Here is a 288,358-nt window from a genome sequence, read left to right as displayed (position 1 = left end):
ACAAAATAATTGTACATTTTTTGTTTTGTTTTTTCTCTTGACAATAAAACATTGTCTAGGGAACTGTTTCATTTCATGGCTTAATTAAAATCATAAAATCCAGGAAAGGAACACTGATTTGAAGTTAGTGAAAAGAGATTTTAACAACAGGTGTGCCAATCACCACCATGTAGCTAAAGATAAGTTACATTTGTCTCTTCACTCTATGGGTGGATTTATCTGGTCATGTTTAGGTCCCAGTTAATTTTTAACTCTGCAAATTTATCCTTATGTATTGAAAAATACTGGATATTGCTCATATTAGTAAGAAGAGAAAACAGCTTTTGTCATGAATAGGTTGTGAAAAATTACAAAAAATTATGAAACTGAAATTAAGATAATGTTTTTTTTTAATGTTTATTATTTTTGAGAGAGACAGAGCACAAGTGGGGGAGGGCTGGAGAGAGAAGGAGACACAGAATCTGAAGCAGGTTCGAGGCTCTGAGCTGTCGGCACAGAGCCCGATGCAGGGCTCAAACCCATGAAACATGGGATCATGACCTGAGCCGAAGTCGGAGGCTTAACCGACAGCCACCCAGGTGCCCCAGATAATGAATGAATATTAAAGAAGAACAACCAAATAAAAAAAAAATAGAAACTATATGAAAAGCATCAGATGGGACCCTTGTTTTTCATGGTTGCTCATAACTTAGAATAAAGACAATGTAGTTTCGTGATTTTAATTTCATGAAATGTTACTCTTTCTAACATGGCCTATTTGGATACTGATCTGAAAAAAATTTAAGGCAAAATACTTTCTATCTGAATTACCTCATGAAGTAAATGGTAAACTTCTTTAGGCAATGAGATGTGGCTGTATTATAAGTATCAATCATTACAGGTGTTCATTCTTTCTTGTCTATTTATCAAGCAATGGTACATTTTCTCAGTACTAGAAACCATGAAATATTGTGATGGGATATGAAGTTAATATATAGGAATATCCAATTTTATAGAAATAATGTACTAATGAGAAAATCCAGTCTCACATTAAATAAATAGTTTGTGTCTCAGTTATATAGTACTACCAATGATATGTAGTTTCCTATGTGGAAGCATAGATCTAATGAAGAAAACCATGTTTTAGAACAAAAGGATTCTTTTTAAGCATTGATATATATAAAATACTTTTTGATGACTTGTGAGTTATAATCTTAAAATCCTAATATGAGATCAGTGTGAAGTATTTAAAAAAATTTTTTTTCAGGTTTATTCACTAGGTTATTTTGAAAATGTACTCATTGGGACTATTGGATTGATGACGGTGGTGTACTTAAAATCCCTAGAAAAATGGTTGGGAAAACATGTAGAAAAAATTTAGGGAAAAGACATCTTTTTTGTTTGTTTATTTTGAGAGAGAGAGAGAGAGAGAGAGGGAGAGGGAGGCAGAGAGAGGGAGAAAGAGAGAATTCCAAGCAGGCTCCAAACTGTCAGTGTGGAGCCCTATGCAAGGCTCTATCTCACGAATCATGAGATCATGACCTGAGCTAAAGTCAAGAGTCAATCGCTTAACTGACTGAGCCACGCAGGTGCCCTTGGGGAACACACATCTTAATGAACCTCCAAATATGAATGGTTGGAGACAAATTAGTAACAGCTAAACAATTACTATCAGTATCTGTACAGTGTGAAATAGAAAATGAATAGAACACCTGGAAAACCTAAGAATAATAGAACCCAAACAGGTAACAGATACTGCAAAGATCTGGGGCAATTTGAATATAGTATTGGGAAATTTGAATATGGTAGTTGAAAATAGAATACTATTACACACCAGAAGAGGCTCATAGTAAGATCTCTAGGAGCAGAAGCAGTCTGTATCCTCCCCATGAAATCTAAAAACGAAAAAGCCAAGATTACCTTCTCTAACAAAGCCAAACATGAAGGAAAGATATTGAGATTTGGATCTATATTGAACAGGACAGGACGAAGGATGGAGAAGGAGCAGTTAAAAATGGGGAAGAGAATCAGTACCTGGAGATCCTTGCAACTATGACACCGTATTGTTGATAAATTTTACAAAGGCAAGAGAAGCTGGTGCTGTATGGCATGAAGCTAGAAAGCTCTCCTTACCTAACCTTCCTCCTTAAAGTTTAAAAAAAATTAAAATTACATAAAAATTAGGAATAGGAAAATACCATGTATGAATCCTGTGCAAAGGTATTACAAGGAAAAAGGTGTGTGTTGGGGGGGGGTGGGGGAAGAACCACATAATACACCTAGAGACAAAAAAATAGCATGTCAAAAAAAAATAGCATGACAAACAGGTAAATCTACAACTCATTATTTCAAAAGAAGCTAAAATAGACTAAGGAAAATAATAGAGAATATGAAAGAATGGCACAAATTGCAATTATGAAAAAAATTAGAAGTGAAATTATAGAAATCCAGGTAGAATTAAAATGAAAGAAAAAATATTTCAGAAATGAATATTAAATTAAGCAAAGCATAAGTGATAATTAAAACAATGAATAATTCCTGAAGGTAAATAAAAGTTGAAGAGAGAGAAATGGTAAATGTAGAAGATATGCAAAGAAAATCCCATATATGTATAATAGGAATTCCCAAAGAAGAGAAATCAAAGGACCCATATACTAATAATAGAAATTAAAGAAATTATAAAGTCACCAGAATGATCAACACTGAGACTTAGTCTAATAAAATACAATAAACCTTAAAAATACTCTGGATATCCAAACAAAAAGAACAAATCACATATAAGGGGATGATCGTGCCATGAGAACTTTTTAATTGCAACGTTTTATTGAAGATGACAGTGTTTACTCAAGGAAATATATTCAAGGAAATAATATATGAATAAAGTATATTATATCTTGACAAACTGATTTTCAAAATAAAAGTAGAACTAAAGTTATTAAAATCCCAGGGAATTTTATTCCCATGAGACTTTCCTAAGGCATCTGCTGTAGAATGCACTTTAGATTACCAAAATAATTGGGAAGGTAGAAATAAAAAAGACTGAGTATATAAAAACATTGTATTTGGAACTAAGAATAAATTATGGTTATAATGCAGAAATTATTGTATCTCATAAATATATACTTTGGCAAGAGATATAGTTCAATTATTAAAAAAAAATTAGAACGGGGTGCCTGGTTGTCTCTGTCAGGGAGGCATGCAACTCTTGACCTTGGTGTTGTGAGTTTAAGCCCCACTTTGGGTGTAGATATTATTTAAAAATAAAATCTTTAGGGGCGCCTGGGTGGCTCAGTTGGTTAAGCGTCCGACTTTGGCTCAGGTCATGATCTCACGGTCCGTGAGTTCGAGCCCCACGTCGGGCTCTGTGCTGACAGCTCAGAGCCTGGAGCCCGTTTCAGATTCTGTGTCTCCCTCTCTCTTTGCCCCTCCCCTGTTCATGCTCTCTCTCTGTCTCAAAAATAAATAATCATTAAAAATAATAATAAAATAAAAATAAAATCTTTAAAAATATATTAAAACTTAAAAAATAAGAGGACAATAAGAAGAGCACATCAAAATATATAATACCATTATTATCTGGAGATTAAATGATATTCAAATTAGATGCTATGGGAGATGTTGAAGGCAGGGAAGAAAAGTTTATTAGCCACATTCAATTTTCTTCTTAGTAAAGTACCAATAGAAAATAATTTTTGAAAGTCTATCTTCTTAGGTAAGTGCCAACATAAAATAATTCTTGAAAGTATATCATAAAATGGTATTAATATTAAAATAAACGTAGGAACAAAAATTCAAATTTTTCTTAAAAATGTTAAAATATGATATTCTATCCTCTATGTAAAGGTTGATAATGTATAGATATTTGCTCTTCCTAAAGAATGATGGAAAGATAAGCTATCAAATAATTAATTAATTAACTTGTAAAACAGGGAGGGAATGTATAGAACAGGGATAGAGTTTATGCCTTTTTTTTTTTTAATTTTTTTTTTCTCAACGTTTTTATTTATTTTTGGGACAGAGAGAGACAGAGCATGAACGGGGGAGGGGCAGAGAGAGAGGGAGACACAGAATCGGAAACAGGCTCCAGGCTCTGAGCCATCAGCCCAGAGCCCGACGCGGGGCTCGAACTCACGGACCGCGAGATCGTGACCTGGCTGAAGTCGGATGCTTAACCGACTGCGCCACCCAGGCGCCCCGAGTTTATGCCTTTTTTAAATGTGACTGACTTCATAGATTTAACTTGGAACTGTGTAAATTATGTAATATAAAAATGGAACATTAAATATTTTCCTTAAATTTCTAAAATTCGAAATGATTCATGAGATGAACTAAATGAAGGCATATCCTTGGAAGCATAGAAAAAGATCAGTTTAAGTCATTTGGAACACATTAATTTGATAAAAAATCTCACTGATATATTACATTGAATTGCCAGAAGAACTACAAAATAAAAATTTATACAATTTGTAGCAATCATATTTAAAAAAATTTTTTTTTTCAATGTTTATTTATTTTTGGGACAGAGAGAGACAGAGCATGAACGGGGGAGGGGCAGAGAGAGAGGGAGACACAGAATCGGAAACAGGCTCCAGGCTCTGAGCCATCAGCCCAGAGCCTGATGCGGGGCTCGAACTCAGGACCGCGAGATCCTGACCTGGCTGAAGTCGGACGCTCAACCGACTGTGCCACCCAGGCGCCCCGTGTAGTAATCATATTTTTAATGGTAGTTGTCAGTATTCTAATTTTGTTTCACTGTGTGTGATGTGTGATGAAATTAATGGGTAATCGCATGATGTTTTAATACTGGCATCTCCACTGTTTTTGACAATTGCAATTTTTCAACATCAAATGGAATACATGAAAATGTAAGATAGAAGAAGTTATGTAAAAAATCTTATAATCTTGACTTTGACTTTAAAGTATCTTCATGATTTCATTACTGATTATATCACAAAAATACTTCCTGATTTACCCAATGAGGAGGACTAGAAACCTTAATTTCAGGTTTGGTCACATTGTAAGGAAGTCAGGGCATTTGGAGAAATTACTGATTTCAGATCTGGGACAATGAGCGTATATAGGTGAGTCTGTTCCTACTTTACAGGTCTGATAGCAAGTAAATTATCAGTGGGCACTAGAGTTGGCTCAAAAGAATTCAAAAGACAAACTTGAAAAGCCTCTCATGACCAAAATTAGGATAATTCGTAAACCAATCAAAGGAACGACTTCAAGATTCATAACTTCAAGTATATTTAATCCGTGATTTGCAAATCATTCAAAAAAGATTGATCACCAGCAGAGAATGACACTTAACTCACTTTTTAAAGATTTAAAGGAAATGAATCATGGATTTATTCTTCTCTTTTAATATGAACTGTATCATGGGGCAAACACATAGTTGGAGGCTAAGTGTCTCCTTAAAGAAGTGGTCCAGCTACTAGATGCAAAAGAAGTAATAGAAATAGAATATTGTAATTTTTCAATGATATGCCATTGTGCATATATATGCATATATATATATGCATCAATGTATATGCACTTTATATGTCATTTTGTAATCTTTACGGACTAAATAGATCTATGCCCTGAGGATCAACAGCTGCCAGTATCACAAACGACAGGCAACCAGACATGTATGCTACTAATGAAAGAACTCAGTATTATCTCTGAGGTAACGATACCAAAACCAAAACAATACTAAATTTGATTAAGACTCTAAATCCAGCTATCAGATTATAGGACATGCAGAGCATAGAGGGCCTTGTTAAAAAAAAAAAAGTGAGGATACAGTCCATAAAGTCTAAACCATGGCTATTCTATAGGACCACATTTCCTGAGTAAATTCCAAGGAAAGAGAGACAAAGAAAGAGAGAGGACCTAGAGAGAGAGAATCTAAGAAAAATAAGAGACTTAAAAGTATCAAACAGTTTTACTATGTGGACATCATTTAAATCCTGGTTCACAGAAAATGTGAACATAAAATAAAAAATCTTGGACATTTATGATGAAACTGGAAATTTGAATTATCTGCATATTTGATGATACTAAGAAACTATTGCCACATTTTTAGATGTCATGGTAATATGGCTATGTTAGAAAAAAAAAAGCTGTCAGGCACCTGGATGGCTTATTCGGTTAAGTGGGTGACTGTTGATTTTGGCTCAGGTCATGATCTCACAGTCCGGGAGATCAAGCCCCATGTTGAGCTCTGCCCTGACAGTGCAGAGCCTGCTTGGGATTCTCTCTCACCCTCCCTCTCTCTGCCCCTCCCCTACTCACGTTCTCTGTTTCTCCCTCTCTCAAAATAAACATTAAAAAATAAAAGAAAAAAGGGCTCTCATATTTTACAAACACAATTTTTACAGGTGAAATTATATGATGTTTGATACTTGATTTAAAAAATAAAGGATGTGGAAAGTGGGAGGGAATCAGAATTAAACAAGTTTGACCAAGTATTAGTAACAGCTCATTGGTGGTACAGGAGAGTTCATTTTGCTGTTTTGTCTAGTTTTGTATATGCTTGAAGTATCCCATAATTAAAAGTGAAAATAGTAATATATGCAGATGCTTATGTTGGGGACAGCAGAGTGCACAAATGGCATATGTGGAAACCGCCTGTCTTCTCTTTCTCCCTGGGTCTTCTCTGGGGGTATTTATATTCCTCATTCTCCAGGAAATTTCTTTCCTTTTGATATGCCTTATTGCTCAGAGCTGCTCAGCCTCTTTCCAAGAAGCGTTAGTGTTAGCATCTCATTTATTGCTTGTTATTTTTATCTCTCATTCATAGAGCTTGTCAGCCTTTCATTGTGTTTATAATAACAGAACAAACTCTGTCCCTGGGACCATCTGGAGTTCTGTTCCTTAATAACATTTCTTTCAATACCTACCAGCCCTGAGGTGGCTGTGAGCATGCTCCTGGGCTAAAATAGACCTCTATTTCATGGCCAAGTTCTGTCAAATTTATTTATTTGAACATTGTGAGATCAATTTGTTATGGGCTTTTGGTTAGATCAGTGTATTTTAATTGACACTGGCCATGCACTGGTTTTTAACTATACCCTTGGCATCCCCTAATTGCAATACCACTTATTGCCCTGTTCGGGTAAACACCTGCTTTAGGGCAGTCATCCCATCCAGACTTCAGATAGTCTGCCAGGTGTTTCTAATAGACAACACCAGTCACTAGACTATAAAATACAGTCATTTTAAGACCTCTGTAGTCCTAGAACCTCCAAGAATTTAAAAAGGAAAGTTAACTTATTTGGCAATAAACTGAAATGACAAAGTAGGGTATATTGAATACGAACTCAGTTTTACTAGGACAAGTGGAAGAGTGAGCAAGAAAATAATTAAATTCTAGAAAATGGAGAGGCTAATACCGTAATATATTAAGTTTATAAACAAAGCTAATGGTATGTTTTTCCTTAGGTTTCAGAAGTGCTTTGATTCTTTAACAGCAAGAATTTTTCTCAGTTTTGTACTGTTAAAAATGCTTTATTGCCAAGTTGGCTCAACTTCGGGATCCAGAAAAATAGAAAATTGGATTTCCACTTATATACCACTTATAAACCACGAACTTAATCATTGTCTTCTAACTTGGAGATGCACACTTCCTTGCAGTTAATCCCTTTAATAATTTTATCACATGTTCCTCTTATCTGATGACCTTGGCAATTTTGATCATAGCCAATGTCATCAAAGTTGTTACATGGAGTTGCTAAGTCCAAGAGGCAACATTATATTGTATCCCCTAGAGTGCATAAGATCCAGTGAGAATAAGAGCCTCTTGGATTGTGCAAAGTGGTGGCACTGATATTTAGTATGCATAGAAGCAAATAGCTCCTGCCGTAGCCTGGGTCTTTGTGTCCTTCCCAAGTTCATACATTGAAGCCCTAACCCTCAGTGTAGTGGGGGGAGCCCTCAAGAATGGGATTAGTGCCCAAAGGTCTCCCTTTCACTCTGTGAGGACACAGTGAGAGGACAGCCATCTGTGAACCAGGAGCAGATCCTCATCAGATACCAAATCTGCCAGCAACTTGATGAGACTTCCAGAACCGTGAAACATAAATGTCTGTTGTTTATAAGTCAGCTAGTCTATGGTATTGTGTTAGAGAAGCTGAACAGAGTAAGACAGCTCCCCTAACATAGAACAAGTTATTATTCCAAGTTCCACAAAATCTGTAGAAAACATTCTAAAACACATCACCTTTTCCAATGGTGAATCATTTTTGAACTTCCCAGCACATTTTCTCTTTGATTGAAAACATGGATTTTTGAAACAAACTTAATTAAAGATAAAATGTTTTTCTAACCAAATAAGAGCCTGTGATATTTAAACTATAAAGATTCCTGTTTAAAAGTAATTGTTGATTTGTTTCCAAGGCTGTGAGGGGAATAAAGTCGAAATTTAAATGGCAGGCTTGAGGAGAGAGGTCAGATGTTGCCACGGGCAAATGGAACGTGAAGTTTAAACGCTTCCGTGCTGCACTGAACTCCAAAGCTGTTATTTTTAAGAGGGTTCTAAAGTTGGCAATCACAATTCTCCCATTCTTAAATGAAAAACAGTGAATTCAATGTAATGCTCTTAAAAATAAATATACTCAAGTGGATGTTTTGGCTACTTTAGAGCTGGATAATCTGATCGCAAACCCCAGGAAGAAAAAAGGAAAATGCATCTGGGAAATGTTTTTCAAAGTGAGAACTTGGCTTTCCCCACGCGTATTTCCTTTAGCTTCATCACAAAAACCTACAGCTATTTCAGATACTTTGAAAAATTTCCCCTACTGGCCAATAAATTTTCCCATTTCCCACACATGTTCATATGTTTGTGTATCTTCTGTTGGTTGAATCTCAACTTCATGTTTTTCTGCAGTTGGCTAAATGTCTCTAAAACAAAACTCTTCAAAGCATGATGGCTAATATGATGAATTTGACAAGGCTGCCGCATAAGCTTCTGAAAAGGGGGAGAAACACACATTTTGTGTTTGTGTTTTCATTATCTTAATGGTGTCAGAACTTCTACGTGCTTGATAGACTTTTGTTTCTCATCATCATATTTACTTCAAAAATTGTTTAAAGATCAAATAAGATACTTTTCATAAATGGGTAATTGTATAATTTATCTTCCAAGTACAGTTACTTTTGAGATTGAAGAGGGGATCGTTAATAATTATGTCAAGACAACAGGTGCTTGACCCTAGACATTTTACCAAAAAAATTGAAATTACCTGGCACAAATGATGAAGAAATGTTAGCTCGTATTACTGTTGTGATATTACTAATGCTGTTTTAGTTGTTGTCAGGAAAGAGATGATCCTTAAGGTTTCTTTCCAACTCTGAGATTCTAAGTCTTGCTAATAAATAGCTGTCATTTGCTAGCTCTGGTGAATCCATTACTAAACAATCCACCTCAGGAAGGAGCTGAGAGAGGGAGAGGTGGATGGTAAGTGTGAAGAAATACATTTATTTCTGGAAGCAATGTGCTTTGTCTTCAGTGCACCAGCTAAGCATAAAATGGAGAATACCTCTGTCAAATCGGTGGTGGAGACCACTTTATCACATTGGCAACTTTCTTTCTTCCCATCAACTTTGGATTGTAAAAGACAAGTAAATTGTGTTGATGTTCTCTGTTATGACTTGCACTGACATGATTGATGTGAAGCAACCTTCATGTTGTGTGGGAGAAAAGAAAATGATGGCACCTTGCAGCCAGTGGAGGGTGTCAGACACAGAGAATCTCTCTTAAGTCTCTGCAGGGGCCCCAACACATTTGTGTTCTCATTTTTCCTCAAGCTAAGAAAAAGAAGAAGAAAAAAAGATGAAGTCGTTTTAAAGATGGACACATTTTTTACAAGATAGGACGTGGTAGACGGAGTATGTTAACACATTTTACTATACTGTTGTTAAAGGATCACTTTCAAAAAAAGAAGTATAGTGACTCTCAGGTGTACATTGAACATGTGTTAAAGATTTTATTTAATTCATGGATAAAATAAGGGGACCAGCATGTGCCGAACCGGTTCAAAGGAGAATCAAAAGAACAGGCATATGTGTAAATGAGGCTTAGTGAAATGAGTGTAAAAATGGACGGCAGAACTGGCTTCTTCTACGGTGGAAAGTGAACTGAACCTCTGACAAACAAAATTTACGTCTCTCAACATGAATTATTTCGCATTGCTGTCAGTTATCTGTAAGTAACAGTGCTAGTTGTGATACAGCTCCCATACAGTCAGAATCCCTAACTCAAAGGTAAGCTCTAGACTAAGAGTTGACAAATTAGCTGAGGACCAGCCACCTTTTTTGTATTGGGACACAACTGTGCCCATTTATTTATGTATTGCTCATCATGCTAAGCTGCATAGTTGAATAGATGCAACCTCATGGTCTATAACCTAACTAAATGTTTACCATTAGTCTCTTTAAGAAAAAAATATGCTGGCCCTTGCTAATAGTGCATAGGATTCCACTGAGGAACAAGTTTTCCTCTATATTATGTAGTGGTAAATAAAAAAGAATTTGGGAACTCTATAAATCTGGATTCAAATCTTTATTACTTAATGGATGTATTGCTTTAAGCAAGTTATATAAACTTCCAGAAATATAGTTATTAAATAAGTATAAAAACATGATTCTTTATCAAATAAGTATGATAATACCTTCATATGGTTATCATGAGGGTGAACCAAAAATAGTAGATACAAAGAGTCTGGTAGAATTTTTCAATAGAAAACCGTAAAGAGTTCAAAAATGTTAATTTTTATTTATCATCTTCCATGAGAATTCATCCTTAGGGCCAAAACTAATTATAAGCTAATAGCCTTAAATTATTGGGCTTCTCATCAAAAGAGAGCTGGCCATTCACGCTGCCTGCGACAGTATCTAGTTGCCATGCTCTTCTTTGGAACAATAAAGAGCAGCCTAGTGTATCAATGAGCACAGTGAATTGGGGATCAAGAGATTAGAGACCCAGCCTAGTGAGTCTGGAAAATTCTCAAATCTCTCTGGCTGTCACTTACTTTACCTCTAAAGTGAAAGTGTTGAGATGGAGGCAGAGACCTGGTGGGGTCTTTCAAGGCTCTGAAATTCTGTGAAATGATGACACAATAGCATCCTATCATGAGTGAAGTTTGGGGTAAAGCGAAAACATGACAGGAAATGATGGCCACAAAGAGAGCAGTTATTGTTTTCAGCATAATACGACTGCTTTCTTCTTATATTTTCTAACAGGTATTTCTTTAGGCAGAAAATGATGTCTAATATATTATTTTTTGTTACATATCCACTCTGCTTCTTAAATAGTTAATAGAGTTCTACACAGTGGAACTTAATAGCCAATGAAGATGGAAATAATTCTTTAATGATTATTATCATTAACTGTTCCTTATAACATCCCTGGGAAGCAATGTCAGTAAAATTGCCTTAGTTTTACAGGTGAGAAATCTGAAACCCAGAGAAGGTGGAGCCACATGGCTAAAGTCACACAGTTAGTAATTAGCAGAGCTGGGAATAGAATTCAGCATCCCAAGTCCTGGGATTTTGTTCAGACAAAATTATAACCACAGCCTGCCAATGGACTAGGACCCTTGGGGGAGACATTCTCCTGAAAAGACCAGAGGATTTAATATTGCTAGCCAAAAGCAATGAGCAGGGTGGACTCCTGAGAAGCCATTTATTTCTCAGACATTAATATATTTTCTCAGTCCTTCTGGTCTTTATATCAAAAATGTCCTTGGGGCACCTGGGTGGCTCAGTCGGTTGAGTGTCCGACTGGCTCAGGTCATGATCTTGCAGTTTGTGAGTTTGAGCCCTGGGTCGGGCTCTGTGCTGACAGCTCAGAGCCTGGAGCCTGCTTCAGATTCTGTGTCTCCCTCTCTCTCTGCCTCTCCCCCACCCACACTTGGTCTCTCTCAAAAATAAATAAACAGAAAAATTTAAAAAGTCCTTATGATTCTGTACACCTTGTTAACATGGCTTTCTAATTCTTGGGTAAAATGTCTAAGCTTCAAGGCATGCCCTAGCAATGAGGTTAGTGGTTTTTAAGTACTGCTGATTAAGAAAGTAGGTGGCGCAGGGGCGCCTGGGTGGCGCAGTCGGTTGGGCGTCCGACTTCAGCCAGGTCACGATCTCGCGGTCGTCCGTGAGTTCGAGCCCCGCGTCAGGCTCTGGGCTGATGGCTCAGAGCCTGGAGCCTGTTTCCGATTCTGTGTCTCCCTCTCTCTCTGCCCCTCCCCCGTTCATGCTCTGTCTCTCTCTGTCCCAAAAATAAATAAACGTTGAAAAAAAAAATTAAAAAAAAAAAAAGAAAGTAGGTGGCGCATGAAGCATGATTTATTTCATTCACTTATCCAACAAATATTTATTGAATGCCAACTACCTGCCAGGCACTGGTCTAGACATTAGGAATATAGGCACCAACCAAAATTCCTCTTCTAATGAATATCACAGTCTGGTGAGATACAGAAAAGAAGTAAATGTACAATATAAAATTAGCATTAATAAATGTAATGGGTAGTCATAAAGTCAACTTGGGAATTAAGAATAGGCAGTGTTTAGGGAGTTTGCTTTTTTTACTTTTTAAGTTTTTAGGGGAGGATAGTTTGCTATTTATATATACAATTGTCAGGGAAGTCCTTTCTGGAGAGGTAACATTTGAGAAGAAGCCTAAATAAAATTAAGAGGTCATGCTGGCTAAAATGTAGCTGGAAGATTTACTGTGCCCCAACACCTTGAGATACCACATGGTTGGTGTGTTTATGGAATAGCAAGTAGGCTAGTGTGAATGGAACGTGCTAAGTAAGGGGTAGTGTCAGAAGATGAGATTGCACAGAAAGCTGATGAGGCTCAGAGGCCAGGGTAAGAACTTTGAATTTTATTCTAAGTGAAAAGAGAATGCACTGGAGGGTTTGAGGCAGAGCACTGCCATGTTGTAATTTTTATTTTATTTTATTTTTTTAAGTTTATTTTTGAGAGAAACTGCATGAGTGGGGGAGGGGCAGAGAGAGAAGGAAACAGATTCCCAAGCAGGCTCTACCCTGTCAGCATGGAACCCGCTGCAGGGCTTGAACCCACGAAACCGTGAGATGAGGACCTGAGCTGAAACAGAGTCCAATGCTTAACCCACTGAGCCACCCAGGCACCCTTGTAATTTATATTCTATATTGCCATTCCAATGACTTATGGAGAATGGATCATAATGAGTATGATTGTGAGGAGAGAGAATTCAGAGGGCATTGCTGTAGCTCAAGTGAGAAATCATGGGGTGGTTATTGTGGATGTGGTGGATGAAGTTTGGAGACTGGATGTATTTGGAAGGTGAAGACAACTTTTTTCCTAGTGAACTATAGGTAGAGTGAAAAAAAAGAAGGGTCAGTGAGTTGGATAATTCCAATTTTTTGGCCGAGGTACCTCATTTACAGTAAGAGCTAGAGAACACAGATGAGGAAAAATTGAGGAAGGATGCAAGGTCCACAGTTTTGAACAAATGATTACTTGAGATGTTTATTTGCCTGAGGGAATCTATTCAGTAGGCATTGGGATTTGTGAGTGTGTATTTCAAAGGAGAAGTTGAGACTACACCCATTTTTGAAGAAATTAGTGTGTAGATGGTATTTACAATCCTAGAGATTGAGCTCTGGAGCACTGTAATACTTAGATGTTCAGAAGTAAAGGAAGATCCATATAGTAAACTGAGAAGGAGGAAAAGCCAGGTGAGTATGTGATCGCAAGGGACAGGTGCGCCATTTAAAAGTGGGCCTGATTTCCTTTGTCAACTGCTGTTAAGAAACTGGATTCAAAAAGGACTGACAATTCACTATTGAATTTGATAATACAGACTTTGGTAATGAGGTCCTTGTCCTTGGTGACTTGAACAAAATGGCAGCTTTAGTAGAGAAGTAGGAATGAAAACTTTCTCAGAGAATATTCAAGAGAGAATTTGAGGACAGATATTAGAAAAAGACACAAAAAAAATTTCTTTTGAGGTATCCTAAAGATTAGAGAAATGGAGCAGTAATTTGATGGTGATGAATAAATAACCTATTTTTTAATGTAGGAGATAATACATCATGTTTGAATGATGTTGGGAATAATGTAATAAAGAGGGGTTGTGCTGATTTGAAGGGCATGTGAACCCCAATGTTTATAGCAGCACTATCAACAATAGCTAAATTATGGAAAGAGTCCAAATGTCCATCAACTGCTGAATGGATTAAGAAAATCTGGGATATGGATTTATATATATATATATATATATACACACACACATATATACACATACACATACATGCATGATTTCATGCATATGAGGAATTTGAGAAACTTAACAGATGATCATAGGGGAAGGATGGGAAAAGATAACAGAGAAGGGAGCAAACCACAAAACTCTTAAATACAGAGAACAAACTGGGGGTTGATGGGAGTGGGGGAAATGGGTAATGGTCATTAAGACGGGCACTTGTTGGGATGAGCACTGGGTGTTTTATATACGTGATGAATCACTGGATTCTATTCCTGAAGCCAAGACTACTGTATGTTAACTAGCCTGAGAATAAATGAATGAATGAATAAATAAATAAGGGCTGTCAGACAAGGGGACAAGGGATTGACAGGGGTAATAGGCAGTACAGACTTAATAGGGCACATGTATTAAAGATTCTGGTGAGTTTAAAATTCATTGGATTTATGTTACTGGAAAAAGTGAGTTGGAAATGTAAGAGATGAGACAGTGGAATGCTTGACGTAGAGGTCTTGTTAATAGACAAGATGCAAGGATGAGAAGAATGAAGGTGTTGCTTCCTTATATGTTTACACTTGTTAATTCATTGCTCCTAAGAGGACAAGTGTTGGTTCTGTTTTCTGTTGTCACTGTGAACTCTCAGAATAAAATGATGTAGAATAAAATCTAAATATAACTAAAAATTTGCCTATTTAGAGGTTGTTCATTCTCTTTGTATTCACGCAATGGAGACAGAAGAAAATGTACAAGTGCTGGAATCAAGACTAATGTGTAGGCTTTAGGACACAGGTGAATGGACTGACTTTAGGATTATAGACAATTAATCTGTTCTAACATAAAAGGAAGGTAAAATACATGTCAATAGAGGCAAATTGGTAAACTTGGAAAAAGCACGAAAATACGGCAGCTATTTCCTGATTGCATTTTTTTCCCCTCTGTGAAATAAGTAGCAAGAGCTCAAAAGAAAGGAGAGAAAATTGGGTGGGGAAATGGAGGAGGATTGCCAGGCAGCCCTGAGGGCCTATTTGAGGTTTGTGGTCATAAATTTAAAGTGAGACCAGCCAGCACATTTATGTGTACTACAATATTAGGGTTTTCTGTTGAAATAAAATTTTTTTTATTGAATTCCCACTTCATCTTTTCTTGTTTACTGCCACCCAACATAATATCTTCAGGCAATGAGGAAAGGATTTTATTTACATGAAAATTGGATGATAAAATTAGGCAGCCCACATCCACTCTTCTTTCTGGAAGCAAATAGACTGTACTTAAACTAATTTCTTTGCTTCAATTGAAGAGTTTTTCAGATACATTGCTTCTTGTAAAGATACGCATGTTAACAGACTTCCATTTTATGTTCTGAGAAGAAATAACTTTTTATATTATATAAGTCACAGTATTCATTATGTAAAATGTAAGAGTCAGTTAAAAATACAAGGAAGTAAAAATCAGAGTTCCTATCAACCAGTGATAATCACTAGTAATGTTTTGGTGTATTTCTTTTCTGGACTGTCTAGATCCATAAATTTATTTCTCTCCCAATGGGACCATACTTTAAAAAGTTTTGTTATCTACTTTTTAAAATGTAATAATATATATTCTAAATGCCTTTCGATGTCATTCTTCTGGCATATCATTTTTAATAAATTCTTTTGTGTGCACAGTTTCATAATAGAACTGACAAATTGATTCTAAAGTTCAGTGGAAGAGGAAAAGTGTAAGAATATCAAGAATATTTTGAAAAAAGAATTAAACAGCAACAGAAAGTACATAGCCTGTAGCCTAGCAATGCTATTTCTAAGACATATATTTTATAGAAATGTTAATACTTTAGCAAAATGACATTTGTGTAGAAGAACTTACTAAAGCATTATTTCTAATCATTCAAATGTTTTTCAATAGGTGAACATGTAAATAAATGATGATACATTTAATTTAAAAATGGGGTTTCCAAGACATATTATCCAGTGAGAAAAATCATTAAATAGTAGGTACAATATGTTTTTTATGAAAATGAAATAAAAAACAAAATTTTCTATGTTTAAATAAATATAAATGAAGGTCCATAAAGCTATACACCCAACCAATAACAATGATTATCTTCGGGACAAGAAATGAGATTTGGGGAAAGACAAACAGAGCAATTATGTGAAAAAAATTTTTCATTTTTACTCTGTGTATTTGTTATTGGTTTACTTTTTAATATTGAAAATGTGGCAATGCGGGGCGCCTGGGTGGCTCAGTTGGTTAAGCGTCCGACTTCAGCCAGGTCACGATCTTGCGGTCGCGAGTTCGAGCCCCGCGTTGGGCTCTGGGCTGATGGCTCAGAGCCTGGAGCCTGCTTCCGATTCTGTGTCTCCCTCTGTCTCTGCCCCTCCCACGTTCATGCTGTGCCTCTTTCTGTCTCAAAAATAAATAAACGTTAAAAGAAAAAAAAAAAAAGAAAATGCGGCAATGCATTATTTGTTATTTGTATATATATTTTATAAGTATATAAAATATATACATTTTTATATATTTTTAAAAATAAAATAATATATATATAATTTATACATTTTATACAGCACCAAAATAAAAGTATTAAAAGCAGAACTCATTGGCAAATTTTTGGAGCTTATTATATACAGCTAACTTTATCTGAAATATGGGTTTTGATGGATGGGAGCAGTTGAGGTTTCATTAAATAAATGAATTTTAAATTAGGGTGCAAAGGATTAACATATGTTAGATAAAAGTATCAGCGATGCAGGAAAGAGCATGTGTGAAATCTCACAGGTAAGAAGAAGCATGGCGTATTTGAACAGAACTAAAGTATGGCTGAAGCATAGAGACCCGTGGAAAGAGTAATATAGGATAAGGATGCTGAGATTAGCATAGTTAAGTTCATGAAGGGCCTTGTAATCCATGCTGGGATTTGGAGATTATGTTAGAGAGCAATAATTAAAGAGTTCTTAAATTCGAGAGAGACATGATCAGATTTACATTTGAAAAATCTCAGATGGGCTTGAAAATGCAGATTGGATTGAAGGAGAGCATATTTGGATAAGAAAGATCTATTCATACCTAGTAGTACAAGTGACACAAGACAGTAAAGTGGGCAAGTATTGTAGCACCGAATATGGAGACAGTGGGATGGACTCAAGGAATATTCATGAAGGGGGATTTACAGGAATTGCTGGTAGATTGTATATTAAGGTAAGACAAAAAATTCAAGTTTTATGCTTTAAAAAGGGGACATAAATGAGATAAACACAATGGTTAAAAGTAAAATAATGAGAAAGTATAGATCAGGCAAGTACATAACAGCTACAGATTTAAGAACTTGTACAAATCAATAAAAAAAAAAAAAACCCTGTATTTATATATTTATTTTTTGAGCTTTCTTGGGATACTGTTGACATATGACATGTAAGTTTAAGGTATATAATGTGATAATTTCATACATGTACATGTTAAAATGATTACCACAATAAAGTTAGTTAACACCTTCATCCCTTCACATAATTACAATTGTTTTGTGGTAACAGCATGTAAGATCTCTCTTAACAACTTTCAAGTATATAATTATTATTAATTACAGTCACTATGTTGTACATTAGATGTTCAGAACTTATTCATCTTGTACCGGGAAGTCTATACCCTTTGACCAACATCTCCCTATTTGCCCCATCCTCTACCCTTAACAATCAACTATTTTACTATTTGTCTGTGAGTTCAGCCTTTTTAGAGTTTGCATATATGTAGAAATATATATATTTATGACCTATTTCACTTAGCATAATGCCCTTAAGGTCCATCCATGTTGCTGCAAAAGGCAGAATTTCCTTCTTTGTTAATAGCTGAATAATCTTCTTCTGTGTCTTTTATGCCATATTTTCTTCATCCATTCATCCTTCAATGGACACGTAGATGGTTTCCGTGTCTTGGCTATTGTGAATAATGCAGCAATGAACATGGGAGAGCAGATGCCTTTTCTGCTTCTGAAGATAGTGATTTCATTTACTTTGGATATATTTCATGTGCTGGTTGAGCATTTAGGTGTCTTGGGAAAATGTTATTCAAGTCGTCTGAGCATTTTTTTAATCAGGTTGGTTTTTTTGCTATTGAGTTGTATGAATTCCTTACATATTTTTGAAATTAAATATTTGTCAGATACATGCTTTACCAGTATTTCCTACATCTCATGGGTTGTCTTTTCATTTTGCTGATTGTTTCTTTTGCTTTGCTGAAGCTTTGTAATTTGATGTAGTCCTTCCTGTTTGGTTTTACCGTTGTTGCTTATGCTTTTGGTCATACCCAAATAATAGTTGCCAAGACCAATGTCAGGGAGGTTTTTTTTAACCTGTGTTTTAATCCAGTATTGTTAAAATCTGGGGTACTTATTTAAATATTTCATTCATTTTGAGTTGTCTGAGTAGTAAGATAGAGATCTAATTTCATTTTTTTTTTTGCATGTGAGCATCTAGTTGTCTCACCACCATCTATTTGAAGAGACTATCTTCAAATTGACCCTTGTCAAGTATTTGTTGACCATGTAGTATGAGTTTATATTGATTTTTATATCCTATAATTTTGTTGAAATCATCTATTACTTCCAACATTTTTTTTTTTTGTGTGTGTGGGGATATTCTACATAAAAGATAGCATCTACTGAAAACAGACAATGTTACTTCTTTCTTTACAATTTGGATGCCTTTTCTTTCTTTAGCTTGCCTGACTATTCCAGCTAGGACTTCCAGCGCTACACTGAATAAAAGTGGTAAAAGTGGCATCCTTGTCTTGTTCCTGATATTACAGGAAAAGCTTGCAACCTTTCACCATTGGTTGTGATGCTAGCTGTGGATCTCTTACGCATGGGTGTTCTATGTTTAAATGTGCTTCTTCTACATCCAAATTGTTAAGAGGTTTTACAATGAAAGGATGTTGAATTTTGTCAAACGACTTTTTCTGCATCTATTGAGATGAACATATAATTTTTATCTTCCAATCTATTAATGTGGTGTTAAATTTAATCACATTTCATGGTTTGCATAAATGGAACCATTCTTATAACCCAGGGAAAATCCCACTTGATCATGGTGTGATTCTTTTAATGTTCTATTGAGTTTGGCTTGCTAGTATTTTGTTGAGAAAATTTACATCTATGATCATCAGAGATATTGGCCTTTAGTTTTCTTGTAGTGTCCTTCTCTGGATTTGACATCAGAATAATGTTGGTCTCATAAAATGTGTTTGGGAGTATTTCTTCCTCTTCAATTTTTTCAATTCCCCTTCCTCAAGCTTTAGTTTCAGCAGGATAGCTGTTAATTCTTCTTTAAATATTTGGCAGAATTCACCAGTAAAGCCATCTGCTTCTGGGATTTTTTTTTTTTTCTGCAAAGTTTTTGATTACTAATTCAATCTCCTTACTAGTGACTAGTTTGATCGGATTTTCTATTTTTTTCATGATTCAGTCTTGGTAGGTGGTATGCTTTTAGGAATTTATCCATTTTCTTCTATGTTCCAATTTGTTGGCTTATAATTGTTTATAGTAGTCTCATCATGTTTTTGCATAGTGTCAATTTTAATATCTCCTCTTTCTGATTTTGAGTCTTCTCTCTTTTTATCTTATTCTAGCTAAAGTTTTGTCATTTATCTTTTCATAAAACCAGCCCTTAGTTTCACTGATCTTTTCTATTGCTTTCCTGGTCTCTGTTTCATTATTTCTGCTTTGTTATTTCCTTCTTTCTGCTAACTTTGGGCTTAGTTACTTCAGGTTTAAAGTTATGTTGTTTAATTGGGATCTTCATTTTTTTTCTTAATGTAGGAATTTATCATTATAAAATTCCCTCGTAGAATTGCTTTTGCTGCATCCTATAAGTTTTGGTGTGCTTTGTTTTCATGTTTGTTTGTCTCTGGATTTTTTTTTGTAATTTTCATTTTGATCTCTTTTTTAACGTATTGTTTATTGAGTAGCATATTTTTTAACCATCTATTTGTGAATTTTCTGTTTTTTTTCTCCTGTTATTATTTTCTACTTCATACCACTGTGGTTAGAAAACAAAATAATGCTTGGTATGATTAATCTGTGTTCAGATTAATTTATGAGCTAATATACGATCTATCCTGGAGAATGTTTCATGTCCACTTGAGAAAAATTGTATTCAGATGCTTTGGGGATGAAATGTTCTATATTTGTCTACTAGGTCCATTTTGCATAAAGTGTACTTCAAGTCCAATATTTGTTTATTGTTTTTTTGGCTGGGTAATGTATGCATTTTTGGAATTGGGATATTGAAATCTCCCCTACTATTGCTCTTATCTATTTTTCCCTTCAGATCTTTGGGTATTAGCTTAATATTTTTAGGTGTTCCAATAATCAGTGTATATTTATTTATAATTAATATAGGTTCTTGATGAATTGACTCAATTATCATTATATAATGACCTTATTTGTTTCTTGTTACAGGTTGTGTCTTCTGTTTTGTCTGAGCATAGCTACCCCTGCGTTATTTTAGTTTCCATTTGCACAGAATATTTTTTTGCCATCCCTATACTTTCATTTTGTGGGTGTCCTTACAGTGGAAGTGAGTCTTTTGTAGAGAGCATATGATTGAACTTTGTTGTTTAATCCATCCAGCCACTCTGTGCTTTTGATAGCCGATTATTCCATTGAAATTTTAAGTAATTATTGATAAGTAAGAACTTAGTAATGCCATCTTCTTAATTATTTTCTGGTTATTTTGTGGTTTCCATTGTTACTTTCTTCCTCTTTTGCTGTCTTTCTTTGTGCATTGATCATTTTTTAAAATACGTATTTATTCTTGGAAGAGTGCAAGCAAGGGAGGGACAGAGAGAGGGGGCAGAGGATCCAAAGCAGCCTCTGTGCTGGCAGGCAGACAGCAGCAAGTCTGATGTGAGGCTCAAACTCATGAACCACAAGATCATGACCTGAGCTGAAGTGGGATGCTCAACCAACCGAGCCACCCAGGTGCCCCTGATCATTTTCTGTCGTGGTATTATTTGATTCCTTTCTCTTTATATTTTGTGTATCTATTTTAGATTTTTATCTTGTAGTTACCATGACTCTTACATAAAATATCCCATAGGTATAACAGTTTATTTTAAACGGATAACAATTTGCTGGAGTTGGTCAAAGGCCTACATCCACGGTAGTTGGCCTGGTTGGGAGCCTAGGTTCAGAGGGTCTGATTTTGAGCCTGTTGCCCATTGCCCCAGGAACCACCCACGAATGGTCCCAACGTAGGCCAAGGGCCTGAGTTCATGGGGACCTACCAGGAACCTGGTATCATAGAAGTCATGTAGGACCACGGAAGCCACTTGGGACCAATGGAGCCAGCAGACGGCTGGGTAAGCCAGAGGTCTAAGTCCACTGGGAGCTACTAGAACTACAGAAGTTGACCTGATGCTAGAGAATCCATGGCGGGGGGAGGGTTTCATGATAAACTTAGGTGCTCACTTCACTCTCTTTCTCCCACAGGGAGAGTATCGCTACATGTTGAGCTGCTCAGAGTTGGTGGAGGTGTGTTGGGGGTAATGTAAATCCATTTTTCCTACCCTCCTCTATGTGTCTTTCCTTATTTCTGTGTTTCATTTAGGTGCTCTAATTTCTTATCTTGAATTCTTAGCCCTTTTAGTGGTATTTTCAGGCACAGATAATTGTCCAAATTGATGAATTTGAGAGGGAATGGCCACGAAAAATTCTTATACCACCATTTGCAGACATCAGTCTCCCCAAAAAGCCCAATTTAAAAATGGGCAGAAGGCTTAAATACACGTTGCAGAATGTCGACAATGGATAGAATGTTCTGAGTAGGATCCAAGAGCTCAACTTGTTTTGTGGCAATCAGCTGCTTGAGAGAATATATAACCCCCTTCTTCCAGCTGGAAGAACTGCACATACACAGTTCTCTGTAGGTTCAGTAACTTCCTACACCTGAAAGTAGGTCTTTCTCTTTCCAAAATCATCACCCCCGAGATGACAAACAACTACCTAATATTCTTATTGATGTAGACTTGGCTCAGGTGTGGACAGTAATGAAAGCAAAAAGTATCTCATTATCAGCCCTCCTTTATCAAACAATAATTGTAACAAGAGATGAAGCCCTGATTTGACATGAAGCAACCCTGCTAATACTCCAGTGATTAATTAAGGTTAAATTAATGGTAATGCAGCCAAGATTCTGACATTAGGTTGTGTAGTATTTTTTATTTTTCAGTGTACCAAGAGTTTCTATTTTTACTTATGTTTTTGTCAGAATGAAATTGGAGGTTGGAAGCATCATGGCCTGCTAGCAAGATTCTATTTTTCACTTTCATTCTAACATGAAGTATAGAAAATAAAGATCTCTTAGGGAAGACAAGATTCACTTCTCTGTTTCTGGAGATGACAGAAAGAGAGGAACTTGGCCTCAGCACTGTAGGGATGATTTTGACTAACCGTTATAAAGACTGTCTTAGTGGTCTTACATGTAATACTGAAACAGGCTACTAAAAGAGGTTGAAATAGCCCATCTTAAAAGTCTTTGAGAGGGGAGAAGGAGCTAACATGATATCATACCACTTAAAAGGCAAGGAAAATAATTCCATGAAACACCAGCCAAGAAAAGGAGGAGAAAGGATACTTTTCCTTAGGTCTTTGAGTTAAATTGACCTGTTTTAGGTCTTTCTAGAAGAGAGTTACCTCCCAGGTGGAAACAATACCAAGCCTGTTTTCCTGTTCAAATGACTGGAGGGAAGACTGGATAAAGAGGACACTCTGTGTTGGCTCCAGACTATAATACCTTCCATCATCAATGGGAAAGCTCCAAACCTTAGCAACATGGTTTAATGTTAATTGCTTTTTTGACTTGACTAACCCATCAATAACCTTCTTTGGGTCTAGAGTGAATAAGGAAGAGAATAAAGTTTCCATCCCGCTCTAGCTCACAAATTTTTAGAAGTAGCTTATGTTTTGTCATTCATAAAATGGCTTAAGATATTGTTGCGAGTTTGTTTGCTTGTTTAGCTTTTGTTTTTGTTTTTTAACTTAAAGTTCTGTAGGTTTGACTCAGGAGTCTTATTGAAGACGGGTGTGGTAGGGTGGGGCTCTATGCTTCTACTTCTGCTCTTTTTAAAAAAAAAAATAGCTTTATTGAGATACAGTCTAGATACAAGTCACCCAATTATTTAAAGCATACAATTCCATAGATTTTAGAATATTCACAGATATGTGCAACTATTACCACAGTCAAATTTAGAGTATTTTTTTCATCTCAAAAGAAACCCTGTGGGGGTGCCTGGGTGGCGCAGTCGGTTAAGCGTCCGACTTCAGCCAGGTCACGATCTCGCGGTCCGTGAGTTCGAGCCCCGCGTCGGCTCTGGGCTGATGGCTCAGAGCCTGGAGCCTGTTTCCGATTCTGTGTCTCCCTCTCTGTCTACCTCTGCCCCGTTCATGCTCTGTCTCTCTCTGTCCCAAAAATAAATAAACGTTGAAAAAAAAAATTAAAAAAAAAAAAGAAACCCTGTGTACCTTATACCCTAACATAACATTTGTCACCTCAGTTTTAGGCAACCACTAATCTACTTGGTATCTCTACAGAGTTTCCTTTTATGGAAATTTCATATGAATGGAATCACATAGTACTTGGTCTTTTGTGACTTTTCTTTCACTTAGTTTTATGTTTCCACATGTTGTAACATGTATTTGTACTTCATTCCTTTTTATAGTTAAAAATTATTTCATTGTAATTTTTTTGTTTAATATGTGGTTACAGTCAAATTTTTATTTTAAATACATTTTTATGCTATATTAAATTTAAATAAATATATTTGTTCTATACTAAAAATAATACTTTGAATACTAGTGACATGAAGATCTCTAAGTTGTCTCCAAATCAGACACTTTTGAACCTATAACTTATCTTTTCTATAACCAGCTATCCAACTGAATATTCTTGGTGAGCAAATGATCCCAACTTCCTATATTTGTAATAAAACTAAAAAGAAATTGAGTTAGTGTATGATCACCTTTACTAGTATGTTTAGGTTAAAGGTGACTGCCCAGTCAAGTCCTCCTCTTTAACAAAATACAGTATTCAGAATCTTCCCTGGTAGTTCAGTCCTCTTGAAAACTTCTAGATGAGATCATAAAGTGATCAGTCCTGTTTTCTAGAGTCTATCCACTGGGATTTGAATCCTGGTTCCTTTGTTTTCCACCTTTGAGACCTTGGCAAGATGCTTACCCATTCTAAGCTATAATTATTATATCTGCATCTCATGACTTTTTTCAGAGACAATTTAATGAGAAAGTGTATGTGAATTTCAGACACAGTTCCTGGCATACCAAATGCTTGTAAGCATTTAATAAATGTGAGTTGTCATTATTCATGTTATCATTATCACTTGAATCCCAATATGTAGCACAGTGCTAATCACATATTAATTGCCCCCACCAATATTTGTGTAATAAAGGAATAGATAAAATAAACATTATATGTTTCATTTTATTAACCACGGACTTCACAACAGAGTTGTCCATTTTCTGTGAGTCATTTAAAGAAGCCACGGATGGAAGTACTCATGACAAAAGTTACCACTAGTGGGGAGATGTGTCAGTTTCTGTTTGAACCTCTCATTGTCATCTCTAGGAGAGGAGCAGATATTAGGATGTTTCATTTCTATTGATAAACAGTGATGATATTACATCCCTTGTATTCCTTCCCAAGGTAAAATGACAACATCAGAATCCTTGAAAGAGGGGCGCCTGGGTGGCGCAGTCGGTTAAGCGTCCGACTTCAGCCAGGTCATGATCTCACGGTCTGTGAGTTCGAGCCCGCGTCGGGCTCTGGGCTGATGGCTCAGAGCCTGGAGCCTGTTTCCAATTCTGTGTCTCCCTCTCTCTCTGCCCCTCCCCCGTTCATGCTCTGTCTCTCTCTGTCCCAAAAATAAATAAACGTTGAAAAAAAAAATTAAAAAAAAAAAAAAAAAAAAAAAGAATCCTTGAAAGAATTTTTTCCAGAACACCTAGCATTGTTGTGTTGTGTTGTTTTGTTTTGTTTTGTTTCAGCTGCCCTTCCTGAGGACTCAGCAAATACACAAAGTGAAGGAAGCTATAATTCTCTGGCCAAGAAAACTTCTGAAGTAAAGCCACATATTCTTTCTGTATCTATTGGTATAAGACAGAGCCACCCTGACAAAAAATGCTGACCCCACCTTGTGCTTAAAACTGCTCATTTCTGAGGAGTGGGGAACCTGGGGCTCAGTATCTGTATTTTTGTTGCTCTTAGGTTCCTGTGGGTATGTGTGTTCCATTTGATTTTCAAAGTTATAGACTGCCTTGATTTAAGACAGGGTAATTCTTGAATTGTCTTTTAGGAATAAATTACAATTTATTGAAACCGCTTCTTTCTTTGCACATTTTTTGGATACATAATAAAACATAAAGTGAGACCCTTTCAAAACAGAGTAGGGGAAAGATGACATAGTTCTGCCCTGTCCTCTGGACTCCTGAATCTAAGCAATTTTGGAGTTAGCTGGATATTTCTAGAGTGTGTGTATGAGGGAAACTGGAATTTTGTAAGGAGAATGAATGAAGGAGAAAGAATGAAACTGTAGAAGGGAAGGCTTCAGCTAATCACAACTGTCTCTCATTCTATCTTTCCAGTGTCTGTGTGCCTCTGGGCCACCAGCTCTCCTTCTGGGGATGATGCTGTCTCCACTCTGCCTGTTTGGGTTCATTATACCCCCTGGGTAGAATGAGGACAAATCCCAACAACACATTATTGTTGTTGTTGTTGTTAAAGGAATGTATTAGAGAAAAGAAAAGCTGAAAAATAGAACAAAACTGAAGAAAATTAATCTCTCACCTGAAAGAATATAGAAAATATAAAAGCAAGGAGGAAATAGAGACTATGGAGAGAGATTCTTGGTTCTCAAGGCAGCCATAGATTGGCTTGGTGGGCATGGCTCGGCGGGAACACAACCCTTACTTTATTTCTTTTTACCTTAAATATCTGTATTTATCTCAAACCTGTGTTTGCCTTGGGCTGTCTATATGTCGTTTGCATGGCCTGAATTTTTTTTTTAATTTTTTTTTAACGTTTATTTATTTTTGGGACAGAGACAGACAGAGCATGAACGGGGGAGGGGCAGAGAGAGAGGGAGACACAGAATCGGAAACAGGCTCCAGGCTCCGAGCCATCAGCTCAGAGCCCGACGCGGGGCTTGAACTCACGGACCGCGAGATCGTGACCTGAGCCGAAGTCGGACACCCAACCGACTGCGCCACCCAGGCGCCTCTGTTTTTTTTTTTTTTAACACATATGGCTTAAATAGTAAGTTTTACCATCCTTGGAGCCTCTGTGCTATATGTGGTACTTCTTAGTTGGCCTTGCTTAAATCCTGGATTCACTACATGCTAATTGTGTGATCTTTCTAAATCATAATCCCATCAAGTATCATAGGCTGGAATTCTAAAACCTAACATGGAGGGCGCTTGTACATATTATTAATACCAGCTTCAGAGTTATTCGTAGAGGGTCTGGCACAATGTAGGAGCTCAGGAAAATGGGAGATATTTTTGTTATTACCACTGCTGATTGGAAACCTCTACCTCTTACTCCGGCTAAGCTTTAAGAATGTTTTAACTTTTTAGCTTCTAGTTTTCAAAGCATAGGTGACAAATTATTATGGATCACTTCCATATCATTTCTGGTTTTCGCATACAATTTCTAATGACGTTACTTCCTGTTGCTGTAGGCGCCCCACGAAAACCTCTGTAAAGATTCTCCCATAGGGATGGCATTTAAATTCTGTCCTTCTCAGGGGGCAGTACTCAGCGTTCCTCATGTCAGAGATGGTAGATTAGCTTTCACTTTTGTGAGAACTTAGCTGTTGATTAGAACTGCAAACGAAAACAAACATGTGGAGTCAAAGTGTGTATAAATTTTGCGCTCCTATTCCAGTCTAAGTGTGTGCTGTGTAATCCACATTCAAATTCGCTTTTCGGCATTCCACTGGCCTTGACTTAAATACTGAGTAATACAATGATCTATGTGTAGCACTGTATGGCTTAAGTTGGGCATCAGCTAGGCTAGGCCTGAGCAGTAGTGAATAGGGCCAGAGGATAAAACCCAGAAGATCTGTGATTTCAAGAACGAAGCAGGTTAAGCCAAACAGTAAGTCTAGCACCATGTAAGAGGTTGAAGCCACTGACTTGAGCAGAGCAGTGTATCAGTGGGACGGGGGTGAAGAGAGCAGAAGCAGTTACTGGGGAAAAGAAGACTTTAATAGAGGAACAGTGTATTTATTTATTTATTTATTTATTTTTAAAAAATTTTTTTTTTCAACGTTTATTTATTTTTTTGGGACAGAGAGAGACAGAGCATGAACGGGGGAGGGGCAGAGAGAGAGGGAGACACAGAATCGGAAACAGGCTCCAGGCTCCGAGCCATCAGCCCAGAGCCTGACGCGGGGCTCGAACTCACGGACCGTGAGATCATGACCTGGCTGAAGTCGGACGCTTAACCGACTGCGCCACCCAGGCGCCCCGAGGAACAGTGTATTTAATATAGAAGACTCTGATCAGCATTTGGTCTTTCCACTTCCCAGGTATATGATTACAGCAAGCCCCTTCACTCCCGTAAATTGTGTTTACCTCATCCATAAGATAGGAATGGCATTTATCTTACCTTCCAAGACGCTAGTGAATATACATAGTGTAGTGAATAGAATAGTGAATATAAACAACAATAAAGCACTTGATAAACAGTGGAGCACTACGTAAAAGGTAAAGGTAGCCTGTGGGTTGAATGCCACATGCAGATGCATTCTGTTTGGCTCACATGTGGAGTCCAACCCGTGGATTACAGACAGTTGGATTTCCTTGAAACACTGAAAGATCTGGAGCCTCTGGGCCAGTGTTAGCTGTACAACAACAATAGGCTGGGCTTTTGGTTTGTAACCTGTAGTAAGAGATTCATGTCTCCCCTCTGCTCAGGATCCAGACCTGACAGCCTGGGATATGATTAATCAGGGCTCAGGGCTCGGGAAGCGGCTCTCCACACCTGGCAGAGCCTGACAAAATCTTTGCAATCAGATTAACAAAGCAGTGATATGATGTCCTGTCAGTGGGGGCATGGACATGGAACATCATTATGCAGAACAATTTATTATCATAGCCGACCTTGTCCTGGGCTTTCGACTGCATATTGATGCGGCACAGCTCACTGAAGATGCATGGATAAATGTTGTGGCTAAATTGTGAGAGCAATTGGTAGCAGCTAGAAGGCAAGCTCTTTCCACCCCAAGCTCAGCTTAAAGAGGAACTCAGTTCTGGGGACACCGCTCACTTCGCTATTTCTGAGACCTTTCACCTCTGCTTCAGCAAGATACAGGAGCCCCTTTTCTTAATTCTCGAATACGTTTTGCTGTTTCTCCAATTCTTTTTCTGCTCTGGTGCCTAGGAGATCAGTGGGGTGGGATAGTGGTAGAGGTGGAAATTTTTAATTTTTTTAAGATATCAATTAGCCTTTTTTTTTTGAATAGTCCAGGATATACCTGTATCCTCCAGAATCTCCTTTTTTTCAAAGCCAATTCTCCTCACTCAGTAGGTAAGTCTATGATGTCACTTGTACATTGTGCCCTGATGAGGGATCACTTTCTTGCATCTACCTCAGGCCACTGCCCCCAAAGGCAAAGGTCTTCTCATGACTGTTTCCTGAAATACCCGCCAGTAATTTTAGAGCTTTGGTCATGTTCTACCTCTGCTATTTAATAAAAAGGGGAGGCCCTTGTATTATTTGATTAACTCAAAATTTTAAGTTTACTTTCTTCTTTCGTAAAATGGCCCTTAGAGGGGACAAGAAGCCATGCTTCATCTGGTTACCTTCACAGCGTTAAAGTGCAATGGATTTGGGGGTGCCCTAGAAACCTGTGACCAGCCTGGTAATCCAGACATCAGTGTGCTTCCCAGACCTGGTGACCTTAGACTTGGGTGGGAGAGGGACACAGAAAGTCCCACTGACCTTCTGGAGTGAGCCACGTTCTCCAGGCTACATTTATCAGAGGGTGCTTGCCTATTTACCTGTTCAGTCACCTTACTTGAGTGCATAGCTCCTTTAGAGAAACCAACTGTAATGGCGGTGGAGGAAAATTAGTTTCATTCGCCCAACAAAAATGCACCTCGACCAATGCAATGTGTATAAAACATATTCATTGCCTTTGGAAAAAGATGTTGGTGTCACATGACAGGTTCCCCAGGAAGTGCACTTTGAATGGAAGTTTGTGTATGGCAAATTTATTAGGAAATGCTCTTGAGAATAGTCCTCCTGGAGCAGAAGGGGAGAAAGAAGGATGGGGCAGAAAGAAAGCTTAGGCTGTGATCGGGTCTCAATTAAATTTTTAATCCCATAGATGAAAATGGCTGGGATAGCTATTCACTTTCCTACACATTGGGGGTGCGGGTAAGGCCTTTATACCCTACAGTGACCAGTCGTTGGTTGTGGGAAGCCTCCTAAGAAGGGGTTTTAACCTTCACAGAGGCAACTGTTTCTAGGCCAGAGTAGTTTGGGGTGGGGCCTGGGACAGAGAAACTGGATAAATGATAGGTTTTGTGCTTTTTCTTCTTCTTCTTTTTTTAATGTTTATTTTTTTCAGAGAGAGACAGAGCATGGGCAGGGAAGGGGCAGAGAGAGAGAGGGAGATGCAGAATCTGAAGCAGGCTCCAGGCTCTGAGCTGTCAGCACAGAGCCCGACACGGGGCTTGAACCCATGAAACATGAGATCATGACCTGATCCATGCCTGAGCACTCAGGCACCCCTATGCTTTTTCTTAGTGCAGACGTTTCCCTTTTCAAAACCACTCAGATTTCTGCATATAACACCTACTTATTTTTGCATAATGGTTTATATTTCACAGATATTATCATAATGTCCCTTTTCCGTGACATCTTTTGAAGGCAGACTTATTCCCAATTTAAAGAAAAAGAGGAGCGTCTGGGTGGCTTAGTCGTTTAAGCCTCCAACTTTGGCTCAGGTCATGATCTCATGGTTCATGGATTCAAGCCCCATGTCAGGCTCTGTGCTGACAGCTCAGAGCCTGAAGCCTGCTTCGGATTCTGTGTCTCCCTCTCTCTCTGCCCCTCCCCTGCTCACATCCTGTCTCTCTCAGTCTCTCCCTCTCTGAAAAATAAATAAACGTTAAAAAAAGATTTTTTTTTTAAAGGAAAACAAATTCGGAGATTATTTTCTTTCCAATCACTCCTTCCTCGTGTAGCTCTCAACAAATTATAATCTCTCTGGGACTAAGCTTCCTTTTCAACAAAATGGAGGTGAAAATAACTTACGTTACTCATGTTTCATCCCGTATTTAGGATCTATGAGTACGTACCTTGCATAGATCTAAGTGTTTGCTAAGTGGAACATCTAAGTCCTGTGGACTCCTGCTCCAGGGCTGTCTCTCTTGCCTCACACTGCCCTGACAGGACAGATCAATGATGGGACTCCCCAAGATTGCAGAGACAACAGCATGCAAGAGAATTAAACTGCAATCTGAAAAATGTCCCCAGTGTACAGGTGTCCTTTTAATGTTTGGAATTGCATGAACACCAGTGAGTAATGTTTCCATTTTACGTGTGTCCCGAGATTTTTGTTCCTCCTTCCAGATAAGATGATTCGTGCTCCTAAAGTGGAATCCCATGGAGCAGGCTTGGCAGCATGCTATGCAACACTCATGCATGGTTTTATTTTTATTTTTTTTTAAAGCCATTTGTTGACACAAGCCTTTTCTGCGGTACACATGCTAAGCTCTAAATTTAGCTTGTTCCGTTAGTGAAAGACAAAAGCAGTGACATCTAACTCAAGTGTTTGTGGTTCTCACATTACATTTCTAACCTGTGGATAGTCCAGGTACTCTCCTTCCAACTAAGAGGGTTTGCAGAACCACTCTATAGCCATGGGTGGCATCTTTCCCCCCATCCGTGGGGGGACATTTAGCCTCCACATTTTTTTGCAATTTCAGCAGGCATTTAGTGCCCGACCAAATTACCTCTAAATGAGGGACTGGAGCAGACCCAAGTCAGACCTCATCAGCATTCAGTAATACAGGTACAAGGTAGTAAGTGAGAGAAGAGGCAAGACATGTGGGGAACAGGGTCTGAGTAAAGAAGCACAGTGAAGCTCTAAATAAGGAGACATTGTCAGGCAGCTTGGCCCCAATTTCATGTACCTTACAAGCTGTTACAATAATGCGAGGTCTCCTGATCTACCTAAATGTGACTTTTCTAACACCATAGTTCTTAGATTTGGGGAAACCTGGCTTTGTTGTGTAAAAGCTCTGGTTTTAGAGAAAGAACGTGAAATTCTGCACTAAGACCATAAGTTTGAAGGAAAGAATGCTCTCAGCTCCCTGATGTGAAAGAAATGGAGTAAAGCAGGAAGCAAGAGGAAGTTCTTTTGCTTTGCACTCTGCCTTTTTCCTTGACAACTGCTCTTGAAAGCTTGGCTGATGAACTGCCCTCCTAGATTTGTATGAACTTTTTTTTATTTCTTGTCCCAGGTACATCTTTTCTTAAGATCTTTACTTTCTGACTCTTACATCTGTTTGGGGAAATTCCTCAAAACTTTATATTGATTTAAGTTGCATTCTTTAACACATTAATTCATTTCATGTACTTGCAATCACAAATATTACCGAATGATGCATTCCCCATCACTGGAAGGAGCCAAAATGTTCTAGTCACGATTCAGGTTGACAATAAATACTCAGTTTCACTCATGTCCCTTCCTAATGTGCTGTAGTAAAATGAGCTGAAGTGATGTCATCAGAGATGTGACACCCCCCATCTTCAAGTTCTGTCACAGAACTTGTGGAGCCACAGGAGCTTGTCAGTCGGTATATAGCATTTAGATGTGGGATTAAAGATTTGAGGTGAATTTCTGTGTACAGCCTGGTACACAGAATTACCATCAGAGTCATAGTGGATGGGAGCTGGTAGTAATAACTTCAGCTATAAAGCCAATGTCCATTTTTTTAGAATAGGAAAGTCACACTAGAGCTTCCCTAGAATATTCTTGACAGTGTAGTGTGCATTAAATCAAATAACTTAACAGTTTTGTCTAAAAGCATCAATAATGTCCGTTATAAACTAAGAAGTCACATCTCAAAGCTATTCTCCTTCTCTTTCTGTCTTCAGAATTACTCTAGTCACACATCAGGTCTGTCCCATCTTAAACCAACAGACAGGTAAATAAAACCAGTGTAAGGAACCAATGATTGATTCCAACAGCAAATCCCTTTAACCTCAGTTTCCCCTGGAGCTTAGTTGCCCATTGTCTCTTTGTTTAGAGTGAAATATCTGATAACAGTACTCTCTGAAGTAAAATGTTAACAATCAGAGAAAGTCGGTGTGGAGTGCATGGGAACTCTGTGCTATCTTGCAATTTTGCTGTAAATCTAAAACCACTCTAAAATTAAAAGTTTATTAAAAAAATGTTCTCTCTTCACTGTCTCCATTGTCATCAACTTGCACTCACTACTTAAGCTACTAAACTCTGACTCAGCACTGAACCCAAAGGACTTTGCAAAGTTAACCAATCATCTTCATTCGGATAAATCCAGTGATCTCTGTTAGTCCTTATCCCTTGTAACTTTTCAGTCCTGTTGAACACTTCTGATCACTGTCTCCTTTTTGAAACATTTTCAAAGGAAGAGACCATTGCTCTTTATCTGAAACAGAGGGCTGAATGCCAATGTGTTGTGGGCTAAGTAAGGGAAAACTGTACTTGGAAAGCAGTCTTTAACCATCAGTAGAGTCTGGGGAGCTATGGAGTACAAACACAGACATACTTTCAGAAGTGGGAGTATTTGGGGATAGCTTAAACTTCGGCTTTGAAAAATTGGTTATTGGAAGGAGCTGTTGCTGACTGGCTGACTTAAATGTATGGTTACCAAGACAGTTGTTGCCATGCAAGTCATTACTGACCAGTTGAGATGGATTTAAAACCAGCTCTAGAGATTATTTTACATATCTTGGACTGTGGCCAAAGAACAATCAGCCCTTTCCTTGAATTATTAGAAGTAAATCAACTTTTTAATTTCTCCCTTGGCTTCTGTTCCTCTCCTAACTTTCCTCCCATGTCGTTAATTTCCCCATTTCAAGCTTTACTTGCCACACCATTTCCCTTTTTTAAATGCTAGACACTTAAGTATTAGAATTCCTACCATCCATAGACTTTATGTGCACTCAATTTCATGTGTCCTAAGACCTCTTCTCTCTTCATCAATCTCTTGATGATTTCAGCTAATCTTCTGTCTTTAAACACATTGCTTTTACCTCCCCAGAGCAGATTTCTACATGAGACCTTACCCTTCTACCTCATATGTATATACCTAGTTGCCTAATTAATATCTTCACTTGGTTGTCTACTGCACATTTCAAGCTCAACACGACCCAAATGAAACTTCCCCTAAAATTTTCTTCCATTGATAGCCCTGCTCATCTCCACTAATGGCAATTCAGTAATTTATTTTTATTGTGATGTAATTGACATATAAAATTCTGTAAGTTTAAAGTACACATGTTGATTTGATACATTTTACAGTATGAGTACCACCATAGTATTAACTAACACCTTTGTCATGTCACATAATTATCATTTCTTTTTTGTGGTGGGAACACTTCAGATCTAGTCTTTGAGAAACTTTGATATTTATAGTACACTATTATTATTTATCATCATTATGCTGTGCATTACACCTCCAAGACTTTTTCATCTACTATTTCCAAGTTTGTACCCTTAAACCTCTAATTTCCCCACTTCCTAGCCTCTGGTAAACACCATTCTACTCTCTGTTTTTTAACAAGTTTAGCTTTTATATGATTCACATATTAACTAATATTATACAATTTTTGTCTTACTCTGACTTATCTCAGTAGAATGCCCTTACAGTCCACCATGTTGTCTTAACTGGCAGGGTTTCCTTCTTGTCATGGCTGAATAATATTCCATTGTGGTGTGTGGTTGTATGTATGTACATGTGTATATATATATATGTGTGCGTGTATATATGACATTTATTTATGGACACTTAAGTTCCATATTTTGGTTATTGTGAATAATAGTATAGTAAGCATGGAAATGCAGATACCTTTTCAATATCTTATTTTCATTTCCTTTTGATAGATACCCAGAAGTGGGATTATTGGAAATACGGTAGTTACATTTTTCAATTTTTGAGGAACCTCCATACTGTTTTCCATAGTGGCTGAACCAATTTACGTTCCCACCAACAGTGTACAAGTGTTTCCTTATCACCACACCTCAAGGACACTTTTCTCTTGTTTTCTTGGTAATAGCCATTTTAACAGGTGTCAGGGGATACCTCATTGCAGTTTTGATTTGCTTTTCCCTGATGATTAGCCATGCTGATCATCTTTTCATATACCTGTTGACCATTTGGATGTCTTCTTTGGAAAAATGCATCTTAGTTACTCTATTTCTTAAAAATGTTTATTTATTTATTTTTAGAGAGAGAGTGTGGGTGGGAGAGGGGCAGAGAGAGAGGGAGAGAGAGTCTCAAGCAGGCTCTACACTGTCAGCATGGAGGCCATGCTGATCTCAGTCTCAGGTACCATGAGATCATGACCTGAGATGAAATGAAGAGTTGGACACTTAACCAACTGAGCCACCCAGGCACCCCTCCTCTGTCCATTTTTAAATCAGATTTTGTTGTTGTTGTTGAATTGTGTGAGTTCTTTAACATATTTTGATACTCAATGATGGAAGGACACTTTCTTCAACAAATGGTATTGGGGAAACTGGATAACCACATGTAGAAAAATGAAATCAGGCCCCTATCTTATACCACTCATAAAAATTAACACAAAATGGATTAAAGAATTCAAGGCCTGATAACATAAAACTCCTATAGAAAAAGATGGAAGAAGCTCTTTGACATTTGTTTGGGCAATGATTTCTTATTGAGTATGACATCAAAAGCCCAAGAAGTAAAAACAAAAATCATTAAGTAGAACTGTATCAAACTAAAAAGCTTTTGCACAGAAAAAGATATAATTTAAAAAAGGCAATCTATGCAATGGGAAATACTTGCAAATCATATATAAGAGGTTAATATCTAAAATTTATAAATAATTCATACAATGCAATAAACAACAACAAAAAAGCAACCTAATTTTGAAGTAGGTAGAGGGACTAAATATTTTTCCAAAGAAGACATCCAGATGGCCAACAGGTGCATAAAAAAAATGATCAGTCATAGAACAATTCAATCCTATGCTATGTTGTCTTGGGGAGGGGGGGCACTGGGAAAATTCCTGTGACCAAACTTTTATTCTAGGGTTTTGCTTATTTGCTTGCTTATTTGTGTGCTTTTCTGCTCTATGGTGTGCTGAAATCTTTTGGGAAGAGAACTGGATTGCTCTAAATTTCCTCTTGTCCATGGTAATCTGTCCAGGTGGCACTTTCCAGGTTTTTTCCAGATTACTGTGAGAGGGGTTGTGGCATGTTTGCTGGCTCTGCTGATTCTGCAACCTTTATGGAGGTCTATCTGCTTATTACTGGATGCACAGATGGGTGAAACTCTTTCCAGGTCCCTTGGCATCTGGAGCTAGAGCCCACAACACCCACAAAGGTGCTTTCACTTATGGGTGGATATCTAGTTCACTGTTAAAAAATAGGGGCAAAAAGGAGGAAACTCTTACACCGCCATGCTCATGCCCATGTTATTGCTCTCAGCATCAGTCTTTTCAGTTGGAGTAATTCTTGACTTCTCTCCTGTCACACCACACTCTTCAACCTGTCAACAAATCCAGTTGACTGTAGCTTCAGAATAAATCTGTAAAATGATCCTATCTTGCCATCTCCATAGCTACCATCTTGGTCCTAAGCACTATGGTTGTTTGAGAAGGTTATCGCAACAGCCTCTAAACTCATTGTCCTGCTTCTATTCTCGATTTTTTCACCTACTATTAAGTTGAGCAACTATCCTGATTTTCCTGGGACTTACCTGGGTTGAGCACTGAAAGTCATGTGTCTCAGAACACCCCTCAGTTCCAGGAAGCTGGAAAAGATGGTCACCCTATCATTTACTCTCAAGACAGTGTCCAGAGTTGTCTTTTAAAAATACAAATCATGGGGCCCAGTTGGTTAAGTGTCCACCTCTTGATTGCACCTCAGGTCATGATCTCACAGATCATGAGATCGAGCCCTGCATCGGGCTCTGCACTGATATGAAGCCTACCTGAGATTCTCTCTCTCTCCTCTCTCTACCTTTCCCCTGCACAGGAATCCTTCCCCTGCCCGCCCTCAAATAAATAAACTTGAAAAATTCCAATACAAATCAGATCATATCAATCTTCTATTCAAATCCTTTGGTGTTGCCCTCCTTCACTCGGAGTAAATGCTAATACACTTAGAATGACCTACAAGTCCCAATGCACAGAATTCCACTGCTTTCTTTCTTCTGACTTTGCTATAACTCTGCTTGTCATTATTTTGCAACAGCTACTGTGCCTTCTTTTATGTTCCTTGAGCTGTCCTCCCTTAGGATCTTTGCATTGGTTGCTCCTTCTGGAATACTTACCCTCTAGATACGTATGTGGCTCATATTCTCATTTATTTTAAGTCTTGCCCAAATGTTACCTTCTCAGTTATCTCCACCTGACCATTTAATATAATATTTGCAGTACCCACTCTCAGAACGCTGAAGCTTAGTTTCTATGCCTTTTTTTCCTCCATTGTATTTACCACCTTTAATATATAATTTATTCACCAATTATGTACACGTCTGTTAACAATAAGAACGTAAGCTAACAAGGATAAGAATTTTTGTCAGTTTTGTTTACCAATGTATTTTCAGTGTTTAGAATAGTTCCCGGCACATAATAGATTCTCAATACATATTTGTGAAATGAATAAATTAATGGCTTTATTTACCATTTACACGTGGAATGTTCTCTGTCTCTTTCTCTCCTTCTACCAAACCTCTCTAAATAGCTCAGGTCTCTACATATTTCTGCCTTCTTAACTTGCAATATCAGAGTGTCCTACTGGAATTTCAGACTCATTTTATTCAAACTGTAATTCATTGTCTTCCTACTCAGGCCACACATCTTCCAATGTGTTCTTTTCCAGTGAATGACCATACTTTATGTCTGATTATGCAAACTAGGAACTTGAGAGTAATCTATGACACTCATTTCTCCATGATCTACAATATCTAAAATTTTGTCACTTCTGAATAAGTGGAATCTCTTCATTTTATTCCACCTACACTATCAACATCCATGCCCACGCTTCTTATCATTTCTTAGCTGGCTGATGTCCTTAACTGATCTTCTCTCCTCCGTTTTATCTATTCTTCCTAGAACTGCAGCCAAGCTGAAACACAACTTGTCAACTTGTGAATACACACATACCATCATCACTGTGCTCTAACATTTAAATAGTTTTTATTGTCTTTAGAATAAATACTAAATTGTCAATATGGCCTCCAAGGCCAGGTATGGTCTGGGCTTTGCCTATGTCACCATGTCTAGTGCTAATGTCCCCCTAGCTCTCCTAATTCTAGCTGTAAAAGTCAGTCTGACTTCCTTAAATGCTTTATGCCCTTTCGTCTTGAGACATTAATACACACTTTCCTTCTGCCTGAAATGTTCTCCCTTTCCACCTTTTCCTGATTTATTGCCTATTTCAGAGCTCCACTCAAACATTGATCTTTCTGGATAATGTTTTGGGACTCTCCAAATCTTGTCAGTGTCATGGATAGGCTCTCATAAAATCATGCATTTCTTTTCATAGTCCTTTAAAAAAGTAACTTAAATAATTATGTGATTGCTTTTTAAATGTCTGTCTCCCTGATAAAATATCAACTTTATGCGGGAAGAGACTATTTTTTTCGCTGCTGTCTCTCAAGCATTTAAACAGTTTGTCTTAGTCCATTTGGGCTGCTATAACAAAACAGCACATGCTGGGTACTTATAAACAACAGAAATTTATTTCTCACAGTTTCTGAGGCCAGAAGTGATCATTTTCCAGCACTGTTGTTTTCTGGGGGAGTCCCTTTCCAGGTTGCAGACTACTGACCTCTAGCTGTAACCTCACATAGTAGAAGGTATTAATGAAATTTCTGGATTGTCTTTTAGAAGAGCATTAATCCCATTTATTAGGGCTCCATGCTCATTCCCTAACAACCTCTCAGATATCTCATCTCCTAACTATAGCATTGGGAATTAGAATTTCAACATATGAATTTTGGAGAAAGAAAAATATTGAGTCTTTAGCACAATTATTTGTACATTTTAGGCATTCACTAATTTTTATGAATGGATGGATAATGAACAAACGAGTGAATATTAAATTCTAGTTGACACCTCTCTGATTTTGTTCTTCCTCTCTCTTCTTTCTCCTTAGGGTATGTTGATGAAAGTCTCCCAAGCTACATGATAGTTACATTTTTGAACATCAGATCTATGGAAGCCTTTTTTCAATAATGATAAAGAATTATTTTTCTTCCCTTAGTAAGTATAGCTGCAGGTTAATCAGTAATTAATTTTGTAATGTTCATATGTTACATAAAATAATAAGCCTGTACATGCTTTCTTCTCAGTATAGTGTGCTGATATGAAGCCAAGATATCAGGAAACTAAAAGCCTTGGGAGAGCCTCTTACCTGAGCAGCTTTAGGTGAGGGAAAGTGTATAGGGTGAAATTAGGGTGATTATAGAGTGTTTTCATGGAAGACACCAAGTGCTGATTGGGGTAGTTATCGGAATTACAACTGTAGATAAAAGCAAATATTAGTTAGGTGAATTACATAACAGAAAATATCTACTTAGGGAGGAAACACTAGGCAAATTGATTAAATTCTCCTGGATAGAACCTTGCAGACTATCTTGTAAAAGCATCAGTCACCTGTTTACTTACTTTGCCAGTCATATTAAGATAAGTGCCTTATCTCTGATTATTCCCACCGCCCAATTTGTATTCTTAACAGAAAGGTACAAATTTGATTCTATGAAATTTCTGAAGGATTGTGGAAATATGTATTAGAAAATAGTTACACTTGTTTCTGAAATGTAGGATGACAGGATTAAGATGAGCTCTTCTAACAGAGAATCAGAATAATAATGGCTTAATCAATAAAACTGTTTTTCAAAAATGTAACAATATGTGCATAAGTGGTTCAGGGCTAGACTAGGTCTTTCACAGTGTTGGGACCCAGGTGTAGTTGCTGCCCTTCAATCTCCAGGGTCCTGCTTTAATCCAGTACTACTTACCATCCAAATTATAGCCTGTGGGAAGGGTACAAGGGAAGTGAAGAGCATGCCCTAGAAAGGGCACACTCCACATCTGTTCTGATCTCATTGGTCAGAACTTAGTGGTAACCATAGTTAACTCTAAGGGAGGTTGAGAAATCTACTCAATATCATGAATGGCCATGTGTCTGCTTAAAATTGGGGCTAGTATTACTATGAGAGACAAAGAAAAGCATATCTTGTGGGAAAAATAACAATCTCTATTATAGTAAATAAATCTGGTCTTATTCATGTTTTACAAACATCTCATTCAATGTGTTTTCTGGAGTTGTTTTCCAGTGAAAATAGTTTGGAATATTTTCTGCCTTTTGTTAAACAAGCCAATGATAAGCAAAAATAATGGTAACTTAAGGTCCACATGAGAATGGGTGGAAATTCTTGTAAGCTAGAAATGAGTAACAGAAGTCAACTGAGTTGTTGTGTTTTCCTTGATGCAAACTAAATTTTGTGAATATAGACTACATGTGATGGTGATTCCATATCCTTTTTGTTTTCTCTATGCATCTTTAGTAGCTTGTATTTTTCCTAGATAATATTTGCTCTGGACTGTTGTATCCACTGAATTAAGGAGAGAACCATCTTCTTTCCCACTTTTGGCACCTCATATACACAATGCTGGATGCAGAACCATCAATATTTGATTTCTCCCAAGGATACCACTCACACAAAGGTTTAATGTATATAGCAGAATTTACTGAAGATTTTTTGGTAGTGTTTTGTGTGTGTTCATGTTTTACATCCATATTGAAGACAACAAAATATTATTAGTTTGGTTGTTTTTAAAAAATTTTTTTTTGTATTCTCGAGAGAGAGAGACAGTGCATAAGCAGGGGAGGGGCAGAGAGAGAAGGAGACAGAGAATCCAAAGCAGGCTCCACGATCTGAGCTGTCAGCACAGAGCCCAACGCGGGGCTTGAACTCACCAACCATGAGACCATGACCTGAGCCGAAGTCGGACGCTTAACTGACTGAGCCACCCAGGCGCCCCTAGTTGTTTCTTAAAGTGTCTCTTTTAAGTTTCTGCCTACTTATTCTTGAGCCTTCCTTCTGCCTTCTCTTTTCTGCTCTCTATCCCTCTTCCAAATTCCTGTTTATTTCCTATTTAAAACAGTTTGACTTTTTCTTATTTTTTTAAAGTTTCTCTTGGTTCTGCTTGTGTAAAAATATTTTTTAAGTATATATGGTTCTTAACTAATTTTTGGTACCAGATATTAAATACTGATGTGATTATTGTCTTACTATTTGTGTTCTAATTATATGCATTTCCTGAATCTGAACTGCCCAATAGAAATATGTGAGCTATTTATTTACTTTAACATTTTCTAATATCACATTAACAAAGTAAAAATAACCATGTACAATTAATAGTGTATTTCATTTAACCAAGTAAATCTAAAATGCTATAATTCCAAGATGTAATCAATATAAAAATTATTAAGAAATTTACTCTTTTTCTTTCTGTACTGTCTTTACCATCTGGTGTATATTTTAAACCTCTAGGAGCACATCTCAGTTCACATGCTAAATTTTCATTGGATCTACATAATTTCTATTTAGATTTTATAACATTTGTAGTGGAAAGATCAGATTTACATACTCAAGTCTTTGCCAATATAAATAAAAGTTTTCCAATAATTGAATTGAATAACAAAAATAGTTTTCCTTTAATATTCACATCTACATTGGTAAAGGTTGTTTATCTTTTGCAGGAAACTTGATTTCACTTTGAAGCAAACACTTACCAGTTTTAAAATTATATCTATCCAAGTTAAATAAATTTACAACTTTTTGCATCAATTTATGGTTATTAACTTTGAATTCAAAGAAGTACTCCATAAAGGGCAATTCTAAATCCAACAATATGAACCTATCCTTTTAAAAGTTTTCCTTGTAATTTTGCAACTAATTTCCCTAACATAGTCCATTCGGCATATTGATTGATGTTAGAGATATGTGTAAAATCAACATTATTGATTTATATTTTAAAAATTCTTCATTTCAAAATAAATTCTAATACTTCTCTAGTCAGTTCACAAATAAATTCTTCCTTTCTTTGAAGCTTTAATTTAGTTTGTTCATGTGTAGTGAAAAAAAATCCTACTTCATATTGCCATATTTGTTTGTCTTTGATCCTTGAATATTTAACAAGGACTTCTCTTTGTTTCCAGAAAATTCTTAATTTGAGTTACAGTACAGTAAATCTTTTTAAAAGTTCCATGCCTTAACCAATGAATACTGGCAACAAACTAAAGATTATTAAATATATTGTCTTGTGTTTCTTTCCAAAGTTCCAAAGTTGGCTATGATTTATGTATTTATGAAACTTCTCAGAGTCTACTTCAAAAGCCAAAGCATAAATGTTTGTAACATGTGTCATACAGTGGGATGAAACAATTAAAGAATTATTCTCTTATTTTAAAATCTTAATAAATTCATATTTTTGATCTAATATAGAACATTGTCCATAGTGATAAAAAAGTTTTCCCATACCTAGCTGAAATCCTTCTTTGAAAGATGTATTCAAAAATATATATGCTGTGCGGTTGATAGTTTAGATTATAATTGACAACACTGCCTCATAAATTTGAAAGTTTATTGAGACAAAACATGCCCAAAGATTTAATTGTATAATGTGTTTTGTTTTGGATGACTCATCTCATGCAAAAAAAAAAAAAAAAGTATTGCCAATTTATCAAATTTTGAATCTTTGATATTCTTGGAAAGGTATACTATGGGCATTTGTTCAGTCCTCATGACTCACTAACTAAATTTTCATGACTGAAATAATAATTTACTTTACCATCTCTTAATCTAAAAATGGCATTTTTTGTGTGACTGCAAGAATCCAAGTTGTTTTATAGCTTACCAATGTTATAATCTTAGATCCTGTTAAAAATAATTTATAATTTTTGGCATTTAACTTTATTTTAAAGCAACCAATTTCTTCAGTTCTTTTTAGCTACAGAGATAAAATTTCTTAGTAAATTTATTATGCCCACTTAACATTGTTCTCTTTAGTGTCCCTAAGATTGTTTTTGCAAATCAAGCAACTTTTTCATTTTGCTCTGCTGCAGCTAATTTTAATTGCTATGTGTATTATTTTAATTAAAAGTAATTTAATTGTTATAATTAAAATAATAAATATATCAATTTATTATTATAGATACCACTGCAACCCTTGCTGTCTGCATAAAATATTCAAATTTAAATAAACATTTTGTTATAATTGGTGCATTAAAATATTCAAATTGAATCAATTCATAGACACCAATTGAATTGATGATAAGCTTATGTGTATTACTAGAACTGATGAATGTTTCCAACATACACATTATAACATGGAAATAATATCCTACATGATCCAGGAGTCAAAGTGAAATGTAGCTCTACCAAAATAATAAAATTGTGTAACACAAAAATATTTTACCCTACTTAAGTTTTTAAATATAAATAAATTAAAATTGAAAGTTACATTCCTTAGACTCACTACCCACATTCAAATGTTCAATGGTCACATGTGGCTAGTAGCTATTGTACTAAGTAGGACAGTTATAGGTGCTACGGTGACATCTCTTAATGTTTAACTCAGTAATTTCTTACATTTCTTAATTGCAATAACCTTTAAAAGAACACATTTCTCTAGTTGTATGCTTTGTCATAAATTGTGTCTTTTATGTATTCTTCCTACCTAGCACATTTCCTACTCCTTGGTAAATATTGTATGAATAAATAAGCAAAACTGTACTTTCTTTTTACTGTTTTCTATTCCTTCCTGTTATAGACTTTTCCAGTATATTTAGAACCACCTGTAAATCTGGTCAAATCTAGACTAGGTCAACCATTTGGCCTTTCTGCAACCATCAGTTTTGATTTCTGTTCTCTTCAGTCATCTAAGTCATTATTACTCATTTGAATGCTTTCCAGCCACCAAAATATTGTTGCTATCATTCTTCTATATTCTACCAGTTAATGCTTTTGTAATGTCATTTCAGGAGGGTATAGAAATAAATGCTTGCATCCAATTACGACATTTCCCTTTTCTTTATTAACTCAGTGTAGTCTACACTTTGGTTTTTTTCTTTATTATAGATATTCTCTCGGAAGTTGCCAATGACCTAAACATTAGCAAATCTCACTGACTATTTTCATTTCTACAATATTTCATGAATTCTATCTCTTCATATTTGGGAGACAACTTTCTTCTGGTTCTTTTATTTTCATATTTCTCAATTCTTCTTCACACTCTCCCCTTCAGTTTATCCTTAAGAGGCCTCTATTTTCTTATCTAGTCTTTTTCTACTTTTCTATAGACCTTAATTTTTCACTCAACTTAAGACCATCCAAACCTAAACTCATTATTCTCTCATAGACAGAAACATCTTTCTTCTTTATGTAAACTCTATACAAGCAGGAAATATGTTTTCCTTGTGCATAATTTTATTTCCAATCCTAGCAGGTGCGAGGCATGTAGTAAGCATATAATAAATGTTGTAGAATAACTTAATGAATGAAAACTCATTTTAAATTTTGTTTTCTTACATCAGTAACTAGATATCTTCAATTTCCTCCTTTTGGATTTCCTTTTTCTGCCACCAATTAAATGTTCTCCAGGTTTATCCTGGGCCTTTTATGCATTTCGCTCCAAACTTTCTTTCTATATTTTCTCTTAGCCATGACTGTAGCCACTATGCTTATACTGGTGACTACTTATGTTTTGATTTTTAATTCCAAATTTTACATAAAGCTCCAGACTCCCATTTTCAGTTGCCTGCTTTATACCATCAGAGTCTCAATCTGGCCCCTAAAACTGAACGCTTACCATATCCAACAATTTCTTCTCCACCGTCCATCACAATCTGCTCTCCATCTTTTGCTGCCTGTGCTGGATTATGGAATCACTATCCACCAAGTTGCCCATGACACACTGTCCCTCCATCTCCCCATATCAGTGAATCAGTTGCCAAATCCTGCATTGTTAAATTCATGTAATTTCAAATCCAATTCTTCTGTAGGTCAAATGCTATCATCCGATCAATAATTCCTTTTTTTTCCTCTTTCCTCGTTGCAACACTGGCCTACCTGATCTTCCTGTCACCATTCTTTCCCATTTTAGTCCATCTTCAGTATTCCCTTATTGTCCAGATGATGATCTTTCTAAAAGTCAAACTCAGTTATATATCTCTCTTGAACAAAACTTGATTTATCTTTGTCTCCTACTATCTACACATAGAAAAACCTCACAAGCTATTTTTCTAGACTTAGCTCACAACTCCTTCCTCTCCTCCACCCTTAACTTCTATGGTGAGCAGTGGCAGGCTCCCTATTAATAAACCCAATGGAATTATTTTATCTATTTCTGGAACTGCTACCTCTTTAATGCCTTTTGTATATTTTTAGAGAAATATATATATTTCCCTCTGCCTGAAATGACTTACTGCCTCATCTTTGCCTGAGGAATCATTCAGTACTCCTTGCAAATGGATATTCACAGCATATCTGTAGGTTCTAATATAGAAATCTATCATTATTTGAAAAACAATCCTTCGTTATTTGAGAACGTTATTCTCTTGGAAAGCTTCTGCCTTCCAGAGGGGAGATGTATGAAAGGAAGGGGACAGTGCTAAACCAAACATAATCAAACAAATCAATCCTGCTAATTAGTAGCATGGCAGGTGTAGAGTCTGGCCTGGCTCACACCTAGCTTAGAAGCAATTCACATTCTATTTCTGCTGTGATGCTTTCTTGCAGGCAGTCAGCCACATTCTGTGTTTCCTTCGTATTTGGTGCACAGTTCCATTAAAGCATATATTAGATAGTTTTCTAGTCATTTGTTGACATGTCTACTGACATGTGAATTTCTTGTGGACAAGTCCAATTCATCTTTATATCCCTGGATATATAATTTACTCTAAACTCACTTATTTTGAATAAATTTGGAAGAATAAAAGAGTGAGAATGTTGAAGATCTATGAATCAAAAACCTGTTCTTGATAGCTCTCCAGTTTCTTGGATTATGTATTTCTAGAGGGTAGACTGCACCTGCCAAGGCGAGGATTTATAATAGTTTCTTTCAAAGAAAGTCTGCAATACCCGAGTTTCTTATGTTTGAAGGTTGAGATGTCAGTTTATCTGGATCAGAACTTCATGTTTAGGCGCCTTTAAATAACTTCATGTATGGAGATAAACTTTTGATGGACCCTTTTGTGGCATGAGCAAGGCCACAACTCTGTGATCCTGGTATGTAAAATTGCTAAATGGGAAAGAAAAGGGGGACTTTGCCCAAGAATCTTAGGGTCCGCTTGGAAGCAAATGAACAATACCTTCCCCTTCTCTCATTTAATATAAAAGAGTCTTTTTATTTAAAATTCTTGCCTTGGCAGGTATGTGAAAATAATATTTTAATCATCAGGTCACTTATTAAAAGGTATGATATTGGCCCAAGTGCCAATCTCTACCCTTTAAAAACATGAAATCTGAGAACTTGAGAGCTATTAAGAATACATTTTTTAATTTCAGTGTTGGGGAGATTTACTTCAGTGAGCTATAGAGCTCCAACCAAAATTGGTGGCGGACACGTTTAATAAGATTCCTGGAATAACGTCTTAAGGAAGCAAGAAATCTAAACTTGAGTAGCCTGAGTTAACTAAGGACAAATGTAGCTTTAACTGTTGCTACTTCTGGTACTTGCTTTAAATCCAAATATTTGGCAAGAAATTTGCTTTGAGGAATATTAACTGTATATGTGAGTATAAACTATAACAGCTAGAATTGGGGGTCCACAAGTGGCACCACGTTAGAAGCTGTGGCAGGCATATGGACCTGGAATTATCCTGTGGACAAATTTCCAAAGGATGGTGTAGGATTCTGCTCCAAGTATAATAGCAATAGTACTTAAGCCAGTCTCCAGATCTTCTCTTGCTGTCAGGAGAAAATTGACTTACCTTTGGACTAGGTAAGCTTACCCTGGGATTCCTGGATAATTAAGGGGCAGGGAAAATAAGCCTTGATGGGAACTGGTGAGCTTCCTGCTAATAAGTCACGGGGAATTTGAATGATTAATTAAAGAATAAAGATGGCATATTTGCTCTCTGCAGTTGTGGTGAGGCTCATACTAGTTAAATAGAGTGCTTTGTAGAACTACTTTTGATACTTTGTAGAGGTCCAATGGCGTGACATCTTTTAGTAAAATCATGCAGTTACAAGTGTTCAATAAATGAAAAATATTATACACATGAAAGAAGTTTTATAATAGATTATTAGTATGAATTCAGAATTTATATGAGAATATTTGTGGGGCGCCTGGGTGGCTCTGTTGGTTAAGTGTCCGACTTTGGCTCAAGTCATGATCTCGTGGTTTGTGAGTTGGAGCCCTGCTTCAGGCTCTGTGCTGACAGCTCAGTGCCTGGAGCCTGCTTCTCATTCTGGGTCTCCCCCTCTCTAGGCCCCTTCCCTGCTCATGCTCTGTCTCTCTCTGTCTCTCAATAATAAATAAATGTTAAAAGAAAATTTTTTTAAAAGTATTTGTGAAAATATTATGATAGCAATTACTCTGAGTGAAATTATCTTAAATAATATGAATGAAGTAACCTTACCAAGAGTATTTCTCTGATCTTGTACAAGGGAACTGTCCTAGGTATACTTCCATTGTAAACCATTCATCCAAGGCTTTGAGGCAGATATGCTTAAGTCTGAAATGCAAATGACACATATTTAGAGACAAAGCATATTCTAACTAGGCGGAAAAAGGCAAGACTTTTGTTGTCTTTCATGACCCATTTAATCCTGTTGCCCTACATTCATTATGAATGTCTCCGAATGGTGCCAAAATAGACAGGTGAAATGTAGAAGATTAAATCATGTTCAATAAACCACTTGTTTGCCCACACTGTGCCAACGATAAACATTTCATTTACATTTTTTTCTTCACCTAGTTGGCTTTTTTCCACTCTCATCCTTATTATTTTCTTCCTTCTTTTCTTTGAATTTAGTTTGCTCTTCTTTTTCTAGTTTCTTAAGGTAGCTAGGTTCTTTATTTAAAATCTTGTTTCTTAGGGTGCCTGGGTGGCTCAGTTGATTGTGTCTGACTTTGGTTTAGGTCATGATCTCACAGTATATGAGTTTGACTCCTGTGTTGGGCTCTTTGCTGACAACTCAGAGCCTGGAACCTGCTTCAGAATCTGTGTCTCTCTCTCTCTCTCTCTCTCTCTCTCTCTCTCTCTCTCTTTCTCTCTCTCCCCCTCTTGTTCTCTCTCAAGAATAAGGAAATAAACATTTAAAATTTAAAAATAAATAAAATAAGATCTCATTTCTTTTCTAATATAGGTGTTTAAAGTTAGAGATTTCCCTCTAAGCACTGCTTTCACTGCATTCCATAATTTCAATAACATACAAAAACCTGCTCCTGTATTGTTTCATTTTCCTCCCTCAGTTATACTATTGTCACAAATTATATTTTTATAAATTATGTATACATCAACTTAGATTGATGAATATTGCATTATGCAGTTGGCTTTTAAATCAGATAGTAAAAAAAAAAGGAGTTACAAACCAAAAGAAAAAAGATATATATTGTCTTTTATATTTACCTATATAGTTATCTTTACTAATACTGTATCTGTTTGCGTAGATTCAGGGTTAGCCAGAATGATTTTATTATACTTTCTTGTAAGGCAAGGCTGCTAGCAACAAAGGATATTAGTTTTTTATTAGTCTGCAAATTAAAGAATTTCCTTTATTTTTGAAAAAGAGTTTTGCCAGAAATAAGATTATCAGTTGACAGTTCCTTTCAGAACTTTGAATATGTCACCCTAGAGTGTTAGTGCCTTCATGATTTTTTTATAAAGGTGTTTTTATGTTTATTTATATTTGAGAGAGAAAGTGCGAGCAGGGGAAGGGGAGGGGAGGGGGAGCCACCCATGTGCCCCTTGCCTTCATGATTTCTTATGTAAAATCAGCTGTTATTTTACTGAGGAGCCCTTGTATGTGATGAGTCACTTCTTTCTTGTTGCTTTCAAGATTCTCTCTTTGACTTTAATAATTTGACTATAATGTGTTTCAGAGTGGATTTCTGAGTTTATCGTACTTAGAGTTCCTAAACTCCTTAGATGTGTAAATTCATATCTTTAATCAAATTTGGGAAATATGTAGCCATTATTATTTCTTCTAATTTTTGACCTTATGCATATGTTTCTTTGCTTTATGGTGTTGATTATGGTGTTGAACAGGTTTCTAAGGCTAGGTTGATTCTTGTTCTCTCCTCCCCCTCCCCCTCCTTCTCTGTCATCATCACCATCATCTCCTCCTCCTCCTCCTCCTCCTCCTCCTTCTCCTTCCCCTCCTCCTTCTCCTTCTCCTCTTAATTGACCTGTCTTCAGGTTCACCAGTTCTTTTTTCTGCCTGCTCAAATTGATGTTGATGTTGAAATGCTCAAGTGAATTTTCATTTCCACTCCTTATTTCTGAATAATACTTTTCAGCCCCATGATCTCTAGTTGGCTGTTTTTGTGCTCTGTATATCCTTATATATCCTTATTAATATTCTCACATTGTCTTCGTTTTTGGTGTGATTTCCATTAGCTCTTTGGACATATTTAAAATAGCTAATCCAAAGACTTTGTCTAGGTCCAATGTCTGTTTTCTCGGGGATTATTTACATTGATTTCCCCCTCTCTGGGAAAGGGTCATACATTTTTTATTTCTCTGTATATTTCTTAATTTTTTGTTGAAAATTGGACATTTCAAATAACATACTATGGCAACTCTGGGAAACAGATCCTCCCTCTTTCTCAGGGGTGCCACTGTTGTTGTTTGTTGTAGTTGTTCTTATTGTTTAGTGACTTTTCTAAACAAATTCTGTAAAATCTGTATCTTCATCATGTATGGCTACTAAAGTCTTCACTTAGTCTGCTTAGTAGTCCCCACCAGGGAGACATGTTTATCACTGAGTTTGGGTGAGGGTAAATAAAGACAAACATTTTGAGTGGGTTCTTCCAAGTAATCCATCAAACAAAGAAAATAGGGAAACTCATTGGGAATGAGATTCAATCTTTTTTCCTATAGAGCTGATAACCCAAGTTATTATTTTGAAATCTACCCCTGATCTGGGGAATGAATGAGGGGCTAGAGCAAGTTACAATATCACAAAGCTTGCTGTTCTTACTGATAGCAATTTTTCCTGATTAAATGCTCCCAGGTTGCTGTCAGCATTTGGTTAATTTCTGTATTTTTCAAAAGTTGGTTCTGACCAATTCTCCCCAGGTTTATTTTTGTTTATTTTCTAAAGACAGACTTTTAAAAGTTTCTAATCCATCATTTTCACTAAAGTCACCATTAATGATTTTTTAAAAAATTACAGTGATGTAGAACACAATGTGCAATGTAATTATATTTTTAATGAACATTTATGTGATTGGCAAGGTGATAGGGGATTCAGTATTTTCTTGGATGTAATCTTTTTAATACCTGAAACTGATTGGTACTCATTCCTATTTTGCAGCTAATGAGAGTGCACGAGTAAGTGAGAAAATAGTAATTTGCCTAGGAGCCAAAGCTAGCAGACCTACTTCAGATCTATTGCTTATGCTAGGCGTAATGTTGGGTTATATTTCAAAAATTCAACTTTGGGATGACTGACGTTCTCACAATAGTTTCAGTAGCTGCCTGTTAGGGTTGTTGAGAACATTTTTGCTCCGTGTGAATAGTAGGTTCAGATGATCTTGAGTAGTTACTATGGAAAACATTTTATTATAATATCATATTAGATCTCACAACTTTCACATACTTGTTTTCTTTTTTTTCCACATTGGAAAGGTGATATTTCAAAATTTTAAATATCTTGCCTAAAATCAGTGCTATAGATAAAATTTAACCCAGAACTTTTTGGCTAAAAAATAGTGTTCTCTCTTTCTCAAATCATTGAACTTTGTGATCTATTCGGGAGCTAAAAAAAAAAAAAATCAGATTTTTCTGTCACACCCATTACTTTTCCGAAAATAACTGAGGAAAATGAATGTATGGAAATTTTAATCATACATTAATATTAACTAACATTCATTGAGCAATAGCATGCTACATTCTTTCCATGCATGATCTCTAATGCTCATATCAATCAATCCAGTAATGTGGGTATCCTGATTCCTTTTTTACATGAAAATGGAAGGTCCGACAATGTAAGATATGCCTAAAGTCACACAGGAAGTAAATGATTACGCTGAAAATCAATTGCAGACTCATCTGATCCCAGAGCTCAAGTTTTTTTTCATTATGCACAGCTGTTTAGTACTTTGTAGACAAAATACTTGGGAGATATTGTGGGAGATAAATGGGAATCAGTGGCACACAATGGCAAGGTACTGCACTCACACTAAGACTTAATTGAATGGTCATCCAATTTTTTGAGAATAATTGCTCTCTCTTTTGGAAGCTCAACATAGAGAATTTCAAACTTAACACAAATGGAAATTTATATCCCACTAAGAATACCTCTCAGACACCAGAAAGTACTTGGATATGATCCAAAATGTACAATCAATTCATCTCTTTTAGAACATAAAGAAAAGCAGAATGGAACAAAACAAATCACAGTTTCACCAATGCAATGCCAGGCCTCAGAAATGCCTATGGGTCTCAATAATGTGTTCTGTGTCTTCTTCCTAATATTCTGCTAGGTTCTTGGGATACAAAGGGTAAACCCAATTCCCAATTTCAAAGAGTTTATTTATCTATATACATATTTATCTGTTTATAAAATATCACATCATTTCTATAAAATAGAGTCACATTTCTGGATGTGGAGAAAAGGACAGGTTTGTAGTCCTTTGCTTTTCTAAAATGATTCTCAGCCCATGACTTTAAATCTCACTTAGATCTAGGCAACAGAATGGAGGGATGAGAAACTGTTCCATGAGTTCATAAGAATTCAATGCGTTATCATAATGGTAGCTATAATTTGATAAGTAATCAGTGTTTTTAAGACATTATTCTGGTTTTGCCAGAATTCTGTATTACCACCTATTATGAAGATACCAGCATTACTCTTGTTTCTAAAACTAGAAAATTAGAGCTAGAATGAATTAAACTGTATATAAGACTACACAGCAGATGGACATTGGGGATGGGACTTAAACTCACAAATTTGTTGTCATGTCAGTTTATATAATGCAGCGTTACAAATAAGACTGCAACATGGCATTATATAAACTGACATAACAAAACCAAAGGGGAGAAATATGTATGATTCAATTAAATGATGGAGTGTTAAATACCAGCAACATGTTAACCCTAATAAAATTAAAGACATACTTAAAATAAATACAAATAGGACATATTTGGAAAAGTATTTTAAATGCATACTATGGAAAATAATTGAGATATTTTACCTAAAAGTTGTTTAAAATCTATAAAAAAATGATACAAATTACATTACAAATTAAGTTACATTACATTAACTTACAAATTAAATTGACTAAAATGAGAAACAAGATTTAGAGGCCAGTTAGCTCAAGACCGTAGGTTTAGATCCTCTGATGGCTAAAAAAAAAAAAAAAAAAAACCACTCAAAATATCATGAAATGCCAGTTTAGCTTACACAATTAGCAAAGGTTAATTTTTTAAATGATTTGCAGTTTTGAAGAGTACATGGAGAAAATGACACGTTCACACATAGGCAATAGTTTCATTCAGGTTTTGCAAAGAATGACACAGGAAACAAAAATATAAGGTAACATAAATGCAACTGTCTACGTTAGATGAAGATATAAAAGATGCCAACATGACTAAGGACAAAATTAAAACATTATAAAAGTAGACCTATGTTTGAAGCAAAGAATCTGAAGCCTTAAAGGTGTATAGATTTAAAAAAAAAGAAGACAACAAAAGATAAAACCCACTGTTCTTTCCCCAAAGAGCTGTGGAGTATATTCTCTAAGACCTTAGATATGTTTTTAATGACTGCATGTTTTCCCTTCAAAATTTCATGTATATAAATTTTTTTTCATGGAATATGGCAATGTGTTTTATACATTTTGAAATACCAGGCCTAACTTACATGTAAGTGACTTGGCTCCTAAGACTTGCTCTATATTAGAGTGAGTGTGAAGGGACATAGGATACATTTGAGGCTAAAACATGTATGTTGGTACGTTTTAAAATTTTTTTAAGTGTATTTATTTTGAGAGAAAGAGCACATGTGCAGGTGGGGAAAGGCAGTGAGAGCAGGAGAGAGAGAATCCCAAGCAGGCTCCACACTCACAGCACAGAGCTCAATGTGTAGCTCAACCCCAGGCACCGTAAGATCATGACCTGTGCCAAAATCTAGAGTAGCACACTTAACCGACTGCCCCACCCAGGCATCCCAAATGTTGTTTTATAATAGAAGTAGTAATTGCATTATTAATATAAGATTAAAGTCTAATGGAATCCTGAGTATGATTTAGAATGAAAAGAAACTTCTTAAATGTCCATTAAGTGATTTATATATAATACCTATAGGCTCAAAGATTATTTAGATAGAGCTATAATATTTTCTGTTTAGTTATTAAATCCCCTGATTTGCAGGTATTTTCTTTCTTGTAAGTAGAGAGAGCACTTATAAACTTTCCTAAAGTGTTTTAAAGCATGTTTTCACATTTGACTGTCATGATTATATAAAGAAAGCAAATATAATTCCTTCTGTTTTAAACACCAGGAAACTGAGGCATAGTGACTTCAACTGCTATATATAAGGGTCACAGAATGTTGGTGACAGAATATCAAACTGGTGTGTGTGTGTGTGTGTGTGTGTGTGTGTGTGTGTGTGTGTGTGGTTTGATAATGTTTAGTTTGCTTTTCTTCAAGGGTCATTGAAGCATATGTTGGGGAAGTTATTCTTTATTCATTTGTAAATTCATTTACAGATAACATGCTTAACAATGTACTGAACCAACTCAACCCCTTATTTTCTTTCACAATTTCTTGACACAGTTCCTTCTTTGCGTAAATGTTTGTCATTACATATCTTTCCCCAACACTAAATTTGCAGGAGCAAATGCAGCACACTGTATATCTCTTAGCACAGCATTGTTCAATAGGAATGTAATGTGAGCCTCCTACATCATTTAAATTTTCTATAGCCACATTTTAAAAAATGAAAAAAGGTTAAATTAATTTTATTTTATTTAACCCAACATATCCAAAATACAACTTGAACTTATAATTAATATAAAAATTATTATTGAGATATTTTTCACTCTTTTGTATACTAAGTCTTTAATATTTCATGTGTATTTTAGACTTCTAGCACATCTCAATTTGAACTATTCACATTTCAGGTTCTCATAGCTAAATGATTAGACAGCACAGCCTGAGAGCAATTAGAACCTCTGATTGTCTATTTTGACTTTTAGTTAAATAAAATTTGAAATATTTCCAGACTTTAAGTGGACTCTGGGGAATATATCTGCTTTCAAAGTTACCACCGAACTTCTGCTAGTTAAACTTTGTTCTCATAATCTCTGCATAATTAATTAATTGAAATGTGAGCATCTTTTAATTGACTGTGTCCTTTCTTAGTTCCTCACTTTATTATGACCTTTTTCTTACTCTTTTCAGTAAGATCTTTCCCATCTCCTCATGGACCAGCCTTAGGATAGGAGCAGTAAATCACTTATGTTGAGACCAAGGAAAGTTCCTTCTTCCTAGAGAATCCCATTTCCCTTACTGATGCCTGATTTCCACATAAGTCAGTCAGTTCTTTTTATGTACTATTTTATTAGTCAACCTGCCTTTATAGTAGACCTACCCCAAAATTTCAGTTGCTAAACCCAAAATGTGTTTAGCTAAATACAGGCTCCTTTCCAGCAATGGCCCTGGGGGAGCAGTGGAGGTATTTCTATTCCACAAAGTCATTGAGATGCCAAGCAGTCAGAGGCTCTACCTTTTTGAATTTCTAAGATAGTTCTTTCAAGCGTCAACATTCAACTGACAAAGAGCAAGGATAGAGAAGGTACATGCGTTCCCTAAACTCTCTCAGTCTGTAAGCAACATACATCATTGTTAATTATGTTCCACTGGCAATAGTCACACACTCACACTTAAATGCAAAAGAGGATGGGAAATGTATTGCCTCGGCCGCCCTGTGCCTTCTAGTACAAACTCTCCTAGATGGAAATAGGGCATAAATCTCTGGTCGACACCAAGCCTTGTATGCCACAAAGGCTAATTTCTTTTAACCATAAATTCTCTTAGGGAGGGTCCAAAACTGAGATATCAGCAGTGATATACTAGAGATGTAAGGACCTGGATTCAAATTCTGGTTCTGGCCCTTGAAGCAATTAGTCAACTTCCTTGAATCAGTTTTTCCTATTTCTGTCAATATGGCTGGGAATTGTGGCAGAGATGAAAACTGTATTTCCAATATCATTATATCCTTTTATTTATAAAATGAACTCCAGTTTTATGGGAGTGGGAGATTCATCCAGCTAAAAGCTACATTTACCAGTTAGCATTGAACATACGATTTATTTTTGGCTGATGTCAAAATTGGTGATTCATTTTTTGTTTTAGATATCAGTTGTTATTCATGCTTCCACATAAAAGTATAAAAAAATGCAGAGATTCAGGTCCTTCCTTAAGAGCAGTATATCATAGGTAGCAGATAAATGTATACAAAATTTCTGAGGAATTAATTAAGTTATGTACAAGACAGGATAGTACTATAGTATCAAACAATCCCAGATTTCAATGGCTTAACTCAACAAAACATTCTGTATGATTCACACAAATTCTGCTGCAAATCTAGTTGATTCTCTATGGCAACCATTCTCCATTTGATGAATCAGTAGCAGGGGCTGAAGATGTACTTTTTTCTCCTAAAATTCAGAGCTTCTCAGGCAAGCAGCACAGACACATGCAATAAGGTGTCCTGTGTCTAAAAGTATATAGACCTTAAAATCTTAACTGACAAGACAGTGAAAGAATGTTTACATGTGTGAATGTGTCTCTGGTTTCCTCCAGGTTAATTTACTGTTTTCTAATTTCTTAATATGGGATGAGGTCTAAAAAATGTCCTTTGAAAAACTTCAAATGATTATAAATAACTTTCATTTGAAAATATATAGAGTGCAACTTTTCATCCATTTTGCCATCAACTCTCCTTTAGTTAACTAAATACGGTTCTCTTGTAAAAGCCTCTCTTCACAAGCTGTCTCCAAATCACTATTTTCTAAAAGCCAACAATGAAAGGGTGACATTTTACCAAGGTAGACTAACGGAAGTCAAATCCCATTGTAAAAGCAGAACTGAAATTATGCTTCATGCACATCTGGCAACATGTTCATTTGTACATAAGAAAGGCATGAATAAGATTAAGTCTCAAATAAATTATCCCCTGATTATGACAATTAACTAGCTGTCGTAGGTATTCAATTATCTAATTATGGGCCAAAATTGTGTGCCAGGTGTTCCCTAAGTCCAAATTTCCAGTATGTTACATTTTTTAAAACAAATCTGCTTCATTTGGAGGAACGTTCTAACTTAAAATACTTGGACTCAATCAAACTATTTTCTTTTCTTTGATATATAAAGACCCTAATTTGCAAATGAAGCCATCTGAATAATGCATGAAGAATGTGTGTGGATTCAAACTCATTTGTCCACATCACAGCAACTGTTTGTACTGGCCCAACTGCTTACTATGCATGCAGATGTTAAATTGTGCACCCTCGATCATCTGTTTATAATGCAAAATGACAGGTTGACTTGATTTTATCTAGCAGAAATAATTCAGGCATCCACACTGGCAAATTTGACCCAGAAGGTTTTATGAAATGTTCTGCAGTGAAACCTATGGGTGAATTAAAATGCGTCTCCTCATTTCTGTGTATGAGTGTGTGTGTGTGTGTGTGTGTGTGTGTGTGTGTGTGTGTGTGTGTGTTCATTGCACAGGGTTTTTTAAGAACCAGAGATTTTCCTTCTTAAGCTTCAAAAAGAAACAATTTTCTCCATGAATCAAAAAAGTGTAAATAACACTGTTTTCCCTTTTGGTTTTACCTCCCACCATAAAATAGCTGTGAGCGATATGCTCAAGACTACAGGTACCTGCTTTAACAAATTCAAAGAAATAAGTTCTTGGAAACTGCATTTTTATTTATACAGAAATTCATGTAGGATTTTTACAAGGACTTGTTGATCTCTGCCCTTTTTGTGGTAGTGAATGTAACTCCCGCTGAAACCAAGACTAAATCTTGTTCTATAAAACAACTGATTTTAAAGGCCTTTGATTGCATTGTCCAGTGTATCAAAAACATCCATACACTGACACCCATTAATGTAACCAAAAGTATCTAAATATAAATGCAAAGAGCATAGGGAAAGAAAGCATTAGAAAGAAACTGTTTTATAAATACACGGTTCTGATGTTTGTAGAGTTATAGTTAACCACAATTCTTTTTCCCACTGTCCCTTTCTGCTGCAAATTCTAACTAAATTACTTGGACATTTCTAAAACCTAGCTGGTCTTCCTTTCACCAGTGCTATGTTCTCAGCCTTCAACCCTTTAGCTCTTTTTTGTAAAATCTGAATACAGCTTCAAGAGAGCATCTTTAAAGTCCTGATCTTACCATCTTATTATGCTGTTTCCCTGTGGAGCTTGTGTGGGTTTGGGGTTAGAAGTAATCTCTGTAAGGCTCAGGCAGAGCACCAAATCCACATCATTCGCTTAGCAGTTGGGTATTCTCTCTTAGAGAGCTATGAACTGTTTTCATAGCCTTACCTTTGCCATATTCCATTCTTTTTCCTCTCCATCTCCAACATCACACTACCACTCATTTGAACACAATTCTCCCAAATAACATATATTGCTCTACTTGAGGGCCCTTGTTCAAAAAAAAAGAAGATATATGTTATTCTATAATGTCTGCAATATCCGCTTACTGAAACACTGAGATATATTTATACATGTACCAATTCCACAAACAGCCATTCTTGCCTCCCTAAGCTGGGGTATTTTTTTTTACCAGAGCCACATCAAGAGCACTTATTTAGTTTGTATTGCCTCATTTATATATCTGTGTTCCATCTGACTATCAGAGGTATGTAGACCTAACTGCACTATTACATTATAATCCTTTACATCCCATAACGGAAACAGTATATTTTCCTGTGTGCTGCCTTCATAACTCTCAGGATGTTGAACATACGACAGGTAGATGTTTATCAGAACTGAATTTAGATCACTTCTTCAACAAGCATATATTAGATACTTAGTATATGCCTGGTGTGAGGCAAAGAGTTTAGAATGAAAATAGGAATGAAGCACAGAAATACAAAATAAGTAATTCAGGGAGTTATATATAAAAGGTGTTGAGATAGGAAATAGCAGTCCTCATCCTTCCACAGAAACACTTATTTAATAATCACATGCAGATTATAATCCTAGAGAACTCCAAAACTCTAGTCAAGAAGTTTCAGCACCCCCAGAAAGTCACAGGGCCAAGAACAGTTGCATTGAAATGGGTTAGAACAGTTTTACTTTATCCACATATCTCCTTCCCCCAAACCAGCGCTGTGAAAGATCTGCTTGATGATTTCTTCCATGAAGGGAAGAGAGAGTAAAAGCATCATCCCATGTCCTCAGCCCTTCAGGGTACTGCCTGAGAGACCTACTCCTACTTCACCTCATCCAGAGTGCTGAAGGATCCAGCAGAGGTGAAAGTCTTGGAGCAGCTAAGGCAATAGGAGTGGCTGGTGACACTCAACATATAGGAAGGATCTCAGCCGTCAGCTTGGATGCAGGATTGAGAGATGGCATATAATCCTGAGATGATACACCTAATATCCCTTACACCTAATATCCCAGAATCCCTAGGGAAAATGGGAGAGCACCTCTCTGTACCTAACACAGCTCATGGGGATGGGAAAAGGCGACAATACTGAGTTTTCTTCTTCAGGAGGGAAGGAGCTTTCACCCAGTGTCCCAGCATTTTGGTGCACTTTTCTAGGGGAAGGGTCAGGTGAATCGGCGCCTGCCGTGGCTCTGTGGGATTGAGAAAATCCTGGGACTCCACCCCAGGAGGAGAGTGTGCACATGCACACAAAAGGTCTGCAACACTCTCAGAATCTTAAGCGGGACTGATTGGTGAAGGTCTTGCCTTGCCAATTACACTCCATAAAGACTGGAAGAGGTGGCCACTTCTTCAAATGGACAGACACTAATGCAGAGCTATGAGGGACACAACAAATTAGGGAAGTGTGACACTATCAAAGGAACACAGAGTAGCCAGCCCTAAAGAAATCTATGAATTGCCTGACATCGCATTCAAAATAATTGTTTTAAAGAATCTCAGTGAGCTACAGCAGAATGCAATAGAATATTAAATGAAATTAGGAAAATGATACATGTACAAAATGAGAATATCAGCATGGAGAACCCATAAAAAGACTCCAAGAGAAATTCTGGTGCTGAAGAATATAATAACTGAACTAATTGAATAGAGAGCTCTGATCAGAAGAAAGAAGCACAGAAGCCAGAGAAGAGTCATTTGAAATTATCTAGTCAGAGGAACAAAAAGGAAAATGAATAAAAAGAGTGTAGAAAGCTGAAGGGATTTATGAAGTATCAGCAAGATAGTCAATACATACACGGTAGGAATCCCAGAAGGAGGAAAAGGTGCAGACAGCTTATTTAGAGAGAGAGAATGGCTCAAAACTTCATGACTCTGTGCAGGAAAAACACATGTAGGCTTACGAAGTACAAAGGACTCCAAACAGGAAGGTTCAAGAATTTGCACTAAGACACATTATAATAAAAAAGTTTTAAGTCAAAGACAAACTTTTAAAAGCAGCAAGAGAAGTGACTCATCATGTCCAAAGGAGCCCCCATAAGACCCTCGGTGGGTTCCTCAGTAGAGCTCTTGCAGGCCAGAAGGGAGTAAGATGATTCATTCAACAAACTATCAGAGTTGCCAATCAAAAAGTTAATAATTGGGAAAAAAAAGTTAATAGTTGGAAAACCTGTCTTTTGAAATGAAGAAGTGGTAAAGATGTTTCCAGACAAGCAAAACTGGGGGAGGTTTGTTAGCATCGGAACTGTTTTGCAACCAGTATTCAAGCTCTTCAAGTTAAATGAAAGAATCCTAAGCAACATAAACTATGTGAAAGTAGAAAACTCATTTTATGAAGGTGAATATAAGACAAGTAGAGAATACTGTATCACTGTAATGGTAGTGTGTAAAGCATTCTTAATTTTAGTATAAATGCTAAAAGAAAAGAGTATTAACTGCAAATTTGTTATGGATACCTAACCTAAAATCTGTAAATTTTGACATCAATAATATAAGGTATGTGGGAGAAGAAGTAAAAGTGTAGATGTGATTGAATTAAGATATCACCAGCTTAAAGTCAGCTGTTACAAGGTGATTTATGTTAGTCTTCAGGTAACCACACACCCACACAGAGACACAAAAGACAAAGACAAAGGAATGAAAATATGCACTAAAAAACAGTGAAACACAAAGGAGGACAAGAGAGTAACAGAGGAACAAAAGAGTTACAAGAGAGACAGAATGCGTTTAATAAAATGGAAATAGTGAGTCCTTCCCTATCAACAATCACTTGAAACTAAATGGAACAAAAGAAAAAAAAGACCGAACTATACATGGTCTAAGAACAACTCAGTTTAGATTTAAGGGCACACATAAGCTGAAAGTGAAGCGATGGAAGAAAATGTTTCATGCAGATAGCAAGTAGAAGAGAGCAGAAATGGCTGTATTTACACCAGACAAAATAGACTTTAGGTCGAAAACAGTCACAGGAGAGAAAGAAGGATGATATACAATTATAAAAGAATAAAATTTATATCATTATAAATATATAACAATTATAAATACCTGTGCATCCAGAATCAGAGCACCTAAATATATGTCAGATATTAACAGAATTGAAGAAAGAATGGACAGTACTACAATAATAAGGCACTTGACTACCGTACTTTTCAACAATGCGTAGAATATCCAGACAGAACGTTAATAAAGGAAAAGTGAACTTCAATAAATTTATAAACCACATGAACCTAACAGAATATTCTACCCAACAGCAGCGGAACACACATTCTTCTCAAGGTACACATGGAACATTCTGCGTGATAGATCATGTTAGGCCATGAAACAACTCTTAACAAATTTAAGAGACATGAAATCCTATTAAGTATCTTTAATGACTACAGTGATATGAAACTAGATATTAATAATAGGAAAAACTGGAAAATTTGTGGAAATTAAAAACCATGTTCCTGAACAACAAATGGGGCAAAAAAAAATCATGAAATATTTTGACACAAATGAAAATGAAAACACAGCCTACAAAAATTTATGGGATACAGTAAAAGCAGTGCCAAGAGGAAAGTTTGTAGCAATAAAGGCCTACATTAAAAAGGATCTCAAATAAACAACCTGACTTCACATTTCAAAGAAGTAGGAAAAGAACAAACTAAGCCCAAAGTTAGCAAAAAGAAGGAAATAAACAACATTAGAGTAGAAGAAAATGAATTGTAGACTCTAAAAACAAAAGACCAAAGAAACAAAGAGTTGGGGTTTTTGAAAAATTTTTAAATGGAAAAACTGCTGACCTAAGAAAACGAGGGAAAACTCAAATGTAATTAGAAATGAAAGAGGAGAGGGGCGCATGGGTGGCTTAGTCAGTTGATTAGGCATCTGACTTTGACTTTGGCTCAGGTCATTATCTTACTGTTCCTGTACTCGAGCCCTGCGTCAGGCTCTGTGCTGACAGCTCAGAGCCTGGAATCTGCTTCAGATTCTGTGTCTCGCTCGCTCCCTGCCCCTCCCCTACTCACACTCTTGTCTCTCTCAAAAATTAATAAACAATTTTCTAAGAAATGAAAGAGATAATGCAACTGATGCCACAGAAATAAAAAGGATCATGCAAGACTACCATAAACATGTATATGCCAACAAATAAGATAACCTAGAAAAAGAGAAATTATACTCTAACAAAACCGAGTTAAGAACAAATAGAAAACCTGAAACAAATAGATTGAATCAATAATCAGAAATCTGCCAACAAAGACAGGCCCAAGACCAGATGGCTTCCCTGGGAAATTCTACCAAACATTTAAAACGAATTAATGCCAATCTTTTTCAAATTCACCAAAAAAAAAATTAGAAGGGAGCACTTCCAAACTCATTCTATAATGCCCGCATCACTATGACATCAAAGCCACACAAAGACAATAAAAGAAGATTATAGGCCAATATATCCGATGCAAAAATTCTCAACAAAATACTGGCAAGCTAAATTCAACAGTACATTAAAAGGATTATAGACCATGATCAAGTGGGATTTATCCCTGGGATGCAAGGATGGTTGAACGTTTGCGAATCAGTTAATGTGATATTCTAGATAAACAAAATGAGTGATAAAAATTACAGTCATCTCAATAGATACAATAAAAGTATTTTACAAAATTCAACACTCTGCTATGATAAAAATGCTCAACAAAATATATATAGAAAAAATGTACCTCAACATAATAAAGGCAAAGTGATAGCTAACATTGTATTCAGTGGTAAAAAACTAAAAAAAAAAATTCTGTAAGATTAGGAACAATACAAGGATGTCAACTTCCACCACTTCTATTCAATATAGTACTGGAAGTTCTAGCCTGTGCATTTAGGCACTAAGGATAAATAAAAGACATCCCAGTCAGAAGGAAAAAGTAAAATTTTCTCTGTTTGCAGATGAAATGATCTTAAATACAGAAAATCTTAAAAACTACCAAAAAAAAAAAAACCTGTTAGAGCTAATACATTCTTTTAGTAAAGTTGCAGGATACAAAATCAACACACAAACATCAATTGTGTCTCTATATACTAAAAGTGAACAATATGAAAAAATAAGAAAATCCCATTTATTATAGGATCCTTTTTTGAACATTTGGAAATGAAGTTATTCAAGAGGTGAAAACCTTGAACAGAGGAAACTATAATACACTGATGAAAGAAATTAAAGACATAAATAGAAAGTCCTTCCATTCATATTCATGGATTGGTAGACTTAATATTTGTTAAAATGTCTATACTACTCAAAGTAATCTACAGATTCAATGCTATTCCCATCAAAAAACCAATGACATTTTTTACATAAATAGGAAAACAACAATCGTAATATATACGTGGTATAACAAAAGACCCAAAATAGCCAAAGTAATCTTGAGAATGAGGAACAGAGCTAGAACCATCACACTTCTTGATTTTAAAATATATTGCAAAGTTACAGTAAAACAGCATGGTACTGGCATAAAGATAGACATATAGACCACTAGAACAGAATAAAGTGCTAAGAAATAAATGCACACATATCTGATCAACTGATCTTTAACAAGGGCACCAGGAATACACAATAGTTAAAGGATAGTTGCTTCAACAAATGGTACTGGGAAAATTGGATATCCACATGCAAAAGAATAAAATTGGACCCCTATCTTACACCATGCAAAAAACTCAAAATGGAGTAAAGACTTAAACATAAGACCTAAAATTGTAAAACTAAATGTAAACATGGGAAATCTTCATTGACCCTGCAATAATTTCATGGATATGACACCAAAAGCATAGGCAACAGAAGCAAAAATAGACAAGTCAGACTATATCAAACTAAAATGCCTCTGTATAGTAAAAGAAGCAATCAACAGAGTGAAAGGGTAACCTATGGAACTGAAGAAAGTATTTGTGAAGAATATATCTGGAAAGGGGTTAAATTCTAAAATATATAAGGAATTCCTACAACTCCGTAGCAATCAGTCAATCAGTTAATAATCCAATTAAAAGTGAGCAAAGGACCTAAATAGACATTTTTCCAAAGAGGACAGAAAAATGACTGAATGGTACATGTTAAGTGATGAATCACTAAATTATACTCCTGAAACCATTATTACCCTATATGTCAATTAACTTGGATTTAAATAAAAATTTTAAAAATGAATGCTCGGTGTCACTCATGCCAGTGGATAGGAGCAGGGAGAAATGGGAAGTTGTTTTTCAGTAGGTATAAAGTTACAGTTATACAAGATGAGTAAGTTTTAGAGATCTGCTTTAAAACATAGTGCTTATAGGGGTGCCTGGGTGGCTCAGTCGGTTGAGCGTCAGACTTCGGCTCGGGTCTGTGGGTTTGAGCTCTGCATTGGGCTCGGAGCCTGGAGCCTGCTTCCAATTCTGTGCCTGCCTCTCTCTCTGCCCCTCCCCCGTTCATGCTCGCTCGCGCTCTCTCTCTCTCTCTCTCTCTCTCTGTCAAAAATAAATATTTAAAAAAAAATTTACACATAGTGCTTATAATTAATAATACTGTATTGTGTGCCTAAAATTTCTTAAAAGGTAGATCTCACGTTAAGTGTTTGTTCTTACCGCACACTGACACAAAAGCAGAGGGACACAAGGAAATTTTTAGAGGTGATGAATATGTTTTTTATCTTGATTGTGGTGATGGTATCAAGGTGTCTGTATATGTCCAAACATCACAGATTGTATACATTAAATATGTGGAATTTTAACGTACCCGTTACACTTCAATAAAGCCATAAAAAGTAAATACCACACACCTGAGTCAAATTCTTTCCCCCAGTAACGTAATTCACAAGGAAGTAATTAATTCTCTTGGTAGTTGAGGTGTCCAAGGTTATTCTGTTTAATCTAAACCTTTATATATTTATTTTTTAATGTTTACTTATTTTGAAAGAGAGAGCATGAGGAGGGGAGGCACAGATAGGGAGACACAGAATCTGAAGCAGGCTCCAGGATCTGAGCTGTCAGCACAGAGCCAACCAACTGAGCCACCCAGGTGCCCCTGTTTAATCTAAATTTTTTTTTTTTTTAATTTTTTTTCAACGTTTATTTATTTTTGGGACAGAGAGAGACAGAGCATGAACGGGGGAGGGGCAGAGAGAGAGGGAGACACAGAATCGGAAACAGGCTCCAGGCTCTGAGCCATCAGCCCAGAACCTGATGCGGGGCTCGAACTCACGGACCGCGAGATCGTGACCTGGCTGAAGTCGGACGCTTAACCGACTGCGCCACCCAGGCGCCCCTTAATCTAAATCTTAAAACCTAGGACCACCTGGGTGGCCCAGTCAGGTAAGCACATGACTTTGGCTCAGATCATAATCTCAATAGTACGTGCGTTCAAGCCCTGTATTGGGGTCTCAGCTGTCAGCACAGAGCCTGCTTTGGATCCTCAGTCCCCCTCTCTCTGCCCTTCCCTCACTTGCATTCTCTCTCTTTCCTAAAAAGAAATAAACATTAAAAAAAATCTAAAAGCCTGGATATAAAGAAGTTGTGAAGAGGGAATTTAATAAAAGGAATATTGTGAAAAATGATGTAGATGCTGGAAGATGTGGTGTAATGTCAGAAAAGGCCAGTGATAATACTAGAAAGAAAGGCCAGCTTTTGAGTGGTCTTAAATGCCAGGGATAACTCTGTTGCCCAACCAACAGCAATACCCCATGATTTTTTTTTTTTTTTTTGCCATGCTTGCAAGCCCACTTTCAATTGCTGAAGCTGAAAGTATCAAGATTCCCCTTTCCCAACCTTCCTTGGATCTACAACAGGGCATGTGATTCTAAGCTGGACAATGGGTCCTGAGAAGAAATATTCTATACGGCTTATGGGAAAGTTGTTTCCCCTAACACAAAAGGAAAAATCAGAAGAAACCCTTATTTCTAACTTTGGTTATTATTGTGTAATATTATACCAGGAGCAATGTATCCTACACCTATGACTTTTCCTTTTCATGTCCTTAAAACTGAGTAAAGGAGAGTGTTGGAAACATGTGGATATTTGATAATATTCTTGTTTTCATAATTCAACCAGCCTTAAATTCTCCACCCTGGACCTTGTTATGTGATCAGATACTATGTTGCTTGAACTACTACTAATAAAGTAAGCAGCAGAAGATATTTAGAGCACCCTTTCCTTAAGTGTATTCCATGGAATGTTAGCTTTAAATGGTTTTATTAGATAGTAAATAGATATAATAGATATAGTAGATAGTAAATATATACAGTAGGTAGTATATATATAGATAGTAGATAGTAGATAGTATATATATATATGTATAGTATATAGTGTGTATATATATATATATATAGTAGATAGTAAATATAGTAGATAGTAAATAGATATAATAGATAGTAAATATCCTTAAAACTGAGTAAGTTTTAAGTGTATTCCATGGAATGTTAGCTTTAAATGGTTTTATTAGATAGTAAATAGAAAAGTTTGAGGCATCAAATAATAACCTGGGAAAACTCTAGGTTAAGTCAAACTCTTACTCGCTAAAACGCAGTGTAAACTCTTAACTGGGGATTGCATAACAGATTTTTCTCTATGTAAAAGAATTTTCGCTGAACTAGTGTTTCATAGAACACATTGTAGGACCCATGTAACACATTGGGTTACATTTATTTGATAGAATGCCCTTTGATAGAGGGTTAAACATGAGATAAAATGTTTCTTTTTTTAAAATATTTTTTAATGTTTATTTATTTTTGAGAGAGAGTGACAGAGCACAAGTGGGGGAGGGGCAGAGAGAGAGGGAGACACAGAATCTGAAGCAGGCTCCAGGCTCTGAGCTGTCAGTACAGAGTCCGATCTGGGGCTCAAACTCACAAACCGCAAGATCATGACCTGAGCCAATGTCAGATGCTTAACCGACTGAGCCACCCAGGTGCCCCAAAATGTCTCAGTTTCTATCTTGAGTGGTATGATAGATAGTGCTACCATTAATTGTGACAGAAACTTTTATGGGGAAGTAATTCATTCTTGGACGTTCTGAATTTCGAGTTGCCTGTGGGATATCCAAATAGGAAAATTTTGATAGTTATTCGAATATGCATCTGAAGTTCAACCATATTTTTTTTCTAGGTACATAGGTAGTGATTAAAGTCTTATGATAGAAGAAATTGTCTATATTAAATTCTTTAGTATAGACTTTGATCGAACTTCCTTTCTGTCTAATTGAGGACATTTGAGGCTTGGAGAATATCCTTTGCAAATCTAATTGGACGGTAGTTTCTAGTGAAATGTCTAAGAGGGAGATGTAGGGCTGATGCAGGCTGCAAATTTATAACAGCTATTCATCTTATATCCTCTTTGTCCATTGAAAAGGCAGTTTTGAAAAGTAAAGATTCACTCCTTAGAGTTAGAGGTAGATAATGAGTGTTTGCTTCCAGCAATACCTGTGATGTGTGAACTTTGGGCAATGTCAAAGAATCTCTCATGTTTCTCTCAGTCTTGAGTGCAAGGGTTTCTGTTATTAACTGCAGCTCAGTGTGAAGCAGGAATCTGGAGACAAAAACTTGAGTGGTCATTGTGAGCTGTCTAAGCTACAGAACCCTATAAACCCAATTAAGTTTATATTTTTAAAGAGGCCAAAAGTTAAACTGTTGACACTTTCAGATGGGGCAGCATGAGCACAATTTTGTGGACTCTGGAGTGGAGTGACTCAGAAAGACCAGTCATCAAACACTCTCTCCTTCCTGAAGGCCGTTTGAGTGTTTATCCCTCGAGCATTCCATGTCAAAACGCGTATCTGAACTCTCATCTTTTTTCACCAGCCACTACGCTCTAGATGTGACAACATATGGAGAAACTGCAGGCAAAATTGCCAAGTCTGCCATTATGTCAGTAGCCTTGTTGATCCCAGCCATGGGTAACGTGATCACTGATGTTCTCACCTTTTCTTGCTATGTATTCAGAGAACGACCACTGCAGACATGTGAACCCTTGACACAGAAGCACGACAAGTTGATGGTGATGAAACAGGGAAAACAGCAAAGTATATGTAGAAGATTGAAGAGCATACTTGCCCAGAGGAAACGTTATATAATTTGCCTTCCCAAGATTTATTTGAGTTTATTTGCATTTGGGGCGGCTATAGTTAATATTGTCTGACATTATGTTACACATGGCAAGATTTAAAAAAAAGAGCAGGGGCGCCTGGGTGGCTCAGTCGGTTGAGTGACCAACTTCAGCTCAGGTCATGATCTCAAGGTTTGTGAGTTCAAGCCCCGTGTCGGGCTCTGTGCTGACAGCTCAGAGCCTGGAGTCTGCTTCAGATTCTGTCTCCCTCTCTCTCTGCCCCGCCCCCACTCATGCTCTTTCTCTCTCTGTCTCAGAAAAAATAATCATTAAAAAAAATTAAAAAGAAAACGACTCAGTACAAAGAGATTCTTACAGTACACCTCAGAAGTTTGAAGTCAAACAAAGTTAAGGGGATTTAACATTTTACCATGACACCCCCAATAACTGGTGACTGGGCATGCAGTACAGTAAAGACGACTATGCATTCTTTGTCACAGCCCCCACAGGGCATGTGAAATTGCCCTTCCCTTGTGTGTGTTTGTTTATGCTGTGTGACTACTTAAAACAATAGAACGTAGTAGAAATCATACTGTGTCAGTTGCAAAGTTAGGCTTTAAAATATCTGGCAGCTTCTATTTGCTCACTTTTGGAACAGTCACTGTTGGGATGCCCCTTCTCAAATCCAACTGCTGCTCAGAAGCCAAATACACACGGGGACGCCATGAGTGTGAGTTCTGTTCAACAGCCTTGGTTGAGCTCCCAGCCAGAGGACAGCATCATCTACCAGTCATGTGAGGAAGCCATTTTGGCTGTTCCTGCCTAAATAAAGTCCCCTGATTATGTAGTTCCAGCTGACATCACACAGAAGAGAACTACCCAGCTGACCTTGGTCAACATCTAGAATCATGAGAAATAATAAAATTGTTGTTGTTAGCTACTAAGTTTGATTTGATTTGCTATGCGGTCAGTAATTGATGGTTGAAATAGATAACATGGGTTATTGTTGTGAACAAGTACATTCTTAACTTTTAGATGCCATTCAGTAACAAGAAATTCCTGTCAGCTGACACATGAGAAAATAGCGAATGGTTCAGTGTTCTACTTATGAAATAATAGAAGTTGATGAAATTCATGATTAGCTGCGTTAGGGGATCGCAAGCATATGTAGGTCTGCTATTTGTAAAAAAAACAGGGAACAACTGTGTTCAGCCACAACAGTGTGGAGAAACCACTCATCAGAATGTAACATAACCATAGAATTATGCGATAAACAGCTTATAGTATTATGGCTAACTGAAGAAATATTGAGATATGTCACTGCATATGAAGTATAAATATAACAACGTAAAATAAAAAGGGCAAATTATGTCTAAGAAGAAAAGGCTGAGAACAGTGCTTCAAAGTACGCATTAACTTCCCTGGATGTAGCATTTGCATACTTAACTCTTGGGGTAAAAACAAAAGCAAGCAAAACCCTATGAAGCAACAAAGGAGGAAATAGTTGAATCTCTCCCGGTCAGAGAGGTGGCTTCATTGAGGAGTGTTCAGTTGAGATGAGATGAGTTTTTCAAAATGAGGAGGAATTTGTAAGCTGGTGCATGAGAGGAAAAGTCTAAGCGAGGAAGTAACCTATGCAAAGTCACAGAAAGAGATAAAATATCAAAGAGTAATAACTCCTGGAAACTGTAATTGTTCTGGTGCATAATTTGGGGGGGGGGGTAGAGAGAAAAAAGGTTATAATATTATAGACCAATCTACTAAACTCAGTATTCCCATTTAGATTGATTTCTCCTTTTTCTTTGCATGCCCATGATGCTCTGTTTAGTTATGCTTTATATTATAGTTGTTTGGTCACATATCTTGTATTCTATTTTATATCATAAAATCCTTGCACCAGAGACTTTGTTCAACAAATGTCAATGTGCTAACCTAGCTTTCCCAGGCCCCTTTTAGTTGTTTAAGATTTTTGCAAAGACCTTGGGACTCTAACCTACCAAGAACAGAAAGTGAGCTGAGAATTCTGTAATCCCAAAATGGTCATACTCCACGAAACCCAATGGAGATTATAGCTGAGAAAGAAAATGGATGAGGAAGAAGGAAGAGCCAAGGGAAAATGGACAAATTAGAACTTTTCAGAGAGAAGAATCTGGGCCAATCAAGGGATTACCTTCCCAATGCCCAGAGGAAGGATTCCTTACAGTGTTTACTTAGCAGGGCTTGTTATGTTCCAGCAGCTACTGTGTCTACCTTTCTTCCCCCTCCAAAAAAGAAGAGTGTGTATTGTGGTTATCTTATGTCAGCACGGGTGTGGAGGCTAAGATACCTGGCCTCATTACCCAGCAATTTCAAGAGGGTGATGTGCTACACCCATTCTGATAGAGACCCTACTGCCTCACACACAGAGACTCTAGACTCTCAGGATGCGACGTCTGTGTGGGTTTTTTGCGTTTACTACTTATGGGAGAGTTTCAACGCATTCACTGTATTTGAAGAAGGAACAAAAGGATATACTAGTTGTAGAAATATGACCTATGCTCAACCGAATATTTGTATGCTCTCTGCTCATTTCCCTGACACATTTGCAAAACAGGTTGGGGCTGTATGGTTAAATATGGCCAGTAGACTGTGAGCAGAACCAACGTGTGTTACTTCTATGATCACACAGTTAAGACCTAGGATAATGCTTCTATCCCTCTCTTCCACTGCCATGGCAGTTTGAAGTGCATTTAGTTTATATGATGTAGACAAAAAAACAGAGGAAGATAGCCTGCATTAGACTGTATTAAATCACTGAAACCTGAAAGTTTGCTTATTGCAACAATGAGTGTTAATCTCCTTAACAAATGAATTCCTGGGAGGAAGTGCTTAGCAAAACCTTTCACGTTTCTTCTCCAATATTCCACACACCCTTGTGAGGGATATTTATATTTTTTATATCTTCCAATCCTTTATTCAGTCTCTGCTTCATCTCTACAATATGTATAACAAAAAAGTTTGCTAATTTGGCCTTATCCTCTGTATGCTTTCTGAAGTGAAGTAATGTATCTCTGGCTATGGCCTGTTTTCCAAACATGAGTGGATTTATTGTTCTACCATCCAGCCAGAAATTAGTTTTCCTTCTCTGTGTTGCAATTCCCGTCTGCTGGGTTGTCAGCTACAATCTCATAACTTGAAATGTTCTCTCCAACTTGCTGGAGCTACATCTCTAACTTAAATTTCCAGGGCTAATGTTTCCCATTGTTCATCTTTGTTTCTGCTAATTTAATATCAGAATACTTCCTTTCTTACTGTACGTTTCTTCACAAAGAAGGCAGCATTCCATTTTTAATGCAGAACTTAAGAGTTTAAGGGCTCATTCACATATGGTAATGTAGTTGATTCTCAAAATAACTCTGTAGAATCAGGCATGAATGGTATTATTCATACCTTATCCCCATATTCCAGATGAGGAAAATGAGACTCAGGAGACTTCCCCAAATCCCCTGGCTATGACTGCCCACCCAAGAATTCTTATTCCAAGTCTCATTTTTCCACTCCACCTTTATTACCTTTTACCAATTTTATCATTTGTTCCTGATTGTATATTTTATGTATACATCAGTCACTAATATGAAATCTGACATGTTTTGAAATCTGTATTACTGTGCCTAAAATAATAGTAATACAACATGCTAGAATGCCGCAAGTTTTAAGGAAGAGAAAGTTGGAAATTCAAACAGGAAATAGCAAAGCTAAAAATTAAGGAAAGAGAAAAACAGACATTTGAGTTGTTTCCAGTGTTTTCTTGCTTGCTTTGTTTGTTTTTTGTTTTGAGTTTCTGTGCACACACATGTGTTTTGTTTTGGGTTTTTGTTTTGTTTTGTTTTTTGCGTGTGTGTGTGTGTATGTGTGTGTGCTATTAAAGACAGTTCTCCCCTGAACATTCTTATTCAACTCTTGATGCTCATGAACAAGATTTTCTCCCAATCTAAGTTATAGAACTAGGATTAGAATTAGAAATGTTGGGAAAGTTTGAATGAAAAAGCCAGTTCACAAAAATCTGGTATACATTTGTATACCTGGTGGAAGAGACCCTGGCCCAGCAATTCCAAGCAGACCTGAATGGGGAGATAGTAAAACTGACAACAGGTGGATACCACTGGTCGGAGCACCTCCACCACCTGGAACGGGGGCTGTCCCCCTGACCCTGTGACCATTGCTCTTGTTATCTATACTGATCAGGCTGTGGGTGGTGGGTACCGTGTGTGCCCCAGGAGCCCCAGTCATTCCAGAGGAGGCTGCCACTGCTAGAGCCATGGTAGTCCTTGGGATGAGGCTTTGTACCATGTCAGTGGGATTCCTGGCTGAATCTTCGTCCACACCGGCAGCTTCCTTGGTGGGCACTGCACCCAAGAGGTGCCACCTTGGCCCAGTGCCTGTGCCTCCCACAAATCCTGTGGGCCAATAAAGTTTCTTTCATCTCATGAATAAACTATTTATTTATTTATTTATTTATTTATTTATTTTATTATTTTGAGAAAGGGAGAGCAGGGGAGGGGCAGAGAGAGAGAGGAGAATCCTAAGCATGTTCCACGCTCAGTGCAGAGCTTGATGTGGGGCTCAATCTCAGGACCACAAGATTATGACCTGAACCACTATCAAGAGTCAGTTGCTTAACTGAGCCACCCAGGCGCCCCCCTAGCCCCTGCCACTGAAAAACTTTTGTATATAATCACCATACATATGAATACATGTGTGTGTGTGTTTATATATACTGTAGATATATGCTATATATAGCATATAGTGTCATATATATGATATATAGAGAGTATGATACAATTTTCTTGAAGCTCCAAAACAACTTGCAATTTACTACTCAATAATAACCACTAAAATACTTTTTTTAAAGATTCATTTATTTTTGGGAGAGAGCAAGTGGGGGAAAGGCAGAGAGATAGGGACAGAGGATCCAAAGTGGGCTCTATGCTGACAGGCTAATAGCAGTGAGCCCAATGTGAGGCTTGAACCCATGAACCATGAGATCATGACCTGAGCCATAGTTGGACACTCAACTGACTGAGCCACCCAGCCACCCCTAAAATACTTTTTTATTATAAAAATAGAACTATGCAATTTATTTCAATATGTAGACACAATTTTGCTTTTAGAGGTCATTGTGATATTGTTTCTGATATCACACTTATGATTTTTATAAAGTTATCATTTTCTTTTTGGCCATAGTTATTAACAGCTCACTTCTTGAGATACAAAAACTGATAATCATTATTTCTGCTGCCCTTTCAAATAGATATTATTTTAGTATCATGTGGGATTAAATACAGTTCTGGCATAGTACTTTTTTTAATTTTATTTTTTATTTTTTAAAATTTACATCCAAATTACTTAGCCTATAGTGCAACAATGATTTCAGGAGTAGATTTCTTAGTGTCCCTCACCCATTTAGGCATAGTACTTTTTAGTTTAGTTTGTCATTTCAAGTCTTTTTCGCTTGCACTTTGGCTTTGTACTAAATGAACATTAAAAATTGAATTTTTTTCATAGTCTGACTATTCATTGATATAAAACTAAAGGTAATCATGAGAACATTGGAGATGTAACTACTCAATAATATGATAGTATCAAATAGGTAAAAAAAAAAAAGGATAATTATTGTAGTAAGCCAATATAACTTGCTGAATACTATTTACAAAACTGTCCTGTCACCAAGTATAGAGGAAATTTTATAATTTGGGGGATGTCTGTTCCGCATCCAACCCTCCCTCTTATCTTAGGCATTAGGGATTGAATCCTGTCTAGCCTTATGAAGTGACTGGCAAAACCTCAAAGCACCATGGGTAATTAAAGATCTAAGAGAAGGATGGGGAAAAAGTAAACAATGTCGCCATGTTCTGCTGATATTGTTCAAGCATCTGGTTCCATTTTAGGTACTAAGTTACATGACCAGAGCTTAGCTCTAGAAAATTGCCAAATATCATAAGAAAAAAGGTTAAAAATCATTACCAGTTCACAATTGCAGCCTTAAAGGTGGGCCACTCACATCTTTTGAAAGAGAATCTGCTGCAAAGAGAACAGTTAGCTGAGTCCCAGCCCTTCAAGATCTGTCTCAGGTATCAATTCAAGACCATACACTTTCTGGGCAATCTCTAGCCAATGACCAAACAAGATGGGGATCCAAGGGCTTACCACTTGTGGTCATTTTGACTCTCTTCTTATGGGCAATCTTTACACTGAAGTTTCCCGGTGGTGGGCTGGCTGAGACTTGTGCAGAACTGTCTGAAGGTCATCCAGCTCAATCCTCCTTCCTTCCCTTGCTTTTGCAAGGTGAGACCAGCATCATGCTGAGAAGTCTTTTCCTGACTATTTTTACCTTTTCTCTCTTTTTTCCCCCTCACAGGAATTACCTCCAGTAACTCTCTTGCATTTTTATTTTCCTTTTGGCACCTGTTTCCCAGAGACCCAGAATAATTGTCACTTGGGAGTCATTATTGACCTTTGTGAGATATCAGACTTGTAATTTCTACCTTTTTTGGTGGAGAGGGCGAGAGAGCATACACGTATATGAGCTTCTTCATAACTAGTCTCAGAAGACCATCAGAAAGCTCAATAACCTTGGAATTGGTACACAACACAATTAGTAAAACATAGGTTTCTTACTTACAAAAATCTACTTGCAGAAAGTTAGCTGGTGATCAAAAACTTTAATTTGATTAGGCAGAAGGAAAAGATCCTGTGGCGATTTAGCTAAGGAAAAGAGGTGGGGAGGGGGGATTTGTAAAATTCCAATACATTGTGTGCTTTAACGAAACCTGAGCTGCCTCCTCATTATTACTGTTATTAATTTAGATTGTTTTCTAAATTAATCTAATTTAGATTTTCTGGCTCAGGTAAAAAAATTCTCTGCTTTATGCTTTGGAAGTTAACCAAATTCTTATGGGTTGTTGACTTATTTAATAGAACCTCAGAAATTCACAGAGGCGAATTATTGATGAGAATATGTCTTGCCATGGGTTTCTTCAAATGTTAAGATCTGTGATACTATGAATCCTTGATAAAATAGTGCATGCAGTATTGAAGAAACAGATTACAACCTGTCTCTAGACTATGGGATACTTGAAGGCATGTCTTTATGTCCAACTTTTGAGAGCACTTAAGACAAGCAGGCATTTGTGAAATGTTTCCTAAATTGGACTGAGATCCAATTTTCAGTTATTTGTTCCAGTGAATCCAGACACAACATAACTCTATTGCACCAAGTTTCACTGACGTTGATGGCCAGTATTCGCCACGAGAATTGGATGGAAGTCTTTAGAGTTGGATTTCAGTGTGTATGATTTGAAGGACCCTCCATTCTTTTTGCTTTGTCAGGACCTTAAATGAGACTTTTGAGTTATATGTAACTAGCATGGGAGAAAGCAGTTATTGGTCTGGCTTGGCCTGCAGATGTTTGGGATTACGCCTGATTGCTTTGCTGCTTCTATTTTCATCAGCCTGCTGACAGGATTTTTGTAACTGTTGGAAGAAAGCCTAACTTAAAGGGGTTAAGCTTCTAAACTGCTGTGATCTACAGTCAGTTAGAAGTGACAAATCTTAAGCAAAAGATAATCTCTTCCACTTACAGAAATGCCAGCCCAAATATCATCTGTAGAAAGACTTCGGCAACTTTAATATATTCATGTTAGAGAACAGAATTTAAAAATAGGCATTTGTGGATCTTTTAGGTCCCTGCTGCTTTATAGATTTTAACTATGCTGCTTAGCAAGTCTTTTCAGCTGTGCCCTGATGGTTTGCATAGGGACTCTGTCTTTTATGGAGATTTATGGAAAGCCTATACCACAAAGGCAAAGCTAATACCCAGTCTTCCAACTTCATGTATCTTCCACATAATGGAAAGCTTATGAGGCAAGGGAACGTGAACCTATTAGAAAAGTTTTAAGCTGCAGGTAACAGAACACTCTATGAAAAGTGGCTTCAAAAAAGGAAACAAAATTATATACAAATTATAGAGACAGATCTTTTTTTGTTTGTTTTTTGTTGTTGTGTTTCTGTTTTTGTTTTTGTTTTGGAACAGCGTCTCAACTATATCAGGGATGTGAACATTTCTGTTCATCTGTAGTCCTTCTCTCATTGACACGAAATGGTAGTTGCAGCTCTAAGCAAGCAGAGCATCACCAAATCACATTCCAAACATGAAGGAGGAAAGCAGGTAGAAAAGGGGCTTTCCTTTTGTTAAGGAGTAAAATCCTTTTTAGATTCCCCTGCTGGTCTGTCTTTGTGTCCAATTCGCTAAAATCAGATAATATGGCTATCTCTGAGTCCAAGGGCGGCTGGGAAAGTGAGGAGATGGCTGGATAAAACTGTTAAATTCCATGAGATTGGTTGCAGTTTCCCTTTTGAAGACTTTCGGGAATTTGTTAGCAAGGAAAATAAAAAGTTACAGGATAGCGGTGCAGTAATTTTTGCAAACTCCAAGTCAATCCTAGGCATGTCCTAATTTGAAGGACCAACGAATGAATTTCTCTGCTTGTTTCCACATATCCCAGTGTTGCTACTTGTATGATATGAAAGGACCAACAAAAGTAAAATGAAAACTAGTAAAAGTTACAAATAGTAAAGACACTTAAACTGTATCCATAAGATTATCACCAGAAAAAAATCGGCGTTCAAATTTTCATGTTGCTCTTAACATGTTCATGTTATTTTTACACAATTACTCTTAAGAAAGTTTGTGTTCTTTTACATTCTGCTGTTTTCATTTGTCATAAATATTTTCCTTTTTCTATATTACTGTAATAATTTTCATTTATAGCATCATAGTTTTTCATCTATTATTGGCTCCAGATATATGTAACAATTTTCGTATGATTGATATTCAGTGTAGCACAAAGGGAAGCTACCTAGCAGATCAGGAATTATAGCATAATCCTACTTGGCCTGAAATTTCAGTTATATCACTTACAATATGAATGACCTTTCAAGTTATTTAACTGCCCTGCACTACAGTTCTTATATCTGTAGAATAAAGTTAATAGTAATACTCTAAAGGTAATAATTTTTTTTTAATTTTTTTCAACGTTTTTATTTATTTTTGGGACAGAGAGAGACAGAGCATGAGCGGGGGAGGGGCAGAGAGAGAGGGAGACACAGAATCGGAAACAGGCTCCAGGCTCCGAGCCATCAGCCCAGAGCCTGACGCGGGGCTCGAACTCACGGACCGCGAGATCGTGACCTGGCTGAAGTCAGACGCTTAACCGACTGCGCCACCCAGGCGCCCCATAAAGGTAATAATTATTAATTATTAAGTACATTTTATTCATTTATTTAGGTAATGTTAATAAGTAAGATACTTCCTGTAAATTGCTTAATATGGATCTCACTGTGCAATCCAATATGGTAGTCACTAGCCACATAGGACTACCATATATAGATATATCATCTATCTCTCTCTCTCTATATATACATATTTTTTTTTTAATTTTTTTTTCAACGTTTATTTATTTTTGGGACAGAGAGAGACAGAGCATGAACGGGCGAGGGGCAGAGAGAGAGGGAGACACAGAATCGGAAACAGGCTCCAGGCTCTGAGCCATCAGCCCAGAGCCCGACGCGGGGCTCGAACTCACGGACCGCGAGATCGTGACCTGGCTGAAGTCGGATGCTTAACCGACTGCGCCACCCAGGCGCCCCTATATATACATATTAAAGTTTATTTATTTTGAGAGAGATCAGGGGAGTAAGCAGGTTCTGCGCTGTCAGTGCAGAGCCCAATGTGGGGCTTGATCTCATGAACTGTGAGGTCATGACCTGAGCTGAAATCAAGATTCAGATGCTTAACCAACTGAGACACCCAGGTGCCCCCATGTATGATTACTTCAGTTTAGGCTTAAATTAATTAAAATAAAATTTCAGTTCCTCTATTGCACACTACATTTCAAGTGCTCAATAGCCACAAGTGATGAGTAGTTTCCATATATAACGGTGCAGGAAAAGGTATTTTCATCATTATAGAAGATTTTATTGGACAGCACTGTCTAGAATATAGTAAGAGCTCAATAGGTAGTTGTGCATTTATCTTTTCCTTCTTCTGAATGTCCTTGGAGAAGTATTCCCCACTTCCTTATGGCTAAGCTCATAACAGTTAAAATTTTGACATTTCATTTATATTTAAGTAGAACTGAACACCTGTCAAAATGCTTTCGCAAATATTTAGACCCTCTGCAAACCAAGTCTTCTTATACATTTAATTACTGAACCACTAGTTTAGAATAATCATGTCACATAGTAAGAGTCAATAAAGATAGTCACTGAGTGAAAGAAAGACTGACTGAATGATAGTATAACCCAATAAGGTATCTGAGCAAAGATCTGGTCCCTTTTATCGATGAAAATGTTGAGTCACTTAGTGAGTTACCAATATATTACAAACCAGCACCCAGTTGTCCAGGCCTAGGTTTTATCTCAAAGTGTCACTAGCAAATATTTCAAATTTGAATTATAGATAAATCAGTATTATTTCTAAAGATCAATGTAGAAATTTCCATCTCTATGATAAGTGTATCTGAAATTAGTGCTTGAAGCAGTATGTGTATTTATACCCGCATATATATATAAATACATATATACATATATTTTATATATACATGTATTAAATATATAATATATATAAGCACTACATTTATATTTAATCCGAAGTCTCCAGTAATACTCAGTGTATTAATGATATTAATACTCTATTATGGTTAGGAGACTCAGGATGCCAAATTGTGCCCCAAACATATCCATGCCTGCTCTTGAAAATTCCAAGGGAAATTTGTAAACAAACAAAAAAACAATCACAAATAGGAATTAAAGGCAGATTTTATTTTGACTGGTCTTGTGCTCATAACTGCAATGCCCAGCATTCTGGAAAAGTGAGCTAGAATTAGTGATCTTCCCAAAGCCTGCAAGAGAATCTCCCGCCTCCTGTCTAAATTTTGCCATAAGCCAGCTTTCTGAGGCTGATTGATTACCAAGCCACGGTACACTGAGACACAGAAATGTTTCAAGATAGATAGGCTAGGCTGTCTTAACGGATCTTGCAGCATAAACAGAAGAGGCAAAATGGGGACTCCAGAGCGATCCCTTACATCCCTGAGAGCAGGCCCTTGAATAGCTTCCTACTTTGGCATCTAGGGGATGAGACAAAAGTGAGAGAATACAGAAGAAAGGAGAACATTCAGGTCCTCATGCATGAGGTTTTCATGTACAGTTGTCTTTCCTACAGGTAAAACGATCTATTTAGAGTTCCAAGATGTAACTCCATAAAATGAGCTGCTTCTTGATTTGTGAAAAACTGAAGGTGGGAGGGGGAATAGAAGAGAGGATCTTCCCTGCTGCATTTGGGACCCTCAAGGAACCACCAGTCCCTTGATCTCCTACCTAGATTTTTATATTTAATTTTATTACAGGGTGTGTCTAGTTTTGCTTAAAGAGTTTATATAGAAACATCTTTTTGAAGTGTTTTTCGCTGATCAGAGGCAAAAACTTTTGAAACGTCAATTTTTTTTTTTTCAACGTTTATTTATTTTTGGGATAGAGAGAGACAGAGCATGAACGGGGGAGGGGCAGAGAGAGAGGGAGACACAGAATCGGAAACAGGCTCCAGGCTCTGAGCCATCAGCCCAGAGCCTGACGCGGGGCTCGAACTCACGGACTGCGAGATCGTGACCTGGCTGAAGTCGGACGCTTAACCGACTGCGCCACCCAGGCGCCCCTGAAACGTCAATTTGATATGAACTCTGCTACAGATGGAGTGTTTGTGTCTTGCCGAAAGTCCTATGTTGCAATGGAATCTCCGATGTGATGGTATTTGGAGTTGAAGTGTTTGGGAGGTGATTAGTTCATGAAGGCACAGAACCCTTGTGAATGATGAGTGCCCTTATACAAGAAACCCAGAGAGTTCCCTCGCTCCTTCCACCACGTGAAAACACAGTCAGAAGAGGGCAGTTTACAGCCTGGAATGGGGCTCCCACTTGCACTTGACCAATCTGGCACCCTGATTTCAGATTTAAGCCCCAAGAACTGGGAAAAATAAATTTCTGGTTTTTTCTAAGCCATCCAGTCTATGGTACTTTGTTCTAGCAGCCTGAACAAAGTAGAAATTAACAGAAACTACTGAGGCAGATACTTAAGTGCCACAAGTACTGATTGGCTGAAGCCTTGTGACATACAGAAGGCTCAGAAAAAGAAGAATCATGACACATCATTCAGTAAAATTGTGTGGGTTATGAGTGATCTATGTATTTGTGTCAGATGTCATCCCAAGGGAAATCATTTTTTTTTTTTTTGGTTCCTAAACTATTTCTGGATGCAACAAAACAAAGCAAACTTTTTCCTGAAGGAATCTTACAGAGTAAATATATTCATTTTATTCTATAGTTGGAAAATCTTATTTTTAATCTTATTTTCAACCCTTGCTCATTGCTGTATAGGCCAATTTAAACATAACCTGTGATCTAACTTTACTGCTGTATGTTAACATCTATCTTTTTATATAAATAAAACGCAAATCAGGCAAAATAGGATCAATTTGTGATTTGGGTCACTTTCCTTTTAAAGTTGAAAAAATGGTGAGACTAGAGTTGATAAAAAATGATGAGAATTTACCAAAATTTTCCAAAAAACAAAGAATCTGTTGGGAACCATAATCACAAATAACCAGTGCAATAAATCCCAAATTCTCTATTGATATAATTTTGTACACCAGCCTGGATTAGGAAATATACCCAGACTTTTGATAAAAAATACAAAGTTTGACTCTCATTTTCTATATAGCTTATCATGGTGTAACTTTACACTTTTTACAATAGTGATATTGATGTATCATTATTTCAGTTTGTTAATTGATGATATCTCTCAAATGATGAGACCTATCACTTCTGTTTGTAAGTTACTATATTCAGTAATTCTGTTTGTAAGTTCTGTGAGTTATACTCAAGGGTTATGAAAGCCACAAAAGGCAAGAAGATGTGGGTGTATACATTTGTATTTGTGTAACAGTATGATCCACGGTGGGAATAGAACACTACTGTCGATTGGATATCTACTGTGTTCTAGGCACTGTTCATTCTTTTATTCTCTGGATGCTTTTCATTAATTACATTTGAAAGGTTAATCTATCCAAATACCTCGATATTATGTCACACACACACACACACACACACACACACACACACACACACAACCACTCTGTTTTGGTCCACTTAGTGGTTTTAAAAGCAATTCACATTTCATCTTTTGACAATGCCTTTAGTTTTTGAAGTCAGTATAAATAAGTATAAATGCTGCTTAACTAGAAACAAATCTTTTAAGTCCCAGAGGGAGACTGAAATTAGCATATCCAGTAAACAGCCTTAGTAAAAACAACCAACAAACAATTCTTTGTTTTAGGTTTCTAAATTAAAATGTGACTGTGTATACATGTATTATCACAGAATGTTAAAATTGATACCTAGTAGGATTTCGAATGTAGTGTGCAAAGGTGTACTAGTCTGCTGCCATAACAAAATATTACAGCCTGGGAGATTAAACAACAGAAATTTATTTTCTTACGGTTCTGGAAGTCTAGATAAAGGTAGACTCCGTTTCTAGTGAGGGCTCTCTGTCTGGTTTGCAAAAGCTGCTTCTTGGCTCTGTCCTCATATGGCTTTGCCACTTTGTGCATGTGGAGAAAAAGATCTCTTGGGAATCTCTTCCTCTTCTTACAAGGACCAACACTACTAGATTAGGCCCCCATGTTGAGCTCCTGAAGACCCTGTCTTTAAGTACAATCACATGTTAGTGCTTTAAGAGCTGTAGAACTCTCAGCACATAACATCTCTTCCCAAACCTCTGCACTAAGACACTTGACCAAACTCTAGCATGGCTGCTAGTGACATAAGCCATGTCCCTAGGATAATCCCAGGGCCCCTCTTAAAAAAAGTCTGCCTGAGAAAACTCGGTGCTGCCGGGAGAATTCACTGTTTGTTGCAGCCAACACTGGAGGATAGGCCCCAAACTTCTTAGAGCATTTACTAAACAGGGCTTACAAATGTGAATAGGTATCTCTTACCACATGTGATTTCCTCAAAGACCTGAGAGCTACTCCTTTGAAATGAGTCAACTGGAAGGACAGGACCAATGTCTTCCAGTGTTTGTAAGGAGGATAGAATCCTGTCAACTTGCAAACACAGCTGACGGAGTCACATTCACACTGGCCAATGGTTTGTGATTTTGCACTTCTCTGACTCTACTAAGCCGCTGCTTTCCTTCCTGTTTCCTTCCTTTGAAGAACCCAATCACATCTGCACAAATCAGAATGGAACTCTCATGGAACTCTCAGTTCTTTCTTTCACTGTCAGTACCTACTGGGTAAAATCTGTTTTCACTGCTTTAACGATTGTTAATCATGTTTATCTTTGATGGCTTCAACATATGGATTTGGTGGGGAGGGGACACAGTTCAGTCCTTTACAAGGGGGTGACATTAAAGTTACCAATAAGTGAGACCAGGTCTATCAAACGTGAATACAAGACACTTTGTGCGATAAGGAAAGAAAATTGTCAATTATTTCCTGCCCCCATATCCTTGCTTAGAGTGAATTTCTGCCAGTGTTTGCAACCCTTCAGCTCAACATTCTACTTACCTTCTTGAGGGATAACTTCCCTTCATTTAGTGTAGGCCAAATAGTCTAGGTAACTAGGTGTTACAGAAGCATCTAATTGCTTAGAAACCAAAAGAGCAAAACCCTTTTGTCACTATCCCAGGTCACCTGATCATGGCCATGCCGCTTGGGTGCTGGAGGAAGCTGACTGTGAAGAGTATGATTGACATGCAGGAGGTTGAGTAGGGAATATTCTTGGAAGGAAAGGAAAGCAAGCAGGTTTGGACAGAGGGAGAAATTGGGCTACAACATAGTCTCAGTGCAGAGGTCAGCTAATACCACAGCAAGTTCTGAGCAACAATGACCCTTTGGCGTTGTGCTGAGTTAGGACCAGGGGAAAAGCCCCATGCCCATTGTTGTATCCTGACCATCCCAGTTAGGGAGAGTGCAGTTTTCTTTAATCAGCACCCTCCATGGGGGTGTTGGCTAGGGCTTTCAATCACAGTATTCTAAGCAACTGGGACGAGAAGTCCTTTATTCCTGAAGGGTCATGTCCGTGGCACATTACACATCCACCACCTTGCCAAGTAAAAGGTTTCTCTGTGGGAAATTAAATATTGAGCTAATAACACAAGAGAAGACAGAATGGTTAAAATTCATTCATCCTAGTGACAAATGGCTAGACCTAGCTCACAAACATGATTTTCAGCAAAAGAAGTCAGTCACAACAGAGTACACATTTTATAATTCCATCTTCCTGATATTCAAATGCAACTGGCAAAATTAACGTATGGGTGTTAGAAGTCAAAATGATGTTTACGTTGGATGTGTTTTTATTTTTTTATTTTTTTAATTTTTTTTTTCAACGTTTATTTATTTTTGGGACAGAGAGAGACAGAGCATGAACAGGGGAGGGGCAGAGAGAGAGGGAGACACAGAATCGGAAACAGGCTCCAGGCTCTGAGCCATCAGCCCAGAGCCCGACGCGGGCTCGAACTCACGGACCGCGAGATCGTGACCTGGCTGAAGTCGGACGCTTAACCGACTGCGCCACCCAGGCGCCCCATGTGTTTTTATTTTTTAATTTGGTGGAGATTTTATCATTAAGTTGTCAATTCTTGTTATTTAGAATTACAAATAGCTTTAAGCCCAACAACTGTATGCATAATTTTGTGCGGGTGCATTTAATGAACAAAATAAATGTAAAATTATATTTTATATTTATATATAATCTTTAATATTTGTATATTTATAAAGTTAGCCAAAGTTAGGGCTCTATAAGACTTTTTATTTAAGGAGAGTCCATCAGTTTTTCCAACTTTTAAAATGCTCTTTCATAGAATTCAGTTGGGTGGGAGCCAGTGGTTGGGCAGACAGGTATAAGCATCCAGGAAAATAGAAGCTAGATTACTTTGACTGAAGGCAAAACGTGAACTCAGACCCAAGACAAACACTGGCAAAGGCAAAATTGAACGCTAGAAACTGGAACTTAAAGACACAGAGGTGTCACGTGAGGTTTGGGGATGATTTTTCACAGATTAATAAAAAAATAACTACCATATCCTGAGCACTTCCATGGTTCAGACATCCTGGCCCATGCATTTGAAAATGCATGTTAAAGTATTGTGTAAAATGTTCAGAGTAAAGAATCTGATATTTTCATCTGACGTTTTATTGAAGCAGGCATCGAGGCTCACAGTGGTTAAAGTCACAGAAAAAAAGTGTTCCAGCCAGGATTCAACCCAAGTCTGTTCCAAAGGAAGTTTTTCCTCTTTATATTATCTAATAATAAACTGAAACTATTTGAGATGCACACACACACACATGCATTATATGTATATGCGACAATAACAAAGGTTTTTAGCCACAACAGCTGTGACACAAGTCATAAGGAATAGACAGCCTCAAATCAGAGATAGTCTAAGGGAAGCCATTCAATTCTGAGGCATTCTGCTCAGGCATTGTACGTACTTTGGCTTCGTTGTTCCTCATTTCAATCAGCAGAGGAATTTACTTGGAAGCAAAAACCTTGGTTTCTTAACTCTTATTACCCACCTGAAGTCATCGTTTCTGTTTATTACATCATAATCATCTCTACTTGCCACCAATTGTACATTCCCAAAGAGGAAATTAGGATTTCAAGAGAAGACAATGGAGTAGGAACAGATGTGCTACTAAAACAGAGACATCCTATTATCCTGAAAATGTACTTCTTAATGAAAAACAAGGGAAAAGAGATCAGAAGGTATTTTCATATTTCAAAATAGAGTCTGTTTTAGCAGCAGGATTACATTTAAATAGAAAGATCTGCTGAAGTTTCTATGTACCATTCATAGCACTTTATGTTTGACACTTCATATACTAGAGAAAGTGCAAAAATTTTTGAAAAAAAAAATCCCTCCGCTGCATTGTTGGTAAATCTTTTACTGTACGCTTTGCAACATTTTCCTCGATTCTGATTTTCTCTAGTCACAGCAAGTTGACCCTACTTTCAAGTGTGACACTTTCATGTGGCTCCCCTTCCACGATTCCCAAAACTTCTCTTAGATTACACCATCTGCTTTAGAGTGCTTCATAAAATATATGTCTTCTTGACCCTAGGGAAGCAGCTACGGACAGAATGGGAAACCATGTAATGATTCACAGTTTTTAAAAATGTATGTTTGGTCATACCAATTCATTCATAAAGCAGATCTTGTTCACTTAATACGTGTCAGACATTTGATAGGCTAAGGGTACAGAGGTTAAATATTTGTTACATAAGCTTAAAGCAGCCATAGCAGAGTGAAAGAGATCAGCTAATGGATAATCCCAAAATTGTGATCAATGCTCTGACAGAGGTATTCACTGTATCCAATGAAAGTTCCTTGTAAATGCAGAGCCGCCAATGGAAGGAGACCAAAACTGAGCAAAAACAGTGTTTGCAAAGGTACAGCAGTTAAACCAAGCATGGTACATTAGGGACAGGGACAGCGACAGGTACTAATACCTATGTGTTGAGAGGAGTGTTGGCTATGGAGGAGACAGGTGATGATGGCAAGGTGGGCCAGGCAGAACCAAATGAGCTCTTTAATTAGTATTCGTGTGTGCAGAATTTTGTCTTACCTGAGAATCATTCTGACAAAATTCCTAAACTAAACCTGCTGCTGATGATTCCAAAGCTCAGTGGGAGCCCAGTGAAGACCAATCTGTTTTCTTCTCCAAGAGCTGCCCTTTTATCGTCCTGGGTTTGGAATACTTTGCGCTTGCTGTTTCTGTGGCAATAGAAACATTTTTTTCCCCTGTCATTTCCTTTCCGTTTCTCTTTGTTCCTCCACTCCTTTTCCACAGGCCTAGTGAGTTTTTTTTTTTCTAATTAACTTTGATTAACTGGATGTCAAATGATTAGTAACATCATCATACCTACAAAAATCCCTGAACTGATACACCATCATATCAACATATTCTGCCCACATTCGGGAAGAAGAATTACATGAGGCATGTACACAGGAAGCAGGAATTTCCAGGACCATCTTAGAATTCTGCCCACCCCATGAGCCATCCAACAGAACCCTATCACATTTTTTTACATTGTAGATACTCAATATATAGTTGTTCGTTGACTGAAGATTAAAAAATACCTTTGTAACAAAACTGTATAAATAATATCTAAAGATTTAATGATGGTGTCTCTCCTACCCTGACAAAAGCTTATTCGGTCCTTTAGTTCTCTGTGGGTCTGTCTCCCTTTAACCTTTATAAATTAAAATGGCTAGTACTATTTAGCTTTTTCAACATTGTCTCCGGCTTCTGTCAAATGTGGAATTTTTAGTAGTTTGAACAGTCTTGGGTCTTGGAGGTGATGCAGCACAAGCTTGCTTAGGTGTGTGATTTCTTCCATACTTCCTTCAGAACCTGCAGCTGACCTGTTAGGAATTTAGAATGTGACTGTTCTAACAAAATATTCTAAAAGATTCCAATTTCTTTAAATAATCCTCATGGGGAAGAAATTAATTAAGGACTTTAATGATTTCTAGTTGCAAACATTTCTTGTTTGAGTCTGGACACTAATAGACAAGTGTTTTCCTTTTTATTTTTCTTCTTCTTCTTCCTCTTCCTCTTCCTCTTCCTCTTCCTCCCCTTCCTCCTCCCCTTCCTCCTCCCCTTCCTCCTCCCCTGCCTCCTCCCCTGCCTCCTCCCCTTCCTCCTCCCCTTCCTCCTCCCCTTCCTCCTCCCCTTCCTCCTCCCCTTCCTCCTCCTCTTCCTCTCCTTCTCATTCTCCTTCTTTTTGTAGAAACAGACATGTGGAAAAAGCAAGCTTATGTGAATTCTAAACAAAGTGTGTGCTGACTCTTCATGTTCAGTTTTCTTATTGGAAACATGCAACATACAAACCTGCAAAGCTTGTCTTTTTTACTTGCAACCGTGAAATAAACGGCATAAGCTGTTTATTATCCACACTGCTTTATATAAGAAAAATATATTGATACTTCATAGCCTTGGAGAGTTTCAGATACTATGTGGGGATTTTTCCCTAATGGTCTCTCACAATAAACGTATATAATTAAAACAGAAACAGATTTAAAAAGCTTAAATTTTATTAAAATCCATGCAAAGGGACATAGGAAAAGACTACAAAGTTTACTGTGCGTCTGTTATGTATATCTGTAGAAATGTGAATATAAATGGAAAACCCTAGTATTTTAACACTGGTTTCCCCTGATTTGGAATCCAGAGCAGTTCCATATGTCCACCTGGTTCAGAGAGGGATAAAAGGACAGAGACAAGGTGTAAATGCACAGTTCTAGCTATTTGAATATCTCAAAATGAAATAAATGATGTTGACTGTTCCATGTCCATTAATGTATATTTCTTGAAATTGATAAATCTAAGTTGCTTGGAATAAAAAACTCAAGGTTTGCTAACTTATTTTTAACTATTAATGAAACATTAGAAAAAATTCTAACACTGAAAATACTTAAGAAATCCTCCATATATCTACCTCATAAAGAGTCATGAATGAAGAGATGCTAAAATTATTAAGAATAAAGAAACCAAACCTATTTAATTGCTTCTGTTGATGGAATTAGCACATAATGGGGGGAAGGAATATGTTAAAAATTTTGAATTTGGTTCCTACAAAATTTATTAATACGGGATTGAAGACATTTTCACTTAAAGAATTGACGCAAAATGGGCTAAAACTTTTTCTCATGGTTTCACTTGGGCAAACAGCTCAACACTAAGATTCCTTCATGAGACAAATGGGATTGTATTTAACAAGGGTGGCATTCTATTGGCAATGATTGGCAATGACCTGGAAGGGAGAGTAAAGGAGATACCCACAGAATGATAATATATTGAAAACTGCTATATAGTAGAGATAAAAACAAACCAGAAGCACAACCAAGGACAAGGATATTGTATTCAGGTCAGAGAGGACATGTTGTTAATGACAGTGGGAAATTAGTTAGAATCAGGTATTCAAGTCTCTGAGAAGCAGTGCTCAAAAAATGATCACAAATACCACTCTTTCTCCTTTTGGTTGCCTAGTTTGACCTTGTCTCCCACAATTCCCTCTTTGCCTACAAGACTCTCACTTTGTTTTCCATTGATTTCTGCAAAGAACTATTAAACACTAAGTACACCCCAAATTAGGTTGTTCTTTTTAAATAAAAATACTGATACTTAAACATAGTATAACACTTCTTGCTAATATTATTTTCTTCCGATTAACTGGAGTCCTGGGATACTATATGATTCATCTACATTCACAAGCATGCACATACACACAATACACACACACACACACACACACACACACAAACACAGAAACATACACATAATCCAAAACATGCTTTTACCCTGAAAATTGAAAAAGTCATGTATTTTTCTTTTCTTTTTTTCTTTTCTTTTTTTTTCATGGCAGTATTTTTTTTCCATTCCTGTTAAAATTGTTGTAATTTTTCTGTCATGTAGGTAGACATCAGACACTATTTCTTGTACCAAACTCCAATAAGTTAGAAGAAACAGAGAAGGCAATATTTTGGTGATGTTCTTGGGCTTTTCCTGCTAACATAATACATCATGGGGGGGAGTCACAGAAGTCTGATATATAAAGAAATGCTTGTATTGCTGGATTTGCATAGTATAATATGATTTAACTATGAAGCTATAATATGATGAACTATTAAGCTACGTGTGGAAAGCATACAAAAAGAGGCAATAAACAAATCTTGAGAGGAAGGGAATCTCTTTCTTAGCAACAAAGCAAGGAATTATACACTGGTGTTAAAAAATTTACTCTGAAAATAACAGAAATTGATCTGACCACAATGATAACTTGTCGAGGGAAGAAACTGCAAATTATTTCAATAGTTTCATCCCTAGTGGATTTTTAAACCAGAGTAGATAAGAGACAGTAAAGTATATTAATATGGGCAACAATAAGCTGGCAGAAAGATAGAGTGAGAGACCTCTTAGGTCATTTTCATTATTATTCATCAGTTTTTAAAAATGCATTTGATATCTTAAAAGGTCTTGGAGTTTATGAACACATTTTTCCCCAGTGTTATAAGCCAAAAAAAATAATAAAATAAAAAAGATTTAAAAAAAAACATGCTGTATCTTGAAAGCAATTTCAGCCATTTGCCCAGCAAGCTGAACATTTAGAAATGTCTTATGGTGCAAATTAATAGAGTATCCTAAGATTTATGTAGTAGTGAGAAATTACAGATTCCAAAAACATAGGTCTTAGACTTAACGCTTAAGGCCCTTAAAGACCTAATTTCCAAATTACATTCTGTGAGAGCATTTTAACCCCCACCGCTTCCTGTAGTCTACACATTTACCAAATAGCAGCATCACCCCTATGCTCCCCCCTTGCTTATATACCACATGTTCGCTGGGCTCCATGCCTTTCTTGGCTCATGTAATTTTCAGCCTGTACGCATCTAGCCACACCCCACTCATATGCAAACATTCTCCAGCACCCTATTGGTTACTTTCCTAGGTAAATTCCCAAGACCTCTGTTCAAATCTCTTTTCTAGTGTGTTCAGTTTTGCGTTTTAATTATTTGCACACTTAATTTACTTCCATCATAACGGTGGTTCCCCAGACCTAAACCTTCAGCCCCTTGGAAGGAATGGAATTCTTAAAGGGGACCCACACATTTATACATGTTTGTATATTTTTTCAATCAATAGACTAGTGCAACTATAGCCGTTATTACATGAAGAAATGTAAAATATTGAGTCTAACAGGAGACAGCAAATTACAGCTTGTGGGCCAAATTCGGCCAAGTTCCTGTATTTATAATACAATTTTCTTAGAATAGAGCCACACCCGTTCGCTTACATGTTGTTTACATGTGTTGTCATGCAATAACATTGGAAATGAGTGGTTGCAATAGACAACAAATGGCTTTCAAAGCCTCACATATTTACTGTCTGATCGTTCACAGGATAATTTTGCCTACCTCTGGTCCAGAATATAATCATCTTGAGGACAGTGGTAGTATCATAGATATATTTGCATCATTCCCTGTAGACATCTTAGAGAAAGTGTTCAAATGCTGGAGATTTAAACCAGAAATTATTTCATTTTCTCAAAAACATCTTCTTCTTCCTTTTTTATTACCACTCCCGCTTACAGTTATCAACAAACACTTACTTGAGTTTACAAAATACTGGTCTTACTGACTCCTCTCTCTTCACTGTTCATATCTATTAATCATGTCGTGTTCATTTTTATGCTAATTTGACCAAATCATCTGGGTAGCCTCTCCTCAATCTCAGTCCCCCTCCCTTTTCCAGGTGTAATGCTTGATTGAATGTGCATCCTTTCTGTACATGATTTCATATTATAACGTATATTTTTGCATATATATGTATCCTTAATATAGAGTACTGTTTTCAGAATTTACATATATGGTATCATATTGCACCTACATTTCAGAGAGCGAATCTTTTTTTCTCTTCACCAAACTGAAATCTTTTTCTGCTTCTGACCCTTCACTTCTGTCTCCCTCTTAAAAGGACCCTTGTGATTATGTTGGGCCCACCCAGATAATCCAGGATTAGCCCCCCACCTCAAGATCTTTAACTTAATCACATTGCAAAGTCCCTTTATTACGCAAAATGACACATTTCAGAGATTAGGATGTGGATATCTTTGAGAGGACATTATTCAGCCTACCACAAGGATACAAATCTTCGGTTATTAGATGCTATCAATTTCCTTTCCAAAGCCATTGTAGCAATTCAAATACCGCTCGTGGTGTTTCCATGTCTTTATGAACTACTGGCACTGTCAGTGTCTCTGGAAACTGTAAAATCTAAACCTACTGGTATTGCTTGTACCTTTAAATTTTGTTGTAATTTCAAATATGCAGAAAAGTCACATGAACACTTAATGGAACTTGTATACCATTTACTTGCATTCACCTATTCTCTATATTTGCTCCATTTGAGACTAAGCTAGACATGTATATCCCTTGATCTCTAAACATTTCAGTGTGAATTTCCTAAGAATAAGGATATTCTCTTATTTAGCCACAGTACAGTTATGGAAATCAGGAAATTTAAAATTGATTTCGTACTTTCACATAATTCTCAATCACTATTTAAATTCCATCAGTTGCCCCAACAATACCCTTTATGCTATTTTCCCTTGTTTCAGGATCCAATTTAAGGTCATAAATTACATTTATTTGTCATTTTTTATTAGATTATTCTATCTGGAAAATTTCTTCAGTGTGATATTTTGACATAGCACAGGTTAGTTATTGTACAGAATGTGCTTTAGTTTAGGTTTGTCTAACATTTCTTCACAGTTTTATTCAAGTTATACACATTTGTGGTAGGAATATTCCAGAAATGTTATATTCTTCCTAGCATATCCTGGCAACATGGTGTTGATTTACCTCAAAACTAGTGATAACCTTGGCTATCTGTTCAAATGGTTTCTTTCGTATTTCTCCACTGTGATTCTGTTATTTTTTTCCCTTTGTAGTTAATAGTAATCTGTGGGGTAATACTTTGATACTGTACATATCTTGTTCCTCCTCAAACTTTCATGCACTAATATTAGTATCCATGGATGACTGACTCTATCATCTATTCTGTATTTATTAGTTGATGTTTTTGTTTTTAAGAAAGAGATTTCCTTTCTCCTTCCACTTATTTATTTATATCTTTTTGAATTCATGTATTTTTATTTTCTTCAATTGATTATATAAACCATTAATATAATTTATTTTTATGTTCCAGTTGTCTCAGATTTGACTACTTGGAGCCCTTTGAAATGGCTCAAGAGAATTTTTAACAGATTTCCATCATTCACTGAGTGATCTCTTATTTTATGGCTCAAAAATCTGTTTCAGGCTTACCTTGTGCCTATGTTTGTTTATTTTCTGTCTCCTTATGTTATAGCTATGATGAAATAAGATTAGTGAGGTGCTTGATGTTTGGTCTAGGGGAAAGGAATATCAATACTAAAATGTGATTATGTAATGAGTTCTCTTTACAATGGAGCTAGAAGAGAATGACAGTAATGGTGAGAAGGAAACACTGCTAAGAAAATACTAATATCAAGAGGGTGTTGTGCCTTATCAGTGTTATTGTACTTAGAAAAGACTGTACTTCCTTTACTTCTGTTCTCAGTGATGTCACCTAGGCTCTCATGTAATACTAAAACCCAGAAGGGTTTTACACAGCAGTAATTGACAAAAACTTGTGATAACAGTTGATCAGAAGGTCTTTCAGCACCTTTTCCTTAACATATGTTATGTAAAATTTTGTGTTCCTAAACCAAAGCAAACTAAGATACGTTCTGTGGAATAGTACATATCATTCTATATGTGTGCAAAATAATGAATATAATTTTAATGAAATAATTTTGCATTAAATCTCTTTGATACATATTTGGCCTTTATATGCTCATATCTATGTGTGTTTTACTTGTAGATTTCTGTGCCCTTAAATTGTGGTGTCATTGGGGCATCTGGGTGGCTCAGTTGGTTAAGCATCTGACTGTTGATCTCAGCTCAGGTCATGATCTCATTAATTGAGAGACTGAGGCCCACATTGGGCTCTGTGCTGATAGCGCAGAGCCTGCTTGGGGTGTTCTCTGTCCCTCTCTCTCTCTGCCCTTCCCTTGCTCATGGTCTTTCTGTCTCTCTCTCTCAAAATAAATAAACTTTAACTAACTAACTAACTAACTAAATAAATAAATAGTGGTGTCATTATATTCCAGTTGATTGTGTATCACTTCACTAATTTATAAAATACACATGCACACACATACATACATATTTATTTGTTGCTGTGCTACAGTCACTATGCTAGACAGTAAGTGACAGAGTAGTAGGCAAAAAAAAGTCCTGAGCAGCAATATTAGTTTCTTATGGCTGGTATAACAAATTGTCATAAACTTAGTGGCTTAGAGTAACACAAAAATATTAGACATCTCTGGAAGTCAGAAGTCCAAGATAGGTCCTGCTGGGCTAAAATCAAGTGTCAGCTGTCTGTGTTACTGCTTGGGGCTCTAGGGGAGGACCTTCTTTCTTACTATTTCCGGCTTCTGAAAGCCACCTACATTCCTTGGTTTGTGGACTCATACTTTGATTTTCAAAACCAGCAATGCTGAGTGGTCCTTATACCGCCATTCACTCTGTTGTTCTATCTGAAATCCTGGATGATCAATAATTTCCCTATCTTAATGTCAGCCGATGAGCAAGCTTAATTCAATCAGCTACCTTAATTCCCCTTCACCGTGTCATATAATATGAACTTGGACATCACTGAGGGAACACTATTCTGTCTACCACAGTAGCCAAGACTGGTTAAGATCTCTGCCCTGGTGGACATTGTATTTTAATGAGGGGAGAGATTAACACATATAGAAACATGTCATACATTTTTAAGAATAGATAAATACTTGAATAGAGCAGGGTTAGTGGAAAGAGATTAATGGGGATTGAGAGTTATAAAAGTAAACTATCTTATCTCCATTTTATAAATGATAAGCTAAGACCAAGAAGTGAGGCACTTTTCCCAGTGTTCGTGTGGCATTCACATCCCAGTCCCCAAATCTCATTGCTCTTTCCATGATTCGGCTCTCTCTCCACATTTACCCACCTATCAGATTAGGATGGAGGTGAATCTACCCGTATTACTCCCAATTCTGCCTGCAGTACCTGACATAGTGTCTGGGATATAACAAAACCTCACTACTTACATGTTATTGGTATTGATACTCTTCTTAGGCATTCTCATCGCCTGTTTTTCATTGCTTCGCTGAACCAATAAGACAATTATTCTGCAGGGAATACTCAGAAGTTTCCTTGGAAAAAAATTTCTGTGAGAGATAAAGCACTACAAAGATCCATAACCTATAATATTCCCCTCATTTATCTATGGATTTTTTAACGCTTTCTACAGGTGGGTCAGAATCATGGATGAAATATCAGCAAGCAAAGGATGTGCCCTCAAAGAAAACAAACAAGGCAAGTTACTCAAAAGTTGTGACCAAAAAGGGGAGCCTGTGTGGCTCAGTTGGTTATGCATCCAACTTCGACTTGGGTCATGATCTTGGGGTGAGTGTGAGCCCCACGTCAGGCAATCAGCACAGAGCTTGCTTGGGATCTTCTGCCTCTCCCCTGCTTTCTCTCTCTCTCCCTCAAAAATAAATAAACATTAAATTTTTTAAAAAATTTAAAAAGTTGTGACCAAATGGCCCATAGAATCATTAGGCCATTTTTAATAGCAGGGCATTTCTTTGAAGGAGACGATAGTGCTCAAGAACCGGATTGCCTAATTGAGGGAGTAATAATTTTCTTCACTTTCTTGATATGTTTCTAAGTCATACCACTGCTTTGAAGAAAAATCCACTGATTCCTTGTTACCTAAAACAATCCAAAACCCCTGTCATCACATTAAAATCCTCTCACAATCTGGATCCAATCTGTCATTCCAGTTTCATTTTCTGCCACCCTGTATTCTATTGTAGACTACCATTTTGCATCACAAGTGTTTTCAATTTTTAGGGAGTTCCTTGCATTCCATACTTCCCTAGAGTGTATGTTTCATAAAAGCAAGGACAATGACATGTATTTTTATAGTGTTGGTGCTTACACAGATGTAGGCAATAATAGGAATCAATAAATGAACTATAATAAGCTAAATAAATATTTATAGTAAATAAAATAGTAAATAAATGAATAGATATAATTTTGACTATTCAGTAATTCTGTTCTTCTTAGATCTATAATTGCATTTATGTCTAGTAAAAATACGGAGCACTTCCTTTATTTTCAGTGCTGAATTAGCTCAGGCATTTCCTAGTTTTTAGATTCCAGGCATTAGCTTGACTGGGTCTCATGGTGGATGACTCTAAGGAAACTTTGGGGCTGTATGTGCCCATCTCCTGATCAGCCATTTGCTTTGGTACATTAGGACTTTAATAGAAACTGCCTAATGTGCAGGTAAAGTCAGCAAGAAATGAAATATAGGTCATTACTCAGTGGTATCAATTGAGCAGAGCAGCAAAATGTAAATCACCGAGAAATGGGGATGGTTCGTGCCATTTTGCACTTTGGAGTATGTCTGAGGACTTCCCGTGGCTGAGAGGTCCCAGGGTCCACTTTAGAAAGCTAAGGAGCAAATCTCTTCCCTGTAAGGGTCAACCTAATACCAGCAACTCCATACTCTAAAAAAGGGAAGTGAAGACATTGTATTTTTTCCCCTATTCACTGCAATTGTCTAGCCCTATCCTTTATGTACATACATTACAGTATGTGACCTTAAGCTTGCCACTCACGTCTCCACACCTCAGCTATTTAATTTATTCAATGAAAATGACATCTATCCTCCCTACTTGGGCATGATTCTTTTAGAGCCTTAAATAAAATACACAAAAGGACTTGGGTAGCAGACCTTATCATTGCCTCACCCATAACTCTAGCATCTTCCCGTATCTGAAACTCTGAAAACACTGGCTTCTTATTTTTTCCCCCGGAAACCATGGAAAACCTCACTATCTATGTGCTCATGTGTGTGCATACACAGAACAGGGAGAATACTGAGGAACTAACAGCTCCAGGAGCAACTCTCAACCGTTGGCTCTCTAGAATTAATATATAAATACTCTAGTTGCCTTATACTTCAGATTGCCTAATTATGACGTCTGTGTTTTGTATCAATTTCCAGAGTCCAAGTAGGATTTAGCTCAACTTGTATGCTATGTCAGCTGGCTTAATAGCACACCTTCCACTGGCTGCTTTCCATGCCTTTTATCATGTCTCCACCTGTGTTATCTGAACTGCTCAAGCATACTACTGACAAATGAATCCTTGTCTCAGGATCGCTAATAAGGAGAACCCAAATGACAGCCTACACATTGCAAAGAGCCACCTGAGTGGGGAATGATGATGTTATTATTTTGATAAATTAGAAACATAAAGCTGAAGAACTTTTAGTGTTTGGGGCTTTCCGGGGCGCAGAAGGAATGGATAAGTGAAGGGATCTGGGTGATAGCCTGAGGCAGGGTTAGAAATAGAGCAAGGCAGTGTTTGGCTGAGCCCAAGGATTAGCCTACGGGCAGACCATCAGACTTCAGCGCAGAAAAAACACTTTTGAAACCCAGTAATGGTCTCTAGGTTCATAAATATATTTCCAGCAAAGGAAGGCGTGGTAGCAAATTGCACCTCAGACACATTCCAATATGTGGGAACATCCAGAGCATAGAACTTTAGCCCTAAAAGGGATCTTACCAGCTCATACCAATTCACCTTTATAACCTGTTTTTCTGACACTTTCAACAGATTGATTTATAAAATGTCCCCGGAAAAAAATCAATCAATAATGATAGTACTAGATTATTACCCATACATTAAAATAAGAAGCCACGAGTTCATACTGATTAAAAAATTGAAAGAATGAATAAATGGTAGGTAATGTATGGTTCTGCTAAAAGCAGAATTCCAACTAATAAATTTAGAATATACAAAATACAATAGTCGCTTCAGTAAGGAATCATTTATGGATGCTAGGCAAAAGCGTGATGAGAAATAAAATATTTACATAATTCCAAAGCATCTCCCCACATGATACTAAATACAAAAAGAAAGATAATAATTTACAGTGTAGAAATCTGGCAGATATCACCTTAGCTTCACCAGTAATAAGACCTATGGGCATCATGAGTGTGAGATAAGCATGATGTCACAAGAAGGCACAGCAGAATTTTTGTGGCATTCTTAGCACAAATACATAGTCCTGAGAAAACATCAGACTAAAGCAAGAAGTACTTTACAAATTAACACTCCAGTACTCTGGAGAAATATCAAGGTTATGAAAGACAAAGGTCAATGAAAGAAACTTTCCAGATTAAAGGAAAATAGGAATCCAGGACAACAAAATGAATCCTCATCTTACATTAGATCCTGGGGCAGTACAAGAACATTGGTGGGTCAGTTGGCAAAACCAGTCTGTAGATCTAAATATTAATATTGTTATCAAGATTAATTTCCTGACTTTAATTATTAATTCTAGTTATATTTTATTTTATTTTATTTTATTTTATTTTATTTTAAATTTTTTTTCAACGTTTATTTATTTTTGGGACAGAGAGAGACAGAGCATGAACGGGGGAGGGGCAGAGAGAGAGGGAGACACAGAATCGGAAACAGGCTCCAGGCTCCGAGCCATCAGCCCAGAGCCCAACGCGGGGCTCGAACTCACGGACCGCGAGATCGTGACCTGGCTGAAGTCGGACGCTTAACCGACTGCGCCACCCAGGCGCCCCAAATTCTAGTTATATTTTAAAGAATCTAGGTAAAGGGTATAAGGGATTCTTTGTACTAGTTTTACGATTTTTTTTTTTTTTAATGTGTGTTTATTTTGAGAGAGAGAGAGAGCATGTGTGTATGCACGTGCAAGCTGGGGGAGGGTCAGAGAGAGAGAGAGAGAGAGAGAAGAGAGTGAATCCCAACCAGGCTCTGTCAGCACAGAGCCGGATTCAGGGCTTGAACTCACGAACTGTGAGATCATGACCTGAGCTGAAATCAGGAGTTGAATGCTTAACTGACTGAGCCACCCAGGTGCCCTCAATTCTCTTAAAGTCTAAAATTATTTCAAAATTACAAAAAAAAAAAAAAAACCCAAAAACTTCTAAAATACCACAGGCATATTCACTCAAGGTGATCCATACATTCATTAATCAGAAACATGTCAGCTCCAAATCTCAAAACTAAGGACCAAAGTTTAGAAATCATATATTATATAAATTAAACTTTGATATTAAATCAGAAACTGTTTCATAAAAATATTGTTGTCATTTGCTTTTTAAAAAATGCTTGTTTTATAGGAACACATTGGTGATGAGGACTCACAAAACCAATGTTTCTGTCTCTACCACTTGAGTATATATCATTGGATGTCTCTGTGTCCATTTCTTTCTCTGAAAAAAATAGAGATAATAATCATCTGCCCTCTGAGATCTTGCAAGCAATCGTAACAAAGAAAATCAAAGCAATTATAATGAAAACACTTTAAAGCAGCCCTTGCTATCCTCTGTATACTCAGGTTCAATATTCCATTCTGAATTGAATATGTAAAAAAAAAAAAAAGTATTTTCCTCTAAAAGTGAATTATTTTGAAATATGATTACATTTTTCAACAGGTTTCTTTTTATTGAAATTGGATTTTTTTAAACCCCAAACCTTTTCAGTTCTCAAGAGGCTGCCTTTTAATTATATCATCCCCTGATCTGGAGTCTTTCTTATTATTTGTTTAAATGTTATTGTTTGGACTTGAATTGATCGCTTCTGTTCAATTTCAGGGTGAGCATTTGCTGCAACACAGGGTGAATTTTTACTTCTATTGCCTTGAGGACATTCATTGGAAACATCATGTTGCACTTGATGGAGACTCTCCTGATGAAAAGGTTCACAAAAAAAAACAAATTAATTTTTGGTAACAATCAGTGGTACCATCCAATGCATTTTCCCATTTCCTTTACTTTTCATTCTCTTTCTTATTGTGCTCTAGCTTCCTGATTCTCTTCATGGAGAAAATACACTGTAATTTATTTCAAAAGAACTCCTATGGCTGCCTCCTGGTCTTAATTAAAACAGGAACCGTAGTTTATCTGGACTCCTAATCTAGCTACGAATGCTCAACAAAGAGCCTCAGAACCAGAGCTCAAACCACAGAAAAAAAAATCAATCAAGAGGATTCTATCTGTCCTGTTGCTAAAGAGAAATGGGACCCTCTGGCTCTGAGGAGACAATCCGCTATTCCAGTCAACTTCCTTTTCCTTTTTCTTTTTCTTCTCCAATGTTCTTTTCTTGGCTTTTAAATTGTATATTTACGTGTAATATATAATTTTAATTTTATATACACACACACTAATTTGAGATTTGTTTTCTTTGTTGTGTTGTGTCATTTCGACACAAAAGGTGTATTATAAATCCACTTGGAATGGCTAAATTATTTGTGAGTTTATTGTACAACTTTTCACTGCTCTTAGTCTTATTTAGCACCTAGGGGACTTCCTTTATAGTGCATGGAGATTGTAGAAATAAAATGCAGTGTTGTTATGACATTGTTCAGCATTGAATACATCAAGAACAGCCAAGCTGACCTGAAATGGCCAATTTGCCGGGCTCAGTTTGTCAGAGTGTTTTTGCAGGTTGCAAATTATCCGTTCAACTCAGAAAGAGTGTTTTCTCTCACAAATACGTGTTTGGTATCCCTATGCATTATTAACTATATGCCAAGTATTATTCTCCCTAAATTTTAGCTGCAAGACAATCAAATGACCTATGTTTTTGAAGAGTTTTCGATAAAAGGAAGCGACTGTGAATTAAGAATATAAAGTCTAGCCTCTTTTTTTAATGAGTATAATTTATTGTCAGATTGGCTTACATACAACATCCAGTGCTTATCCCAACAAGTGCCCTCCTCAATGCCCATCACCCATTTTTCCTCTCCCCCAGGCCCCATCCACCCTCAGTTTGTCCTCTGTATTTCATAGTCTCTTATGGTTTTCCTCCCTCCATCTCTGTTTGTCTCTATTTTTCCCCTTCCCTTCCCGCATGGTGTTCTGTTCAGTTTCTCAGGATCCACATATGAGTGGAAACATAGAATGTCTGTCCTTCTCTGACTGACTTCTTTCATTCAGCATAATACCTTCCAGTTCTCTACATGTTACTGCAAATGGCAGGATTTCATTCTTCCTCGCTGCCAAATAGTATTCCATTGAATATATAAACCACATCTTTATCCATTCATCAGTTGATGGACATTTAGACTCTTTCCATAATTTGGCTATTGTTGAAAGCACTGCTATAAACATTGGGGTACATGTGCCCCTGTGCATCAGCACTCCTGTATCTCTTGGGTAAATTCCTAGTATTGCTATTGCTGGGTCACAGGGTAGGTCTATTTTTAATTTTTTGAGGAACCTCCACACTGTTTTCCAGAATGGCTGCAACAGTCTGCATTCCCACCAGCAGTGCAAGAGGGTTTCCATTTCTCCACATCCTTGCCAGCATCTGTAGCTTCCTAATTTGTTCCTTTTAGCCACTCTGACCGGTGTGATAGCCTCTTACTATAACAAAGGGAGCACGTTATCATCTCCAGTGCACCCAAGCAGCTCTTAAATTATAATACTCAAGAGAAACGATCACTATTCCACATACACTACCCAGTGTCTACATAAAAGAATGTCTATGGCTAAATGACACAGTAGAAATAGCGCTTGTTGCCTGGAAATTCAGCTTATAATTAAAGACTTGTCTTTATTTTGTTTTCCCTGAAGAGCTAAAACCATCTTCAAAATACAGTAAGGGCCACTCTAAAATGCATATTGCTGGAGAACATTTATGTATCTGAATGAACACTGTCATGAAAACACCCCAGGTGAGGTAGGAGAAATGGTGAAGAAGAATCACAAGAAAAGGAGGAGATGAACATAGAGATTCCAAAAATATGTCCAAGTAAAGCTATCAGTGGCTTCTCAAGTTTTCCTCAGGCCAAAGTTCCTTCATTTCTCAAATGGAGAAATGGAATAGTTTTTCTTTGACTTATAAATATTCTGAGGATGCAGGTTATTTGTGTAATGGCTCCCATTAAGATTCTTTCAATATTTCTTTCTGCTTGATTTTCATATAAGTGTGCCAACAGTACTACAGAAAGCTTCACAAAATTAAAATATTGTTACAGCTAAATGTTACAGGTATTACATTATAATTCATGATAAAAGGTTACTCATTAGTTCAAGTTTCTGTTAGCATAATCTTTCTGCCTTCATGACTAAGAAGTAACAATGTTTTTTGGTTTTCTAATAGTGAGTTAATTGTTCGTTTTCCTAATAGTAGCCCTTAAAAAAATGTAAAGAGTAGAGTGACAATATTGCTGCCTCCCTAGTTAAATAGAATAAGGACAGGGGCGCCTGGGTGGCTCAGTCGGTTGAGCGTCCGACTTTGGCTCAGGTCATGATCTCGCCATTTGTGGGTTTGAGCCCCGCATCAGGCTCTGCTGACAGCTCGGAGCCTGGAGCCTGCTTTGAATTCTGTGTCTCCCTCTCTCTCTGTACCTGCCCCCCTCACACTCTGTCTCTGACTCTTTCCAAAATAAATAAACGTTAAAAAAATTTTTAGTAGAATAAGGACAGAATGGCTACAAAGTTAGAGAAACTGGGTTCCAGATCCATCTTCTGTGTGCATATATGTTATTAATAAAGCAATTTCTTCTTACTGAACTTGTTTCTTAGCTGTAAGGTGGCGAAAATAATAATTAAACCTATCTCTAAGGATGTTGTGAGACTCAAATAGGATAGTATATGTGATCATACGTGAATACATTATTTAAGTGCAGGTTTTATCACCATAATCATCTTCAAATTTTTAAGACTTTGCCTATGAGGATATATGACCGGTACCCACCCATCCACTCCAAAAATACCAAAGGCTCTGAGGTTTTCTATTATTCTTCAGATATTTGCTTGCAATCCATGATACCAGTATAGATCTTTAAATATCCACGTATTATATTAACATTAAAAGCCATTAAAAAGAAGGAATATACTATAACATAGAGATGTCATTGGATATTGAAAGTTTAGGAAACCAAAGGTAACACTTTAATGGAACCTGATGATTTCTGTCTCCTCCTTCTCCTCAGGCATCTTTATGGTAAGATAATCTGGCATATAAGTGAATCCCACCGGCTCACAACTTTGTAAGGTGCTGAAGAGGATGAAGCTCCTTATCCCTGGAAGACCAGTGTGTTTTTTTACGGAATGTCTAAAGGTGTGGACCTGGGGAAAATTTAAAAGGGCTGTGGGGAGAAGATGAGACTGAGTGGGCCCTGGGGTCTAGAGAGAGAAAGTTATATAGGACACTTGTTTCAACAGCTAAGTCTGGAAGAGCTTCTGCATAATCTAAGGGAGCAAGTAATTTAGATTGAACTTCCACATAATCTCCACACTGTACTTTTCTGAGATTTCCCTAACCATCCAATGGAGGTTCTTCTGTAACTGGTCTGAGGAGGACAGAGGTCCAGGGAGGCCTGGAGAAGAGACAGACCTTACCTGTCTCTAATTTTCTCCAGAAAAGCAGTGACCACAAATGTGTCCACCCACACTCCTTGTGAGTTTCACTAGGCAGAAGCACCACCAACCGCGTGTGATCGGCCCCCCTCATATTTTAAACTTGATCTTGAACCGTTCTCCTCTTGACCTACTGTGTTCTAGACATGCCAACCTCCTGTTCCTTCTTAAAAAAACGAGATCCTTCCCATCTCGGAACTTCTACGTTTTCTGTTTTCTCAGCCCCAAACACTCTCTTTCACTATTCTTTACATAGTCTGTTTCTCCTCATTCATGAATTCTAAACAGATACATAGGCAGACTAGAGTCAGATCAGTAGTAGCCCCATGATTAACACCACGTGGTATAAAATAAAGTTGGCATTAACACTGACAAGAGAGGATGGACCGGTAAATAAGTGGTAGTAGGATATTTAGCCATAGAATTTGGAGAAAAATATTAGTTTCTAAAAATAAGTTCAGATGAATTAATACCAATATCCAAAATACACACTTTAGAGAATGGAAAAATATATTTTTAAACTTAGAATCTTCTGAAACCAATACAAATCATAAAATACTTAATTACTCTATAAAAATTAAAATCCTTTTACAAAAAAAGCATAGAAGTTAAAATGTCAGTGGCAGACCTGGAGAAAATATTTGTAACATAGAATTCAACAACCTTTCTTAATGTTCCCCTCAGCTTCTTCCTGATTCTAGGCCCTGACCTACTTGTTTTAGAGCATTTTCTTTAGAAAGCTTGTAAGTGCTTTCTGTGCCCCTTTGAGATATATGTAAATCTTTTTTTTCCAGTATTTTTTTATGGTGGTAAAATACACATAACATCAAATTTGCCATCTTTACTATTTTAAGTGTACGATGAAGTGCTATTAAATATATTCATGATGTTGTGCAACCATCATGATCATCATCATCATATCCAACCCTTTTAATCTTGTGAAGATGAAACTCTGCACCCCAGACACTGACAACCACCATTCTACTTTTTTCTCTAGGATTTTGACTACGCTGAGTACCTCACATAAGTGGGAACGTACAGAATTTGTCTTTTTGTGACTCACTTGTACTTAGCATAATGTCATCAGGTTTTATCCATGTTACAACATATGTCAGAGTGTCCTTACTTTTTAAAGCTGAATAAAATTCCATTGTATGTGTATACACATTTTGCTTATCCTTTCAACTCTTGATGGACACTTGGGCTGCTTCCACATTTTTCGCATTTTGTGAATAATGCTGCTGTGAACATGAGTGTGCAAATATCTCTTCGAGAACCTGATTTCACTTCTTTTGGGTATATACCCAGAAGTGGAATTTTGAACCAGATGTAATTCTATTTTTAACTTTTTAAGGCACCACCATACTGCCTCTCCCTGAGAATACATGGTCACTTTCTAACTTTCCCCATAAATGCAACTGGTTTTGAATGTTCCAGTCTTTAATGTCTGGCTCCCCAAATGGGGGACAGGTAAAGACGATGAGGAAGAAGGGCACTGGCCCTTTAAATCTCCCAGAAGTTCAGTTGGGGTGGGGTGGGGTGGGGGAGCGGGTCATAATTATGGCTGAAATGCAACAATGGCCGCAGCTTTTTTTTTGTCTGTACCTTTGTAACTGGAAGCCGCAGCCCGCAATTAAAGGATAGATCCAACTATTTGGAGAATAGGGTGCATTTTGTACATTCTGGTCCCCACAAGCTGTGTGTATGGAGTGGGTGCATAGCTGTGTGCCATGAGTAGGGCTAGGGCTAGGTAGCTGCTGCAGTGATAAGAGATGGGATTAAGCAAAATAAACCTTGATTTACCAATCATATCTTCCCCTAGAAGTGTCAAGCAATCAGTAGGCTCTAAATTTCCGAAGCAGTTACACAGATAGATTGTGCCAGTGCAGTTATTGTCTAGCTGGTGAGATAGATGCCTGGTGCTTCCTACTCTGCCATCTTCCTATAATCTTCTCTGTAAAAATTTTAAAACATCTCTTGATAGCTTTATGACCCAAGAATACCTTTCTCAAGGACCCAGGAGCTACTTCTTCGAAATGCAATCTTCAAGCGAGACAGAACCCCACGTGTATCTCCAGTTTCTTTGGGAAGGTATGAGTCTCCCTCCTGTCAGAGCTCTATGAGAAAGTTTACTTTCTCCTGGGTAAAGCTAGTTAGTAAACACAGATGACCTGCGTTCTCTGTCTCACCCCCATACTTAGAACTTCCCTGCCCTTCAATTCCACAGAGTTGAGTTCATTCGGAGTTCTGGCCTCTACCCTATTGAAATGGCCTTGAATAAAGTCTTCCTTGTGTGTTTATTTTTGTCTGGTGCAATTTTTGCTTTGACACCAGAAAATGTAAAGAGCTAACACAGGTCAGGGGAAAAAGAAAAAAAGATAGCCAAGTTTTCAGTGGTGAAATAAATAATATATTCACATAAGAAAAATCTAAAATGGTCAAATAAACATATGAAATAATTCTTTAACCAATTTTTATATAAAAAAAACAAATATAACAATAATAAAATGTCAAACTTTAGCCAGTATCCAGGCTTGGCAAGGGCATAAACAGAGGGAAATTCTCATAAATTACTTGTAGGAGTAGATTCTTAGTGTATATGTGTGTGTTTTAGCATCCAACAGCATGATAAATGGTTCTCCACCCCTTCACTTTCAATCTGCAGGTATCCACAGGTTTAAAATGAGTCTCTTGTAGATAGCATGTAGATGCATCTTTTTTTTTGTTTTTGTTTTTAATCTATTCGGATACCCTGTCTTTTGATTGGGCCATTTAGTTCATTTACATTCAGAGTGATTATTGAAAGATACGAACTTAGTTTCACTGTGTTATCTGTAGGTTTTGTGTTTGTGGCAATGTCTCTGGTCCTTTGTAGTCTTTGCTGCTTTCCACTCACAGAGCAGAAGGAAGCAGAGGATCTCCTGCAGGGCTGGTTTAGTGGTCATGAACTCCTTTAGCTTCAGTTTGTCTGGGAAAGACTTTATCTCTCCTTCTATTCTGAACGACACCCTTGTGGGATAAAGGACTCTTGGCTGCATATTTTTCCTATTCAGCACATTGAATATTTCCTGCCAGTCTCTTCTGGCCTGTAAAGTTTCAGTGGACAGGTCTGCTACTACCCTCATGTGTCTACCTTTGTAAGTCAAGACCTGTTTGTCCCTAGCTGCTCTCAGAATTCTCTCTTGATCTTTGTATTTTGCCAGTTTCACTATGATATATCATGGTGTTTACCTGTTTTTGTTGATTTTGAAAGGAGTTCTGTATGCCTCTTAGACTTGGATGTCTCTTTCCTTCCCCAAATTAGGAAAGCTCTCAGCTATAATTTGTTCAAATAAACCTTCTGGCTCATTCTGTCTTCTTTTTCTGGAATGCCTAAGATATGGATGTTATTTCATTTCATTGAATCACTTAGGTCTCTAATTCTCCCCTCAAGGTCTAGTAATTTCCTTTCCTTCTTTTTCAGCTTCATCATTTTCCATAATTTTATCTTCTATTTCACCTATTCTTTCCTCTGCTTCTTCCATCCTTGCTGTCGCTGCACCTAGTTTATTTTACACCTATTTACAACATTTCTTAATTCATCGTGACTATTTCTTAGGTCTTTGATCTCCACAGCAATAGAGTCTCTGCTGTCTTCTATGCTTTTTTCAAATCCAGCTATTAGTCTTAAGATTGTTATTCTAAATTGTTCAGATATATTGTTTATATCTGTTTTGACCAATTCTCTGGCTGTCATTTCTTCCTGGAATTTCTTTTGAAGAGAATTCTTCCATTTTGTCATTTTGGCCTGGTTTGTGTCTTTTATGTGTTTTAATAGCTTGCTATGTATCCTGGACCTGTGAGAACTACTATATTAAAAAGGGGTCATACACTGTCCAGGACCTGGCACTTCAGGAAGTGTTTTTGGAGTGTGTTGCATGCACTCTCTTTTTGCATATTTGGCTGCCCTCTCCCACTGGTCAGTCCTCTGCAAATCTCCTCCTTACTCGTAGTGGTGGATTGTTTGTACCTTCCACCAGGTGTGATTTGATTTGTTCATTGAAATAACCACGGAAAAAAAGAAAGGGGGGGAAACATTATCCCATACAAAGAGAAAGATGAAAGGGGTGAAAACAAAAGACCAGACAGAGAATCAAAGAAACTATAAGGCTTAAGCCAGAGAGAGAGAGAGAGAGAGAGAAATAAAGAAGAAAGATACAGAAAAGGTGTTAAAAGAATAAAAATCCCTGATTAAACAAACAACCAGAACAGAGAAAGAAAAAAAATATATATATATGATATATATATATATCATATATATATGTAAATTAATATATAGATAAATAGATATAGCCTTATATGTAGATATCTATATAAACTTATATATTGATATATAGATATTTATATATAGATACATGTATATATGTGTGTGTGTATATATATATATATATATACAGTGTGTGTGTATATAGATATAGATATATAGATACAGATATAGAAATACAATAAGAATTGATCAAAAATCAAATCAGAAACTATGAGCCTGATTCCAAAGGTTGGGGGGGAAGAGGAGGGTAGAAAGAAACAGAAGGGAAAAGAGAACAGAAGGGAAGAAAATAAAAAGCAAAACCAAATAATATAAACATACAAAACCTCAGACAGTTGTCTGTTGGTGCCTAGGACCGGTGGCTGTGCTGGTCTGGAGGAGGCGAGGCCATCTGGCTTGCTCAGTGTAAATTACCAGGAACAGATGGGCAGGGTTTGGTGTAAGTAGGTCCCACCTCCACTGGGGGCCGCTGTTCTCTTCTCTGAAACCCCACCGTGTTGGTGTTGGGGAGGAAAATGGTGACACTCCAATTTCTCTTCCCCAGACTTGGTGTTTCAAACCAGCTGTTCAGGCAGTCCTCACAGAGTAGTGCAGGTGGTCAGCTTGCCCTGCTCCACTGTCTCCCTCACCACCTAGGCCCTTGGCTGGGATGCAAAATGCACCGTCTTAAAGGATCCCACACCACACAAATCCAGTTCTGGGGTAGCACCACTCCACCCAGTTGACAAGGGGCCTTTGGCTGGCACCTGCAGGGTCTTTTGTCCTTGGGGGGCAATATACCCTCTTCACACAGTACTCAAGGGAGGGGGTCCTATTCTCTCCCTGTGCACCTCCAAGATAACTACCTAGCCCTGGAGCTGGTGCACACACTTGGAAAGCTTTGGTCTGGACAAAGTCTCGCAACCCTGAAAACAATCCTTAGCTGTTGAGGCTGTTTGCAAAGTAGCGACTGGCTCCCTCTGTATTTCTCATCCCCAGTCTGTGGTCCGGAGAGGTTTTTCTCTTGTCCAAATACATCTGAAGGTATCCTCATGTCTAAAATGACTCTCTTGTACACCACAAATAGATGGAAAACCCAATAGACTCCACCAAAAGTCTGCTAGAACTGATACATAAATTCAGCAAAGTCGCAGGATACAAAATTAATGTACAGAAATCAGTTGCATTCTTATACACTAATAATGAAGCAACAGAAAGACAAATAAACAAACTGATCCCATTCACAATTGCACCAAGAATCATAAAATACCTAGGAATAAACCTAACCAAAGATGTACAAGATCTGTATGCTGAAAACTATAGAAAGCTTATGAAGGAAATTGAAGAAGATACAAAGAATTGGAAAAACATTCCGTGCCCATGGATTGGAAGAATAAATATTTTTGAAATGTCAATATTACCCAAAGCAATCTACACATTCAATGCAATCCCAATCAAAATTGCACCAGCATTATTCTCAAAGCTAGAGCAAGCAATCCTAAAATTTGTATGGAACCACGAAAGGCCCCGAATGGCCAAAGTAACTTTGAAGAAGAAGACCAAAGCAGGAGGCATCACAGTCCCAGACTTTAGCCTCTACTACAAAGCTGTAATTATCAAGACAGCATGGTTTTGGCACAAAAACAGACACATAGACCAATGGAATAGAATAGAGACTCCAGAATTGGACCCACAAATGTATGGCCAACTAATCTTTGACAAAGCAGGAAAGAATATCCAATGGAAAAAAAGACGGTTTCTTTAACAAATGGTGCTGGGAGAACTGGACAGCAACATGCAGAAGAATGAAACTAGACCACTTTCTTACACCATTCACAAAGATAAACTCAAAATGGATAAAGGACCTGAATGTGAGACAGGAAACCATCAAAACCCTAGAGGAGAAAGTAGGAAAAAACCCCTCTGACCTCAGCGGCAGCAATTTCTTACTGGACACATCTCCAAAGGCAAGGGAATTAAAAGCAAAAGATGAACTATTGGGACCTCATGAAGATAAAAAGCTTCTGCACTGCAAAGGAAACAATCAACAAAACTAAAAGGCAACCGATGGAATGGGAAAAGATATTTGCAAATGGCATATCGGACAAAGGGCTAGTATAAAATCTATAAATCTATAAAGAACTCACCAAACTCCACACCTGAAAAACAAATAATCCAGTGAAGAAATGGGCAGAAGACATGAATAGACACTTCTCTAAAGAAGACATCCAGATGGCCAACAGGCACATGAGAAGATGCTCAACATCACTCCTCATCAGGGAACTACAAATCAAAACCACACTCAGATATCACCTCACGCCAGTCAGAGTGGCTAAAATGAACAACTCAGGGGACTATAGATGCTGGAGAGGATGTGGAGAAACCAGAACCCTCTTGCACTGTTGGTGGGAATGCAAACTGGTTCAGCTGCTCTGGAAAACAGTGTGGAGGTTCCTCAAAAAATTAAAAATATATCTACCCTATGACCCAGCAATAGCACTGCTAGGAATTTACCCAAGGGATATAGGAGTGCTGATTCATAGGGACACTTGTACCCCAATGTTTATAGCAGCACTTTCAACAATAGCCAAATTATGGAAAGAGCCTAAATGTCCATCAACTGACGAATGGATAAAGAAGATGTGGATTATATATATAATGGAATACTACTTGGCAATGAGAAAGAATGAAATCTGGCCATTTGTAGCAACGTGGATGGAACTGGAGAGTGTTATGCTAGGTGAAATAAGTCAGACAGAGAAAGACAGATACCATACATTTTCACTTATATGTGGGTGCTGAGAAACTCAACAGAAGACCAGAGGGGAGGATAAGGGGGGAAAAAAAGTTACAGAGAGGGAAGCAGGCAAACCATAAGAGACTCTTAAATCCTGAGAATAAACTGAGGGTTGAAGGGGGGTGGGAGGGAGGGGAGGGTGGGTGATGGGTATTGAGGAGGGCGCCTTTTGGGATGAGCACTGGGTGTTGTATGGAAACTAATTTGACAATAAATTACATTAAAAAAAAAAAAACAAATACAGTACCACACTTCCACAGCTTCTCTTTCTCCTCCTTTTGTCTCTCCACCACAGGGGTTCCTCCCCGTTGCCACCCCTCCCCATGTCTATACCGTCCATTTTCTCTCCCAGTTCGCATATATGCACCCAGCTGTGCCACCAAGCTGTCTCTTTCCACCTGCGGAGATTTTTCTGTCACTCTGCAGCCTGTATTCTTGGTATTCCAAGTGTTCTGACCTCAATATAGCTGTGTTTGAGGGACAAGGGAAATTCTAGTCCCCCTAATTCTCTTCTGTCTTTACTTCTTTTGCTATATGCGTGTTTTTAAAGACTGGTTAGTATCCATTGAAATTTAAAATGGGCATGACTTTTTGTCCCAGGAAATAGAATTTCTAGTTATTTGTCATAAAGAATTTCTTGCTAATTAACTATTTAAAAGAATAATAAAAATAAATTTTTAATGAGAAATTACTTAGATTTTAATGATGAAAATTAAGTTTCAGAAGGAAAGTCTTTCCTAAATGGAGAAATGCCTAAACAGAAATGCAGTACACAAAATGTTAACCATGGTAGATTTAAGGAATTAATTTTTATTATATTCTTTGTATATATTTTTATTTTTTCCTTAATTTATCCTACAGTCAAAAACATTAATAAATCGAGCAAAAGTATACCATTAAAAATTGCTGATAGTATTGTCTTATATCAAAATGTAAACCCTCACTTTGGTACAGACCGTTGACCATTACTCTACAGTAACCTCCCAGAAATGAATGGTTTCTCTGAGTGATTTAACATCTTAAATGTGACACTTGAAAAACAAGATGTCCCATCCACTTTCTTTACCTCACGTCTGGGGCAACAGAGACAAAGAGGAAGAACGTACCTTCAAAATAGTGTTCAACCTTATTTTTGCATCAGGATCATTGCTTAAAAAGATTCCCCAATCTCACCTTTGCTTCTTCTCCTTTTGAAGCCTGTTATTGCTGGCTGGGAAGCTGCCCACCAGCACGTACAAGCTCAGCATTCAGAAATACGTAGCATCTTTCTAAATATTGCAGGTACATCTGATGAAGGGTGGGTGTTTGTTTCATCTTTGGCATGTGCTGACTTTCATCTGCTTCTCTCTCCTGAGGCGTAGGGATGCCTGCAGCCTGGAAAGCACAAGGCACATGGTGGACACCCTGATAAATATTAAATGATGATGATGGTAATGACAGAGCAGCGCCCCGTCTTTGCAGCTGTGTAATTCCTCCCTTACATTGTGTGCCTCCTCAGACAGCTGTCACATCCTTGCTTTCAGAGACAGAGATTCCTTGCCAAATTAAAGCTTGAGAGGAACACATTACATCCTCACGTCATTGTGGAAGTGTGAGATGTGGATGCCTATAGCCATCCACGTCACTCAGAGACACATCTATTTGATAAATACTGTCTCAAGAGCCAATTCAGATCGACTAGCTGGCCAATTCAATCAATCGTACAGATACCTGATCCAGAGAGTTTATATGATGCCCAAACTGCTGGCCAATTCCAGGGGGGGAAAGAGCCCAGCCCATCTGAGACTTTTCAGGACGTTTTAGTTACTAGTATTAATTTAATAATCATGCATTGTTAGCTAAGCTTTTTTAGACATGCTATTTAATGAATTTATTTAGCAAGGGCCTGAGTATATGTTATTGTCAATACCAGCATTGATTTTTAAGGAATTAAGGAATACTGCTGAGACCTACAATTTGCTTGATATCACATTAAGTACTTTTCGTGTATTTTCTTGTTTAATACTCAAGCAAAACACCCCAGAGGTAGATACCAATACTGTACTTTTGTACACTTGGAAAAACTGGGGCCAAGAAAATGTTAAGTGGTTTGCCTTGGGTCACATGTAAGTAGGAGCAGTCCAGTTCAGTTCCCCATGATTCCATAGTCTTCATAAGTTTTGGGGGAATACTTTTAGATGGAAAGAACACCTTCACGATAATATCCATTCACTTATATGTTTTTAAATTGTGTACGAAGTATCTTTTGTTCAAAGTCTAATAAGAAATAAGCCTAGCCAAAGAAAAATTTCAAGCTCATGTGCTTCAAGCTAGCAATTCTACCTCTTCCAACCATTTTTAAAGTGGCAATTCTATTCAAATTACAGTAAAACTACAGATAAGAAAATGCCCATGTGCAATAATAAAGGGGTGGTTTAAAATTACAGAATGGGATATTCTTCAACTATTAAAATTGAGTATTATAAAGACTAATAGACTCAAAATGCTGACTATACAACAGAAAATAAGAAACAGAACATTGCTGTATAAGCTGGCTGACAGCATAATAAAAAAAAATGAATAGGAAGTAAAACTAAAAATCTACAACGAAATGTGTATTAAGATTATGGGTGTGTTAAGATTATGGGTATATTTCCTTTTTGTTTCAGTAGTTTCTAAAAATGTGTTATGTTAATTTTATAATGGAAAACATTTAAAAAAGAGATCCACTATCAAATCAGATTCTTTATTCTAAATGGTGGTCATATTAAATTATGATAATGAATGTTTTAGTTAATCATGTATATATTTTTTCTTTCTCAAATAGTTAATTCAGCAAAAAGAACAATTCTGATGTATCAAAAGATTTTTTAAAAAAACATACTTTGCTAACTCACTGACCAGATTTGTTTGTATAACGTATTTTCTTTGATCACACATTTCCAAATATGCTTACTACAAATTTATTTTTTTAAAGGAATAAAATTTTAGGAATTTTTATTATGATTTATGCAATTTCTGATTTACATGGTTTACCAGTGCTTTATGTTTTAATTAACTCACCATCACTAGCACATTGAAATTATATTTTAGACCACTAATTGAAAAAAGTTGTCAATTTCTGCACTTAGTCATGCAGCTATAAATTTCATTGTCTCCTTCATGAGATTAAGGAGTGTCCAATTATGGCAATGATTTTAATCCATGAATTCATGAGGCATTTCTTAAGCTTTCCTTAGTTTCTACTAAATTGCATAATAAACTAGATTGTAAAGGCAAGCCACATCATGAAGAAAAATAATTATCGCCTTGTCTTGAGAATGGAAACATTTTCGTGTAAAAGCTCCTTATGATGGGAAGTGGGGAGGGCCTGCTGTGAATCCTTGGCCTGCAAAGTCAGGCCCCCAGATAAGTGCCCTGAAAGTTAATAGGGCAGGCAACAGAGAACAGACAGGTCTTTGTGAAGAAAAGGGGCTGTCAAAATTCCATCTTTGCCATAAATAATTTTTTTTAAGAATGTTTAATTCTATCTTTAAATGCTTGCAACTTCTGATATTAATTCCTGTCTAAAACAACACCTACACGAAAGCCTTTAAGCTAGAGTCACTTATTTAAATTAAGCACTTAGACTATGCAAGAAACTATTTTATTATTCAAACTGGAAAAATAAATTCTATTCTTGACTTCCCAGGAATAGATGAGCTCTTTCTATTTGTCCATCTATCTATCTATCTATCTATCCATCTATCCATCTCTCTAGTTGCTATTTTACTTCTGAGTGTTCTCTTACTTTCCCCATTTATATATTGGGGAAAAAAGCATATTCCTTCTTTAAATACCAAAAAGTCATAATATTTTGTGTAATGGGAATTATTTATCTTCAACCTTCAAGCTACCAATTTCTTTAAAAAAAGAACTTAAAAAAATGTTTACATTAAGTCATTTGCTCAGCTGCAAATGCCAAAACAAGGATTCAAGTGTATTTCAGTTGTTTCATCTCATAGTCCTTACAATACTCTTAGAAAGAGGTACTGTCTTTTGAGAATGGTTTTGTGGGAAAAACAATCTTGCTTTGCCATTCTGAGGTTTGACTATTAGCATAAATATTGCTATGAAAAAAATTAATAGAAGCTGAATGCTTTATAAACATAGTGGATGGATTTATCATTCTATTCAGCGATGATCGTTTATACTACCCCACTGCTGATTTAAAATGCAATGGTTGAGATGTAGGCAAAGACAAAATTGAGTTATATCAAGGTGCTGTGTGTCACTGTGCTGGCCAGGGTATCTAATGTAATTTGTCTGTTATAGTGTTTGTGAAATGTTCCATCTGGCACAATATGCCTCTAAGACAGAAGGTGTTGGCATATTAAAGATGCAAGCATCTCACATATGACTATTTACCCATTTATTATTTCAGCAGAAAGGAAGACAACCTTTAGAAAACAGTGAAGAGATTAGCAAACACAGACATTTGATTCAGATATAAATTTGAGGACTACTGCATTCACAATACATCAAGATATTTCAAAGGGGATTTTGTTTGGAAGCTAAAAACAAATAAATCCCAGAGATTTTTGTTCTTTTTGTGCATGGAAATTATACTTTTTACTTTGCTTGGCTGGTTTTCATTTTAAGAGAAAGGGATTTTTAATTTTTTTTTAAATCTTTATTTTTGAGAGAGAGAGAGAGACAGAGTGTGAGCAGGGGAGGAACAGAGAGAGGGAGGCACATATCAGGCTCCAGGCTCTGGGTTGTCAGCACAAGAGCCCGACATGGAACTCCAACTCATGAACCGCAAGTTCATGACCTGAGCCAAAGTCAGAAGCTTAACCAACGGAGCCACCCAGGTGCTCCAGAGAGAAAGGGATTTTTTCAAAGAAAACTTGTAATGTCACAACAAGGCATGATATGTTAACAGGGCAAATTTTCAGGCAAAGGCCAAGAAAGAAAAACACTGCATTACACATCTAGCTCTTTCATTAAAAACGAAAGAATCACTGATGGCCGTTGATTACATTCCATGGATCTTTTAACAAATTGCAGTGAATGCTATCTTACCATGCATCACTGCTGCCAATTAACTTGGCACTTTTTGAAAATAATAAGTTTCAGAATGGGAATATATACAACTGAAAGGAGGGGACGCCGACATTCGATTGAAGGAGAGAAGAATGGGGTGTGCTATTTTACATACTGGGAATAACAGACGTGTTGAAACTAAAAGGACATTCACATCCTCTATCATATTGACTTGTAACGATCAATATTTGAGAGAAAATTATGTAGGAGATACCCAACCTGGCATCTCACACCCATCATCACCTCATTTAATCTTCAACACAAGTCTTATGAGGATGCTGTTATTATCCCATTTTGTCTATGAGGAAATCGAAGTTAAAAGAAGTTAAGCAATTACTCAAGCTTGGCTTTACCCCAAGGACGATCTGACTCCAAATCCTGTGTCCTTTCGATGGAGATTCCCTGACCTGGAATATTCCAGAGAGAAGTCCCCCTATGGGAGTATTGTGATAATGCACAATTAAAATTACGCTAAATCCCATTAGAAGCTCTATGGTTGCCTTTCACGGTTTATTCCATTTTCCTTCCCTTAGGTGAGATTTGGAGAATTCATCAAACACAAATCTGGCTGAAATGCAGCCCAGCAGACCTACACTTCCTGCACTTCTTTTCTGTCTGAACCTCAATGCCTCTGCACCTGGAGGTTGCACTTCTGTGTCTTTTTATAACATAAAACAAAACATTTTCCATATTGACTTCCTTTTCCTCTCTGCCAAAGTGCTGTTCCTTTTAAACATTTCCATTGTTGACAAAACCCCCTTCTGACAAGAAAGTTGGCCTTCTCCCTCCTTTTGGGTGTTTCATGTCTTTTTTACTATCAACTCCTGCCATTTCTGACCCAGTACATTTCACAGAAAAGTAGCTGCTTTTTCAGACCTACACTAAAAGGGAAACACTTTTAATTTCAGATATTTTTGTTAAGTGCCTTCTTTTCCTTGTAGGTCCTTCCTTGACATCAATCATCCTCCTGTCTGTGACACACCAGGTCTCACTCTATAAGAACAATAAGAAAAATACCTTATACAATCAGAACCATACTCCTTAGACACTATTGCCTTAATCTACTTCTCTGAAATAATAGTTTCAACTGCCTCTCAAATCAAACGAAAATTCCATGACATGGCCTTTCAATTTCTTCACAAACTGATAAATTAACCCCACCATTCTATATTGGCTATATTAATATCTCCACGTATAAATTGTTTGATCTTCTGCAAGATAAACCCTACCTGCCTTTTCCTGAACAATATGTATATATTGATGTATACATACACATTTACCTATGTACCATGGTATATAGATGTGTGTATATGTTTTACATTATTATGTAATAATCTTTCTAATGTAGGTATTCATGGTGTGGAAATCCTTATTACTGTCAACCTCAGTGTTAATATTAGCTAATAATTATTAGTTTTACCTTCTACTGAATTTTATGTAGGTTGAGTCAGAATGTACATTGTTTTATATCTGACTTCTTTCTCTTAATGCTTTTGAGATACACTCATGTTTTACATACATCATTTGTTCATTTTATTTATGGCTGAGGAGTGGTCCATTGTGTGAATATAGCACAATTTCTTTATTCATTCATCTGTTGATGGATATTTGGATTTTTCCAGTTATTTTAGATTATTAAAAACCTTTGTGAACATAGGTTTTTCTCACTGAATTAAAAAAATGACCGGAAAAGTTACTTTGCTCTTTGACTTTCTTCCCACCAGGAACTCAGGTTTAACCTCTCCTTATTAAGCTATCTTCTTCTGCTAGATTTCAATTACCATGAGGAAAAGGATTATATCCTTTTATCCAGCACATGACACATGTAATATCTTCCAGTAAGTATTAGATGAATTAAACATTGTCAGACTGCTGTTTAAGATAGTTTCTCCAAGAATCCTGTTTTGATACACAAAACCAACCTCTTAGCACTCATGAACATCCTTCTATATTCTGTCCTTTCTGTGACTTTTGTCTGAGGTTCTCGGGGTTTGTATGTTTCTCTTGACCTTCTTAGATATCCTGGTTTGTATTTCCTTTGTGACTCTCAGGGACAGCCACACGGCCATTGCCCTCTAAATATGGGTGGCTGGTTCATCAGCCTAATCCCGAAATGTAACACACACACACACACATGCACGCGCACACACACACTAGAAACTCTAGGCTGAAGACTCACCTCAGGGAAGAAATCTGGAATAACTGTTCATCCAGATTCATCTCTTTGTGAAATTATCTCCCTGAAGGAAAAGGGTAAAATATGAGGGAGCAGGGAAAAGTTCAATCAGGATCTGCATTGCCAGTGCAAAGCCAACATAGGGCCCGAACCCACAAACCATGAGGTCGTGACCTGAGACAAAATCAAGAATTGGACACTCAACTGACTGAGCCACCAGGCACCCCAGAACACACAAATAGTTCTTAAATTTTAGTGTGCGAAAGTGCCAGGAGATGTGTGGAAAATTCATATTCCCAAGGCTTACGTTCAAGTATTCTAAGTAAGTAACTATGGGACAGTAACTATGGGACAGTACATTTTAAATAAATGTACCAGGTGACTCAGAGACAGATTTGTAAACTTTTGCTGCCCAAAGTGCGGTCCTTGAAACAGCAACATCAGCATCATCTGCAAGCCTTATTAGAAATGTAGTATCTTGGGGTCCTCTCTAAACCTTCATTATCAGAATGTACATTGTAAGAAAATTCCGAGATGATTCCAGTGCTTCAGGTACACAGCACACTGTGAGAAATGCTGGCTATACAAACCAAGTAGGGATGGTGATCCCTCTGACTGTTGGTTATTTTTCCCTAGAAGATTCTAATTACATGGTAGCAAAATATAAAAACAGAAACAGACCACATTTAGCGTTTGTTAAGCACTCACCGTGTGCCAACCCCACTCTGTATGGTTCCCGTGATGCTTTTATTTCACAGTTCTGATAACTGGGAAGTATTGCAGGCTGTAAGAGAGAGCACATCCTTGGGGGACTAGACAGTCCTGGGTTTGAATCTCGATGTTTTTTTTACCTGCTAAGAACATAACCTTGGCATGCTTTGTAATGTTTCTAATTATTAGCATGGCTCCTTTAGACATAATGCTCCACTGCAGCTTTTGGTGAGAAGTAAAAGACCCCCAAGTGACGTAGAGCTTGTTAAGTAGTTGGTTCTCTCATTTCTGGACATAAATAAAATGTATGTACACTCCCCATTTCCCTGACCTCCATGCAGTGCCGATCTGTTATAATTCTATTTGTTCTTTTAATAGTTCACTTCAAATTTAAATATGTTTATTTTCATCACAGTAAATTTTTTCACATGTTCAGGGTGCATTTTTTCTCTCATTCAGTCAAAGAACATTCGATCATTCTGCCCTGCCTTTAGAGTATTAAAAAGAATGAGAGATAACTTGACAAAATAATTCTGAGACCACAATTCCACAGTGACTGACGTGTAATAATATTATATAGCACTAACTCAGCCATTGTTCCAAATATATATTGTGTACCTTCCAAACTAGACGGAGGCAGATACGGAGTCTCTTTTCATTAGTCATCTTGCTGCAACAAGTCATAAGTGTGAAAGGCAGCAACAGGACTGTACTCACATCTTTAGGATATGAAAGTTATTAAGAACTTGAATCTGAATCAATGCGTAAAGAACCATGTACATAATTAAATTATTTGCTAATATGACTCTGAAATTTCCATGACCACCTGCCCTCCTTCTTGCAGGAAACCAAGTTATATTTCTTACAATCTGGGGCTCTGTTCATACATCTGTTGTTGAAACTATTTATCTCACTTAAGACAGAGACCGTAACTTACGTGTTTTTCTGCAGCAAGTAACATTCTACCTGGTACAGAAAAAGTCCTCAAGAGGTATTTGTTGGACTGAACTAACCACAGGAAGACAAGATATAGGAATTGAGATTTCCTGACTCAAAAAAGAAAAATGCAGTATTGAAATATATGATTCCTCTCTATCACAGCTTTATGACATATAGAAATAGTTTATTAATATTGAAGGATTATTCTTCATTTCTACTAAGGATAAAATGGTTTTACCGTTACCCATAGAAGAATTTTCATGAATTGAATAAGCACCTTCTGACCAAAACATGTGAGACAATAGAACACATCCACTAGAGAGATCAGAGAACCTTGTTTCAGAGTTAAAACAAAAATAAAAACACATATATACATATGCGTGTACACACACATATATAAAGGTAGTTTAGGCAGAGTGTAATATTTTCTGGAGAACAATGAAATGAGTGATTTCTCTTAAAATGATACTAAAATACATACTGAAATAATTTGGAAAATTAAATATATAAAATTATTTGTGCCCCCCTACACCCCAATCATAGACCACCAGAGACAGCCACTGGACCAAGTTGTGTCTTCATAGTGTTTAATTACACACTGTGAAATCTCAAATTCTATTCATGGCCCAATTCCTTCTTCTCTTCATTACTATCTTGTCTTACTCATGATATGATCCCTGCCATTATCTGTGACATATGGTATTGGTTTGTTGTAAATTTGAAACTCAAAAATGTCATTTACAATGGCATAAGAAAAATGAAAGCTTGTAAGAATGAACGTAACAAAATATATGTGAGACCATTAGCTAAAATTTGCATAGTTTTCCTGAGATATTTAAAAGTAATGTTTTACAGTAGACAAACCCAATATAGTAAAATTGTCAATTTTTTTTCAAATTGATCTATAGATCTGATAAAATTGCAAAGCAAACTCTCACTAGTATATTTCAAAGAATTTGACAAACTTATTCTAGATTTATGGGATAGAAAAGAGCTAAGAAAAGTCAAGACACTGATGAAGAAGAATCATCAGGTAAGATTTTTAATAGTAATTAAAACAGTGTGGTATTGGCACAGAATTGACCAAAGGGACAGAGAGCAACCAGAAACAGACTCAAACATGGAAACCTATTTTATGATGTGGCTAGTAATGAAAATCAGTGAGAAAATGTTAAAATATTCAAAGCATAGTGCCGGAACAATTTTTTTTTTAGTTGAAGTGTAGTTGACATAGAATATTGTATTAGTTTCAGGCATACAACAAAGTGATTCAACATTTATACACACAACAAAGTGGTCACCACACTAAATCTAGCTACAATCGAACACCATACAAAATGGTTTGACTATTATTAACCGTAGTCTCTATGCTGTACATTGCATCCGTGTCTTATTTATTTTATAACTGGAATTTTACACCTTTTAACCGCCTTACCCTATTTCGCCTCCCTCTCCTGGCAACTACCAGATTGCTGTCTATTATCTATGCATCTGTTTCTGTTTTGTTTTATTTCTTTTGCCTTTTAAATTCTACATATAAGTGAAATTGTATGGTATTATTAATAACAAATTTGTTACAAAGCTGTTATAAATGAAAAGCACTGTATTATTTGTATGGCAGAAAAATTAAAATATATTCCTAATATTATATGCAAAAAATAATTTCAGCTTAATCAAAGACAGACTTAAAAAGGCAAATTTTTTAAACTTTTAGAATAAACTATAGGATAATTGTTGTTCAACTCTGAATGTTATAGGACTTACTAAACAATATATGACAAGGCATAAAGGACACAAAGAGAAATATTGAGAAAATTGATGATAATAATATTATGAATGTCTGCTCATTAGAGTACAGTATTTAGAGAATATAAAGAAAACCCATTTAATAGGAGAAGACATTTGCAACATATTAACTGACAAAATTTACAATCACTACAAATCAGTAGGAACATGTAGAAATAATTTCTTTCAATGTGCATAAGACTTGAACAAGCTCTTTAGAAAAGAACAAATACAAGTTACCATTAAATATCTGGAAAGATGTGTGACCTCATTGGTAATTAGAACAATACAGGAAAATCCACAATAAATGACCATGTCACAGACGCAAAATTAGCAAAAGCTAAAAATTCTGGAATAATTAGTGTCGGCGAGCATGTAGAGCAATGGGAAGTCCTATATCTTATCGATTGAAAATTTGCTCAATTTCTAGTCCAGCATCTGTCAAAAAGAAGCTATTCCACAGAGACACCAGGAGATATGTATAAGAATCTGTAACATTGCTGTTCATAACAAGAGGAAGAAAAAACACCTAGAAATTGTTCCACAGTAAAATGGATATAGAAAGCATGGGATAGTCACAAAGAGAATACCATAATGAAACTCAATCATAGGCAGCTACTTTATCAGCAAACAAATAAAAAACAGTTGTTATAGAGGATGATGCCATTATTCTATTTATGTAAAGTTTAAAAAAATGCAACTAGGGAATTTATTCAAAGATGCATATATGTGCAGAAAACTATTAAGAGTGAATCATTAGCACAACACTCAGAAAAAGGAACTCTGTTGATGGGAGAGGTAGAGGGCAAGACTGGGAAATGACTCAGGTTTTCACTGGTGTTGGTAACGGTCTAATGCATGGAGGATACTTTGATGTCTATTCTTGGTAGTATATCCATTGTATACACTCTTGTGAGACATATTGCACATTTTTAAAATTCCTTTTTAAAAATGCACAGAAGTCAGATGCTATTTGGATGCAAAAATCCCCTGACAACTATTGGAGTCGTTTAGGGAAGAGATGGTGGCGTCCTGTCTCGGTGGAGACAGAAAAGAATCATTGACTAGAGGGGTTTGTAAAGTGCATTCCTTCCAATTAACAGTATTTGTTGGGTCCACAACTTAACATTGTGATCGACTGAAACGAGTTTTCAAACTTGATTCCTAGTTTGGGGCGCCTGGGTGGCTCAGTTGTTTGAGTGACCCACTTCAGCTCAGGCCATGATCTCACGGTTCATGGGTTCGAGCTCCATGATTCGGATCCTCTGACCCCTTCTCTCTCTGCCCCTATCCCGTTCATGCATGCTGTCTCTCAAAAATAAATAGACATTAAAAAAAAAAAAAGAATTATTGCTAGTTTATTCCTTGTCCAACTTAGTGGATGTCGGAACCATTTGTAGAAAAAGGAAACACTAAAGTTGGTTTAGGAAAGGATTTTTTACTCTTATAGCTCAGATAACTTGGACTAAATATATATTTCGCTCAGTGAAAGTTTGCTAAAGAAATGAGATTAAAGTTTTGGAGCCAATGTGATCTCATCTAGCTGGAATTTCCAATCTTAATAATTTTATTATCTTGAAATACTTTTGTATGCAGTCCACAGGGTGTGCTTGTTTGCCTGTGCACCCAGACATATGCTTGATGGTTGTGCCACTTACCGCTGTATTTCTTCTCAGTAACAAATCCGCTCTTTGTTGCCCTGCTTTGTGATACTATAGCTGGACCCTGGAAACATTTCTTCTTTGCAGCTGGAACAAGATTAAGCTTTGTAAGTTGATGGCACTGGAGGAACACTACAGGAGGAAGTGACTTCTTTTCTTCTAGTGTACTTTCCCCTGCTCTTGCAGCCCTTGGCGGACATGCAAAACACTCGTTTACACTCCCCTGCAAATGAATTTCAGTGGTTGCCCAGAGGGTAGTTTCCCAGAGTATTGTAGTGGTGCCCCTAGAAGCAGCTTTTCAGTGGTTCTCACCAGCACGGTACTTGGTACTTTCCTGCCTTCCAGCCCTATCTGGCAGCATCCCAGCAAATTTCTCTGCCATTAGGGCCGCTAAAGCTACCTTTTTACAACGAAGTCTGAATCTCAACCTTTGTAGGGGATAGGGAACATCTTCTAATGTGTTCCTTCTTTAGGTACTCTGTCTTATCCCTAGAGGTAGTGGCTGCTTCTAAAATGCCCTATTCTGGAATTCTTTAGCATCCTCTTTATTCCTTTGCCATTAATCTGTTGTTATTTAATAATTCTTTCTATTAAATTAACCCTATTCAATTTAGTGTATGACCTCTATTTCCTGGCTGAAGCCTGACTGATCGAAAGATCAAGCCTCTTCTGCTGATGAGTGCCCTACAAAATTTTTCAAGAACTACCTGACCTATCTCCACTTCTGTATTCTAATCTCCCCTAGTCAAAGGCCACCCTAGAATTCTGTTTGAATAGTATCTGTTTTCTTTTACCTTTACGTGAACAGGTTATGCACCTGTTACACAAAGACTGTAACTCTTTGTTCTGATCTTTGGTGGCAGGGAAATTACTTTGAAGAGTCACTCAGAAGGCAGAATAATCCACAGTTTTCACTGAATATGCTTTTAGATCAGAAAGCTAGATGTTCTCTTTGAACAGTGAAAATAAATAGAAAAAGATAAATTTTAAAAAGCCAATATGTTTCGACAAATGATATATTCGTGTGCCATGGAGAATAAATGACTTCAATAATCATAAAAGAATGCTGCTGGAATCACAATATTTTTTTTCCAAATCAGACTTTATTCTATGAGATAAGTAAACTACACATCACCCGTTGACTTTTGCCTTCATTAGCCTCTGAGTTTCTGCTCACTGAAAATGAAAGCCCCCCCCCACCCCCACTCTCTTTTACCTACATGATTAATGACACTTGCTAATCACCTGTCTCTTTCTGCATAGTTCACTGCAAGTGTGAGAAATATTGTCAGAAACTAAATGAACCTTTTGGAGTTGACTGATTTCTCCCAATTTTTATGATTTTACCCAGCATCTGAATGGCAATTTATTTTAAAGTAAAAGAAGAAAACTCTCTCCAAGATTCTGATTTCTGATCCCTACTAAAGCAGAAAATGCACAACCTAAATAAAGTTGTTTCCAGAATTTACCTGATAAAACTTTTGCTTTTGTAAGGCCTTGTCAAAATACTTTTAAAAGGCAATTTAATTGTTTCTTTTATTCTTATTGTTCCATGTGCTGATTGAGCCAAATGTGAATAAGCTGTATTTTATCCAACTGACTCCCCTTCCAAACTTATTGTACCGTTCAAACCACAGATGGAATTTGTGGACAGATATACAATTTTATTTATTTTTTAAAATGTTTGTTTATTTTGGAGAGGTGGGGGAGGGAAAGGGAGAGACAAAGAGCACGCAAGTAGGGGAGGAACGAAGAGAGACGGAGAATCCAAAGCAGGCTCTAGGCTCTGAGTTGTCAGCACAGAGCCCGACGTAGGGCTCAAACTCGCAAACCATGAGATCATGACCTGAGCCGAAGTTGGACACTTAACTGACTTAGCCACCCAGGCGCCTCAACAAATATAAAATTTTAAATCTAACACATGTTATTTGTAAACAGAATGAGATTCAGGGTATCATTCAACTTTGTGAGTATGTCTAATCTGGAAGGTTAAACATAGTTTAAAAAAATGAAAAGAACATGAACCTCCTTTCCACTTGCTGGATGGGATGCTGTCTGATTCATGAACACTTTAATAAAGCCAATTAGATATGTAAAAAATTTAGCAGAACACATGCTTGTTAACTGATAATTATGGATATTTCATTTATATTTTACACTTATGTGCAGAAATAGTACTTGTAAAAAGAGAAGCACATACGAAGTATATTTTTATTAAGGATTCTTAACACAGTAAAAAAAAAAAAAAAGGCAAATCATTGGAATTCACATATGTCGAACATTGGAGTTGAAAGTAAATTGAAATCTCAGATCCGTGGTGGTTTTGGAGTCTAATTTCTGATGAATTGTGGGTTTTTTCTTTGTTTTGATTTGTTTTCTTTTGTTCTGTTTTATCCAAGACAGAGAGTTCCTTTTCATTAGAGGAGAACTGGTTTCATGGCAGCATGGTATTTAGAAAAGTCTGGGTCTTCAAGACTAGAGAATCTGAGTTCAAATCTTGTGCTTGCCCTACAACTTTGGACCAGTTAGGTTAGCCCGTTGGGCCTCAGTATCTCTCTCCATCTATAAAAGAGAGAGAATAATACTCAACGTAGAATTATTGGAAGGACTGAATTAGGTGATGCAAGTAAACTACAGAGTACAACTCCAAACACAAAATATGTAACTTGCCTTCTCTACTATAGCCCCAGCATTCACAGAACTACAATCTGAAAACTCCCAAACATCATAGAAAGGTCCGGAGGCCTAGGCCAAGTCCATCTAGGGAAGGTTACCACTGTGAGATTTTAACCATACCCAACTGTCTATCAGTAGTTAGTAGTGAATTCTTGATCTCCATGTATCTATGAGCTCTGACATACTCAGAAGGTATTGATGAAATGGATGAAAACATAGATCACTTTTAAATCTCGCATATTTCCCTAGTACTATTGAAATACAGTAAACACGGGAAGAAGCACAGGTTGATGAATTTTCAAACACTGAGCACACTCGTATAACCATCACAAGGATCAGGAACAAATATTGTGAAAATTCCAGAAGGCCCCATTTGTGTCCCTTCCAGTCACCACCTCTTACCCTCATTCCACGGACAACCCTTATCCTGGATTTTAATGTCAGACATTAGTGTGGAGAATATGTTGAGTTTTAAGTCACTTTTCTACTGTTTAATCATTGATAATATTTTTTTAATTATTTATTAATGTGTATTTATTTTTAAGAGACAGAGCACAAGTGGAGGGGAGGGGCAGAAAGAGAGGGAGACACAAAATCTGAAGCAGGCTCCAGGCTCTGAGCTGTCAGCACAGAGCCCAATGTGGGACTCGAACTCCCAAACCATGAGATCATGACCTGAGCCAAAGTCGGATGCTTAACCGACTGGGCACCCCAGGCGCCCCTCATTGATAATCTTTATTCAACAAATGTCTGTTCAGTAGCTCTTAATGACCCACGAATTATACTGCCAATATATGATAATGAATGAAAAACTTACTCCCTGCCCTCCTGGAGCTTATTATCTAGTAAGAACTAGGAATAAAAAAAAACCTCTAATAATACGCACTTGGTGAGCCAAAATCCAAATTTATTCCCTAGGAGAAACATACCTGCAAATTACTAGTGATTTACAATTCCAGCAGTTAATCAGGTTTCACACAAATGACTTGGCATTAAGGAATCATCTCTCTAAATTCCATTCAGGATTCTATACTGAACTTAAAGGCTTCATGAACAATCAAGAAGGGATTTTATTTCTTATTTATTTATTTTTAATTTTAAAAATGTTTATTTATTTTGAGAGAGAGAGTGCACCCATGTGCTTGAGTGGGGGAAGGGCAGAGAAAGAGCAAGAGAGAATCCCAAGCAAGCTCTGTGCTGTCAGAGCAGAGTCTGATGTAGGGCTGGGTCTTATGAGCTGTGAAATCATGACCTGAGCTGAAATCAGGAGTCGCATGTTTAACCAACTGAGCCACCCAAGTGCCCCAAGAAGGGATTTTAGTAAAATTATAAATGTGTCAAGAGAAGGGAGGGAAATGTAGGATTAACTCATGTTTCTCTAGCTCATGATACCCAGTTACGGTCTGTAGAGTATTAGCTCCATCAGAAATTGATCAGCTTTGAAAATGGCAGGTTACACAAAGGTGTTTTATTTTAGATAAATATGATATTTCTTTAGCCTTTAATATGTTAATGTTATTTCTGATCATCCAAGATTTTATAATACGTAACATTTTCCAAACATACTGAATCACAGAACAACTTTTCTTAATAAACCATCTCTTGAACAAGTTGCTAGGAGGAAGATGTTGTAGCATAATGGTTAGTAAAGGGTATTCGTGTCTGACAGTTCTTCATTCAAATATCTTGTATGGGGCCAAGGACTTGACATATCTGAGCTATTGTGATCTCATCTGTAAGATATAATGAATTGTATATACTACATAGAATGGTTAACAAAACCAAATTAGGCATCATATATAATGTATTTTGTATGTTCCTCATTGCAAAGGACACACATTTGTGTGTGCGCGTGTGTGTGCGTGTGTGTGTGTGTGTGCATGTGTGTGTATAAAAATAAACAGCCAACACATAGCTATGAAGATAGAACCTCCATTATATATAAAGGAACTTTATTAACCCAGAAATCAGCAAAACTGCTTGAATGGCATAATTTGAGAAACACAGGACCAGGCTGTACATTTCCCTACTCTATTTTATTTACTTTATTTCACACCTCTTTTCTCCCTTGGTTTTCATATGCTTGCCCCAAGATGTGTCGTCTGTGACTCTATTCCTCTCTCTAGACAGCTACCAAAAAGGCCCTGGTCTTTCATTCTTAACTAGAAATTAAGGTGCTCATTTATCAATAAAATATTTACTGAGACTTTCTTAAAGAATGACTCTAACTCAAGGATATATTTAATTGAAAAGACAATACTTGAAGATAAAAAGAATCTTAAAGATCCAACATAATGAATCTCTAATGAGGAGAAGATAGGAAGTCATTTGGGGGACTGAGCGGTCTTTTTATCTTCCGCATAGACCTATTGGCTAGGATTATAAACATAGGCTTCTGCAAATGTGCAATTCTTATATACCTTTTTAAGCGAAATCCCTGGCACAGTTCAAGAATGCGGTTTTGAGCAAAATCCCACTTTGTCCCCAACACGTATTTTCACTAGTAGGCACATCAATTTTTACCATCCTTGCTCTTACCCCCTCATACACGATTCAAATCCCAGTACTCTCAAGAGAGTGACTATATCCACTTTTAGCACAGCATCTCTGACAGGTGGGTACCACCTAATCTAAACATTAACTTTCTATTCTCTTTTGAGCAGGGTATTTATTTAAAATGTCACACCCTCATAAAAATGTCTAATTTTTATGAGAAACAATGTTTATTCCAAAATGACAGCATATACTTGAATAGGCTCAAATTATACCAGTCTTGTAGACTTTATGAATTTTAAATTACATGATATGATACAATACAATGTATAGACATTTCCATGTGTTTGGTTTTCTTTTTTTTCTAGTTTAATATTCTTTTATTATGATTGCATGATAACATCAAATGTTGAAGTGTTACTTATTGGAAATGGCAGATAATCATAAGGGAAGCTGTGGGAGTTGTTAAGATTCCTGAATATGAATAATAATGCTTCCTATTTATAAAGGACCTTTCTTCTCAGAAACCTAAATTGCTTTAATGGTGTTATTCTACGATATATATGTCTCTCTCTGCAGTAAGTAGGGGGCAATACTACCTATTCATTTGTTGAATTAGGCTATAGAAGGGAGACCGATTCAGTGCCCTGAAATTCAAGAGCGAGTAACCATGATATTAGAATTCAGGCGTCTGAATTGACTCTCACCCTTTTGCTAGGTTGAGTGTACCTTATTTCATTCATTGATGGTTAAACTTTATTATTGCATCTAGAGATGGTATGTTCACCAAAAAAAGGTGTTCTTATTTTTAATGCCACATATAATATTGTAATAACAATACAATTTTGTTTTTCTTTTTTTAATGATGATTTATTGATTTTGAGAGAGAGAGAGAGAGAGAGAGAGACTGAGCATCAGGAGGGGAGAGGCAGAGAGAGAGAGAGGGAGAGAGAGAGAATCCTAAGCAGACTCCATGCTCAGCACAGAACTGGATGCGGGCTCAGTCTCACAACTGTGAGATCATGACCTGAGCCGAAATTGAGAGTAAGAGCTTAACTGACTAAGCTACCTGGGCCCCAATTTTGCTTTTCAATGTAATTTTTTTCTTGAGTCTTCAGACTAGAGAGACAATAAAACACTGATATAAAAATACCATGTGTTTCTTTTTTGAAAGAGCACTTGTATGACATTCTTGTGTGACAGATAAAGGAACGAAGTCTCTTTGGGTGGTAAAAATAAGTGAGTGACATTATTTCAGAGGAAACAATATGGAATCATTCTAAAGAAGTGCAATCTCAGTAAGGTTGAAAATGGAAGAATATTCAGAGGGTTTTATTCTATTACATTGTGACACATTTAGTAGAGATGTTTTTCGTGGGGCACTGGTACATGTTCAACAACAGTCTCTGGAGTGGAGAAAAAGTCATGATTTGCAGCATTTGTCAGTGTCTGTGTTGCAAAGATTCCCATCATGGCCAATTTCATGTTGCCAAGGAGTCACTGAACAAGAATTGAAGGAGATACACAGGCCAGCATGGCCTGACGATTGCACATTATTGGATGTTGTATGCCATGCTATATATCTATTTCTATTTGCGGTGGCCACCACTTTGCACTTAGAAGACCTTTGACTACAAGGATGGCAGTTAATCAGCAGCCATGCTCCAGAATCATCATATTTGAGCAGAGGACATACCTCTTAGGATGACACCCAGCCAGTGGCAAGATGGCAGGGATGCTAAGGCAAGCCTATTCCTGGAAGACTTGAAATGCCTCTAAGGACAGACTTTGACTCACATACTTCACCATGGCTTTGTCAAACCTTTTCTTAAGCCCCTTGGCCATATGAGTCACTTCTGCCTTATCTCTGAGTCCTGTCTCCCTCATTTAACGACAGACCTGCATTGAGGTCTCATGGCTTTCCCAGTCTTTCTCATTTTCTTTCATAGGTATTTCCCCTAATAAAATTCCTGCATGCTTATTTCCATCTTCTTGTCTGCCTCTTGAGGGACCTGGACTAACATCCCATTTCGGGAGTATCCCTATCTAGCAAGAACTATTGTTACCTCATCCGTATTACTTGGACCAATTTGAGGCTGTCTGCAACTGTAGTGGAAACTTCTCATGAGCACTTACAACGACTCCCGAATACAAGCACTCCTCCTATGCTCAAGCAACCTGGTAGAAGCTGGACATATAGGAGAGTTAATATCTCCCAAGTATGACTGTCAGCCAATGAAAGCATTAATGTAGTGGATGAATGCTCCAGTTTTCTTGCCTCCCTGAGACATTCTAAATTATGTTTCAGAAAGTCACATATATTTCATGCAGAAAGTTGCCAATTTACCCTCTCTTTCTTGGCAGTCTTCCCTTCCCTGCTCCCTCTCCAATATAGCTTCTTGGGCTCACCTTCCAAATAAACTACCTGTATCCAAATCCATGTCTTTGGTTTTGCATTTGTGAAAACTGAAGATAGGGCACATCATTAAAACCAAGTGAGATAACATTTTAAATTGCTTTATTTATATATGGATTCATAAATTCTAAGTCTACTGCATTGAAAAAACAAATTGAGTGAATCTGGCCAGGTATAAGGAAACAGAGTAGAATGGAGACATGGTAAACTGAAGAGCGCAGGCTTTATCTACAGGAGATGGTAGTTCCTCACTGTCTGTTCACTTGTTATGCAGCAATTTGGGTCTAGACAGCCAGGTATTGTGAGTTTTACAGAGAAGCAATTAATTCAACTAATACATATAAGTAAATTTCAAGATTTTTATTTTTTATTTTTATTTTTTTCAATATATGAAGTTTATTGTCAAATTGGTTTCCATACAACACCCAGTGCTCATCCCAAAAGGTGCCCTCCTCAATACCCATCACCCACCCTCCCCTCCCTCCCACCCCCCATCAACCCTCAGTTTGTTCTCAGTTTTTAAGAGTCTTTTATGCTTTGGCTCTCTTCCACTCTAACCTCTTTTTTTTTTCCTTCCCCTCCCCCATGGGTTTCTGTTAAGTTTCTCAGGATCCACATAAGAGTGAAACCATATGGTATCTGTCTTTCTCTGTATGGCTTATTTCACTTAGCATCGCACTCTCCAGTTCCATCCATGTTGCTACAAAGAGCCATATTTCATGCTTTCTCATTGCCACATAGTACTCCATTGTGTATATAAACCACAATTTCTTTATCCATTCATCAGTTGATGGACATTTAGGCTCTTTCCATCATTTGGCTATTGTTGAGAGTGCTGCTATAAACATTGGGGTACAGGTGCCCCTATGCATCAGTACTCCTGTACCCTTGGGTAAATTCCTAGCAGTGCTATTGCTGGGTCATAGGGTAGGTCTATTTTTAATTTTCTGAGGAACCTCCACACTGTTTTCCAGAGGGGTTGCACCAGTTTGCATTCCCACCAACAGTGCAAGAGGGTTCTGGTTTCTCCATATCCTCCCCAGCATCTATAGTCTCCTGATTTGTTCATTTTGGCCACTCTGAATGGCGTGAGGTGATATCTGAGTGTAGTTTTGATTTGTATTTCCTGATGAGGAGCAACGTTGAGCATCTTTTCATGTGCCTGTTGGCCCTCCGGATACCTTCTTTAGAGAAGTGTCTATTCATGAATTTCAAGATTTTTAAAAAGCTATGTGGACAAAATAAATACACCTTGTGTATACAGAAGTGGCCCTTGAATTTGTGATTAGAGATTTTGGACAAAGATCCTAGTGGATTTAAACATGTAAAATGCAAAAATAAATGCCACTTCTTCGATGCCATCTACTTTCAACAATAGCTTCTTGATCTTTCCATGTCCTCTTTTTTTATACCCTTAAGAGAATTCCAGAGCTTGTGGCCTATCAAATTCAATAAGAGAATAGGTGAGTGAGTCACCAGGGCATCAAGTGCCTCATATGGCATATATATGTGAAGGAATTAAGAGAAAAAGAGGGTTTTATTCTCCTTTCTCAGACACGAAGCTTCTGATGTTTTAAGAACAGAGGCAAGTTGGGGGAATTCTTGTTCCAAAATAAAATGTTGCTAACTTAAAAAGAAACTGCTGAAGACTAAATTTTTTTATGCTAACCTGAAATGCATTCAACTTTACCTTGCTTTCAAATTGCATTTGCTGTATCTGTTTTTTTGTTTTTTGTTTTTTGTTTTTTTTTTGGTACTTTATTATTTTTTTAACAATTTCCTTGCTGGTAAATTGTAGCCCTTCTATTGTCACTTCAAATTGTTGCTGCAGCGAACTTTTCTCCAGTGTTCGCTTATCCCTCTTTTCTTAGCTCCTTATCCTTTATAAGACTTAGCTTGAATATGATCATCTCAGTGAAAATTTGCTTCCCTGAACATATATGCAGAGTTAAGAATGCTAGGTATTTAAAGGTATTTAAAGACAGTTGCATAAATCATTGTCCTTGACAATATTGACATTGTATGATTATTATTGGTTTCATTGTCTATCCCTCTATATGGGAATCCAGTGGAGGACTGGGTCACATGTACTTTTAATTCCACTGTCTGGCTTAGTGCCTGGGGTATACTGAGGGACTAACACATATTTCATGAGTAGATGCAAGTTCCTGACTTAACCTCTTTCTTCTTTCCATTACATCTTCCCATCTTCTTCTGCTCCTCATGCCAGCAAGGCTTATGGTGAAAAAATACAATTGGCATCACAAGACCTATTTCATTATACCTCATGGATCCTGGAATTTCCTTCTCCACTTCCTTCTTAAATCCTGAATGGAACTGTAAGAAGAATATAAGAAAGCAAAAAGAACACAGAGGAGGCATTGACTATGCAAATTTGCCAATAATTAGGGATTCGTACTCACTTATCATTGGAGGAGTGATATTATACCTCATTTTAGCCTCGCAGAGACCCTTAGAGGTAAGGAGGGTAAACACTATGATTGCAAATTAGAGAATGCTAATGAATGAGGATACTGAAGTGTAGAATGAGTGTGACCTAGTATGTTCTATTCATTCCTTTCCCACCTTTAGGAAAATAAATAGGGGACTATTTTTTCCCCTCAAGTCCCCTTTGAATGACAGACTCTATGCTGCCTTCTTGTTTGTTTTTTTGGGGGTTTTGTTGTTGTTGCTTGGGTTTTGGTTTTTACTTTTTTACTATTGTCTCTATTAGCTGGCTTCACTGAAAGTCAAATCCAGTGACAACTCAGCCAGAATAAATGAGTAACATGCTAAGTAATGTTACGCAGATTCTTCTGTGAAAGGAATTCAAGACAGCCTTGACATCCATCTATCAAGCATGGTTAGTACTAATAAAATCAGGCCTCCCACAGTGCAGGTGGATGGGCTGGCTGACCTTGTATCTCAAATGATTTATGGTAATTTGTGGTTCCTCATGATAATTAGAAGTCCTGCAGGAGAAAAAACTAAATAACTCCCTCCAACTGATGCACGTTGTCAAGAAACAGACCTTATATACCTGTATTTCTCTGTGCCCCTCTAATCAAGTTTCTTGAGCATCTCATTTTAGAAGGTGGCAAAGTGCGTAAGATAGAAGCTAGGAAGAAACTGGAGATGCCTTAAATTTCACATCTGCCCTTGAGTCTTCATGTGGAAGTACCCACACTTGACCGTCAGCAGAGTCGAGGCCAAGACATATAGCCTCAAGGTACTTCTCTCCTTGCTGGGCTGCATGGGGAAGAGTAACAAAATTTGAAAAGATGCAATAAATATACTTTTCTTTATTCCTCCCACTAGGTACAACTAAAGATCTTGGATATTATATATATGAGAAACTAAGGTAGAAGAAAGTGGATTGGTTAGGGGTCTTGAGGCACAAAGATGGATAAGATATTGTGTTTTCTGAGTTTTCTTTTTGCTTAACATATTCCAGACTTGGAACTAAAGAAGATGACAACCCAGAAAAGCCAATGAATAAAATATCCCCAATAAAAGTTGGATTTTACTATCCAAAGAACCAGAAAAAGGACAATGTGGGAAGACAGAAACTTTAGACAATACCTCTCTACCTAATCCAAATACCACAGAAAAAGATTGTGACCCTCACCCCCAACCACTTAAGATAAGACTGAGTGGGTAGTCTACACTTCCACCTTTGCCAGAATGATTTCAGAGAGGCAAAACTAAAAAGCCAAGAATTTCATCACCACTAGGTGATAACCTCCCCTTGTGGAGTTAAAGACCATGTAGAAAAACTTGGATTTCCAAATATATCTGGCAATAGTAAAGCACAACTTACAGCCCCAGCTTGGGTGGTGTCTGTAGAGATCTAATGGAGAATCAGGATATTCACCACCAGTGATAACCAATTTTTTTCCATGATGTCAGTAGAGGCCTCATAGGGAAGAATAACAAGACGCTCCTACTTTTCCCAACCAGAAAGGTGTTAATGGAGACTTAGTAGGAGACATGAACACCCATTCAGTAATGACTAAACCTCTTGTCTACCAGAGTGTGAATGGAAGTTGAGTTGGGAAACTTAACATGAATTCTCATCTGGCAGTGACAAGGTGGCACATTCCTTCCAACCCCTTCTATACTGTGTCAGAGGAAACAGGCTAAAATTGAAGCTTAACATTCAAAATGTCCAGCTTTTAATAAACAAACAAAAAATACTTCATCATACCAAGAACTAAGAATATCTCAAACTGATTGAGAAAATGACAGGTAATAGATGCCAATAGCAAGATAACAGACATGTTAAAATTAGTGCCAAAATTTTAATGTAGTCATTGTAAAAATTCTTAGTTGATAATTTTCAAACACTTGCAACAAATAAATAGAAAGCTTCAGCAAAGAAAGGGAAAATATAAAGAAGAACCAAACGGAAATTTTAAGACTGAAAAATACAAGAACCAAGATAAAAATAGCAATGGATGACTAAATGGAGGAACAGAAAGAAAGAAGAATTATAACAACAGAAAAAAAACCAACCTGAACAACAAAGACAAAATAAGGTAAAAACCAAAAATGAACAATCAGGGCACTGTGAGGCTATAACAAAAGTCTAACATTCATGTCATTAAAGTTTAGCAAGTAGAAGAGAAAGAGGAAAAAGTACTTGGAGAAATAAATGATGACTTCCTAAGTTTGGTAAAAGGTATGAAACTACAGATTCAGGAATCTTAGTAAACTCCAAACAGTATCAACCCAAAGAATTCCACACACAAATAAATCATAGTCAAACTTAGGAGAACTAAAAACAAAAAATTCTTGAAAGCAGCAAGATAAAAAACACCTTACCTAGATGCAAAAAATTATTTGAATAAGAGTAGCTTTTTGTCAGAAATCATGAAGGCCAGAAGGAAGCAGCACGAGATTTTTCAAGTACTTGAATAAGGAAACTATTAATACAATCCCACATCCAGAGAAATTACTCTTCAATAATGAAAAGGAAATCATAACATTTGAGACAAAGGAAAACGAAGAGAATTTATTGTTGGCAGGTCTATCTTAAAAGAATGGCTAGAAGATTGCTTCTTGGCCTTTTGGCCAAGAACAAGTGAAGAATGGCTAGAAGAATTTCCTAAACAGAGTTTAAAAAAAAATAAGGAAACTTGCTTGGAACATAAAAAAAGATAAAGTATACACTAAGCAAAAATGTTGGTAATGCAACAGTTTTTCTTTCTCCTATTTTCTAATGATGTTCTCCTTTAAAGTAAAAAATAATAAAAGTATCCTTGCACGTAGTGATTCTAAATGTATATGGAAGAAATATTTAAGGAAAGTATATTGTAAATAGGGAAGGTAAGAGAACATAAAGGGAGGTAAAGTTTCTATTCTTCATACAGATGGTGGAATGACAATACCCATAGACTGTAATAAATTATGTATCTATAATGTGATGCCCAGAACAACCACTAAAAAACTTTACTTGAAAGAGATACTTTCAAAAAGTATATAGACACTTCTCAGAAGATGGCAGCTTACGAAGACGCTGGGCTCACCTCATCCTGCTGATCACTTAGATTCCACCCACACCTGCCTAAATAACCCAGAATACTTCCAGAAGACTAGCAGAACAGACTCTCCAGAGCCAAGCGTAGACGAGAGGTCCGTGGAAGAGGGTAGGAAGGGCGGAGAGGCAGTATGCGCTACACGGACTGGCGGGAGGGAGCCAGGGCGGTGGAGGGGCAGCCAGCCCACCCAGCAAGGCAGAGCCCCCGAGTCTGGCTTGCAAAAGCAGAGGCTGGACATGGTGAGTTCTGACAGCCAACAGACTTAACACCTGGAGTGTTAAAAGTGAACAGCTCTGCTCTCAGAGAGCTGGGAGGGCAAGAGGACACCGGGAGGGAGAGTTGTTCAGCCCTGGAAGACAGAGGTCAGGTCGTTGGGGAACAAAGGCGCTCGCCAGCGCCATCTCCCTCACCATCCCCCAGCTGAAATCCCAAAGGGAACCAGTTCCCATCAGGGAACTTGCTTGCACTGGGCAAATGCCCAACGCTGTGCTCCTGTAGATCCATCCCTCCAACTGGTCGGCCTCCCTCCCGGTGCTGCAGGGCACCTCCCGCAGGAGACCACTGATGGCAAAACGAGCTGAGCCTGCCCCTCCCGCCCCTGTGCACCTTGCAGATCCACCCAGGCTAATACACCAGATCCCATCCAAGCAGCACCACAAGCATGGCAGTGTGCAAATAGTCCAGACAGGGGCCATACCACTACAGTGAGTCCTGCCCCTGGGAGAGGGGAAGATAAGGTACAAACCAGTCTGACTGTGGCCCCAGCAGTGGGCTGGGGGCAGACATCGGGTCTGGCTGTGGCCCCGCCCACCAACACAAGTTATTTGGACAGTACAGGGGAAGTGCCCTGCAGTTGGGAGCCACCCCAGGGACTATCCAAAATGACGAAACGGAAGACTTCTCCTCAAAAGAAACTCTAGGAAGTAGCGACAGGTAACGAATTGATCAAAAATGATTTAAGCAATATAATGGAACAAGAATATAGAATAATAGTCATAAAATTAATTACTGGGTTTGAAAAAAAGTATAGAGGACAGGAGAGAATCTATTGCTACAGAGATCAAGGCACTAAGAAACAGGAGGAGCTAAAAAATGCTATAAATGAGGTGCAAAATAGAATGGAGGCGACCACAGCTCGGATTGAAGAGACAGAGGAGAGAATAGGTGAATTAGAAGATAAAATTATGGAAAAAGAGGAAGCTGAGGAAAAGAGAGATAAAAATATACAGGAGTATGAGGGAAGAAATAGAGAACTAAGTGATGCAATCAAATAGAACAATATCCGTATCATAGGAATTTCAGAAGAAGAGAAAGGGACTGAAGGGGTACTTGAAGAAATTATAGCTGAGAACTTCCCTGAACTGGGGAAGGAAAAAGTCATTGAAATCCAAGAGGCACAGAGAAGTCCCTTCAGACGTAACTTGAATTGATCTTCTGCATGACATATCATAGTGAAACTGGCAAAATACAAGGATAAAGAGAAAATTCTGAAAGCATCTAGGGATAAATAGGTCTAACCTACAAAGGGAGACCCATAAGACTAGTGGCAGACCTAGCTACTGAAACTTGGCAGGCCAGAAAGCAATGGCAGGAAATCTTCAATGTGATCAACAGAAAAAATATGCAGTCGAGAATCCTTTACCCAGCAGTCAGAATAGAAGGAGAGATAAAGGTCTTCCCAAACAAACAAAAACTGAAGGAATTCATCACCACTAAACCAGCCCTACAGGAGATCCTAAGGGGGATTCTGTGAATGAAATGTTGCAAGGACCACAAAGTACCAGACACAGCACTACACGCATGAAACCTACAGACATGACAATGACTCTAAACACGTATCTTTCAATAATAACACTGAATGTAAATGGACTAAATGCTCCAACCAAAGGACATAGGGTATCAGAATGGATAAAAAAAACAAGACCCATCTATTTGCTGTCTACAAGAGACTCATATTAGACCTGAGGACACCTTCAGATTTAAAGTGACAGGATGGAGAACTATCTATCATGCTAATGGAAGTCAAAAGAAAGCTGGAGTAGCCATACTTATATCAGACAAACTAGACTTTAAATTAAAGGCTGTAACAAGAGATGAAGAAAGGCATTGTATCATAATTACAGGGACTATCCATCAGGAAGAGCTAACCATTATAAATGTCTATGTGCAGAATACAGGAGCCCCAAATTTATGAAATAATTACTCACAAACATAAGCAACCTTATTGATAAGAATGTGGTAATTGCAGGGGACTTTAACACCCCACTTACAGAAATGGATAGATCATCTAGACACAGGATCAATAAAGAAATAAGGTCCCTGAATGATACATTGGATCAGATGGACTTGACAGATATATTTAGAACTCTGCATCCCAGAGCAACAGAATATACTTTCTTCTTGAGTGCACATGGAACATTCTCCAAGATAGATCATATACTGGGTCACAAAACAGGCCTTCATAAGTATTAAAGAATTGAGATCATACCATGCATACTTTTGGACCACAATGCTATGAAGCTTGAAATCAACCACAGGAAAAAGTCTGGAAAACCTCCAAAAGCATGGAGGTTAAAGAACACCCTACTAAAGAATGAATGGGTCAACCAGGCAATTAGAGAAGAAATTAAACAATATATGGAAACAAACGGAAATGAAAATACAACAATCCAAACGCTTTGGGATGCAGCGAAGGCAGTCCTGAGAGGAAAATACATTGCAATCCAGGCCTATCTTAAGAAACAAGAAAAATCCCAAATACAAAATCTAACAGCCAACCTAAAGGAAATAGAAGCAGAACAGCAAAGACACCCCAAACCCAGCAGAAGAAGAGAAATAATAAAGATCAGAGAAGAAATAAACAATATAATCTTACAAAACTGAGGAGCAGATCAATGAAACCAAGAGTTGGTTTTTTGAAAAAAATAAACAAAATTGACAAACCTCTAGCCAGGCTTCTCAAAAAGAAAAGGGAGAGGACCCAGATAGATAACATTATGAATGAAAATGGAGTTATTACAACCAATCCCTCAGAAATACAAGCAATTATCAGGGAATACTATGAAAAATTATATGCCAACAAACTGGACAACCTGGAAGAAATGGACAAATTCCTAAGCACCCACACACTTCCAAAACTCAAACAGGAAGAAATAGAAAAGTTGAACAGACCCATAACCAGCAAAGAAATTCAACCAGTTATCAAAAATCTCCCAACAAATAAGAGTCCAGGACCAGATAGCTTCCCTGGGGAATTCTACCAGACTCCCCAGAATTTGAAGCAGAGATAATACCTATCCTTCTCAAGCTGTTCCAAAAAATAGAAAAGGAAGGAAAGCTTCCAGACTCGTTTTATGTAACCAGCATTACTTTGGCTCCCAAACCAGACAGAGACCCAGCAAAAAAAGAAAAGAAGTACAGGCCAATATCCCTGATAAATATGGATGCAAAAATTCTCAACAAGATACTAGCAAATCAAATTCAACAGCATATAAAAAGAATTATACACCGGGGCGCCTGGGTGGCGCAGTCGGTTAAGCGTCCGACTTCAGCCAGGTGCCGATCTCGCGGTCCGTGAGTTCGAACCCCGCGTCAGGCTCTGGGCTGATGGCTCGGAGCCTGGAGCCTGTTTCCGATTCTGTGTCTCCCTCTCTCTCTGCCCCTCCCCTGTTCATGCTCTGTCTCTCTCTGTCCCAAAAATAAATAAACACGTTGAAAAAAAAATTAAAAAAAAATTATACACCATGATCAAGTGGGATTCATTCCTGGGCTGCAGAGCTGGTTCAATATTCACAAATCAATCGATGTGATACATCACATTAGTAAAAGAAAAGGAAAGGATTGACATTGTCAATCCTGATTGATCCTGTCAATCAATGCAGAAAAAGCATTTGACAAAATTCAACATCTTTTCTTCATAAAAACCCTCAAGAAAGTTGGGATAGAAGGAACATACTTAAACATCATAAAAGCCATTTATGTAAAGCCCACAGCTAATATCATCCTCAAAAATGCTTGACCATCAAGCTCAAAAACTGAGCTTTCCCCCTGAGATCACGATCAAAACAGGGATGTCCACTCTCACCGCTGTTGTTTAACATAGTGTTGGAAGTGCTAGCATCAGCAATCAGACAACAAAAGGAAATCAAAGGCATCAAAATTGGCAAAGATGAAGTCCAGCTTTCACTTTTTGCAGATGACATGATACTATACATGGAAAACTCGACAGACTCCACCAAAAGTCTGCTAGAACTGATACATGAATTCAGCAAAGTCGCAGGATACAAAATTAATGTACAGAAATCAGTTGCATTCTTATACACTGATAATGAAGCAACAGAAAGACAAATAAACAAACTGATCCCATTCATAATTGCACCAAGATTCATAAAATACCTAGGAATAAACCTAACCAAAGATGTACAAGATCTGTATGCTGAAAACTATAGAAAGCTTATGAAGGAAATTGAAGAAGATATAAAGAAATGGAAAAACACTCCATGCCCATGGATTGGAAGAATATTGTTAAAATGTCAATACTACCCAAAGCAATCTACACATTCAATGCAATCCGAATCAAAATTGCACCAGAATTCTTCTCGAGGCTAGAACAAGCAATCCTAAAATTTGTGTGGAACCACAAAAGACCCCAAATAGCCAAAGTAATATTGAAGAAGAAGACCAAAGCAGGAGGCATCACAATCCCAGACTTTAGCCTCTACTACAAAACTGTAATCATCAAGACAGCATGGTATTGGCACAAAAACAGACATATAGACCAATGGAATAGAATAGAGACTCCAGAATTGGACCCACAAATGTATGGCCAACTAATTATTGACAAAGCTGGAAAGAATATCCAATGGAAAAAAGTCTCTTTAACAAAACTTTAACAGAAACTTTAACAGAAGAATGAAACTAGACCACTTTCTTACACCATTCACAAAGATAAACTCAAAATGGATAAAGGACCTGAATGTGAGACAGGAAACCATCAAAACCCTAGAGGAGAAAGCAGGAAAAAAACCCCTCTGACCTCAGCGGCAGCAATTTCTTACTTGACACATGTCCAAAGGCAAGGGAATTAAAAGCAAAATGAAGTATTGGGACCTCATGAAGATAAAAAGCTTCTGCACTGCAAAGGAAACAATGAACAAAACTAAAAGTCAACCAACGGAATGGGAAATGATATTTGCAAATGACATATCGGACAAAGGGCTCATATCCAAAATCTATAAAGAACTCACCAAACTCTACACCTGAAAAATAAATAATCCAGTGAAGAAATGGGAAGAAAACATGAATAGACACTTCTCTAAAGAAGACATCTGGATGGCCAACAGGCACATGAAAAGATGCTCAACGTCGTTCCTCATCAGGGAAATACAAATCAAAACCATACTCAGATACCACCTCATGCCAGTCGGAGTGGCTAAAATGAACAACTCAGGGGACTATAGATGCTGGAGAGGACGTGGAGAAACCAGAACCCTCTTGCACCGTTGGTGGGAATGCAAACTGGTTCAGCTGCTCTGGAAAACAGTGTGGAGGTTCCTCAAAAAATTAAAAATAGATCTACCCTATGACCCAGCAATAGCACTGCTAGGAATTTACCCAAGGGATATAGGAGTGCTGATTCATAGGGGCACTTGTACCCCAATGTTTATAGCAGCACTCTCAACAATAGCCAAATTATGGAAAGAGCCTAAATGTCCATCAACTGATGAATGGATAAAGAAATTGTGGTTTATATACAAAATGGAGTACTACGTGACAATGAGAAAGAATGAAATCTGGCCATTTGTAGCAATATGGATGGAACTGGAGAGTGTTATGCTAGGTGAAATAAGTCAGACAGAGAAAGACAGATACCATATGTTTTCACTTATATGTGGATCCTGAGAAACTCAACAGAAGACCAAGGGAGAGGACAAGGCAGGGGGGAGTTACAGAGAGGGAAGGAGGCCAACCATAAGAGACTCTTAAATCCTGATAATAACTGAAGGTTGATGGGGGGTGGGAAGGAGGGGAGGGTGGGTGATGGGTATTGAGGAGGGCACCTGTTGGGATGAGCACTGGGTGTTGTATGGTAACTAATTTGACAATATATTATGTTTAAAAAACAACAACAACAACAACAACCACAACAAAAAGTAGATAGACAAATCAAAATGTTATTCAAGGGCCTCCTGGGTAGTTCGGTTAAGCATCCAACTTCAGCTCTCAGGTCATGATGTCACAATTCATGGGTTTGAGCCCCACGACAGCCTCTGTGTTGGCAGCTTGGAACCTGAAGCCTGCTCCAGATTCTGTGTCTCCCTCTCTCTCTGCCCCTCCCCTGCTTGCAATCTGTCTTTGTCTCTGTCTCTCTCTCTCTCAAAAATAAATAAACATTTTAAAAAATTAAGAAAATTTTATTCTAAACATGATTACAAATAATCTGTAGAAAACAGGAAAATGGAAAAACAAAAGAACAAACAGAAAACAAAAAACACATTGATAGAATGAAGACCTAACGTGTGAATACTTACATTAAATATAAAAGGTCTAAATATACAAATTATAACAGTGGTAGAGTGGGTTAAAAATGTGGTACAAGAAACTTACATTGATGTAGGCAGGTAAAATGTAAAAGGATAAAGAAAGGTATGTAATGCAAAAATTAATAGAAAGCAGCAGTAACTATAGTAATATTAGATAAGGTGGATTTCAGAGCAAAGAACAGTACCAGAGACAGAGAATGAATTATCCATGGCAAAGGGTTAATCCACCAAGACTGTACATATACAAGAGAGCTACCAAGTATGTGAAACAAGAACTGAGAGTTAAAAGGAGAATAATTCACAATTATAGAGACTTCAATGCCCTATCTAAACAATCGATAGAACAACAAGAGAAAAAAAATCAGAAAGTATATATGATTCAACAATATCATCGATCAACAGAATCGAATGGACAGTTAAAGAAAACTCTACCTAAAAAGAGCAGAATATGCATTCTTTTAAAGTTCCCATGGAAAATGTATACTAAGACCATATCCTTGTCCATAAAACAATCCTTAAAATTTTTAAATTGAAATAATTTACAATATGTTTTTAGAGAAAAATAGAATTAAGATAGAAACGATAACAGAAATATAACAGAATTTCTAAACACTAGGAAACTAAGAAACACACTTCTTTTAAAAAAAATATTTATTGAAAGAGAGGTAGAGAGAGAATCCCAAGCAGGGATGTGGGGCTCGATCCCACAGACCTTGAGATCATGATTTGAGTCAGAATCAAGAGTTGGATGCTTAACCCACTTAGCCACCCAGATGCCCCAAGAAAGTTCCAAATGACACATGGCCAAAGAGCAAGACCCAAGAAAAAAAATGTTAAGTTACATTGAACTTGATACAAATGAAAACAAAACCTATCAAAATCTGTGGGATGTAGCAAAGCAGTGCTAAGAGGAAAATTTATAGTACTAAATATATACATTATATAAGGGGAAAGTCTCAAACCCAAAGTCTAAGCTCCCACTTCAAAAACCTAGCAAAAAAAAAAGCAAAATAAACTCAAAACAAGCAGAAATAAGGAAATAATAAAGTAGAAATAAGTGGATTTTTTTCTAGCAAAACACTAGAGAAAATGATACAACTAGTTGGTTCTTTTAAAACATAAATAAAATTGCAAACTTCTAGTAATAATGACCAAAAAAAAAAAAGACATGCATTATCAAAACTAAAAATAAGATATAACTGGAGACACTATGGACATCAAATGATGATGGTGATGATGATTTTGATGATGGTGATGATGATGGAATACTACAGACAACTCTACATTGGCAGAGTTAATAACTGAGACAAAATGGATCACTTCCTTGAAAAATACCACTAGCAAACACACCCAGTATGAAATAGATAATCTGAATAGGCCTATAACTATTAACGAAATTGAATTCATCATTTAAAAACTCCAAAAGAAAAATCTCCAAGCCCAGATGGTTTCACTGGAGAATTCTACCAACCTTTTAAAGAATTAGCATCAATTCTAGGGGCGCCTGGGTGGCTCAGTCAGTTAAGTGTACAACTCTTGATCTTGGCTCAGGTCATGACTCACAATTTGTGGGATCAAGTCCCAAGCAGGCTCCATGAGTGCTATGTCAGGCTCCATACTGACAGCATGGAGCCTGCTTGGGATTTTCTTTCTCTCTCTTTCTCTCCCCTTTCCCCACTTGTTATCTCTCTCTCTTAAAATAAATAAATAAACTATATATTTAAAAAAGAATTAGTATCAACTCTAAACAAAATTTTTTTGGAAAATAGAAATGGAGGAAACATTTCTCTATGCATAGTATTAAATTAGTATTACCATTATTCCAAAACCAGACAAAGACAACACAAAATGGAAAACTAAAACACCTCAAAAACAAAGAGTCAGGGGTGCCTGGGTGGCTCAGTCAATTAAGCTCTGAGTCTTGATCTTAGGGACATGGGTTCAAACCCCTTGTTAGTCTCCACACTGGACTTGGAGCCTACTAAAAAACAAACAAGCAAAAACAAAGATGCAAAATCCTTTTAAAAAGTTAAGATATAGAATTCAGAAATATATTAAAATAATTATACACTATGACCAAGTGGGGCTTAATCTACTGATGCAAGATCTAAATCTCACACTTTGTACACAGATAAATTAACCAAGATGAATCATGTACATAAAGTGTAAAATAGAAATCTACCTATAGAACAATGGAAAGTATAATAAATATTTTTAATTGCATTTTTAGTCTTAGATTATATGGGTATAATAAATATTTTTAATTGCATCTTTAGTCTTGGATTATAGGGATTTGCAATGCTTATCCAAAGGTAAGAACTACATAAAGAATGTTTAAGGGGTGCCTGGGTGGCTCAGTGGGTTAAGCGTCCGACTTTGGCTCAGGTCACAATCTCATATTTCGTGAGTTTGAGCCCTGTGTCTGTCTCTGCATTGACAGCTCAGAGGCTGGAGCCTGCTTCAGATTCTATGTCTCTCTCTCTCTCTCTCTCTCTCTCAAAAATAAATAAATAAACAGTGTTTTCTCAAAAGAATATTTAATTCAGGTAGTAAATATCATACAACAAATAAAAATTACAATAATATAGGTAAGCTACACAATGGTACACAATACTGATTTAAGGTTTATTTAGAATTTGGGAATTAATGATTTGGACAATTGAGAATTTTCTTTTGGATTCTGCATGACAATAAATATTTTGACAGTGTGGTCTCTGCCCAGGTACAGAAACTAGGAGTGAACAATATTTTGGAGGGAACTTTTTTTTAATGTCAGTGACCAATAAGTTAAACTACAACAAAATTAATTTTTTTCTAAGTCTGAAGCTGAAGGCTATAATTAGAATTTAAGTGTTCATATGAACACATTATCTCTGACATGTGGAAATTTGTTTCATTATTGTTAGGAATTACCTGCTTTAAAAAGGGGAGTTAGGAATATACATCCTTAAAAATATATCCTATATTTTCTCAGTGCATTCGACTCTCAACCAACTGAGCCACCCAGGCGCCCCTTAAGCAAGCTTTTATTTATTTTTTTTTTATTATTTTTTTTTATATGAAATTTATTGTCAAATTGGTTTCCATACAACACCCAGTGCTCATCCCAAAAGGTGCCCTCCTCAGTACCCATCACCCACCCTCTCCTCCCTCCCACCCCCCATCAACCCTTAGTTTGTTCTCAGTTCTCAACAGTCTCTTATTTAAGCAAGCTTTTAAAAGGGACATAGGATAAAAGAAAATATTTAAAATATTATCCTTATTTTATTACCTTAGAGAAGAAATGTCCAGTAGAACTATAATGTGACCTATAAATATAAGCAATGTATGTAATTTTAAATTTTCCAGTAGCTATATTAGAAAAACTAAAATAGGTTAAATATTATAATACATTTTATTTAGCCTAATACATTTAATGATTTATTGTTTTAACATAGAATATTAGATATTTTACATTTTTTTCCTGTACTAAGTCTTTGAAATCTGGTATATATTTTACATTTGCAATGCATTCACTTCAGACTAACCACATTTCAACTGCTCACTAGCCATTGCCTAGTGGCTCTCCTATTGGACTGTGCAGCTTACAGAATAAATAGCAAATGTTTTCTTTATTCAAAAAGATTTCATGTAGTGATTACAGCCACCCTATTTCCTTGGCATGCCTAAAATCTTCATATATTTATGCTGCTGGATTAATCTGTAGATGAGAATGGACTTTTTACACTTGATCTTAGCCAAAAGGCCGAGAAGCGATAGAGAATGGACTTTTTAATAGTAATACACAATTGCATATTCAAGGTTATTTCTTCATCAGGTCTTTATTCCTTTTTGTGAACTAAAATTTGTCTGTAATTGTGTGGAAAATCAAGAACAAACTGCAACATTTTACAATAGTTCCGTAGTAGTGATATAATAATAGATCACATTAATCAAGAAGAAAAGGATATGCTCTTGAATATTTTTTGCACTTGCTTTTTTTCTTCAATTGAAATATAGTTGACACAATGTTATATTAGTTTCAGGTGTATAATATAGTGATTTGACAAGTTTATATGTTATGCTATGCTTAACCACAATGTAGCAACCATCTGTTACCATACAACACTATTACAATATCATTGACTGTATTCCTTATGGAGTACTTTCCATTCCCATGACTTATTCATTCCATAACTGGAAGATTGTACCTCCCACTCCCCTAACCCATTTTGCCCATCATTCTAACACTTTCCTCTCTAGTAACCACCAGTTTGTTTTCTGTATGATGGGTCTGTTTCTGCTCTTTGTTTATTCATTTGTTTTATTTTTTAGATTCCATATATAAATGAAATAACATGGTATCTGCCTTTCTCTGTTTGACTTACTTCACTTAGTATAATACCCTCTAGGTCCATCCATGTTGTTGCACATGGCAAGATCTCATTCTTTTACATGGATGAGCAGTATTCCGTTTTATATATATGTACATACATACACACCAATTCTTTATCCATTCTCTGTTTATGAGCACCTTGGTTGCTTCCATATCTTGGCTATTGCGAATAATGCCTTAATAAATATGAGGTTGCATATATCTTTTCAAATTAGTGTTTTTGTTTTTTGGGGTACGTACCCAGTCGTGGAATTACTGGATCATATGGTATTTCTATTTATATTTTTTTGAGAAACCTCTATACTGTGTTCCACACTGGCAACATCAGTTTATATTACGTTTCCACCAACAGTGTACATGGGTTCTTTTTTTCTCCTTATCCTTGCCAGCACTTGTTATTTCTTGTCTTTTTGATACTAGTCATTCTGATAGATGTAAGGTGATATGTCATTGCTGTTTTGATTGGCATTTCCCTGATGATTAGTGATGTTAAGCATCCTTGAATGTGTCTGTGGCTGTCTGTAGGTCTTCTTTGGAAAAATATATTCATGCCATTTTCCCAATTTTAAATCAGATTTATTTGGTGTTAAATTGAATACAATCTTTGTATATTCTGAATGTTGACCACTTGTCAGATACATCATTTGCAAATATCTTCTCCCATTCAACAGATTGCCTTTTAATTTTGTTTATAGTTTCCTTTGTTATGCAAGAGATTTTTGATTTGATGTAGTCCCAGTAGCTTTTTTTTTTTTTTTTTTTTTTTTGGTAGTGTCTTTGTCTGATTTTTGTATCAGGGTAATGCTGGCCTTGTAAAATACAATTGGAAACTTTTCTTCCTTCTCTCTTTTTTGGAATACTTTGAGAATAGGTATTAGCTCTTGTTTAAATATTGGGTAGAATTCATTTGTGAATCCATCTGGTCCTAAAATGTTATTTGTTTATAGCTTATTTGATTACCAATTCAATTTCATTACTAGTAATATGTTTGTTCATATTTTTTAATTCTTCCTAATTCAATTTTGGAAGATTATGTATTACTAGGGATTTATCCTTTTCTTCTAGGTTGACAAATTTGTTGGCACATAATTTTTTGTAGTATTCTATTATAATCCTTTGTATTTCTGTGTTGTCATATATTACTTCTCTTTCATTTCTCATTTTGTTTGGATTCTTCCTCTTTTTTACTGGTGAGTCTGGCTAAAGGTTTATCACATTTGCTTATATTTTTGAAGAACCAGCTTTTGGGCTATTTGATCTATTGTTTTTTATTTATATTTTTCTTTTTTCTTTTTTTAAAAAAAATTTTAATGTTTATTGAAAGAGAGACAGAGACAGAGACAGAGCACAAGTGGGGAAGAGGCAGAGAGGGAGACACAGAATCTGAAGCAGGATCCAGGCTCTGATCTGTCAGCACAGAGACCAAGGTGGGACTCAAACTCAGAAACGATGAGATCATGACATGAGCCAAAGTTGGATGCTAAACCAACTGAGCCACCCAGGCGTCCCAATCTATTGTTTTTTAAAGTCTCTATTTAAAAAAATAAAAATAAAAATAAATTTAAAAAAATTAAGTCTCTATTTTACTTATTTCTACTTTAGCTTATTAATTCTTACCTTCTACTAACCTTGGGCTTTGTTTTTTCTCTTTCTATTTCTTTTAGGTAAGGTTAAGATTGTTTATGTGAGATTTTTCTTGTTTCTTGAAGTAGGCCTATATTGCTATAAATTTCCATCTTTGAACTGCTTTTGCTGCATCCCCCAAATTTTGGACTGTTGTTTTTTTCATTTTTACTTTTCTCCATGCATTTTTTTAAAAAATTTCATCTTTGTTTTCTTCACTGACTCTTTGGTTTTTTAGTAGCATATTGTTTAGCCTCCATATGTATCTGGAGTTTTCTCCTGTCTTTTTCTTGTAATTAATTCTAGCTGAATACCAGTACAGTTGGAAAAGATGCATGATATTTGTTTCAATCTTCTTTTTTAATTATTTTTTTTTTTTGTTTTTGAGAGAGAGAGAGAGAGAGAGTGTGTGTGTGTGTGTGTCAGAGCCAGGGCATGAGCAGGGGAGGGACAGAGAGAGGGGGAGACACAGAATCCGAAGCAGGCTCCAGGCTCTGATCTGTCAGCACAGAGCCCTATGTGGGGCTCTAACTCACAAATCGCCAGATCATCACCTGAGCCAAAGTCAGACACTCAACTGACCGAACCACCCAGGGGCCCCAGTTTCAATCTTCTTAAATTTGTTGAAACTTGTTCTGTGGCCTAACATCTCATCTATCCTAGGGAATGTTTTATATGCACTTGAAAAAATATGCATTCTTTTGTTTTGGATGGAACATTCTATGTATCTGTTATGTGCATCAGGTCTAACGTGTCATTTAGAGACATTGTTTCCTTATTGATTTTCTGTTTGAAGGATCTATTCATTAATGTAAATGGGGTGTTAAAATTCCCTAATATTATTATATTACTGTCAGTTTCTATCTTTACATCTGTTAATATTTCCCTTATGTATTTAGGCACTCCTCTGTTGAGTGCAGAGATTACAATGTTGAGATTGTCTTTGGATTGATGCCTTTATCAAGATGTAATACTCTTCTTTGTCTCTTGTTACAGTCTTTGTTTTAAAGTCTATTTTGTCTGATATAAGTATTGCTACCTGGCTTTTTCTTCTTCTTCCATTTGCCTGGAGTATCTTTTTCCATCCCTTCACTTTCAATCTGTACGTGCCCTTAGGTCTAAACTGAGTCTCATATAGGCAGCATATAGATGGGTCTTGTTTTGTTTTCTTTTGTTTGTTTTGCTTTGTTTCATCTCATCCATTCTGTCATCCTGTGCCTTTAGTTGGAACATTTGGACCATTTATGTTTAAAGTTTATTTATAAGTATGTACTTATTGCCATTTTGTTCATTGTTTTCTCATTGTTTTTGTAGTTCTTGGTTCCTTTCTTCTCTAGCTCTCTTTCCTTGTGATGGATGACTTTAGTGTTGTGCTTGGCTTCCATTCTCTTTATTCTTTGGGTATCTATTATAGTTTTTTGTTTTGTGGTTACCATGTGAAACCATAAGGCTCATATATACCATTTGAGCTCATATATACCATCAGTTGATGGTCACTTAAGTTTGAACACATTCTGAAAGAACTTCATTTTTACTTACCCCCTAAAGGTCTTATGTATATATTGTCATATTTTACATATTTTTATTTTGTGAATTCCCCTTAACTATTTTTTAGATATAACTGATTTTACTAGTTTAGTCCTTTAACCTTCATACTACCTTTATAAGTGACTGCTCTACTGTCTTTATTATCTGTCTGCTTTTAGTCATGATTTTTTTCTTTTATAATTTTTTTTAATTATGGCTTTTAATTTTCTATTTTAAAAAGTTCCCTTAAGGGGCACCTGGGTTGCTCAGTCAGTTAGGTGTCTGACTTTGGCTCAGGCCATGATCTCACGGCTCATGAGTTCGAGCCCCATGTTGGGCTCTGTGCTGACAGCTCAGAGTCTGGAGCCTGCTTCAGATTCTGTGCCTCCCTGTCTCTCTGCCCCTCCCCTGCTCACACTTTGTGTCTCTGCCTCTCAAAGGTAAATAAACACTATTTTTTAAACATCTCTTTAAGATTTCTTATAAGTTTAGTGGTGACAAACTCCTTTAACATTAGTCTGGGAAACTCTTTAGCTATCTTTCAATTTCTCAGCCATAATCTGGTCAGGTAAAGTATTCTTGGTTGTAATTTTTTTCCTTCTGCTGTTTGAATGTATCATGCCACTCCCTCTGACGTGCAAAGTTTTTTAATTTTTTTATGTGTATTATTTATTTTTCAGATAAAAAGAGTTGGGGAGGGGCAGAGGGATAGAGGGAGACACAGAATCTGAAACAGGCTCCAGGCTCTGAGCTGTCAGCACAGAGCCCAACACAGGGCTCTAACCCATGAACGGTAAGATCATGACCTGAGTCAAACTCAGACACTTAACTGACTGAGCCACCAAGTTTCCCCTGGCCTACAAAGTTTTTGCTGAAAAATTAGCCGATAGCCTGATGGGCTTTTCTTTTTGTATAACTAGTTGCTTTCTCTTACTGCTTTCAAATTCTCTGTATCTTTAATCTTTGACATTTTAATTATTATGTGTTTTAGTTGGGCTTCCTTGGGTTCATCTTATTTGGGACTTACTGTTTTACCTGAACCTGGATGTGTGTTCCCTTCCCTAGGTTAGGGAAGTTTTCCACTATTATTTCTTCAGATTAATTTTCTGTTCTTTTCTCTTGCTCTTTCACTTCTTGGACCCTAATGATACTAATGTTTGGTCACTTGATGTTGTCCAAGAGATTCCTTAACTTACCCTATTTTTTTTTAATTGTTTTTCCTTTTGCTATTTATCATGGATGTTTTCCATTAGCCTAGCTCCCAGATCACTGATCCATTCTTTTGCAGCCTCTAATCTTTTTTTTTTAAATTTTTTAATGTTTATTTATTTTTGAGAGACAGAGAGAGAGAGAGAGAGAGAGAGAGAGAGCAGGGGAGGGACAGAGAGAGAGGGAGACATGAATGCAAAACAGGCTCAGGCTCTGAGCTGCCAGAGCAGAGCAGAGCCCAATATGGGGCTGGAACTCACAGACCCCGAGATCATGACCTGAACTGAAGTGGGACACTTAACCAACTGAGCCACCCAGGTGCCCCCTGCAGACTTTAATCTACTGTTGATTGCCTCTAGTATATTCTTCACTTTAGTTATTGAAGTCTTCATCCCTGGTTTTTTAAAATATATTCTCTTTGTTGAAGTTCTTACTGAATTCATCACTCTTGTCTCCAGTCTGGTGAGCATCTTTATGATCGTTACTTTAAACTCTTTACCATGTAGATTGCTTATTTTTGTTTCCTTTAGTTCTTTTTCTAGGGTTTTGTCTTGTTCTTTCCTTTAGAAACTATTCCTCTGTTCTTCACTTTGCTTGATTTTCTGTATTTGTATTGTGAATTAGGTGGAATAGCTATTTCACCTACACTTGAAGTGATGATGTTGTGTTTGGTCATCACCTGTGTGGTCTGTATGTACCTGGTAACTTTGGCTAACTGGCTGGCTGGTGCTGTGGCTGTCACAAATTGGGGTTCCCAAGGTACTCTGTGTTGGGGACATCCTGGTAGGATGGCTAGAGATGAAGTGTGTGCAGGCCAGGGCAGTCCTAGATGTCTCTGCACAGAGGGCACCCTGGCTATACAGTTAAAGCTGAATTGGTACAAGTGAGAAAGACATCAGGCTCTCCACATAGAAGTCATCCTGGGAGGACAGTTAAACCTGAAGTGGGTACAAGCCAAAGTGTCCTGGGGTACCCTTCACAGGAAGCACCCTGGGGTGTGGCTAAAACCAAGGCAGGGATGAGACAGTAGTTCCCAGGGTGCTCTGTGCAGAGGGCACCCTGCAAGTGTGGCTAGAGCCAAAGCAGTGTGGGCTTACACTGCCCTGTGATTTGCACCTGTTACCTTGGTGAGATGGCTGGACCCACAGTGAGTGCTCACCAGGGGTGTCCCAGTGTGTGCCACACTGAGGCTGCCTTGATGGGATGGTTGGGGCTGGTATGAGCAAGGGACCCCAGGTTCACTGAGGTGGTAGGCTGGAGCCTGTTCCTGTCTATGCCATCAAGGTGGTGGGGGAGGGGGGGGTTGTAAACCATGGTTTTGTCAGCTCCTCTGACCCAGAGAGAGTTTTAGCAGCTCTCCTGACATTTGGTGAAATTCTGCATTTGGATACTTTATATTCTAGTTGCTCTTTTAAATTAAGGCTTTTTTTTCTGTGCTCTAGGGCATCTGGGGCCCAGGACTCACTGAGGTGGCAGGCTAGCTATGGCACCTGAACACTTCCCAACTGCAAGGTAGAGACATAACAGAAACTATGGCTCTTGCCAAGCCCTCCAACTCGGAGATAGTTCTAGCAGCTCCCCCGTCCCCTACTTAGCAGGGTTCTAATGTTGGTTCCTTTATATTCTAGTTGTCCTTTGAAACCACAGCTTTTCTCTGTCCCTCCAAGGCAGACAAATCTGCTCACAGTTCTTCAGTACTATCCCTCCCTTCTTCACTTTGAGTCTGGTGGGGAATTGCCTTCATTACCATGTCTCTATCCCTCTTGCCATTCTCTATGTTGTCTCTCTATCTTTTATTGTATAGAATCTGTTCAGTTAACCACATTTCTTCTTCAGAAGGAATTGCTTTATAAATAGGTACAGATTTGGTGTGTCTATGGAGAAGGTGAGTTCAGGGTCTTCCTACATCACCACCTTGGAATGGAACTTTGCATTTTTTTTTTTATAATTTCATTTCTCTTAAGACAATGATGAAAGGGGGCAAAGTCTGTAACTGAAATAAAAAATCATGATTTATCATTCAGTTAGGACACAAACTGTTTAACTACTTTTGGGTGGGGATTCCAGGGCAATGGAATTATGTGTTGGAGTTCCTCAAGTGTCCAGATAATGCAAATAATGAGTAGAACAAATGGCTAAATAAAACACCATATGGAACTTTCCCTTTGGACTTTCTTTTCTTCATTTTACCCTAATCTTAGTCATCTCTGGACTTACTGCATTGACAGACACAGAACACAACCATTACTTCCCATCTCCATGACTGCTATCTTCTTCTGAGCACCATCTCTTTGTCTGTGGGTTACTTTAACGGCCCTAGAATCCTCTGCTTCCTTCTGCCTGTGCTGGTCTACGTTCTATCCTGAACAGAGCAATCAGAGGAAATATGTCAGATTATGTAATTTCTCTAAGTAAACTTGGCAATTCATTCCTTTTTCCTTAGAGCAAACACAACAGTGTCCCCTGAGCCATGCACACCTTGGCCTCCATTGTTTCTCAGACTTCAGCTCCTACTGTTCTTCCCAATTCTTACTCCATCCCAAACACTCTGACCTCACTGATGTTCTTTGAGCAAACTGGCACAATCCATTTATGTGTTCTTTACATGGGCTATTTCCTCTGTCTAAAATGTTCTTTCTAAATGTCTACATAATTTCTTCCTCACCTCCATCAACTCTTTGCTTACTTTCACTTTTTCAGTGAAGTCTACCCTGACTACCATATTTAATTTGCAACCCAACTCTGTATTTACCCCTGGCATTCCTAAAACCCCTATCCTTCCGTTTCTATCTTTGAACATTCCTCATCTTATAACATACTGCATAGTATATAATGTTAACTCCACCAGGGCAGGCATCTTTTTTTTCCCTCGAATATTGCATCTGAGTTAATGAGCTTTGATGTTTATGTTTATATTAGTAGAAATATTAAATTTTAGCCTTTATCCCTCATATTTATTTTTATTTTACCCTGCTTTATTATTATCATGTATTATTTATACATCATTTATAACACTCTAGCAGGCTGTATGTGTTAGTTAGCTATTTTGGTCAAAGTCCCTCACCCCCAGTTAGTGTGTGTATATATATAGTATTAATCTATATAATATTTTATTTATTTATTTATTTATTTATTTATTTATTTATTTACTGACCTAGGGAATTTACCTGTTTGTTTACTGTTGCATCCTCTTATGAAACAGAATGCATAAGTACCATGGTAGATAGTCAATATATACTCATTGAATATATGAATGCATTGGAAGTCAGCAATTTGGCACTTCCGTGAGCTATGTAGTGCAATCAGACTGTGCATGAATATCAAGAGAGTTTCCACTTCTATAAGAAGTCCAGAAGATTTGCACGTCTCTACGGTTTATCCTATTCCATTCATTATATTCTTGTCAACGAATAGTATTTGACCTTTTATCATGACTCTGCATATGCAGACTTGGCAATGAACAATAATAAAAAATAACCCAATGTGACATCTTTGATTAATGAACTGAAGATATTTTCATTCAGGCACAATTCACCAGGCAACATGAAACCAGAGTCCCTTCATTAAATTGCTAAAATAGTCTATAAATTAGAAGATCTACAAATAGAGTAAGGTAAGGAGTAACAAAGGAGAAAGTAATAACATATATACAGAAAGAATCTTTTTCTTAAAACCTCCTTGGATTGTGAGTTACCAACACTATCCATTTTATTCAGTTATTTAGGTAACTGGCTATAATTCACATGTATTTGAAGCCAAAGCTTTTCAGCAAGGTGGGAGGTTTCAATATGGCTGGCTAGTGCAACTCCAGCATGTACATGCTTAAAAGACACTATTTATTTCTTATCACTCTTTGAACTATTTTAGAGTAGTAGCAGCAGATCTGAATAAGTAAACCCGAAACCAGTGTGTGGAGTCCCCTTTGGGACTTCTGCTTCAAGCTAGTTGTTTTTGCTTTTTCTATTTCTATGTAAATCTAGAAAACTCCTTCCTATACATTACAAACTGTCTGGGAGCATACGACTGTATATGTTTAACTGCTTTATTTTAGAAGCAACAACCACCCACTGCATGTTGAATAATTAGCCAGAAGATTAAGAGGATACAGGTTTGTTGAAAATTTCAGGCTGCCTTCAAAATTAAATAAGCACAGTATTTAACTTCTTACTAAATATGTCACATGTAAAACATTCTCCACCCCAGAATCCTTATATCAACTACATATGACCCAACAAATCTACTTTCCCCACGATGAAATCTTGCGTGCAAAATTTGGATTTAGACTCAAAGAATAGAGTAAAACAATTTATTTCATGGATGTAAGTAGAATGAAAAAGAATATTTCTTCTGAGATTAAAAAAAAAATGGTTATAAAATAATCAGTGTTTTGGTTAGAATGTTTAGATCTCTACTGTTTGCCCAGGTCACATTCTGTGTGGACTCAAAGTAGCCCAGAGTAATAGATGGGTAATTTGGATATTATGGCTCAAGGAATTCAATATGGTAAATCAGAGTAATCATAGTGACTTCCTGGAAACAAAGAGAGGGCAATGCCAGTATTTATTGATCGATTTATTTCTACCACATGATGTTACACATTGTGTGCTTGAAATACATGATTTCCAAATGCGTTCAGTAAGTGCAGTTGCATACAATACAAAGATGAGAAGCAATATCAAGTTGTTTATATTTGTCACCATGACCTGGTTGTGGTAGATTGTTTAAACACTATATAACATACATACAAAAGTAAGACACGCAAAATAAGTATCCAAAAAAGCATAAGCAACAACCCTACAAAAAGTTTAGATACTACTGAAAGGGAAAAATGATTACTAATATATGAATTAATAGAACTGATGAACAGAATCCGCTTCGGTTGTGATTTTTCATTTGTTTGCCTAAGTTAGTCATTAAGTAATTAGAGTTTGTCACTGAAAGAAAATGTAATCAAATTTTTTTAAAAGTTTAAATTTCACACATCCTGAATTGCACAGCAGAGGCCTACACTCAGTACATAAAACCCTAGTGTTAGAGTATACACTAATCATTTGTTAAAACTTTTGTTGTATATCAATCCCTGTTGTAGCTGTTTGTTTTGTTTTGTAGAGAATTGTACTCAGAAATCTGTAAGCTAAAGATATTTCTGGGGCACCTGGGTGGCTCAGTTAGTTAAGCATCTGACTCTTGATTTTGGCTCAGGTCATGATCTCACAGTTTATGAGATAGAGCCCCGTGTCAGGCTCTGTGCTGACAGAGTGGAGCCTGCTTGGAATCTTCTCCCCTGCCCATTCCCCGCTTGTGCTCTCTCTCTCTCTTTCTTTCTTTCTAAATAAATCAATAAACATTAAAAATAAAGATAGTTCCAAAACATTTTTCTTTTTTTTTTTTTTTGACTTAACAGCATCACAGGAAACTAATACGTACCAAAAGCCTGTATATGTATGCCAGTGCATTATTTCTCATTTTTATTAAAAAAAAAAAACAGTTGAAAGAGCTTCTCTACATAAATTTTACATTGATTTTTCTTAGTTCCCTAGTCATCAGAACTATTAAAACGCTATTTTATGATAAATATGATCATTGTGATGATGCTAATCATCAGCAGAAGTAGTATTTTATATTCTACAAATTACATGGACATTATAGTGTGCCCCAGGTGTCTTTCCCAAAGACTTCCAAGCAGAAATTAGAGGAAGAGTTTATTGCTATACAGATTTAAGTATCCTAGAATATACTATATCTTTGTTTTAGATAAGAAGCTCTAACTACAGTTAAATTGCAGCTAATTATCCAGTGGCTGCTTATCCATTTTATGGATTATCCAACTCTTTTGCTTCTCCTGTCATTAATTCAAGGCTCATTAGTTCCTCTTTCTTTCAGAAGTCTGACATGGGTCTCACTGAGCTAAAATCAAAGTCTAAGCAGGTCTGCATTCTTTACTGGAACTTGTAGGGGAGAATCTATTTTCTTTTTTTTTTTCCAGTTGCTAGATACTAGCTGCATCTTTTGGCTCTTGACCTCCTTCTGCCATCTTTAAATCAGCAGGTACCGTCTCTCTGACCTTCCTTCCATCGTTATATCTTGCTCTGATCATAGCTGAGAGAGGTTCTCCACTCATGTGTTAAATTGGCCCACCAAAATAATCTCGAGTAATTTCTTCATCTCAAGGTCTCTACCCTAAGTCATATCTGCAACATCCCTTCTGCCAAGTGAAGGAACATACTCACAGATTCTGGGGTATCAGGGCATGGATATCTTTGAGGAGTCTGGTTATCACACTCAATGAATCCCAAATTCTCACATTGCTGTATTTAATTTTTTTTTGGTAAAACAATAAATAATACTAAAAAAATACCTAAGTAACTCAAGAATAATAGCTCCCATTTGCTGAGTGCTTACTATTTTTCAGAAACAAATAGTATCACATAATTCTTACAACAACCCCTTGAAGGAGGCAGTCTTCTTATTACCATTTTATAGATGAAGAAAGGGAAAATGATGGCTCGGGCCAAGTCACACAGCGTGGCAAAGCCAATATTCCATTCCCAGTTCTCCTGGCTCCAAGTTTTACTTGTGACTCTCTGTTACTTTGTAAGTAAGTTATTCTCCTGTATTTACACCTTGACTCCAAGAGCTTTACTAAACAGACCATGATGGAGATTGTGGTGCATGGTTTATAGCAGTGGTTCTCAACTTTAGCTTGTATCAGAGCCACCTTTAAGAGTTTGATAAAGTACAGAGTGCTGGGCCTATCCCCAGAGTTTCTGATCCACAGCTTTAGGGTGAGGCCTGAGAATCTGTGTTTCTACAAGTTACCAGGTGACCTGATGCTGCTAGACTATACTTTGAGAACCACTGGCCAAGAAAAGGAAAAGCCTGAGTTGGGATGAGCATCTGCCCCAGATATTTTAGCAGAAGGTGAACTTGAAGGATGGAATTGAAGGAAAGGCAAAAAAAAAAAAAAATCATTGGATATTATAGAGAGATTGGGGAGAAATACAATTAAGCTGGCCTAACCCCTATGAAGTAGGACAACTTGACCAGGGCCATTTATTTAGGTATTAACAGAGCTAGAACTAAAACCTAAGCCTTCTCAGGTACAGAAAAACTATTGAGAAGATGTGTCACTTATTTTTAGCCTTTCCTGTGTCTGACCCTGTAAGTGGATTTAATTATCTACACTGTCTCCATTCTCATGTCAATAAATAAGTGGAAGGCTGGCATCTGAGCTCTGTTTGTCCAATTGCTTTGAAAAACATCCTGGAACACTTGGGGTATAAATAAAGAGTGAAATCTGTGTGTATTGCCATCATTTTATTAATTTAGGCTGTGCATAAAATCCACGCTATTTGAGCATCAAGAGGATTTTGCTAATTTTTTCCCCCCAAAGGACATCATTTTGGAGCAAGGTCTTGATGTGCTGTTTCTCATGTTTCTCTCTAACATTCCCTGGCAAGGCACGTGCTAACAGCCTGGCTCTGGAAGCATCTGGCTGGCACTAGAGCAGCCCTGAGAGAGACAGAAGGACCTGTTCTTCATCATCTTTTCAGAAAGGATTTCAACTCTCTGGAGCTTGGCGGGAAGTCACGTCTTTTCTTCATCATTTCCTAACATTGGTATTCCTTTTGAAAGCCTATTTATTGAGGTTTCTGAAATGCCTTCTCTGACACCAAGTTTGGTCATCATCTGACCATAAGATAATCAAAAGAACCTGGGAAACGTTTGGAGTGAAATGTATGGCATGCCTTAGAATTGAGGCACAGGGGGAAAGTGAGACGAGGCAGATGTAGGAGCTACAGCTTATGCACTGCATTTCTAGATGTCAGCAGTGTTGAAATATGTAGCTTAAAGCAAGTGTAGATCAGCAAAGGCTGGGATAGAAATAACACTCTATTTCCTGGGATGATTCATTTAAGGAGGCTATTTATTGCATACATAGTTTAAAGATTACATGCCCGTTTTCTTCTATGGTTGTTCATACATAAATATATTTTACTGGCCCCGAAATAGCCTAACATTCCCTCAAAAAGTAAAATAAAAAGATAGGGGGAGAGGAGTTCATTTCCTGACCATTGGAATGTCAAGTTTCAAACACGGAAGATTATTGTAGTAATGATTGATGCTTTTAACATGATGTCACCAAGAATGATATTTTTTTCTTGATTGTTGATATGAGTCAGAGATTATGTGGAACACAACTCCCAGGCCAAAGATTCATTGGAAAGGATGGATATGTTAAGAATGTCTTTCAACTTCATGGAGAGTTAAGCGCAGCATCTTTGTCTCCACCACTGGAAGTCTTCCATTTTGGTTATCTGGCAAATATCTGCCCAGGAATCCTCTGGGCTCAGCCTGTGGTGGTACATGGGGGATATACCCATGGTTCAGTTTTATTTCTGTGGCCTTAGGTAAGAATTTGAGCCAGTTTAGAGCTCCTTGATTTGAAGGCAAAGCCAACTCAGAAAGAGTAGCCAGAAATCATTCCATGCGATGCAGGTGTTTCCTGGGCTGCTATTTAAAAGACTATACAAACAATGAAGCAACAGAAAGACAAATAAAGAAACTGATCCCATTCACAATTGCACCAAGAAGCATAAAATACCTAGGAATCAATCTAACCAAAGATGTAAAGGATCTGTATGCTGAAAACTATAGAAAGCTTATGAAGGTAATTGAAGAAGATTTAAAGAAATGGAAAGACATTCCCTGCTCATGGATTGGAAGAATAAATATTGTCAAAATGTCAATACTACCCAAAGCTATCTACACATTCAATGCAATCCCAATCAAAATTGCACCAGCATTCTTCTCGAAACTAGAACAAGCAATCCTAAAATTCATATGGAACCACAAAAGGCCCCGAATAGCCAAAGTAATTTTGAAGAAGAAGACCAAAGCAGGAGGCATCACAATCCCAGACTTTAGCCTCTACTACAAAGCTGTCATCATCAAGACAGCATGGTATTGGCACCAAAACAGACACATAGACCAATGGAATAGAATAGAAACCCCAGAACTAGACCCACAAACGTACGGCCAACTCATCTTTGACAAAGCAGGAAAGAACATCCAATGGAAAAAAGACAGTCTCTTTAACAAATGGTGCTGGGAGAACTGGACAGCAACATGCAGAAGGTTGAAACTAGACCACTTTCTCACACCATTCACAAAAATAAACTCAAAATGGATAAAGGACCTGAATGTGAGACAGGAAACCATCAAAACCTTAGAGGAGAAAGCAGGAAAAGACCTCTCTGACCTCAGCCGTAGCAATCTCTTACTCGACACATCCCCAAAGGCAAGGGAATTAAAAGCAAAAGTGAATTCCTGGGACCTTATGAAGATAAAAAGCTTCTGCACAGCAAAGGAAACAACCAACAAAACTAAAAGGCAACCAACGGAATGGGAAAAGATATTTGCAAATGACATATCGGACAAAGGGCTAGTATCCAAAATCTATAAAGAGCTCACCAAACTCCACACCCGAAAAGCAAATAACCCAGTGAAGAAATGGGCAGAAAACATGAATAGACACTTCTCTAAAGAAGACATCCGGATGGCCAACAGGCACATGAAAAGATGTTCAGCGTCGCTCCTTATCAGGGAAATACAAATCAAAACCACACTCAGATATCACCTCACGCCAGTCAGAGTGGCCAAAATGAACAAATCAGGAGACTCTAGATGCTGGAGAGGATGTGGAGAAACGGGAACCCTCTTGCACTGTTGGTGGGAATGCAAATTGGTGCAGCCGCTCTGGAAAGCAGTGTGGAGGTTCCTCAGAAAATTAAAAATAGACCTACCCTATGACCCAGCAATAGCACTGCTAGGAATTTATCCAAGGGACACAGGAGTACTGATGCATAGGGGCACTTGTACCCCAATGTTCATAGCAGCACTCTCAACAATAGCCAAATTATGGAAAGAGCCTAAATGTCCATCAACTGATGAATGGATAAAGAAATTGTGGTTTATATACACAATGGAGTACTACGTGGCAATGAGAAAAAATGAAATATGGCCTTTTGTAGCAACGTGGATGGAACTGGAGAGTGTGATGCTAAGTGAAATAAGCCATACAGAGAAAGACAGATACCATATGGTTTCACTCTTAGGTGGATCCTGAGAAACTTAAGAGAAACCCATGGGGGAGGGGAACAAAAAAAAAAAAAAAAAAAAGAGGTTAGAGTGGGAGAGAGCCAAAGCATAAGAGACTGTTGAGAACTGAGAACAAACTAAGGGTTGATGGGGGGTGGGAGGGAGGAGAGGGTGGGTGATGGGTACTGAGGAGGGCACCTTTTGGGATGAGCACTGGGTGTTGTATGGAAACCAATTTGACAATAAATTTCATATATAAATAAAAAAAAAAAAAAAAGCTTTACCTATAAAAAAAAAAAAAAAAAAAAAAAAAAAATAAAAGACTATACATCTCCGGCCTGTTTACCAAGCCCTCACTAAGGAAGGAATCAAGTCACCTCTCGGTAACATTCAAAGGCACTCTTTATTTGTTGGCTAGTTCTGTCTTTTTCCTTTTTTTTGCCAGTCATGTTGTCTCCTTCCATCCAGGAATAGTTCCAGCAGTCTACTTAGGATATTTTTATTGGAAGGCTATGCAGCAAATGTATCCTATCCTCTGGCCCTCCCCTACTTTAAGGTAATTTCTCTCCCTCTTCATGTTCCTACACTTTATCATTGCAAACAACAGCACATCCAAATGGCTCCCTGCTGTCCTTTAGCTTCATAAACAAGCAATGGGTATAACCAACATGTATTTTGCATTTACCTGCAAACCCCTCTCAGAGGATCTGTAGTACTTTAGAACTCCATTCTGAATACGGGAAACATGTATGATGGGGAAGAAATACGAGAATAAGAATAAGAATAACCTAGGTAAAAACAAATTTGAAATAAAATTCAGTTTTATTAGGAATGGTCTCCCGAGAGAAACTCATAGACTACTAAAACAAATAACTCCCTCACTGCTGTTGCACCATCATATTCCATAAAAGATTTTCAAAGGCCTTCTCCTGGGGTTGACAGAGTAGTTTATTATTACTGTTATTATTACTATTACTATTGTTATGTTTCTTAAGTGTTTGTAATTCAAATAATTGAATGCAATCTGAGTAATCATTTAAGCTTCAGGTGCATAGTTAATATTTATATAAAACTTCAGAGTTTCCAAACATTTTTTGATGCACTATCAAATAACCAAATGCACTATCAAATAACTCTTCAAAATAACTCTGTAAGTTAGCATTATTACATTACATTTTAAAATGAGGAACCTGAGAGACGTCTGGGTGGCTCAGTCGGTTAAGTGTCCGACTTTGGCTCAGGTCATGATCTTGCGGTTCGTGAGTGAGCCCCGCATTGGGCTCTGTGCTGACAGATCAGAGCCTGGAGCCTGCTTCAGATTCTGTGTCTCCCTCTCTCTCTGCCCCTCCCATGCTCATGCTCTGTCTCTCTCTGTCTCAAAAATAAATAAAACATTAAAAAATAAATAGATAAAATAAAATGAGGAACCTGAGCTACACAGAGTGCGATGGCTTGCCTAGGATCAGGCAGTTAGTGACAGAGTGGCCCTGAATCCAGTGGTTCCAATTCGTGCCTTCAGAACTTTCTATTACAAGAACCTGTGGATTTGGGGTTGGAGGGGGTGGGGAGGGGAAGAAATCAGTGCCCAGGCCCCAGCCCAGAAAAATTAAATCAGAATATCTGAGGATAGGGTCCAAGAATCAATATTTTCTAGAAATTCCCTAGGAGATTCTCATGTGCAGGCAGTAGTGGGATCCATAGTACTAATCTGAATCACTTTCTTTATCATAGTTAATATTGGAGGATAGATTATTTAATCAACTTGTAGCAGAGGCAGGCAAACTAAAAGCAAAATAGCTAGCATGCCATTTCTTTTTTTTTTTTAATTTTTTTTAATGTTTATTTATTTTTGAGAAGAGAGAGACAGAGCATGAACAGGGGAGGAGCAGAGAGAGAGAGGGAGACACAGAATCGGAAGCAGGCTCCAGGCTCTGAGCCATCAGCCCAGAGCCTGACGCGGGGCTCGAACTCACGGACCGTGAGATCGTGACCTGAGCTGAAGTCGGACGCTTAACCGACTGAGCCACTCAGGCGTCCCATAGCATGCCATTTCTTATCTCCCATTCTTCTTCAGCAGGTGTTTTGGGTATGTCTTTATCAAACCCCATGAAAACATGGGGGATATTTAATACTAATAACTAAAAAGAACACTTGGAATAGCAGGGACAGCATACAAAGCAAGCAAAGAGAAGGTCCTGGCTAGTGGACTCTATTGAGTATTCCAGTTTCATTATTCCCATAACCATGAACACCACTCCCTTTTCTCATTGAACCAATCATTGTCATTAGTCTTTGGCATATATACTCAGGAGGGAGGTGAAATGACCAGTGGATATGCAGTCCCTGACCAAATGTACATCAATTGCTTTTTTTTCCCTCGGTTAGTTACCAATGACTTGTGAACTTCCATTCAAAATGACTCTGACCTTAATTTCATTAGTGATTGTAAATGCTCCTATAATTCCTAGTAAAACACTAGCGAATATTTTGCCACTATGAACTATATACATTTATTCTGCCTCACACCTCTTTTTATTCAGCCTTCTTTCTTTGTGACTGAGTCTAGAGGCCTGCCTCCTAAATTAGAAGATGGAATGGGCTGATATTAGCCTGTTTAGCCTAATACTGGATTAGAAAACAAGGAGTGGGGGAAGAGGGAATTCACTGAGTTCCATGATCACTTCTTTTGCTGATCAAGAGCTATACCTGGTAGGTGAAATAGCAAAAAGTTTTATGTAAAGGTGATCCAGTCAGGAAGAGAAAGTTCGAAGAAGACCCCTTCTAGTTGCTAATAATGAAGAGAATGTGGATAAAAATGGTAACAGAAGGAAGGCTTCAGATTATGTTCTAGTATCCTTGCTTTAAATCTTCAGTAGATTGTAATAGTGAAGAGAATACCAAGTGCTCCTGCCCTAGTTTGGGCTTTTGAAGGAGAACCATGTGTATTTATTCATCTACTCATTCAGAAATATTTATTGAGTGCCTGTTCTGTGCTGATTACTATTCTGAGTGACAGAGGTAGAGCAGCCTCACTCAGTTCCTATGTAGCACTGGTGATAGAAGAAAGGAGTTTTGTTGGAGTGTTGACTTAAATCTGAAAGAAAGATGTATCTACTGAACTGCCCAGAGACTGAGTTATTTAGAGAATCTAAGCTATTAAATTGGTCTAAGTCACTGAACTGAACTGATAGAAAAATTTCGGTTCCCTTCTCTCAGCAGTAGAGAGTGTTCCAGAGCATCATATCAATTAGTTCTAAGAAAACTAAAAGCAAAGCTGCGTTTCTCAACATACTACTAATTTTGAATCTCTGTTAGAGGACAATAGAATTGTTCCTATTCCTGGGAATAAGAAGTGCCTAAGGTAGAGTATTGTCATTGCTCATTGTCAACACTGGTAAGCCTAGGAGAATTCAGAGGGTCAAGATCAAGAAATGGATAGCTTGGAGAAATAATAGACCACTGTTATGTATTTGTACTGATGCATTTTTTTAAAAATCCTTTAGGCTGAGAACTAGAACTGTGCCTCTAATTATAAAGATCAACTCTCAGGGAAAAGAACAGGATAGGTAAACTGTTTTGGTCATTGAAATTAGATAATGCCATGCTTTAAGGACTTTATGTGTATTTCCCTATATTCTAAGTCATTGAAACAGCAGTTGTAAGCAGCTATAGTTTTCAAAAAACTCTCACAATTGTGTGGAACCCTCTTATAAAATATGGAAACCGAACACTTAGGTCTTCTTCCTAAGTATCGTGAATAGCATCTCAGTTTTCATACTTCACTTGACATCCATTTACTGTTTGATACTGCTTTCTTAGTTTTTACTCTCACTAGACTCTCCATTTATTTGTCTGCAGTGTCTCAAAATACAGGAATAAAAATTATTTGATCATGGGGCTATATAGGGACTCATCTAAAGATCTAAGAGCTTCGGCAGACTGTAACTGCTTCCTTAAGAAGCGTGGCATGGCAGGAAGACTGGTTTAGACTTTCCTTTTGCCCATTTAGTGTCAGTTACATATCTACAGTATCTGGCATGTTTCCTAAGTGTAGATATATGCAATCAGATACTCGGTGGCATCCAACCATGGCTACTTAATTTTCTACTTATATATTCAGGAAAGAGCCTGAAGTATGAGGCAATGGGTACAATGAATGCAATTCAGTGGTAATGATGATGAAAGTAAGCAATTCTCCTCTAAGGAAAGATCATCTTTTCTTGGTTCATTAATTGGTTAAAGAACTTAGATCAGCATAAAATGCCTTTAGCTGGTAATTAGCATGCAAATAAGCACTGGCCCGCAGGCCCAGGATTTAGAAGGAACTTGGCTGGGCTTGAAAGGAATGCTGGAGGCAAGCATATTTTAATAAAAATAAAAAATAATTCCCAAAGCATTGGTAATATTTGCTTTATGATGTTTTCCTTTTTAATCCTGTGAACCCCGCCATGAGAGTTGACTGTATTATTAAGATTCACCATTGAGGGCCCTTGAATGAAGTCTTTAAGAAATAAAAAAGAGAACGTGTTGCTTTTGAAGAAGACCTGTGGGCTTTCCATTAGGAAGTTTATGAAACATTTATATCTGGTCCACAACACCTGGGCTTTATACAAGAGTATATTTTACAGAGGCTATAAAGTTGCTGGGGTTGTTACTTTTGCTTTGAGCCCATAGGCCAGCACTAGTTGTCTGGCCCCACCAAACTGGAAAGGGACTGAGAAATATGGGGGGACACACAGTACACAGTACTGTTTCATTTTAAAGTCATACAGTAAAAGATTTTACCAAAGCCTTCATATCCTACTTTGCTACAACAAATGTGACCAAGCTTAGGGTCACCAAGATGCTCTTTCAGAACAAGAATAAGAAAATGTGGACACTTTTTTTCTAGAGTGATGTAACAAAAATGACCATGGTGGAAGAGAGGTGGTGCACTGACAACTTTTATGTGGTGTTTAAAGCGTAGTCTCCGATGAGTTCTAGCGAAGTGCTCCTAGTTTAAAATTTTTTAAGTTCTTTATGTAGATTACTATTTCTCAATATTTTTTTTCCAATATCTCCACGAAGGAACCTGCTTAGACGTTTGTTTACATAAATGACCTCTCATGAAATATCATATTCCAGGTACACGCCATCTCTGTTAATGTAACAAATGTGTATCTGAGCTTTACACATTAGAACGCTCAGGGCTTTTTTGTCCCTTAAGAACCAGTTTTCACACCCTTGAAGTTGATACCACCCCTCATAAGAATGCATGATCTAAATTTAGCAGAATAAAAATGAAACATAACCTATATTCTAGCATTTATAGGCTTAGAGTTCAAAGCTCTGAGTTCAAATCATAGAAGTATTACTGACTTGCCAGAGATGCTTGGACCAATCATTTAATCCCACTGAGCCTTGGTTTCCTCATCTGTAAAATGTAGATTATAGTGTCTATCTCTTTGAAGGATTTTGTTGGGCTCAAATGAATTAGCATTGATGTATTGATGAGAATAGTCAGTAGATACTAAGGCTCTATGTAAATGTTAAAGATTATCATCTCTACCTACTTTCACCCATACTTTGGTCTAATTTTTCTAATTACTATGGGAAAGCAGGGATGATTTTCTGATTACAAATCTTTTATGTATCCCATATCATAACCCCCTCTAATTAGAAAAGGTAGTGCTATTGAATTGTAATATGAATGCTCACTCAAATTCCTGATATTAATTTTAAAATGGTGGCGATTGCCCCAGAAGCACTAAATCTACCATTTCCCCCTAATATCTGCCAAATATATTTCAGACTAGATGGATCTGAATGGCCAGAAATCCACATCTGCATTCTCTTTTCCTTTTCTTCTTAGCTAATAGAATGAAAATCTGTTAAGAAGAATTTAACTCCATACCTTAGCCTATTTCTAGTTGCCACTGTAAATAATGCTAGAGGAAGGGATATAAATTGGGGACTTATGATGTTTGGCATGAAGCGTTAACATGGCTTCTTTGGACAGATGTCAGAGATCATAAAATGCCAGAAGTTCACACACACACAAGATAGAATCAGAAATCTCACAGGATATAGGGCAAAAGTGGTGCAGATCAGTTCACCTGGAAAGTTTCCTTTTGCTCTCCTTGTAACACCTCCCTTCACTCACATGCATGTGAACTAGAAGAGATTGATCACAGAGGCTTAAGAAGTTATTATAATTTGGTATCTTATGAAAATCTCTCAGAATTGGATAGGCAAAGAATATTGGTCATTCCCATGACATGTGGTGTCCCACAAGAAAAATAATAAGCCCTTGAACTTGTGCCAGCTGCTCTCTTTATGATCCAGGTGATGAAGGAGTAAAGAGCTGGGATGGAACTCTGTTTAGCTGATGATTGTAATAGTAGATTTCCAATTCTTTGCTACATAATATATTCCTCCCTGTATTAGTAGGAAAATTTGAGCTGCTTTGTATGAATATTTAAAAAAAAATGAATGCAGGGCGCCTGGGTGGCTCCGATGGTTGAGCATCTGACTTTGGCTCAGGTCATGATCTCAGGATTCATGGGTTTGAGCCCCACGTCGGGCTCTGGGTTGACAGCTCAGAGCCTGGAGCCTGCTTCAGATTCTATGTCTCCCTCCCTCTCTGCCCCTCCCCCACTCAAACTCTGTCTCTGCCTCTCAAAAATAAAGAAACGTAATAAAAAAATTTTTAATGAATGCAACTCAGAATAACATTAGTATTTTTAAAAATCTGCAGCGTCAAGCTTTACAAATAATATACATCTTTTTTTACACATGACCTGTTAAGTTGACCTTGGTACTTTGCTCTTGCCCTGGCATCCCTTTATTCCTGCCAGTCTCCTTCTATCTTTTCCATTTCACTCTTTTTATCAGGGGAGATGCCTAGGGCATGGGGATTGTAACTCCACAAAGTGTTTATTTCACTTAACAAGAAATCTGTGTAGGAATCAGAGCAGCACTGGTTCAGAGTGGCAGAAAATTGGGGCATTGGGCATTAAGCACAGATGCATTTAATAATTTATACAGAATTAATAAGGTACTGGGTTGTATTTAAAAGCTCTGATCAAGTGACTGTTACAGATACTATTTACAAAATTGATACTTCACTGGGAGACAAACCAAGTTTAGTAACATAATTAAATAGAAATTAAATTAAGGAAAATGCATAATCATATTCTTATTAATATAACTTTGTAAAAATTATTTGTGTATTGTGGGCATTGAGCAAGATAGCTAAAGCACGTTAATTAGATTTCAAGTGAATTTCCACCATGTTAATTCATATTTTATAAGAATAGTAATTAAAATGCAACATGTTATAGCTATAGTATAGTATTTTATTATATCCCATATTAACATTTCCTTATAGGCAATTTTAAAACATCAGCTTAATGGATTAGTAAAAGTGCAATAGTGTAACTGGGCATTTATTGTTAATAGAGTCCAGATTATGAAGTGAATTTTTACTATTCTTAAAGTCATTCACAAGACAATTTTAATGATATAATACTTACATTCCATTTGGAGTTCTTTTGTAGCTACTTTGTGCTGCAAATGACTTCTATTGCATATTTAAATAAATATTGGTTGTACATCTCTTTTTCTAAACTTATTTTTGTTTATATAACAAAAAATAATTATCCTGGTCTTTGAATTTGAATATCAAATTCAGTAGGTATGTAATATGTCACATGTTTTGTGGACTGGAATTTTATTGGTTAGATCACCGTATAAGTTTGCCAAACATTTCCCATATTTGAACAAGGGTACAGATGTAAGGGGTGATTCTAATTCTTTTATGAAAAAGTAATCATAAGAAGGGTGATTAGATAAATATTAAAATGTGTGAAATCAGGTTAGGTCATCTTTTTGGCAACCAAACCACCCTTTTGGTCATATGCCATTTAGAAAATAGAAATTTCATTGCTCTGTTAACTCAGGGTCTTAGCAGAGCCCCAGTAGTTGATAATGCCAGTATGTGCCAACTGAAAAATGTTGCATAGAAACAAGTGAGAAATCATTATCAATGAGTTGTTAATCAGAGCAATTTGAGATGGAGACTACCTTGCTGAGAGTTGTCTGCAGAGTTCCCATGCTGTTGTTTTGAGAGAACTCCCTCTTCTTTTCCCTCAGTACTTGAGATCAATGAGGATATATGGCTTATTGGCCCAAGGGAAGGGTCTTAAACATGTTTCCAATAACATTGTGGAGAATGCATTAATATTTCAAGTTTTTAGATGAGGAGGCAGAAGTGAAGCGATGTAGTAGGCCCCAAATTTCCAAATGTTCCCAGTGGGGGTTGTTGGTTGCATTTCCCTTGTGATTGCTTGATATCATCCATTCTCCACTACTTATTAACACAGATTTCAACCACTTATTCCTGTCTTACCTTCTGCAGTGTATAGGCTCTCTGTGCTATTTTACCCAAGTGTAGCTGCAACTTTGTGGTAGACGCTGTGACTCTTGCCCACATTATCTACAGGAATGAAGGATTTAAACTTCCAGTTTTATCCAGTTTAAACTGTCTCAGATTTCAGCCCCCTCCAGATACTGCCTTGGGTAGAGATCTGCCTCACTCAAATTCATCTCTACTTCCTGGGATAGTCTGCAACCAATAACTAACCAAAAGTCAAAGGGCCTGGCTTCTAACCCCAAAGTGGGGAAGGTTGAAGAAGTATCCCTTCTTTACAATTCCCTGCTGGGTCATCTGTGACTTACACTGAGGCCACATTGCAGTTCAACTTCTCATTTTGCCTAATGGCTTTTTCTTCCATAGGTTAGATCCCCAGAGCACTCCCTGATAAATTTCCTGCATGTTAAACTTCATCTCAGAGACTGTTGCCCGGGTAAATCAATTGCAGCAACACCGCACTGCTTCTAGATCTGGAATTTGTCATTATTTTGTGGCGATCATAGAGTTAATTCTACATTAATGCTATTTTGTTTTTTTTTATTCTGGATACACACTTCTTGAATGGCTTAAATAAATGAAAACAACAGTTGCATCTAGATGATAGGGTTAATAAGAGAGGTTGAGTTTATAAGATTTAAGAGGACCTTCATCTCAAAAGGAATAAGATAAAATGAGGGAATCTTACCATGAGAGATAATTGGATTCAGATCTTGAATACATTAACTAGAAATCAGGAATATGAATTTAAGTGATTGTACGAAAAAAAAAAAGAGCATTTTCCTTTGCAGTCTTCAGTGTTCAATGATTAGATAAAAGTCCCAAAGGAAAATATGTTTTGCCTTTGTGGCTTTGATCATTGGATGACTATTGGAGCAAAGACTTCAAGTTTGCTACAGGGAAATGAGTTTGAGCAAGTGAGGAAATTTCTCTTGCAGGTTTTACCAGTGTAGAACACTCAAGCTCATTACCCTTTATACATAATGAAGTCATTCACTGAACTTCTTAAGTGCCCCTTGGCTGAACACATCCCAGGACAACCAGCATGGAGCCAAGAAGAAAACAAAATTCTTTCATATTAATTATACTTTGGAGATATTTCATGGAATCTTTCCAAATATTGGGATAAAAACCTCTAAATAAATTGTTATAAAGAGTTTTATTTTAGCAATCAGGTACTTTCTAGAAGTTCTGTAACTATGAGCTTTCTGTGAGCTCTTAGCTCTACCCAGTGAATTTCTATAGCCTCATTCAATACAATATTTATGTTTTCCAAACTATAGCTGTAAAAGTTTCTCATTTTGTCTATTTTCAGACTAAAAGAACATTTCTGTGTTTCAACTCTTCTTTGTCATATCTGTCTGGTGCCATTAAATCATAATACTCTCTGATTCTCACCACCACCACCACCACCACCCCCCCCACACCCCAGATAATATTTACTAAGACTTAGAAATTGAACATGTAGCTAGGATTGTATGTAAATGAGAAGTCTCTTTAATAACCTACATTAGAGAAAGTCCTCGCCCTGTCTATCCATGGAGAAATCTGTGTATGATGTGAACTTATTTGTTGAATCACATATTTTATTTAAATAACAGTATACAGCATATACTTCCAACTCCAAATTATTGAAGATGACCTTTGAAATAAAGGATGCTATGCTGAAGAACCTAGCAAGTTTCCCTTCTCTCCATCCTCTCATTTACTTTTTACTTTTTACTTTCTTCTTTGCTGTATATTCCTTAAGTCAACTGTCAACACTAATAGATACTAATAATGCAAAGGTTTGCACATTTACTTATTCAACAAATATTTATTGAGACTCTATTAGGTGCCTAGACATGTGTTAGAAATTTGGGACACATTTTTTACCCAAGCAGGCACTTCCCTCCCCCAAAGAAACTAATGTAGAGGGAGAAGAACTTCCTTTTATTTTTCTAGGATCTATGACTTAGCTTAAGAATTAAACTGACATAAGCAGATTAACAGAAGAAAAGTGTACACATTTTCTTTAATATTTTGTATAATGTACATGAGAGTCTTCCAAAAGAAAATGAAGACCCAAAGAAGCTGTAAGGTCCCAAAGCTTATGCAGTTGACAATGCAGGGGCAAGGAGTGCTGGCTCCCTGCACAGTCACAAATCTGTGTAGCTTTTGATTCCCCAAAAATTCAACTACTAATCGCCTATTGTTGCCTAGAAACCTTACTAGTAACATAAAAGTCAATTAACATATATTTTGTATATTATATGTATTATATACCATACTCTTACAATAAAGCAAGGTAGAGAAAAGAAAATGTTATTAAAATCATAAGGAAAATAGGGGCAACTGGGGGCTCAGTCGGTTAAACATCTGACTTCAGCTCAGATCATGATCTCATGGCTTGTGGGCTTGAGCCCTGCTTTGAGCTCTGTGCTGACAGCTCAGAGCCTGGAGCCTGCTTTGGATTCTGTGTCTCCCTCTGTCTCTCCCCCTCCCCCTCCACTCTCTCTCTCTCTTTCAAAAATAAATAAACATAACATTTTTTAAGTCATAAGGAAAATAAAATATATTTACAGCACTGTATTATATTTATTTAATTAAAAATTTGTGTTTTAGTGGATCCAGAGCACTTCAAACCTTCAAAGGTCAACTGTACTTAGGCTAGGAGTAGTAAATTATGGGCAAGTGACTAGGAAATACATGGGAGAAACTAACGGAAGAAAAGGGCTATTTTACTGGGTTTGTTTGAACAGATCCATTTTATCATTGACTCCCAGTCAGGTGATAAAATGTTCTTCTCAGTATGAGGAAGCCACTTTTTTAAAAAGTTTATTTATTTTTAGAGAGAGAGAGAGGGAGAGAGAGAGAGAAAGAATCCCAAGCAGGCTCTACACTGCCAGTATAGAGCCCGAGGTGGGGTTGGAACTCACAAACTGTGAGATTATAATGTCAGGTGAAATCAAGATTCAGTTACTTAACCAACCCAGGTGCCCCACAAGGAAGCCACTTTTGTCATGGGAATGTTATGCTTGCTTTTAGGTAGACTGGGGAAGGTCAGAGAGACCTTCATGTATCTACTCTTTCTTAAATGCCTGCAGCTCAAAACAATCAATGTTCCAAAGCAGGATATTTTGGGGTGGCACATTCTGATTCCCTTCAATAACAAAGTGACTCCTGATTTCCAAAAGTTCACTATGGAGTAGGAGACTCAGGCATGTAACAGTCATACATCAAATGTATTCTATGTATAAATTGCTCCATAAAAAATGAGCTTGAGAACTTCCTAATTCTACTTTTGGGGATTCAAGAAACTATCAACAAGAGAAGGAGAAATCCAGGCAAGAAAGTAACTTGAGCAGAGATCTGGGGCTTAACAGTGAAACCCTGTCAGCACAGTTAGAGGGCATTGAGCTGACTGACTGCCCAGGCAAAGCACAGGAAAAGAGGCTGACACATTAGCAAAGGGCTAGATTATCATCTCTGCATTTCTTACTGAGAAGCCTGGTGATGGAAATGATGTTGGAGAATGGAAACTGACCACCAAAGATCTGGGGGCTCATTTTGTAATACAGAATTACTGTCAAATATGGCTTCTTGGCCAGGGACGACATGTTCCAGTCGCTGACAAATCTAGATGGTGAGTAGTGTTCACTAATTAAACGTAAGCCACAGGGTTATGTGTCTCTCCCAGGTCAAAGTGGTGCAAAAAAACCAACCTGGGCTTTTTAATGACTTGATGAATCATATCCCCACCCTGCTAACCAAGAACACCTGCATTAGACACGTGCACAATTGAGAGATTAACTTTTACTCTGTTATCCCATTGGCATTGTCAATTTTTTTTGTCACTGCAGCTAGCTTCACCCTAATTAGTGCACAGGGCCATTAGAGAATTTTTCATACAGGTATGATATGGTCAGATATATATTTTTGAAAAAGGAAGATGTATTCGTTTGGGCAGGAAGATCATGGTATCAGGAAAGTATAATAGGCTACTAGAAGGTTGGGATTTGTATCAGGAATTTTACAGCAAAAAGAGATAGGATAGTTCTGGTCAACATTTGGGTGGTCCATCCTATAGGAATTGCTCCTAGCTTCATTAGGGATAAGTCTAGATGGCTGTCAGAGTTTGAAATATATGAATGGCAAATTAAAAGAAATACAAACATTTCCAGTTAGTAATTGAATTAATGGTACAGTAAACATGCATGTTAGATTTGGAGAACCCAAAATATAATGACTATGGTGATTGGTTATGTTCTGAACCACTACATCAAAATATTTAAAATGAAAGATTCTATTTTTAATGGAAAAATTAACATCTCATTGCAAAAAGGAATATCTTTGGTTTAACCCTTATTTATAGAAAGTGGTTGTTTTTTCATATGGATACTAGCCACCTCATAAAGACAGGACTGCCACAATATATTTCCAGCAAGAGGGTCTTATAAATGCTTATAAGGGTGACTTATAAATGCTCAGAGAGTGGAGCTTGAAGAGAGAATTCCCCTCTGCCAGGGTGTAGAATGCCAGATAATGAATCGTCAAGGAGGCAACATTACAAATTGGAGTCTGGAAGGAGAGAAGTCAAGGAAATAAGAGCTGTTAAAGAATGGATGATTGTGGTAATTAAGGTTATGGGTAAAGAAGGGTTTAGTTATTGCAATGCAAATAAATTAGGGGCGTGTTTTAAGCAATGAAACAGTGTGCCTTTTGGAATTTGTCAAATTCTTGCTTTTTTTTGTTTCCAAAAAACCTAATGCTTTAGTCAGGAAGTGTCTTACTCTTGTAAGACATACAGAAAAAAGGTAATTGCTAAAATATAAAAAGAGGCTTATACACACACCTAGCTGCCTTGAACCAGTTTTGGATTAAAACAACAAAAAAGACATCAATCATATTTTTCAATCAGTGTTTAGCATATCATTACCAACCTTGGCAGGAATAAATGACACGTTTGTAGGTGATGCTAATGAAGATGACATTTTAAATTCAGATTGACAAAACTCAAAGCTTCTATTTGTAAAATAATCCCCAGATGTGATACTGAATCTCTGAGGGGATATTTGAATCATGAAACTAGAATATTGTTCTGTTGAAGGTTTCATGTATAAATTGATTATAATCTAGTTTTTCAAGCCACTCTTTAATGAGGTACTTTTGATTATTTCTTGGATTTTGTGTTAGCTCTTTGTTCTTGCTTTTGGAGGGGAAGGGGAAATTTGTGTTTTGTTATTCCAGTGTTAGGAAGCTGGTGACAGAAAACATAATGTATCATCCAGGGAATTCTTTCAGAGTTTAGGTTTTCAAATTCTTTTATATGATTATAGACAAATTTGCATTTATCCTAAAAAAATTTGTTTTTCTGATTATAAGATTATATGCTCAGTCTATAAAACTTAAATTATAAAAAAGTATAAGAGCATTAAAATATATTAATATAGTTTTGTGTTTCTCTTTATTTCTCTGTGCGTGGATAAATTTGGTGAGCTTTTTCTTGTAGTGTTTTATTATATCATTCTATGTCAAAAACACTTTTGACAACATAATTTGAATAACTGCACAAGATTTTTCACATAGATATATCATATATTTTTCAATAATTCTTTCTTTTTTTCTGAGCATATGGAATGTTTCCAAAGTTTTGCCCTTCTACAACACACACACACACACACACACACACACACACACACAGGGAAAATCCCCACCCCTGGATAAGTCTCCTTATAATATAGTTATATCTGTACATGTTATTTTCTTACTAAAGATTGATAGAAATGAAATTTCTACATCAAGGTGCATAAGACCTGTTCAAGGCTCTGTATACATATGGTAACATTGCCCTTCAGGTCACCTGTGGCAATTTGTGCTGCCACCAGTGTCATTGTTGCATTGATCTAGCCAGCTCTGATTATCATTACTATTTCTAATCTGTGTCAATTTACTAGATGAAAAGTGCACTCTTTTTTGGTTTATCATATTATTTTCATTTTTCTATCTATAAGAGGGAATAACCTTTCTCATTTGTTAATTAGCCATTTATATTCTTCCTTCTTTGAATTGACTTTCTAAATCTCTAGATAGCATTGTTTTCAAAATAATGATTTATAGTAGTATATTTTTAGAGATACAAATTCTAAGATCTTTTCAATTTTATTGTTTACTTTTGTCCACATATATTTCATTATTCTGTAGACAAGTATAAATTTTTGAACTTAATATATTCTTAAAAAATAGTTACCCATGATGCAGTCACTTAAAATATTACCTTCATTCTCTCTTCAAGTCTTTTCATTTATTTTCATAAATGCTTTAATTCCTGAGTTTATTGCTTATTTTGATGTATTTATTTGTTCAGCATCTAAGTTGTGAATGTGTGTGTGGGGTGTGTGTGTGTGTGTGAGTGTGCTTATTTTCTAAAATTGATGGGGAGAGAGCATATAAAATAACTTTTTGGTCTATAAAGTGATAGCTATATTATGCCTGCTTTAATAAATTAACATTTTCCTTTTCTGACTTCTCAGTAAGACATCTACAATACCTTAAGCATAAATCCCTCTTTTATGTTATAAGTTATAACATATAGAAGTATATAAATGTAACTGTACAAGTTATAAACATTTATAAATATTTATCTGCTAATCAGAATTCATAGACACACAAGGATTCTGGCCTTTATTGGAATATCTCTAACTCTTTACTGTGTGGAGTTGGAATGCTTATTGTTTCACTTATATATCATATATCGTATCACATATTGCATTCTTAGATATTCTCTGGTCTATTTTAGAACTACTTATGTTAGCTCATAATAATAGATAGTATATAATAGGCCTATCTATTATTATTATATGAGATATATATATATATATTCCATGTTATACCAATGAATCATTTAACCGTGGTACTTTTATAATAAATATACATGTCTAATGATGGAAGTTCCTTAGTCCCATATTCAAAATAATTTCTCAAAATATTTCCAAACAACTTTAAATTATTTCATCAAATTGCAAATAATTTTCAGTTGAGATTTCACTCAATGTGAGAAATATTTTGGACAGAAATAACACCTTTTTCAGTATTCAATATTTCTATCCAAGGAAATACTGTTTCCTCATTTATTTAAATATCATAGCTCTTAGAAAGTGTTGTGGCTTTGCATATATGAATTCTAACCATTTTCCATGAGAATTGATCATTTCTGTATATTTTATTTATTTACATCGCATTATTGAAGGAACTTCGATGCATTAAATGTTTTAACTGGCTTTACTGATACATAGGAAGTTTATTGCTTTTTTATTTAGTGGTTTTAATGGATTTTTTTATTATTTAAAATATAATAACATAATGGAGTTAATCCTCTACATTCTTTAAAAACAAAATGGATGTGATGACATCATTGCAATCATCTTGTTCCATTATTTCCAGTAAGTTTAAGTCTTGTTACTTGCTCTTTCTTCTTCTTCCTTTTTTTCCCTTTGACTTTGAATAGACCCTCCAGAAAAATATTAAATAGTAATGTCACTAACAAACTTTATTGTATTATTTAAAAGCTGGATGGAATTCTGCTACAGCTGTGTTTTCCAAAGTGTTATCCTTTGAACATTAATCTCTCCAGATGCTCTGGGAGCAAAGAATTCCATGTTAAAAATTAAAAAAAAAAAAAGTCTGAAACTTGCCTTTGAAGGCTTATCATATATTTTTGCATGTTAAAGATCTGAGAAATCTTATAGTAAAAAGAACTGTTTAATTGTGGGGTTTTTTTTCATTCTCTAACAGATCACAGAATTTTTCATAGAATTTTAATTAAAAACCATTAGAATTAATGTTTCATTGAACAATATCAGCCATCAATTAAAGCAAAACTCTTTGTCCTATTTACCCAACTGAACAAGTACCAAGGGTGGGAAGAATGTTCTGTCCTGGGTGCAGGCTGTAAATAAGGGGATATATTCTCTGAAAAGAATGTGAAAGCAACATTAAAGCCAACTAAAGATCAGTGTCATTACCACTCTTCTCTTGCTTGTAGTTCTCCCCCTGCACCAAAATCTTTGGTTAGTCTGAATACTAAATTTAGAAAACTGTTTTCAGTCTCTATTGAGTCCTAGTAATTTATATTTAAGCTTCAAATTACACATTTTTATTCTTTTTTGGTAAGTGTTATATTCTACATGGAAATTAGTTTGACATTCTCCCATTTATATCATGGCTGTCAACATATGCAGATGAAGCTACATGTGTTCATTTTGAATTTTTTTAATGTTTATTTTTGAGAGAGAGAGAGAGAGAGAGAGAGAGAAAGAGAGAGAGTGACAGAACATGAGCAGGGGAGGGGCAGAGAGAAAGGGAGACACAGAATCCAAAGCAGGCTCCAGGCTCTGAACCATCAGCACAGAGCCCGATGTGGGGCTCAGACCCATGAACCATGAGATCTTGACCTGAGCCGAAGTCATAGGCTTAACCGACTGAACCATCCAGGTGTCCCAGAACACGTGTTCATTATGAGAGCTAATTGGCAAGGATAGAATTCTTTGCTTTCTGATTGAATTGTGTGTCCTTGTGGGGATATGTAGTCTTGCATTTATTTAAACAGTACATTGGAAATAAACAATAATAGCCCAGTGGTAGTAAAGATAAAGAAATACAACTTCAGTTATTTCAATTTTATAATTCATTGTGACCACTTGGAGTTTTATTTGTATTTAAATTTTCAATCAGTGAAAAAAGGTGGGCTGCAATATTTTCATTTACTAGGTGCAGATTTTGGTTCCTACACAAAACATTTTGCTAAGTTAGAGTAATATGTTTAACAGTTTTTAATTCTTACTGGGGCAGTAGAGTTGACCTTTTGAACCCCTGAATCAGTCAGTCATTGGCTGCAGGCTGGGACTAAGGCATCTTCCATTAGCAGACAATTCTCCAGGGAAGGCAGCTGTGAGCAATTATTACCCAACCCTCATAGCAGTTGGGATGGTTCATGGGCCTGGCTAAGGGCTCTGAGTCGAGAACCAATAGAATGTACTGCAGGTTCAAAACTTTTCTTCCCATTTAATCTGTTGAAGATTTTTCAACTTGTCAAGAAAATAATTGAGGTAGGCTAAAAAAAAAAATGCACCCCCACTACCATCACCTCCCCCGAAACGATATCCATGTCCTAATCCCTGGAGTCTGGAAATGTACCGTTTATGGCAAACAAACCAAAAAAGGGATCTTTGCAGCTATGATTAAGACTCTTGAGGAGAAGAGCTTAGTTATCCAGGTGGGCCCTTAAGGCAATCACGTGTAACCTTATAAGAGGGAGGCAGAAGCAGACCAGAGACACTGACCGGAAGGTGTGTTCCCTGAGGCAGATTGAAATGTCGAAGCCACCAGAAGCTAGAAGGGGCAAGGAATGGATCCTCTCTTAGAATCTCCAGACAGAGCATGGCCTTGCCAACACCCTAATTCTGACCTCAGAATTTATGAATGAATGAATTTCTGTTGTTGTAAGCCTCCCAACTTGCTGTATCTTGGTGCAATGGCCATAGGAAACAAATGCAGCACTGCAATCAGATTGACAGGTAAGCAGTTCTAGGCTGATTTTTTTTTAGCTAAGTAAACCTACATTTGTGCCAGATCTGGGATTACCAAACCTTTTTCTTATATTCACGGCTTTTTTTTCCCCTTAGCAATTTTTTGTATGCACATTGTGGTACTACACAGGTGAATCTTACTATGTTACTTTTTCATTAATTGTTTTTATGTGTATTTATTCTCTTATTCATTTAGCCTATAAACTCCTGTTGGGCAGAGCTTATTTTGATAAAGGTGGAAAGAAAGTAAAATTTGAAGTCAACTAGTCCTGGTTCTGAACTCCAGAACTTAGGCAAGTTACTTGACGTACTGAAGCCTTAGATTCCTTATGATATTCTTTAGGTACCTATGGTGTAAGGGAGAACTACACAGATTAAATGAAATAACAAATACAGAGTGTCTGGTTCAGAGTAGGAATCAGACAGAATTAAGTTCCCTCTTTCTTACCTGAAGTAACAGTATATACTTTGGCATCATAGTAACCATTGAATAAATAAGCATATTTGCTTAATGAATTGGATATACTTAAAATTTAAAGCACAGATTGATTGCAAATTTATTAAACAATTGATATTTACAAAAGGGCACATAACCTATATACAAGCATTATACATCGGAGTAAAAGGTAATCTTGGAACATATTTCTAACTATGAAGTTTCACTATTCCTTTTTTAACCATATTACAAATCATTTCTTCACTATATAGTTGTCAAAATCAGCTGTTAATAACATTTTTGAATTTAGTACTTTGCAACCTGAACACAAAAAAGCAATCCATGGTAACTTGGCTTTAGATATACCTACATGTGTTGCATTTATTTGATGTAGTTTAGATGTTGCCATCTGTTTTCATATACATTAACAGGCTAAATGTTCAAGTATTAATAGGCACTAACATTATTAGTGGCATTTCCAGGAAAGAAGACTATTTCTGAGCCTTGGAGTGGGCCACTTTGACAGGAAAGAGACCAAGAAAAAACAAATGAAATTTAATCCGCTCAAAAGAAAGGTGGTTTTAAAAGGCATTGAACTGACTGGGGGAGATAGAGTAATATCTTGTAGACATTTTGGTAGACCCAGTGAGTTCAGGACATGCTGGACAATTAGAAAAGCCAAAGGATCTCAAAAGATAATACTAATACATTTTTTTCCTCTGTAAACTAATAGCAAATGGCTTAGGATGTATCCTGTGCTACCAGATTAAACTGACTTTGGGGGTTCATTAATCTAACTTGGTATTAGACACACTATGAGTGTGTATCCTCACCTTACCAGTGAGGCTCTTGTGTTGTGCTGTTTGCTTTTGTGAAATAATAGGTAAAGCTAGATCTATCTGCCCCCAGTTCCTGGCACAGAGCTCCTAAAACCCTTGCAGTTTCCTAAGTGATACAGTACTAAGAGCATCTTCTGTTTTAATATTTGGTCTTTGACCCTGGTTTCTGACACAGTTCCTAAATCCCTTGGAATTCGCTGGGTTATAGTAATGTCTTTTGCTCTAATGAGATGACTCTAGGTGAGCTCCCGGATGGAGGCCAGTCATCAGAAAGACCAAGCCATGACTGGGAGCTTGGAAACTTTAGTCCCAGTCCTCATTTTCCAGAAAGGGGAGAAGTGCTGTAAGATGAGATAATGATCAACCATGCATACATGATGAAGGGTCCGCAGAAATCCTAAAAGTATAGGGTTCAGACAACTTCTGGGTTGGTGTATACCTCTACATACACTGAAAGTGTGGTATACCCCAACTCCCTGGGGACAAAAGATCCTATACTAGGGACTCCTTCTGGACCTTATTCTATGTGTCTCTTCATATGGCTTTTACCTGTATCTTTTATCATATCCTCTATTGTGTAATAAACTGGTAAATAAGTCTCCCTGAGTTCTGTGAGCTCAGGATCAAACCCAAGCAGGAGATAGTAGGAACCCCAATTTATCACTGGCCAACCAAAGTACAAGTGATAGCCTGGAACTTGTGATTGGTATCTGATGCGGGTCGTCAATCTTGTGGAACTGAGCCCTTAAGGGGTCTGATGCTAACTCCAGGTAGTGTCAGAATTAAGTTACATAGTAGGATACTCAGCTGTTGCCAGAAAATTACTTGGGGAGTGGAAAACCTGCACCTCTACTGTCAGAAGTACTGTATGTGAGTAGTAGAAGTAAAAAACACAGGCAGAGTGCGTGGGTGTCTTTTTGTCTGTTTTCTTTTTGATGGCCTACAAGTTCTGACCAGCAGCAAATTTGTATCTGTGTATGTACAATATTTATAGTATATTCATATATGCACACATGTTGTGGCTTCTATACCAGAGACCTATACCAGAAAATGTCAAGTATTTATTGAGAGGTTGATAAGGGAATGTGGTAATTTTGATCTGTTTACAGATTTAGAAATTCTCTTCTATATTATCATGTTCCTTCCAACAATGCAGAAAAGCAAATTTATACCTGACTTGTTCCAAATCTAAGAAATGTTAGTCCTTCTCCTAATTTTGCAAAACTAGTAAATGTAAGTATTGTGACTCAGATCCAGAGAAGCCCAGTACTCTTGTCAATTTCTCATTATTCTCCAAAGAAACCCCAGGAACTTAAATGACAGAGGAATCAGGAAGCCATGTGCCCTTCAGGAACTTCTTTAGAGCACACTTAAATGTAACGCAGATAAGAGTGGAGGGGACAGCACTTACCAGACTTTGTACAGCATTGGGGCAAACCCTCTTGGGGCTTCTCATGTTCCTAAAACTCACTTTCTATGCTCAGAAGATTCCTGAAAGACTCAACAGATAGAGCACAGAGGAAATCCTATGAGGAGTATTTGCTGCTGAGCAGAGCTTTTACCTGCAAGGACAGTCAAGGCCACAGAAGTTCAAAAGTCTTCCTGTCCTCATCCAAAATCCCTGTATAACTCTCTGATTATAAAATCTCTGCTTTTTATCTTTCTTAACTATTCCATTGTTCCCTGGTATCCAATTCCTCTTCAACTCCACTGTGGGGTTCTACAGTTTTGAAAGAGAAGGAAGCTCCCTTCTACCATTCTCTTTCTTTACAGATGAATCCTTCTACCTTAATCCATCCACTCTTTTCTGATTTCTATTGAATTTCACTCATTTCTCATTGTTTGGCATTTAGGTAAAATTTTATATTGGCAAATTTGCTTTTCCACTTGTATTTAGGTCCAAAGTGGCTACTTTGATGCAGGCTAGAACTTGATCTTGAAAAGGTTGAGAAGTTCAGGAAAAAGGGAACAAATACATTCCCAATTTTCACAAATTGGCCCAGAATTAGTTCTACTTGCCGACTTGCCATTTGATTCCTTGTTTGTGATTGAACTGACACTTGGGGTAAAAACTGATTCCAAAAGGGAATTGTTTGATACTATGGATAAAAGGATTGGTAGGACCTTGGAATAGTCATGGTACAGATAGGAAACTGTCATTGCTGGGTGAACATTACATCTACTCTTACATGTGGTAAATACTACTCTGCAGTAGTATTGACTGAGGGTGAAGGGCAAAGTTGCAATATTTATTGAGGTTTTAAAATCAAGTGTACGGCTGGTTTTTAAAAGTGAGGGTTGAAAAATTATTTAAGTTAGGATTGTTACAGACCAGCAAGGCAAGGATTTTGAAACGGGGGTTCAGAGTCTTAGGGTATAAACTATCATTTGAACTTTCAAGTGGAGTGTTGATGTATCTGTGAGGTAGTTCCTAGAATGAATGATATTTGCAACTTTCATTTTGCCTGGCAAAAGTGGCGTGAAATTATAAGGTTATATTAATGATAAGTGGAATAATAAAGTCATGTTAATGTAGAATGTAAGATGTTTTGGTGTAGATGGTTCTGATTCTCAGCTTGGATAGAACAGAAGATAGTTGATAAAAGTACATTCTAGCAGATGTTAAAAGTTCTTGTATGTCTTGAGTACTGAAGAGATAGCAGATTTTTCTTGAGAGAGTGGCTTGATCATATACATGTGAATTGGTAACAATACAATAGAGAATGGGTTAAATATGTCAAAGAGGAGGAGTGGAGATAGAAGGTTGAGATGTTCTGTAGATACTGGATACAGGTTAAATGAGTTAGAAGGTAAGAGGTTATAAGGGCTTGAATAAACACAAAGGAAATAATGAGCCAAGAAATTTTTATAAGAGGAAATAAAATGATCAGGTTATAAATGAAATGTAAGACATAAAAGGAGAGGAATCAAAGGTATAGATTTATTGAATTTTAAATACTGTATATTTATCTACATTTAATCTACACTAGAATCCTGGAAGATAGGTACCATTTTTTTTTCTCCTCACATGTGAGGGAACTGAGTCACTGAGAGGCAAAATTACCTAACTCATGCAAAGGTAAAGTCAAATGCAGGCTGTCTGGCCTTTGCTACATTATACTATGTCCCAGTTTGCTACTTTGGGTTATTGGGTAATTGAGGGTAGATTAACAAAGTTGGAGACTATTAGAAGGTAATGGTTGGCAGGAAGGATTCATTAGTGATAATTTGAGCTTGGGACACCCCATGTTCTCTATGTCCAGAACTGATCCAAGGGTGGTGTTGATGGTGTTAGTTAGAAATGAGTCTAAAGATCAAAAGAGGTGTGCACCAAACAAACCCCCCACAAATGTTTATTGTGTATCTGTTCAAGGTACAGTTGGAGCTAAAGAAATAAAAATAATGGTGATGATATAGTTCCTGCTTATGTTGGTTGTCTGCAGGGATATTGTATGGAAAACATGCATTACCCCTATGTTTCTCCTTTATGCTTACACAACTTCACGTTCACAACACTAAAACAGAGGTACAGGGATTTTTTCCATACCAAGCAATTCTGCTACACCAACTGGGTGTCCTGCAATTTAACTCATTTCTGACACTATTTACCTGGAGATAGCCTCAGATCCCACAGGTTAACGGCTCAGTTCTGGCAAGACTGCTCTCCCCCTACTTAAGATGCCAATTATAAATCAAGTTGTCACCTGTTCTTTTGACCAATTAGCTATAAACTGCAGTTTGCCACAAATCCCTCCTTAGGTTTTATTAATTTGCTACAGCACCTCACAAAACCAGGAAAATGGCTTGCTTTTTACCAGTTGATTGTAAAAGGATATGATAACATCATTAGATGAATAGAAAAGATGCATAGGGTGAAGTGTGTGGGAATGGGCACAGAAAGGGCTTTCATGCCCTTTCCAGGAACATCCCTCTCCTGCACCTTCATGTATTCAGCAACACAGAAGTTCCCTAAACCCTGTAACTTTTGGAATTTGTAGGAAGGCTTCATCACGTAGGCACGATTGATCATTATCTCCATTTCCAGTCCTTTTCCTCTCTGAAGAATGGGGTTGGGGTGAACGTTCCAAGCTTCTAATCATGGCTTGGACTTTCTGGGGCAGGCTCTCTATCCAGGAGCTCTCTGAGTCCCCTCATGAGAACAAAAGACACTACTATTACCTAGAAAGGTGAAGGGATTTAGGAATTCTGTATAAGAAACCAGGGTCAAAGACGAAATATTAGAAGAAAAGATGTTAGGAAAGTACAAGGGTTTTAGGAGCTCGATGCCAGGAACCAGAGACAGACTGTGTGTGTGTGTGTGTGTGTGTGTGTGTGTGTGTGTGTGCGCGCGCGCGCGCGCGTGTGCTATACATTATACATTATATATGTAATTTTTATTTCACAGAGGTATAGAAAATATTAATAGAGAAACTTAGTCATAGAAAAATCTAACCGTATCATGTACCTAATAAAGAGTGATCATGGTACTTTGTGCCATGATGTTTATTCCTGGAGGCATGTGGTTCTTGACCAGATCTTTCCTCAGCCAGTTTCGTTGTAATTTGAGTTCCTTTTAATACACTCTCCTTAAATTTTATATAGAAAGGAAACATGGAACTTAGCTGTACATGACTAAGGCAGGACTTGAATTTCCTAAGTGATAGCCTAGTTTGAGTCTAGATATATTTTTAGACTAACTTAAGACTAAAAAGATTTATAGCCTGGGACCAAAGCAAACTACCATTCATCTTCACCTTGGACAACAATGTGAACAAGTTGCTACATTTCCTTGAGTCTCAATTATTTCTTACACAAAATGAGCTTGGTAATAACAACTTCACAAAGTTTTTGTGATTAATTCTTAAGTAGCAGGTATTTTACATAAAAATTCTTAATTTTTTAATGAAAATAAGCAAACTTTATGTCATCACACCAATGAAATTCTGTGTTCTGAATCAGTACATTTTAAAGCTCATGAACTTATCTCTGAATTATGTTTTTAGGCAAGTCACATTTCCTTACCGTTTTTCAATCTGATGGATCTGCCTTCATAAATCATATATAAAGTTGATAAAAGCAAAGAGCACAGCCTTAGGAAAATCCAACAGGTGGTGGGCAGCTATTTATAATTTGACAATTTATGAGAACAAACGTCTCCATTACATAAATAATTCCCTTGCATTTCATTTGCTTACACACCATTATTTCTACAAGTTTGTCACAAAAGAATGGAGATCGATTTATCTTCTTAACTGGCACAACGGGTAACTGTGAACACAATACGTTCCTTCAGTTCTTTTTGCTAGGAAGGTAATACTAATCTTTTATTTTATAAAGATATACCTGAATTTTAGCCAAAGGCTAATGGGACATAAAAAAAGAGACATAAAAAGCCCAATGAGTAACGTGGCCTTGAGCTTTTTCTGTGTACTCCAGTGATCATTTGGCTAGTGCCACCTGAGTCACTGTCTTTGAATAGAAATGTAAACTGACCTTAGATGTTATTTTGCCCTTTAGCTTCTCTCACCAGCATAAAAGTAGGAGCAATAGATTTGCTCCAGGGCTTGTTAGCCTGGGTGCAGGTAGAACGAGTCCTCCCTGTTCTGAAGATCAGGCAACCTGTGTTCTAATAGTGACCTCCTATTAAACATTCTTGAGCCAGTCACAGAGCATTCTGAAAACCATTTACAAAATAAGGGTGAATCAGGTCAATTTAAATTTTTTTTTAATTATAAACATTTTTTTAATGTTGACTCATTTGTGAGAGACTCTCTGGGCAGAGAGAGAGGGAAACAGAATCCAAAGCAGGCTCCAGGCTCACAGCTGTCAGCACAGAGCCCACACGGGGCTTGAACCCACGATCTGTGAGATCATGACCTGAGCTGAAGTCGGACGCTCAATGGACTGAGCCAACCAGGTGCCCCTTTAAATGATTTTTAAATTGACATATCTGGGAGTGCCTGGGTGGCTCAGTCCATTGAGTGTCCGACTCTGGAATTTTGGCTCATGATCTCATGGTTCTTGTGTTCAAGCCCCATGTCAGGCTCCACACTGACAGCATGGAAGCCTGCTTGAGATTCTCTCTCTCTCTCTCTCTCTCTCTCTCATCTCTCTCTGCCCCTCTTCTGCTCATGTGCATGCACACATTCATGCTCTCTCCCAAAATAATAAGCTTTAATAATTTTTTTAACATTTACAATTTATTATTTATAAATGAGAAAATCAAAATTATTTATAAAATAAGGAGACTAGACTGTGTGCTTGAATAAGTTTTATCAACTTGGCTAAGACTGGAAGCTGTATTTTCCAGAATGCTCTTCCTGGGGTGTTTCCAGAATAGAGCAGGTCAAGAAAGGAACTAGTACAACATCAGAAGGCAGAAATTATGCCAAAGCCACTACTCTGAGAAGAAACTCAGCCGTTGCATAACAGGACAATAAAGCAGAAGTAAACTCGAGTTTGTTTTTACTCTCCTCCCAGTCTGAGTTCATCTGTGTTTCTAATTGCTGGTCCCATCAACCAACAGTGAAACCAAGCCCACCACCAGGCACTTGTCTACAAGCCTAGGGAGACACCAGTTATACGCAGGCACTAACTTCCTCAAAAGGGACAGATACTACAGGCCTTCCCACAAGTACTCCCTTTGTGATCCTATTTAGATGTCCAGAAGTACTTTGCTTGTAGCATTTTCCTGCAACCTCTAACATGTTCATATGCTTTGGTGTTTCAGGTGAACATGATTAATGATTATTTTTTGAATCTTCCCGTTTCCCCTTTCTACATCTTCCCTTCTTTGCTTCCTCTTGCATTTGTGTAAGATCTAATTCTGGTCATGTATACTCTGTTCCCATAATACTTTTTTTTTTTTTTTATTTTTTTTTTTTCAAACGTTTATTTATTTTTGGGACAGAGAGAGACAGAGCATGAACGGGGGAGGGGCAGAGAGAGAGGGAGACACAGAATCCGAAACAGGCTCCAGGCTCTAAGCCATCAGCCCAGAGCCCGACGCGGGGCTCGAACTCACGGACTGCGAGATCGTGACCTGGCTGAAGTCGGACGCTTAACCGACTGCGCCACCCAGGCGCCCCTCTGTTCCCATAATACTTTTAAGGGGTCCCATTCTCCTGACCAAACTCAGACTGAAACAGACCAGTGTTCACCCAGTTAAAACTTAAAATGTTTCCATAATCCTTTCAAAGACCCAAACATTAACCTAAGCATGATAATGAAGGTTTTTATTTAATCTTCCCAAGTCTATGAAGTAGGTATCACTAGTAGGATCATTTGGCAGGTTAAAGACACATTTTATAAATATTATCTAATTTGAGTCATGCAACTTTTTGTGATTATAAAGAAAACCTAAAATATCTCACTCCAGAATGTAAGTTCTCAGGGTTTCACAGACCTCTCTGGATCCATAGATGTGATTCAGAGTGTCTTGTGAACACTTGGAAAGTGTTTGCATTAAGCATTCTTCTAGATAAAAGGGGTCCGTAGTTTTCAGCACATTTATAAAAAATTCTATAAACTCAGGCATTAAAATGAATGCTTGGAACTATTGAATATGGTCTGCACTGGCCGCATGTGGCTACTTAAATTTAAATTAGTTGAAATTTAATTGAAAATTAAAGACCAAAAATTCAGTTTTTTAGTTAAAGTAGCCCTATTTCAAGTGCTCAGTAGCTGTATGTGGCTAGTGGCTACCGTATTGAACAGTACACATAGAACTTTCTGCAATGATGGAGAGATATTCTGTTACACAGTGTTACTTTAAAGGCTTTTCATCATTTTAAGAAAATGCAAAATATCCATTGGTCTCTATTAAGAGAACCAACCCCTTTCTTTCCATTCCCCTACTCACCCCTCAACTCTCCCCCAAACTAGACATCCCTATTCAAATAGAACGTCAAATTCATTGAACAACTTAAGAGAAGCTCTATATTTTCCTGTATAAAGGTCAGTGCATTCTGTATGGTGTGATTGCGTACAGAGTTGAAAAACAGATCCAATTCACCTACAGAGCCACATAAATATTTTAAGACTGTGTTTTATAAACTGTAAACTTTATTATAGGCTTTGGTTTCTGAGCAGGTGAAGTCTATAGATCATTGAGTCCTACCACTCATGGCTATTGTTTTAGTAGCCTGCTTCTTCACTTGTGCCATAAGCTACCCCAGCAGACTGGATTAACAGCTCTCCAGGGCCTCCTTCTACCTTCCAGAAGAAATACTGATTGAACCAGAAGCAAATTCCTCCTCCTCTGACTTATGTACATAAAAGAAAAACGTAGGATTTACCAACAGCACAATAGACTACCAACAGGAAACCAATCACCCTCTTCAGGGAAAGCACTAAAGAGTTTATCACCCTTTCAGGCCAGAAAGGTTTTGAATGATGAACACAGACCCTTACAGCTGCAACAGACTTTTTTCCATGTTAAGGAGCAGCATAACTGCATCCCCAATTAGGACCTAATTAGAAAAATTAGTAGCAGTTCTAGAATTTTTGGCAGCTATCCCTCATAACCTGAAAGTAATCAAAACACTTCAGAATCACTTGCATAAAGCCTTCAAGTGGATATCAACATCAGTTCTACCAAAAGGGGAAATACAGTTCTGTTAGTTGCCTTAAAGTGCTCTCACCTTTCTTCCATGCAGCCTTTTTAGGAGTAGATTATCTGCTTCTCTAAGACAACCATTCAAAAAACAGTGTAGGTACAATTTTCTAACAAAATTTTGAGTAAACTCTTTCTTAAACAGCAATGTATGTAGAAAGCAGGGCCTGGAAAGTACTTGAAAGTCTGTAAGATCTAAGAGAATGTTTAAGATTTTCATTAAAATATACATTGATTTTTTTTTTTACATTTATTTATTTATTTTTAGAGAGAGAGGGAGGGAGAGTCTCAAGCAGGCTCTGCACTGTCAGCACAGAGCCTGATGAGGGGCTCAAACTCAGGAAACTGTGAGATTGTGACCTGATCCAAAACCAAGAGTCGGACGTTTAACCAACAGACTGAGCCACCCAGGCACCCCAAAATATACTTTGGTTTTAATACTGAGAGTATCCTATTCTTTAGAAATATCTTCCCAGTTAGAAAGGTATACTTTCTTTGCAGGTCATGATTTGCAATTGAAAGATACTTTAAATAGAATTGGACATTCTCTGTTCAAGTCAGCGTTTCTTAAGCTGAGGGTAGTAGAAAGTTTAGGACATATTTTTAAAGGTCCTTGAGAACTTTCTCTTTAAAAGGGTTTCTTCTACTTTGGGGTTGTTGGCTACCTACCTCAGTTTCTTTCCTTGCAAATAATAATAAACTTTTCCTATTAATAGGGGAACTTAGGAAGTCTCCTAAAATCATAAAATAAGGTAAATTAGGATTTAGCTACCTGTAGTGAGAGGGAAATGAGACGCTATATGGAAGTCGTCTATAATTGTGCCTGTTACAGTAGAGTTTGAATAAATGATGGCTTTCTTTTCATCCTTCCCTGATTTGGAAGCATGTAACTATAGCTGACACATTCCCAGGAGAAGATTCCCTCTCCCATTCTGTGAAAGTGGGGATGCCACTTACCCAGTGTCCGTGCCCATAAGTAGAACTAGATTTCTAGTTTAATGCTCTTGTGGTCAGAGCTGAAATCAAGACTTGGATGCTCAACTGACTGAGCCACCCAGGCACCCCTGGAAATAGTTTTCTGAGTATTTCTTTCTGCTACTTTGTAGAAAATGTGTATAGTGTATAAAAATTGCATCAGAATTCTGTTTTGATTTTGTATTCTGCAATTTTACTGCACTCATTCTAATAGTTTTTTGGTGGACACGTGAGGGTTTTCTATATATAGTTTCATGTCATTTCAGATAGTGACAGTTTTACTTCTTCCTCACCAATGTGGATGCCTTTCATTCTCTCTCTGTCTCTCTCTCTCCTCTTTATTTTTTTATTTTTTTATTTTTTTCTGTGGCTAGGACTTCAATACTCTATTGATTAAACGTGTTGAAAGTGGACATCCTTGTCTTGCTCCTGATCTTAGAGGAAAAGCTCTCTGTTTCTCACCGATGAGTATGATGTTAGCTGTAGGTTCTCCATATATGGCCTCTATTATGCTGAGGTATTTTCCCTTTAAGTCCACTTTGTTGAGAGTTTTTATCATAAATTGATGTTGAATATTGTCAAATTTTCTCCCTGCATCTACTGAGATGATTATATAATTTTATCCCTTGTTTTATTAAACTGGGGTATCACATGACTGATTTGCAGATTTTGAATAATCCTTGCATCCCCCAAAACAGATCCCACTTGATACTTTTAATGTGTTCTTGAATGTGGTTTGCTAATTTTTTGTTGAGGATTTTTACATCTATGTTCATCAAGAATATTAGCCTGTAGTTTTCTTTTTTGTATTTTCTTGGTCTGGTTTTGGAACCAAGGTAATGCTGGCTTTATAGAATGTATTTGGAAGCTTTCTTTCCTCCTCTATTTTTTGGAATAGTTTGAAGGAAATTGGTATAACTTTTCTTTAAATGTGTGGTAGAATTTACCTGTGAATCCATCTGGTCCTGGACTTTTGTTTGCTGGGAGTTGTTTTGTTTTGTTTTGTTTTTTTATTAGTTTCCATTTCATTTCTAGTCATTAGTCTGTTCAGATTTTCTATTTCTTTCTGATTCAGTTTTGGAAGATTACATGTTTCTAGGAATTTACCTATTTCTTTAAATTGTCCAGTTTGTTGGCATGCACTTTTTTATAGTTGTTCTTAAAATCCTCTGTATTTCTGTGGTGCTTGTTACTTCTCCTCTTTCATTTCTGATGTTATTTGCTTGGGTTCTCTTATTTTTTTCTTGAAGAGTCTGGCTAAAGGTCTAACAACTGTGTGTATCTTTTTAAAAAAACAGATTTTGGTCATTGATCTCTGTGGCTTTAGTCTCTATTTTATTTCTCCTTTGATATTTAACAAATTCTTTTTTCTACTAACTGTGGGCCTTGTTTTTATTTTTCTAGTTTATTTTGGTGTAAAGTCAGATTATTTGATCCCCCCCCCCCCCCCGTGGGCCTGTATTGCTACAGATTTCCCTCTGAGAGCTGTTTTCACTACATTCCAAAGATTTTGGACCATTGTGTTTTATTTTCACTTGTCTGCATGTATTTAATTTCTTCTTAAGTTTCTTTATTGATACATTTGCTGTTCTGTGGTCATTTGGCCTCCACATATTTATGTTTCTTCTGTATTTTTTTCTTCTGATTGATTTCTAGTTTTATACCATTGTGTTTGGAAAAGATGCTTGATATGATATCAGTCTTCTTAAATGTATCGAGACTTGTTTGTGGCCTCACATGTTGTATATCCTGCAGAATGTTTCACAAGTGTTCATGTGCACTTGAAAAGAATGTGTATTTTGCTTTGGATGAAATGTTCTGTACATATCTGTTTATTCCATCTAGTCTAATGTGTTGTTCAGATAGTTTTTCCTTATTGATTGTCTGCCTGGGCAATCTATCCATTGATATAAGTGGGATATTAAAGTTTCCTATTACTGTATTACTGTCAATATGTCCCTGTATGTCTCTTAATATTTGCTGTATGTATTACATGCTTCTTTATTGCGTGCACAGATATTTACTTGCTATATTATTTTATTGGATTGATCCCTTTATCATTATGTAGTGTGCTTCTTTGTCTCTTTATACAATCTTTGTTTGAAAGTCTATTTTGTCTGTATTTCTACTTTAGCAATTTTTTGCTTCCATTTGCATGAAATATCTTTTTCCATCATTTCGCTTTCAGTCTGTGTGGGTCTTTAGGTCTAAAGTGAGTCTCTTATAGGCAGCATATAAGTGGATCTTGATTTTTTTTTTTTTTCCATTCCACTACCCTATGTCTTTTGGTGTGTTTAGTCCATTTACACTTAAAGTAACTATTAAGAGGTATGCACTTACTGCCATTTTATTAATTTTTGTTGTTATTTTTGTTGCTCTTTCCTTCTTTTGTTCTCTTGTGATTAATGATTTTCTTTCGTGTTATGCTTGACTTTATTTTTTTTTTTCTGTATCTATGACAGGTTTTTGGTTTGTGGTTACCATGAGGTTTATATATAACATTCTGAATATATAACAGTGTATATTAAGTTGATGATCACTTAAGTTAAAACTCATTCTAAAAATCTTTCGTTTTTACTCCCCTCCATTTTTTTTATGTATATGTTGTCATATTTAACTTTTTTAATTTTGTGAGCTCTCTTAACCAATTTTTAGACATAAGCAATTTTATTATGTTTGTCTTATAACCTTCACATTAACTTTTTAAGTGATTCCTCCTCCTCATTAACTATACACTTGCTTTTACTCATGAATTTTTTCCTTTCATAATTTTTTAATTTCTAATTATGGCTTTTTTTTTCCATTTAAAGAAGTCCCTTTTAACATTTCCTTAAGTACCACTTTAGGATAACTCTTGTATCTTTAGTTTCTCTGAGAAACTCTTTCTCTCTTTCAATTCTGAATGATAACCTTGCTAAGTAGAGTATTTTTGATTCTAGGCTTTTGTCCCCGCTCAGCACGCTGAATATATCATGCTACTCCCTCTGGTCTGCAAAGTTTCTGCTCAGAAATCAGCTGATAGTCTGATGGAGTTTCCTCATATGTAACTAGTTGCTTCTCCCTTGTTGCTTTTCAAATTATCTTCAATCTTACATTTTAATTATTAGGTGTCTTGGTGTAGACGTCTTTGCGTTCATCTTGTTTGGAACTTGCTGTGATTTCTGAACCTGGATACCTGTTTCCTTCCCCAGTTAGGTATTTTTTTCAGCTATTATTTATTCAAATAAGCTTTCTTCCCCTTTCTCTTTCTTCCCCTTCTTGGACCTTTATAATGTGAATACTTATTTAATGTTATTCAAGAGATCCTCATTCCATTTTTCTTTTCCTTTTGTTGTTCATCTTAGGTGCTTTTCATTACCCTGTCTTCTTGATCACTGATAGATTCTTTTGCATTCTCTATTCTCTATTGGTTCCCTCTGTTGTATTTTTCATTTCTGTTACTGTATTCTTCAACTAAGAGTGGTTCTTTTTTTTACATTTTCTGTCTCTTTGCTGAAGTTCTCACTGAGTCATCTATTTTTTCTCGAGTCTGGTGTGAATCTTTATGACCATTACTTTAAACATTTTATCAGATAGATAGCTTGTCTTTATTTTATTTAGCTATTTTAGAGAAATTTGCTCTTGTCATTTTGTTTGGAGCATATTCTTCTGTCTCCTCATTTGGTTGACTTTCTGTGTTTATTTCTATGAATTGGACAGAACATCTACTTCTAAACGTGAAGGAATGGTCTTATTTATGATCATCCCCTGTGTGGACTATGTGTGCCTGGTGACTTTGTTGGAATAGCTGGAGTTGTGGCTGTCATGAGCTGGGGGTCCTGGGGCACTCTGTATTGGGGCTGCACTAGTGGGACTGCCAAAGCTGACATGAGAATGGGCATAGACAGTCCCAGGGTTCGTCATGTAGAGGGCTCCCTGGCAGGATTGCTGAAGCTAATGTGGGTGTAAGCCAGAGGGGTTCGTGTTGTCTGCATAGAGGATAAAGGAGAGCTGAAGCTGAAGTCAGTGCAAGCCAGAGGATCCTGGGGCAGGGTTGTGTTCTGGTTGGGTAGCTGGAGCCAACGCAGTGCAGACCAGGGATTCTCAAGGAGCTTTGCACAGGGGTGCCATGGCAAGGTGGCTGAAGGTGATGCGGGCATGGCCCAGTGGTCCCAGGGTACACCATTTAGGGGGCACCCTGGCAAGTCATCTGGAGCTGAAGTGGTTGGGCCTAGACAGGTCTGGTGTGCTTTGCACCTTGTTACCTTGTCAAGATGACTGTAGCTATACTAAGTGCTGACCAGGATTGTCCTGGTATGTGCTGAACTAGCACAGCCTTTGTGGGACAGCTGGGGTTGGTGTGGGCTAGGGGCCTGGGCCTCACTGAGGCAACAGCCAAGCTAAGGAGACCTTGTTTTCCTATCTGTGCTTTCAAGTGGAGTGGGGGACATAAACCATGGTGTTGACAGCCCCTCTGAGTGGAGAGTATTTCAGCAGTTCCCCTGCCAGCTTGCAGAGCTCAGAGACGGCATCCTTTGTGTTCTAGTTGCTCTTTTAAACTGCAGGGTTGTATGTGTGTGTGTGCATCCAAGGCTAATAAGAGCTAAGGGCCTGGTGCTCACTGAGGTGGCAGGCCAGCTAAGGCACCCAGACCCTGCTCTTACCTGAACTATCAAGGTGGAGGGAAGATGTAAACAGGGCTGCTGGTCAGCTCCTCTGAAGCAGAGAGAGTTCCAACGATCCAGCATTTGTCAGGGTTCTAGGACTGGTTCCTTTATATTCTAGTAGCCCTTTTAAACCACACTTTTTTTTCTGTCGGCGCTCGTTCTTCAGGAGGAATTCCAGTATAATAAATAGGTATAGATTTGTGTGTCCGTAAAGGATGTGAATGCAGGGTCTTTTTAAATCATCACCTTTGACCTTCTGAAAGTATTTGATTCTTTGATAATTTTTTTTAAAATTCTGGACCCTACTGACACTATTCTGGTGGAGGAACTAGAGTACTGCCCATTGTCGTGAGGCAGGGAATGAAAGACCAGATCCCTGTCACCCCTCTCCAGTCAGGGCCATCATCGTCTTCTGGTTCTACCTGGAAGGGGATGAAGATCAACCCCTACCTAGTCCTGCTGGCACCACCAGCTGGGAGCATCAGGGCATGCCACCTGCTTCCATGGTATACAAGAGTGAGAGATGGGAATAAAATCTTAGCGTGGTCTGCTGAAAGGCCAGGGACAGTGCGACTACAGTAGTAGTATTGGTAAAAAGGAACAGGGTTTCCTTGGAGCTTTTTTTGGCCTGTGCCTGTTAGCAGTTTTGAGACGGATGCTTCTGCAGTCCACTGTTCAAGAGAGTTGTGTGGCAAGGAAACCTCAGAGCTCAATATCCTGTGGTTTCCTGTGGTAGACTCGAATCTGTCTACCTATTTCTTTCCAGCTTTCAGAGACTTGTTATGCTTGTTACGTCCAGAAATTTTAGTTTAAATGGGAAGGCCTAGGAAGAATGGGGCTAGTCTAGCAGAAGGCAGGTAATTTTTATCTCTTTATCTGTTTTAATCGTGGTAGAAGACAATAAAATTGACCATTGTAATCATTGTTAGCGTTGAGTTGAATAGTGTTGTCTATATTTACACTGTTGTGCAACAGATCTCTAGAACTCCTTGCAAAAACTCTATATACCCCCTGGGAAAAACTTCTTTCCCCCTCCTTCCAGGCCCTGCTAACCATCATTCTACTTTTTGTTTCTGTGAGTTTGACTATTTTAATTTTTTAATGTTTTTTTAAAATTTTTTTTAGTGTTTGTCTATTTTTGAGAGACAGAGACCGAGCATGAATGGGAGAGGGGCAGAGAGAGAGGGGGAGACACAGAACTGGAAGCGGGCTCTACTCAGAGCCCGACATGAGGCTTGGGCCCACAAACTGTGAGATCATAACCCGAGCCAAAGTCGGACGGTTAACCGACTCAGCCACCCAGGCACCCCATTTTTTTAATGTTTATTTACTTTTTTGAGAGAGAAAGAGAGAAAAAAAGAAAGAGGGAGAGAAAGAAAGAGGGAGAGAAAGAAAGAGGGAGAGAAGGAGAGAGAGGGAGAGAAGGAGAGGGAGGGAGAGAGAAGGGGAGAGGGAGAGAGAGAGAAGGGGAGAGGGAGAGAGAGAGAAGGGGAGAGGGAGAGAGAGAGAAGGGGAGAGGGAGGGAGAGAGAAGGGGAGAGGGAGGGAGAGAGAAGGGGAGAGGGAGGGAGAGAGAAGGGGAGAGGGAGGGAGAGAGAAGGGGAGAGGGAGAGAGAGAGAAGGGGAGAGGGAGAGAGAGAGAAGGGGAGAGGGAGAGAGAGAGAAGGGGAGAGGGAGAGAGAGAGAAGGGGAGAGGGAGAGAGAGAGAAGGGGAGAGGGAGAGAGAGAGAAGGGGAGAGGGAGAGAGAGAGAAGGGGAGAGGGAGAGAGAGAGAAGGGGAGAGGGAGAGAGAGAGAAGGGGAGAGGGAGAGAGAGAGAAGGGGAGAGGGAGAGAGAGAGAAGGGGAGAGGGAGAGAGAGAGAAGGGGAGAGGGAGAGAGAGAGAAGGGGAGAGGGAGAGAGAGAGAAGGGGAGAGGGAGAGAGAGAGAAGGGGAGAGGGAGAGAGAGAGAAGGGGAGAGGGAGAGAGAGAGAAGGGGAGAGGGAGAGAGAGAGAAGGGGAGAGGGAGAGAGAGAGAAGGGGAGAGGGAGAGAGAGAGAAGGGGAGAGGGAGAGAGAGAGAAGGGGAGAGGGAGAGAGAGAGAAGGGGAGAGGGAGAGAGAGAAGGAGAGAGCAAGGGAGGGGCAGAGAGAGGGAGACACAGAATCTGAAGCAGGCTCTATGCTCTGAGCTGTCAGCATAGAGCTGGATCCAGGGCTCAGACTCATGAACTGAGAGATCATGACCTGAGTCTTAGTCAGATGCTTAACTGACTGAGCCACACAGGAACCCTGACTTTGACTATTTTAGATACCTCATGTAGGTGTAATCATATAGTGTCTTTCTATTACTGGCTTATTTCAGTCAATAGCATAATGTCCTCAAGGTTTATGCTGTAGCATGTGACATGATTTTCTTCTTTTGTGAGGCTATTATTCCACTATATGTTTATGCTACATTAACTTTATCCATTCGTCTATCTGGCCATTTAGATTGCTTCCACCTCTTGATTATTATGCATAATGCTGTAATAAACATGAGTATGCAACTATCTCTTTGAATTATTTTGGATATATACCCAGAAGCAGGCTTACTGGATTTTATGATAAATCAATGTTCAAATTTTTGAGTGGCCTCCCAATTGTTTTCCATAGTGGCTGCATCATTTCACATTCTAACCTTGCACATTTGCAAGGGTTCCAGTTTCTCCTAATCTTTGCCACACTTGTTGCTGCTGTTGTTGTTGTTGTTGTTGTTGGTGGTGGTGGTGGTGGTGGTGGTGGTGGTGGTGGTGGTGGTAGTGGTATGTGTTTTGGTAGTTGCTCTCCATTGTGGTTTTGATGTACATTTCTCTAATGGTTACTGATACTAAGCTTCTTATTATATGCTGTTGTCCATTTGTATATCTTATTTGCAGTAATATCTATTCAAGTATTTTAAATTGGAATATTTGTTACTGAGTTGTAGGACTTCTGTATATGTTTTGGATATTAATCTCTTAAAAGATGATTTGCAAATATTATTTCTTACTCTTTCTGTTGTCTTTATACTCTGTTGTTTCCTTTGATGCATAGAAGTTTTAAAGTTTCCTGTAGTCTCATTTCTCTATTTTACTTTTGTTGCCTGTGCAACAAAATCATTGAAATAATGCCAAGATGAGTATCATGAAGCTTTTTCTCTACGTTGTCTTCTAAGAGTTTTAAATTTTGTTTTTATTTTTTAATTTTTATGATTTATATTTACATTTAATTTTTTTATTCCAAATTCTTATTTAAATTCTAATTAGTTAAATGCAGTGCAATTTTGGTTTCAGGATTTAGTTTATTCTCCTTTCTCTGGGTTATTGAAGTATAAAGTTAAATTGTTTAAGATATTTTCTCTTTTTTAATACAGGCATTTACCACTATAAACTTTTCTCTTAATACTTCTTTCACTGAATCCCGTATGTTTTCATATATTATGTTTTTGTTTTTTCATTTGTCTTGATACATTCTGATTTCCTTTGTGATTTCTTTTTTTGACCTATTGATTAAGCCTTTGATTTCCTTGTGTTTCTTTTCCACTTTTCCTTCTATTTATTTCTACTTTCATACCTTGTTGTTGGAGAAGTTAATTTTATGATTTCAATCATCTTTAATATGTTAAGTCTTTTGTAGCCTCACATTTCGTGTATCCTGGAAAATATTCCATGTGCACTTGAAAAAGTATATTATACTCTTATTGCATGGAGTGTTCTATATATGTCTGTTATAATCTATATTTATAATCTAATTTATCTATACTATTATTTACTTCATTTGTTTACTTTTTTTTAAATTCATGTTGTGTTTGCTTGTTGTATCAGTATTAAAAGTGGGGTATTTAATTATCCTATTACTGTGTTGTTATTTCTCTCCAATTATGTCAATTTTTACTTCATATATTTGGGAATTCTAATGTTAAGTGAATGTATACTTATAATTGTTTTATCTTGGTGAATTGGCCCTTTTATAATTATATGTTGTCCTCATTTGTCTCTTGCGATAAGTTATTAACCAAAGTCCATTTTGTGTGATATAAGTATGGCGACACTTGCTCTCTTTAGGTTGCCACTTAGATGGAATATCTTTTTCCATTCTTTAATTTTCAGACAGTGTGTGCCCTACATCTAAAGTGAGTCTCCTGTAAATAGCATCTCCGTGGGACTTGTTATTTTATCCATTCAGCCGGTTTATGTCTTTTTGTTGGGGAGTTTACTCCACTTATGTTTGGATTAATCACTGATAGAGAAGGACTTTCTTTTGCCATTTTGTTATAACAACTTCCTCTATATCTTAAAGCCATTTCGTCTCTTTTTTTTCCCTTGGCAGTTTTCTTTGTGTTTTGTTCACTTTTTTTTTTTTTTTTTTTTTTTTGGTAGTAGTTTGCTTTGATTCATTTCTCATTCTCATTCGTATATCTTCAATAGGGTTTTTCTTTGTGGTTTCCATGGAGCTTATGTAAAATATATTAAACTTATAGCAAGTTATTTTATACTGCTAACAACTTCAATTACATACACAGACTTTATTTATATCTTTATTCCCATTTATATTATGATGTCAGAAATGACATTTTTACATTGTGTATTGATTAACATTATTTTATAGTTTTTTTCTTTTTATATTTAAAATTCCATATTAGACTTACAAGAGATTTACACACTAACATTACAATGCTATAGGATTCTGTATTTGTCTATGTATTTATCAGAAAATACTTGGTACATTTTCACGTTGATGTCTAGCATCCTTTTAAACTTGGAAGGGCTTTATTAGCTGTTTTTTCTTGTTGTTGTTGCTATTATTGTGTTTCCAGTTTTTTTGTTTTGTAGAATAAACATAGTAGCAATGAACTCCCTCAGCTTTTGTTTATCTGGCAAAGTCTTAATTTCTCCTGAAATTTTGAACGGCAGCTTTTCCTGACATAGTATTCCTGGTTAGAAGTTGTTTTGCTTTGTTTTGTTTTTGCAGTTGGAGTATATCTTTCCATTCCCTTCTGAACTGCAAGGTTTCTGCTGAGAATTTAATGATAGTCTTATGGGGGGTTGCTTATATATGAGAAATCACTTTTCTCTTCCTGCTTTCTAGATTCTCTTTTTGTCCATGACTTTTGACAGTTTGATTGTCATGTGTCATAGAGTGGGTCTCTAAGAAGTTTATTGAGCTACTTGAGCTCGTTTGTCCATTTCTTTTCTCATATTTGAGAAATTGTCAGCCAGTATTTCTTAAATAGGCTCTCTGTTACGTTCTATCTTATTTCCTGTCTGGGATTCCCATAATGAGTATATTGATCTGTCTGGTGATGTCCTATAAGTCCTGTAGGCTCTTTTTACTTTTCTTCATTCTTTTTCTTTCTTTATCCTCGTATTTTAACACCTTGTCTTCAAAATCGCTGATTCTTCCATCTGTTTAATCAAGTCTGCTTTCAAACCCCTCTAGTAACTTTTTTCAATTCCATTATTATACTTTTCATCTCCAGAATTTCTGTTTAGTTCTTTCTTAGAGTTTCTGTCTCCAATTTGATACCCACATTTTGTTCATACATAGTTTTCTTGACTTTGTGTAGTTGCTGTGTTCCCTTGTAGTTCATTGAGTGCCTTTAAAATGGTTCTTTTGGATTCTTTATCAGCTAATTCATAGATCTTTATTTTTTATCATTGATTACTAGAGATTTAGTTCCTTTGATTGACCATGTCTTTATTTCTTTGCATGCCTTGTTATCTTTAGTTCATATTTGGACATTTGAATAAACAGTTCTCCTAAACTTTAGTGTCTGAATTTTGTGCAGGGGAAGACATTCACCATTCAGGTGAGCTAGAGCTTCTTGGGACCTCTGAAACCTTTTCTGGGAATGTGTCTGCTCTTGGGCTGTGTGTGTAATTTCCAGTTAAAGTAGTTTCTCCATTTCTTTTAAAGAACCTGTAATACCTTCTTTACCTCTGGTAACTGTCTGTTGTATTGCAGTCTTTCTGGTGCTCTAACAAGTGGTAGTGTTTGCCTTTGTTCTCTGAGGTCCCCAGTCTGGCATCCAAATTATAACATCATTTCCTTCAGTGCTCCAGATTAGGTGAAACAGAAACCAGTTCCTTAGGAAGCCCCTTGAAAAGCCAGAATGGTAGATGCATATTTTACTTTCTTACCCTGCCATGGGGAAGACTGGAGATTGGGAATTTTATCTAATCACATCACACTGCCAGAGAAGGGGAGGGACTATGGTGGGCAAATGCAAAATACTTTCCTGCCCACTTGGATCTGACTCTTCTTGTCTTTGTGCTCACTTTGTGCTCACCCTGTGGTGCTTCAACCTCTTAACTGGCTTTTAAAGTTCTTATAAAAGGGATTTGAGGGGCGCCTGGGTGGCGCAGTCGGTTGGCGTCCGACTTCAGCCAGGTCACGATCTCGCGGTCCGTGAGTTTGAGCCCCGCGTCGGGCTCTGGGCTGATGGCTCGGAGCCTGGAGCCTGTTTCCGATTCTGTGTCTCCCTCTCTCTCTGCCCCTTCCCCGTTCATGCTCTGTCTCTCTCTGTCCCAAAAATAAATAAACGTTGAAAAAAAAATTAAAAAAAAAGGGATTTGATTCACATTTTGTTAACCTGATACCTCTGTGGGTAATGGGGACCTAAGTCCTCCTATTCTGTCAGCTTTCTGACATCACCCCAAAGTAGGTAATTTTTAGGCTAGGACAAACATTAAAACCAAGAAAGCCTGCTATTTAAGGAAGTCCATACAGTTACACAAGAATCTCTTAGTTGAATTCAAAGCTTTCAAAATGGAAAAAGGGCAAATGCCTCTAAAATGTCAGAATATCTTTATGAGTGACTGTCTGCTCCTCTAGGCTAGATGCTTTGTTAGAATAGGCATGAGGCCTTACTTATTTGGTGGTTGTGGAGGCATTCACTCATGCATTCCATGCATCCAGTAAGAAAGTCTCACTGAATGAATGTTAGCTATTACATTTGTTGCTAAGTAAAAGTGGTAGGCAAGAAAAACCCATTTCTTGTCATTGTGGACATTTCTAGTCTAGTGAAGAATGCAAACATATAAACACTCTAAACCAGTATGACAAATATTTGGAAAGGGTTAATTTCGGGGTACTAAGGGGGGAAAAAGTGATTCTATTTCTGTTTTGTGCTGCTCTCGGCCTGTTGATAGTAATGTTACTGGCTAGAAATGCCTGGAGGCACTTACCTGTGCTCACGGCAAACTCTCCAAAGACATTTCCCATTTCAGAACCAATGTTGTGGCTAAAATGACCCTTGTGATTTTTATCATAATTGCATAATATCCTCCACAATAACCAGGAAATTTTGGGGGGGGGGAAATGTTGGGAAGCATACATGGCACACCTGGGGCCACACATCAAGTATATGAGGATAGGGGTGGTGGAGGAGAGAAAAAGAGAGCATAGAGAGCACAGGCCTGAGGGTCTACTTTTATTGAGGTCAATGGTGAAGACATAGAATTTCATGTGTTCACTCTTTATTGGTGAATTTAAAACTTAAGAGAAGGAATTAAATTACAAGAAGGGAAACACAAGCAGCCAAGTGGTCATTTATATAAGTCAACCAGAGAGCACTAAAAGAAAAGGAAACTTTCCTGGGGAAGGAAAGGTTTGGGGGAGTAGGGAGATGAGAGTGGGATGGCCTCACTTTTTATGTAGCACTATGGCTGACAATCTGTGTGTTTGACTTTGAAGCAGATGCCTCAGCAATCAAAAGCTTAAGTCAAGAACTTGCATTACAATAAAAAAAGGTGCCTACACTATAATCCCAAATACAGTGAACTCACATAACAAACTCTTGATATCTTTGCAGAACAGAATGGAAGGGATATTTGTATCAATTGTACCAAAAGTGGTCTGTACTCCTAAACAATGATACCCACAATCAGTCACAGTCTGGAGGCAGATAACCTTTCTTGTGACATATCATCAGAAGGTCAATAGTAGTGACTAATGCTATGTCACAAAGCCTACATCGTTCATCTCACTTCATTTTATCATGTAGGCATTTTATCATCTCACATTATTACATGAATAAGAGTGAATACAGTACAGTAAGGTATTTTGAGAGAGACCATATTCACATAATGTTTATTATAGTATACTGTTATAATTGTTTTATTTGTTCATCTCTTATTATGCTTAATTTATAAATTAAAATTTATCAGAGCTATGTAATGGTAAAATTTAAAAAAAGGATACATAGGGTTTGTTACTCTTTGGTTTCAGGCATCCACTGGGGCTCTTGGAATGTTTTCCCCATGGGTGGGGAAGGGGGGAAGGCTACTGTAAAGTAATCTAGTACAGCTAAAATGTTTTGTGAATATGCCAAGCCCCAAGAAAAGTAAACAGCAGAAACTGATATTTTCTTCCAATTTTCTTATTAGGTGGAGTTCTCCATTCAGCTCCCCAGATCCCCAAATTTTCATCCTTTTTGAGTGAACTCTCTCTTAGCCAACTAGACATTTTGACATCAGAACAGAACTAGAACTTGATCAATAGTGTGGCAGCTGTGAAACACCTATAATAGATGGCTTTAGGGGACAAGAGGTGGCCCACACTCGATTCATCATGTGCTTCCAGTTTCATATTCAAAAGCTCTCTTGCTTTAGTTCTGACATTTCAGGTGTGAAGAGCAGAGTCAGCAAGTTCCCTTAGTGAATATTAAAAAATTATGGCTGAATACTCTAGGGAGGAGATGTGGAAGCAAAAGGCAGGTAGTGACAGGAAAATGGATAAGGAATCTTAGTCAAGGGAAAGAGAAGAACATCCAGCATTCTGATATGGCTAGCCACTGTCTGGGGACACTTTAGCTTTTTCTGGTACAGAAATAAATCTATTCTTTGTTTCTCAGTATTTTCCCAAATATCTTAAAAAACAAATGAAATGATAGAAATGTTTTCTTCTTAAAATATAATGCAGACCTTACTTGGATAGTTGTATGATGATTTTTAAAAAACAGATTTCTTCTCTGATTGTGAAAAAATGTGTCTATAAAACTGTGAGGAAAGGACTAGAAAATCATCCCAGAGCACAGTGGAGCTTGTAAGTTATCTTGCCATCTCTTTTAACATCCCTCTCAACTTTTGGGACCCCACTTATCCATCTAATGTTGGATATTTTCACACCATCAACCTAGGTCCCTTAAAGCATTAGCACCAAATGCATTAGAATATAGACCCTAAATGGAAGACAAATGAGCTGTCTTAGCTTAAAGGGATGATCCTTTAATGGTGGCATTTCTTACACTGAGGCAGGTGATAAAAGTGATAGAAGAGCACTTTGGGTATGAGGTAATTTTCCAAGTCCTCTTGAATCCTGGCATTTTAGCAGCCATCAGTTGAACTACTGCATTATTAGAGGCTTTTTCTATAAAAGTTGAGAGGGATAGTTGGTGGACTCCAAGTTCTAGTTGCATAGACCCTGGGGAGAGCCTCCATTTAATTGGTCTGTATGCATGCTAAGATCTAGGTATCTAACCAATATTTAAAGACCTCAAAAAGATTCCATATTTTGATTCAAATTAATATCTGACATAGATGATTCTCTAAGAATATAAGATGGTACCTGCTATTATAAAACATATCATCAATGCTCTGAATCCTATATATCCCCCAAGGCTTGGACCCAGGTATATGTCTCCCTAACAGCTTCCTTGATCACTCCAAACTCAGATATGTTTCTACCATACCCTTTAAGTATTTCTATTTACATGCATTTGATACCTAGTATATGTGCTTTCAAATTTCTGTTTTCAAGAAAGTACTTTGTGGCCTCATCTAAAGTTTATGCTCATGGAAGCAGAATCCATCTTTTGTAGCGTATTCTGTTCTGGCATTTATTGATGTATTAGTCCAGTGCTTCTCAGCTTGGCCTGATGATGTTCAGCCCAACTTAACACAAATATAATGAGAATCTAATATGTGGTAAAGAATAGAGTTTCAGAGATGGATGAAGTAACATCCCTGTCCTTGCAAAGATAATGGACTATTCAAGAAATAAACAAGAGCTAAGTTTCTATTAGCCAAATCATGTCCAACCAAAACATTGTGAAGACCTTGAGATCAGAAATTATACTTATTTATTTTTGTGACTTCAGCATGTAGCACAGTCAAGCCCTGAGTTTACTTTTGGGTACCAGACTAATATATCCAATGGTTCACGTGACATTTCTCCTCTAATGGGTATCTCTGCTTATCATGACCCACGGAAAACTCGGTTATCTCCACTCCACACGTAGCCTGCTCTTACAAACAAATGACAAAAGTTTCTGGCTAGCTTCTACACTCTAATTATCAGCCAATCATGGTGATTTTAGATCTGAAAAAAATATGCCCAAATCTCAACATCTCTCTTGCCATAATTAAAGCCAACTAGTTTCTCTGTAATTACTGCAACTACCTCCTAATTCATTTCCCTGTTTCCACAGTCACCTTTCTGTTTTGTTTTGTCCACACAAAGCTTATTTCCAACTCAGGATTTTGGGTTTGCTGTTACCCTTGCCTGGAATTCTCTTGTGAAATGAGAATTTTGTCTTCTTTACCCCTAGATCCCTAAAATATAGGAGATTTTCTGGTACAAAATAAGAACTCATAATAATAATAATAATTATAATAATAATAGTAACAACAAAACAAGAACTTAATGTTAAAGCAGTAAGGAAAATTTTGGTGGTTCTTTTGTTGAATGTATATAGGTATGAATGAATGATATCAGCACCCACTGTTTGTGTGGCTAGGATCTGGTTATAGTCTCTGACCTCAAAAAGATTATGGCTTAAATATATTTGATTATATGGGCTATCTGTATTAATGAATAAGTAATCCTATGGTAGGCATTAAATGGGTGATTGAAATAATATGTTCTGGGTGAGCTCAGGAAACCAATGGCAGGCAACCACAATAGTTAAGCAGTGGTTTTTATCTTCAATACCTGTCTTTATGTTCATAGAAGTTTGCTCTTAGCCAGATGAGGGTTCCTTTAGCTATTAGTGTTGGAAAAGCTCCCAAGTGAGCAAGCATCAATTTCATGATTTATCTTAAATCAGTAATTTCCCAGAAGCTGCAATAAACTGAAAAGAAGGCTAGATTTGCTTCCCTGCCCTCAAGTCCTGTTCTTTTATAATCTTTTTCTGGATCTCAGATTTTTTATTTCCATTTGAAAATTGGGAAATATTAGTAACTCCTCAAGGGTTGTTATTTGGCTTTAGGGAAGTAATTTAGGACAGGGTCTGATACATACTAAGTCCTTATAAATAATAATATGATGATGTATTAAAGCATTTTATAATCTGTGGAGTATTTTTATGAATATAAAGAAGAAGGAATCATAAATATGTCAGAAATGAGACATTAGTTCTAGAGTTTAGATTCCTTCTGTATCTTACATAGTTTTAACTGTTTTCACCAGGCATATAGAGGGTACTCAATAAAGCATTTTATAAAAAATTGTGTTCAGAGTTGGAAGAGAGGGAGGAGAGTGAGAAATTCAAGAAAATACTCCTTTTATTGAAAATATAATGAAAAATTATATTTAAACTGTCCATATTATAACTAATTTTGGGAGGAGTCAAAGAATATTCCTTGAAGTAACTGACATAGTGGTGACATTGTCTGTAAAAGATGTAATTCAAGTTCTAAACTTGTAGAAAAGTTAAAATTTTATTCATGGTTCTCTTTAAAGAAGCAAATATAAGGAATAGGCTGGGGTTCTCAGTCAAACATTAGGAAATGAGGAATTATTTTGTCTTAATTTGACCTTGATTACTCTGCATCTTTTATAGTTAACATTACTTTAACCAGGCTCATTATTAGTGCCCAATAAATATCTTTTAAATAAATGAATACATTGTTCAGGAAGTGTGTGTGTGTGTGTGTGTGTGTGTGTGTGTGTGTGTGTAAGTTTCTTGTGATCTCAAACATACATGTGTTGATGGTTGCCAAGTCTTTTAGTCTCTTGTGACAGAGGCCATTTGTCATGGCTGATAGCTTTTAGGCCATGGCCTCTTCACCTTGATTTAAATTTTTAAATTTTATTGAAGTATAGTTGACACATGGGGTTAAATTAGTTTCAGGTACACAGCATGGTGATTTAATAACTCCATACAATATGCTATGCCCACCACAAATGTAGCTACCATCTATCACCATGCAACGCTATTACAATATCACTGACTATATTCCCTGTGCTATACGTTTAATCCCCATAATTTATTCCATATCTGGAAGCCTCTATCTCTGATTCCTCTTAACCCATTTTGTATATGGTCCCATTCCTCTCCCCTCTGGCAACCATTAATCTATTTGCTATATTTATGAATTGATTTCTGCTTTTTGTTATTCATTTGTTGTTTTTAGATTCCACATATGAGTTAAATGACACAGTTTTTGTCTTTTCGTTTTTTCACTTAGCGTAATACCTTCAAGGTCCATCCATATTGTCACATAAGGTGAGACCACAATCTTTTTTATGGTGGGCAATATTCCATTGCGTGTGTGTGTGTGTGTGTGTGTGTGTGTGTGTGTGTGTGTGTGACATCTTTATCCATTCATCTACTGATATACATGAGTGTTGCTACCATATATATCTTTGCTATCATAAATAGTGCTCCAGTTAACATTAGGGGCACATATATCTTTTCAAATTACTATTTTTGTTTTCTTTGGGTAAACACCCAGTAAAGGAATTACTGAATCATATGGTATTTCTATATTTATTTGTGTGTTTATTTTGAGAGAGAGCACACATGCATGAGTGGGGGAGGGGCAAAAGGAAAGAAAGAGAATCTTAAGCAGGTTCCATGCCCAGTGAGAAGTCTGTTGCAGGGCTTAATCTCACAACCATGAGATTATGACCTGAGCCTAAATGAGAGTACCAACTGAGCTGCTCAGGTGTCCCTTTAATTTTTTTCTTAAGGAACCTCCATACTATTTACCAGTGACTGAACCAATTTACATTCCCACTAACAGTGCATAAGGGTTGTTTTTTTTTTTTCCTCAACATTGTCATGAATGCTTGTCATTTCTTCTCTTTTTGTTTCTATCCATTCTGACAGGTATAAGGTGATATTTCATTTTGGCTTTGATCTATAGGGCTTCTTTCAAAAAATATCTCTTCAGGTCCCTATATTTAATTGAATAATTTTTTTATGTTAGTTGTAGAAATTCTTTATGTATTTTGGATATTAGCCCCTTATCAGATACATCATTTCAGATATCTTCTCCCATTCAGTAGGCTGACTTTTTATTTTGTTGATTTCTTTCACTGTGCAGAAGCTTTTTATTTTTATGTAGTCTCAATGGTTTATTTATGCTTTTGTTGCTCTTGCCTGAGGAGTCATATCTAGAAAAATGTTGCTAAGGTCAATGTCAAAGAGACTACTGCCTGTATTTTCTTCTAGAAGTTTTATGATTTCACGTCTTACATTTAGATCTTTCATCCATTTTGGATTTATTTTCGTGTATGATATAAGGAAATGTTCCAGTTTAATTCCTCCACATATGGCAGTATAGTTTTCCCAGGACCATTTTTTGAAAAGACTGTCTCTTCCCCATTTTATATTGTTGCCTCCTTTATTGTAGATTAATTGGCCATGTTAGCATGGATTATTTTGGGGCTCTTTATTTTGTTCCATTGTTCTGTGTCTGTTTTTGTGCCAGTACCATATGGTTTTGATTTCTACAGCTTCGTATTGCATATTGAAATTTGGGATTGTGATACCTGTTGTTTTGTTCTCTTTTCTCAAGACTACTTCAGCTATTCAGTCGTTTGTGGTTCCATGCATATTTCAGGATTATGTGTTATAGTTCTGTGAAAAATGCTTTCAGTATTTTGTAGGGATTGCATTTTTAATCTGTAGATTGCTTTGGGTAGCATGAGCATTTCAACAACATTAATTCTTCCAATCCATGAGTATGGAATATCTTTCCACTGTTGGTGTCCTCTTCAATTTCTTTCATCAGTGTTGTATTGTTTTCAGAGAACAGGTTTTTCACCTCCTCAGTTGAAGTTATTCCAGGTGTTTTGTTCTTGTTGATACAACTGTAAATGTAATTGTTTTCTTAATTTCTCTTTCTGCTACTTCATTGTTTGTATATAGAAACTCAAACAATTTCTGTGCATTACTTTTGTGTCCTGCAACTTTACTGAATTCATTTATTTCTTCTGTTTTTGGTGTATATCATCTAATAGTTTTTGGTGTAGTCTTTTTGGTGTAGCGTCTTCTATGTATAGCATCCTGTCATCTGCAAATACTGTTTAACGTCTTCCTTACCAACTTGGATGTCTTTTATTGCTTTTTGTTGTCTGATTGCTGTGGCTAGGACTTCTAGTACTATGTTGAAGAAAGGTGTTCAGAGTGGATATCCTTGCCTTATTCATGATCTTAAATGAAATTAATTTTTTTCACATTGTGAATGATGTTAGATGTTTCCTCTAAACCTACTTTGTTGAGAGTTTTTACTGTAAATGGATGTTGAATTTTGTCAAGTGCTTTTTCTGTATCGAGATGATCATGGAATTTTTATCCTTCCTTTTGTTAATTTGGTATATCACATTGATGTGTGAATATCAAACCATCCTTGCATCACCAAAAGGAATCATAGTTGATTGTCATGAATAATCTCTTTAATGTATTGTTGAATGTGGTTTGCTAATATTTTGTTAGAAGAATTTTGCACTTTGGTTCATCAGGAATATCTGCCTATAGTGCCTTTTGGTTTTGATATCAGTAAAGCTGACCTTATAAAAATGTATTTGGAAGCTTTTCTTCCTCTTCTATTTTTTGGAAAGTTTGAAGAGAATAGGTATCAACTCTTCAAATATCTGGTAGAATTTATCTGTAAGTTTGTCTGGTCTTGATTGTTTTTCTTGTTGGGAGTTTTTAAAATGACAGATTCAATTTCATTACTAGTAATTGGTGTGTTCAGATTTTCTATTTCTTTCAAATAGGAATTTATCCATTTCTTCTAGGTTGTCAAATTATTGGCATAAGTTATTTTCTAGTATTTTCTCATAAACATTTGTATTTCTGTGGTGCCGGTTTTTCCTTCTCTGCTTTAATTTTTAATTTTACTTATTTGTGTCTTCCCTGTTTTTTATTTCTTGATGAGTTGGCTAAAGGATTATCAATTTTGTTCAACTTTTCAAAAGGCCCTACTCTTTTCTTCATTGATCTTTATTTTGCCTTTGTAAAAAGTCTCTATTTTATTCATGTCTTTTTTTAATCTTTAATATTTTTTTAAGCTCATCTTGGGCTTCTTTTTCTAGTTCTCTTGGAAATAGGTTAGATTATTTGAGATTTTTCCTGTTTTTCTAAGGTATGCTTATATTGCTATGAATTTCCCTCTTAGAACTGCTTTCACTGCATCCCAAATATTTTAAACTGTTTTGTTTTGATTTTCATTTATCTTCATGGTTTTTTTTATTGCCTCTTTCATCGTCATTGACCAATTCCCAGTTGAGTAGCATGTTGTTTAGCTTCCATGTTTCTATATTTTTCCAGTTTTTTTTTGTGATTGATTTTTAGTTTGATACTGTTATTTTCAGAAAAGATGTTATTTTCAGAAAAGATATGATTTCAATCTTCTTAAATGTATTGAGACTTGTTTGGTAGCCTAAAATGTGGTCTGTCCTAGAGAATGTTTCATGTGTTCAATATACATTGAAAAGAATGTGTATTCTGTTGTTTTGGATAAAATGTTCTGTATACATCTGTTAAGTTTATCTGGTCTGATGTGTCATCAAAAACACTTGCCTTATTAGTTTTCTGTCTGTATCCATTGATGTAAACAGGATGTTAAAGTCAATTTCTCCCTTTAAGTCAGGTAACATTTGTTTTATGTATTTAGGTGCTTTCATATTAGGTACATAAATATTTACAATTGTTAGATCCTCTTGTCAGATTGACTGTTTGATAATTATGTAATGTTTCTCTTTGTTTCTTGTTTTTGTTTTAAAAATTTTTTCTGGTATAAGTATTGCTACCTGATTTTCTTTTTTCTTTTCTTTATCTTTTCTTTCTTCCTCTTTATTCTCCTCCTCCTCCTTTTCCTTCTCCTTTTCCTTCTTCTTCTTATTACTATTATTGCTTTTATTTACATGGTATATATTTTTCTATCCTTTCACTTTCAGTCTCTATGTGTCTTTATGTCTGAAATGAGTTCATAGGAAGTATATAGATGAGTCTTTTGTTGTTGTTCTTAACATTTCACTACCCTAGGTCTTTTGATTGGGGTATTTTGTTCATTTACATTTAAAGTAATGTTAAGTAAGAACTTACTCTTAATTTGTTAATTGTTGTCTGGTTGGTTTTGTAGTTGTCTGGTCCTTCTTTTGCTCTCTTTCCTTGTGTTGCTAACTTTCTGTAGTGTTATTTTTGTCATTCTTTCTCTTTATTTTTTTGTATCTGTTATAGATTTGAGTTTGTGGTTACCATGAGGTCATATATAATATCCTAAAAGATACAGCAGTCTATGTTAATTTGGTGGCTATTTAAGTCAAACAGATTCTGAAAGAACATTTATACTACATCCTCCACATTTTATGTATATATTGTCATACATCTTCTTAAAAATTTCTTACTTCTAATTATGACCTTTTCTTTTCCACTTAGAGGAGTTCCTTTAAGATTTCTGGTAAGAATTTTTTAGTGTTGATGAACTCCTTTAGCTATTATTGGGACTCTTTATTTCTCCTTTCAATCTGAATTATAATCTTTCTAGGTAGAATATTCTTAAGTGTAGGTTTCTTTCTTTCTTTCTTTCTTTCTTTCTTTCTTTCTTTCTTTCTTTCTTTCTTTCGAATATATCATGTCACTCTCTTATGTTCTGAAAGTTTGTGCTGAAAATTCAGCTAATAGACTTAGAAGGTTTCCTGTGTGTACAACTTTTTCCTACTTTCTTCCTGCTGTTAAAATTCTAACTTTATCTTTAAACTTTGATATTTTAATTATTATGTGTTTCCATGTGGACATCCTTGAGTTCATTTTGTTTGAAACTCTCTGATTCTTAAAACCAGATATCTGCTTCTTTCCCTAGTGTATAGATATTTTTAGCTATTATTTCCTTAAATGAGTTTTCTACTCCTGTCTGTCTTCTTCTGGGAACCATATGATGCAAATGTTACTTTGTTGGATGTAGTCCACTAGATCCTTTAAACTATCCTCATTTTTTTTCTGGTCAGCTTGGGTGTTTTCCATTACACCCTTGGGTGTCTTCCCAGATCACTCATCCATTCTGTATCCTTTAATATACTGCTGATTGTCTCTAGTGTATTTTTTATTACAGTTATTTTATTCAACTATTACTGGTTCTTGTTAGTATTTTTCTCTTTGTTGAAGTTCTCACTGAATTCTTCCACTTCTCTCTGTAGTCCACTGAGCATCTTTATGATCATTACTTTAAACTCTTTATGAGGCATATTGCATATCCATATTTCATTTAGTTCTTTTTCTGAGGTTTTATCTTGTTCTTTGGAACATATTTTCTGTCTCCCCATTTTGCTTGACTTTCTGTACTTGTTTCTATGAATTAGGCAGAACAACTACTTCTCCTAAACTTGAGGTAATGGTCTTGTGTATGGTCATCCCATGTGTATACTAGGTGTACTTAGTGATTCTGCCTGGCTAGAGCTGTTTGGTGTGGGCAGGAGGTCTTGAAGGCACTTGATGCTGAGGCCTCCGTGGTGGGATGGTTGGATCTGAAATGGGCATAGGCCACCATGGTTTTGGGGCTCTTTTTACAGAGGAAACTCTGGCAGGATAGCTAAGGCCCAAGTAGGAGCAAGCTGGGATGCCTAGGGTTCTTCAAATAGAGGCCATCTTGGTAGTGTACCTGCTAGCTAGGGTGTCCCAATGTGTTCTTTGTAAAGAGCATCCTGGTTGGATGACTGGAGCCGAGATAGGGCATGATCCTGTGTATCTCCATATGTCCTGCACAAGGGGAACCCAGGTAGGACAGGTCAAGCTGAAATGGGTGCAAGCTGGAACGTCCAGGCATGCTAAGCACAGGGGTTGCCTTGTGGGAGTTATTGGAGCCAAGGGTGGTGTGGGCCAGGGTTTCCCAGCACACTCCACATAGGGGGTCCCCTGCTAGGCAGCTGGGGCCAAGGTGGGCTGTGAGCTAGGGGTCTCAGAGTGCTGTACACTGGAAATACCCTGGAAGCATGGCTGAAATCATGGGAAGCATGGGCTGGGTGTTCCTGGGGTATTCTTTGTAGGGGACACCTTGGTAGGGTAGATAGAGCTGAAGGAGGTATGAGCCTGAAGGTCTTAGTGCTCTGTACTGGGATGCCTTACCAAGTTGTCTGGATCCAGAATGGCACTATCCTTGAGTGTTCTGGGGTGCTTTCTACCTATGTCATCTTGTTGTGATGGTTGGAGCTGTGGTAAGTGCTTACCAGAGGTATCCCAATATGTGCCATGCTGAGACCACCTTGCACTAAATGGGGCTGGTGTGAGCTAGGGGCCCAGACTCATTGAGGGGTCAGACCAGCTTTGATACACAGAACTCTGCTTCTATCTATACTGTCAGTATGGAGAATGACTGTAAATCATGGTGCTTGCCAGTCCCTGCAACCTGCAGAGAGTTCTAGCAGCTCACTTGCTATTTGTTGGAGCCCTAAGGATGGATCTTTTACACATTAGTTGGTTTGTTTTGTTTTGTTTTTTAAACACAGCTGTTTTTATGTGCCCCTGGGCAGATGAATCTGCTCACAGTACTCCAGTACTATCCCTCTCCACAGCAGTTTGCACCATTGGGGGTGGGACTTTCCCACCATCTCTGTCTCTCTTTTCATTCTCTATGTGGTTTCTCTATCTATTACTGTGCAGAAGCTGTTTCATCAGCCCTCAGTTCTTTTTTATGAGGAATTGCTCTATAAATGGTTACAGATTTGGTAACCATTCATGGAGGAGGTGAGTTCACAGTCTTCCTGCATCACCATCTTGGACTGGAACCCTTCTCTTTACCTTTATTTTAAAGCCTGTGCTTCCAAAGAAGCCCCCCCCCCCATCCATTTCTAGGAACTACACCCCAGGCTCATCACCCCAGTTTTATCATGAAACTGTTGTTTTCCAAGAGACAATTAGAGGCTTCCACTGACAGAAAAAGTATTTTCTTTTTTTTTTTTTTTTAATTTTTTTTTTCAACGTTTTTTATTTATTTTTGGGACAGAGAGAGGCATAGCATGAACAGGGGAGGGGCAGAGAGAGAGGGAGACACAGAATCGGAAGCAGGCTCCAGGCTCCGAGCCATCAGCCCAGAGCCCGACGCGGGGCTCGAACTCACGGACCGCGAGATCGTGACCTGGCTGAAGTCGGACGCTTAACCGACTGCGCCACCCAGGCGCCCCCAGAAAAAGTATTTTCATTGCCCCCTTGCTTTTGTGTTGACCTTCCTTCAGCTCTCTATTATGGAATATCTTAAGATACTCTGCTACCCTACCCACATAGACTGGTCACAGAAGGCCTAGCTTTTGGGGCTCATCCGACATCAGAAGCTAAGTTACTTACAAAGCTGTGAGAATAAGCTTGCTGAGTGCTTGACTCCAGTGACTTACAGGGCTTGATGGGGTCTCTGACTGGCCTCATGTTTTCAGCTCCTCCTGACTTAAGCAGACAGCTTTATTGCAAAGGATGCACTTTCCAATATAAAGCACCATGCATCAGAAGCACCTCCTCATTCTTACACATACTGGGTCTCTCTAAGGATTTCCAACTAAGTTCTCAAAGTTTGCTTTTAGAGTAGGTCTCTTAAAACCAGTTACAAAAATTGACAGTGTTTGACCAAAAGCCTAGGCAAAATAATTAAAATGTTTCTGCTTTGATTTCTGCTCAACAGAATGTCAGACTGGAATTAATTAGAAAAGCAAAAAAAGATATACTTTTGGCTCTGAAACCAGTCTCTTGATCCAAATGTATCTACCAACATTAAATCTAGGGGTTGTTAACAGTGCCCTAATCTGTATGTTGCCAGAGTTTTCATTATAATCTTGTAGAAAAATTGGATGTCTGTGTCTGTCACTTCTTGCCTGCACGGACTATTTGCATGTTTAGCCACTTCAGGCCCAGGGACAATGAGCTATCTGGTGAAAGCTCCCAAATCTATACTGGGGTTTGAAAGTCTTATTGTCTCTACAGAGTGTGTTATAGGAGTGAACCTGGCCCATCAGGTGTGCAGCCTCCTTATGTAAACTTCACTTGATATGGATAGCTGGTTTCTGCTTTGATTTCCAATGACCTCTTCAATTTTCCATCAGTAATCTGTCTGAACTGAGGCATAGTCACATGAGACCTTATCTCCCTGGCCTTTTTTTTTCCTGCCAATTCCTTCCCCTGCCCTGGATCTTGACCATGCTTTGGTATGTCTTGCATCAATACAGGTAATTTCACCTTTCATAAGATGACATTCAACCTGTTTGTGGGAAACACAACCAATATATTTAGCACTGCTTAAAACATCACCCTGAATTGCAGTCAAATTAGTTTTGGTATCTGTTCTGTGGCTCTTTTTGTTACAGACTCCACCATATGCGCTGCCCCAACCCCTAAGAAACAGATCTCAACATTATGCATGACTTGAAAAACACAATGTAAAATAGAGTAAAACCGAGAATTCAATTACACTGCTAAAAATACAGGTTCATGGTTTGAGTGGCCCTAGAAGTGATGATAATAATTTTAAGTAATCCTAAAGTGATTCAATATTCCTGACTGCAGGAAAGGAGGAGAACTGTTTCCTTTTTTTTGGCCTGCATGACTCGTTTATAGAAAAACAAGCTTTTTAAAGAGAAGAAATGTGGCCAAGAAAAGCCTTTGGCATTTCATCCTGCATCTTGCCCTCCAATTGCTCAAGAAGTAGCTGCTGGTGAAGACAAGGCTGCTCTCTCCCAAGGGGCCAGTTAGAACCCCAAATATTAGAGCTAAAGAATGCCTCGTCCTCCATGTATTGGCAATGAACTTCCCATCATGAAGAAAGGCATAATTTTACTTTATAGTTTTTGGAGTTCCGGTTACTGAATCCATCTGGTTAGAATAAAACCAGAGGAAAAAGGAGAGAATGAAATAGACAGTTTTTTTTTCCCTTCCAGTCAAGAGTTTTAGCCAGTGTGATTCCCATGGTTTCCAGGCTGTTTCGAATGAAAATCAACCTTCCAGCTAACTCATATGGGTGCAATATCGATCAATAAAAGAGCCCATGAAACAGTTAGTTGGAGTCTGAGTGAAAAGAATGCAACAAGTTTCCCACAGATTCCTTCTCCAATGGATAATGAGCATGAATACACGGAGAAGCAACCAGGCATTTAAGGGAAGTGTTCAAACAGTGCCTGCCCAAGGAGTTGACAAGAATTCTCCCTATAGCCAAGAGCTCCCTGTTGTGAGCAAGAAAGGTTTTTGACTATGTCATTTCAATTTGTCCCACAAAACATGTCCCAAAGAGAAAGAAGTGTTTACTCCATGGATGCTAGTTGTTGGCCCAGATCTGTTTTTTTTTTTTTCTTGTTCTTTTTAATTTTTTTTTTTTAACTAGAGAGGTCTCCTGAAGCTTTATTTCTGTTCTCACCAAAGTGTCTTATGTATCATGGAAGACACAAAATTATCATTGAAGAAACAGGGAAATAAGAAATAATAATTTATCACTTTGAAGGAAGTCCAAGTCTCCTATTACTTTTGTATTCAGGTTGCAATTTCTGATGCATACACTCCATGCTGTATATTTTGGGTGAGTTAGTTGTCTCTATATCAGAGTGAGTTGAATGCAAGAAGCTACTAGGCCAAATCATAGAAGTGTTTTGTAGGGCTGCTAACAAAAGGCGAGCTTGAGCTTTGACACTTCCTGCAAGTTAACTTGTCAGCTATTTTCCTGCTGACAGATAAAAAGTCTAATTGGTCTCTCTAAGAAAATGGTGACTTGTTTTTAATAAATTTAATTTAAGCAACTGGTAGGCCTTCTACTTAGGCAAAAATTAAAATAATCGGTTGAGAGACGATGTTCTTAAAAATGACAATCATCATCATTGAAGATAACTCTTTTGGTACTCTAAGTAGAAATATACATTTTTATTTATTTATTTTTTTGTTAACATAGAATCTAAAATGGAAAATTGATTCTGCTTCGACATTTTTCTGATTTCACTCTCTTTGCTAAATTTGGTCCGTGTTGCAGTTGACTGACCTTGGGAAAGTTACATAGTCCTCTATATCTCAGTGTCCTCATCTGTCAAAGGGGCTGATAATGGTATCTATCTCATTGCTTTCTTAAGATATTAAATGAGGGGCGCCTGGGTGGTTCAGTCGGTTAAGCATCTGACTTCGGCTCAGGTCATGATGTCACAGTTCGTGAGTTCAAGCCCCGCATTAGGCTCTGTGCTGACAGCTCAGAGCCTGGAGCCTGCTTTCGTTTCTGTGTCTCCCTCTCTCTCTGCTCCTCCCCTGCTTGTGCGCTCTCTCTCGCTCTCTCTCTCTTGCTCTGTCTCTCTCAAAAATAATAAACATGTAAAAAATTGTTTTAAGAGATATTAAATGAGATATTGTGGTAGGTACAAGGTGAGCTCCCGCTACAAGAGGCTGGTGAAATATAACTTCAGGAGAATTCCATAAAATATGTTTTCTGTACACCAGGCACTGTTCTAAATGCTTCATGTAGATTAGCCTATGTAATGCTATGTATATTAGTCTACTTTTCGGATAAAGAAAATGAAGCACAGAGAGGCCAAGTAACCTGCACAGTCTCACAAAGTTAGTAAATGTTGGTGTCAGGGTTCAAACCCAGATAGACTGAATTCAAATCCAATGTAGGCATTTGCCCTTTGGTGAAATAACACTCTATTGGTTTATCTGACTCTTCTCTCTCTCTCTCTCTCTGTCTCTCTCTCTCTCTCTCTCTCTCTCTGTCTCTCTCTCTCTCTCTCTCTCTCTCTCTCAATTTACACTACTGCTACTAGGAGCTTTCTTGAGAGAAAATCTAACACTACTGTTCATTTGTTTGGAACCCTTCAAAGAATATTTTTATCACTTGAATGTAGGTGACAGGATCTTTCACTATTCAATCCATGTCCAAGTCTCCAGACCCATTTGTCAAAGACCTGACCTTATATTTTATAATCTTCTGCCTTAATATATATGCCCTTAAACTCTCCCTAGCACCCAGCATGCAATTTAATACTCTATGTACCTATGTACCTATGAAATTTTTATTTATTTTTCAAAACTTGATTCAACTTTGCCTTTCCCATGATACTGTCTCTTCCCAAAACACTTTATTATTCCAATTCCTTTTACTGCTTGTGAGAGATTGTATTTCACAGAGAAGCTTTGACAATATCTACCACCAATAGCAATTCTGTATTTGAACATTGTCATTGTCAATCCCCCATCAAAAGGTGAAATCTAGGGGCGCCTGGGTGGCTCAGTTGGTTAAATGTCTGACTTTCACTCAGGTCATAATCTCACAGTTTGTGGGTTCGAGCCCCATGTCGGGGTTTGTGCTGACAGCTCAGAGCCTGGAGCCTGCTTTGGAGTCTATGTCTCCTTCTCTCTCTGCCCCTCCTCTGCTCACTTGCGCGCTCTCTCTCTCTCTCTCTCTCAAAAGTGAATAAATGTTTAAAAAAAAATAAAATTTTTAAAAAGGTGTAATCTATTTGTCCACTCCCTTGAATCTGGTCAGGCCCTATGACTATTTTGACCAATAGAACACAGCACAAATGATGTTATAATTCTTATAACATCTTATAACCCAAACTAGCCTGGCAGTTCAACTTCCTCCCTGTCACAGTTTTGAACCAGCATATAAAGTCCAGGCTACTCTGGTGGACACAGATATAACCAAGAAGGGCACTGAGGGATGAGGCATGTGAGTGAGGAAGCCATCTTTGATAACCAGCCTAGTTCTGCAGATGACCTCAGATGCAGCTGTTATCTGACTGAAATCAAAGACTCCAACAAAGAAGTACCAACTGAGTGCAGTCAAATTGTAAAAGCATGAGAGAGAATGATAAATTGTTTAAAGCCACTGAGTTTTGAGGTGGTTTATTATGTAGCAATAAATAACTATAATACAATTTATATGGTTTCAGGTGACTTATTGCATGTGTCTACTCCATATATTCATTGCTTAGTAGGTTTGTCTCCCTTACTAGACTACGAACATCTTAAAGATAGGTGCCTTGTTTTATGTGTTTATAACATCAGTGCATGAAACACTGTAAGTTCTCAATAAGCATTTGTTGAATTGAAGTAAATGTACAGGGTGGATCTGGTTTTTTTTTTTTTTTATTTCTTAAATTTGAGAAGTAAAGAGACAGCTTTATAAAAAAATGAAAGAATATTTATGCTACTACACAGGCCATATTTTTTGAGTACCCTGTTCTCTCCTCCATCTCCTCTACCCACACCGAGGGGAATGAGAAGGCAAGATCCCACTTATATATCAAGATGAATTCAAAGCAGTGCAAATTCTTAAGGGAGAAAGATTGCCTTCACCAATGAAAAAAAACACTATAAACTAATTATCAGTTTCCTCCACAGAGGGGATAGAAATTGCTGGGGGTGGGTCATAGTGGTGAATAGGATATCTGTCTTGTAGTCCATGAACATTCATAGTACTTGAGGATTTTTTTAATGTGCATATTTTAGTTTTAAATTTAAACAAACATGTAAAAATAAAACAGAAGATAGGAATAATCGAAGAGTGACTACACACCCCCATGATAATATAGGGTGTTTGTTTTAATAGTTGTGCACTTAGGATTTCAGGGTCAAGCAGACTCTGCCCTGGGGGGCTTGGGCTAGGCACTTCTCTCAAAGATTTGGTTTATTCATCTAAACAGTACATGTAAAAATAAAGACCCACAGTTGATAAATAAATTAAAAAATAATATATGGAAGGGTTTAGCACAGTGCCTAGCATATAATAAGTGCTTAATTACTGGACTGAAGGAAGAAGGAGGAGGAGGAGGAGGAGAAGGAGGAGGAGGAGGGGAGGAGGGGGAGGGGGAGGAGGAGGGGGAGGAGGGGGGAGAAGGAAGAGGGGGAGGGGGAGGGGAGGAGGAAGAGGGAGGGGGAGGGGAGGAGGAAGAGGGGGAGGGGGAGGGGAGGAGGAAGAGGGGGAGGGGAGGAGGAAGAGGGGGAGGGGGAGGGGAGGAGGAAGAGGGGGAGGAAAGGAAGAAAAGATGTCAGTGAAAAGAGCCATTTTCCCTAGTATGAAGGATGGACTTTTTTATTCCATTCATCCTTTGCATTCTCATCTTAGTTCAAGCATTCAATATCCCACACTTGAATTACTGAAATTTACCTTGTCTTCCTGTTTCTATTCTTTTTCTTTTAATCCAACTTTATTGAGATACAACTGACATACATCACTACATAAGTTTAAGGTGTACAGTATAAAAGTTTAGTTTACATATATTGTGAAATGATTATTGTTTAGGTAGCATCCATCATGTCATATAAGTATAATAAAAAGAGAAAGCAAAAAAATCCTTTTTATGAGAATTCTTAAGATTTACTCTAACAATATATACATACAGCACTGTTAACTATAGTCCTCATGTGCATCATGGATTTATTACTTAATTATATTGTAACTACAAGTTTGTACTATTTGATGACCTTCTTTCAATTCCCCCAGCCCCTTCCTACCTCTCTGTAAACCACAATTTGATCTCTTTTTCTATTATTTCTAAATTATTTTAAGATTCCACATATAAATGAGATTATATACTATTCGTCTTTTTGGTATGACTTATTTCACTTAGCATAATGTCTTCAAGGATCATCCATGGTGTCACAGATGGTAGGATTTCCTTGTTTTTCTTATGGCTGTATAATATTCCTGTGGGTGTGGGTGTATGTATATATACACATGCATGCGTGTGTGTGTATATATATATATATATATATATATATATATATATATATATATGCATGTATGCCACAACTTCTTTATCCACTCACCTATCAATGAACAACACTCAAGTTGTTTCCATGTGTTGGCTGTTGTAAATAACCACTGCTGTGAATACAATGGTACCAGGTTTTTTGTTTTTGTTTTTTTTTTTAGTTAGTGTTTTGTTTTCCTTTGGATATATTTCTGGAAGTGGAAATGCTGGATGATGTGCTAGTTTCATTTTTAATTTCTTGAGTCCCCATATTGTTTCCCATAGTGTCTGTAGAAGTGTACAATCCCGCCATCAGAGCACAGAGGTTTTACTGTCTTCATATCCTTGCTAGCATTTGATATCTCTTGTCATTTATGTATGTATGTATGTATTTATTTAAATTCAAGTTAGTTAACATACAGTGTAGTATTGGTTTCAAGAGTGGAAGGTCATCAAAAGGTACAAACTTGTAGTTGCAATATAAATGAGAATTGTACCAGTCTGCATTCCCACCAACCGTGCAAGAGGGTTCCCCTTTCTCTGCATCCTCACAAACATCTGTTGTTGGTCAAGTTGTTGATTTTAGCCATTCTGACAGGTGTGAGGTGGTGTTTCATTGTGGTTTTGATTTGTACTTCCCTGATGATGAGTGATGTTGAGCATTTTTTCATGTATCTGCTGGCCATCTGGATGTCTTCTTTGGAAAATTGTCTTATTCATGTCTTCAGTCCATTTCTGAACTGGATTATTTGTTTTTTAGGCCTCGAGTTTGGTAAGTTCTTTGTAGATTTTGGATACTAACCTTTATACAATTTGTCATTTGCAAATATTTTTTCCCATTCTGTCAGTTGCCTTTTAGTTTTGCTGATTGTTTCCTTCACTATGCAGAAGCTTTTTGCCTTGATAAGGTAGTTATCCCAGTACTTCATTTTTGCTCATTTCCCTTGCTTCTGGAGACATATCTAGTAGAAGCTGATATGGCCAAGATCAAAGAGATGGTTGCTTGTGTTCTTGTCTAGGATTTTGATGACTTCCTGTCTTACATTTAGGTCTTTCATCCCTTTTCAGTTTATTTTTGTGTGTGGTGTAAGAAAGTGGTCCAGTTTCATTCTTCTGCATGTCACTATCCAGTTTTCCCAACACCATTTGCTGAAAAGGTTTTTGCTTTTCATTTGCTTTTTTCCATTGGATACTCTTGCCTGCTTTGTCAAAGATTAGTGGACCATAGGTTTGTGGGTCCATTTCTGGGTTTTCTATTCTGTCCCAATGATCTATGTGTCTGTTTTTGTGCCAGTACCTTACACTTTTGATGATTACAACTTTGTGATGCCTCCAGCTTTGCTTTTCTTTTTCAATATTGCTTTGGCTCTTCAGGGTCTTTTCTGGTTCTATACGAATTTTAGGATTGTTCTAGCTCTGTGAAGAATGCTGGAATTATTTTGATAGAGATTTCATTGAACATAGAGATTGTTTTGGGTTGTATAGAGATTTTAACAATATTTGTTCTTCCAATCCATGAGCATGGAATGTTTTTCCATTTCTTTATGTCTTTCTCCATTTCTTTCAAACACTTTTTATCGTTTTCAGCATACAGATCATTTACCTCTTTGGTTAGGTTTATTCCTAGGTATCTTAGGGTTTTTAGTGAAATCGCAAATGAGATCAATCCCTTGACTTCTCTTTCTGCTGCTTCATTATTGCTGTACAGCAGTACAACCATTTTCTGTACATTGATCTTATATCCTGTGACTTTGCTGAATTGACATATCAGTTCTAGCAGTTTTTTGGTGGAGTCTTTCAGATTTTCCATGTAGAGTATCCTATCATCTGCAAAAAGTGAAAGTTTGACTTCTTCCTTGCTGGTTTGGCTGCTATCTATTTATTTATTTACTTACTTATTTATATTCTCTGATTACTGAGACTAGGACTTCCAACACTATATTGAACAACAGTGGTGAAACTGGACATCCCTGTCGTGTTCCTGATCTCGGGTGGAAAGCTGTCATTTTGTCCCCATTGAGGATGATATTAGCTGTGGGCCTTTCATCAATGGCTTCTATGATGTTAAGGGATATTCCTTCTATCCCTACTTTCTTGTAGGGTTTTATGAAGAAACAATGCTGTATTTTGTCAAACGCTTTTTCTACATCTATTGAAGGAATCATGTGGTTCTTACCCTTTTAGTAATGTGGTGTATAATGTTGATTGATTTGCAAATATTGAACCAACCACACAGCCCAGAAATAAATCACTCTTGATCATGGTGAACAATTCTCTTAATGTATTGTTGAATTCTAGTATCTTGTTGAGAATTTTTGCATCCATGTTCATCAGGGATATTGGTCTGTAATTCTCCTTTTTTAGTGGGGTTTCTGTATGGTTTGGGAATCAAGGTAATGCTGGCTTCACAGAATGAGTTTGGATGCTTTCTTTTAATTTTTAATTTTTGAAACAGTTTGAGAAGAATAGGTATTAACTCTATTAAAAATGTCTGGTAGAATTCCCCCTATGAAGACATCTGGCTAAGGATTCTAGGTTGTTGGAAGATTTTTTTTTTAATGTTTGTTTATTTTTGAGAAAGAGAGACAGAGTGTGAACTGGGAAGGGGGGAGAGAGAGAGGGAAACACAGAATCTGAAGCAGGCTCCAAGCTCTGAGGTGTCGGCACAGACCCTGATGTGGGGCTCGAACTCACAGACCACGAGATCATTACTTGAGCCAAAGTCAGGCCCTTCACTGACTGAGCCACCCAGGTCCCCCTGGCAAATTTTTGATAACTGATTCAATTTCTTTGCTAGTTATGGGTCTGTTCAAATTTCCTATTTCATCTTGTTTGAGTTTTTGTAGTGTGTGAGTGCTTAGGAATTTGTCCATTTCTTCTAGATTGTCCAGTTTGTTGGTATATAATTTTTCAAATTTTTCATAATATTACCTTACAATTCATATTTCTATGGTGTTGGTTGCGATCTCTTTTGTCCATGATTTTATTTATTTGGGTCTTCTCTCTTTTTCAGAAGTCTGGCTAGGTATTTATGAATTTTGTTTATTTAAATAAAACAGCTTTTAGTTTCATTGATCTGTTCTACTGATTTTTGTTGTTGTTGCTGTCATTTCTATATCATTTATTTCTGCTCTAATCTATATTATTTCTCTTCTTCTGTTAGCTTTGGGTTTATTTGCTGCTCCTTTTCTAGCTCTTTTGTGTGTAATGTTAGGTTGCATATTTGGGATCTTTCTTGCTTTTTGACATATGCCTGAATTACAATATACTTTCCTATTAGGACTGCCTTTGCTGCATCCCAAAAGATTTGGACTATTGTGTTAACCCTGTTAAAAAAAGCGGGGCAGAGAGCCTGATCCCATATGAAGAGAAAAGGAAAGGGAACAACAACAACAACAAATTAAACAGAGAATAAAAAACTATAAGGCGGATTTTAAAGAAAAAGAAGAGAAAAGAAGGAAAAAAGAAAAGAAAAAAAGCCTAATTAAAAAAATAAAAATATGAAACAAAATGACAAAAAAAAATCAGAAACTATGAACCTGATTCCAAAAGAAATAAGGAAGGAGGAAAAAAAAGAGTTGTCTGTTGGTGCCTTGGGGGTTGGTGGCTGTGCTGGTCTGGAGGAGAGGCTGGCTGTGTTGTCTGAGTCAGTCTTGCCCCAGTAAATAAGCAGTTGCCAAGCTGCGTTGTTGTAAAGGTTGCTATAAGCAAGTCCTGCCTCCACTGGGGGCTGCTGTGTTGCTCTCTGAAGTCCCACTGTGTGGATGTTGTGGGGGAAATGGCACCACCCAATCTCTTGTGCCGGGTCAGGGATCTCAACCCTTGCTTTTTTCAGGGCACCCTCACAGAATAGCAAGGGCAGTCAGCTTACCCTGCACCACAACTATACTGGGCCTTCTCCTTGACCCACAGGTGGGATTCAAAACCCAGTGTTGTAAAGAGCCTAGCATGGTGCAGACCTGCTCCCCTCCTCCAGAGTAGAAGCCTCTCCACCCTGATGAAAGGCCTTTGGCTGGCACTTGCAGGGTCTTTTGACCTTAGAGATGCCATAAACCCTCTTCAAACAGTACTCCAGGAAGAGGACTGTTCTCTCTCAGTGTACCCCGGGGATGTCCACACCACACTGTGTGCTCTGGGGCCAGCTGCCTCCTCCCCAGGAGCATTTGCCATAGCTCTGCTCCAAACAAAGTCCCTCACTTCCAAAACTTTGGAGCTTTAGCTCCAAAAGCTATTTGCAAAAGAGAACTAAGAAACTCATGCACTTCCAAAACCTCAGAATTGGAGCTCCAAAAACTGTTTGCAAGAAAGAACTGAGACACTCAGTACTTCTTGCTCTCCAGTCCATGGTTCAGAGTGGTTTTCCCCTTGTGCTAACTTGATGCCATACTTTCTCATCCCCATTCTTTTTGTCTGTTTTTTGTCTCTCAACCCAAAGGGTTCTCTCCTTTCTGCAGCTTCACTGTTTTCTCTCCCCCAATACACAGCCACATACCTCACATCTACCAACCTGTCTCCTTCCAGCTGTGGAGACCCTTCTGATGCTCTGCAGATCTATTTCCTGGGTGTTCGAAGTCATCTGACCTCAATACAGCTATGTTTGAAGACAAGGGAAGCTCAAGGTCTCCCTACTTCACCATTTTAACTCCTCATCCCTTGTCTTTTCGACAGGTAAGACTTGATATCTCATTGTGGTTTTGATTTGCATTTCCCTAATGACTAGTGATGTTAAGAATCTTTTCAGATATCTTTCATATATCTTCTTTGGAGAAATGTCAGAAAGGTCTTCTGCCCATTTTTAAGTGGATTATTTTCATTTTTGCTATTGAACGTATCAGTTCTTCATATATTTTGTATATTAAACCCTTAGAAGAAATATGAATTGCAAATATTTTACTCCATTCTGTAAGTTGTCTTTTCACTTTGATTTTTTTTATTGTGCCAAAGCTTTTTAATTTCATATAGTATCACTTGATTGTTTTTTATTTTGTTGCTTGTGCTTTAGGTGTCCTATCTAAAAACTCACACCAAGACCCATATCAAGAAGCTTTCTTTCCATGTTTTCTTCTAGGAGTTTTATGGTTTCAGGTCTTAAGTTTAAGTCTTTAACCTATTTTTTATTTAATCTTCATGAGTGGTAAAATATAGGTGTCTAGTTATATTTGTTTTACATATGAACATACAATTTTATGATCACCATTTATTGGTGACAGAGACTATATTCTATCAAGTATTCTCAACTCCCTTATCAAATATTAGTTGACAGTCTTTACATAAGTTTATAACTGGACATTCAGCTGTGTTCCATTGGTCTATTTCTCTGAGTTTTAATTTTTTTGTAGTAGACCTACAATGTTACATTACTTTCCTGGTAAAACATAGGCATTTGACAACTCTGTATGTTATGCTGTGCTCACCACAAAGTGTGGCTAACATCTGTCACCATGCAACATTATCACAATATTCCCTCTTTTGTACCTTATCTCACATCATTGTGACTTAGACATTTCATAACTGGATATTTGTATTATCACTCCCATTAGCCCACTTTGCTCATCTCCCCAGTCTCCTCCCCTGTCACAACTAGTTTATTCCAAGTATTTATGGGCTTGTTTCTGATTTTGGTTGTTCATTTGTTTATATATAAAACCTAAAGATCTCCGTATATAAACGTAATCATATGGTATTTCTCCCTTTCTGATTTATTTCACTTAGCAAAATACACTCTAGGTCCATCCATGTTGTTGCGAATGTCAAGATACCATTCTTTATTATGACTCATATTCCAGTGTGTGTGTGTGTGTGTGTGTGTGTGTGTGCGCGCGCGTGTGCGTGTACTTTTTATCCATTTATCTACTGATGAACACTTGGGTTGTTCTCATATCTTGGTTATTGTAAATAATGCTGCAATAAACATAGAGGTGCATACATCTTTTTGAATTACTGCTTTTTGTTTGTTTTCTTTCATTAAATTCTCAGTAATGGAATTACTGGATCATATGGTATTTTTGTTTTTTAATTTTTGAGGAACATCCATACTGTTTTCCACAATGGCTTTACCAATTTACATTCCTGTCAACAGTTCATGAGCGTTCCCTTCTAATTCATGCCAATGCTTGTTGCTTCTTTTTGAGTCTAGACACCCTGACAGGTATAAAGTAATATCTTATTTTGATTTTGATTGGAATTTTCATGATGGTTAGTGATGTTGAGCATCTTTTTATGTTTCTGTTGGCCATCTATATATCTTTTTCAGAAAAATAGCTATTCAGGCCTTCTACCCATTTTTAATTAAATTATTATTTATTGAATAATTTATTGAATAATCAATAAATATTGAATAATTTATTCAATAATTTATTGAGTTGTATAAATTCTTTCTATGTCTCGTATATTAACCCCAATGGGATGTAGCATTTTTAAACATCTTCTCATGTTCATTAGATTCCCTTTTCATTTTATAGATGGTTTCCTTCACTGCAAAATGTGTGTGTGTGTGTATACTCAAGATTTTATTTTTGTTTTTATTTCTCTTGCATGAGGAGAGACATCTAGAAGAATGTTGCTAAGGTCAATGTCAAAGAGATTATTGCCTATATTTTCTCCTAGGAGTTTATGGTTACAGGTCTCATATTTAGGTTTTTAATCTATTTTGAGCTTATTTTTTGTGTATATTGTTAGGGGTCCAGTTTCATTCTTTTGCATATAGCTGTCCAATTTTCCCAGTGTTGCCTGTTGAAAAGACTGTCTTTTCCCTATTATATTCTTGCCTCTTTTGATATAGGTTAATTGATCATGTAAGCATGGTTTTATTTCTGGGCTTTCTATCCTGTTCTGATTTAAGTGTCTATTTTTTAAAATATAATTTATTGTCAAGTTAGCTAACATATAGTATATACAGTGTGCTCTTGGCTTTGGGAGTAGATTCCCATGATTCATTGCTAACATACAACACTCAGTGCTCATCCCAACAAGTGCCTTCTCCAGTGCCCAACACCCAATATCTCCTTCCCCCCACACCTTACCCCATCAACCCTCAGCTTGTTCTCTGTATTTAAGAGTCTCTTATGGTTTGCCTCCCTCTCTGTTTGAAACTATTTTTCCCCTTCCCTGCCCCCATAGTCTAATGTTAAGTTTCTCAATTTCACATTTGAGTGAAAACGTATGATATTTGTCTTTCTCTGACTTATTTCACTTAGCATAATACTCTCCAATTACATCCACATTGTTGCAAATGGGAAGATTTCATTCTTTCTCAATGCCAAGTAGTATTCTATTGTGTGTGTGTGTGTGTGTGTGTGTGTGTGTGTGTGTGTGTGTGTGTGCATATACACATATGTGTATGTGTGTGTGTGTATATATACATATATATACATATTTTCTTTATCCATTCATCAGTTGATGGACATTTGTCTCTTTCCATGATTTGGCTATTGTTGAAAGTGCTGCTATAAACATTGGGGTACATGAGCCCCTATGAATCAACACTCCTGTATCCTTTGGATAAATTCCTAGTAGTGCTATTGCTGGGTCATAGGGTATTTCTATTGATAATTTTTTGAGGAAACTCCACAGTGTTTTCCAGAGTGGCTACACCAGTTTGTATTCCCACCAACAGTGTAAGAGAGTTCCCCTTCCTCTATATCAGAGAGAGAGAGAGAGACCCCAAATGGATAAAATCATGAGTGAAATAGGGGATATCACAACCAACACCACAGAAATACAAACAATTATTAGAGAATACTATGAAAAAATAAATGCCAACAAACTGGAAAATATGAAAGAAATGGACAAATTCCTAGACACCCATATACTACCAAAACTCAAACAGGAAGAAATAGAAAATTTTAACAGGCCCATAACCAGCAAAGAAATTGAATCAGTTATCAAAAATATCCCAACAGATAAGAGTCCTGGGCCAGATGGCTTCCCAGGGGAATTCGACCACACATTTATTTTTTTATTTTTTTTATTTTTTATTTTTTTTTATTTTTGGGACAGAGAGAGACAGAGCATGAACGGGGGAGGGGCAGAGAGAGAGGGAGACACAGAATCGGAAACAGGCTCCAGGCTCTGAGCCATCAGCCCAGAGCCCGACGCGGGGCTCGAACCCACGGACCGCGAGATCGTGACCTGGCTGAAGTCGGACGCTTAACCGACTGCGCCACCCAGGCGCCCCCGACCACACATTTAAAGCAGAGTTAACATCTATTGTGCTCAAGCTGTTTCAAAAAGTAGAAATGCAACAGCTTCCAGACTCATTCCATGAAGCCAGTATTACCTTGATTCCCAAAACAGACAAAGACCCCACTAAAAAGGAGGATTACAGGCCAATATCCCTGATGAACATGGCTGCAAAAATTCTTAACCAGATACTAGCAAATAGAATTCAACAGAATATTAAAAGAATTATTCACTGTGATCAGGTGGGATTCATTCGTGGGCTAGTTCAATATTCACAAATCAATCAATATGATATATCACGTTAATAGAAGAAAAGAACCATATGATCCTATCAATAGATGCAGAAAAAGAACTTGACAAAATACAGCATCCTTTCTTAATAAAAACCCTCAAGAAAATCAGGATAGAAGGAACATATCTTAACATCATAAAAGCCACATGTGAAAGGCCCACAACTAATATAATCCTCAATGGGGGAAAACTGAGAGCTTTCCACCCAAGATCAGGAACATAACCAGGATGTCCACTTTCACCTGTCTTAGCCTCAGTAATCAGACAACAAAATAAAAGGCATCCAAATTGGCAAAAAGGAAGTCAAAATTTCACTTTTCACAGATGACAGGATACTCTACATGGAAAACCCAAAAGAGTTCACCGAAAAACTGCCAGAACTGATACATGAATTCAACAATGTCACAGGATATAAAACCATTGTGCAGAAATTGGTTGCATTTCTTTACACCGATAATGAAGCCACAGAAAAAGAAATCAAGGAATCCATCCCATTTACAGTTGCACAAAGAACCATAAACCAGGAATAAACCTAACCAAAGAGGTAAAAGATCTGTATGCTTAAAACTATAGAAAACTTAAAGAAATTGAAGAAGACCCAAAGAAATGGAAAACCATTCCTTGCTCCTGGATAGGAAGAACAAATGTTTAAAATGTCAAGACTACCCAAAGCAATCTACACATTCAATGCAATCCTAATCAAAATTGCACCAGCATTCTTCTCAGACCTAGAACAAACAATCCTACAATTTGTTTGGAACCACAAAAGACCCCAAATAGGCAAAGTTATGTTGAAAAAGAAAACCAAAGCAGGAGGGTCACAATCACTGACTTTAGCCTGTATTACAAAGCTGTAATCATCAAGACAGTATGATATTAGCACAAAACAGACACATAGACCAATGGAATGGAATAGAGAACTCAGATATGCACCCACAAATGTATGGCCAGCTAATCTTTGACAAAACAGGAAAGAATATCCAAAGGAAAAAAGACAGTCTCTTTAGCAAATGGTGCTGGGAGAACTGGACAGCAACATGCTGAAGAATGAAACTGGACCACTTTCTTACACCATTCACAAAAATAAACTCAAAACGGACAAAAGACCTAAATGTGAGACAGGAAACCATCAAAACCCTAGAAGAGAAAACAGGATACAACCTCTTTGACCTTGGCCACAGGAACATCTTACTCGACACATCTCTGAAGGCAAGAGAGATAAAAGCAAAAATGAAATATTGGGACCACAGTAAAGAAAACAATCAACAAAACTAAAAAGCAACCGATGGAATGGGAGAAGATATTTGCAAATGACATATCAGATAAGATATTAGTATCCAAAATCTATAAAGAATTTACAAAATTCAACACCCCAAAAAACCAATAATACAGTGAGGGAATGGGCAGACAAAATGAATAGAGACTTTTCCAAAGTGGACATCCAGATGGCCAACAGGAACATGAAAAGATGCTCAACATTGTTCATAATTAGGGAAATACAAACTAAAACCAGATTGAGATACCACCTCACACCAGTCAGAGTGGCTAAAATTAACAACCCAAGTGTCTAGTTTTGTGCCAGTGCCATGTTATTTCAATTACTATAGCTCTGTAGTATAGTTTAAAATCTGGGATTGTGATACCTATACTTTTGTTCTTCCTTCTCAAAATTGTTTTGGCTATTCAGGGCCCTTTCAGTTTTATACAAATTTTTCTAGTTTTGTGAGAAATACTATTGTGGCATTTTGAAAGGGATTGAATTGAATCTATAGGTTGTCTTGGGTGGTAGGAAAATTTTAACAATAGTAATTCTTTGAATTAATGAGCATGGTATACCTTTCCATTTATTTCTGTCATCTTCAGTTTTTTTCACCAATGTTACAGTTTTCAAAATACAGGTCTTTCCCCTCTTTGGTTAGATTTATTACAAAATACTGTTTTTGGTGTAATTTTAAATGCAATTATTTTCTTAATTTCTTTTTCTGCTATTTCATTATTAGTGTATAGAAATACAACAGCTTTCTGTATATTAATTTTGTATCTTGCAACTTTGCTGATTTCATTTATTATTTCTAATAGTTTTTAGGAAGTTCTAAACATATAGATATAATAATGTCATCTGAGAAAACTGACAGTGTTATTTCTCGTTACCAAGTTGATGACTTTTATTTATTTATTTATTTATTTGTCTGACTGCTCTGGATAGGAGTTCCAGCACTATGTTGAATAAAAGTGGTGAGAGAGGATATCCTCATCTTGATCCTGGTATTAGAGGAAAAGCTTTCAGCTTTTCACCATTAAGTATGGTAGCTGTGGGTTTGTCATATATGGCCCTTATTATGATGAGGTATGTTCTCTCTATACCTACTTTGTTGAGAGTTTTTTCATGAATAGATGTTGAATTTTGTCAAATATTTCTTCTGCTTCTATTGAAGTGATCATATACTTTTTATTCTTCATGTTGTTACTCTGTTGTACTGCACTGATTTGTGGATAGTGAATTATCCTTGCATCCCTGGGATAAATTCCACTTGATGATAGTGAATAATCCTTTTAATGTATTGTTGACTTTAGTTTGTTAATATTTTCTTAACGATTTTTGCATCTATGTTCATCAAGGATATTCTATAATTTACCTTTTTTATATATTTTTGTCTGGGTTTGTTATCAGGGTAATGCTCATCTTGTTTTTAAAATTTTTCTAAAATGTTTATTATTTTTGAGAGACAAAGAGATGCGGTGTGAGCAGTGGAGGGGGGGCGCAGAGAGGGAGTGGAAGACACAGAATCTGAAGCAGGCTCCAGGCTCTGAGCTGTCAGCACAGAGCCAGACGCTGGGCTTGAACTCACGGGCCGTGATATCATGACCTGAGCTGAAGTCGCACACTTAACCCACTGAGCCACCCAGGCGCCCCAATGCTCATCTGGTTGAATTAATTTGGAAAATTTCCTTCCTCTTCTATTTATTTTTGGAGTAGTTTGAGAAGAATAGGTATTAAGTCTTTGAATATTTGTTAGAATTCACCTGTGAAGTTGTCTAGTACTTGACTTTTGCTTCTTGGGAGTTTTCTTAATTATTGACAAAATTTTGTAATTAGTAACTAGTCTGTTCAGATTTTCTATTTCTTCCTGTTTCAGTCTTGAAAGATCATATATTTCTGGGAATTTATTATTTTATTTTAGATTTTCCAATTTGTTGGCATATAATTTTTTTAGTCTCATAGTCCTTTGTAATTTTGGGGTGTCAGTTATTCTATTATTTCTGATTCACTTTTCTGAGTCTCCTCCCTTTTTTTTTTTTAATTGTCTGCTTTTTTATGCCAGTACTATACTGTTTTGATTACTATAGCTTTATAGTGTGGCTTGAAACTAGAAAATTTGATACCTCCTGCTTTTTCATCTTTCTCAGGACTGCTTTGGTTACTTGTGATCTTTTGAAATCCCTATAAATTTAGGATTTTTTTTCTATTTCTCTAAAAATGTGCCATTGAAGTTTGACAGAGGTTACATTGAATTTAGAGTTGGCTTTTGACACTGAAAATTTTAACAATATTGATTCTTCGAATTCATGAACATGGGATACTTTTATATTGATTTGTGTTTTGTTTGATTTTTTTTTCAACAGTATATGTAGTTTTCAGATTAGAAATCTTTCACCTACAACAGTGAGTTTATGCCTAACAAAATTTGTAGGGCAGATTTCAAAAGGATGTGAAATTATAGCAATTTAAAAACACAGTTAACCTACTTATAGGAATGCAAAATGTGCAATCATAGGGCTTTTTAATAGAAGAAAAATTAAATATATTTTAAAATTTCTTAAAATTACTGAGACAAAGCACTAGCTTGTGTTTTTATTTATAGCATATTCCATACTCCTATGTAATTTCTCCCTACCCAAAAATAAAAGTGTCCAAAACCAAAGGTCCTGAAAAATCATGGTTTAATAGTGTGCTCAGCTTGTTTTAAAGCAAAATGAAGCCTGAAGTGATAATAACACAAGAAAGCCAGTGTAAGGGAATGTTGCAGGCCCAATAATGTCCAAGGACATTAATTAAAAGAGGAAAATATTTTTTAAAAAGATATGAGTATACCGGAATAGTAATTTCTTCAGCCCAATACAAATGGCAGCAAATTGCTACTGAAAGATGAAATAATTATGCTAGGTTTTTGAAGACTGTAGATCTAGAGTTATTTGTATCCTTCCAATATAATTTTCAAACCCTCACTCATCTATTTGTTTTATATGTTATTATAAATGGGATTATTTCCTTTATTTCTTTTTCAGATGACTCATTGTTAATGTATAGAAATGCTACAGACTTTTGTATCCTGCAACTTTACTGAATTACTTGTTTAGATCTAACACTTTTTGGTTAAATCGGGAGAATTTTCTCCCTATAAAATCATGGCATCTACAAAGAGAGACAATTTTACTTCTTCCTTTGACTTTTGATGTGTTTTATTTCTTACTTAATTGCTCTAGCTAGAATTTCCATTACTATATTGAATAGGAGTTGTGAGAGTGGGCACAATTTTCTCATTCCTGATATTAAAAAAAATGATACTATAAGATTCTCATGTATGGCCTTTATAATGTTGAGATATGATCCTTTGCCTAATTAGTTAAGTGTTTTTCTTATGAACATATGTTGAATTTTGTCAAATGCTTTTTCTGCATCCATTGAGTCATATGATTCTTTTCTTACATTTTATTAATATATATCAAAGTGATTCATAAGCATCTGTTGAATCATCCTTCCATCTCAGGGATAAATCCTATTTGATAATGGTGAATGATTGTTTTGAATTTGGTTTGGTAGTATTGTATTGAAAAACTTTTGCCCCTGTATTTATCATGGATATTGGACTGTAGTTTTCTAGTAGTCTCCTTATCTGACTTTCGTGTCAGGATAATGTTGACCTCATAAAATGAATTTGGGAGTGTTGTCTCTGATTTTTGAAAGAGTTTGAGGAAGATTGATGTAAATTATTCTTCAAATAATTGGTAAATTCACCAGTAAAGCCACCTGGTCCTGGGCTTTTTCTTCATTGAGAGATTTTTGATTACTGATTCAAAGTCCTTACTAGTAATTGGTCTATTCTGTCTTTATATTTATTTCTTGTAGTTTCTAAGATTTTTTGCAACTTGTCTAAATTGTTAAGTTTGTTGGCATTTAATTGTTCAATATAGCCTCTCATGACCTTTTGTATTTCTGTTATATCAGTTGTAATATTTCCTTTCTCATAATTTTTGGTGTGGGTCTTCTGTCTTTTTTCTTTGGTTAGTGCAGCTAAAGATTGGTCAGTTTTGTTTATCTTTTCAAAGAACCAACTCATTTTGGTTAATCTTTTCTACTGTTTTCCTGTTCTCTAATTTATTTCTACTTTAATCTTGATTATTTTCTTCCTTCTACTAACTTTGGACTCATTTTGTTCTTCTCTGAGTGGTTTATTAAGGCATAGAATTAGATTGTTTATTTAATACTTTCTTATTAATGTAGGCATTTATGAATATAAACTTTCCTCTTAGAACTTTTTTTGCTTCATCCCATAATTCTGGTGTATGTGTTTCCATTTTTGTTTGTCCCCAGAAACTACTTTATTTCCCCTTTAATTTCTTTTTTGATCCATTGGTTGTTCAGGAGAATGTTGTTTAATTGCCATGTCTTTATAAATTTTCCAGTTTTCCACTTATTACTGGCTTCTAATTTTATGCCAGTATTGTCAGAGAGGTACTTCATACGAATTCAGTCTACTTGAATTTTCTAAGACATGTTTTGAGGACTAACATATGATCTCTCCTAGAAAATGTCACTTGAGAGGAGTGTGCCTTCTCCTTTGTCAGATATAATGTTCTGTATATGTTAGATCCATTTGGTCTACAGTGTTAGTTAAATCTGCCGTTTCCCTATTCAGTCTCTGTCTTTAAGATCTATCCATTGTTGAGAGTAGAGTAGTAAAGTCTCCAAATATTCTTATACTGTTATTTCTCCTTTTATCTCTGTTAGTTTCTACTTTATGTACTCAGGTGCTCTGGTGTTGGTGCATAAATACTTACAATTGTTATAATTGTTATATGTTCTTAATGTATCAACCCCTTTATCATTATATAATTGCCTTTGTCTTTTGCCATTTTTAGTTTAAAGTCTGTTTTGTTTAATGCAAGTATAGTAGGCTACCCTTGATATATATATATACATATATATACATATATGTATACATACACATATATATGTATATATATATATATATATATATTTTTTTTTTTTGCTAAACTACTTTAAGAGGGTTATTCTGCATTCTTGGACAATTTATAGATCTTCATTTATTTAAGGTCAAATATTACAGTTTTATTAGTTTCCTTTGGTGGTGTCATATTTACCTGATTTTTCATGATCCTTTGTTCCTTACATTGCCATTTGACCATTTTATTAAGTAGTCTTGTCTTCAAGACCTCACAAATTTGCTTTGACAGACACAGTTTTTCACCAGTCAGTTCAGCTTGGATTTCTGGACATGTCTGCTGGCAATGTTCTAGGGCAGGTGGGACTTCTATTAGATTCTATTTGGGAGCAAGGCAACTATTTAAGCACTGAGATAAGGAATGGGGTGTTCGTGTGCCACTAACTTATGACAGCTGGATAGAACTGCTGACTTGTTTCTTTGCCCAACTGAGGCTATAGGATGGGCTTCTGAGTTGCCTGGATTCTCTGGTCAGGCTTACCTAATGATTAGTACTAGATACTATACTCAGCTCTAGTTGGTGCTATGAATTAGCTCCCTGCCCTGGAAGGGCAGTAGGAGAAAACCCAGGACCTACACATCTCATTGTTTGGAACCCAAATCATATAAGAGTGTGTACTGAGTGTCTTGGTCAGGTGAAGAACTGTTTGTTTCTATAGACAAGAAAAGCCACAGGTTGTGTTCTCTGTTCAAGTGCCACTGTAAACAGGGCTGTCAGATTGGCTATGCAGCTTCCCATGTTCTCTAGAAAGGTGTTTTGACTGCACAGGCTGTATTCAGCAATAAGTAGGGCTATTATTTATTATGACTGTGCAGACATGGGGAAGGAGAAGAATCTCCAGGGCCACTGCTACTTTTATTTGTGATGACTCAAGTCAACCCATGCTCACAGGCCCTCGTGGAATAGGGACACTTGCTTTGCTCTGGGGGCAATATATCCAATTACCTCTCAGCTCAAGAGGTGCCATGTTATGCAGCTTCTGGGTATTCTCACCAGCCTTCCTTTTAGACACTTCATAGCAGGTGGCATTGTGATTCAGTTTTCTCACTTTCAGGTAACTCTGTCACAGCCTTTCTGGTTGGGAGAGTCTGGGAACCATTTCCAAAGCATGTGGAGTTATGACTCAGCATTTCTGCCTAGGTGTGGGGAGACCAGGCTCCAGGGACAATGAAACTCCTTATTTGTGGACCCAAATGAGGCAGAATTGCATCCTGCTATATTCTTTGCTCAAACTGTGCAAGTTAGTTCTGCAGGTGAACAAAGACACTAATTGAGACTACTGCTTGGACAATGCAGGTAGGAATTTGGCCTGCCAAAATCCATGTACTGGTTGTTGGAAGTTCCTCTTTGCTTTTCTATCACAATCAGATTCCCAGTGGTTAAATCCTGTAGATTCCCCTGCAAGTCTCATGGGTCGAAACCAAGGTAGGGTCCCCACTAAGCAACCCACAATGCTGGAGGTACCAGATGTCATCCATGGGCTCTCTTTCCCCACCTCAGGAGCTATAGTCTCAGGAGAGACCTCTCCACGTGATACTGCACTGGTCTGGGCAGTGTGGTCAGAGAGTAGCTATTCTCCATAGCTTTCTAATGCAGTCTGTATTTGTCTCTGTGGTGCATGAAGGTGCTTCAGCCTCACTGCCCTGTTTTAGGATTCTTTCAGTGGTGTCTTGCCAGGAATAGTTGTTAGTTCTTCTCATGAGGGGGAACAAAGGTATAAATAACCTATATCATTATGTTGGTGGTTTTATTCTATGCCTTTATTCTTCATTGAATATTGCATCAGACTAATCTGATCCTATTCCTACTCTATTACTATCAATTTTCATCACTTCTATCACCCAAATTCCTTAGAAGTAGGTCTCTAAATAACTTTTTTATCAGTTTTTATTTAAATTCCAGTTAATAAACATACCATGTGACATTAGTTTCAGGTATACAATACAGTGGTTCAACACTTCCATACAACAAATGGTTTTCATCACAGCAAACACACTCTTTAATCCTCATCATCCATTTAACCCATCCCCTCACCCACATACCTTCTGGTAACCATCAGTTTGCTCTCTATAGTTAAGAGTTTGTTTCTTGGTTTGCCTCTCTCTCTCTCTCTCTCTCTCTCTCTCTCTCTCTCTCTCTCTCTCTCTCTTTTCTCCTTGCTCATTTGTTTTGTTTTTTAAAGTCCACATATGAGTGAAGTCATATGGTATGTGTCTTTATCTTACTGACTTATTTCACTTGGCATAATATTCTCTTGCTCCATCCATGTAATTTGCAAATAGCAAGGTTTCATTCTTTTTTATGGCTGACTAATACAAATACCACCTCTTCTTTATTCATTCATCAGTCGATGGACATGTGGGCTTTTCCCATAATTTGGATATTGTAAATAATGCTGCTATAAACATCAGGGTGCATGTATCCTTTTGAATTAGTACTTTTGTGGTTTGGGGGTAACCACCTACTACAGAAATTACTACAGCAATTGTAGAATATATCTAATCTTAATTTTAAAAAAATTTAAGTTTATTTATTTTGAGAGAAAGAGAACACAAATGGGGTAGGGGCAGAGAGAGGAAGAGAGAATTCCAAGCAGGGGCTTGACTCGCAAATTGTGAGATCATGACCTGAGGCAAAATCAAGAGTTGGATGCTTAACCAACTGAGCCACCCACTTGCCCCTATTTTTTTTTTTAACTTTTTGAGGAATTTATATACTGTTTTCCAAAATGGCTGCATCAGTTTGCATTCCCACCAACAGTGCAAGAGTCTTCTTTCTCCACTTACTTGCCAGAACCTGTTGTTTATTGCGTTGTTGATATTAGCCATTCCGACATGTATGAGGTGATAATTCATTGTAGTTTTGATTTGTATTCCCCTTATGATGAGCAATGTTGAGCATCTTTTCATGTGTCTTTTGGCTATCTGTATGTCTTCTCCGGAGAAATGTCTATTCCTGTCTTCTGCCCATTTTCAATGGTATTATTTGGCTTGCGAGTGTTGAGTTTGGTAAGTTCTTTATATATTTTGGATACTAACCCTATGTCAGATGTGTCATTTACAAATATCTTCTCCCATTCAGTAGGTTACCTTTCAGTTTTGTTGATTATTTACTTTGCTGTGCAAAGGTTATTTTGTTATAGTACCAATAGTTTATTTTGTATTTTGTTTCCATTGCCTCAGGAGACATTAAGAAATAAGTTGCTAAGGGTAATGTCAAAGAAGTTACTGCCTATATTCTCGTCTAGGATTTTTATGGTTTCCAGTCTCACATTTAGGTCATTAATCCATTTAAAGTTTATTTTTGTGTATGGTGCAAGGAAGTGGTCTAGTTTCATTCTTCTCCATGTTGCTGTTCAGTTTCCCAGCACCATTTGTTGAAAAGACTGTCCTTTTCCCATTGGATATTCTTTCATGCTTTGTCAAAGATTAGTTGACCTTATAGTTGTAGGTTCATTTTTGGGTTTTCCATTCTGTTCCATTGACATACATGTCTATTTTTCTGCCAGGGCCATGCTGTTTTGATTGCAATGGCTTTGTCATAAAACTTGAAGTCTGGAATTGTGATGCCTCCAGCCTTGCTTTTTTTTTTCAAGATGGCATTGATTATTCTGGGTTTTTGTGGTTCCATATAAATTTTAGGATTGTTTGTTCTAGTTCTGTGAAAAATGCTGTTGGTACTTTGATAAGGATTGCATTAAATCTGTAGATTGCTTTGGGTAGTGTGGACGTTTTAACAATATTTGTTTTTCCAATCCATGAGCATGGAATGGCTTTCCATTACTTTGTATCATCTTGAATTTCTTTCATTTATGTTTTATACTTTTCAGAGTAGAGGTCTTTCACCTATTTGGTTAGATTTATTTCTAAGTATCTTATGGATTTTTGTGTAACTGTAAATGGGATTGATGCTTTAATTTCTCTTTTTGCTGCTTTATTATTGGTGTATAGAAATCCAACAGATTTTTGTACATTGACTTTGTGTCCTGCAACTTTACTGAACTTGTGTATCAGCGCTAGCAGTTTTTTTGGTGGAATTTTTCAGGTTTTCTGTACAGGGTATGATGTAATTTGAAAATAATAGAAGTTTGACTTCTTTCTTGCAGATTTCCATGCTTTTTGTTTTTGTTGTCTCATTGCTGTGGCTAGGACTTCCAGTACTGTGTTAAATAAAAATGATGAGAATGGACATCTCTGCCTTGTTTCTGACGGTAGAGAAAAAGCTCTGTTTTTCCCCACTGAGGGTGATATTAGTTGTGGGTTTTTCATATATGACCTTCATTATGTGGGGGCATGTTGCCACTGAACCCACTATGTTGAGGGTTTTGATCATAAATTGAAGTTGAACTTTGTCAAAAGCTTTTTCTGCATCTGTTGAAATGATCTAAGGTTATTATCCTTTCTTTTATTAATGTGATGGATCAAACTGATTGGCAAACATTAAATTACTCTTGCAATCCAGGATAAACCCTACTTGATCGTGGTGAATGATTTTTTTAACGTATTGTCGGATTCGGTTTACTAGTCTTTTGTTGGGGATTTTTGCATCTATGATCATCAGGGATATTGGTCTGTAGTTATTTTTGTGGTGTCTTTATCTGGTTTTGGCATCATGGTTAATTATGGCCTCACAGAATGAATTCAGAAGTTTTCTTCCTTTTCCATTTTTTTCTAATTCTTTGAGAATAGGTATTAACTTTTTTTTTTAATGCTTTGTATAGGCACGTGGGTGGCTCTGTTAGTTAAACATCCAACTTGTGATTTTGACTCAGGTCATGATCCCATGGTTCATGAGTTCGAGCCCTATGTCAGGCTCTGTACTGACAATGTAGAGCCTCTTTGGGATTCTCTTTCTCTCCCTCTCTCTCTGTTTCCTTCCCTTGCTCACTCTATCTCAAAATAATTAAACATCTTTAAAAAAATGGTAGAATTTGCCTGTGACGCCATCTGGCCTTGGACTTTTGTTTGTTGGGACTTTTTTCATTGATGATTAAATTTCTTCACTGGTTATCCATTCAAATTTTCTATTTCTTCCAGTTTAAATGTGGATAGTTTATGTTTCTAGGAATGTACCTATTTCTTCTAGGTTGTCCACTTTGTTGGCATATAGATTTTCATAATAGTTTCTTTTTTATTTTTTTAACATCTTATTTTTTGAGACAGAGAGAGACAGAGCATGAGCAGGGGAGGGGCAGAGAGAGAGGGAGACACAGAATATGAAGCAGGCTGCAGGCTCTGAGCTGTCTGTACAGAGCCCAACTCATGAACTGCAAGATCATGACCAAGCTGAAATCATAGGCTCAACTGACTGAGCCACCCATAATATAATATTCTCTTATAATTGTTTGTACTTCTGTGGTATTGTTGTTAATTTTCCTCTCATTTGTGATTTTATTTAATTGGTCCTTTCTCTTTTTGATAAGTCTGGTTAAAGGTTTACCAATTTTATATATTTTTTTCAAAGAACCAGCTCCTTGTTTTATTAGTCATTCATATTTATATTTCTATATCATTTATTTCTGCTCTGATCTTTATAATTTCCTTCCTTCTGCTGGCCTTAAGCTTCATTTTTCTTTTTCTGGATCCTTTAGGTTTAAGGTTAGGCAGTTTCATATTTTTCTTGCTTCTTGAGGTAGACCTGTATTACTGTATACTTCCCTTTTAGGGTTACTTTTGCTGCATCCCAAAGGTTTGTTTGAACTGTGTGTTTTCATTTCATTTGTTTCCATGTATGTTTTTTTAATTTTTTCTTTTATATCTTGATTGACTCATTCATTGTTTAGTAGGATGTTGTTGAACTTCCATATATTCATGCTCTTTCCAAATGTTTTCTTGTGGTTGACTTCTATTTCATAACATTGTGGTCAGAAAAGTTGCACAGTATGGCTTTGATCTTAATTTTGTGGCCCAATATGTGATCTTTTCTGGAGAATGTCTTACATGTGCTTGAAAAGAACATGTATTCTTCTGTTTTAGGATGGAATGTTCTTAATATGTCTCTTAAGTCCATCTGGTCTAATAGGTCATTCAAAGCCATTTTTTTGTTGTGGATTTTCTGCGGATTGTCTCTCCATTGATGTAGATGGGTTGTTAAAATCCCCTATTATTATTATATTATTATTGATTAAATTCTTTGTTATGAATTGTTTTATGTATTTGGGTGCTCCCATGGTGTGTATGTATATTTCCAATTGTTATAGCTTCTTGTTGGATTGTCTCCTTTATTATTATATAGTGCCCTTGTTTGTCTCTTGTTATAGTTTTTGTTTTAAAGTCTAGTTTGTCCAATGTAAGTATTGCTACTCTGGCTTTCTTTTGATACCCATTTGCATGATAAATGTTTCTCCATTTCCTCACTTTTTATCTGCAGGTTTCTTCAGGTCTGAAATGAATCTCTTTGAGGCAGCATATAGATGGGTCGTTCTTTTTTTGTTCTTTTCCAATCCATTCTTACATCCTATGTCTTTTGATTGGAGCATTAGTCCATTTACACTGAAAGTAATTATTGATAGATATGTATTTATTGCCATTTTATTACTTGTTTTGTTTCTTGAGATTTCTCTGACCCATTTTTTCTTTCTCACTTTTTATTTCTCCTTTGCATTCAAAGAGGCCCTTTTAATATTCTTTGCAGGGATGATTTAGTGGTCAGGAGCTCTAATTTTAATTTTTGTTTTTCTTGGAAAAACTTTATCTTTCCTTCTATTCTAAATGATAACCTTGCTGGATAGAGATTCTTGGTTGCAGATTTTCCCCATGCAGTACTTTGAATATATCATGCCACTGCCTTCTGGCTTGTGGTTTCTGTTGAAAAATCTCTAGCTAGGCTTGTGGGTTTTCCCTTGTAAGTTAAGTACTTCTTTTTGTCTTCCTGCTTTTAAGATTTTTTTCTTTATAACTTGCAAGTTTAATTAAAATATTTCTTGGTGTTGCCCTGCTTTAGTTGATTTTGATGGGAGTTCTCTGCACCTTCTGGATCTGGATATTAGTTCCTTTCTCAGATTAGGGAAGTTTTCAGCTATTATTTCTTCAAATAAGTTTTCTACCTACTTTTCTCTTCTTCTGGGATGCATATGATATGAATGTTACTATGTTTGATGGAGTCACTGAGTTCCCAAAGTCTATTCTCATGTTGCTTTTCATTACTTTGTCTTCTATGTCATTAATTTGTTCCTCTGCTTCTTCCAGCCCACTGTTCATTGCGTCAAGAGTAATTCTAATCTTGTTTTTTAAATTATTTTTTTGATGTTTATTTTTGACAGAGAAACTGAATGTGTATGTGGGGCAGGAGGGGACAGAGAGAGAGGAGACACAGGATCTGAAGCAGGCTTCAGGCTCTGAGCTGTCAGCCCAGAGCCCAATGTGGGGCTTGAACCCATGAACTGCAAGATCATGACCTGAGCCGAAGTCATACACTTAACTGACTGAGCACCCAGGTGCCCCTATGAATCTAATCTTGTTTATTGCACTCTTCATCTCTGATTGATTCTTTTTTTAACTCCTATCTCTATGGTAAGGGTCTCACTGAGGTCTTCTGTTCTTTTTCCCAGCTTAGTGGGTATTCTTATGATCATTGTTTTGTATTCTCCATCAGGCATGTTAGTTCTATCTGTTTCACTTAGGTGTGTAGCATGGCCTTATCTTTTTCTTTCATTGGGGATAAATTCCTATATCTTTGCATTTTGTCTGAGTTGCTGCCTTCTCTGTATTTGAAAAGCCAGTTATATCTCTTGCTGCTGAAAGTAATGTCCTTATGAAAAAGAGGTCATGTAGTATCCAGGGCCTGGCACTTCAGGGATTATCACTGATGTGTGCACTCTGCTTTTATGTTCTGGCTGCTCTATCCTTCAGGCCAATTATCTAAAGAAGCTCTCCTTGCCTGCTGTGGGAAATGTTTGGTCCCTGGCCTGAATGTGGTGACTTTTAAGTAGGTGTGCTCTGGTCTGCTTGTGAAATGAGACTTGTCACCTCCTCTACAGCAACTGGGACCATGCAGAACTCACTGGTTGGGAAACATGGTGTGGGCAGTGGTTTTTGCTTATCTTCTGGGGTAGGTCCTGCTGTGCTGGGACTGAAGCAATAGTGACTGAGAAGGGTAGTTGCACCGAGTGAAAAGGGGTGGGGCTTGGTGTATGCAAGATAGGAAGCCAGTGTCAGTGCTGCCCTATTCCCACAGGTTGCTCTGTATTTATGCTGAGGGGTGGGAGTGAGAAATGGTGCTCACCAACTTCTTTGTTCCCTGAGAGATGTCTTCATGAATGCTTCCTCTCAGGGACACACTCTGAGAAGAGTGAATAATCTCCCCCTGTATGCTCCAGGTGCTCTTCAGATAAATGTTTCCATGCTTTCTGCCCCTGAGTTGTTTGACTTCCTTCTTTCTAGGAGCAGTGCATTGCCCTCTAGGCTCTATCCCAGCCAAGACCATTGACCTTTAATGCTTCAGGCTTTAAGCCCTGCTGATTTCAAGAACTCATAAAATTCAGCCCCTCTCATTTTCCAAGCCAATGGCTTTGGAGAAATACTCTTTTTTGTGCATTCCCATGTGTGTGCCTCTCTTTCTCACCCTTCTTTGCAACCGTGGCTCCCTCCTGTCTGTACCACCTGTGATCTCTTTCTCCTCTAAACCACATTTGTGCATTTCCTACCTTTTTCAGTGTGGCCTTTTCTCTCCCTTTAATTGTAAAGTTTGTTTTGTCATTATTCAGGTCTATTTCTAGGGTATTTAGGATGATTTGATAGTTATCTAATTATGTTCACAGGGGCCTAGAGACCTCCTACTCCACCACCATCTTCCTCTACCCTAGTCTCTAGATTCCATTAACTTCAGACAAATTCTTCCCCCAAATGCTTCTGCCTTGTTAACACCAGTTTCCCTTTACGGTTGACACAAAAATTGATTTAAACCTTCATATATGGTTCATGTTTTGTCCACAACAAGAATGTCTTCTTCCTCTTTTTGGACATTCTTAACTTATCTATGGTTTATCCTCAGGTCAGTCAGTCATTATTTCTGGATTATATCCTCTCTTATCACTTCCTTTAACTCCTCAGGTTTTCCAGGATTCAAGTCTGACAGTGATTAATGATAGAACCTACTAGTTTTCATTGAATAATAAAGAAGTTTGTATATAACGGTGACTTTTTAATTGTTTTGTTTATAAATATATCGACTCTCCATTCTGCCTACTAGGTTGTTATTTGGGTCTTTTGCTGCTTTTAGAAAACATTGTAGTAAATATTTTGCTAAATTTGTAAAAGGTTTTCCATTTTGGTTGGGATGCTTAAAACAAAAGAATGACTTTGAGAATTATATTTTCAGGAAAGGACCCAGTGTGTCAGATTTCTGTCGGTTATTTGAGGACAAATGGATGTTGTAGGAGAAAACAAAATACACAAACTCAAATTACACCGTATGTACATTACATATTTCTGTTTTAAGAATGGATAAGGCAACATACATTCACAAAATTTAGTGCCCCAGAGTTAGATATTTGTATATTTCCCTGGTTTAAAATCTTATTCAAAGAATCCTAAATATAAATGAGCCAAACACTCAGCCAATGAGATGCCCACGTGTAGTTCATCTATTGTTTTAGATGTGAGTCATGTGCATTGGTACAAGATGGAGTATCATATGTCAAAGCATATGCCTGCACTGTAGCCAACTGCAGATAACATATGCTTGGAAATAAAATATTTGTGAGCCTTATTGCTTATCAAAAATTAATGAGAGCAACTGTGTGTGTTTATACTATTTTGGGTTTATAAACAGATCAGCAGGGTTAATTGTAGAAACTGTTTTTGCAGAACAGTCATGTGTAGCTTTTTCAAGCTGTGATGTTTTCTTTCAACATCTCCACTCTGAAGCGCGCACACACACACACACCCCTCCCCACACAAGCTCACACATACCAACACATTTACTATGGGGGTGGGTGAGTACTGGAATCACTATTAATAGATACTGTGGTTCAGATTTTCTTTGCTCCATGGTGTAAGAGCTTAATCACTAAAAGTTCACTTGTGGAAATACATTTCCACTAAAAAATAACTTGTGTAAACTTGAAATAGAAGCCATAAAAATGTACCATACATATATCTGTGTAAATCTCCTCATTCATTAGGTGTATTCACTTACGTGGCCTTGTGCAATTTTAAAGTATCTGGTGCCAGATGTGTTTATCTTAATTTTATGGGTGAAGGAATTGAGGTTCCATTAGGTAAAGTTACTTTCATAGTTGATTCAAAGCCTTACCTGCTGCCTCCACCTCCAGGGTAGTTTCCACTGCCTGTAGCTGTTCAGCATCATTTGAGGATGATATTAATAACCAGCTGATGTTTCTATTAAATGCTTGACCGAGTGTGAGAACTGGGATGGTTGTATATGTCATCAGCATCAGAATTGCTATTTATAGACTTCAAGAGAATGTTTGGTATAAGGAGGTTTGGTTGCACCATCAGGGCATGTGGTGATGTCTCTGGTCCTTGGAAAACCAATAATATAAGCTTATTTTCCAAAGCAATGGCATTTCCTCTTTCTAAGCAAAACTATCTGAAACCTGAGTACTCAATCTAACTTCATGGAGTGCTTCACAGCTGATAGATGGTGCGTCTTCTCTCTAAACCTCGACATTTATTCATCATCCAAACATTGACAATTCTATTTCCATAATATCCATTATTCCACCCTCTGTTCTCTCTCCCACCTACACCATCTTAAGTCAGGACGCCATCACCTCTCTCCAGGACTCTTGCTAATGTCCTTTGATATTCTTGACTTCAATATGTCCTTTCTCAATTCTACTTTGCACACTGCCGTGATAGTTCTTAGTGCAAATCTGAGCATGTCTCCTACAAAAACCATTTGTTCTCAAGAGTCTTCTGAGCACAGAAAATTATGGGTTTTTTTTGTAATGGGATTAGGAATAATCAGCATTTTTCTATATTACCTAAGTTTGTTTTGATGTAACATTGTTTCATGTGCATATTGTATGTTTTAGGCCCTGCCTAACTCTTTAAAGCTACCATGCCTAACTCTTTAAAGCAGGTACCGTGTAGGCCATACTGCATAAAGAAGACTTATGGCACAATTGGCTATTTCATTCTTGGTCTAGAACAGCACTGTCCAAACCGTGAATGTAATTTTAATGTGCTAGTAACTATATAAAACATTTCAAATAAACTGGTTAAATTAAGTAGTGTTTTTATTCAATTTAATATGTGTAACATATTCCTACTGATTCAATAGGTAATCAATTAAAAATTATTAGTGAAATATTTCCTATGTTAATACTATGTATCTGAAATACAGTAAGTTGGTTTTTTACTTAGAGCACATCTCAATTCAAACTAAAGAAATTCAAATGCTCAATAACTACATGTGTCTACTGGCTACCATATTTAACAGCACAAGGGTAATACTTATTTCCCAACTGTTCCCTCTTTCCTCACTTTTATGGCCAGACTTTTAGAACATGTCTATCCTTGCTTTCTGGACTTAATCACCATTGAATATTTTCAACTGCAGCAGTCTCACTTTTGCCCCACTTTTACACTGAACTGATTCTTGCTAAAGTCCTTAACAACTTCTTTGTTGCCACATATAATACCAATCCTTTTTTTCTTAAGTAGGAATTCTGAATCAATTAAGTTCCAACCAGGAATACAAGAGCCATGCCAGTTATTTCAAATGGAGGAGATTTAATACAAGGAAACTGTTACAAAGATGGAAGAATTAAAATCTCAAATATGTTTGGGGTATTAATTTTAAAAGAGGAAACAGAATGGCGCAAAATAAAGTTGGAAAATTATTCATAGAAGGATGATACGTAGTATTGTAAGCCATGTTTAGGAATTTGAGTATTTGAAGAGCTTAGGGAGCAAGAACAAAAAGCAAGTTAGTACAGGAAGGAACTACAGGAAACTTTAATAACCATCCCTAGGGTAGGGTAAATATAGTTCTGCCACAGCTCAGGAGCACACTTGGAGCTGACACTGGTGGAAATGAATGTTGCTATTGTTAAAACTACAGCTTGGGAACCTTTGACATTGGGAGAGCCCACAGTCCCCACCAGACGTGACCACTGGTAGAGACATGATCAGAAAGAGTGACAGAAAAATTCAGTAGTTTCTCCCTTTCTTACAGCTTCCAATTTCCAGTAGGCCTCTCTCATTGCCTAAACTGAAATGGAAGTCAACTAATACAGCCTGGGGAATGTAGTTTGGAGTGGCTCACTCCCCTGTAAGTCACAGCTGAGCACACAGAATGGGAATGAGCTGAATACAAATAGGTAAATGAAATCTGACCATTCTAGTAACATTCAGTACAGAAAATATTTTTCTCTATCTATGAACACTTCCACTCAATCTCCTTACTAGACTTTTCTTTCTCATAAATATTAACACTAAATATTATTCAAAGTCTTTTTTCTAGTGGATGATTTCATATACTCTCCCTGGATCCCCATGCCAACAATTATTTTCTTTAAAATGATGATTCTCTAATCAATTCCTCTATTTTCGCTGAACTTTGGATCCAAACCAAACAAACTGCCCACTGGAGAACCTTACTGGGATGTACCATGTGTATATAAAATTCAGAACATTCAGAATGGAAGTCCTCCTATCTCCTCTCAATAACTATCTTTATCCTGCATCATAGGTACTGCATCTTAGCCAATGAATGACATTCCATCATAATCCAGGCAGAAACTTATCAAAGCTCTCTTTCATTCCTGCATCTAATCAGCAAGTCATGTCTACTCTGCTAACTAAAGATCACCCAAAGCTGTCCCTTTCCAGAACCCACTGGAAGTTGAAGTTATCATCATCTCTCACTTGCTTACTGCATCAGTTTCCTATTTGGTCTCACTGTGTTCAATATATTTTCCACTTAAACCACATTGCAGTTTAAGAGACTGTCTTAATTTACAGATCTAATTCCATTCTTTTTCTGCCTACAACTTCTGGACCTGTAAGATCTTCTCAGTTTATATATCTAGCCACATTCCATGTCATTTCCTTCTCTCTTTGGATGTCACCACTTAGATAAAACTGAATTCCATTTCCTCTTGTCGCTTATTTCTTGACCTTGGGGCTTGGTCTTTCTTTTGGGTGGCACAAATCCCTCCCCCACTCCTTTGCTTCACTCCTCACTCTGCTCTTTACATGAACACTCCTACTTATATTGTAGATCTCAGAATTAAGTTTCTTTATCCAAGAAGATGACCCTGGTACCCTTAAATCTCAATCCATCATTGGAGAAAGTTTTTTTTTTAACGTTTATTTATTTTTGAGACAGAGAGAGAGCATGAATGGGGGAGGGTCAGAGAGAGGGAGACACAGAATCTGAAACAGGCTCCAGGCTCTGAGCTGTCAGCACAGAGCCCGACGCGGGGCTTGAACTCACGGGACCGCAAGATCATGACCTGAGCCCAAGTCGGCCGCTTAACCGACTGAGCCACCCAGGCGCCCCGGAAAAAGTTTTCTCTATCTTAAGTATTTGCTGTCATCATCCCCCTCTAAAATGCAACCTCTTGTCAGTTTTCTTCCTTTATTGTACAATATGTGCCACTTAATAGATATTCAATAAATATTTGTAAATAAATGAATGGCTAAATGGAGACATGGATGACTTCTCTAGCATCCTTTAATATCTTTGCTGTTTATACTCTGATAGATGGCTTCAACACAGATTGCTCATTGTATTTTAGTCCATACTATCTTCTTGAACATAGCACATGAATTTTAAAAGGGAATGTTCAATCAAGTCTTTTTCTTTTTTTTTTTTTCAGTATTCCTTTTCTGAGTAATCAATAGAGAGACAGAATAAAGGACCAATAGGGGATTTATAACTTTCTTGATAATTGTGTTTCCCAATGTGTGGTTCTTCATTTCCTTAGTATTACTGATGACCGGGAGATTTCACTCACTTTTGCAGTTCTCAGAGCCCAATATTTAGTTGGTGTTCTGTGACTGTTAGGTAAATGAAATAAGTGCATACATAATGAGTAAAAATTAGTGTTCTAAGGAAAAATTCTTGGCGTAAATTTTGCTCAAGAGTCACCTTCTTAAGAAAGAATACCAATATCAACATAAGAAAGCAGGTCATTGGGTTTGGGAGTTGTTGCAGTTGCTCCATGAAGGCATGAGAGCATGGGGCTTATGCAATTGCCCTGAAAAACTAATGATTCTTTACAAATGTTCACGAATTCAGCAACATTCACTTTTCCTGAATTGGATGCTTAAAACAAACAATTAACAAGGGGGAAAAAAAGCCCTCTGAGAGCTCTATTTTTAATATTTATTCCATTTTTTAAAAACTTGGTTTAAGACTATTCGCAGACACAAATTAGCGTTCTTTAAGATGTCTCTCTCCCCATACAAGCATAAAATTGGAAAGGGGCAGTGAAAATTCTCTTTTTCAGCCTACCCTCCAACACCACGACTTTAAAAACAGATAAACAAATTGGTGCCCGGAAAAGCCTGGTGACTTTCCCAAAGTCACAGAGTTCTTAAGATGCTACTGGAACTTAAAATTAAGTTTCCCTGGGAAAAAAAAGAGAGAGAGAGAGAACAATAACTAACATACACTGAGAACTTGCTATGTGCAGTAGTCCCCCTTATCCATAGAAAATAACATTCCAAGACTCTCAGTGGATACCTAATATTGCAAATCGTAACACACCCTGTATATAATGTTTCTTTTCTATACATGTATAACTATGATAAAGTTGAATTCATAACTTAGACACAGTAAGAGGTTAACAATAATAAAATAGAACAATTATACCATATGCTGTAATAGGAGTTATGTGAAGACCATCTGTCTCTTGCAAAATACCTTCTTATACTATACTCACCCTTCTTGTGATGATGTGAGATTATTAAATGCCTACATGATGAAATGAAGTGAGGTGAAGAACATAAGCATTGTGATGTAGCATTAGGCCACTAATGATGTGACAACAGTCATAAGGAGAATCATTTGCTTCCAGACCACAGCTGACTTTAGGTAACTGTAGAAAACTACAAATAAGGGGGAGCCACTATATTTGGAAATAGCTGAGCATTGTAGCTTTGGGCCTCCTTTCAACATATGCAGTTATCCTTAAAAAGACTGACTGTAACCTAAATTTCTGCCAAAATGTATTGGCATACATGAGGTAGATGCTGAGCACTACTTGAAGTTATGAGATTGAAGTGAAAAGGGTAAACTAAAAATAGTGCATACAACAAACTGATAGAACTACCTTGTCTTCTTACCCTTAGAACCCCAAATTACAGTGACACATTTCAAGATAATTTTATTTAGCCTTTTCTCTAAGTGCCTGCTGAGGAAAAAGGTGGGGGGGGGGCGGCATTGATGGGAACCTAAACTCAGGCAGCAGAAAATTTGGGGAGAAAATTGGAAACAAAGTGAAAGAGGTGAGCTAGGATAGCAAATTTGCAGTTGAATGTAACAGTAAATTTACAGGAGACTGCAAAACAGTCTCCAATGGAATAGTTATATGTATTGCATCTCTACTGATTTCTACCCATTTTTTCCTATTAGGACTAGTGCATGGTATATGCAGTTGATCCATGCAGTGCTCCACCAGGTGCTAAACTGTCAGTTGGGCAACCACAAATCTTCAGTGAAGTCAGGAACAAATGTGTTTATTAGCATCTCCATTTATTGTCAAGGAATACACCCACCTTACTCCTTGCCCACCCCTCCATCTGCACATTGCTGGCAAAGGGAAAAATCAAGCTGAAAATTCTCTTTGAGGCTCCTTCCTTCAACCAGTTTTCTGAGTGAAGATGCTCCTCCTGGGAGGGACATCTCAGTTCCACGGAAGGGTTAAATAATGCTGGGCAGGAAGCCAGGCTCCTATGGCGAAGCCACACAGCCCTGAACTCTTCTAGGAAGGTGAATGCATCCCCTAATGAAGTGCAGCTGATGGGCTAATGCAGCAGAGCAGCTCCCTGAGCAGTTCTCAGCCTGCAGTCACAGGGAGCTCAAATCCATGTTTTTAATTCACTTGCTCTGATTATGATGGATGGGGAGAAGATGCAAAGCACTCTCCCTTTTTCAGAAAAGCCTTGGAGGTCATCAAGTGCCCCAACCCTTTCAAGAAAATAGTAAACTTGGGTAAATCCAATTGAGGACAGGTTCCTGGGGTTTATCCTTGGCAGAGGAGCTAGTACATTTGTATAAACTACTCAGATCTCAAATACTCCTCAGTTTCTGATGAAAAGAAACTGTTCGTGGATCAGATAACTTGTATTGGCCAACATTTGAGTGAGTAATTACAGAGGAGAATAGTTAAAATGATATGTGTTGTCCACTTGAACTAATATCTTCTAGGAAAATTTAGGCCAATATATAATATTTGGCTACACTTACTGAATAATGGACACATTTTTATTTGTTCACACATAGCCTTTCAGGGGATATCTGAAGGTTAAAAATGTATAAATTCCCCTTTCCTAATAAAAACTTGAGTAAATTGGCTTGGTCTAGCAGTCACCTGAGTTGTATACTATATAGACTTAAAACTGGAATTCTTCCTTTCTTTCTTTCTTTTCTTTCTTTTCTTTCTTTTCTTTCTTTTCTTTCTTTTCTTTCTTTCTTTCTTTCTTTCTTTCTTTCTTTCTATTCTTTTCTTTCTTTCTCTCTCTCTCTCTCTCTCTCTCTCTCTCTCTCTCTCTCTCTCTTCTCTCTCTTTCTTTCAGGGGTGCATGACTGTCCTCTGAAGCCCCTGGAATCTCAGAAAAAGATGTGATCACACAGGCCCAAAGTCAGAGACCTGTAAAATAGTGATGGTCCTCTTCCCTGCTCCCTAAATGACCCTAACACATGGGTTTTGCAATCATTTTGATCAGTTATGAGGTTTGTGATTTGAAATGATGAATTTGATATTATTCAAATAAATATTTATTAAGCATCAATTATGTTTCTTTGCTATCTATGGTGATATTTAAGACAGGAATCTTGCCCTCAAAACTTTTCTCAACTTACTTGATAATTTAAAATGCATTTGAAAAAGTTATAAAAAATTAGCTTATCCTAAGTGGCGAAGATAGGAATTACATAAAGTCAGAAGGTGAAAAAAAAAAAAATAGTAAGGGGATGTATTTAGAAAGAGAATAGGGCTGCAGTCCCAAAGAATGAATGAACTATCAGTAGCAGAGGAAGGGATGGACCAATTCAGTGCATGAAATAGAATATTATCAAATATATCAGGCATAGTAGTATAGAGAACAGTGATCTGTGAAGAATATTACTTTGTTAGTAATTTCTTGGAGATAAAGTTGGGTAGGTAATGTGATCCTGTTAACAGGCAGGTAAAAATGGGTTCCTAAGTTGCTGAGTGCCTAAAAACTATAATTTTTGAGAGAATTACTCTAGAATTTCTTTGAAATTGTTTTTAAGGTCATAAGAACACGTTTTTCTCATGGGTGCTCTCAGTACTTTCTTGCGATTAAAGTGTGTAGAAAGTTCTCCAAAGTTGTACTGACTGTGACCCAAATTCTAATCATCTTAGACTTACTCTGGCGTTCTTTCTCTACCTTTTTTCCCCACCCTTACTTTCATTCTAGGGACAGTTTCATGGAGACTATAGCGCATGGAGATGAATGTAGCCATGTCCTGCCACTTTATTGAAAATTGACTCTTTCTATTCCAGTCCCAGTTCTCAAAGCCACCTCATGCATAAACAGTATAAGAAATCATATTTGAAATAGGGTCAAATGAAAACCTCAAGAATAACCAGTTATTCTCCAGGATTAAAGCAGTTGCTAGAGGACTTCAGCTTGAATGCAATATGTTCCCTAATTCAGTGAACATGAATTGGATGGCTTCTCTGAGCCTTGGAATATACCGTAAGAGGTAAAGCACAAACCTACCAGCAACTAACCATACCTAGCATCTAGTTTTTCCCTTGAGTGAATTAACAACAGTGGCATAGAATCAAGCATTAGCCTCTTAGAATAGGAATTGAAGTCTGTAGGTGTGATTTATGAATAGTTGTTAAATGTCTTCTGCCATGATGCTATTAGCCAGGAAGGAATTGTAGGGTTGGTGGGTACAGTTCTAGAGAGTAGAACCCAGGGTATATGGAACAGTAGAGAAGGGGCACCTAAACAAAATTATTTATCATTACATGTTTGATCTGAGGCTCAGTCTGCTTCCAGTACTGTACTGGAATAATAGTACATTCTTTCTTACATCTGATTCAAGGCCCATTTGCAGAGTGTAAACACGTATGTCCTGAACATCCCAGAGGACCTTGAGAGTAGACCCTGTAAATGTTATTTTATTATAGATTAGGAGATCCTAAAATTACATGCAGCTATCAGGAAAGTTGGAAAGATAAATTCTGTGTATGGGTCTGGCTACCCTTACCTGGAAGAATAAAAGTCAGGCAAAGGAGACTATGGGAAAAGAGAAAAAAACATTTCCCTTTCTTTCTGGGTTAGCATTGCCAAAAAGGGAATATCAAAATAATTTCATCTGGCTGATGAAAACGTAGGGTGAAATATCCCAGGCAGAGAGCTGCACTGCTCAAAGAGAATTAATTTTATAGTTTTCTGCCATTTTTTTTCTTTCCCTCTTCTCCCCCATGGAAGTACTTCTGTCTTATTCACATACTGGTTGAATAAAATGAACACATAGTCTGCTGTTTGGAGCTAGTGTTGTGCAGTCATTTTCTTTGGAAGACAGTCTAGGACTAATTACGCATGCATCTTTCTTATCAAGCTTTGACAATCTGGATATTTGGTGGCAGCACGAGAAGAGGTTGGCTGATGGAGGCTTTGAGTACAAGGGATGCTTTTCAAGGCCAAGAGCCTTAAAGAGGCATCTGGTATTATTTGTCCTATTGCTTGCTCCCTGCTTCTCCTACATCAGTGCTATTAAAATATGGCTAATGATCAGATTTATTGGAGGAACATTTTTTCTTAAATGTGTGTTCTCCACCTCCACTTTAGATTTTGTGAATAAGAGTTTCTCAGGATAGGTTTGTATAATCTACAGTTTCAAAAATATTTCCCAAGTATTTCTAATTATCATCTAAATTTTGCATCTGTAATCTGAGATAAGACTTTAAACTAGTGGGGTAACCTAACAAGGGTAGAGCTAAAACAGAATGCTTCTTAGATGAATACCTGAAAGGTTCTAGAGCAAATGAGACCATAAGTCCTCCATTTATCTTAAGAGTGCCAGAAATCCAGCCACATACCCCTTGAAACAGCCATTAGCTGTTGCTTTGGTTATAAAAAATACTCATAAAAACTGCTCAACATGGTTGAATGCTCTTTCCTTTGTCAACAAAAAAAGCCAGGGATTGAAAGAACTCCATCCTAGATAACGGAAGGGGACATCTTCCCCTAGAAACACTGCAATTAGTAGACTGTTACATGCACAGGTAGAGAGGTCATTTGGATAATTTTTTAAGTTTTTTTTTTTTCTAGTTTTAGTTTTATATTACCTACTGTGGGCTATATTCCCTATGCTGTACTCATGACTTATTCATTCCACAACTGGAAGCCAGTACGTCCCACTCCCCTTCAACCATGTTGCCTATCCTCCCACCCCATTCCCTCTGGTAATTACCAGTTGATTCTCTGTATTTATGGGTCTTTTTCTGCTTTGCTTTTTCATCCATTTGTTTTATTTTTTAGATTGCATACATAAGTGAAATTATATAGTATTTGTCTGACTTACCTCATTTGACAAAATATTCTTCAGGTCCATCCATGTGGGTTGCAAATGGCAAGACCTCATTTTTGGTGTGTGTGTGGGAGGGTGGGGTGGGTAAGTAATATTCCACTGTATACACACACACACCAAATCTTCCTTATCCATTCACCATTGGACATTTAAGTTGCTTCCATATACTGGCTATTGTAAATAATGCTATGGTAAACATAGGGATGCATATGTCATTTTGAATTAGTGTTTCTGTTTTCTTTGGATAAATATTCAGTAGAGAATTACTGAATTCTATATTTCTATTTTCAACTTTTTGAGGCACCTCCATACTGTTTTCCAAATAGTTTCACCAATTTACATTCCCACCAACAGTGCATGAGGGTTCGTTTTTCTCCACTTCCTGTCCAACTTGTTATTTCTTGTCTTTTTTATTCTATCCATTACAGGTATAAGGTGAAATCTCCCTGAAGTTTTTTTTTTTTCTTTTTTAATTTTTAATTTGTTTTATTTTTTATTTAAGTTTACATCCAAATTAGTTAGCATGTAGTGCAACAAAGATTTCAGGAGTAGATTCCTTAGTGCCCTTTACCTGTTTAGCGCATCCCCCCTCCCACAACCCCTCCAGTAACCCTCAGTTTGTTCTCCATATTTATGAGTCTCTTCTGTTTTGTCTCCCTCCCTGTTTTTATATTATTTTTGTTTCCCTTCCTTTATGCTCATCTGTTTTTTTCTCTTAAAGTCCTCATGAGTGAAGTCATATGATTTTTATCTTTCTCTGACTAATTTCACTTAGCATAATATCCTCCAGTTCCATCCAAGTAGTTGCAAATGGCAAGATTTCATTTTTTTAAATTTTTTTTTAACGTTTTATTTATTTTTGAGACAGAGAGAGACAGAGCATGAATGGGGGAGGGGCAGAGAGAGAGGGAGACACAGAATCGGAAGCAGGCTCCAGGCTCTGAGCCATCAGCCCAGAGTCCGACGCGGGGCTCGAACTCACGGACAGCGAGATCGTGACCTGAGCTGAAGTCGGACGCTTAACCGACTGAGCCACGCAGGCGCCCCAAGATTTCATTCTTTTTAATTGCTGAGTAATACTCCATTGTGTGTGTGTGTGTGTGTGTGTGTGTGGTCGTCTTCTTCTTCTGTATCCATTCATCCTGCCATCACCATGCCAGGTAGAATATTATTGGTTGTAGGTTTTTTCCTTTCAGCATTTTGAATATATTTAATGCTACTCTCTTCTGGCATGCAGTTTCTGCTGACAAAATGGCTGATCACCTTATGCAGTTTCCCATGTACGTGACTAATTACTTCTCTCACTGCTTTTAAATTCTCTTTATCTTTCCCATTCTAATTATTATGTGTCCTGGTGTGGATATCCTTGGGTTTATCATCTTTGATATTCTCTCTGCTTCTTGAACTGGGACGTATGTTTCCTTCCCCAGATTAAGGAATATTTTAGCTATTACTTCTTCAAATAATTTTTCTGTCCCTTTATCTCTCTACTTCTCCTGGGACCCCTATCATGTGAATGTTTGCGTGTGATGTTTTCCATGAAATCTCTTAACGTATCTTCTTTGTTTAAAATCTTTTTGCAGTTCAGGTTGGTTGCTTTTCATTATCTTGTTTTCCAGATCACTGATCCATTCTTCTGCAGTCTCTACTCTGCTGTTGATTCCCTCAGTGTATTTTTCGTTTGAGTTATCATATTCTTCACTGTGATTGGTTCTTTTTGGTATTTCCATCTCCTGTTTTAAATTCTTGCTAAGCTCATCTTTTTTTTCTAGTCTGATGAGCATCTTTATGACCATTACTTTGAAATCTCTATCAGGTACACTGATTATCTCCATTTCCAATAGTTATTTTTCTGTGGTTTTGTCTTGCTCTATTGTTGGGAGCATATTCCTATCTTTCCTCATCTTGCTTGATGTTTTATGTTTTTTTTTCCCCCATAAATTAGGCAGTACAGCTACTTCTCAAACTTGAAGGAATTATCTTATGTATGGTAATTCCCTGTGTAGGCGGCATGTACTTGGTAACTTTGGGTGACTGGCTGGAGCTATGGCTGGGGTGCACACGGGGTCCTGGAGCACTCTGTGCTCGAGGTACCTTGTTGGGATAGCCAGAGCTAAAGTATAGGCTGGGTATGTCCTAAGGTTCTCCATGAGTGAGTATCCTGCCAGAAAAGCTAAAGCTGAGGTGGGTGCAAGCTGAGGTATTGTGGGGCTCTCTGCACAAAGTGCACCCTGGTAGGGCAATCAGAACTGAAGTGTACGCAAGCAAGTTGGTCCTAGGACTTTCCACGTAGATGGTATTCTGGTAGGATAGCTGACACTGAAATGGTGTAAGCCAAGGTGTCCCCAGATGCTCAGTGTACAAGGCACCCTAGTGGCTGGAGCCTAGGTGGGGGTATGGGCTTGGGGTCCCAGGGCCCTGTGTGCACGGGTGCTCTGGTGGGGGGCAGCTGGTGACAAAGCAGGGTGTCAACCAGCGTATCCCCAGTGTGTTCAGTGCAGCGAGCATCCTCACAAAGCAGCTGAAGCAGGGTCTGGCTAGGTGATCCTGGGGTGCTTCAACCAGGGGATACTCTATTAAGATAGCTAGAAACTAAGACTAGGTGCCTGTGATGGACCCAGGGTGCTCCACAGGAGGGGACCACCCTGGTGAGGTGCCTGGAGCCATGTCAGGCATGAGACAGGAGGTCCCAGAGTGCTTTGCACCAAGGATTTCCTAGCAATTCATCTGAGTGAAGTGGTGGAGGCCTGGAATGTTCTGGGGGTAATTTGCATCTGTATCACCTTGGGAAGACAGCTGGAGCTGTCTGAGCACCTATGAGGCTGTCTAGGTATGTGCCACACTGGGGCTGCCTTATGGGGATGGCCATAGCTGGTGTGGAGTAGGGGCCCAGGGCTCACTGAGGTAGTAGGCCAGGTAGGGCACTCAGACCCTGCTCTCATCTGCACTGCCAAGGTGGAAGGGGAACATAGGCAGTGGTGTTTGCCAGGCCCTCCTTCCTGGAGAGAATCCAGTATCTCCCCCAGTGTTTGGTGAGGTTCTAGGGCTAGATCCTTTGCATTCTAGTTGGTATTTTAAACTGTGGCTTTTAGTAGGTGTGTCTCAGGGCATTTGGGGCTGGTATAGACTAGGGGCCCAGCTATGGCAAACAGACCCTGCTCCTATCTGCACGTTCAAGATGGAGGTGGAATACAAAGAATGGTGCTCAGCAGCCCCTGCAACCCAGTGAGAGTTTGAGCAATTCCAAGTCATTTAGCAGAGTTCTAGGGCTGATTGCTTTATATTCTAGTTGCCCTTTTAAACCACAGTTTTTTTTTCTGTGCCCAAGGCAGACAAATCTGCTCACAGTCTCTTAGTACTACCTTTCCCCTCTGCAGTTTGCAGCATCAGGGAGCGGGGGTTCCCTATGTTACCATGTCTTCATCTCTCTTGCCATTCTCTATGTGGCCTTTCATTGTGCAGAAGCTGTTCAGTCAGCCCTCAGTTCTTTTTCAGGAGGAATTGCTGTATAATTGCATATAGACTTGGTGTGCCTGTGGAGATGATGAATTCAGTCTTCCTGTGTTGCCATCTTGGATCAGAAGATCACTCTTTTTTCAATGTTATTGAAAAAATAATTGACATACATCACTGTGTAAGTTTAAGGTGTATACCATAACGGTTTGATTTATGTATGTGGTGCACAGATTACAATAGACTTAAACATCCATCATCTCTTATAGGTACAATATTAACAACTTTCCTGTATGTCATACAGCAGTGTTAATTATAGTTATCATGTTGTACCTTATACCCTTAGTACCTATTTTTCTTGTAACAGATGGTTTGAACATTTTAACCACCTTCCTCCAATTTCCCCTCCTCATTCCCCTGGCCTCTGGTGAACACAACACAAATCTGATACACACACACACACACACACACACACACACACACACACATACATATACCCCACAACTTCTGTGTCCATTCATCCATTAACGGACAAAGATGGTTTCTATATCTTGGCTATTGTAAATAATGCTGCTATGAATATGGGGGTACAAATATCTTTTCAAGATAGTGTTTTTGTTTCCTTTGGATATATTCCCAGAAATAGTACTGCTGGATCATATGGTAGTTCTATTTGTTAAGAAATCTCCACACTGTGTTCCATAGTGGCTGCACCAATTTAAAATCCCACCAACAGTACACAAGTGTTACCTCTTGTCCACATCCACACCAGCATTTGTTATCTCTTGTTTCTTGTTTTTGGGTTTTGTTTTGTTTTGTTTTGTTTTGATGATGGCCATTCTAACAGGTGAGAGGTGATATCTCATCATGCTTTTAATTTGCATTTTCCTAATGACTACAGATGTTGAGCATCTTCCCAAGTACTTCTTGGCCATTCATATATCTTCTTTGGAAAAATGTCTATTCAGATCCTTCACCCACTTTTTAAAGTTGGATTATTTGGGGGTTTTTGCTATTGAGTTGTATCAGTTCCTCATATATTTTGGATGTCAGCCTTTTATCAGATAGATGGTTTGTGAACAATGTTTCCCATTTCTTAGATTGTCTCTGTTTGTGTTGATGGTTCCTCTTGCTGTGCAGATAATATTTAGTTTGATGTACTCCCACTTGTTAATTTTTATTTTATTGCTTGTGCTTTAGGTATGATTTCTAAAATTCATTACTAAGACGTGTCAAGAAGCTTTTTTCCTACTTTTTTTTTCTAGGAGTTTCATGGTTTCTGGTCTTACATTTAAGTCTTTAATCCATTTCAAGTTAATTTCTGTAAATGGTGTAATGTAGGGGTCAGTTTTCATTCTTTTACACGTGAATATCCAAATCTCCCAGCACCATTTGCTGAAAAGACTGTGTTTTTTCCACTAAATATTCTTGGGTCACTTGTCAAATAGTTGTCTGTTTGTGCTTGTGTTTATTTCTAGGCTCTCAATTCTGTTACATTTGGTCTATTTTCTTTCATGCCAGCATCACACTTTTTTAATTAGTATAGTTTATAGCATTGTTTGAAAGTGTGATGATTAGGAAGTGCGATGCCTCCTGCTTTGTTCTTTCTCAGGATTATTTTGGCTGCTCAGGATCTTTTCTAGTTCCTTATAAATTGTAGGGCTCTATTTCTGTAAAAAATGTTATTGGAATATCAATAGGGATTGCATTCCATTCATAGGTGGCTTTTGCTATTATGGATATTTTAATAATATTAATGTTGCCAATGAATGAGCATGAGATATCTTTGCATTTCAGTCATTTTCAATTTCATTCATCAATGTCTTGTGGTTTCTGGAGTACAGATCTTTAACCTCCCTATTTAAATGTATTCCTAAGTATTTTATTGCTTTTGATGCTATTGTAAGTCAGATTGTTTTATTTCCTTTTCAGAAAACTTGTTAGTGTATACAGGTGGTACTCATTTTGCAAGTTAATTTTGCATCCTCCAACATTATTGATTTATTAGTCATAACAGTTTTTTGGTTGAGTTTTAGGATTTTCTATATGTAAAATCATGTCATCTGCAAATACAATTTTTACTTATTCCATTCCAATTCTGATGGTATTATTTCTTTTTATTGCTTGATTGCTCTAGCTATGGACTTGCAGTACACTGTTAAACAGGAGTGGTGAGAGTCGGCACCCTTGTCTTGCTCCTCATCTTACATGAAAAGTTGTCAGCATTTCCACTGAGTATGATGTGATGCTTGTCATATGTGGCCTTTATTATGTTGAGATATGTTACTTCTATGCCTCATTTGCTGTGTTTTTATCATTAATGGATCTTAAATTTGTCAAATGCTCTAATGCATCTATTGAGGTGATCATATAGTTCTTTTCTTTCATTCTATTAATGTGATGTATCACGTTGATTTTGAGACCATCATTGCATTCCAGGGATAAATCCGATTTGATCACAGTGAATGGTTCTTTCAGTGTGCTGATGAATTTGGTTTGCTAATATTTAGTTGAGAATTTTTGCACCTATATTCATCAGAGATATTGGTCTATAGTCTTTTCCAGCACTGTCCTTATCTGGCTTTGATATCAGAATAATTATCATTTTAAAAACTGAGTTTTGGAGTGTTCTCTCCTCTTTGTTTTTTGGATGTATTTGAGAAATACTGGTATAAATTATTTTTTTTAATTGGTCAAATTCACCAGTGAATCCACTAGATCTTGGCCTTTTCTTCATTGGGATTTATTATTACTGAATCAATCTCCTTACTTGTAAAACTGATCTCAGATTTTCTTTCTTAACTCAGTCTTGGTAGTTGGTACATTTTTAATGAATCTTTCCATTTCTTCTAGGTTGTCCAGTTTTGGTGTATAGTTGTTGATATTAGCATCTTATGATTCTTTGTATTGCTGCAATATCAGTCGTAATGCTTCTTTTTCATATATACTTTAGTTAATTTGGTTCTATCTCTTTTTTCCTTGGTCAGTCTAGGTAAAAGTTTGTCAATTTTGTTTTTCTTTTCAAAGAAATAACTCTTAGCTTTTCTATTGGTTTTCTTTTCCTTCGTTAATTTCTGCTCTAATCTTTATTAATTTTTTCCCTTTTGCTAAACTTGGGATCAGGTCTTCTTTTTCTAGTTCCTTAAAGCATAAAGTTATGTTGTTTGTGATCTTCTTTACCTCCTAATATAAGAGTTTATTGGTATGAACTTCCCTCTTAGAACTGCCTTTGCTAAATTCCCAAGTTCAAGGATGTATGGTTCCATTTTTGTTTGTCTCAAGAAACTTATTTTCCATTTAATTTCTCCTTTGATCCCTTGATTGTTCTATAGTGTTGTTTAACTTCCATATATTTCTTAATATTTCAGGCTTTCCTTTTGTTATTTCCAGTTTCATGCCACTGTGGTCAGAGAAGATACTTGGTATGATTTTAATCTACGTGAATTTGCTAAGACTTCTTTTGAGACCTATGATCTATCCTAAAAATATGTGTTCCATGTGAACTTGAGAGGAATGTGTAATCTGTGGTTGTTAGAGTGTCTCTGTCTGTTAGGTCCATTTGGGCTACAGTATTGTTTAAATCTGCTGTTTCCTTACCGATTCTTTATCTAGATGATCTATCCATTGTTGAGAGTGGGGTATTAAAGTCCCCAGGTATTACTATATTGCTGTGTATTTCTCCTTTTAGTTATGTTAGCTTTTGCTTTATGTATTTAGATGCTCAGGCACGTATATATTTACAACTTTTTTGATGTATTGACAAGTTTAACATAATATAATGACATTCTTTGTCTCTATCATTTTTAAAGTCTATTTTGTCTGATAGAAGTATAGTCACCTCTACTTATTTTTTGGTTACCATGTGCTTGAAGTATCTTTTTCCATCTCTTCTCTATTATAGAATCTTTTACTACATACTTGCCATTACTATTGAGTTTTACACTTCTTTATGTTTTTATGATATTAATTAGCATCTTTTTTATTCTAACCAAAGAATTCCCTTTTGATTTTCTTATAAGGCAGTCTAGTGGTAATGAACTCCCTCACCTTATTTGGGAAATCTTTATCCTTCCTTTGTTTCTGAAGGAAATCTTTTCTGGGTATAGCAATTGGTTATGCTCTTTCTTTCTTTCTGTCAGTAGTTTAACTATGTCATTCCATTTTTTTCTTGACCTGAAAAGTTCTGTTGAGAAATACACCAGTTGTCTAATAGTAGTTGCTTTGTCTGCAACCTCTTTTTTTCTCTTGATGTTTTTATAATTGTTTTTTACTTTTGACAGTTTAATCATAATAGGTCTTGGTGTAGTCCTATTTTATTTTTTAAACGTTTATGTTTGGGAGAATGCACATGTGAATGAGCAGGGGAGGGGCAGAGAAAGGAGAGAATCCCAAGCAGGCTCCAGGCTGTAAGCACAGAGCCTGACATGGGGCTTGAACTAAAAAACCATGAGATCATGACCTGAGCCAAAATCAAGCCAACAAAAGTCAGATGCTTAACCAAGTGAGTCACCCAGGTGCCCCAGTGTAAATCAACTTACTGGGTTTATGTGTGTTTCATTAATCTGGATGTTTATTCGTTTCACAGGTTTGGGAAGTTTTTAGCTATTCTGCATGGTTGAATCTGCTTCTGAAAGTCTTTCTCTTTTAGTGGGGCAAGGGTGTGTGATGTCTTTTATTTCTTTGTTGAACCTATATTGTCCATGCATTGTTTTTCTAATTTTGTTTAATATTTGTGTGTTCTCATAGTTTGCTAAAATTCTTTAGGAGGATTATTTGAATTTTTTGACAATACATACATCTCTATTTCTTGAGAGTTAGTTGTCACAGCTTTATTTCCTTTGATGGCATCATACTTACTGGATTTTTGTGATCCTTGATTCATTATGTTGGTATCTGTTCATTTGAATAAGTAGTTTTCTTTTCTAGGCTTCATAGGTTCACTTTGGCAGACATAGTTCTTCATCCCCACCAGGTCAGTTTGGGTTTCTGGGTATGTTTGCTACTAATGTCCTTTAGCAGCTGGGGCCTATGATTAGGGTCTGTTTTTGAGCAAGGCAACTCTTTGAACTCTGATTTTGGGGATGGAGGAGTGTGCCACTGGTTAAGAACAGTTGGATAGGACTGCTGGCTTCATTTCCTATCCAAGTAAGGCTTTAAGATGGGCTCTGCAGTGGTCCAGTGGCCTTAATTGTTCTGTTGACACTTATTAGATATTTGGGACTATTATATTCAGTAGTAGATGGGATTATAAATGAGCTTTTCTGCCCTGATAGGAAAGCAGGATGAGACTCAGGGTTTGTACAGATCTTTGGGGACAGAAACTGGGCAAAAGTGCACTAACTTCCCCAGTCACGTAAAGAAATAAGTTGTGTTCTACAGATGGGCAAAGCCATAGGCTGTGCTCCTGGTAAGCAGGGCTGTTGGATGAACTATGCAGCTTCCTCTGTGCTCTGATTATATTCCCCTCTCCGGCGGGCTAAAGACTGCATTCAGTAATGAGTGGGGCCATAAATAGTTTTACTGCCTGGGCACAGTGGGTGAAGCAGGTCTTAAGCTGGTAATGCTTTTCATCTTAACTCAAGCTGACATGTGTGGCCCAGGTTCTCTGGATGAACACAACTACTGGCTTTGCCTGCCTGTCTCTTGGCTTCAGTGTTTCTGGCTTATGAACTTTTTAGGTCAGATGGGGCCTGAGAGTCCTAGGGGGTATGTTTCAGCTTTCTTGCATAAGTGTATTAGGCCGATGTCAGTGTAGGCAACTTTCAGGTTTTTTTCAAGGATTTTGGTTCAGATTGGCCCAGGAGGGTACCCTCAGCCTTGATGATAAATTAATCCTGCTGCCAGGGTGTAGCAGAACACAGGAGGAGGCCTGGTACTGGTTTTGCTCTGTGGGGGGGGGGGGGGGGGGGTTGGGGGGACGGTATTATCTCTTTCCTCTCTCAGCTTAAGATTTACTGGTTACATAGCTTCCAGGTATTGTCACAAGTCTCTCTGGCCAGCTGGAGCCAGGAGACACTGTCCCTAGTGGGGGTGGCTATGACTTAGCCCCTTGCCTGGGCATAGGCAAACCAGGCTCTGGGACCAGCAGAACTTTTCATTTGAGCATCTGAATTGGGCAGATCCATACCCCAACAAATTTCCTGGTCAGATAGCACCACCAACTTGGTTCTGTAAATAAGCAAAACCACTGGTTGGTTTTACTAGTAGGATATAGCAAGAAAGAATTTGATCTGCCAAGATCTGTATGCTAGTTATTGCAAGGCCTTCATAATTCTCTGTCACTGTCAGATTCCTAGTGTGTGAGACCTGCAGATTTTCCTGCCATCTCTGTCAGTCAAGGCCAGATTTGGGGCTCCCATGAAGCAACCCAAAATGTTGGGGGATTGGAAGCCCCCCAGGCTGCTTTTCCACTGCAGGAACTGGAAGCTCATAGGAGACCTCTCCATGTAGTGCTGCACTGACCTGGACAGGGGACAATACAGTGTGTATCTATTATTTCTCCTACCCTTCAAATGAAGGAATTTTTAGTCTCTCTGGTTCAGGAGAGATGCTTCAGCCTCCCCTCCATATTCTAAAATTCTCTCAATGGTGTCTTGTCCATGAATATTTGTTAGTTCTTCTTGTCAGGGGGGAGCAAAATCAGGAATGACTTCTGTCACTATCTTGGTGATATCACTCCTACGTCATTTTTCTTATTTAGAAGCTATGTTGCTGATTTATTATAAAGGGATATAACTCAGGAGCTGCCAGATGGAAGAGATACGTAGGCAAGGTATGTGGGAAAGAACATGGAGCTTCCCTGCTCTAAGTGGGCCACTCTCCCCAGATTTCCATGTGTTTACCAACCCAAAACTTCTATTGGATTTATTTCGATAAGGACAGCTTATGAAGACTCTGGAACATACCTTTGTAGGAAAAGGAGCAGCCCTCTAATTTATGTTGAGGTCTAATCTGTGTCTGTGGTGTTGGATTGCAGAAGGATGCTCATCCTTCTACAGGGAAAGTCCTTGTTTTCCACAAAAGGTCTGTAGAGCTGGGATCTAGAGACAGGGTTTGTGGCTTGTGGTTCCACACACATGGAAGGGTACCTCAGGATCAGAACGCAAGAGTTCACTTCCTTAGAGAGCTACTTGCCCTTTACCATGATAAGACCTTTCTCAGAGCTGGAGTTGCTTTGCTCAAAAACAGCTACTGCATTCATCCCAGTGTTAAGATTGTATATGGAATGACTTCTGCTGACTTAGCCATTAACCCTCATCACAGCTCACCACCTCCAACCTTCTAATCCAAGGAGTCAGCAATGTAGACAGCCATAATTATAATTAATGATGGAAAACCAGTGCCTATTCAAGTGTCAGGAGTCACTGTACAAAGAGGGCTGACCCTCACATGTTGAGAAATCAGTGCCTTCTTGGCAGAGACTGGAGTCTTCTGGACTTGCTCTGCTTTAAGCTAAGGCAGCAGCCACCTCTCAGTTTCTGGAAAAAAGCACTAGAGCTCCAGGGATTCTCACATCTTCTGCAGAGGTGACTGTTCCTTCACGTTCCTACTTGGTAAGTATAAAGTATTAAAGGAAAAAGAAGCAAGAAAACGAGTTAAAACAGTATGGGCAACAAGATGGATTTGGTTGTTCCTGATAGTAAACAATGAAATCTTGAATAAGTGTGGGGGAAGTCTGAGGTGATAATGTCACTGTAATTTAGAAGGATGATTAATTTTAATGGATAGATAGGCTGAACTGAAGATAGAATACTGGAGACAGTAAAATGACTTTCCAAAAGTGGAAAGGAAAAAAAAAAAAAAAGCCATATGACAGCTACCTAGTCAAAAAGAATGAACATTCAGTGTCACCTAGGCTCAAAATATCCAACATAAAAAATACTTTGCTTTTTGGCAATTAGCCACCAAATAATATAAACTTTATATAAGATACCTAACTTCTTCTTTGATCATGTTTGTTATTTTCACTTTTAATTTTTTTTTGTTACCATTCTAATTCAGAAATGAACTGCATTTTGCAAGAAATACCTGATTTTTCTAGTTGGCCTGAACCAGTGATTCTCAAATTGTGTTCTCAATAGCAGGATCATTGTCTCCTGAGAACTTATTAGAAATCTAAGAGGCATCATATATCCTGTATTTTTTTTATCAGTCATACAAAGTCTATTAGGGTGACCTCTTTAGTGCAGGACCTTCACAAATGGTGATTCACAAACTCAAACTTTCCATCATGTGGTTTCTATCATCTCAAAATTATTGTCAAAATATTCAATAAATTTCATAATCTGTTTCCTCCCTTCTTATCCAATTATTACACTTAAACACACATTCATTTTTAGTTTTGATTAACTATGTTTTCCTTTTGCTTTCCCATAAACTCTTCATGAAATATGTCCCCCTCTCACTTCATCGTGCCTTATTTTTTTCACCATCTCCCTATTTACATATTTCATGTTTTCCAAGACTGAATTGAGCAACTCTCAGCATGAATGTCAGAGAAACTGGAATTTAGAAATTTAGAATTTAGAAATGACCCTCAGGTGCCCAGAAACCATGTCTTCACTATTGACTGTTCCCTTGGTCATTGACAATTGAACCAGAGATAGATAGGTGCCTAACTGGGCCATTCAGATTTTTGTTGCAAATATATATCTATTACCCATAATACTGAAAACACTGAGAAAATGTCTAGTGATTATATACTTGGTATCTATTCCATAGAATATTCTTTTAGTAAGATGTCACTATAACCAGGTAGGTTTCTTAACAATATGGTAATATGTATGGGGGGGGGGTGTAGGGAGGTATAAGTATGCAAGCTTAAATTCTGATAGAGCTACAGCTGGTTCTGGTTCTATATTATCTAGATATTTAGTATTTTGTCTGGAATAATAACAGAATTTTTTTTGTACTTTAGTTTTATTTCTGTATAAAGAAGGGAGTTTAATCCTAGAGTTCATGGATCATTGGCTCTACTTCTTGAATAGGAATTGTTAAGAAACATATACTTACCAAATTTTATATTTATAAATAAAATTATATTGAGTTTAATATAGTGCCTTTTACAAGAAGCACTATATATTTCATTGATTTTAAGCTCATCATTTTCACAAAAAGGAAAGCTGTATTTTGATGTTAGAATCCACTCCTCTTAGAGATGTTGAAAGCTTCCCAGAATATTATTGGCTAGTTCTCCAGTTAGGAGAGGGGGGGGAAGAAACCAAAAAACAAAACACTTCATCACCTCCTTGTGTTTAATAAGACCAAGTAGTTTCAAAATCAATTCTCTAGTTCCCATCATAGAAATAATTCCTTTAATTAGAGTTTGCCATGTCATAGCTTCTGCTTGTTAGTCCATTATTTCCAACCTAAGTTTCAGAGAAGAGACTAATCCTCTAGGTCTGTTAATGAGTTTCCAGAATGATCTGAGATAGAGATAATTCTCTGAGGTTAAATAACTGAAATAGTGATTGACCTTCATCTTCTTCTCAAATTCAGGTATAATTAATTCCTCAGCTGCCTCCAACCTCGGTTGCACTATGGAGATTCATATATTTCTGACCTTGGTACGGACTTCATCTCTTTTTTGCATTAATTGACTATGTTGCCCACTTAGGGAACACCATCACCCCAAGTGAGGTTGATTAGTATATGCTTACATTGCAAACTTTCTCAAAAAAAGATTGGAATAAATTCAAGGTTATATGTGTGAAGAAAATTACCTTTGCTATCTATGTAGTTCATCATATAGTTTATTTTTCATTAACTTTTTAACTGCATACTTTCATCATTTGAAATTCTCTACCAGTTTTTGTTTATCTACAGTTAAAATTTTCAAGTTTTTTTTTTGGTTCCTTTTTCCAGTAGCTTGATTATGACCTAGTATACTAAAAAGTAGGTATCAATTACAGAAGTGGTTTTTATAAAAATGAAAGTTATTTTTCCAAATATAGTATGATATGGGAAACAAAGGTAAATGAAAAATTAGATTTCCTTACAACTTACAGCCCAATGACAAGTCGTTGAGACAGGCAGAGTGACATTCCTCTAGGAGCTCAGCTGCCTGGATGATTACACTTTGCTAGGGGCAAAAGGCAATCTTAGCTTAAGGTTATCCTGACCCCCAGGATCCTGTAAGTCTACTTCAACATATAAAAATTCCTTTGGAAACTTCCTTTATATCTACCTTCCCAAGATATATGTTGGCAATCATACTCTAAGCTTACAGCCTCTTGATATACATCTGAAGGGTCTCATGACTGAGTTTTTAGTAAACAATTATAAATGACCTTTTCCTAACAGCAGCTAGCACCTCAAGGTCCTGGAAACCTTGTTTCCAAAATACCTTAGAGACTTGCACTATCCCTAGCCCCCTCCCAACCTGAAGGTACATAATTATAAGGTATATTAGTCACCCAACACAACCCCAGTGCAGCTCTTTCTGCCCACCGGTCCTGTCTCCATGTTTTAATAAGACCACCTTTTTGCACTGAAGATGTGTGGCTCTCAGAATTCTTTCTTGGCCATCAGCTCCAAACCCCAACATTTTCTATATCCTAGAACTCTTAATCTAAAAATAAGCTGAAATTAAAGAAGAATTGTTAAAAACGTGCTTAAAGAAAACTTGTTTGAATTAAAATTTTTAAAAAATAATTATTGAACAGAAAATTCAGAAAATAGTGACCAAAACAAAAAATATCCAAGCTCATTTGAATGTTTTGCTGCTGCTAAGATTACCAGTTTAAAATGATTTTTCAAGTCTTTTGTCATACGTATATATTTTATACAAATGGTGATAAGACCATATGTAAAAGTTTGGCTGTTTATGTTGGGTTTAAAAATGTTATATTCATTAATTATATTTAATGTTAATTTCTATATTATGTCCCAGTACATGATGGTACCATAATTGTTACCCCATGATTTATAATAGTGAAAATTTGAAAATAATATAAATGTTAATACTTAAGATTTTGTGTACTGATATTTTTCTCTATTTTGAATGACCTTCTTAGAAGAGAGTCTAGAAGTTTTACTGAAGGATTGGAAGATACAAACATTTTTGTAACACTTGTAATGCAAGAGCTATCAGCCATTATAATATGTTAAAGAACATGTCATTCCAATTGCTAATGCTACCATAATTCCTATTTCATCACACATAAGCTAATGTTAACACTATTTTAATTTTTATTTAACAGATAAAACATATCCTATAGATAGATATGTTCATATATATAGATTAGATACAGATATAGATATTATAGGAGATGAGAGGGAGAGATTTATTTTAAAGATGTGGCAAGGGGCGCCTGGGTGGCGCAGTCGGTTAAGTGTCCGACTTCAGCCAGGTCACGATCTCGTGGTCCGTGAGTTCGAGCCCCGCGTCAGGCTCTGGGCTGATGGCTCAGAGCCTGGAGCCTGTTTCCGATTCTGTGTCTCCCTCTCTCTCTGCCCCTCCCCCGTTCATGCTCTGTCTCTCTCTGTCCCAAAAATAAATAAAAACGTTGAAAAAAAAATAAAAAAATAAAGATGTGGCTTATGCAATTGTGGGTGATGGCAGATCCAAAATTAGGATCTGGGCATCCAGAAGGCTGAACATTTTGGTAAGGGTTGATATTGAAGGGGAGCAAATCTAACACCCAAAAGTGCCTCTTTGGCATAAGGACTTTTCAAGCTGGATATTTTTAAGAAACTGCTGCTACAGGAAAAGCTCTGAAAACCAAATAGAAGTTACCTTTTTGTAAGAGGCATTTACATTTATGAGGGAAACCTTCATTTGTAGAGGTGTTTCCCTGTCTCTACCAGGAAAAGGGGAGTTAAAAATTTCTGGAAACTCTCGCCAGTGGAGACGACAGGGACTTAAATCTGCATAACACTCGTATCCTCATTTCCTGTGCTTTTCCATAGCTAGACTCCACACACACATCTTTTGTCTTAACTAAAGATGGTATTTAAGGAAGTAACTTGGGTCAAGTCAGGGAGTTACTCAGTTTTCCTGGGAATTTAATATTTCCCATGTATAGGAGAAGAATACATATTATTATATTTATTTTCCCAGTATTTATATGTCTTTTACTACAGGAGGTCTCAGCCAAGAACCTATAAGGGTAAAGAGATAATTGGTTTTCCTCACCTACAGTTTAGTGACCCATGATGGAGCCTACTGAGACACTGTACTCACTTCAGAGCCTGCAGACAGGAACCTGGAAAACTGGCAGAAGCTGGCAAAGGGTAAGAATTGTTACCAAAATCCGTTCTCCCGGATCTCACACTGTAGTGCCCAGTCACGAGCAGAAGGTAAAAATTTAAACTTGTCCCCTCCCTTACAAGTGGGAGAACCAATTTGTGTGAACAATTGCCTTGGGTATAGTCACATTGGTAAAGATTTATTATGGGCACACTTTCCCCCAGTATTACTGAGAAATAATTGACCTACATTACTGTGTGTATAAGATGCACAGCAAAATTGTCTTATTTACAAATATTTGGAAATGATTACCACAAAAGGTTTAGTTACTATCCAACATCTCCTATAGATAAAATAGAAGAAAGAATTCTCCTTGTGATGAGAACTCTTAGAACATACTCAACTTTTCTGTACATTAGATAGCAGTAATAGCTGTACTCATCATGCTGTACATTACAGGACTAGTAGTTATTTATCTTGAAACTGGAAGTTTATACCTTTTGACCACCCACTTCCAATTCTCCTTTTCCCCACTCCCTACTTCCGGTAACCAAAGCTATGATCTCTTTTTCCATTTGTTTAAGGGGTTTTGTTCTGTTTTGTTTTAAAGTTACACATAAAGTGAAGTCATACCTTTCTCAGACTTATTTTGCTTAGCCTGCCTTCAGGGTTTGTCCATGCTATCACAAATATTATCATTTTCTTATTTTTATGGCTGGATAACATTTCATTGTATATGTATACAACAACTCCTTTAGCCATTCATGCATCAATAAACACTTAGGTTGTTTCCAGGTGTTGGCTATTGTAAATAATGCTGGTATGAACATGGTGCGGATTGCTCTTTTAGTTAGCATTTTCATATCCTTTGGATATATTCCCAGGAATGGAATTGCTAGTTCATGTGGTGAATTCTATTTTTAATTTCTTGAGGAATCTACATACCATTTTCCATAGTGGTTGTGCCAATTTACAATCCTTCAAGAGCGTACAAGGCCTCCCTTTTCTCCACATCCATGCCAGCATATGATCTCTTGTCTTTTTGATAACAGCCATTCCAACAAGTATGAAGTGATAAAATATTGTGGTTTTAATTTGCATTTCTCTAATAACTAGTGATACTGAACATCTTTTCATGTGCATGTTGGCCATTCATATACTGTCTTTGAAAAAAATGTTTGTGTCCTTTGCCCATTGTTTTACTTGGATTATTTGTTTTATTGCTATTGATTTATGTAAGCTCCTTATAATCTTGGATATCACAGACATACTTTTTTGTTTTGTTTTGTGCTTTTCTGTATTGCACTTGGCAGATACTGCAGTTTTTTTCAAATGTAGTTTGTGGAAACTCAGTGTTTAAGCAAGTCTGTTGGCTTCATTTTCCCAACAGCATTTGCTCACTTGCTTGTTTATGTCATTTTTGGTAATCTCACAATATTTCAAACTTTTTTATTACTACATTTGTTATGGTGATCTGTGATCAGTGATTTTTTTTTAAACGTTTATTTATTATTGAGAGACACAGAGACCCAGAGCATGAGCAGGGGAGGGGCAGAGAGAGGAGGAGACACAGAATCTGAAACAGGCTCCAGGCTCTGAGCTGTCAGCACAGAGCCTGACACGGGGCTCTAACTCACAAACTGAGAGATCATGACCAGAGCCAAAGTCGGTCGCCCAACCAACTGAGCCACCCAGGCACCCCATGTGATCAGTGATCTTTGTTACTCTTGTAAATGTTTTGGGCACTACAAACCATACTCACCTGAGACTGTAAACTTAATTGATAAATGTTTATGTGTTCTGACTGCTCCCCTCATCAGCCATGCTCTCCCTCGCTCTCCCTCGCTCTCCCTCGCTCTCCCTCGCTCTCCCTCGCTCTCCCTCGCTCTCCCTCGCTCTCCCTCGCTCTCCCTCGCTCTCCCTCGCTCTCCCTCGCTCTCCCGGCCTCCCTATTCCCTGAGATACAGCAATATTGAAGTTGGGCCAAATATTAATCCTACAATATCCTCTACATGTTCAAATGAAAGGAAGACTCACACATCTCTCTTTAAATCAAATGCTAGAAATGATTAAGTTTAATGAGGAAGGTATGTCAAAAGTCAAGACAGGCTGAAATCGAGGCCTCTTGTCTCAAACAGCCAAGTTGTGAATGCAAAGGAAAGTTTTTGAAGGAAATTAAAAGTGCTACTCCAGTTAACACATGAATGATGAGAAAGTAAAACAGCCTTATTACTGATGTGGAGAAAGTCTGAAGGTCTGAACAGAAGATCAAACCAACCACAAAGTTGCCTTAATCGAAACCCTAATCCAGAGCAAGGCCCTAACTCTCTTCAGTTCTATGAAGGCTGAGAGAGGTAAGGAAACTGCAGGAGTTTGGGAAAACTTTGAAATTAGCAGAGGTTGGCTCATGAGGTTTAAAGAAAGAAGCTGCTTGGGGCGCCTGGGTGGCGCAGTCGGTTAAGCGTCCGACTTCAGCCAGGTCACGATCTCGCGGTCCGTGAGGTCCGTGAGTTCGAGCCCCGCGTCAGGCTCTGGGCTGATGGCTCGGAGCCTGTTTCCGATTCTGTGTCTCCCTCTCTCTCTGCCCCTCCCCCGTTCATGCTCTGTCTCTCTCTGTCCCAAAAATAAATAAAAAACATTGAAAAAAAAAATTTAAAAAAAAAAAATAAAAAAATAAAAAAAAAAAAAAGAAAGAAGCTGCCTCCAGAACATAAAAGAGCAAGAAGCAGCAGCAAGTGATCAGAAGATATAGCTAAGATCATGAATGAAGATGGCTACCCTAAAGACATTTTAAATGTAAATTAAATAGCCTATTAGAAGAAGACAGCAGCTAGGATCTTCATAGCTAGAGAGGAGAACTTAATGCCTGGCTTCAAAGCCTCAAAGGACAGGCTGACTCTCTTGGTGAAGACTAATGAATCTAATGACTTAAAATTGAGGCCAATGCTCATTGGCCATTTCAAAAATCCTAGGGGCTTTAAGAATGATGCCATATCTACTCTGCCTGTGCTCTATAAATGGAAGAACAAAGCTTGGATTACAGGACATCTGTTTATAACACGGTTTACTAAATATTGTAAGCCTACTGTTGAGACCTCAGAATGAAAGCTTTATTTCAAAATATTAATGTTTATTGCCAATTCATCTGGTTATCCAAAAGCTCTGATAGAAATGTACAAGATTAATGTTATTTGCATACCTGCTAACACAATATACATTCTGCAGCACATGAACAGAGAAGTCATTTTGACTTAACATCTTACTTTTTACAAGGCTATTGCTACCATAGATATTGATTGTTTTGATGGATCAGTAAATTGAAAGCCTTATGGAAAGGATTCACCATTAGAGAGGTCATTAAGAGGATTTTTGATTTAAGAGAACAAAATATCAACACTAACAGAAGTTTGGAAAAAAGTTGATCTCAACCCTCATGGATGACTTTGAGGGGTTCAAGACTTCAGTGGAGGAAGTAACTGCAGATGTGGTGGAAACAGCAAGAGAACTAGAATTAGAAGTGGAGCCTGAAGATAGGACTGAATTGCTTTAGTTTCATGATAGAAAGTGAATGGATGAGGAGTGGTTTTTATGGATGAGCACAGAAAGTGATTTAATTCCAGTATAGTTAACATTATTACGTTAGGTTATAATGGGTTTAGGTGTACAATATAGTGATGCAACAATTCTGTACTCAGGGCTTATTGTGTAAGTGTACTCCTAATCCCTTTTAACTATTTTATCCAACCACCTCCCCACCCCGCCCACCTCCCCTCTGGTAACTGTCAGTTTGTTCTTTATAGTTAAGAATCTGTTTTCTTGGTTTGTCTCTTTTTTTGTTATTTGCTAGTTTGTTTCTTAAATTCCACATATGAATGAAATCATATGGTATTTGTCTTTCTATAACTGACTTTATTTTGCTTAGGATGATACTATCGAGATCTGTCGATGCCATTGCAAATGGCAAGATTTTTCATTCTTTTTTATGGCTGAATAATATTTCATTATATATACATACCACTTCTTCTTTACCCATTAATCTATTGATGGATACTTGGGCTGCTTCCATAATTTGGCTATTGTAAATAATGCTGCAATAAACAAAGGTGTGCATCTATCTTTTTGATTTAACGTTTTCATATTCCAGTAATGGAATTATTGGATAATATGGTACTTCTATTTTTAGTTTTTTGAGGAATCTCCATACTTCACAGTGGCTGCACCAGTTTGATTTCTGCCAACTGTGCATGAGGGTTCCTGTTGTTCCACATTGTCATCACTAATTGTTGTTTCTTGTGTTTTTTATTATAGCCACTCTCATAGGTGTAAGGTGATATCTTACTGTGGTTTTGGTCTGCATTTCCCTGATGATGAGTGATGTTGAACATCTTTTCACGTGTCTGTTGGTGAACTATTGGTCTTTGGAGAAATGTGTATTCTAGTCTTCACATTTCTAATTGGATTATTGGTTTTTCTTGATGTTGAATTGTGTATGGTCTTTATATACTTTGGATACTAACCTTTTATCAGTTAAGTCATTTGCAAAGATCTTCTCCCATTCAGTAGGTTGTCTTTCAGTTTTGTTGGTTGTTTACCTTGTGCAGAATCTTTTTACTTTGATGTAGTCCCAATAGTCTATTTTGCTATTGCTTCCCGTAAATACTGCTATGGTTAATGTCAGAGAAATTAATGCCTGTGCTCTTTGCTAGAATTTTTATAGTATCAGGTCTCGCATTTAGATCCTTCATCCATTTTAAACTTATTGTTTTTCAATGGTGTAAGAAAGTGGTCCAGTTTTGTCAACACCATTTGACTATCTTTTTCCCACTGCATATTATTACCTCCTTTGTCAAAGATTGACCATATAATCATGGGTTTATTTCTGGGTTTTCTTTTCTGTTCTATTGATTTATGTGTCTATTTTCGTACCAGTATTATATTATTTGGAGACTACAGCAATGTAACATATCTTAAAATCTGGGATTGTGATACTTCCAGTTTTGTTGTTCCTTTTCAAGGTGGCTTTGGCTATGTGTGTTGTTTGTGGTTCCATACTAATTTTAGGATTATATGTTCTAGTTCTCTGAACGATGCTGTTGGTGTTATGATAGGGATTGCATTCAATTTGTAGATTGCTTTAGGTAGTGTGGACATTTTAATAATATTCTTCCAATCCATGAGCAAGGAATATCTTTCCATTTGTTAGTGTCATCTTCAATTTCTTTCATCTATGTGTTACAGTTTTCAGAATATAGGTCTTTCACCTCCTTAGGATCCTAGGTATTTTATTATTTTCAGTGCAATTGTAAATAGAATTGTTTTCTTAATTTCTTTCTTCTGCTTCATTAGTGTACAGGAATTCAATGGAATTCTGTATATTGATTTAGTATCCTGTGACATCACTGAATTTATCACTTCAATATTTTTTTGGTGGAGTCATCTACAAATAGTGACAGTTTTACTTCTTCCTTACCAATATGGATGCCTCTTATTTCTTTTTGCTGTGTGATTTCTATGGCTAACATTTCTGGTGCTATGTTGAATAAAACTGGAGAGAGTGGGCATCCTTGTCTTATTCCTGATCTTAGAAGAAGAGCACTCATTTTTCACCACTGAGTATAATGTTAGCTGTGGGTCTGTGATATATAGCCTTATTATGTTGACGTATGTTCCCTTTAATCCTACTTATGTTGAGGACTCTTATGAGTGGATATTGTACTTCATCAAATGCTTTTTTCTACATCTATTGAAAAGATCATTTGGTTTTTATCCTTTCTCTTGTTGATGTAATGCATCACATGGATTGATTTGTGAATACTGAACCACCTTTGCATCATAGGAATAAATTCCACTTGATCATGGTGAATGATTTTTTAAATGTTTTGTTGGATTTGCTGTGCTAATGCTTTGTTGAGGATTTTTGTATCTGTAATTGCTGTGGGATGAAAGCAGAGTAGGGGCTCCCACAAAGTTAAGACTGCTTGTCTCCCCCGGGCTCTCTTTTCCCACTAGAGGAATCAGAAGCTCATGGGAGATCTCTGTGCATGGTACTGTGATGGCCTCAGGGAGGGGAAATGTGGTCAGTGTGTACCTTCTCCTCTTACCTTTCAAATGCAGTCTGGCTTGGGCTTTGTGACACAGAGGTGTAATTTGGCCTCACCCCCCTGTCCCAGCATTCTTAGTGTATTGTTTATCAGCAGTTGCTGAATTATTCCTGACTTTATTTTCCCTCACAAAAAGACCTAAGATGCCATCTTAGTGGAATCAGTCACAAACATTTAAGAATATATTCAATTTAAATTTTCATTCTGGGGCACCTGGGTGGCTCAGTCAGTTGGGCATCTGACTCCAGTTCAGGTCATAATCTATGGTTCATGGGTTCCAGCCCCACGTTGGGCTCTGGGCTGATAACTCAGAGCCTGGAGCCTGCTTCGGATCTCTATCTCCTCTCTCTCTGTCAAAAATAAACTTTAAAAAGTAAAAAAAAATTTCATTCAAAAACAGTGAAGTTCCCCTGGTTATGGCGTCTAAAGTTAGACTAATGGTAAATTTCTCACATCTGCAACTCAGCCATGCTGAATTATATGGTGAGCTCACCTGAAGGCTTCAGACATGGGTACTTTATTATGGTAATTTCAATTTCTGAGTAGATTTCTCTGTCACCATCCTTGGGCCCCTCTACCTAAGGAGCCTCACATGTGTCACAGTCCCACGAGCAGCGGCAGCAACTCCAAGCTTCTGCCTACCTGCCTCCTTATCATTCTTTCCCTGCTCAGTGAATATTCTTATTTTCTACTGATTCTTTTTCCTCTAGGAGATGGCCATTGAGTTCTTTGGTCTTCTGTGTTGTCATAAAGAGGAAACAATAAGCCAGATGGGTTTTCTTCTCATCTTACACTGTGTCTCAAGCACTTGGCTTTGTGACCAGTGAGAATATTCCTTCTGGGTCTCTGCCAGTCAGAATATGCTAGTGTTGGCATGCATCTGGCAGACAGATGAATAGGTTGTGAATCCAAGAAGCAGCATCCTCTCTGTCCAAGTATGCCAACTTGGAGGGGAGCATATCATAAGGGGTCAACTTCCTTAAGAGCTTTTGTTGTCTCAACATTTGTGTCCTGTTAGTGCTAGAAAGGTCCCAATCCAACAATGCCTGCCCAGTGTCACAGATGAGCAGGTCTATGAGTGGAGTCATCTCCCATTCCTACGGGAAAAACAGAGATACCATTTTCTCTATACCATTTTTGCTGCCTGGGACATTGAAGGTCTTAGCTTTCTTAGGCTGATACAGGAAGTGAATATCCTGAATCTTGTGAAGGGTGCATCTGTTGTATCTTTTGGGATGCTTCTTGCAGTCATAAATCAAGGGTTACTGGTTTAAATTGCCATTGGGATTAATGGAAGTTCCTCTTGTCAGTGGCCAAATGATGAATCTTCTGAGATGGAAACATTTCTGTATTTGAAAAAAAAAATTCCAGCTCAAATTTTCAAAAACTGTTGATACTATGGCAAGAGTAACTGAAAAGAGAACACAAAGGAGTATGGCAGCTAGCCTGAGACTCCCTTGACAGGATGAAATTAAAAAGTCCTTTTTGTCTCCACTGGAAGAAGATCCGACCAAATTTAGAGAAGAGTGAGAAAGCTGAGCAGTCCTTCAAATCTCATTCTTAGGAACCTTGGCTGCTAAGGAATGTTCTTCCACCCATGAGTGTACTGTAGTTAACAGATAAGCCAAATGGCCTCCTGAGGAGCCAAACTCCCTCACAGAGGAAACAGGTGACCAGCATTTCTTCTGGGCTATCCTAGGGTTGAGGAAGAAATGGATCAGCAGGATGCCAATGTTCAGAGGCTGAGCAAAATATTAGTAGAGGCTTATCCCTTTAAGGCAAATTGGTCCACCATTGAACTGTGCGCTCAGTAAAAGAACATTGAAACGGCTTTGTTGAATACTCTATGCAAACTTTGCAAACGCATACTGCATTAGATCTTGATGCTCCAGAATGTAGAACTTTTTAAATTTCCATTTTAGTCACAAGTTTTCTCCTTGATATAAAGAAGCAAATTGAAGATAACGTAGCTGGATGGGCGGTTAGTCCTTTGACATTATTCAGGCTGCAAAGCAATTATTTCAGAAATTAGAAGTAATTGTCTTGTCTTACCAATCATTACAAAATTAGTAATGTGGCTCTAGAAGCAATTCAAAGCCCACCTATTCTTTTACCAATCCTAAACCCTCCTCTATTTTTCTCAAAGCTTGTAGGTTTTATAAAGGATCAGGATACTGGAAACAGAACTGTTATACACTTTAAAAAAGAAGGAAAATTTAAATAGAAATTACTCTAGATCTTGGATTAATAAGCAAATATATTGTCCCTCCCCCCAACTCCCTCCAAAAAAAAAAAAAATACAGGAGAAAGCCTGGATATTTTCTCTGTGTCTTTTGGTGTGGATTCTCTCCCCCATCTTCTTCAGGACTTAGGAGCTAGCTCTTTTAAATGCAAACTTCAGGGGAATAGTTCTCATCAGGAAGAAAAAAAAATGCTATGTGGAATTGAGCTAATGAAAACTCTTAAGTGTCTTCTTGACAAATCTTAGAAGAAAAGCTTTTAGTCATCTGAGTGCATAAACTGCTAGAAACACAATTTGGATTCAACTGTTATTTATAAACCACTGAGTTTTATAGCATAGTACCTGATTCATGGTTGAAATTTTACAATTGCAGCTATAATGTCTCTGTGTCTGTATGTATATTTGAATCTACATACGTATGTTATGTATATGTGCTATTTTTTTCTGGCTGGTAATGCAAAAATTAATTTGTAAAGAGCTGTATTTGGTTGGCTTAAAAATAAGTACTTATCAAACTAAGTATTTCTAAACCCCAAAATGTAGAAAATAACCCAAGTGTTTTCCAAGTTAACATGATCTGAGATAATCTTTGGTGAATAAAATTTGTTGCTTTAATTAAAATAGGCACCTCTTCATAGTTACTAGCATTAAATATAATGCAGACATAGAACTTTTATTTTATGTGGGTTTACTAGTTCAATAAGTTCATATTATCTGTTAGAAAATGTGGTAGCAAGAAAAATAGATTGGGATAATGGTTGACTTTGTCTCATGTCTCCTGGTTTTTGTGAATACTCTAAATGTAATTGTTGGAAGCAAGTGATTTAGATAAAGTGGGATAGGAGTTTTTGTGTAAACTTTTCAACAATGATCATGTTTTACAGTATGTGTCCTTAAAAAAGTTTTCCAGGGTAACCTGGGTGGCTCAGTCAGTTAGGCATCCGACTCTCGATTTCGACTCAGGTCATGATCTCACAGTTGGTGAGATTGAGCCTCGAGTTGTCTGTGCTGTCAGGGTGGAGTCTCTCTCTCTGTCCTCGCTCTGTTCACACACACTCTCTCTCAAAATAAATAAATAAACATTAAAAATAGAGTTTTCCAACTCTCTTTGATATGTTGAAACTTTAGAGCTCTGCTAAGTTAAATGATGGAAATATATTGTATATCTAGGTTACAGGTGACTGATGAACAATATGGGGGTTAAGGTCACTGACACTCCACACGGGCAAAAATCCATGTATAACTTTTGACTCCCCAAAGGCTTAATTACTACTAACAGCCTATCATCCCCATGACTTACGCATTTCATAACTGTTAGCCTGTACCTCCCACTCCCATACACCCATTTTGCTTGTCCTGTCTGTCAACCACTAGTTTGTTCCCTGTATTTATGGGACATTTTCTGCCTGGTTTGTTTTGCTTGTTAGCCCCCACATAGAAGTATACGTCTTTCCTCGGCGGATTATTTCACGTAGCATAATACCCTCTAGGTCCATCCACATTGCCACAAATGGCAAAATTTCATTTTTTATGGCTGAGTAATATTCCACTTAAATAGATATAAATAAAAAATAGATTAAAAATGAATGAATAAATATCAATCACTTCTTCTGTACCAATTCATCTATTAATAGATACTGAGGTTGTTTCTGTAACTTGGCTATTATAAATAATGTTGCAATCAACATACAAGGGAATACATCTTTTTGAATCTTTTTTTCATTTTCTTTGGTAAATACCCAATAGTGGAATTACTGGGTTAGTGAGTATTGCTATTTTTTTTTTTAATTTTTGAGGAACTTCTACACTGTTTTCCACAGTGGCTGTATTAATTTACATTCCCACCAACAGTACACAAGGGCTCATTTTTCTCCATATCCTTGCCACCATTTGTTATTTCTTGTCATTTTTATACTATCCATTTTCAAGAATATAAGGTGATATCTCATTGTAGCTTTGACTTGTGTGTCTCTTGTGATTGGTGATTTTGAGCATCTTTTCATATATAATGGCCATCTTTATTTTTTCTTTGGAAAAATAGTTATTCATGTCCTCTGGCCATTTTTAATCATATTATTTGCTTTTTTGGTATTGCATTGTATAAACTGTCTATATGTTTTGGATACTAACCCCTTATTGGATATATCATTTGCAAATATTTTCTCCCATTTACTAGATTTAATTTTTGTTTTGTTGATGGTTTTCTTCACTATGCAAAAGCTTTTTATTTTGGTGTAGTCCCAATAGTTAAAGTTTACTTTTTCTTTAGCTTCCTTTGACTCAGGAGACCTATTGTTGCTAGGGCTGATGTCAGAGAAATTACTCTGTGTGCTCTCTTCTAGGGTTTTATGGTTTCGGGTCTCCCATTTGGGTCATTAATCCATTTTAAATTTATTTTTGTGCATGGTGTAAGAACATGGTTCAGTTTCAACCTTTTGCATGTAGCCGTTCAATTTTCCCAGAATGATTTATTGAAGATGTTGTCTTTTCTCCATTTTATATTCTTGCCTCCTAATTGACCCTCTAGGTGTATTTATGAGCTCTCTGTTTCATTGACCTATGTGTCTATTTTTATGCCAGCCCCATCCTGTCTTGATTATTATAGCTTTGTAGTGTATCTTGAAATCTGGGATTTTTGTACCTCTAGCTTTGTTCTTATTGCTCAAGATTGCCATGGCTATTTAAGGTTTTGTGATTCCACACAAATCGGATTATTTGCTCAAGCTCTGTGGAAAATGCTGTTGGTATTTTAATAGGTACGGCAATGAATCCATAGCTTGCTTGGGATAGTACGGTAGTAATTTTAACAATAGTAATTCTTTCTATCCGTAAGCATGGTATTTCTTTCCATTGCTTTGTGTCATCTTCAATGTCTTTCTTTCGTCAATATTTTAGTTTTCAGAGAATAGGTCTTTCACTTGCTTAAGTTTGTTCCCAAGTATTTTATTCTCTTTGGTGCAACTATAAGTGGAATTGCTTTTTCATCTTTCTCATACGTCATTATTAGTGTATAGAAATGGAACAGATGTCTGTATATCCTGTATCCTGCCACTTGACTGAATTTATTACTTCTAGGTTTTTTTGGTGGAGTCTGTAGGATTTTCTACGTATAGCATCATGTCATGTGCCAATAGTGACAGTTTAACTTCTTCCTTACCAATTTCAATGCCTTTTCTTTGTTCTTGTCACAGTGCTGAAGCTAGGACTTCCATTACAATGTTTAATAAAAGTGGTGAGAGTGGACAACCTTCTCTTGTTCCTGATCTTAGAGGAAAAGGTCTCAGTTTTTCACCACTGAGTATGATGCTAGCTGTGGATTTGTCATATGTTATGTTCCCTCATATGTGTATGTTGAATTTCGTCAAATGATTTTCTGCATATATTGGGGTCGTCACGATTTTTTTTATCCTTCATTTTGTTACACTGATCGATTTGCAGATTTTGAACCATCCTTGGCATCCCCAGAATAAATCACATTTGGTGAATGATCCTTTTATTGAATAAGGTTTGCTAATATTTTGTTAAGGATTTTTGCATCTATGTTCATTGGGAATATTCGCCTGTTGTCATCTTTTGTAGTTTATTTATCTGGTTTTGGTAGCAGGGTAATGCTGACCTTGAAGAATGTATTTAAAAGCTTTTTCCACTTCTATTTTTTTGGAATAGTTTGAGGGGAATAGGTATTAACTTCTCCTTCAATGTGTGGTGGAATTTGCCTGTGCAGCTATCTGGTCCCAGACTGTTATTAGTTGGGAGTTGTTTTTTTCTGCTTCAATTTCATTACTATTAATTGATCTGTTCAGATTTTCTATTTCTCTGACTCATTTTTGGAAGACTGTGTTTCTAGGAATGTATCCATTTCCTCTAGGTTGTCCAACTTATTGGAATATAATTTTTCATAGTTGTTTTTGTAATCCTTTGTATTTCTGTGATGTCAGTTGTTCTTTCTCCTATTTCTTATTTGGGTCTTCCCAAAGTTTTATTAATTTTATCTCAGGGAGTTCATCCACTCTTCATTTCAGTCATGTAACTATGTTTATGATTATTACTTTGAATTCCTTATTACACAGATTGCTTATCTCCGTTCAGTTCTTTTTCTGAGGTTGTGCTCCCTTGTCTCCTCATTTTGCTTGACCTTCCATGTTTATTTTTAGGAATTGCGTGATACAGCTACTTCTTCTAGAACTTTTGTCCTCAAACTATTCCAAACTTCCAAAGTCATTCAATGAGGCCAGCATTACCCTAATACCTAAACCAGACAAAGACATCACAGAGAAAAAAACAAAAACAAAAAAACACTACAGGCCAAGATCAAAAATCCTCAACAAAATATTAGCAAACCACGTATAACAGTACATTAAAATGTTTTTCACCATGATTAAGGGGGATGTATTTGAGAGATACAAGTGTGATTTAGTATTTGTGATATAGCACATTAACAAGAGGAAGGATAAAAACCATATAGTCATCTCAATATGTGCAAAAAACAGCATTTAATAAAACTCAACATCTGTTCACGATAAAAACCCTCAACAAAGTGGGTTTAGAGAGAATCTTCCTCAACATAATAAAGGCCTTATATGAAAAACCCACAGTGAACATCGTATTCAATGGTAAAAAACTGAAAGCTTTACCTCTAAGGTCAGAAAAAAAGAAAGATGCCCACTCTCACCACTTTTATTTAAATACAGTACTGGAAGTCCTAGCTATAGTAATCAGACAAGAAATAAAAGGCATCCAAATCAATAAGGAAGAAGTAAAACATGATAGTATATATAGAAAAACCTGAAGACGTCATCAAAAAATGATAATGGGGGGGCTCCTGGGTGGCTCAGTCGGTTAAGCATCCGACTTCGGCTCAGGTCATGATCTCACGGTTCGTGAGTTCAAGCCCCGTGTCGGGCTCTGTGCTGACAGCTCAGAGCCTGGAGCCTGCTTCAGATTCTGTGTCTCCCTCTCTCTCTGCCCCTCCCCTGTTCATGCTCTGTCTCTGTCTCAAAAATAAATAAAACATTAAAAAAAATTTAAAAACAATAATTTAAAAAAACGAATAATGAAGAAGCAGAAACAGAAAATAAGAAGATAATCCTATTTACAATTTCAACAAAAGGAATAAAATTTCCAGGGAACAAATTGAATCATAAAGGTGAAAGACGTATAATTTGAAAACTATAAGACAGTGATGAAAGAAACTGAAGAAGACACTAACAAGTGGAAATACATCCATACTTGTGGATTAGAAGAATTATTATTAAAATGTCCATACTACCCAAAGCAATCTACAGATTCAATGCAATCCCTATCAAAATACCAACGGCATTTTTCACAGAGCTAGAACAAATAATCCTAAAATTTATATGGAATCACAAAAGACTTTGAACAGCCAAGACAATCAGAACAAAGCTAGAGTTATGACAATCCCAGATTTCAAGATACACTCTGATGTTCTAATCAAAACAGTATGGTACTGGCACAATAATCAACATATATACACACACACACACATCGATGGAACAGAAAAGAGAGCTTAGAACAAATTCAAGCCTAAGTGGTCAATCTATGACAAGAATATACAATGGGGGAAAAGACAGCTTTTTCAAAAAAAAAAAAAATGGTGTTGGAAAAACTGAAAAGCTACACACAGGTGAATGAAACTGGACCACTTTCTTATACTCTACACAAAAATAAACTCAAAATGGATGAAATACCTAAATGTGAGACCTTAAACAACAAAACCCTTGAAAGAAAACAGGCACTAATCTCTTAGACTTATGACTATGTCTCCACACAAGGCGAACAGAATAAATAATAAACTATTGGGACCACAGCAAAGAAAACCATCAACAAAATGAGAAGGCAACATAATGGGAGAAAATATTTGCAAAATATATATCCAATAAGGGGTGAATATCCAAAATATATAAAGATCTTGTACAAGTCAACACCAAATGAATAAACATTTTTTTAAAAAAGAGATACAGATGGTCAACAGATACAGAAAAGATCCTCAACATCATTAATCATCAGGAAATGCAAATCAAAACCACAATTAAGGATCATGTCCTAGAAATCAGAATGGGTAGTATCAAAAACACAAGAAGTAAGTGTTGGTGAGGATGTGAATAAATGGGAACCCTCATGAACGACTGGTGGCAAATGTGAATTGGTGCAACCACTGTGGAAAACCGTAAGGAGTTTTCTCCAAACATTAAAAAGATAAATACCCTATGATCCAATAATTTCACTACTAAGTATTTATCCCCCCAAAACAAAAATATATACGCACCTTGATGTTCATCCCATCCTTATTTATGTTAGCCAAGATATGAAGGCAACCCAAGTGTCCATTTATAGACAAACGGACAAAGAAGGTATTATACATATACACCCACACTCACCCTAGACTATACTGGCCACAGCATGGATAGACCTAGCAGGTATTATGCTAAATGAAATAAGTCAGAGAAAAACAAACACCGTGATTTCACTTACATGTGGAATCTAAAAAACAAAACAAACCAAGAGACTCTTAAGTATACAAAACACACTGGTGGTTCCCAGAGGCAAGTGTTGGGGGGAGGTGGTGAGTGAAATACATGAAGGAGATTAAGAGGTACAAATTTTAAGTTATAAAATAAATAAGTGACGAGGAAAAAAGCATAGCATAGGGAATATAGTCAATAATACTGTATGGTTACAGATGGTAGCTACATTTGTGGTGAGCATAGCATAACACAGAGTTGTTGAATCAATATGTTGTACACCTGAAACTGTTATAATATAACATTGTATGAAAACTATACTTCCAAAACAAAAGTTTCAACGAGATTCCTTATGAAAAGTTCCAGCAAAGCATATTTAAATAGATCCAATATGGTCAATAGCTATATTCTTGTTCCACTTATATAATCAGACCAAATTTATTCAAACTAGACTTAATTTGCAAACAAATTCGTTTTATTGTGATTATTTTTAGTAGAAATCTGGGTGATCATAGAAAAATTATGTTTACACTGTTGTAAATAACTGGATTCTAGTGCTATTGGTTTTAAGGTTTTATTTTCTACTTATGGACTGGATCCTGAATTCTTCTAGCTTCTTCAAAATCTGGCTATGAATTTCCAAACTGAAGTTTGCAATTATCTCCTACCCTTGTGACTTGTGTAGTTTTTGTTCTTAGTAATTTTTTCCTGATGCCTACAAACTGAAGGGGGACAACTTGATGTAAACATCAGAGAAATAACCACAGCAATGCTTGCATATACAATCCTCATGCCTACTGCTGTGTGGGCCACTCACAAAGTTTACCTGAACACATGATGACATCATCAGAGACACTGAAACATCAATAGATGTTTTGAGCCAGGCATCTAGAAATCTTCTGGACCGTTGTTGCCCTCAGGACTCAGACTGGTGTTATAGTCTGTTCCAACAATTTCCCTTCATTCTTCTTTTGTTTCTATTGCAATGCCTCGTATTAAATACAAGATTGCTCATACTATAAAGGCTGAAATCTGGAAGTGCAAGGACACTACTGTTTAACTGGATTGGCCTCAGGACCAAGAAGACACTGGTTTGATGAGATAGGAAGAAATGATTGTGAATCCTCTTACTTCAGGGTTCAAAGGTGGGAATGAAGGGGAGCCAAACATATGACCCAAAAATATGCCTCTGTGGCATAAGAATTATTTTGAGCTGATAATTACAATACAGCAGACATAGTAAATGCTCTGAAAACAAAGTAGAAATCAACTTTTTGTAAGAGACATTTAGATATATGAGGGAATTCTTCATTTCTAAGTGTGTCTGTCTCTATACCAGGAGATCTCCAGAAATCATCACCACTGAAGAAGGCAAAGACTTAAATCTGCATAACAACCCTATTCTTATTTATCGTGTTTTACCTGATAACTTCCCCAAAATGGCTCCCCCCACCCCAGCTTCCTTTGTCTTTAGCCTATGATGGTATTTAAGGTGGTAGCTTGGGCAATTTCAGGGAGGTACCTGGTATCTCACATATACACAGGAGGTATGCATGTTACTAAACTTCTGTTTTTCTCCTATTAATCACTTTTTTTTTTCTTAGAAGGAGGCCTCAGCAAAGAATTTAGGGTAAAGGGAAAAAGTTTTTTCCTCTTCTACAATGTTACGATCTTGAGCTTGAAATTTAGAAACTCTGGCAGAATTCCTCCTTCTTTGGGGACATGAAGCTTTGCTCTTAGGGCCTTCAACTGATTGGATGTAGCCCATAGACAGTGAGTAAAACAGATTATCCTCCCAAAAGTCTACTGATTGTTAATCACATTTAAAAAATACCATCACAGCAGCATCTAGACTGGTATTTGATTCAACAAGGGGGTATCTAGCCTAGCCAAGGTGACACATAAAATTAACCATCAACCTCTATAAGATATTTTAAGTGAAAGTAAGTTTCAACATTTTTCAAAATCAATAAACAAAAGTCCCTTCACAAATTTTAACAACTGTCTATATTAGTTTTTCTACCTATTAAACTATTTCCAGCCATTTTTCTGTCTAGTACTCTGCCTATATTAACTATTTCTGAATGTAATTAAAAAACAATCAACACATATGGCTGGATGACTTAAAATATATTGTAGTTAATCCTATTAACAAAATAATTCTTAAATATTTAATATTTTCTTAAGAAAATATTAATGTTATTATACACAAGAGGGAAACAAGTTTAGAATGTTGTAATTTGCCTCTCTGATAATTTAACTAGTAAGTGGATGAGCACCGTATCAATGCAAGCCTGTTGAGTTCCAAAGCCCTTACTCTTTCCATTAGAAAACTATCTTTGTAACTCTTTCCTATCTCTGCAGAAATGTGGTTGCTGTCTACTTATAAGAGTTCTCGGCAAGATTATTTTCCCTAAGACTAAAACTTCTATTTTAAATACATTTGTGGCGATAAGCACCAAACCTAAAGTAAACACATGCAAAAAGGGGAAAAAAGAAAAATCCCTATAAACTTCAACTTAGGAATATAAAGGCAGCTGAGGAAGCGGTCAATTACACAAAACAGGTAAAGAGATAAAGCACAGTAATGGCACAAGGACCAAGCAACCACAGATCTTAGAAAGTACTGGGAGCAGGGGAGCAAATTGTTCCTTTTGGAAGGAGATTTCTTTGAAATACAAATGCCATGTTTTCCATTTGTCAACATGGGCTCAAGGAATCACACAGAAAAGCTGTATTTGTGGGAAGCAGTCTGAATCTTTGGCAGCAGAGTAGAAAAAGGTTTTCAGTTGTGTTGTTTCTGGCAGCCTCCTGCCATCTCCCCACACTCCAGGAGACTTCAGGAAACAATAATCAAAAGGAGTTTGACACAGCATCAGCAGAGATATTTAAAAATATGCACAAGACCATCATACTAACACAAATGAAGAATATTAACCAGAAAAACATCACTATGGATCATTTAAAAATCAAAACCGAGTATCACGGGAAAGTCTCAAGTGCAGAAAAATCCAATTAATGCAATAATTGATCATGAAAAGTGTACTCCCACAGCACCACACAAAATACCTCAAAAATGCAAACAATCGCAGTAACTCTTACCAGTAAAATGTCAACATAGCCCATTTTTTTTAAAGAAATAATTGTTCGAAAAAGGTGAAACATCTGTAACTCACACCATAGAAAAGTGACCAATCTCCCTAATTAGAGTTTCTTGAAATCTAGAAGAAAAAAATCTAAGGAAAATTAAAATTGCCTGAAGATCTATTAGTCATTTGATAGAAAAGGAAATAAAAAGCACTGCTAAACATGTGAAAAAAACTCATTAATAAGAAAATGCAAATTAAAACCGCATCGAGCTTGGTAGACCACACTGGCCTTCTTAGTGAGTCATGCCGCCATGTAGTAATGCTGTGCCAATATTCACTGTGATCTCCTTACCTTTTTAGTGCACACCAACTCCAGGACTGCTTCCCCTCCCTGCAGCCAACATCTGCATCCTTTTATGGCATGCTGTCCTTGGCCTGCCGGAATTGTTATGCCTCAAATGGAGAAATCCAGAAGTGCCTATAAATTCTTTCATTTGCCCAAAGCAATGACCAATGAATGCAGAAGTATAAACACTCCAGCTTCATTGTGACTTGATTAGAAATATTAAAGGTGTGATATCCACTGCTGTGTCCTCCCCTGGGGGCAACCGAGGTAATATTACCTTCCACTCATATTGCTTGCCATCCTTGGTATCCTGTCCCACTTTCCTACTCTTTTACTGGCTTTCCTTGATAATACTTACTATTGAGTGATTTTCACATGAACACTTGTCTCAGGTTTTATTTCCTAGGAATCCAACTGAAGATGTCATCTAAGCTTTATTTCAATAGGATTTCATGGATCCTCCAACAAGTCAAAAAAAGATGGAGATGGCCAGATCATTGAGGCTAGGACATAAAGGAGAAAAATTCTCAAGTATAGAAACATGTATACTGACTTCATATAGTTGACCATCTTTCTGGCATATAGAAATTTGACTAAAAGCAAATAGACCAGAAGCTTTCCAGGTTTTTTGAGGGTGTTTCACTGTTAAAGCAACCACTAGTCTGACCTTCAAAGCCTGCGGCTATTTAATACCTCAGACAACCCCAAGGCTGCATAGTCCTCCAGAGGGGAATTCTACCCAATGGCCATTTCAGAAGTGCACATTATGGCTAAAATAAAAGGGAAAGCTTCTAAGAGGAAAAGCCCTGACCCACAGAAGAAATAGACTCCCAAGTAACAACTACTGGATGTGCTAAACCAGAAACTTAATCCATGGGGAGACTGAGAATGTTGATAGTCCTTGCCTGGCAAGACTTAATAACTGTTATGAAGAATACCTACTGTGTGTTCCCCATTCCAAGTCTTCTCCAAAGAGAAGTGTTTGTTGTAGATATTCTGTGCTCACTCCATTCTCCGTCATTCTATATTGGGAATAGTAGGGATTGAGATAGAAGTAAAATACTTTCATTTTAGCTTTTAGAGTGCTAAACAAAGAATGGCCATACACATAACTGAAGGCAAGTATTTTACCAAGCCTAAGCACCTTGGACCTTGCAATGAAAGCAAT

The 288,358-nt window shown here is 37.1% G+C and overlaps 2 long non-coding RNA genes across 2 annotated transcripts; both read left to right on the top strand.

Annotated features, from left to right (window-relative positions):
- Positions 1–97,803: 97,803 nt before the first annotated feature.
- LOC147577130 (uncharacterized) lies at positions 97,804–287,383 on the top strand. The gene is made up of 6 exons (XR_015255755.1): positions 97,804–97,910; positions 101,153–101,280; positions 103,564–103,670; positions 118,460–118,584; positions 268,883–268,974; positions 287,205–287,383. It is a non-coding gene; the product is annotated as an uncharacterized LOC147577130 (long non-coding RNA).
- Positions 131,318–132,101, top strand: LOC147577131 (uncharacterized). Its single transcript, XR_015255754.1, has 2 exons — positions 131,318–131,445; positions 132,037–132,101. It is a non-coding gene; the product is annotated as an uncharacterized LOC147577131 (long non-coding RNA).
- Positions 287,384–288,358: the final 975 nt, after the last annotated feature.

This window comes from Puma concolor, chromosome C2, assembly GCF_028749965.1.
Source record: "Puma concolor isolate L17-30 chromosome C2, mPumCon1.1.hap2, whole genome shotgun sequence".
Lineage (NCBI taxonomy): Eukaryota > Metazoa > Chordata > Mammalia > Carnivora > Felidae > Puma > Puma concolor.
Note: the sequence above shows the minus strand (reverse complement) of the source record. Positions and strands in the feature narration are given on the sequence as shown.